The sequence below is a fragment of the Bactrocera neohumeralis genome, chromosome 6, assembly GCF_024586455.1.
Source record: "Bactrocera neohumeralis isolate Rockhampton chromosome 6, APGP_CSIRO_Bneo_wtdbg2-racon-allhic-juicebox.fasta_v2, whole genome shotgun sequence".
NCBI classification, from domain to species: domain Eukaryota; kingdom Metazoa; phylum Arthropoda; class Insecta; order Diptera; family Tephritidae; genus Bactrocera; species Bactrocera neohumeralis.
Genome location: NC_065923.1, coordinates 11,250,609 through 11,495,430, shown reverse-complemented (window position 1 = coordinate 11,495,430; position 244,822 = coordinate 11,250,609). Strand labels below are relative to the sequence as shown.

The 244,822-nt window shown below is 38.1% G+C and overlaps 4 protein-coding genes and 1 non-coding gene across 6 annotated transcripts; 4 read left to right on the top strand and 1 right to left on the bottom strand.

Annotated features, from left to right (window-relative positions):
* Nucleotides 1–32,889: 32,889 nt before the first annotated feature.
* Nucleotides 32,890–32,963, bottom strand: Trnar-ucu (transfer RNA arginine (anticodon UCU)). Its single transcript has one exon. It is a non-coding gene; the product is annotated as a tRNA-Arg (tRNA).
* A 7,291-nt stretch (nucleotides 32,964–40,254) lies between these two features.
* Nucleotides 40,255–216,766, top strand: LOC126763554 (L-lactate dehydrogenase-like). Its single transcript, XM_050481170.1, has 3 exons — nucleotides 40,255–40,754; nucleotides 215,608–216,457; nucleotides 216,519–216,766. Exons 1-3 carry the CDS (start codon nucleotides 40,363–40,365, stop codon nucleotides 216,681–216,683), a joined length of 1,407 nt encoding a protein of 468 aa, XP_050337127.1. The 5' UTR covers nucleotides 40,255–40,362; the 3' UTR covers nucleotides 216,684–216,766.
* A 4,682-nt stretch (nucleotides 216,767–221,448) lies between these two features.
* Nucleotides 221,449–234,211, top strand: LOC126763556 (L-lactate dehydrogenase). Of its 2 annotated transcripts, none has more exons than XM_050481172.1 (3): nucleotides 221,449–221,891; nucleotides 232,825–233,663; nucleotides 233,731–234,211. In XM_050481172.1, the coding sequence occupies exons 1-3, from the start codon at nucleotides 221,792–221,794 to the stop codon at nucleotides 233,893–233,895; spliced, it is 1,104 nt and encodes a 367-aa protein (XP_050337129.1). In that variant the 5' UTR covers nucleotides 221,449–221,791; the 3' UTR covers nucleotides 233,896–234,211. The 2 variants fall into 2 exon arrangements, with proteins under 2 accessions (XP_050337129.1, XP_050337130.1); XM_050481173.1 differs by lacking the exon at nucleotides 221,449–221,891 and adding an exon at nucleotides 226,087–226,291.
* A 3,392-nt stretch (nucleotides 234,212–237,603) lies between these two features.
* LOC126763555 (endothelial lipase) lies at nucleotides 237,604–238,924 on the top strand. The gene is given in 3 exon segments (XM_050481171.1): nucleotides 237,604–237,848; nucleotides 237,917–237,961; nucleotides 237,964–238,924. Coding segments are annotated over 3 exon segments (1,140 nt in total). The 5' UTR covers nucleotides 237,604–237,658; the 3' UTR covers nucleotides 238,869–238,924.
* A 2,746-nt stretch (nucleotides 238,925–241,670) lies between these two features.
* Nucleotides 241,671–242,650, top strand: LOC126763557 (uncharacterized). Its single transcript, XM_050481175.1, has 2 exons — nucleotides 241,671–241,903; nucleotides 241,968–242,650. Exons 1-2 carry the CDS (start codon nucleotides 241,692–241,694, stop codon nucleotides 242,470–242,472), a joined length of 717 nt encoding a protein of 238 aa, XP_050337132.1. The 5' UTR covers nucleotides 241,671–241,691; the 3' UTR covers nucleotides 242,473–242,650.
* Nucleotides 242,651–244,822: the final 2,172 nt, after the last annotated feature.

The window sequence follows — 244,822 nt, the reverse complement described above, 5'->3', positions numbered from 1 at the left end:
TGTGCCACAGCCACAACTTCATTCGCAGCAACGGCACTGCGCCTCCAGGCATAGGCGTCGCTCAAGCTGAGTTTGCTTTGCTGTCTGCGGCGTTGCGTTTGTTGTTGTTTTGGTGGCTGCCGGTGCTACTCCAGCCGTCTGTTGTTGATCATCGTTATTCCCTGCAATGAAATTGACATTGTCGTGAGCAGTTGATTTTTGATTGCTGTGTTGTTGTCACCATTGCTGACTTTAAATTCAATTTAATGTTCACCCAACAATTCGGAATTGACTTTCGTTTACCGATCTGCACTTAACAATGTGTGTCAGCGATTTTCGTTCAAATGTACACCGGCGTTTACTCACATACATATGTATACAGTATGTGGGAAATAGGGTGAACCCAAAGGATCAACAGCGCTATATTTTAGATATAAAATAATCAAAATGAATTTTGTTGGGCATCCATTGCATTGTTAATTTTGCGATCCTAGATTATTTTTGACAGCTATAAGAGACAGAACTATATTCAAGCGTGTTGTTTTTACATTTGAAAGCTTATTGAAGGAAAACAAGTATAATAGCAATTTGTGGATTCCATCCTATAAGAACTGCACTGCTCTGATGGAGAAGAATGAGTCAAACCAGTTTTTGTTACCTTGGACCGTATGGAGGATAGAGCCATGTGTAGAAGTTCACGCAAGTGAGAAAAGTACTCTGAGCGCCATTCACTTGGGAGTGACCAGACAGGATCCTGTTACGTATGGCTCAAGTAGCTCACGATTTCCAGTTTTAGACCAAGTCTCCTCTGGGTACTCACAAAACATCCGTTAGAAGGCGATCCAAAGCAAGAAGGAGAAACATCCCTCACCAGGGTTATGCGAAGTGTTTGCAATCCGCCACGTAGAATACACCCCAAAGAAAAGAAGAAAACAGACTGTTGTAAAATTGGCTATAATCGCGTAAGCGGTGGCTATGGCAATAAAAAAGAATAAGAAGCGTATTTCAGTGAGGGCGTTCTTACATCGACCCCACAAATAGCGTTCAGAAGAGTCATGGTATGGACTGTAAACCGGACGAATCAAAACTTCCAAGTCATCGATTTTCCAAATAGGTTTTAACCTATCTTGCAAAATGAGGCCAATCGTTGTCTTGTTTGAGAAGAATTGCCTCGTGTCTAGTCGCAAATTTAGGAAAATTTTTGGCAAACTCTCGCCTCAATTTTATGAGCTTTTTTCGATTTCCCATTAATTGCAGTATATTCCATTGGCATCATGAATATTCGACTTTACCGATTATTTAGCTGCTTGGCCAAATTTCACGTTTATTTATTTGTTACTTGGCCAAATTTTCATTTTTAAATGGTCTGAAATTGGTTGGTTACAGTGACCGTACCTTACGATTAGGCCTACTTAGGGCCTACGAGAGTACTACCTTATTAATTAAAATATTTAATGTGCTCTTGTTTTTTAAGATAACTGCAGAGTTAGTAGTCATGATGAGAATTCTGGAACCTCTTGCAAACGCCAGGTACAGGCTCCTTACCAAAATTTTCAAAAAATTGTGAGTTTTGAGTGGATATGCTAGTTTTAATTGATTAAAATTTAAAATTGCACTTTCACTTCAAAAGCAATTCATATGGACTACGCAGGAAAAATTAAATCGTCAAATACCCAGATATCGGTAGAGCCTACTAATGGATGTGAATATCACCAAACAATAAAATCTTTTTTTCTCAAAATAAACTCAGTGATTTTATACTTAATCAAGTTAGGAAGGAAGGTGAAAGGATAATAGCGACATTCGTAGAAAATTTCCAAACTTAGCATGGGAAGGTTGAAAAGTGGAATGGAAGTGGCCCTAAACAGTGAGAGCGATTCAACTAAGACTAAATATGATGGAAGAAAGATATCTACGTTGTAGGATCGTCAAATAATGGAAAATTTCTGCTAATTCTAAACAAAAATTGGCTCACAGGCGTTTTAAAAAAGGATAATCCATTTTGAGGTTCCTGACTTTTTTAAAGAAAAAACATAGAAACTTCAATTTTAATGGGAAGTTTTTATGTCATTCGAAAGCACATTCTTTGATGGTTATTTCTTGAAGATTATCTGTCCATCCATTGAGTCCAATTTTCTATAACTCATTCGAGCATTTCAACTGGTAAATTGCGAATGACACGCGTGATGTTTTGCTCCAAGGCCGCGCATAGGCTCCACGCATAGACTTTAGACTTTAAATATTACCACAGGAAAAAAATCTAACTATGTGATATCACACGATCTTTGTGGCCAATCGACCGGCCCAAAACGTGAAATTAAAGTAATTAAATCCATTGATTGATGCGATGTGTAGGAAGTGGCGCCGTGTTGTTGAAACCAAATGTCGCTCAGATCATGAGCTTTAATTTCAGACATCCATCCATTGACGATTACGTTCTCACCGGCTTAGTTTTTGTAGACATATGGACCTATGATTCCACCGTCCTACAAACCACACCAAAACGTTGAGTTTTCTGAATGAAATGGTAGCCCTTGAATCTCTTCAGGTAGCTCTTCGTCTCAAATGCGGCAATTTTGTTTGTTTACATACCCATTGAGCCAGAAATGGGCCTCATCGCTGAACAAATTTTAGCTCAAAAACGTCGGATCATCTGGGAACTTTTCAAGAGCCCATATAGCGAAGCGATGTCGCTTGGAAAGGTCAAGCAGCTTCGGTTCTTGTACAAGCTGTATTTCGTACGCTTTCAAGTTAAGATATCGACGTAAAATGCGCCAAGTCGTTCAATACATCAGTCCGAGTTGTTGCGAACGGCGCCGAATCAATTCTTCACGGTCTTTGTGTACATTCTTAGCTATAGCTGCTATATTTTCATCACTGCGTGCTGGTTGTGGTCTATTCGGTCGAATATTATCCAAAAATGAGTGCTAGGTCTCAAGATAAGTAATGGGGTTGTGAATAGACCTTCAGTAGTCCGATAATGTTGCCCATAAGTTGTGCGCAGCGTCCGAAACACATTCTTTACAGAACGTGAATTCTCGTAATAAAGTCTTTCCATGATGAAGTGCCAAACAATACTAAACAAAATCAGTGGCGTAGCTAGGGGGGGTTGAAGGGAGCCGTCGCCCCGGACGCAACGTCTTGGGGGCGGCAAAACGATCTTCGCTGTTTTTTAAAACTCCAATTCGGGAAAAAATTCCTGAAAATTGTGTCAAAAGTGTACAAGATATAGGGCGAAAATGGGTTTTTTTTATGGCTTTTAATAAGATGTCTTGTAAATTTACTATCAATTTCCTCAAAAACCGTATTGTGAGAATTTTGGAACTTCAGAATTTGCGTGACCTTCCTAAATTTTATATACTTAATATCGAAGATATTTAGGTAGGTAGATAAAGGGGGCGGCAGAACATCCTTGGCCCGGGGCGCCCGGTAGTTGTAGCTACGCCCCTGAACAAAAATAACATGACAGTTTGACATGACTCACACGTGATCTGTTAAAAATAGGCTATTGAGAGAAGTACATCTACTTGGATCACTCGTTACAAATATAACATATGTTTTCGACATAAGCCTCTCGGTTTATTTCGATGTCTCCTTATTTGGCAAAACATAACACACATTTCCGAAATTTTCAGTTATTGTATTGCACTTTGGGCCCAAATATATCCAATATGTCTTATACCTAGGGCAGTAAAATTTTTTTGCTAGCCGTTCCGTCATCCATTGGCGGTTGCAACTTACTTTCCCAATGCACGCAACCAGGAAAACTGTTGACGCTGACCGATGAGCATAACATTTATCAAAATTATATTCTAAATCATACTTTTAATCAAAATCTTGCCGTTGTTTAACTGAAACGAATTTACTTTGAAACCTTTCAAATTAAAAATGTGGAAGGCATTGGTCAGCGAGTTGCCCCAAGTTACCGCAAAAAAACTGTACCGTTATGATGTACACGTGTTTACTGTCACCCACACTCAAACACGCATAACGGCATGTGAACACAAACGACCCACTTGAGTGATATGAAAAATGTATATTTTGCAAAAATTAGTGCATTCTAATTTAAATAAATTATGGAGCAGAGCGAATGCCAACCTCCGCTTCGCCCGCAACGCCAGCGCCCGAGCCCGCGCTTGCGCCAACTGTTGTATGCAAATTGCTTTGAGCGCGCCCCTTAATGTCAGCGGTGCTAATGAAGTCATAAAACCACACGACATTTTACCTGCCGCGGCAGCCAACAACTGCCGTGACTACACCGTACCACCGTACCGCCGCGCGCCAAGCACATATGTATGTATGTATCTATGCGCCAATGTGCATTGGGTCCAATGCGCGCTGAATGGTAGGGGGTTCCTCAGAGGCAAATCAGTTGGCAGCTTTCGCGCTGATTTGCTTGACAATCAGTCGCCTTCGCCAACACGCTCCTCCTCCCACCCCACCGCGGCAACAATGGAGCGCGCTCCTGTAAACTCTTTGTTATCGACACTGTTGGAGGCGACCGACTACATCCTTATTGTTGAACTGACACACACACACAATCCAATATTCATATGGTTTGATTGTGCATATGTTCAGTTGCATGATTGCATGTCTGTATCTGTATGTGTGTGTGTGTGTGTGTGCGCGTGGTAGTGGGTGCGCTCCTTTGTTGCCAAACGCGCTGTCATTCCGTGGCCATTGTTTGTTTATTTGCTCACCCGTTCCGGTGCTGCGGCATTCACTCGTTTATGAATAATTTCCATCGAAGCTTATAGGCACTGCACTCCTCCACACACATGTTTGTACGTAACTACGTTCATGCCACATACTTGTATACATACATATATGTTCATATATATAGTTGGAGTGGGTAAAAGTTTGCTCTCCAGCCGCGCTTCAGTGCTTTGGGGCATATCGCCTGTGTGCAGAAGGCTGCTCTTGTTCGTGCTGTTGCTGTTGCTGTTGTTGTGCTGCTTTTGCCTGTGGTGGCATGTTAACTAACGCTGTTTTGATTTCGATCTGTTTTATTTGTTGTCATGTTCGCCAATTGTGTCGTGAGTTGTGTGACATACTCGCGCATTGTCATCGCAACAACAACAATATCATCAGACAAAATAACAACAATCATGCCTACAAGCGCAATATCGGTCCTTTGCTGTACCTTGTCTTCGATTCCCATATACGTCATTTCTTCAGCTTACCACTTAGTTTTCTTACCTGGATTGCCTGCCACCCATTCATGCCTGTTGTGAGTGTGTATTCAAAATCATTGCTGAGGCTTCCTGTTTGATTCCTCATCGCATGATTTCTAATTAAATCCATTGAGTTTAGAACAAAATTCGGCGAATTCCGCTGCGATGATGAGCCCTGACCGCAAAACCTATAAACAGTTTTATACGAATCTCGCTCGCTCGTCTCAACCCTAATTTGTACCTTATTTGTACCTTGATTGTGCTGTTTGCAAGTATGTTTCTTTCGACGTTCTTATCAAATTCTCTTCGGTTCACACTGGTTCGAACTCGACTCGAATGAACTCCAGGTAAAAGGCCTAATTTTCGACCACTTTTTACAGGAATCAATCGCAAAACAAACTTCATACAACGCCACAAGAAATAGTCCAGCGGATCGCATGATTTTAGAGGCCACAAGAGATACCGCACCAATTGCTGTTCCCCATTAACTGCAACATTATGGCCCGCTGCACTTTTGAAGAAATATGGACCAATGATTATCACTATGTAGCATACCAAACAGTGAACGGCGACTAAACAATGGCTTGTGGATTCTCATCACTCCAAATGTGACAATTTCCTTTATTAATTTATCCATTCAACCAAGAGTGAGTTCCTTTGCTGAACAAAATTTTCTTGTGGAAATCGGGATCGGTAAAGATCTGGGCCCATTCACAGAACTTGAGACGTGCTTGTTGATCGTGCGGCTTCAATTGTTGCATAAGTTGGATTTTGTAAGCCCGCAGATTATGATCCTTCTCCAAAATGTTCCATAAAGCAGATGGGCACAGCTCCAATTGTTGCGAGCGATGGCTTATAGTCCCATTGAAAACTACACGTCTAAAAATATGGCACCCAATATTTCTAAAACCGAACTGTAGAGGCGTTCATTGATAGACAAAAGAGAGAATCTGATTTTGTTTTTCCCAAATCTACATACTATATATTCTTGGAATTTGGTTCATTAGTTTTCATTTAGTGTAGCATCGTATTTGGGAAAATTTTTTAATATAACGGGTTTATCAATTGGGATGCTACAAAAAGTAGACCGATAAGGACAGCAAACGACGCCATATTTTTTCCGCTGACTTGACATTTCTCTTCAGCAAAGTATGCCATTTTATCATAGAAAGACATACAATCCAACAACGAATCAAAACTATTAAAATATACTACCGAAATTCGGAGTCAGTGGCCTCAACTTTAAGAGCGCTGCGTCCAATTTATGGTCGTCATAATCGTCCTGTCATTTCAACAATTGAGCAGCAGTGGAAATATTTGAATCCACAGGCACAATACAAAATGTTTCCGTGCCAGTGAGACAAAGAAGTGCCCGTAGTGTCGAGAATATTGCTGCCGCTAGCGCATCAACTGAGGAAGACTCAAATCAGTCTCTCACACGTCGTTCTCAAGCGTTGGGCATCTCTGTCATGTCGTTGTGGCGAATTTTGTGAACAGATTTTGGCTACATCCTTACAAGATCAAATTGACGTAACCACTGAAGCCGCTTGACTACCAGAATCGTCGTATGTTCGTGAATTAGGCCTAAGTGACAACTTGAAAATGATCCGGATTTTAAGCGAAAAATCATCTTCTGCGATAAGTCGCATTTCTGGCTGAATGGCTTCATCAATAAGCAAAATATGCATTACTGGTTAGTCGGTAATCCACTCGTACTCCATGAGTCACCATTGCATCCCGAAAAAATTAGGTTTAGTGCGGTTTAAGTGTCGGCGGCGTCTTTGTGGCGTACTTCTTCCGTGATGATCAAAACCGGCTGTACTTATTTCAATGATAACTGAATATTTGTGGCCCGAATTGTCTAATATGGACTTGGACAATATGTGGTTCCAGCAGGACGGCGCCATAAGCACACACACAACGAATGTCACATATGTCATTTATTGAAAACCAAGTTAGGTAAACGTGTTAACTTACGAAATGGCCCGGTCAATTGGCTGCCTAGGCCGTTAAACTATTTTCTGTGTAGCTACGTCCAGTCTATGGTCTATGCCAATAAGCCAGCGACGATTGATGAACTTCGTACGAATATCAAACGTGAAATTGCAGCTGAATCGGCCGATTTAAGCCTTGAAAGTCGTCGAAAATTGTGTTCAGCGTCTGGACTTCTGCAAGTGTGCCCGTGGTGTCCATGCAAAAGAAATCGAGTTCCATACATGATGGCATCGAGCTTTACCTTTTAATATTTTTTCAGAAAAACGTTAAAAAATGTAAAAATTTTGCCAAAAATGATGGGTGCGTTGTAAGCAGAAAAAAGACAGAAAGGACCAATCTCCATTACGAGGCAATTAGAATCTGGAACATTGCCTTACACATGGAGAAATATAACAAAATATTAGACTTCTGAGCGATATTCGTTATGACTGATATACGATTCGAGTTTTTGTAACGTCAATCGATGCTAAAGGAAGAATTCATTGAGTGTCTGAACCACACCTGTATCGCATATTTAATTTTCGTTCAAATAATTGACCCAAATAAAGATGTTGTTGGGTTAAGCTAGCATACTCAATATTCACCCTTATTGAACCATTTATTTTGTACGAACTTAAAGCATTGATAACACTCCAATTTCATTGCTTTTCAAATAAATATTACAACCCTCCAAGAGAAACACTAAAAAGTAGGAGAAACTTCACTAACTTAATATACACCAATTCATAGTGAGTTATGCCCAAATACTTAACCACAGCTCTGAAGTGCTTATGGAAACTCCACTTGGGTCCTTATGAATCATTAATTATGAATTTAAAGATATTTATGTAAAGTATTCCGTTACATAGAAACGATTGCACGTTTAATTTGCATGTCGATTTAATTGGTAAATTAATTAATAAAGGCCAAAAAGAGTACCAATACACATACATATCTACTTAGCATAGCATGGCATGGCATAGCATAGGTCAATTATGCTATTTTAGTTTTGAATTCCTTTGCAGCGCTATCATATCGCAAACCCATCAGGAAAATGGTGGAATGCTGAAGGTAGCTGAGTGTTTGAATGTGTGTGTGTGGAACTATGCCGCCGGCGTCCACGGTTAATTAAGTTTGTTACGACAGAGCGGCATTTTGGCGCACAGCCGCTATTGTGAGGCATGCAGACAGTATGAGCGATAAAGGGGTTCCAGTATTAATTGAGGAATTTTTGGAATGCACGCGATTACGAGGGTGAAGTAGAGAGTTTCAAATTTTGTCTAAATCAGCAGAGAAAATATAGCCTAGACTGAATTTCTGAGGAGGATAATCAAAATTTCGGGTTATAGCAATCGCTTGGATCACAGCTAATGTCAGTGGTATGTTTTTGAGAGCATAATTTTATTCAAAAGCTTAAAAGGCGTCGAAAAGATCATGGTCCAGTTAGTTGATTTAACATATCTGCTTTATTGCAGCTACTAACTCTTCCCGAAACTTAAATACTTTCTCGAAGGAACGTCAATTCAGAACATAAAATGAAACTCGTCAAAGCAATTGAAGTTATACCGGTCCTAGCGCCATAACAAATGTCGAACAAATGTCTACAGGTCCTACATTTAGAGTCAGAATCATGTCAATTAGAAATACTACTAGAAAGAATAGTATTAATAGTAAGTTTAAATAATGGACAAGATGATAATCTTATATTCCAATAAGAATACGAGACATTTAACCTCCAGAAATACAACTAAAGCGTTGTCAGCTTCCAAATTTATTTGCTTCACAGACGCCCTCGTATTTCTGTTTTTTTTTTTTAATTTATACTTTTATACATATATACATTAGCCTATTAGTAATAAACTATGCCGTAGTCGACATTAACCACAAGCATTTAAAGTAAGCAGCAGTTCGTTGGCTGTGTGTGCATGAACGTGGAAAAAATGCTGTCGTCAGCAATGCCGTTCACGCATGCGCGCGCCAACAACTCGACACTGCAACGAGTTTTGCATATCGAAGCCAACTAAATGCACTACTCCTGCTGTTGCTGCCGCTAAAAATGTTGAAAGTCAATGTGTGGCGGTGTAATTAATTTATTAATTAGTTTCTCTTCATTCCACAAACAAACACACACTCACACATACAAGTAATATAATACAAGAACATGCGCAGCATTCACACACCAGGTATTTAGGCAAGTAAAGGATGACAACGAGGTCGATGCACCACGTGGAGGCATGTAACTAGGCGGCTGGCTGTTACACACTGGGAAGGGGTTGCGGCGCGGTGCAATAAATTAAATTTACATTTAAATAGCGGCCTGCCCGGTCTATTTACCGACGCGTCGTTGTGACTATCTGAGCTGCCAGCACTTTTGCTGACATATCGCGCCGCGATTGCACCTTGCAACATGCCACAAACAGCAAGAAAAACATAAAATTTACCTTATCATATAAACAAACAAAAGCCAGGGTGCAACGGCGCAGCAAAAATAACTGTAAACAGTTTGCTTTGTTTTGGGCAGCAAATGCACAAAGTTGTCAGTGTGTTGCCGTTATCTCCCATGACTCTTTCGTTTAATTAATTCATATTGATTTGATCAGCATTTTAGTAAATTTATTTCATAAATTTTGCATGAATTGCTGACACACGGTTTAGAAGTGATTAGTTCTGCTCCCGGAAGGGTTTATCTTTTAATTACGTAAAATTGGGTAATATGTACTCTATGTGTAGATATATTTATGTGTATATATTATAGGTATATATAAAATGTTGACGGAATTATATATAACAATAGAGTTTATAATAATTCAAATCTTGAATATCGATATTTAGAAAACAAACAATAAGCTTGACTGCCTGGAAAGACCCAGATATGTATATATGTATGTATATAGTATGTCTGGCCAGTAACTGTGATTTCTCAATATTTTTTTCAGACATTAAAATGACATTAAACAAGAAAAAACGTTAACTTCGACTGCACCGGAGCTAATATACCCTTCACAGGTGCATTTCTTTTAGTAAATATGTCTTTAGTTTGTATGGAAGCTATATGCTATAGTAATCCGATCTGAACAATTTCTTCGGAGATTACATAGTTGCCTTAGAAAATAATCTATACCAAATTTGGTGAAGATACATTGTCAAATGTGAAAGTTTTCCATACAAGAACTTGATTCCGATCGTTCAGTTTATATGGCAGCTATATGTTATAGTAGTCCGATATCGGCCGTTCCGACAAATGAGCAGCTTCTTGAAGAGAAAATGACGTTTGCAAAATTTCAAAAGGATATCTTGAAAACTAATGGACTAGTTCGTATACAGACAGACAGACGGACGGACAGACAGACAGACGGACATTGTTAAATCGACTCAGCTCAACATACTGATCATTTATTTATATTATATAGGGTCTCCGACGCTTCTTTCTGGGTGTTACAAACATCGTGACAAATTTAATATACCCTGTTCAGGGTATAAAAAATGGTTGTTGTTCATCTATATCATATAATATGAACGAAATACACTTTGTTATATTGGCAATTAGTTATAAATTAGTACACAAAATAGCTCTCAATCATCTAATTATTTTCATTGATTTTCAACACAGTTCCAATTTTTCTATTCAATCTCCATTTCGGCTGTAGAAAGACAGCTCTTACTTGATTTATACTCAGTTTGCTTTGCCATTTCATAACAAATAGACTTATTTTGGAACAACGTACGCAAATCGAGCAAATTTATTACCAAAATAATGGTTCAGTTCGCGGTGCACCGCAAGCTGCGTCCATTCGATCGACATACAGCGTTTGAATTTCCAAGCATTGAATCACGGAAGGCATTCACCGGAATAGCCTTGAGAGCCGAGGTGCATGCTGTTTGGATCCCCTCTGCCGGCGTGTGCCACTCGGAAGATTGTCTCTTTGTCTCAGGATTATACTCAAAGATCCATGACTCGTCACCCGTGATTACGTTGTTCAAAAATTGGGGTTTACTTTCACACATGTTCAAATTTTCTTGGCACACTTCCACTCGTCGCAATTTTTGGTCGTCAGTGAGCATTTTTGGGACCATCTTTGCGCACACCTCGCGCATGTTCAAGTGCTTCGTCACAATGTCATGAACCACAGATTTTGATAAATTTAACATCTGGGCAATTAAACGAATACTTTGTCGACGGTCTGAGTTCAAAACTTTGCGCACTCGAGTCACATTGTCGGTGTTTGTCGAAGTCGCAAGTCTCCCAGCACGCTCCGAAGTACAGTAATTGCCCAGCAGAGTAGGTAATTCGAGCCATTATGGATCGGTTTTGTACCATGTTTACTCTAGGGGATATTACGATATCCGGAGAGACTTCATACAATGCGCACCAAAGAAGTCATTGCTGCTGTGGAGCAGAGTTTCGTACTAGACCCGACTAAATTTTTCCGCCATCGCGTGTAAATATTGGAGCTGTGCACATCGCTTTATGAAAGTTTTTGCCGATTTACAAAGTTTAACTCGTGCAAGAAATGATTCTGAACAACCATGCAACGCCCCGCACGTTTAGTGAAAGTACCAAAGACGAGATGGCCACCGAACCCCATTTTTACAAAATCAAGCAAGGATTTATTGGAAAACCACATGTCTATAACACATGTCTATAGCTCCTTAGGTATAAAGTTGGCAAATGAAGCAGACGCCAAATGAGCGGTATTTCGATTCAGTCTCGTGACATTATTCCATCAGCTGTCCACTTTTACTTTCACAAGTTAAGGTCTGCCCACATAGATAGCATACATAAAATCGACCTCAACTTCCAAATGATCTGCCAGGAGATTAAAAGACACATGTCATCAGTCTCAATCAGACATTGAGTCGTATTTACGTCACATGTCCTTAGGTTTAATCAGATTTTTTTTTCATATTTACGTCGAACCGAACCATAATTTTGTCAAATTCACAGGATGTCTCTTGGTACAGATCCGTCTGCGTTCTAAAGGATCTGAATCTTCCCATATTAGCCCAAAATTGGCTGAGCTGATTTAGTACTTATCTACATCTGAAGTTACTAAATCGTAAAAGCCTATATGTGACAATCATGCTGAGAAAAACCAAAGAATTGTCACAACTACAGAACGGAGGATTTTTCCTAGTGTTCGTTGGTATAAGTATATCGCAGAACGAGGGGATTACTTTGAAGGAAATGAAATGACCAAATTCAGCTTTCAATTTGATCACAGTAATATCTAGGTCAGTGTTAACTACAACCTAACTTAGAGCAACCATTTCTGCATATCATCTGATCGATATCGTGGGAATATGGTAAACCTCACTTGAATATGATTTTAAATTCAATGCAAATATACAATATATACTTATGTATATCTACTGGTTTTTAGTAATGTCAGAAGGAGGTACAGATTAGTTTGAAATGAAGTATTCGCTATACAAGATGTCAATGATTTTTGGGAACTTTGAGAGCGATTTGATATCTACGTTTAATACTTCGTCTAGTCCCTTGAACTCCGGAGCTCCTAGATACTTAAAGCGATTTCTAGATAGTGCTGGACACAGGAATAGGAGGTGTTCTAGCGTCCCTCTCATGTCAACTTCTCTACACTGGCAGCATTTATCGTTAAAACTTATGCCCAAGCGACTCCCAAGAGATGACAGTAGGTTGTGGCCGGACAAGAAGCCAACAACCGTGCGGCAGTCCTTTCGGGACCGCCTGAGTAAAACTCAAGCGAATTTTCTGAAGGGGCTCTTGCTTGTAAGGACATTCTCCGACGTTATGCGATAGAAATATTTGTATCAATTTCTGTAGCCACCAGATGTTCTCCAAAAGAAGAAACAATTATATTGCTCTCAAGATAATAAGTAAGTGAATAAAGCGACGAAGAAAATTCTGTTTGTCATAATTTATGACGCTGGTAACATTGACCACGGCCACAGTGGCCACAACGAAAGCAAGAAATACAAATGGAAATGAACGAAACACACAGACACACAAAGTCTCATCATTGACAATACAAATACACTTATTGTTTGCTGAAGCAGAAATTTGCTTTTTGTATTATTCGTTAAGATTTTTTTTCTTCTTGCATAGTTGTTTGTTTTTGTACCGGCGACACTACACTATGGACTGTGCCAATTGATGGTCAACGCTAAGGGCGAAGATGACAAGCCGAAGCAACGCAGAAGAGCGCCCGCTGGACCTGTGCAAAAATTGGGTAGGCACATAATGAAGAGAAACCTGTGAGTAAATAGCTTAAGTGTGGTGATGACGAGGACACGGCGACGCACGGAGGTGGCGTATACTCGTACCTCAGCGATGCGAGCAATGCAGCAGAAGTCATTGAGGCAGTAGCAGTAAATTAAAACTACGACGGAGGTCGCTAAAATTTTTATGCGCCGACGTTCGCCACTGCGCAGACAGACACATATTCACACGCGTGTTGTTGACTCAGTGGCCGGCATTGAGATGCTGCAGGCAACATGTTGCACTCAGCCTGCATGTGTGCGCGTATGTGGTGATCACGGTCAACACAGCAGCTATGCAAACAGCGGCGATGGAAAAACTGCAAACCGCTCGAACGGTGGCGGCATTCTTGAGAGCCGCACGGTTGCAAAAATTGTCGCCAACAATACACCGATTGTTGTTGTTGTTGTTGCTGGTGATTTTGTTGACAATACACATGTGAGTATGTGTGCACTTATGCTTGTTGTATTTGTTGTATGTAGTACTATTGCAATTGTTATTAAGTTGCGTCCGTGTCGGCGCGCTTCCTTTGAGCACCGCGCCTTTGCCATGAGGTAGGCGTACCGGAATCAATAGCCTGGCCAAGATTAAAATGAAATGTAATGAAATTTATTTCACAGTAGCGCTGCGCTAAAACTCCGTGCGGAAAACAAAAGGAATCAATGAATGCCAGACAAAGATCAAAAAAGTCGAATGCGACCCTAAGGCTGCCTAAGAGTGGTATTATCCGCAACAATTGCCACAACTCGAAATTCGTACCTTTTACCTACTATGCACATACAATGTGCCGTACATTGCGATATAGGCTTAGTGGCATAGTGGCGTAGTAGCGGAGCAGCAGCAGCTTGTGGTGGCTGTGGTAAAATACCAACGACTCATGCCACAAATTGTTTTGGCGAATTTAAAATTTCCAATTGTCTTCAACTTGTATGGCAACTTGCCGCCGATATTCATACAATTCATCTTTCCCCTCCAGCATTACAACAGCAAATGCCTGTATTCGTGCAACAAAGCCACTACATACAGTCGGCCGGTAAATTAAAAGCCAATGAATGCATTGCAATTGTTATGTTCCACTGCATGTTTTGTGTATTTTCGAATTTTTACCAATTGACTGAACACTTGTCTCTTTTTTTGCCATGCTGCCATCTACTCACTTTCGTGGAGAACGAAAGCGAGTGGACCGACAGTGGCGTAAATCGGTGTACCCTGCAGGATTTTCATGAAATGAGAAAGAGCGGAAAATCGCCAAAGAAAAAAATGATTTGCAATTGTCAACTGAATTCGGCAATAAATAAATTCCAGGCTTAGCGCTAGACAATAGTTTGGGACATCGAGCGTTTACTTTGATGTTGATTGCATTGATCCAACCAAACCTTCTTTTTTCATTCAAATAATACATTTTGTCAAGCATATATCTAGTTGAGCATGTAAAATAATAATGAAGCCGTGGCTTAGTGATAAGAAAAATAGTGTATCAACTACGGCTCGGCAGATCAGCAACAGATAATCACTGGCGCGGTCTCTTGCAAGCTGCGACCTTTCTCCCTTAAAAAAATGTAATCTTCTATTAATACTGTCGTTGCAGCGGTTTACAAATATTTTGATTCCATTGAAGGTAGAATTTACAGTTAATCCAAAATGTTTCATATAATACAGGGCGTTTAAAAAATAAGGTTTTGAATAGACTGGGGGTATCAAACGAAATAAAGTCATGTTTTGTACAGCTACAGGCAGATTATCTGCATCCTGACGCATAATTTAGAAAATAATTTCTTTATTACAAATGTTCCATATTTATACCTTTTATTCGATGAACGAAATATATACTGTACATCGTTACATAGAATAGCAGGACACATGAAGTAATGACTTACGCGAATAAGTATATCTTCGAATGCAAGCTGACGATCATTACTCTTTCACGTTGTAAAGCAGTTCTATACTAAGCTCGTAGTTGATTACAATTTTCAATTTAGTTTCCGATAGCTAAGAGATTATTACTTTTATGAATTATTTACTAAAACGGTATACATTTTTAGTTCTAAAAACTGTGCCGAACACAAGAGATTTCTGGGATAGGTGGCGCACAGAATAAATATCAAGCATTAAATACTATGTTATGTATGTTGTTCAATAAGTTTTGTCGTTTGATAGGAAAAATACAGTTTTATGATTCAAAATACACTTTATTATTCAGTATAATCTCCCTGATTATTAATACACTTGCTCCAACGATCCTACAATCTGATGTTCCCTTGCTTGAAGTGGGAATCCGGAAGGTCTGCAAAATACGCTTCAACAGCCGTTATGACCTCTTCATTTGATGAAAAACGCTTATCACGCAAACAAATAGAAGTCGCTTTGGACCAAATCTGGTGAATACGGTGGATGCTCCAACAATTCGAACTTTAATTCATGGATTTTAGCCATTGTCAAATTGCTCTTGTGACACATTGTCTGATGAAAAAGAAATTTTTTCTATTGCAAACCGTGCCTTTTTTCACGATTTTTTCCTTCAACTGGTCCAAAAGGTTGCAATAATATTCAGAATTAATTGTTTTACCAGTTTGCAAGTAATCCGCAAACAAAATTCCTCTCGCATCCCAAAAAACTTATGCCATAACGTGCTTGGCCGATTTTCGGACACGAACTCGTTTCGAAGCCGAACAACCAGATTCACACCGCTCTTTAGCCTTTTGTTTTGATTCAGGATCATGGTGATAGACCCAAGTCTCATTCACAGTGATTAATCGACGACAAAATCCACTTTATCCTTTTTTAAACGCTTCAAATGTTGCTGAGAAAGTGGCATTCGAATGTGTTTTTTTGTTCCATTGTTAGCGAATGCGGCACCCATTGCGCACACAGCTTTCTAAAACCCAAAATTTCACTTAAAATATGGCTCACACTGCCTAATGAGATGTGTAGAGCCTCTACTAAATTTCTCTCAATCAATCGACGATCTTCCAAAACCATATCCTGTATTTTGGCTATGATTTCTGGTGTTGATGCGCTTTTTGGACGTCCTTCACGTGGATCATATTCAAGGCTTGTACGACCACGTTTAAATTCCATTTTTCTACTGAACTAATTGTAAGTGAACAAGCGTGTGTTACTCATAACAGTGTAATTTTGTGCCTAAAATAGATAAATTTGAGTGAAAACTTGGTCTAGCTCCTATATAATTAATATCAGGATTTTCGAACATCCGGCTGACTATACTCTATATGATTAAAGTATTTCCCTGGCTTTGATTCTTGCAAGCTGCAAGAGTATAAAATGGTCGAACTTAGGGCTTACCTGTTTTGTTATAATGTCTGCTAAAATCCAATTTCCAGTTTTTTCCTTTTCGTCCAAGTTCTAAAATAAGCTGTTAACTAAAACATGTATTTTTTCGCTTAGATGATGCTGTAAGGAGTTATCCTGCCAACGCGAGAGCATCTCTTTCCGAGGGGTCACGTGAAATGGCGTCACAATGGCCGAGTTTAAAATATTTATTTCAAAATTTTCAGAATTTCTTTGTTAATAGTGTATGTTTACAACAACAATAAATTCTAGTAAAATATTTAATTTTTTACATGAGAGAAAATTGTTGAAAAAAGGCTGTTTTTACCCGAGGAAACCCATATGACCACTTAACTGCCTCTTCACAAAAAATTCACAAAAAAATGCCTGCTTTTGATAGAATTAACCATACTCCTCTCTAAAATTGCACTATAGGACTAAAGGTTGATTTCACAAAAGCAAATTAAGTAAAAATAATAAATTATGAATAAATTAGAACAGACTTGTTTTTGCTAGTAAATTTTATTTAGAATCTATTTTATTATAATGACAATAACTAAATCTGTAATTTTACTTGAATTAAGCTCTAGAAGAATAACAGTTCGGAAAGGGTATATTATGGGTAGTATACTTTGCAGTTGACTATTGTCCAACAGTTGGATCTGAAAAACATTTTCATGGGAGTCCAAAGAACATTTTTTTCTTAATTTTTCAAATAACTTCCTTTACATTGGGCATCCTTAGGTTTCAATAGAGGACGTCGTTTCTCACAAAGAAAGATGCACACACTATGGTTCGAAGAACACTCTACTGAAAGCTTTGAATAACACAGCTGCCCCAGTAGAAAGGATCGACCTGAGAATTGCTTTAAGTGGTAATGTCCTTATGGTTGAGGCGAGATTATCCTTATTTTATATTCGCAATATTGTTGTCAAAAATAAAGACTTTCAGAGGCATTTCTTTGCGAAATATTAATTTCTTTTCACTGAGTGTAAATGTACATAATTTAGATTAAACCAATTGTTAAAAATAGCCCATTAGGGTTCCCAAATTCATTACTAACTCAGCGGCGATGAACAGCAACTATTCAGCTTGACGAGTTCATGGCTGATTGAAGCTTCACGTATCATGCAACAAGCTATTAGTGGCAGCAAGTTGCATCATTATCCAACACCAATCGCCAGCACAGCATCTCAACAGCGCAGTAAGTTGTTAAGTCACCGTTAAGGTTTTTCAAATATTCACGGAATTTAGACAATTATTCGCAGGTTGCTCATTGCCAAACCAACCAAACCATCGCCAACCAACCGTCCGACCAACCAACTGTTTAGCAAAAATACGTGCAACTGGACCATGCAGGAAACGAAGGAAAATGGCGCAAGTAAGTGTTGTAGCGCCGAAAAAATGCACGAGTGTGTTGGTGTGGAAAAGTTACGAGTATTTTGAAGGGAATAATGAACGTTTGGCAGATGCGTGAGTTGGTTGGAAATTGCAATTGCGTTGAGGCGCAACAAAGTCAGGCAGGCGTATGCTAGCATGCACATGCTTGGCAACATATTGCAATACTTGAGCGCCGCGTACACAAACGTACACAGCCATATGCATATATTTGGCATAATGTGGGTGCTTGCATGCATTGGCAGTTGTGGCTCGTGGTGCGTGGTTCGTGCAGTGCTTTCAAAACATTTCAAATTTCACGCAGCCCCGGCGCCCAGTGCTGTATACGTCTCCAAGCGCCCTTGCCACGATCTGCCTTCCATTGTGTTTGTGCATTTCGCGTTGCCAGCGCGTGGAAATTGCTTAGCAGAGCGCCAGCTTTTCTTTAACAACCTCTACGCCTCAACTCCTCACCGCACTTCTCGAGAGTTCTCTCACTTCTCTCACTTGCGCGAATCGTCGGGTTTTATTTTATTTTCACTTTTTTCTTCCGCTGATAGTTAAGGCATTTTTTCGTCACTTGTTTGCTTAGCTTTGCGTCGGTGTGTGTATGTGTGTGTTTGTTGTGCCAGCGCCATTCTATGTTTGTTGTATGTTTGTTCTCTGCGGTAGGTGCTTTTTGTTTAATTAAAGTTTTTGCTTTCAAGTCACCGAAAGTTCGCCATGGCTGCCGCAGCTTCAACGTGGCTGTGGCTGTGTATGTGTGCGAGTGCGTCTAAAAATAAGTAATTTAGCGGCTGCTAAGCAATCGATGTCTATCATCACCGCAACTGCAACGCCTTTTTCATGTTATTAATATTTAATTTAACTTTCCGCTGGTCTTTATTTATGTGCCGTCGCTGCTGTTTCACCAAAAATTAGTAGCTGTCCACGAGTTTATACAAATTTATACTTATATATATGATTTTTTAAGAGCTTGATAACTTTTTTTTAAAAAAAAACGCATAAAATTTGCAAAATCTCATCGGTTCTTTATTTGAAACGTTAGATTGTTTCATGACATTTACTTTTTGAAGATAATTTCATTTAAATGTTGACCGCGGCTGCGTCTTAGGTGGTCCATTCGGAAAGTCCAATTTTGGGCAACTTTTTCGAGCATTTCGGCCGGAATAGCCCGAATTTCTTCGGAAATGTTGTCTTCCAAAGCTGGAATAGTTGCTGGCTTATTTTGTAGACTTTAGACTTGACGTAGCCCCACAAAAAATAGTCTAAAGGCGTTAAATCGCATGATCTTGGTGGCCAACTTACGGGTCCATTTCTTGAGATGAATTGTTCTCGAAGTTTTCCCTCAAAATGGCCATAGAATCGCGAGCTGTGTGGCATGTAGCGCCATCTTGTTGAAACCACATGTCAACCAAGTTCAGTTCTTCCATTTTTGGCAACAAAAAGTTTGTTAGCATCGAACGATAGCGATCGCCATTCACCGTAACGTTGCGTCCAACAGCATCTTTGAAAAAATACGGTCCAATGATTCCACCAGCGTACAAACCACACCAAACAGTGCATTTTTCGGGATGCATGGGCAGTTGGCCACCAAGATCATGCGATTTAACGCCTTTAGAATATTTTTTGTGGGGATCAAGTCTAAAGTCTACAGAAATAAGCCAGCAACTATTCCAGCTTTGGAAGACAACATTTCCGAAGAAATTGCCGGTTTAGCTATTCGAAATGCTCGAAAAAGTTGCCCAAAGAACTTTCGAATGGAAACAGACGCAGCCGCGGTCAACATTTAAATGAAATTATCTTCAAAAAGTAAATGTCATGAACCAATCTAACGTTTCAAATAAAGAAATGAGATTTTGCAAATTTTATGCGTTTTTTTTTAAAAAAAAGTTATCAAGCTCTTAAAAAATCACGATATATATGTATATATATAAATGCTGACATGCGCGGTTTAGAAATATCCATCTTCTAATGCTAATTCGTTATACACCTTGGCTTCCTCCTCAGTTGCGCTGTTGCAAGAACATCACTCGCTTTTATGTTAATTTAGTTTAGATCTCAACACCTTCCTACACACTTCCGTAATTGCAAAAACATTTGCTTTTATTTTTCCTAAGATATCATGTTATTTTAGTAAAAACAAAGGCTGCAAGAAACTTCTCACTGTCTGTTGCCCTGTGGCTACATTTTGTACAGAAGTTGTTCGAAATTGTTATTTAAAATTTTAATGAAGATAATAATAGTATTTATGTAGTACATTGGTATTTTTCTTTTTTGGCTTGTGCTAAGCTCTGAATGAGTTTGCATCCTTAGTGCCGTAGTATTAATTTTATTCTAAAAGAAAGACCCTCGGATGAAAGATCTCCCTTAATATTTCCCAATCGATGATGATAGAACGGACGTTCCATTGCCCGACCATGAAGAAGTTCGAATAGTGATTAGTCGTCTGAGGAACTGCAAAGCGGCAGGGGCCGATGGATTGCCGGTTTAGCTATTCAACTACGGTGGCGAAGAACTGATAAGAAACATGCATCAGCTTTTTTATAGAATGTGATCGGAAAAAACCCGGCTTCACTATTGGATTATGTGTGCTCTGCCAATTCCACAAAAAGGGGCACCCCACAATTTGCGCCAACTACCGCGGGATAAGCCGCCACAACATCGCATATAAGGTTTTATCGAGTATACTGAGGGGACTGGAAAATCAACAACTGACCACATATTCACCATCCGCCAAATCTTGGAAAAGACCTGTGGAAAGAGGATCGACACACATGACCTCTTTGTCGATTTCAAAACTGGTATTGACAGCATAAAATGGAGCTGCCTTTATGCCGCTATCTCCCCGTGAAATTATTACGGCTGTGTAAACTGACTTTGAACAATACCCAAACCTCTGTCAGGATCGGGAAGGACCTCTCCGAGCCGTTCGATAGCAAACGAGGTTTCAGACGTCGACATATTTTAGCGAATTAAGAGACAGCGTCGTCCGAATCAATGAAAATACTCCAGCTCTGAGAGTATTTGACTCAGTAGACGCCGGGGGAAGGAGAGAAAGAGAAAGATCCCACACCGTTGGTCTACGACAATAAAGAAGAAGAAGATTTATTTACAGTACGTTACATATGAGGCAGCATCTTCTAGCATGTACTTTGGCTTCGGATCATTGTATTTTCACTCGACTGACTGTCGATGGGACTTCGAAGTGAACCGTTGAATCGAAGTTTACAACACTGTGACATTTAGATGAAATTACAAAACAATGATCATAGTCATGAAGCCGTTGTTATTCTTGGGAAGTATAATATTTTAAGAATAAAATTCTATTCCGGTTTGGGACCTAAACAAGCAATTACCTCTTTGAAATCACATGCTAGGGTGGCTCAATAAATAGTAAGGCCTCAACCCGATGGCGCTGGTAATGCAAGATAAATCGTGTGATACATTCTTGTAGATGATAACTTTCAATTTGTCACACCTGAATCGAATTGGAGTCTTAGTTTTGTTTTGACCGCATGTGAAACTCGTTTTTTGTTTTGGAAATATCTCGTATGGAAATCAAAGGACGGCGACAGTATTGATTTAACGATTTTCAACTTTGTCGTATTAAAATTTTTAGATGGCCACAGCTAGGTGCCCTGTGAGTAAAGTCCTGATTTTATAGTAGTAGATTGTAGATTGAAGATGTGCGAGAACTGAAAATGTAGACTAAAACCACTTCTCTCCAGCATTTAAGAGTTTACAGCTTTAAAAAAAATTTTATTATATTTACTGTCTTATTAAATTCTACAACACTTCTAGAACATTGTCCTAAATTTTCAAGTTTTTCCGAGCTATAGTTTCGGAGATACAGCCTTGAGAACTTGTGCGCTTGAAGCTTGCTAGGCTAAGTGCGCCTTGTTTAAAAGCGTTTTTCTCGAAACTGTGTTTTTGAAGTCGGTTGGCAAGATTTCTCCAGAACTACTCAAACGATCTTCATGAAATTTTACACAGTAATTAATTTTCAGTATTTTTGCATTCGTTCAATTTCTAAGAAAAAGTTTTAACTAAAACTCGTTTTTTCACTTTAGATTGTCCCGTAACGAGTTATCCTGCCATCGGGTTATCGGAAATGGCGTGGCAATGGCCGTGTTTCAAATATTTTTCACAAAAATTTCAGAATTTTTTTGTTAATAGCCTATGTTTGTAACAATAAAAAATTCTCATAAAATATTTCACTTTTTATATGAGAAAATCTTGTTGAATAATGACTGATTTTACACTAGAAGACCCATGTAACCTCATCACGCTGTTAAAGCGCACTCCGAATGAGTTCCTACGTCATTTCATGACACCAAACAAGAAACAGTCAAACTTGCCCCGAAGAATGCTAAACTGTTCAATCGCTCTTAACGGTTTTCTGGTATTCATTAATCGATAAATTGATTAGTTTTTTTTTTTTAATTTTGGACTATAGGTATGGGACCACCTATACTAGCCCACTGTTCTGCCAGATCCTTCTAAAAGGTTACTACTTTTTCCTGCTAAGTATAATACTAGAAAACAGTTCACCTAAAATCAACAAAATTCATTGGACATGCAGCACCACTGATACATACATACATACAATGGTACATATCTCAAGATATTCCGAATTTTCTTGAAGGATACGCGTGGTCACCATGGTTATAATCCAGAAGCCACAGCAAATGCTTTTATAACTGAGCAAACGCATACATATATATGTGTGTGAGTATGTGTGCATTTGGGCGAACAGTTATTTAGTATTTGAAAACTAAAATTGCACATTCTTCATTGTGTATGTTGTGTATGTGTGGGTGTGTGTGCATGTCTAAGCATAAAAGTTTTTGCTAACAAAGCTATGGCCCGAAATGCGCAAATGAACTTTAGACGTTAAAACAATATGGGCACACACACACACACAAGCACAAGCCGCCAACTCAAAGTGGATGCATTACTAAGTGTGTACAATGTTTGCGCGAGTTTTTGTGGTTGTGTGTGTGTGGGTGCATGCAATGAAAACTGAAATGACTAAGAACCAGAGCTGAATAACAATTGGCGCACACAACGGTGCTTTTGTAACGGCATATACTTTTATATGTATGCGTATGTATTATGTATGCGAATATATGTTTGTATGTGTGTTCATAGGTGGAAGCTTCCGTTTCCCGTTTGTTGGGTGTTGATACGATCATTTGTTGTTTCTCATGCCAATTCACACTTTTTGTTCAAGCATGTATGTGAGTGGGTGTATACAGGGTGGTGCAGCTGTCATTTGGTGGTTTTAAGAGATTAAGCATGTCTGGAAATTTCAAAACATCGAAAATGTTTTCTTTTGATGTAGACTTGAGGATCCTAAAAAGCATATTCAATTGACTGAATGAAAAAAATAATACAAAAAAGAAGTTTTCCTGAAGCCCGTGGGGAGTCGATACGGCGCCTTTCGCAGCAACACGGTCTGACGTATGGAACAACTCGACACATTTTATGCCGAGATCTTAAATTGAAAACATACGAAATATATATTGAACTGAAGTCGCTCGACCTTCCCAAGAATATCCGACGTTTTCGAGTCAAATTTTGTTCAACGATGTGGCCCATTTCTGCCTCAATAAGTATGTAAACAAGCAAAATTGCCACATTCAGGACAAAGACCAACCTGAAAAGATTCAAGAGGTCTCATTTTATCCAAAAAAACAAAGACTTGTTGTGGTTTGTAGGTCAGTGAAATCATCGGCCCATATTTCATCAAAAATCATGGCGGTAAGAACGTAATCGTCAATGGTGACCGTTATCGCGCCTTGATAACTACACTATTTGATGCCTGAAATTGAAGTCGGTGAACTCGGCGACATTTGGTTTCAAGAAGACGGCACCACTTCCCACACATCGCATCAATCATTGGATTTATTGAGAGAACACTTCGATAAGCTGATAATTTCACGTTTCGGGTCGGTCGATTGGCCACCAAGATCGCATGATATCCCACCGTTAGACTCTTTCCTGTTGGAATATGTAAAGTCTAAAGTCTATGCGGACAATTGCGCTTCGATTCAGGTCTTTGAGCAAAACATCATTTTCCAGTTCTAAAAAGTATATTTAAATGATCAGCGTGACGGGCTGAGTCGATTTCGCCGTATCTGTCTTTTTGTCAGTGTGTGTCCGTCTGTCGGTATATGCCCGAGCCAATACATCAGTTTTTAAGGTAACAATCTGAGATTTTTTATACGTTCTTTTCTCCTGCTGCCATTTATCGAAACCAGTGATATCGAACCACTATAGCATATTGCTGCCATAAAAAATGGCCGATTAAACTCAAGTCTTTGCAAGAAATCTTTCTTTTTTGAGAGGTATCTTGACGAAATTCGCATATTATTCAGATGGAATCTCTTCAGTTTATAGCTGACGTATAAATTGTCCGATCTAAAACCATTCAAAGATCTTTCTCTACCCTTTTATGCTAATAAATAGGCACATATGAAGGGAATTATGGCTTTTGTGCAGACGAGATGATCCAAACTAAGTCTTTTTCCCAGGGCTTAGACTGGTCCAACCGCTTAAGAAGTTTTCGACGATCTGAAGATTTTAGTCCGGAAAAAATCTTTCCATATTTTACTTAACAACTAAATACTGTTGACCGTCTTCTTCAAAACTTTTAACTTCGATTTATGGTTTTTGGTAGAATACAGTGTCTTTATTGAAGAGAGTACCCTGTAACCACTAAACGGAATTGGTTGAATGCACAATAGCATTATGAAAGTCCGCTTAGCTACATACACACATAAACCCTCTGACATATGCATGAACTTGCACTTGCGATTTGCTGTGTGTGTATGTGTGTGTACGCTGCTGTGTCCCAATGTCAGAGCAATGCGATCCACACACAATAGTCATGCAGTGCTTGTTCGTGGCACAAAAACATGGCGACATTTCCGCTTGCCTTTTCAACAAAGCACACACACACACACAGTGGGAACAAAGCGAAAGTGGCAAAGAAAAATAGGAATTAATCTACGGAAAAAATAACAGCAACGCACGAATGACTTTTAATTACATTTCAAAGCTTTATTTCGCTCTGGTTACGTTTTCTTGAACGGTCAAATGCATCATGCCACGAAAGAGTAAATAAAATGTAAAATGAAATTCATGACAAAAGCAGAAAACACTAAAAAAGCAGAGAAAAACAACAAAAAACGAATTCAATAAAAGTGAGCTAGCAAGAAAATGCCAAAGGACATACGTCGACCGTGCTTTGTATGTATATATATGTGTGTGTGTTGGATTGTGCGCAAATGCAGTGAATTGCAGGCGAACGACAGCCATTGAATGCAGTATTAAAATGCGGCGGAATTGCTGTGTTGATGTGTGTGCGCATGTGTGCTGTGGTCTGGCTGTGTTGGTGAAGGAGGAAGGAAGGCAGGAAATGAAATGGCGCTGACATGCCACTTGCCAACACGCAACACAATGCCAACAATATTATGCACATTTATATGTATGTATGCTTTATAAGTATGTATATATATAAATACAAACGCAAACATTTATTGCTTTCACATACATATGTATGTCATGCATGAAAATGTGTGGATAGGCCGAGCCACAAATTGACCTATCTGATTACGCGTTCATATTTGCAGCATATTAATGGCATGTAAGGATTGCCATTTGTTAAAATATGCGACCGAATCAAAGGCAGAAATTTATTCCATAAACGAATTTCAATTTTATTTATTAATATGCAGTTGTAATTCCAATAAGGGAAATGCCTCATGTACTACTGTGGGCAAAAAATAGTAAGATTTGTTAACTTTAATTTCCCGCGAAACCTCATTCGTCGAAATATTTCTTTTCTAAGCTGATCAAAATAATCAATAGCGTTTAGTATAAGCTTGTCTTTCTGAAGTTCATAAACGCATTCAGCGATTTTTTATGATAAGCTAAATTATTCAACAAATGTCTTCGGAGATAATTGTTTGTCGGGTTTTTGATTTGTAAAATTATTTGAAGAGGTTCGAAAACGCGATGACGACAAACCACGTGCAGGACGGCCATTAGGATCGACGATTAACAGAAATCCTACTGGTTTTATTGGAGTTTGGAGTCATGTGTAGAAGATCACGCAAGTGAGGAAAGTTCTTTGATCGCCAATCACTTGGGACTGGCCAGAAACGATTCTTTTACATATGGCTCAAGCAGCTCACGACTTCCGGTCATATGTTCTGGGTAGCCTAAGAACATCCCCTACACAGGGTTGTGCCCAATCAACAGTCAAAAACAGCCTCGGAAGAGAGACCCCCCTTTTGATGATGACCACGACAAACGATATTAGGATTATGATTTGTGGGCATGCACCTGGAATGTCCGGTTCCTTAATTGGGAAGTTGCCGCTACCCAGCTGATTGATGTCCTCTTGAAAATAAAGGCTGACATCATCGCCGTCAAAGAAATGCGATGGACGGGATAAAGGCTGAGGCGAGTAGGTCCTTGTGGCATTTAAAGGGAGCGCAAGTTCGGTGTGGGATTCGTGGTGGGAGAGAGACTCCCGAATACTGCCATTCACCCCGGTGAACGTCTAGCTACAATCCGCATCAAAGCGAGTTCTTCAACATATCGCTTATTTGCGCCCACGACACGACGGAAGAGAAGGACGATGTGACCAAAGATGTCTTCTATGAGCGCTTGGAGCGCACCTATGAGAGCTGCCACGATGTCAAAGCCAAAGTGGGAAAAGAAGGTATCTTTGGCGCACAGTCGGCGAGTTTAGCCTTCACGAGGAAACATCCCCTAATGTGTTGAGTCTGATCGATTTCGCCAGGGACCGAAATATGGTTATCTGTAGTACTTGTACTAGATTCCAGCATAAGGAAACACATCAAGCTACCTGGCTGTCTCCGGATCGAAAAGCCTCCAACCAGATCGATCATGTTGTGATAAACGGAAGACACATCTCCAGTGTTTTAAATGTGAGTACGCTCCGAGGTCCTAACATCGACTCGGACCTTTATCTTGTTACAGCCAAGATTCGCACTCGCTCGTGTGCAGCAAAAAACGCATTTCGACAAACACAAGGAAGGTTCGACGTCGAGAAGCTGCAATCACAACAAATACCCGAACGATTTTCTACTCGACTCAGTGTTAAAAAGTCTACCGTCGATCTTCTTATATGACTTTCGGTATTCTGTGAAGAAGTTCATATTCACCGTTTTTGTTCAATATTTTGCTCCCCTTCTTCCTATCCTTACTGGTTTAAAAGAAGACAACTGAACTTTCCTAATAAAGCGTTTACATCTTGGTCTCTAGAACTTCAGTTGGTGGATACCAAAACTTATTGGATGGCATACTCTCAAAACTTGCTTATACAAATTGCGCGCATGCAAACGGGTCGTACTAATCTAAGAAAAAACTATTTATCAATTCGTTTTATGAACGGAATGAATAAGAAGAAGTTCGGATATTATTTAATCTTGAGTGCAATTCCAATATACATTTCTCATATAATAATTTTCAGCTGAATTCCATCGGCTTGAAGCATGTTGTGTACGAGGAACTTTGCACTGTGAACAATATCCTTTTGCATTATCTTCTATTCTGAAACTAAAACTGCCTCGCTGGTTAACACAAAATATTCAAAAGTAACAAAATCCCCTTTTCAGAATACTAATGATCTTATCTTGCTAAGAAAATTTTAAAATTTCAAATTTCATTTAATTATAAATATTAAACGGCCATAAGGAACCAATATTTCAAAACCCATATTTCATTGTTGGTTCTTCAGGTTTTGGTTTCATTATATTAATAATGTGAAGATAAAATTATTGTCATGAAAATTTTCGTGATTTATCTTGATTTCTTTCTTTTAATCCAAAAGAGTTTCCAGCTTGCATTGTGTAACTATTTTCAAAAGAAGAAAGAATAATTAATAACTATCTATTTGACTCATCACATTTCAGTGGATTTCTTCATAACTTTTGCAATCGCTTTGTTCTTTCGAAGAAAAGCAGTCAATCACGACAAATAATTTTTCTGACAAAACCACATACATTGAGGTACACAGTCTTATAACAACTCAAATACATATGTACATATTTATATATATATATATATATGTATGTATGTATGTATATATGTATTCATGTAATATATACAAACATACCTATATATCTATCTTTGCTCAACAATTATCGCACGCTTCATCACCTAACATGCCTTCATGCTCGCTTACTAACCTGGCTATAATCGAGCTTATCAGCTGTGTGATCTACTAAACGTGTCACGCACAATACACTAATCCCGCACTGCGGCCACTCGAAGAATGTATGACAAAAGAAATGACTTGAAAACCAAACAACAACAACAACAACAAACAAAGGTAATTGCAACTGTAACTGAAAGGTTGACAATTGTAAGCGTCAAATGTCAAATTGTAATTAATTTTTGTCATCACAACAAACAAAGCGGGACAACAAGAGAAAGGTTTGAATGCCACAGATTGCGCACACCCACACCATGGAGGTATAGGTACGTAATACGAAATGAATTGGAAAAGCCAAGCGCTTCGTGCGGTGTGTTGGTGTGCGGCGATTGCAGCAGAAATTGGATTAATTGAAATTCCACAAGCATTTGCGGGTGGCGGAAAACTAATCACGGCGCGCTTAGCATCGGATAAGACGCAACAGTTACAACAAAAGAGTAGCCAACAAACATTATTGGTATACTATGTAAGGCGGCAGCGATGATGGTCTCAGTGGCTCGTTAAAAATCGATCACGCAACGACGGTTGATCGTCAAAGGCTGATATAATTTACGAGCTGCCTTTAAAACTGTCACAACTTGATGTGAGTTTCCACAACAACGCATGAATATGTATGGCTGAGCTCCACGTATAAATATACATTGGTAGATATAATAGAATGTGACCTGTAAGAAATATTTTTGCAATAAAAAACAATAGCGCTAGAAAAGGGAAGCATGGATGGGTCGAAGCTAGAAATGAAGGTTGAAGAAAGAGTTTACTGTAGTGTTTTTGAGGCAAAAGTGGCTGTTAATAAGGTGCCAGTAGACGTACTGCTATGAAGTGCAGCATCTTTCACGGAGGTGAGCATTCATTTCGACAGCAGAGCGGCAATATTTTACGCTCAAAGCTAGGTGTATCTGCCCTCACTTGAAATAGCATCAAGCTATTTCATCAATGAACTCGTTTTGATGATCGGTAATAGTGGAATCACTGGTAACTGCAAAGCCATGAGCTAACCAAAGAACGTTTATTAGAAAGAGAACGTGTTGTATATCCTTGCGTTGTAGCACTGGACCAATGGACCTACTGTGCGCTTAGCGGGCGGTGGTCGGCGACCCAATTCTGGCCGACTGCAATATCCTTTTGGCGTAGAGTAGAACTCTACTACTTCTGAACTACTGGCAATTTTCTTCCTGCCGCAATTGTAAGGTTTCTTACTGGAGATTGTCCAATAGGTATTTATGCGGTAAGGAAAAAAAGTGGTATAGAGGAAAGTCCCCATTGCTTAGCTTTTGTAAGAATCAGGTTGAAACATTTCGGCATGGGCTCTATTCTGTTCTATAATTCAAAATCTGTTCTATTCGAAATTCGGATCTATCTTATAATCATGCGAAAGTTTTGGCATCCTGTCCTGGAAAAAATATTTACATTTTTCGTGTTTGCTTTCTACAACTCAAAAACTAACGAATACTTTATTCCAAACTAAGAATGAAAATACGAAAATTGAATAACCAAATACAAAAAATTCCGATTTTCGAATCGAGTTATGGAATAGGTCCACGGAAGGCATAGCCGACACTGAAATAAGCCGTCTGAACAAACATGTAATAGGCTCAAAGTGCTTTATCGTCGTGACGAGGGTCTTATGATCAATGGTTTCAGGTACCCCAACCAACCGGCGTTCTAGGCTGTCCAAATGAGATCTCAGTAAAAATCGATCTTTTGACCTAACCAAAAAAGAACAACAAGGTCTTGGAATTTTTATATGTAAAATGCTTAATGAAAAAGGTCTAGTCAAAACAAGTCGGGCCATATACTTCATAGACTATTCTCTACTTTAATTTTTGATCTTTTATAAATCCTTGATAAGATTTTAACAATATCAAAGACAACCTTTTTTAAGACATTATTTATCTGTTTAAGAGGTTAAGTGAGCCCAGAAGTTTCAAACCATGAAATTATGACTTAAACTTGTGGCCTACAGTACACTTAAGGGCACTAAAATCCATATTGAATTAGTAGTAAGAAATAGTGTTTTCTCTGGCGGAACATTTGGAAAAGCTAGTTTCAGCACTTAGCTTTTTGAAAATGCTGATTCAGGAAATTGTCCCAGTTGACCCCATTTATCAATTTCTAATTTTTTTATACATGGATGTTTAATAAGGTCTGATATATTCGAATCGATTTCACATTTTTCTTATAACCAGAAAAAACTGTCAAATATAAGCCTTCTTCGTACTGAGGACTAGTTAAACTGAACCATAATATTCCTATTTTATTTATTTTTAGGCAAACATTTTATTATATCATCAAGTCCTAAGATATTACTCTTTAGTTACTGAAAGTTAATTTTACTCACAAGATTTTCGTATGCAACCACTTTCCTGCAGGGTACCCAAGCACTGCCAGTTCTGTATGTATATACTGCCATATAGAAAACTGATATGAATCGCTTACGACAAATGCATAGCCAAAATCGACGTTTCTTGATTGAAGAAAAACAATTTTCAAAATTTTTTAATTTTTTGGGTTTATGAGAGAAGAACCGCAAGCGCAACTCACATATAAACGTACATACATACATACATTAGATACGCTGCAATTTTATGCCTTTCCACTATTTGAATGTTTATGATGTTTCAAATTTTTATGCGCCAGAAAACAGAAAACATTAATTGTTGTTGATTTTTACCAGAGATTTATGTGTTACATGCGATAATTAAATGTCACTCAGGTTGTGGGGCTTGCTCGTATTTTGAGGTCATAAATTCTTTAGCACATTTTTTTTCGAATAATATGTGTTGGAGCCACACTGATGGTTGCGATTACTTTTGAATTCATGAATTTATGAATTTCTGTTTGTTATTTGTTACTGTTTTCCATCGTTAACAATAACTCAGTGATTGCATAACATAAGCATACTAATATTACATGAATACAAAATTTATTGAGTTTAGAAAAATATTTGTATTTTTGTGTGTAGTTGTGTACTTGCCTGGATTTGATGACCATATTTCGGTTTTTGGTAGTTTTATAGCTTCTAGGCGCATTATTTATGGCACTTGTGGCATACAAATCGAAAAGTTTATTTTAGTTTTTAATTGCTTATGGATTCACTGAAAGGATCTTTGTATTTCTATTACATTTTAATTGACGTTTCGAATGTGAATGTAAACAAGTGATCATGTTACCAACTTAACGATATTTAATGATACAGCAACCAATGACAATAACCAAAAAAAAACTACATTACAATTACAGTTGTCAGACTAGAGAACTAGGTTAGGATAGGTTAGGTTAGGCAACGTGTAAATCAGTTTTGGCGCTTAGCGGTTGCAGATAGGGTGCCGTTACATTGTTCGTGGCAAGTAGTCAACCTACAGGATACCAGCCCATGACATGAATTTCAATAGGTTCTACCCTATCCCATCCCTCACTAACGATACCCTTTTCATTATGCGGGACAAGAGCATAAAAGATTATCTATTGTTTTCCCGCTGTGTTGTGTTTTCTGCAGTATCCTCGATTTGTCAGCTTCATTCTGCGGGCCTGTGCCGCCAACAGAATGTGACTAGTGAGTATTCCAATCATGTTACAAAAGTCCTTTCTATCAAGAGTGGCAGGTGCCACCCGAAACCACTCTTGGCAATTTCGTTCACTATCTCATTGCCGTCGATGCATTACAGGCTGGTACCGCAGCTTCTCCAATGGCAAAAACCTAAAATGCTATACAGTAGTCCACCCTTAATTTCTAAATTGGCGCCAACCAAACCGCCTTTACCCACTGAGCTATTTCCAAAGCTTCTGTATGTTAATTCTCGTCTCACCGATTTTGCCAATTTATAGATGACAGCGTTAGTACTCATTCAAGGGGCGTCACTGGTGTGGTTTTTAGAACTCTAGTTATACACAGCACAGCCATCCGCTGAACCATTTCCTTTGGCTTCCGGTAGCAAACTAGTCAGAAAACCATCGAAAGTTATTCCAGAAATATAGTACAGTTTCGGCGGTGAAGCTATTTTTTTCAATTAAAACACGAAAAGCGGGAGCAAACTCCACAATCAAATGGTTCCTGGGATTTAATCAGGCAGTTGTATATCTGTATTAAACTAAATGGGCTGAAAAATCTACGACTTTTGGTGAAAACTGCAAGCAAACAAAAAATTTCTATTTTTATCTCAGAAATCATAGACTTAAACCATATTAGATTTAGCCAAATGATATTTCTTCTTGCTGAAGGTAATGATCTCAGCAGGACACTACTTCTTCCGTTTTATGTTGTTGCCAGTGAAAGTCGTTCAGAGTGCCCGAAAACACGACATTCGGCCGACAAGACTGTATGCAGTAATTTTTAGGTTTCTCCTGCATAATTGATCATGGTAAAACATTTAACAAACATATTACTGTGCGTTATAAAATTAATTGGACGTCAATTTTAAAAATGGAACAAAATTTCGAGCCAAGAACTTTTTATCCCAGATACTCCTTTCAAACAATTTGATATTATCGGCATGCCCATCTTACTTCTACTGACTGATAACTAGTTACTCCCTAAGTCTCTTCATTAAATAATTACAGCTTGCAACTAGTCTTACTATAAAATCAAAATAACACTAACATGAGCCCTTGCGGGGATCGAACCCGCGACCTTTGGATTAGAAGTCCAATGTGCTATCCACTGCACCAAAGGGCCGATATAAAATAATTAAATGAATAAGTGAACAAAAGAAATGAAAGTAAACTATTTTTACGAAAAAATATGTTAGAAAACATTACAAAAATTTTGATAAATCGAGTAGAGAACGAAGAAGTTGTAGAAACATAAAACACAAAATTATATTGACACAACTGTTTTAGGGTTTAGAAATTGGGTCACGATGCAAGAAACTGTTTGCCTATGCAAGCAAATTTGTTGTATTTTCACTTTTTAAAGCAAATATAAAAAAAGTTATTTTGTCACATCTGTCTTTAATAAACTACAGTACGAGCTACATACGTGTATATTCAACTGTGGAGCATTGGACCCTGAAAAAGAACAATATTAGCTTATGTGCTGTCAAAAATCATGTCACACTTTTTTACCACAACGTTGTGTTCATTAACGTTACAACTTCAAAATGGACATATAGAAATGGCAATAAGTATCCGAGAGGGAGAATAACTCACTGTCGCGAAGTTTGAAGACAATTTTGGAAAGATGTATGCATTCATCCATACAAGAAATTGAATCGACCAAGTACCATTCAGCTCCGATCTCTTGAGTTCACAAAACTGTGGCTTTCCTTCTGTGTATCTCTACAGAATATACAATAGATTGATGGCACTAGACTAGTTTGGTTTTAGGATTGGTAGTATAAACAGTCTTCTACACATGCAAGAAGAAAATCTCTCCATATCAATAGCGGTATGTTGACCACATTAGCGAATATCATCAAACAATAAAGAATAGTCTGAAAGCTGTACCTGATCTGTGTGTATCACTCTTGGTGGCAGAATTCAAAATTGTTGAACTGATCAAGGAACTAGGAGGTTGAAACTTTCGCTTCATAGTTCATCATTATACTAGATCAATTCCATAAGAGTGGAAGATGGCAATATCGAGTACTAAGCATATTTTGTAATCCATCTATAACTTATCAAATGGACAATAATAAGCCATTTCGAAACTGCCGAATAATATCATTATCAGGCCTTCAGTTTTGTAAATCTCCATTAAATTTGACAGTGTTCGTGCAGAGCGAAAGCTCTACTGGAATTCACAGATGTCAGGTAAGCACGAGAAATTCAAATATGTTATCCATGAAAGTTGATGAATCCACAAGAAATTTGACAAATCAATACTTTTGAAGTTTTCTACTTTCAGACAGAGACAGATCTAGGCATAGGTTAGTAAGAACCCTAATATATTATATTATGAGCAAAGTTTAGAATAACGCCTATAAAGAAGAAGGTTTAGAACATGTAATGAAAATCATAATAAATAAAAAACTACTTTCTTTAGCAGCGGAGAAATCTAAATATGAAATAAAGTAATATTACACTATATGTTGTAGATGCATATCATATGTTGCAAGCATTTTTATTGGGGGTCAAAGTCAAACTAATCAAATGTGAAACGGTCATGTTATCCACATGCAAGATTTACCATTTTTTCTGTTGTTATTGTACTATATGACTAACTGTGTTCCAACCACATGTATCGACAATCGCTGTGGAGCGCCGAGTCACCCACACGCCAAAGTCAAAGCAAATATTTCGACAATGCAATTTGCAACAATCGGCTGCGATAGGCGATAGAACAAGAGTACGGAAAGCAGCGCAAAGGCAACGGCTAAAAACAAGGTAACACAACAAAAGCGCTGCTGCTTCGGGGTGCAATAACAACAATTACCATAACTGAAAATTGCCAACAAACTGGAAATGTGGCGCGTTGTTGCGACAAAGCAAACACACCATAAAGAATATATTGCTTAGAATTCAATGTCAGCAAATTTCTATCGCCAACGAAATTTCAACAATGTCTGATGGGGCAAACAAGCCTCACACAAATGTACGAGTACATATCAATGTATGTAGGTGCATGGCGAGCGATAACTATGGATTAGCCATGCGCGCCGGTCAGTGCGCTTGCCACCGAAGGCTATATTGTGTATCGTGCGCTGTTGATCACTGCTGGCGAGCGAAGCAAGCGCCCAGCTGAACGCTCGCAGCCGCCACTGTAGTTGTGTGCATGTGTGTGGTTGTGCTTTGTCGATAGATGCTCATGTGCTTATATTATTTGATTATATATGCTTACAGTTGTTATGTTGCAAGTTGAAAATTGGGCGAAAGAAATCGTTGCAACAATTGTTGCAGCTGCGCACATTGCATGCGTCTAACAATTGTCTATTGTTAAATTTAATGGCACCTTAGCATTGGTGTTGTTTTTGTTATTTGCTGCATATCGATAAATTGGCATTTGTTGGCACTGTCTCAACGGACTGCAGCATGCATATGCATAAACATATTTACATAGTATATGTACGGGTATGTATTGAGTTGGGCGAATAAAGTTTATGGCGAGAAGGTGGGCGAAAAATTACCAACTGATCATGTGATCAAATTGAATGCGCCAGCTCTTGAAGAGCTTTCTTTCCATTTAAATGATCCCTGCAGCAGTGAGTGCGATCCGTGTGCGATTTCTCTGGATGTGTTGTCAATAAATCGATAGTAGCTGCGGCCCCGCATACAATATTATTGTAGATATTTAAAAATTTGATATTTTGGTACATAGATCTCATTATTTGGTCGTTATAGGCTAGCACACTAATACTTCTTTCAGTAGGTGCTTACAAGCCGCTTTTGCTAGGGATCTCTTCAAATAGCAGTCAGCATTGAAGATATAAAAACTTTCTATCAGAACTTATTAGCCATTCGATCCTCCAAAATATGTAAATAAAAATTATTTAAATTGGTAAGAATGTATGAAGTTTAGAGTTCATATTCTGGACCTTCGACCTCTTCAACTGATGAAAATACAGTGCAAGAATATGTTACTTGGAAATAGTCAGGCAAGCGTTAAAGAGATGGCAAGGGAGCTCGACATCTCTTGCGAGTTCGTTCAAATGATTTTGGTGCATTTTTGGGTATGTAAGGCGTTCTCGCTCGATAAAGCAGAATTCTTTCAAAAAAAAAGAGTACCATAAACAGGTCTTTTTGCACATATTTGATCGAAAAAAAACAAGCCGAAACCAAAAACATCACGCCAAAGTCGCTCTAAAATCAACGTGATGCCCATTGTTTTTTGCGATGTTCGTGGTTTGGTGCATCGCGAATTTGTCCCGGAGGGTCTGACTGATGAATAACAAAATATTTTGCGTTTCATCTACAATTTCCGGGTCTTTTTTGTCACAATATATACTACAAATAAAACAAGGTTAGGTTAGTAACACAATTCAAATTATGGATAAGTGGGCTTCACTTGTTAATGAGCTTAACGCCTTCCTGACTACGGTGTTAACTAGGCTATAATTAGTCTATGATGGCTTTCTGTTTCTTCCTGTAGTTATTAAACATTCTCTATACCTAGTACTTCTACTTGATGGTTTACTCCGCAGTCTACTTTCGAACAATCCCTCTGGCAAATCTTAAGTAAAGTTAAGATGAAATAATTCAGTATTAAGAAGGAAAACTATAAAGCGTGGTACGACGTTATTTCAAGTTAAGACTTTCACTAGTAAACATCATTAAACAAATTCAGAATGAATTCTGTTAAAAAATGGAAGTTTTTGGAACTACCAGAAACTCAAAGCCATCACTCTGCTCATCCTATACTTATATCTGTACATATGCTTGAGTATATTATTTGATTATGAGCATACTGTTATTTCCTAAGACATTATTATTTTACTCTATTTATGTTTTAATTTAATGCTTGCCACATGTGCCCCGTAAAGTGGTGTTAATCTAATACTTTAATCATGCTCGAATGTTTACTGTTGACACAAATCGCTGGAGTGGAAATGCGAAAAGTGCAGTATTTACTTTTCACATTGTTGTTGTTGTCGTTTTTAGCGTTCGCCCACAAAACATAAGCAATTCACGCCACGATGCAGCAGATAAGCGCTGAGAAAGAACAGCAGCCGCAACAAGAGCTTTAAACAAACAACAGCAACACACACACACACAAACCTACTTGCAACAACAGCGGTAGACACATCACCATAGCCACAACAACATCAGCAATAATGTAAAATTTATTGCCAACTTGCGCAAGGACTCAACCCACAGCGGCGGCAGAAAAAATCACACAAAACCAAACGTGCAACAAAACTAACGAGCCGAAAATGGAGAAATGCCGGAGAGGAGTTAGAAAATGCATGTTTTTCACACGACAAACACGGCAGCAGAACAAAAGCGCAAAAAGGGATAATCAGCAAGTTAACCAAAGCAACAACAGCAGACACACCAGCAACAACAACAACATAAATGCGCATAAAAGTGTATTTGTGGCAACGATAAACTATGCTGAGAAGAGCAAAGTTGCTGCTTAATGCCATTTTTTGTTGTTGGTGTTGCTGCTGTTGTTGTTGTCGTTTGCTGCAGTTGTAAATAATGTGCGCGCTCATATGAGTTGCTTTATGCGCTGCCATGTGTTGGTGTGTTGCACAGTGCGACGTTGCAATTTGATGCACATGTAAAACGCTTCCTTAAATATTATCACTGCGCGTGTTGCAACCATTTTTGGTCTAACAAACCAAGCAACCAGGCAAGCAACCAACCAACCAAGCGACCGACCAACTAACAAACCGCAAAACAAATGAACAAATGCGGTGATTCCGACTACGACAACGGCGGTGACGTCGACAACAGCGTTGTGGATGTGCCGCTGTGGCAAGTTGGCGATTTAGCACCAGTCGGCAACAGGAAGTGTTGCCATGATCACACCTTTCTTGCGGCGATTCCCATTTTTTTTTCTCGCAGCGCATGCAAAGCATTACAAGTGCAACAACGGTATCTAACCACCTATGGCAAAGGCGAGCCAGCCAGCTAGCGAGCGAGCCATGAAAAAAGTGAAGCATCATCCCAAAACGCCGACAGCAATGGCAACAACATGTGGCAAGATATGCACATATGTACCTGTGCTAGCCTAGAACACACAATTAGAAAAGCGTGAAACTGTGGCGTGAAAATTGTGCAATGTTGCACGGAGTCTGTAAACCATGCGATGACACTACCTAAGTTGCAATGCCCGCATGAGCAGGGTGCACGAGTGTGCCCGCCGCCTGTGTGTTTGTGTGCACATTATGCAATTTTCGAGGTTCACGCGTGTGCATAATGAGTAAATTCTTTTCTTCCGGACGCGGTGAAAAATTGGCGAATGTGAGGGAAGAAAGTGGTTAGGATTAAGTAAAGTTTGGCCGAAAGTGAATATTATTTGCTCAAATGGGAATAGCAGGGTTTGCAGGCACTAAGTGTTAAAGCTTAAGCTCAATTTCCTTACGGTTTTCTGTACTCCGATTTTCATAATTATTTTTTAATGGCTAATGTGTATCTCAGGACCAAAACGAGTTGGTTGGCTACGGCGAATAAATTCGTACATATAGTCGAGTCATTGATCATAACTAATATAGGGAAAGATTTTTTGTGGAACCCCTGCCATAAGACTAGAGTTCCACTGAAACGATTTATTGGCAAACACCGTGGACTACAAACGCACCAGTTCCTTAGAACTAAGTTACTATCGATTGATGATAAGCTGAATGACTGGTGATAAATTCAGTTGGCCATTTTGAGAATATTTCTATTGGGGTTTTCAGATCATTAAGGAATCGCATTAATCAAGCATTGAGAAAAAGAAGTGGCCCTGTATCAGCTATTCTGATTAAGTTAGATTGCATAATCCGAATCGTTCGACATGCTACTTCGAACTAATATGTATACTACTTCAAAAACCTAAAAAATATATTAATATGTGACCTGGTCTACGGAAAGGGGGCTTAGGTGTCAAAAAATCAAATTTCAACGAGAAACTGACGAAACGAGTTATTTATTTTTAACAGCTGTTTCCCAGAAAACTAAAACTTTTCGCACGTTAGCTCCCTTTTCGTAGACCAGGTCACATATACATATGTACTTATAATATTAGCATACAAGAAAATGTATATGTTCTCATATCGTCAAAGCACCTAGCGCCAGCCACAAATTTATTGAGGCGTTTCTAAATCAATTTCAGCCAATTTTCCGGATTCCGAAAAAGTATGGCAACCGAGACGCTTTAACCTTAGTTTGACATAAGCTGGTTAGTTGGGAAGAAAATGCGTATGCGATTCCACCTCGGCTTTCTCCATTCAGCTTTGATAATTTTGATTCGACAAGATACATATGCAGCCTTACCGCACGTGAACCTATTGGACAAAGTCCATTCAGATACCTACTATTGTGGCGAAATGAACATTGCTAAAAGCAGGTGGTTCAGAGAAATTATTGGGTTCCATTCTAGGCCAGAAAGCAACCACAGAGATTCGCGGGAGATTTATAGATCCAAAGCTAAAACACAAAAGGACAGCGGAGTACCTACTCGTTGCCAATCTGATGAAATTGTGATAATAAGCTCATGCGCTTTGCAGTTTCCAGCGATTTCTTTGAGGTCAGATACCAGTAGCTTGATCCTACTAATTAGGAGTTCAATTACTGCTCGACATCTCTTAAGTGTTCTGTCAGGGAAAACAAAGCCAGAATTTTTGCTCTGTATCAGGATGAGTGTACACTTTTCTGAAGGAAGCTGCAGTTCGGAACGGTACCTTAGTGGCAGCCACACTAAGCCGTTGAAATTAAAAAAGACTTACAAATATGTAGCAAAGCTGCCCACAAATAATTGAATTATGCACTTCGTCAGTACTGGTGACTCACAATCGAACCATTGCATTTTAGAAATGATCCGTAATCTATAAGAGTACGAAAATCTCGGTCAAATTGTTTTAATGGCTTTCTTCGACCAAAATTAGTTCCACGGGTTAAACCATTCATAAATAATTTTGCTTGGGAAAGCTTCTCGAACAGAACCGTGGAAGAGAGACGGAAGATGATTTATAAGCTTCTCCCACACGAAAGGATATTACATTCCGTAACCTTTTTTTTGCCGGTTCTGTAGTCCGCCATTAGAAATGAGGAGTCGGCTTTAGTATACCGTCCCATGATTTCGGGAATAAAATGGGTATGGTCGGATAGAGGAGACTCTCCAGAAAACAAAAAATGAAATGAGAAAGTTCAGTGACAAAAATTTGGGTAAAGACCATATACTGACAGCTAGGGATCGAGAAACTAGACACACAACATGGCAAACACTCATTTCACGAATTCCCACTGCAGCCACAAGAATTGTACTGAAGTAATCATCAAAACCTTTTACGAAAGTAATTATTTGTCAAAAATAAAATTGAAATGAAGCCAAATAATAAGTTGTCAATAAAAAAGTTTAAATTTTTTTAAAAATTCAAAGAAGATAAACAGACAGATGTGCAAAAGTTTATTAATACAAATCGTGCAATCGAAATTAAACGTTAAACCTTGTTAATAAAAATTCTAAGCGTTACTTATTTGGCATTAACGTTATGTTGTCTAAATTAAATTTTGTGAAATTCGCTATACGCGGTGTGTTTGCGTTGCGTTGTGCCTCCAGCAGACGCATTTGGTCACCGTCTCCGCTAAATCCGCCGTGCGAATGCAGCATACTGTCGCAGAAACGCCAGTATTCCCAGCGAATGTTCTATCACAATCCAGAGGCGCACGCAACCGGTGCCAAGCGACAGCAATATCTGTTGGAGCAACAGAAGACCACGAAATATCAGCCATTAAAATGTGCGTCTGGCGCTGCGTTAAGCAAACGCACAGCCATACCGTCAATGATAACCCACCAGCGGCATCTCGGCCGAATGCAGATCCTATTGAACGGGCCACGACCAGCCAGCGAGCTGGCATCCAGCAACAGCGTTGACATTTTAAGGTGATACATGCAAATAATTAATAGCATTATAAGATGCACTCACGAAATCGCGCGTGCAACATCTCGTGTCGATGTAATAATTCAGTATGACGATGACAACAGCAACGGCTACGGCCATAACGGGCAAGTGGCAGCAGGCGGCAGCCGGCAGACAACGTGTACAGCCGTCATTGCCGACACCAATGCGGCCAGCCCATCGCAATCGCACATTTACACCACACTACAGTACACTTCCTTTGTTGCCGCCTCGCTTCGGCTGTAATTTACGGCTGCAGCAAAAGTTGCAAGCGAAAATGTTGCGTTGCCGTCTGTTGCAATGTTGCATAATAAATGTTGCAATATGCAATGTGCACCATCGCCAAGCAGCAATACACAATTCGCACCGGCTGTGAGTGCCACATGTGTACATGTGTGTATGTGCGCTGACATAGCGTGGCCAGCGCGATGGCCAGTAGTCGTAGACACGGTTGTTATTGCCTTCACCTTTGCTGCTTCGCTGTCTTTTAGCTTATTATGTTGGTATTAACACATAAGTGCATATGTGTGTATGTGTGTAAGGTTGTTGCAACATGATTGCATAATTGTTGCTCTTTCGTAAACTTGCCTTCATGAGGAAGGCCGCTAGGAATGTTGCTCGAAAATTGTAAAAATTATTGTGAAAGGCAGACCCAGACTTACTTTCCGTTATATTTATGGAGAAGGGACTTAAGATTTAGGTTGAGCTTAGGAAACTCTTCACATTGTAGGACCATTATAAAATAAATCTGACTAAAATGGTTTTCTTTACTTTTTTCGTCTCTATTAGATTGACAGATGGACTTGAAAATAGTGGAACGGATCAAGCTTGAGGCCATTTTCGAAAAGCTGCCACAATGTTCTCCAAATCATAGGCCATCAAAATTCAATCACCAATTATCTATATCTGAGTTAGACCATTTTGATAATGTTTCGACTTAACAGTGTTATTAGATTTTAGTTTTTGAAATTGTTAATACCGTTAATCGTCATTATTTGTAATAAAAATACTTCATATGGTTTCTCATGAATATCTCAGCTCGTTTTATTTAGACCTCTTAATCTGAACTTTTAATTGTTTGAACTTCTCTTTGTCTTGCTCTTTCCCCGCTTTCACCGGCGGGCCCTGAATCGGATACCATTAAAGCTGAAGTGTTCTCTTCCATCTCGAGTAATATTATCCAATGAAGCGCGGGACTCGTACTTTAAAGACTATTGCAATATGGCTGCGGAGGTGTAGGAGAAATATATATTTTTGTGGTAGAAATATTAGAGTTTTACATCTCTTCTCTGCTCCAAGTACAAGTTTTTCTCAGAAGAACCTATCTCAGTGAATGACCCAAGAATTAAGATAAACTCAGTTTAATTTCCAGATCTAAATGTTCGAAATGGCACTCTAAGTAGGGGATGAAGGATGTTGTTTGAATTATAGGGGTAAACTTTAAGTTATACTTCATTTGTAACCCCGGTGTCGGTTTCCAAAACATTTTTAAATCTTTTTCGATATGCCCTTGAAAATAAGTTGATTTTCTGTTGTTCTGTCGTGAAATTGTAAAACCGAGTACCACGAGGTGTGTTCACAAAATTACGAGAATTTTCGAAAACAAAAAAAAAACATTCGTCTACATCAATGTTATCGCCTTCGAAATAGTCCCTATTAAGTATTTATGCCCACGCTTCTTCCTATCTTCGAAACACTTCTCAAACTCTATTTTTGGTATAACCTTTAGTTTTTTCAGCGACTTTCATACATGCATCTTGTAAAAAGAACGTTCTTTGAGGTTCTCTTTACTTTTAGAAATAGCGAAACGTCATTCGGGAAAAGCCTGCCGAATACGAAGGCTGAGACATCATTACAGTGTTACTTTTGGCCAATAATTCACGAACAAGCAAGGAAGTGTGAACTTTTAACGAACGAAAATCGCCTTAGTGACTGTTACAGACATTAATGCAATAAATACAGTAGAAAACAAGTAAGGAAGGGCTAAGTTCGGGTGCAACCGAACACTTTATACTCTTGCAATTCGCAAACAATCACAACCAGGGAAATGCCTTAAAGTGTAAAACGTCAACCAGAGGATCGGAATCGAAGCTCTTCTAACTCATACATTGACCGACATATTCGGAATATTTATTTCACGTAAAAGGAGAAAAGATCGCCAATGATCAACAGCGGTAAATAAATTTTGCGGGCTCTAGATCAAATCTAGATCGACTAGCTATAGTCGAACGTCACTTTCTCGAACTCTTCTCCTGTTATTTTGTGTACCCTTCATAAGTATATCAAATTTCGAAATCTTTGGGGGTGGGCGGGTTTCCCCGCCTGTTGACGATTCTCTGTGAGTACTGCTACAATGAGTTACAAATACTGATCAAACTTAGGAACACGAATAGGTTTTGACAGTATCAAAATAACGTACTAAAGTTATGGACTCGAAGTGGTCTGATTGAAAACCAAAAAATAATGTTTTAAATCTTTGAGATCCCCAGAAGGTATAGCATCGAATAAAAAGTATCTCTGCAATATCCTAAATAAAAATTATAAATATTATATCCAGAACTTAAAACATTTGAATTAAAATATTTGACTGTCAGATCTTAGTTTTTAACGGTTCATTCGACGCTTTCTTTTGGAACACCCTTTCTGCAACAATTTTTGCGCTTTCAACATATTTATTTAAATTTTTATAATGCGACATGCGCTACTTGCCAATTGTGTCTGCAACGCGAAGGCACGATACGAGACACTTGCCACATTGAAGACATGCCCAATTGACCGCTCTTCCGGCTGTGGCACTAACACAAAACCCACACACACACACACACACACACACAAAGTCTCGCACTTGTAGCGGCAGGCAAAGTGTCTTCGGTACATTCGTACACATTTCGGTAATTTCATTCAGAAATTCAACGTAGTTACATAATTCAGAAGGTGTTAATGCAAATTTCCAAATATGCTAATGAAGGTGTTGCCGACAACAACAACAACAACACGCCCAACAACAAGCCAGCTTACTTGGCGAGCAACACCATTAGCGTCAACACAACACGGCGAAAAGCCAAAAGTGGATAAAACAACAGCAACAACAATAACGATAGCAGCAAGAGTGCATGCCATTATGTGAAATAGTAAAACAGGACGTTAGGCTTAACGCTAAGATGCTACCGTGGGTCCACTGCTTACTCGCCGCCATACACGCCTCAACTTTGTAGTCGAATTATAGCGAGCGGCATGACTTAATGCGATTTAAAAGCAACGAGCTGCGCGACATGTGCATGCGTGGGGGTGTGTGGCGCGGCCAAATGATGTGCGCTTGTTTGTGCCGGCCGAACAGCGTATTCGTGATTTAGTACAACAGCGTGAAGGCAATAACAACAGCAAATGTAATGCAAATTTGAAGGGGAAAAATGGGAAATTGAAAAATTGAAATTTCTCAATGCAAATGCGGCTGTGTTGGTGCGTTTTGACCTCTCCTGACATTTTCGCCAATTATTTTTTACAAAGCGCACACACACTTGCACATACACACATGCATTTGATTTGATTTTCAATGGTATTTTGAATTTATATTGGAAATTAAACCCCTCTCCAACACGCCTTGCCACTCTAATGCTCTTTGGTTTGGCTTGTCACCTGATTGATTGGCAAGCTTTGCTAAAAATCTAAAAACGAAACGAAACACCACCGGAGGCAGGTAAGTGCCAGCAATTTGTTTTTATTTCGTATACATGTGTATGTGTTTCCATAAATGTGTACGCATTTTGCCAAAATTTATGTTCGCTTTTATTTTTTTGCTCCCGCCTGTATTTTTCACTTTGGCATTTACGACATATGTCAGCGGCGCTGTGATTTATTAACTCTCGCCAAACTTAGGCAATGACATTATTCGGACATTGACGGCATACCGACTGACAGAGCTTCCGACAAACGATTGCCTACACACACAGCCCAGCCAACGGTTGCCCGCCAAAATTACTCGCGTCGAAATTTTGGCCGCACCGCTATTATAGGATCCGGAAAAAAGCACAAACCTCATTATATTAGCGGCATCAATGCAACAGCATCAAGACGACATAATGTGCACCATGCACTATGCCAATGCGTCTTCCAGGCATTAATAAATTTTGTCATCAGAACGGGCAGCCATAAAGCAGCCACGACGCAAAAAATGTTTCGGAAACCGAACGAAATACGCATAATGAAATAACGTTGTTGGCAAGCATACATATTAACATGACTACAGTGGTGTGGAGTCGAAAATTTTGAGACAATTGTTAGAATGCTGCTAGTGAGAATATGAAAAAACCATATAATCACAAAAACTAAAAAATAAGAAAAAATATGTGAATCAATAGCTGACATATTTTTAAAATTTGAATACAGAAATTTTAATGATTGAATAAAATTTTTCGTGATGTGTGGTTTTGCCATCGAAAAGGGTTGCTTAACTTTGTATCTTAACTTTAAACAAAATTTTACCAAATATTATTTTTTCTGCTATCATATACCTGAATTTATTGCTCTTATCAACATCTGATCAAATTTGGCCCGGACTCACATAACATATTCAATTATTTTACTACAAATTTCGTGTGAAAATAGGTTCCAACCAATGCTTAAACCATAGCCTTGTTGTAAGCATTGATGGCCGCCAAATTTTGTTTTTTTGTTTTTTTCTCATTTTTGAAGCGTTTTGAAGCGCTATTTATGTTGCGAGGTCATATTCATAAATCCCACCTTGTCACCAGTAAGAAGGCTTTTGATATATGTAGCATGTTCAGCTATGTTGTCAAGCATCTCTTTTGGGATCGCCACCTAACGTGGTTTTCCCAAAAGATTGACAAGCTGCATAACCAAAACATTAACCAAAATCATTCCATAAGAAATATTAGGTACCTCTGTTGTATGTTATCTGTCTGATGTCAATGGGACGAGTGGACAAGCACTGTAATGGACAGAGATGGATGGACGTCTCGAGGAGGTTTTATCAATTCGGTTTGCGAGCGCAGTTTAAATGCACCAGTCCGAGTCAATATTGATCAGCTGGTATACATACGTTATTGAGTAAAATTTGAGTCATGTTTTGTAAAGACTACTCAAATATAATTCTAAACACAAATCGCTTCCCAGCGAAATATGCCGCTGAAAGAATGACAATTTTAATGAAAGTTGAATACCATTTCTCACAGTTTTGTTTTTTGGGAAACAAATAAACCTTTCGAAAATACGTAAAACACCACCTTTGGTATATATATTTTCTAAACCAACTGAATCATTGTATGGAAGTTAATATCTATGAGGTTTATATCTGCCTGCAAATGAGAGAACAAGCTTTTGAGGGTTGCAGGTTCGAAAGGACAGCGCGACAGTACATACTGCGAGTCAAGCTATACATTTTCAATAAAATTTGTCACCGGTTGTATAATATTAATCTTATTAACATTTATTCTTTTCGAAGAGAAACTTTTATTGTTGAACAAACGCAATTAAAAAATCAAAATTCTTTCATTTCCTTAAAGAAAAATTATTCACAATATTTCACTAACTAAACCCACTGTGTGTATTTCACTTCTTACATGCTATAATTGCTACATATAAACATAAATATATATACAACATAAATACATATGTATATGTGCTGCACTGATTTCTTGTTCTTTTGCGAACGCTTTCTCTCGCTTTAATAGCTTTTAAGAGTTAATGCATTTTCGAAAAAATATTGATATTTCAAGCAGTGCACTTTTTTCGAGCATTTTTTTTTGAATTTCTTCGGAAATTTGTCTTACAAAGCTGGAATAGTTGCTGGCTTATTTCTGTAGACTTTAGACTTGACGTAGCCCCACAAAAAATAGTCTAAAGGCGTTAAATCGCATGATCTTGGTGGCCAACTGCCCATGCATCCCGAAAAATGCACTGTTTGGTGTGGTTTGTACGCTGGTGGAATCAGTGGACCGTATTTTTTCAAGGATGCTGTTGGACTGAACTTGGTTGACATGTGGTTTCAACAAGATCTACATGCCACACAGCTCGCGATTCTATGGCCATTTTGAGGAAAACTTCAATTTTTTTAACGCCTTTAGACTATTTTTTTTTCAAGTTAAAATTATTTGCCCAAAATTGGACTTTCCGAATGGACCACCTAAGACGCAGCCGCGGTTTTTGCAAAAGTATGTATCTGTCGATGAGATTTTAATTAAATTCACCCGATATATGCACTGATTTCTTGTTCTTTTGCGAACGCTTTCTCTCGCTTTAATAGCTTTTTTTATTTTCTCGCATTCCGCCACTACCTTTTATTCTCGCATTCCGTTCATTGCCGCCAGCACGACTGATAGTTTTCGCGTCGCGTCGCGCACGAATCGCGACGTACGAATCGCATAAACATACATTTAAGTAGTTAATATTCATGAATTATTGACCAATTTGAGGTGGCTGTCTGTGTGGCTCTTGGCGAAGTTTACTGCGAAATTTTTTCTTATTAATTATCGCATTTCATTCGCCAACTGCCGGAAATGTTATTGCATGTCGGGGGCAGTGTCAAACTGTCAAGCGTGGACAGCTGACATTTTTACAAAAGTGTCATCGCCATCTTTGGCATGTCGATACGTTTATACGGGTTGGTTAACGGGCAGTATTAAATGTTTCTTTCTTTTTTGTTTTGAAGTCGAAATGTTGTACGTTTTTGGGGGAAATAAATTTAAATTTCAGGAATGAACTTTTTAATAGGTGAAAAATCAAAATTATACGGAAAATAAAGTGATTTATTTATCTTCGCAGAGTTTGACGATTGAGGTTATCTATTTGATAAGAGTTACGACATGACCTTACCAGTGCATTCGTAGGATTTTTACGAGCTTAACAATATCTATGTTGCTGTAGAGCTCATATAGTTCGTAGCTCCATCTTCTACGATATTCATCGATCACACGGACGGCTCCAAAGATCTTGCATGGAGCAGTTCGCACGAATGCTCCAAGTACTTTTTCAGTGCGCCATATGATAGGACATGTGTAATGAAAGATTTTCTTCTCAATTGCCTACCGATCCCAAAGTAATACCTGTCGGTATGAGCAATTCTGCACTTTATAGAATTAGTTTGCATGTCCCACAAATCAAATCAGCTAAGTATAGTCCTTCTAAAACCAATTCATACCATGTCAAAATGTGTGAAATAGAATAGCTAACCCAGAAATCCCTATGCAACGGTTCACCCACTAAATAAAGTAAGGTTTGGAAGAGTGTTATTTCACGTCTACTTCTTCTTCTTTACGCGGTTATAGCCGAAGAGATACCAAATGTACCCAGATCCTCTCCACCTGGTCTGTAATATGAAGTGGAGGTCTTCATTCCTCTGTTTCCCTCAGTGGGTAATGCGTCGAATACAATCAGAGCTGGACTGGTTTCTTCCATTCGGACGATATGACTTAGCCAACGTGGCCGCTGTCTCTTAATTCGCTGAGCTATATACATATGTCAAAAACCGCAAAAGGATTTGTAGACTTTGGTCTAATATTCGACTTCTTTCACAGTTAGCCTCACAAAAAGTGCTGTGCTTCTTTTAAATAAGCTAATAGACTCACTGTGGCGTCAGAGTTTTAACCTTCATGACGCTCTATTTGACCGATAACTTCGAAGCCACGCCTATATCTAATAGCACAAATGGAAAAATAACCAGTATTAGAACAAATCCGATCTTCTTTACTAAATACGCATTAAAAGCGCCGCGGTCTCGATTCTCAAACACAAACATGCAACTCAATTCATCCATCAGCCTCGCTAATTTACAAAAAACAAGTTCACCCGCCACCCAGCGAGTCTCGCCATGGACGCGACAAAATGATGCAATGTGACTAGTGAAGGCTATTAAGCGCCATGCTAGACTCACAGCTCCACTCGGGCTTATGTGGCCACCTCTTTAAGCCGCTTTGCGTCAGCTGTTCTATACGTGGCCCTTACCTCAGCGACTGGCGCAAATATCCACACGCTTGTTGCACGCTGCTGGAGTTAAGCAAATTTGGTAATTTGCATCAACAACAGCGACGAAATCTGCCGGAGTAATACTGGTAGCAACTGCAGTTGCTGGCAAATAAGAAGCCCAAAAATTTGCAAAAAAAAGAGCTCGAAGTGAGTGCAGCATCAAAACACAGCAAAATAGCAACAACAGCGTCTAAAACGGTTTGCAGGACAGAGCGGCGCGGAATGAGTGAGTGGCGAAGTGTGTGGCGGAGTGCGGCAGCAGGCGAACTGGCGATGTACTTTGCTAATTAGATGGCGTGAAATGTGGGTTAAAGCGCTTACGAAAGCAACAACAACAATAACTGCAACAATGCCCGCAGCATTAACGGCAAACACTGGTGTAATAGCACGAACACTCGCAGCTATGATGTTTCGTTGTAACAAAAACAACACAAAATTCAAACTAAAACAACAACAATTGGCAGCAACAATAACACTGGCACGTAATGCACTTTGGCAAGTAATTAATTAAGACAAGAATGAAAACGTGCCAAAAACGCAAAACTTGCGACAAAAGCGCGAACACCAGTCACACAATCACAACAAAAGCAACAGCGGCAACACCAGCCGTAATGCCAAGCAAACATTGTTGCTTACAAATTTACAACAACAACAGGCGACGGTCTAAAGCGCCAGCCAGCCTGCTGTTGGTGAGTGTGAAAGGTTAAAATCAAGGCGCTGTCGCATGCCACAAGCTGCGCCAAGGTGGCTGTGGCAAGCAAGTCAACGCACACACTCAAACACACGCACATGCGCCGTACGCCGTACGCTGTATGCCTGTGTATGGTGTTAGCTGTCAACGCTCGGTTTAATCTAGTTAATTACCGTTGTGACAGCAATAAACAACAACAATAACAAAAATGTATTATCCCAACTTTAATAAGCGGCAAGCAGCTGTTGCATGCGGTAAGTGCGCGCCACTGCCACAACTGGCACCAGCGCTAACTAACTGCGCCGCGCTGTACAGCACACACTTGCGTTGCCACACTTCGCCTCAATAAATGCGATAAAATTGAATGAAAAGCGAAATTAATTACACTTCAAAAATGCAACGCTGCTAATTAAGTAGCTGCTACTACGCAGCACTTGCCACAATTTTGCAGGCAGCAGGCGCCAGGCTAATTGTGAGATGCCTAGTTGCCACAAATGCTTCAACAATGAAGTAGCAGCAGCGCGTTTGCAGCAGGCACGTGCATATGTGTGTGTCTGTGTGTGAAACAAATGCGCACGCTTCACCGCTGTTGTTATTGTTATTGAATAAAAACACATATGCGCGCGTGGACCACCCATGTTGCCACAGCCACCACGGCCAAACAAATTGGTACGAAAACAGTAACAGCTCACTCACACATAATTCCAAAGAGATTTTATTAATTTTTCTGTCTCCACGCTTTTTGTGGTCTCCATTATTCTATTGCGCGCGTGTGATACTAAATTCGATTTGGTGGCATGTGTATATGTACCTGCTGTGGCAACCACAACAAATGCTGCGTTCTACCTCCAACTTTATTTTTCCGCTTTTTATTTTGGTTCTAACGTCAACAGCGCCATGCTTAAATCAAACAAAACAGGCCGCAACGACTTGTTGCCACATGCTTTTAATCGTGTAGCTGTATGTGTGGCATGGCCATTCATACGCTGTAGCGCCATGTTCCACACATGTGTGTGTGCGCGTATTTTATTAAATGTTACCGTTTGTGTGCGGCATTAATTTGTTGATGGACCCATCATTTGATTGGACCACCCAAAGCGTTGCGTTGCCTTAACAATCGCTGCAGCGGTGTTGCTTTCCCGATAATACCTTTTATATACATATACATACATACATACATATTTTCCAATAGATATATTTGTCGGTGTTTATAGGGCGTATCTGTCGTGGGTGTGTGCATTTCAGGTTATTTATAGCACAAAGAACTTGCGGGAAGTATCGATTTGTGCCGGCTTTTGAAGTATATTTGTAGGCGTTTAGCACGTTCTAAGTTATTATAAAGGGAGTTTTGTGACGATAAACAATTTTTAATGCAATAAAAGTGTCATTTAGCGAATAGAATTTATTTTACGACATCCTTTCATCTGTAAGCGGGTGATTACTTCAATAAAAATTCAAACAGCTCGAGGAAACGATAATTATAAGTGATAATTTTAATTCTAACGAAGTATATAAATTTATCGATATATATATGATTATTTACTATTACTATTTACTCGATTTTATGTGACGTTAAATGAAGTATGCTCGGAAAAATATTTCAACGTATTTTTATTAAGGGGTTATATCCACTTGTGATTTAAAAAAAAAAAAAAATCGATTTTTTTCATTTTTTGAATGTACATATATTCAAGAATATTCTCTGAAAATTTCAAATCGATCCGACAATTAGTTTCGGAGATATGAGCGTTCGAAAGCAGCCGTTCCCGAAACTTTAAACGCGTTTATCTCAAAACCGTGTTTTCCGAGTCGCTCAGGAAAATTTCTCCGAAACCGCTAAACCGATCGGTTTGAAATTTTCACACGACGTACTCAGATATATTTTTCAGGTAATTATCGAAGGAAAAAGGTTTTGGACAATAATTTCGATTTTTTATTCATTTTGTCAAAAATCAAAATTTTGACCAGACCTTCGATCATTACCTGTATTTATTTAACACAAAACTAAATATTTTTGTTTTTTGGTGTTCGGATAATTTGGACCAGAGATATCTTGCTCACCGCCAAGCACTTGTTTTGACGTCTCTCCGCAGATCATCTACAGGAGCTAAGGGATCCAATATTTTTTTAAATAAACCACTGATTGTTAAAGTACTTTAAATTCTGCTTAAGTACATTTTTTCCATTAATGTATAAAATAAAATGCCTTTTTCGAAAAAATTCACAAAAAAACGCGTTTTTTCTGCCTTGCAAGTGGATATAACCCATTAAGATATCGCAGTCATTGACCGAGATATTCGGCATTATAACAAAGATGCCAGGTTTGGTGTAAGAACTGGATGCGCTGGATGCGTAAGAGTCTCCCAACCAGGCTCTTGGAGCTTCTGGTGAGACCATACTATCGTAGTGTATGTTGTGGCTTTGTCTTGATGAAACACAATTTTTTCTCCTATTGGTCAAAGCTGCCGCTTTTTAGTGATTACTTTCTTTAGACGATCCAATTATTGACAGTACAGATCCAAATCAAAATTTGGAGAGCTGCTCCTCTCTTAGTTGATAATTTTCTGCCGATCGCACAAAACATTGCTGTGTATTTTGTCGTTCCTGACATTCAATACAGACTTGGCCATCGTTTACGCCAGCTTAACGCTTTCGATCACCACTGTTTTTGCTTGATGTCATTGTAAGGGACTCACTTTTTTACACCACTAAACTTTCGCTTTAAAAATGGAACGATTATGTTGCGTTTTAGCTGAGATTTTCCGACGAAAGCTCGGTGTAAGAGATTTTTTGCGTTAGTTCTTGTAGCGCTCATACCTCGAGCAAATTTTTGTATCCAGTCTTATTTAAATAGTTCCAAATAATCTTTTGTGCAAATTTTAGCACCTGGACAACGGAAACTGGGCTTACATAACGGTTAGCCTTGACCACCTTTATTTTAGCGATATCGGCGGCATTTGGACATCCAGAACGTAGTGCATATCATCATCATGTCATATTAAAATTAGCGGAACGGAATTTTTCCAGTCCTCGAAACTCTTTCCATTAGTAATTTTTGGGATGGCTTTCAACGGGTTTCACAGCGCGGCAATTTCAGTTTGGGAAACAACAAACATTTACACAAAGCCAAATCGGTTGAATAGGGTGGCTGATCGATGGTACTCATTGCATTTTTGGCTTTAAATTCAGTCACAATAGTGACGCGATGCGATGGTGCTATAACATCATGTAAAATCCTTGAATTGTTCTTCCACAATTCCGGCCGTTTTCAACGGAAGATCTCACGCAAATACAGCCAAATAGAACTCGTTATTGACCGTCTGTCCCTCCAGAACAAATAGAAATTGAAGAAGTTGAATGTGTTCCCGAACAAGGCAAGTCTTCAACAATCTCTTGACTGTATTTGAAGGCTTTGTACCACTCGTAGGCTTGTGTTTTTGACAAAACTTAATCACCGTAAGCCTTTTCCAACATTTGCAACGATTCTGCAAACGAAATTTGGTTAATTTAATTACAATATTGATTTGTTTTGTTTGTTTTGTCACAATGCATAACCATGTATAAGGTATACAACCCGAGGTACTGATAACTACGGCGAAAATAATTGATTTATTTTTAATAGACCATATTTAGTATAATTAAATCGGATTGGAATTTCTAAAATCTATAAATTATGTTTGTGTCGTTAACGAAAGTTTAGATCCAATTATTTAAATGTTTGGCAATTGGCTATTATCCGACGCGATTGGTTTCAGGCCGACCAATACTTTCAGTACATAGTCAGCCATATGAACTGAGGTTCTCATATTTATTGCTTACCGTTCCAAGCAGGGCTAGAACATCAAAATACTGGTATTTGTCGGATAAAGTATAGTTCTATTCCGGTAGAACCGGCTGTTATTCTTGGTTGAGTGTCCATTTATCCAGAATAGAACTTGACGTACCAAGTATATGTCAGGCATATAAAGAGTTACTGCAGGACACTAACCACCTATTTGCAAAGCCCGCCAAACACACTCACTTAAAAACCCTTTTCCGATGGTTCGACCCCTTTGAAACAGCCTTTAAATGTGCAATAATTGAAGCTCGATTTGTTTGCTGCAAAGGGAGGCTCTAAGAAGAAATTTGTCAGCTGTGTTCAGATTACTTTACAAAATTTGAATATTTCTTTAAGAAAATTTGTTTTCCAAATTTCTTTTGAATAAAAATTTAATACCATATCTATTAGCTGAACTCCATCTTAGCAATTCTTGGCGCATCTTCTTGATACAACAAATTTACACACACTTGTTGCAAAGATGCTTGCAATTGCACCAACTACTCCACCTTCTTTGAGTGTGCGGTAACACCCCGAAGGCGGCTGGCTATTGCAGTGGCTATGCTGCCACAACCACAACCATAACACCGATCGCCCCACCCGCCAGCCATCTCAAACAAATCCGCCACGTCCGCCACCGCATCATAAACGCTGCACGTAAATTATGGTCAGCTATTGGCATTCAATATTAATTGCATTAGTTCCTGCGCATTCCGGGGCTGGGCAGGTTGCTCAGTTGCTCAGCAGCTCACTTGCGCAGATATGCCGTTGTTTGGTTATTTGGCTAGGTGGTTAGGCGGCTAAGTTGCTTGGCAACAATAAGCACAGCAGCGCCAACACCGACAACACCACCACCACCACCACACCGCTTGCGACACTGCAGATTGCTCCGGGCGTTCTAAGGAAAGGCGAGGTGTGTAAATCACGGTGTAACATTTGAATACAATACACCTGCATATATACATATACACGTATGTAGATTTGTGCGTGCAGCAGATGCACTTGCACTCGCTTACCAAAAGTTCCTCGCCAAGAATATCTGGTATTAGAGACATGTTGTGCTCGAAGATCCGGCAAAGCTGCCACTGTCTTTACAAGGCTGGTTTGAAGCTTACATATGTACATACATTCATCATACATATGTTTATGTGCCATGCATGCATTGTAATTGTAATCAGTTGTGGCACATTCTTGCTAGTCAAGATAACGGTGCTGGCGATGAGCAGCGATAATTATTGATTGGTTTCATTGATATTCACTGCCCGATAGGCAATTGCAATGTGTAACTCTCTATGTATACATACTATGTGCAACATGTTACATGGTGGCATGGCAATAAATAGCTACCGCTCGCTCACCCATCAGCTATGTGGAGCATGAGGGCGTGTCTACTTGATTTCATGTAGAACGAAATTTAATTACAAGCGGAAAAACAATTTACTTATTATGGAGCTGACGCCGCTCTACATTCTCTACAGTAGCGGTTGAGGGATGAAGGTAATGGATTTTCTCGGCGCGAACGTACACGCATACATATATGTGTTTAAAGTCCGTGTAATGTGCACGTGTAGCAAAGGTCTGGTGAAATATCATTTGTGCTTTAATTGAAATTTATTTAAGTTTGCCAAGGGTGTATTTATGTTGACGTCAGAGTTTGTAAATATACTACATATTTGAATGATTTGTTGTAGGTGGAACTCATTATTGGATAATTGAATTGTCTTTGCCATGTGAAAGGCATATTCACGTATATATCTACAAACAAAATATGATTTTGATGACTTAAGGTAGAATTTTAGTCTAGAAATAAAATAATCGATTTTTTCTTTTATTTTCAAAGTCTAACTATTCTATGCCTATAAGAAGATATTTCAAATATCAAATTTTTTCAGAGATATAGATGCCTTACTCACCCGGCATCCAAACTGGTTCTACCGGAACTGAAACTTTCAACGTATTTTCTTTTAATCCACGATTTCTTAAAATTTAACTGGACGGATCAAACATAAATTTTTAGAGAGGCTGTTTAATAGACTTTTCTACGTCTAAAACTAACCCTATACACCAATTTTAATTTTGACTACTTTTAAAAAATTCGAAACAGGCAAAAAAGTGATGTAAATATTTTATTTTATTTTTCGTAAAAAAATGTCCTTCAAACTTGTTTTTAGTTCCTAGATTAATAATAGTTTTTCATTTTTGGTTTCAGATTACTGGAAGGGTTGAAATCGTGGGTCTTATCACTTGCTAGACCCTTCACTTTATCCACTGCTTATTTTTGAAATTTTAATATTTGGTAGTCGAAAAAGTCTTTTCGTATTTCGAATCAAACTTCAACTTATTATTTTTATATTTATACTAATAAATAAATAAACAAATATATACCGTTTTGGTCGACCACTTTTTGCCATTTTTCCGCTAGAGACATTATTCCATGAGTGTAAGTCAAAATTTCGAAATTTCCAGAACGGAAGCGAGCGAACCATTGTTGTGCTACACTAACTGATATAGCATCGTCTCCGCAAACTTCACAAATGTGGCTCGCGTGGCATTCTTCCTTCTTTTATACAAAAATTTCGAAATATAGCGAATTTCTCAATTATTTTCACTCATTTTTGAACAGCTTTTTTCAACTTCCCTGAATTGAATTTTATGGTTAAATGAAGCTTAAAATCTCACATTTCGATCACTATACGGTATGACACAATTGGTAGATCTGGAGATATACGACTGCAACGACATCTATTGACAAGATACGAAAAGACTTTTTCGACTACCCAATATATTTTTATTATTTGATTTATTCCTGTACTCTAGAGATATTAATAAATAATTTATATAAAATAGATAGTCAAAATATTAAATGCCTCGTTTTGCTAGTCTTCAAACTTTTTTTCATTAACATTTTATGAAATTTATGCCTCTAGACTTAAATACCCTCTTAAATGCATTTTATAAAATCAATTTCAAGGCCAAAAACATATACGTATATCAGTATAAATGTCTTGGGCCGAAAACTCTACATATATTTCTATAAGTAACTTCGCAAAAACAAAAAAAAACGAAAAATTATCAATTATGGAATTAAAGAAGCATTCGTACATTTAGTTCAAATTTGATTATAAATTTTTTTATTGTAGAAATAGAATAGAACTCGACCACTACTGTTGTTTCAGACCCTTTGAAGAAACATTAATAATAATGACTACAATCTGACCACATTTGACTCGAACTGGTCCATTTAAAATTTATTTTTCTTTTTGTGTTTCCAATTACATTGATTACAAGTATTTGACAAAGCAATGAATAAAAGTCGTGAAATCATCGAAAACTTGCGTCATGCCTTTGTATTGTAGATAATTTCAAAAAAGTTAAAGAAATATCATTAGAGATATAAGAGAGAATCTCAACATCTGTTATGGATCAACTCGAAACGTTTTGGTTAATGTTTTGTCGTACAAAAATACCTGAATCTTTTGCAAAAACGACATCGAGTAGAGAACGCAAATGAAATGCTTAACAACGTAACTAAGGACTCCACATTCACCATATACATCATTACTGCTGACGAGACGTGAGCTTATGAATATGCGTCTAAACTATACAACAGTCTACTGAATGGCGCTTGAAAAATATGCCAATACCGAAGAAACCAAAACTGGTTTAAAGGTCATTCCAGCCGAGGCTTATAACAGTGTATAAAAACTGGTTTTAGCGTGGGCACGCTTGTATTGACTCAGGATCCTATTTAAAATGGAATAATAGAGATTTTCATTAGATATGTGAGTCCGGATCAAATTTGATCAAAAACTTGTTATTTGATAGTAGCAGGTTAAAAAAGCTAGTTTGAATGATTTCGTTGGGTATTTGTGGACATTTTAGAGATAAAAATTACCATAATAATGCATTTGACAAATTCGAATAAAATATTTGAAATTTTGACTGGAGATTTTTATTTTGAAAATTTGGTTTTTTCGATATTAAAAAAAGAAAAATAAATGCTTTAAATAAACAATAGATAATAAAAAGTTTTCAATAGGTTTTGACGGGTTTCAGAATTTCATGTTTTTTTCTCATTCAAAATTTATTTACCCCGAATATATTATGAAATTTATGCTTCTAGAAATATATTCTGGAAAAATAATTTTTTTTTGTCATGCCGAGTTTGATTTGATAAGATGATAAAACTGTTATATTTTTATTGTTTTGTTTCATATTTTCTACTGTTTAAAGCAATTTTTGCAATAAGTCGGATAAATCCAAAACTAACATTTCAAATTCAACAATCTGCATTTTCGTCGACATTTTTTCCATTTATAAATTAGATGAGATAAAGAAAAAAGAAATCATAAGTAGTTCAATTTAACAGCGCATGAACTTCATATTTTGTTTGAGCGAGTACTCGGTCATCAGTTGCGATGTGTACGAACTCTTATCTCCTTACTTGAATCCGATTTACGTCTTTATACTTCCAACAAATCTCAACAAACAACTTTACTTCCGAAATAAAATTTAAATCAAAAACAAACTTTGTGACAAATCTACGATCTATACGCTTTAGTCTTGCAACAAATAATGTACAAACATACATATCTATATATTTACCGATAAACATACCCCCAATAAAAGTAATAAAATAATACCTGCAGATTTGTTAGTATTTATCGACTACTATTCTGTTGGCTGTGCAAATGTTGCCACATCTAAATAATAAAATGCTTTCGAAACATTTTATTGACCAACATATGTATTTGTTGCAAATATTTCCAGCCATAACACATATCGTTAACCTTATTGACTTTTTACCACACATCCTGGCGACCACACAGTAAAATATCGTATTTAGTTGAATTTTTTGCTTTCAATCGACAACCGTAAACCACAAAAATCGACCACACTCACTAAACTTGATGACGTGTAAGTAAATATTCATTGCACTAGTGCTTTACAAAACCATGCAAGCAATCAAATATACGTACCTCACATACACATATATGTACACATATGTAGCACAGAGCTTTCCGACGCCTGTTGACAGTTCAAATTATTGAAGCTGCAGCCACGAGCAGCGCCTGAATAGTGTGCAGTCGTCAACCACAGCCCAATTTTCCACCCGGTAACTGCCTTTCACTGCTCAACGCTTCGCTCCCTATAGCACTAAGTCGGGTACTGAACAGTGGAGCTTTCATGCAGTCAAGCTTTTTGGCACTTTGCATTGTTTCTCGCCACAATTTCACGCTAAGTGTGTCATATTGTTGTCATAACGCATACATGTTTTTGTTGTTTTTGGCACAGTTAGCTTTGGCAGTCGCGTTGGGTTTAACTACGGCTATTTCAACTAGAATGTTGCTGACGGCCCAAACCCCCTTCGTCAGCCTCTGGCGGTTTATTATGTCTGTGTCATTGGCTTTATTGTTGCAGCAAATCCAGCGTTGATGGCTGCTGCCGGGAGTGGTTTTGGTTGTTGGGATGACTTTGTCATTTTTCCTGCTCCAACGTGGAAAACACGTGTTCAATTTGTTGCGCCGTGCCGCCGGCGAAATCACATGCAGTAGTTTCCCCAAACAAGAAAACTTTTGTGTTTCCATTACGTCTTTTACAACAGTCATGACCCCAATGGAAGTAAACAAAGTATGCGGTGGAAATATATAAAATCTGAACCATATCCGTATAGTTAAGAGCTAAACTAATACCCAAGTCAAGAGGTCACATTTGGACACTGAGGTGTTCTTTGTTGTGCTCATCTTATCGAGATAGTCTAAGCTTCAGCGATTGGAGGCTTTTTCGATTCCAACTAGTCGTTAGAATAGCAGTGGGTAAGAGAAGACGTATGTTATGAGATTGATTCTACTTCGCTGTCATCCAGATAACATCCAAAATTCATATAATAGAGGAGATCAACAGGAGCAGAAAGACCTTGAGCTCAGAAAAAAGCCCAGTTCTCGATAAACTCACACGATGTGTAGTCTTTGAAAATTGATCGCTTGAAAGAGGTAAGCCCAACCAGAAGGTTCTTGCGGATTGTAAACTTAAACGATTTCAAGTAGTAAACCGCCAGTGATCAGCGAAACATCGAACCGTTCCTAATCTGAATATTTTCCTAGCACGCGCATTGGCATCACAGTACCTGTGATTTCTGGACTCACCACGAGTGGCAGGGAGCAATTTAATATAAGGTGAAGCGCTTCTAAACGGGTCTCGAGAGGGATATGGTAACACGGATATTTGAGTTAAAAATCAAAGGGTACAGTAGGCTACAGTGCGAACTACTAGATGATCTGGACAAGAATAGATCTATTGATGAACTAAAAATTTCAAGGACCCATATATAGTCGGGCTCCGGATCAGCCATATATTTTACAGGCAATTTCTATATTTTTGACAGTTTTTGTTAAAAATTTGCTTTTTGCCAGAAGTTAATTCTCTAAACTCGAATATATGTATTCACATTAATCACGATAGAAGCGTGGTCCACAATATTGCATAAATCTGGCACTGTTACCATTTCCAGGCCATTTCATTTGCCATCTACATTTACTCCATTTACATACCTTTAAGTACGTAAACATATATAATATGCAAAAACGAATAAAAGTCATCTCTGAATTCGTTGAATACGCGAACTTGACATAGCTTTTTCATTCACTTATTGGATTAACCCGCTGTTAAAGGATTTGCATTTAATCATTGTGCCCTTCTAATGTAAACACGTCGACATGGCGCTCCTAGCTGACTTTCGCAGCGGAGCCCACCATCTCCAGCCGGCCAGCCTGGTTGCTTGTCTAACTGCCTACTCAACCATTTGCTGATTAATCGCTTGAGCGTGTTTAAAAAATTAAAAATTTCAACGAATTTGAAAGTCAATTAATCATCATTGTGTGCGCACAAGGCGGCGGCGGCATCGGCATCGGTACAAGTGGACGCCACAAACACGGCCGCAAGGAAAGTCGGCTGACAGGCCTCCACTCTGCGATTCAAAAGCAGCCGGCTATAGAGCCAAACAGCAGCCGGACAATGTTTTCAAAATTGGTAGCTGTTACACCGAAGATGTCTATGGCTGTAGGCTGTAGGAGTATACGTAGGTATATACGTGATGGAAGCCTTTATATGCCCTCTCTGACCAATACTGAATGCGAAACCCGTAGAGTTGATGAGGAGTATGGCAAAGTGTTGGCCGCGACATGCTGACCAATCATGCGGCAGTGGCGCACAGTTAGAAAGGATTCTTCTGATCACAGACCTTTACACTGAGAAGAAATTATGTGGTTTTGTATGAATTTGGCATTTAGAGATTTTCTGTTGCTTATTGCATGCGTTTAAAGTTTTAATGATACAAATAGTATTTCGGTACAGCAATTGCACCCTGAACATTAAAGTCAGTGCTTACATTTTCTCATAAAAATGTTTTGATAATGAAGCTTATCGCTTTCGTTATCTTTGTAGGACCGATCGTTCTTGTCAGCTTTAATCTATCGTGGTGAATGCGATTTCATCTTCATTTTCCTTTACTAGCTAAACACAGGCGACTCACAGAGTTTTCATATAAACAACACCGCAGCTTTTTGGGAGCTTTTTCCTGTAGGCTTTCCGAAAAGTCCTCAAAGATCGTTGTAAATACGTTTTCTGAACCAATTTAATCTTTTATTTCTCAAACTCAACTCAAACCTCTCTGGGCAACTTTGCAGGGATACCTCGACATTTTCCATATTTCACCACACAAGTATCACAATATATCAATTCAAAACTGGAAAGCGTCTAACATCTTTCCTCCATGCATTTTGTTTATATACTGTTGGTCGAACTTTAGGGTTGTCTGTCATCCGGACAGCTGTCTTCAAAAGATTTCAATATCTTCCACATCAATAATCATTTCTCTATTTCTCATTCCTTAAGGCTGCGGGTACAAAGGTGAATATCTAAATCTTCATAAGAAATAACAGAAAAGCAGTCTTAAAGCTTCGTATAGTTCCGAGAGCTCGGTCTATAATAGACGCATACAGTCAACTAGGTATATAAAGGGTTTGTCCGAAAAGTAATAGGACTAAGTCGATCGGCCTTTTCAAGCAAGGAAACAAAAAGTCCAGGGGGCCACATCTGAGCTGTAGGGCGGCTGCGGAAGCATCGAGATGACGGCCTTGGTAAGGTAGCTGTGAGCCGGGGCGTTGTCGTGGTGCAACTTCCAATCGGCTGCGATGTCTTGTCATACCCGATTGACCATTCGTCTGAGTCTCTTGAGTACTACCACTTGGTGTTGACGGTTTGTCCAGGAGAAACAAATTCATGGTGGACAATGCCTTTGATGTCAAAAAAGGCAATAATCTTCACGGTCTTTATCAGCGACCTCTTCCCGGCCGTTCAAAAGGGCTTGGTGGCACCGAAACTCACCTTTTCTTGCTAAAGTAACATCTTGGTAAGCCTGCTTGATCATATCAAACGTCTCTGTCTTTACCGAGTTTAACACAGAATTTAATCGCGTACCTCGGCTACTCACCACTCACAGAAACATGTAGCGGGAAAATTACTCTCCAGGTGCTCGGAGACAACTGACCAGCCGCTCCTTCGTCAGCTAGGGAGCCCTCTACCGAATGCAGTCGAGGCGGAAGAAAATCAGTTCTATTACTTTCCGGACAAACCATGTATTAGTTAACTCAAATATTTTTTGGTGCTCTTTCGAATGCGCCACCAAATTTTCGCAGTGTTCGCAATTGCAACCACGCAACAGTAGTGTCTCGTGCAACAATGTGTCGATTCCGAGTCGACGGAAAGACACGTTCGCGCGCTTCTTACGCCAACTCTTTGCTTTGTAACATTTGCGTTTTGTTGTTGTTGCTGCTGCTACAATTTTGATGCCTTCAAATATATTTTTCTTTCACTTGGAACATTTTTCCGCCAAAGATGCGGCAGATCGCCGAAGTCAATGCCAACGGCGAATGGCAGCAGCAGCAACCGCAGCGTCGGCGCACCAGGAGGTGAAAGGAGCAAACGCCATTGCCATAATGATAAATGAAATGCACGCCTAAGACGCTGTGCGAACAACAATATTCGGAAGCGCTTTTCGCGATATGAAATGTCCATTGGGCAGATAAAGCGAATTAAGTGCATGTCAGGCTTTATTTGAATTTGGTGTTAATTGATGGCGATTAAGGCTGAGCGGCAATGATGGGCGATGCGCACAGATATGCGATACACACCCCACACACACACATATATGTATATATATTGATGTATATATGTGCAGTTATATTCGCGTGCATAATCCAAATTGGCGCGCGTATAATTTAAGAATTTCATTCGAAAATTTCTTTAATCAGCGAATTTATGAGCGTAGCGGCCGTAAAGCAAATGAAGAAATCGTCGAGCATGTGATATTAAGCAATTTTCATAACTCATAAAGGCATCGACTGAAATGAAATGAAACAACACCCAGCCCAGTCATACCTTCATGCATTCGCATATCAACTTAATATTTGCAAGTGTGTATGTGTGTGTGTATGTGGTGTGCTTTGGTATGGAAGTGCCATCATTTCTTTGGCGCATTTTGCAAATGCCGCGCAAATAATCACGCTCTGCAAGTGGTTGGCTGTGACTTCGTTCCAGCGTCCAAGTGAGGCAGAAAGACCGATAAAACCACTGCCGTTAGCGGAGCGGACCAATCAGCGCAGGGGAGGAGAGGCGTTGAGGGTCCAAAGCAGTATAAGCCGACACGTTCTTCGTTCTTCTTCGAACCGCTTGGACGGTTAGCTGCTGATTATTGGTATGCCGTTTCCTTCATTGCGTGTTGTTGTTGCTGTGTGGCACAGGCATTGGCATTGGCATTGTAGTGGCAGCATCGGCATCTTGCTTGAGTTATTAAAGCGCTTTTATGCGAGATCTCAATGAAGTGTGAAACGCATTCGCGAAGGATTTATAAATAATAAAAGAGAATTAAACCGAATGGAATGAAATGAAATGAAATGAACTGCACTGAAATGGAAGAGAAACCGAAATGAAATACAAAGAAATAACGAGTGCGTGCAAATACAAGAGTGATCACATGCGTACACACGCTAAAGAGATGAGTGTGTGTGTTTGTATTTGTATTTTTACTGTTTAGCGAAGTTGTCTTTTTCTAAATTTGATTATGCCAATGTGTATTTGCAGGTGGCTTACTCCAAGGGTAGATCAAAATTTATCATCTAGAAGAATCAACGTGTCGATGGTGGCACAAAATTGCTAGGAGACTTGTTGGAATCAATTCTAGAAACCATGTAACACTAGTCAGAGGCGAATCTTAGTGAAACAACTTGCAAGAGATTCGACGAAACCTATTATTCTTCTTCTTAATTGGCGTAGACACCGCTTACGCGATTATAGCCGAGTTAACAACAGCGTGCCAGTCGACTCTTCTTTTCGCTATGTGGCGCCAATTGGATATTCCCAGCGAAGCCAGGTCCTTCTCCACTTGGTCCTTCCAACGGAGTGGAGGTCTTCCTCTGCTTACCCCGGCGGGCGTCGAATACTTTCAGAGCTGGAGTGTTTTCGTCCATCCGGACAACATGACCTAGCCAGCGTAGCCGCTGTCTTTTAATTCGCTGAACTAAGTCAATGTCGTCGTATATCTCGTACAGCTTATCGTTCCATCGAATGCGATATTCGCCGTGGCCAATGCGCAGAGGACCATAAATCTTTCGCAGAACTTTTCACTCGAAAACTCGTAACGTCGACTCATCGGTTGCTGTCATCGTCCAAGCCTCTGCACCATATAGCAGGACGGGAATTATGGACGACCTATAGAGTTTGGCTTTTGTTCGTCGAGAGAGGATTTTACTTTTCAATTGCCTACTCAGTCCGAGGTAGCACCTGTTGGCAAGAGCAATCCTGCGTTGAAAACCTATTATTAGTACTAAGAAATGATTTTTGGATATGCGATTTCAACGATCTGTTCGCCCGTATGTTTTACTCACAATTCGGCTTTGTTCATTTTCTCATCCAAGTAATGATAGAAATTATATGACAGACGGAAATGTGGCTTGGTTCTAGGACACTAGGTTTGGCAACCCATACATTTAGGTCAAATGTATATATCTGAAAGTACTTCCCATTTTTGAATCGATTTCTCATTACGCCCTCTCTTACCACAACAAATAGCTTAAGTCGTTATTGATGGATATCCGTGATTCCGGTTGCCCTTTACTATATATGTATGTCAATATATTAGATATCTAAGTTAATTTTAGAGCTCATGGTTTCTTTAATATAGGCATTTAGGTGATTTCGTACTAGAAAAGAATAAAATAGCTCTTCTGTGTATCATAGACCCCAGGTGCCCAATATAATAATTTCCGCTTTTGTGGTAGAGAATCATATGGGTCAGTTACCTTAGTTAGGTAGTTTGGTGGTTGGCTTTCGTGGTAGGAAAGCTGGTGATCGATCATACTTGAAAAGCGTCGAATTTTAGTCCTTTGTGATTGCCAGAAACTCCTAAAATGGATCGCCAGACCCTCATAGATCGATGAAGCGTTTTGAGTTTTCCCTAAATTCGTTAAAGCGGTTTATATCAATCTCAATCAATTCGCTGGTTCGCCGAAGTTGAAAGTCGAACGAAATATTTCAAGTTCAAAGTAGAGAAGAAATAAACAACTTGATTTCACTCCGCCTGCATTCCTTCAGCTTTGGCAAAAAGCGTCCAACAAAATATTTATTAGGACCGCTTGAGAGCTTAATCGACAGTGCCCAGTCAGGGCATCAACAATTGTGGCGAGATTGACTTTGTCAAAAGCAAGTAGTTCAGACAACCGCTTACGGTTCACTCTGAGGCAGAAGGATCTCGCAGCCGCTCAAGTTTTGGCTTTTAAACAGCGTTTACCGAGCTCACAGGGGGTCCATATGTCCAGCACAAGAACGAAAAGTACAACGCCGTACCGACTGAATCTCAATTGAATAATATTGGGGTAAAGCTGCTCTCTATATATATGTAGGTCAGTGATCTTAATAAACTTTTTTATGTGGTTTGTTATTAATTGTATTGATGTCGGTCTATAACTTTATCGGACGTAGTAAAGATTGTATGGTGGAGTTTACAGTTACGCCCTTATTTCTCTTACATATACATATATTGGGTAGTCGAAAAAGTCTTTTCGTATTTCTAATCAAACTTCAACTTATTTTTTTGAATCTTTAAATCTCACCTTTATAACACTATACAGTATGACACTGGAGATTTGATTGCAACAACATCTATTGACAAAATACGAAAATACTTTTTCGACTACTCAATATATAACACCCGTCTATTTCCGGAAGTCAAAATGAACCCACCGGCATGAAAAAGCTTCTGCTAAAAGCTATCAAATGACCATATGATCTAAGACAATTCGAACTAGTAGGATAACTAATTGGCTTCCTTAAGAAGTTTTGTAGAAATTCTTGAGAAAGATGGAGTATGGATCCTTCGTGTAGAGCATAGCATTTGAGGGCTACTTTAATAATAATAATAATACCCAACGATTAATGGCATATCCTTTACCTTTTTCAAGTGCCTCATTTCGTAATCGATCTTTTATATCGCATCTTCACTTTGTAACCATTTTTGAGTATCCACTGTCAGTCAAAACAGTATTATTATATTAATTAAGATTTTGAATAAATAACAACTCAAAACATGTCTAAATACTTCTGAGCTATTTTACTGTTGTCCAAAATACCAACATTTTTATCAGCTTTACTAATTTCCACAATCTGATTGTTAACCAACACGCTTCTTGGGGAAACATTCATCAACCTTTTTTGCGCCACAACAGTGTCACTGTCGCCTCAAATCGCATAACTACCCACTGGTCACAGAACAGAACGGAATATGAACCGTAGTTTACTTCAGGTGCTCAAGTATGCCAGTACAAGCACTCAAGTAACTGCGGATCTTAATTCATGTCAAGGTATACAAATGCGAAATTTTCATAAAGATGTCAGTAAAAAGTGTTTTATGTCTCAAAGGCAGGGATGTGTAGCCGGTTAGCTCCGAGGAAATATATTTCAGCTCCAACTTGCTTACACACAGCCCTGTTCCGGCACATACATATGTATATACGCAGATTATGTGCGCTCGAGTAGTCAAGTGCCACTTGCTTACAAACCAACAACAACACCACAAAACATTAAACTTTTAGCTCAAGGCGTACATACTCGAACCAAGCTCACAGTGAGGCTAATCTAAGCAAAGTATCCTTTACAATCGAGTGCCTCATAACTTTGTTGTTTCTACTTGCTTTTTGTCTTTTTTGTTGTTGTTGTTTTGGTTTTGTTGCTTCTTGTCGCTTTCAATTTTTTGCTCTTTGGCCTCTTGCTTTTTTACTCGTTGATTCTATGGGTATGTCCTTTATTACAGATGCTGTGCAACTGATTGTTTTTTAGGCGGTCCACACTAACATATGCGCAACACACATGCGTGCGCGCACATACATGCATATATGTGTATGTGAATGTGAGCATCTCCCATACATAAATTGTGAGCTTTTTTCACAGACGTGGGCAATAAAGAAAATTGAAAAAGGGCAGTCGGAAAAGAAACAAAAACACCGCTTGAATGGTTATTACATACATACATACATACACACATACACATATGTCTGTGGTGCGTTTGTGCTTGTTGGTTTGGCGACTTTTGTCTTGTTTATTTCGTCTGGCATAGCCCAAATGTGGTTGCTTTTTCGAGGGTTCAGTTTCCAAAGCGAAAACCAAAAACAAAAAAAAAAATCTGTGAAATTGCTATCACTTTGCAATGAAAATTTTAGCCCAAATTGCCTTTGTTTCCGCCGCCAATGTTGTTGTCAAGTGTCTGGCTGTGATAGTTGCATGCTGATCTACTATCATAGCACAAAGTCGTAATCACCAGTGAAAAAGGGCAACTAGCAAAGGTATTTCGGATATTCGGAACGATGATTGTGCTTAAAGACCATACATATACACATACAGACATATACTCATCGGGGCATGTATGTGTGTATTTCCATTTCGAATTCATGCTGAGATTGTTATACCTCAGAAAAGTTTATAATAAAGCTAAGTGTATTTATATATGTATATGAGTATGCATGTGTGTGTGTTGTGCAAATATTTGTTTCTTTGCAAATATTTACCTCCAAATGCAATAAAACTGAGCTAAGGATATTTTTATTATGCTGAGCATCCAGTTAGGGGGAAAATAACAAGAGGTCCCTAATATCCTTTACAGCTTTGCACAAACACGGACACACTTATTCTCTTTCCTATAAGAAAAACTGATTATTTCATGCGGAGAAATAAATTAACTGTTCAAAAATATTTTCTCATTTCGAGTAGATTATGTGGTTGGATTAGACAATAGCACTTATTTATCCCAATTTCAGAGTTATTTATGGGATTTGATAGTCTGGCACAAGATCTTAAATCAGGCATTTCGCTAATGCAAACAGATATATCTTTTAAAAGTGTAGTGAGCGGAAACCTCATATGAGAATAAAATATTTTCATTACAAATTTTAAATTTTAAATTGCTTTTAATATTAAAGGTCACTCACAAAATGGTGTATAAAAAGTATAAAATTACGTGATACGTACAGAAACAAATCATTCAGGGTCTAAATAGTTCGAAATCAATGTGGAAAACTTTGCAGGACCTGCTCTCGACTATTAACAGTCTTTACCACTAATCATAAACTAGAGCTTTTTGATAACACAAAAAAAAGCTTATGAGCCAGCTAAGAAAGGATTCATATAGCTAGATATTCGGGCATCTTGAGTTTTTGTTAATTGAAAGGAAAACAATTTTTTTTACAATAAAATACTCTTGAATTACTCCTCCCTTCCATTCTTATGTGACACCTGGCGTTTTCTATTCGCCATTTTACTGGTCGCTATAGACACTTAGATGAAGGTTCTGAACCAAGGTTTTAATTAAATGTCATTTGACGAAGAATCTGTGATCGAATATTTTTCAGTTAGGAACATTTTTCGGTTTAAAATTATCCAAAACTCTCTCCTCCTTCAACTGTATTCCGGAAAACTTAGATTATGCGTCGCACAGTCTACTAATGTTGGCTTTTCTCTGCTCACATGCCGACAGAAGATATGTGAATAGGAAGCTGTCGCTGAAAAATTAACGTAATTAGCTTTTTCATGGATGTGTCGAAGCTAGAAGAGAAGATTGCTAACTGTACGCTTAAAGCGAGTCGAGAAATGTTTATCCCTACTAGAAATAGCATTAAGCTACTTCATCATGAGACTCGTTTGGGTGCCCAGTCAGAACGAAATCACTGGTAACCAAAGCCGATGATCTAGGAAGACAGGGCACGCTTACAACGTTCATATCGGAATGGGAACGAGCTGGTTCTTTATTGTCATCTTCCGTACTTCCACCGGACCAGTTGACTTCCGTCGACGATACGCTCCTCTGAGACTACGAGATCGTTTTGTCCTAGAACAGAAAACTGGATTTTTGGCGGACATTTTAACAAAAAAATTTAAATTTCAGGACGAATTTCGCGACTTTTTTGAAATAGTTGTAATCGAAAAAAATGCCCTGTTGAAGTCTTTAAGAACTCTACCTCAAAGGCCTGTGTAAAATTCCATGAAGATCGGTTGAGTAGTTGCCGAGAAATTTTGCCAACCGACTTCAAAATCTCAGGTTCGAGAAAAAAGCGTTTAAAAGCCGGTGCACTTAGCCTAGCTAGCCTCGAGCGCATAAGTTCTCAGGGCTGTATCTCTGAAACCTTAAAATTTAATAAAACAATAAAAATATTCGATTTCTTGAACCCCGCACACCCATGCAACTCCTTAATATAGACGAATACCGGTAAAATCGAAGAAATACACAAATTTTTGGTTTTGAAGAAATGAGGAGGGCAAAACCGCTACTTTAAAGTTTGAAGCCGATTCCACTAAGTGAAAATTTCTTATAAATAAGCTCATATCTCTGAAACTATTTGCTGGATTTGCTTCAAATTTACGGACACTATTTCCAGATATACATATACATATGTACATTTGTGTATAAAAAACAAACAAACTATTTTTAAAAATAAAACTATTTTTGATTAGTTGATAAAAGTCCAAATGTGGATATAATCCCTTAATCGCTTAGTTATTACCATCGGAAGAGGAAGTTCTCTTCATGTACTCTGGCAGTGAAAAGCCTTTGTTAGGTAGATGGTCTTCAAAATACATTTAATAGTGAATATAAGTATTATTGTTGTTTGTATATAAGCACTTCGCAATGAAAATTTAAATATAGGTGTTTATAAATATCATCTTCCTGGATTAAAGCGAATTCCTATACATCTACATATTTATATATATGTAATAAGTCGCATAATGCCCTACATATAGCACAAAATTAATGTGAACTAGTTATTCATGTCGAATTCGCCAGAAAGGCATCGGTCAGTTAGCTTTGTATTTACGCCCATATTACACGTACGTGTATACATATGTATATGTACGTGTATGCGTGGATGAGTGTGCTTGTGGTTGCTAATGCATTTTCAACTGCTGGCAGACAAAGTGAAATCTAATCAACATAAACCATTCGCAACATACCACATGAACGCCTCTTCGGTTACGACGACACAAACGCCCATATACCATATATATATGTACATATACATATATACATATGCGTATATATGGTATTTCTGTATGTATGGATGAGTAGTACGATATTTTCGCAAAGAAAGAAAGTAACAATAGCCTTGTGATTCTAAGCATCCTGAGACCTCACTATAAACTATGTAATATTCATTCTTCAAGCCGGGAACTATTTAATATACACATTCATGCAACATTCAGACAAGTGTTTCTAAATATACCATACATGCATACAAATGTACATACTCTGATAGGAGCGTAGATACTGTATTTGCGTGATTTGATGTTTTTAGCATGGCCTTCACTCGGTTATGAATGTTGATTGGATGAATTCTCTTCACAAAAAATTATTATGAAGGCTCTTATGGATACTTCCTTCAACACCATACAGCCGGATATACGCATTCATACATACATATGGTAAGCTCAGTGCAAATGCATTGCAAACTTTTAACAGTTCGCACAAACTGGACTTGTCTGCCACAGCATCTGCATTAGTATCGCCACCAGAGAGAGGGTCTTGTCTTGCTTTGTCTTGATTTCCTAGTAAATTGTGTTACTAATGCTGCTTTGTTGCCATTGTTGCTGTTGTTGTTGGCCTCAGTGTGTAGGTTGTGATTTGCTAACGAGGAAGCGTTTCACCCTCACACACACACACATACATGTGTGCACTGTTGTTATTTCATTTTTGGCATATACTTTTTTTGTTTTTTTTGTTGCTATTTTTGCTTACCACACAAAATCTGTTGTTATGGTCAAACAGAGGAGCGCACATAAACCTAAACGTTGTTGCTTTAGGTGCACCTACTCGCACACAAACATCTCAGCTTTCGGTATTTTCCAATTAAGGCTTTTGCTCACTTGCATGCTGAATACATATTTACATATATAAATAAGCACATACATATATCTATATATAAGATATTGGATAGCATTCTTCATAGTGTGTGTAGGCGCTTTCATCATTGTTAATCCGTAACATAAGCTTTTCTGAAAATACTTTAGTTTCAATATAAATCTGTGATAAAATTATGTAATTTTGATTGACTTCAGATTTACATATTTGATGCTTTGTAAAGGAGGTACTTTACTGAAATATACTATTTTCCACTAATTCAAAATGTTACTAAAACAAGAAAAAACGTTAACTTCGGCTGCACCGAAGCTAATATACCCTTCACAGGTGCATTTCTTTTAGTAACTATATGTTCAGTTTGTATGGAAGCTATATGCTATAGTAATCCGATCTGAACAATTTTTTCGGAAATTATATTGTCACCTTAAGCAGTAATCCAAATTTCGTGAAGATACCACGTCAAACGCATAAGTTTTCCATACAAGCCCTTGATTCCGATCGTTCGGTTTGTATGGCAGCTATATGCTATAGTGAGCCGATCTGAACAATTTCTTCCGATATTACATTATTTCTATGAACAATAACTCATACCAAATTTCGTGAAGATATATCGTTAAATGAGGAAATGCAAGCATTTGACTCCGATCATTCAATTTGCATGGCAGCTATATGTTATAGTAGTCCGATATCAGACAAACAGACAAAAGAGCAGCTTCTTGAAAACTGAGGGACTAGTTCATATGTATACATACAGACGGACAGACGGATATGGCTAAATTGACTCAGCTCAACAAACTGATCATTTATATATATACTTTATAGGGTCTCCGACGCTTCCTTTTGGGTGTTATAAACTACGTAGCTAACTCAATATACCCGGTTCAGTGTATAAAAGTGCCGATAGATTCAGACACTTCTTCTTCTTCTCTATTGGCGTAGGTAGCTAACAACAGGAAGCCCATTTTTTTCCTCTTCATTCGGGGTGTTTTTACGTGGCGTGTCCCAAACCCAGCGCACAAACCTGTGGAGAGGATGTTATGCATTCTCACTTTAACTCGCCTGTTCTTGGGCTACCCAGAGGATACTTGGTCTAAGACCGGAAGTCGTGAGCTACTTCAGCCACATGTAAAAATATCGTTTCTGGCCACTCCCAAGTAAATGACGCTCAGAGAACTCTCCTCACTTGCATGAACTTCTACACATGGCTCCATCCTCCATCTTCATTTCGCCGAATTAGCAATTTTAATATAATAAAACAGTTTGTTTGTTCATGAAGCTGGCACATTACAATGATTGTAGATAAATTTGATTAAGGGACACACCAATTAAAAAAAATAGATTTTTCATATTTCGAGACTTAATACCTTTTCAAATAACATCCCAAATGGCAGTTGCAAAGTTATTGCTGATGTTATAGCGGCAAAAAACACCCACGAAGTAAGGTGTAGGAGAGCTGACAAGGCGTTTGTCCTTGGCCGGATGAAAGTCCGACTCCGTTCCGGTTCCGTAGACCTGACTGTTGTGGAAACGAACAGTCACAAAACGCAGCCGCTTGGTTCCAACAGTTCAATTAGCTCCAAACATCTTTCAACCTATTTTCAATTTCAAAATTGCTTAGTTCATTACTCGGAGGTAAATTATCCGATCAGATTGTTTTCAAAAGTTTTCTGCATTGTTTTTTTTGCATACCCAGTATATAATTCTTTATATAATGACATACCAGTATGGTAGGCCAAAACAGACTACAGTTCTGGGTAAAATTCAAATTTTTTTAAACGTTTTTTGTAAACATTTTGTCAATCTTTATTTTTTTTTTTACCGTAGAGGCAATATCTTTTAGTAGATAATTTACTTTAGTCCTCAGAGAAGTTCAGAAACTTTGCAGCAGTAGAGGAGCTTTTTAACGCCGTCGGAGATCTCGAAAAATATAAATATTTTTTTTCAGAAATGTTACTGTGACTTCGTAATATACAAAAGAAATTCATAAAGTAGATCTCTTTTTTATATATGTAGTTTTCCGAATCACCTTTATCTTAGACTGTCATACTAGAAGAACTTAAGGCGACAATGGCCCAAAAAACTTTAAGCGAGAACATAAATACCTGTATATAATAATGATGTCAAAGCCGATTGCGCTCGACATCATCTAAATTTCTTACTTTTCTTGATTTACTATATATATTTTCTATATAAATTCATCACCGGATTTATTCCCATTTGAACTTAATTCTTTGTTATTTTCTTTTAATATAATACTAAAATTGTTGTTGTAAAGGTGATAAAAGGAAACCTATATTAGAATAAGTATGTTAAAACTGTTGTGGTTTGCTTGAAACTCTGAACAACCACCTAGGATGTGGTACAGATATTAAGGGCTATATTCTAAGAAATGAAAAATGTGTGTGTACCAATTTCTTCCATGTTTCGTCTGATTTTATAGAAGATGATGGTGGGATCACAGCCAATAACGAAAGATAAATGTGTTTTTTTCCAGTTTTGCGGGTGTTTCGGTCTCGCCTATATGCGATCTCTCGTAATATACCATCTGATCAAATTTGACTCGGACTGATATAAGCACTAAAACATTTTCAAATGTATTAGAACAAATTTTGTTACAAAATAGGCTCTTTAGCCAATACATACTTGCTATTACTTAATCCATTTTCCGTTCACTTGATAGCTTTCAATTCTAGTGCCTTTGGTTTCAGTTTCGCCTCATTTTTGAAGCGTCGTTCTCTAGATTGTTGGACAGTTTTGACGTATGATCATAAACCTACGTTTCTTCACCAATAACGATGCTACCTTTTGTGACCTCTACTTGTTGTGGTTCTTGTAAGAGAATGGTATTTCGGTGCGAGTTTAGAGACTGACTTGCTTCATACCTAAAACATTAAGCAAAATATGTTGAGATCTTCTGCCGTCCCTTTAATTCCAATGCCAAAATTTTCAAGCACTGTTTTACCAAAGGGTGTAATCTTATTTGATTATTGGGTTGGTCTGTTCGATTTTTAGTTTTTGAATGACAAGCAAACATGAAAGCTTATTAAGCTTTAAGTGCCGCTGATCAGCTTTCGCCTCAAATTCCAGCCTTTTTAACTGCTTTCGTTAATCTTTCATAATTTCTTTTGCTCCAACAACAAAAAAAAATAACTACAAACGCAGATTACTTTTGCCATAAAAATCATTTATAATTTGCTCTCAACTGCGATAGCTTTCAAGGATCAACGTTTATGTAAATAAATGATAAACCTAACCTATAACAATTGCCTTGTTGACGGCGCCCGCAGGGCATACTTACTGCAAACACACACACACACACACACAAAGGAGCAATCACAGGAACCAAAGCGCTGAGAACCTGCTCAGGCAGCAAAATTAAGAAAGATATAAGGGATAAGAGGCAAATCATAGATGAAGAGAAGAAAGAAATGGTGAAGAGAGTGAAGTAATTCATTGTGGGAGGGCAGGAGGTGCGCAGCTGCACAGTTCGACGTAAATCAGCGGCCATCGAGACTAAAGTGTTGCGCATATCGCACCGCAACACCAACACCAACCAACTACAACTACGACATTAACAACATACGCAGCTGCAAATAAAATAATGACGAATGTGTCGGCTTGTTGCTTGTTGTTGGTGTGGCATGGCGTGGCCTGGCCATTTGGGCGAAGCACGAGAGGCTCGAAGATGACGCCGTTCATAGAGTTTTGTTGCAATTTCGCATGCAAAGAAGGTGTAGCTCAGTTAAGAGCAGGCAATCAGCGAATAAAAATGGGCGCGCACCTTGCAACAGCCGAATGTACGAGTATGTGGCGGCAATAAAGCGCTGCAGCAACAACAAGTGGAAACAAAAGATTTTTGTACATACCCACGTTGTTGTTGTTGCTGTTGGTGGCGACAGAAGTGTGGACGACAGGCATAAAGACATAATAACAGTTCAAAAGTCGAAAGGAGAAAAGAAGGCAGGGCCGAGCGCTGGGTTGCGAGCAGCAGGAAGCTTTAAGCGATGTGGCATTGCGCGATGGCAACGCGGCCTGTACAAATTACACGCGTATATGCGGTATAAAAATAACTGCAATAAAAATGTGAATAATAAAAGCAACAACGACAAAGTTTCGCGAATCGCGTCTGGCAGCTGACATTGAGTGGCTGGTGTCAGTGGACACACACAAAGCCACACTCATTCATATATATGTATACATTTATAGTAGATATGTTTGTATATGCAACATTTAAGTGTTATATAAGTGCGGTTGGGCGACCACTCAGTCAATCAGTGAATAAAACGAAAATGATATGTTATGAAGCCGTCAGTCGGTTCGCAAGTTCGCCATGCCGTCTCACTGATGGCTCCCACTTCATGTTGCCGCATGCGCGCATACACAAAAATACTTATTTACTCAGGCTTCTACTCACACATATTCAAATAAGCACTGACAGCAGTGTGTACATATATTTTCTGATAAGTGGCAAGCTCAACTGCGCCAAAAACAACAAGAAAAACTTAAATAAGTGCATTGCGGGAAAATTAAGACATTTCGAAAATTGCTCCGCTGACAGCGTCAACGCAGTCACACATACACACACATGCGCACACTTACTGCATATTAGTAGCCTGCTTGTTGCAAGATGTAATTGTATTGCATGCCACTCATTGTTATTGGCCTCTTCCCTTTTGCTGTGGCTCTGCCAAGCAGGTGTTACCCTTTGGGTGCAGCCTCGTTGCATGCTACAGCGGTGTGTTTGTTGTATTCGCTGAAGCTGCCAGTGCTGGCGATCACGGCTATCACAGTGACCGTTATACTTGTTTTGACATTGCATTTTTATCGTTGTTGTACGATGCAGTCATATTTCTGGGAGTGCACCGCGTGCTCTGTCATTGTTGTTGGTTTTCGACGAATCTTTTTACAGATTTATTGGATTTTAAAGCTGATCCATGTAGTTGATACTATCCTTATGTGTGTTGTTGTAATCCATAATATTTTTTATGCGTATTATATACATCATATAGACTTACATACTTATGTGTATGTAACTGCACGATTTGAGGGAAGAAGCCTTTGGTGGCGTGGAATTTTGGTGGATAGAATCATACTACCATTACAAATTTATTAAGACTACTTGGCTGGCAATTCTTGATAAGAGCCCTGTGTTTTAGAACTTCAAAGTAATAATACTCTGTGATCTTCGTCTCTATTAAATTATGTCCGTCCAAAAATACTAACTTACTTCGGTTTCTTGTTTTCGATGCCCGGCTTGATTTTATGGATTTTCTTCCTGGACTGATAAAAAAAATATCCAGTTGACCATAATGAAGTAGCAAGTAGTGTCCTGGTTTTAGAGAAAGTCTTGGACGCCCACATTATGGCCACAGCACCTCCTAGAAGCTTGTCCAAGGTGCAGCATGCATATATGAAGGGCAGATCAGTAGATACTGCACTCCATACACTGGTATTTAATATCAAAAGGGCTCTTGAATTTAAGGAATACGTTCTTGGAGTATTCCTGGATATTTCTGGAGCGTTCAACAACGTCTATTCTGAATAGTATCCAGTCAATTGCAATTGATCGGGATTAACGGGAGCTTTAAGAACAACTCCAACGGCGGCTCTTGAACTAGTACTAAACCTGCCACCTATAGACCACTTCGCTGAAAACTGCGCAGCAAAATCGGCGGGACGACTATTACATTAGAACCTTTGGGCATAGCTCGGTGAGTAATGGTGGTTGGGCAAACACCGACTACATGACTTGACTTTTTAACTGGGAAAGAAGGTTCAAAGTAAACATAGGAAAAGATGCCTAGCGTAAGGGTATGTTGGCTACGCGCAACAATCTAAACATCTATACAGATGGCTCGAAACTGACGAAGGAGTTGGTGCTGAAATATAATGTCCAGAATTAGGCCAATGCAATTTTTTAAGTTGCTGGACCACTGCAATATATTTCAAGCTGACACTTTTGCTATATCGAAAGCCGCGGAACTGGCCTCTAATGCACCTGCAGTCAAGGTATTGAGGGCAATGAAATAGTGGACGCCAAAGATTGCCAAAAATGGTGTACGGCTAACATCCGAAAACGTAATCAACATTGGTAAACCCACGCATTGTCTATGCGACGATCTTGACAGAAACATGACAAAGAAAATCAAAACCCGATGGGACAAGATACCTGAGAGCAAAATTGCAAAAATTCCTATTGGCACAAAGATACTAAACTGGCCTAACGTGCTAGGAGCATGATGGGAATACTAAAACTGATCACTGTTTGGTAAAAACGGCACACGTCCGTTTCTAATAGAGGATAGAGCTGAAAAACAACAAAAAAGATGTGACAGATATGTCACGTTAGGAAACGTCTCTAGAGCAGGTAATAATACATTGGCAATTTACATGTTTTTTATGCAGTGAAATTCTTTGAAACAGTTGTTTTGCTTGGAGCATAAATCCACACCATATTTTTCACATACCGTTTGTGATAGTCATACTGACTACTCCTTTTAGACCTAGCAACTAAACTTTATCTGGCATCGCAAAGAACCAAACTGGCTTTTTTTTATAGTAGGAGCAAGCCTCTTCTTTTCATAGGGGACTTTGTACCCAATAAATATTGGAATATTTCTGGCCAGTCTCATGACAACATTTGAAGCAGCACCTAAATCTGGTTCTCCGGGTTTCAAAATGTCTCTCCCAGACCACTTAGACAAAGTATTACGGAATCATGTGGAAAGTACAAATATTTTAAATCCCCATTTTTTGCACGGTTATATTGAGGTATATCGAGCTTTGGTTCTAAATGTCATTAAAGTGAATTTGTCATAATTTTTTAGATTTGCCATTGTTTCCTTTGACAGCTTTCCATTTCGTTATTCCAATGTTTCGTCACTCTCGGGAGGTGCACCAAAGACATCATGTATGTTATCCCAATAAATTCTTGAACGTCAATTTCGGATACATGGAAACTAGTGGGATCCTTTTCCCTTATGTACTTGTTAGTTTGTTGCGCAATATCTTTGATTTATTCAAGGGAAATATTTTTAGGAAAAACTGTACGTGTTTCCAAATCCAAAATATACAGTTCTTCCTTTCCAGTGAAACGTATTTGATGTTAAGTTCAATATTCTTTTTCTTGACTATATTCATTTTTGGTTTGATTGATCCTTTCTACCAGATTAACATGGCTGATTCCTCTAAGCGAACGTCATTTAAGCTCCAAGCTCATCACTGAACTTATATCATACAGGATCAAAATCGGGATCTGTAACGCATTATCGTCTGAACCCATCTTCACTACTTTCATAATTCATCAGTCTTCAAGAATTTTAAGCAGATAAGTTACGACGCCATTCTGGGGTATATAAGAAATCAACACAAACAAATTTTTAGTGGCTCAATGTTGTGGTTCACTAAACTTCACTATATATTGTATTAGTGAACATTTTTCGTATTATCTTATAGAAATTAAACATAATAGTGAACTTACCTGGACTTTTCCACTAAATATTTTATTAAAACACTGAAAATTTTCTTATTTTTATCTTTTCCGTTACGAGATTCACTTACTTTAGTAAGAGAAAAAGAAAGTACCGTTTTTGTGACCAAGATAAAAAACCAGATTGAATAAAAATACAACACTTGCAACATCTTCGAATTTTCCAGCTTTTGCAAGAAAAAGACAAAAATAGCTCGATTCTCATACTTCTTAGGCATCCAGAGAATCGCAGAAATTGAAACACTTAAGCAAGTTTTTGATAGGTTCAGGATTTAAAGGACTTGATGAAGTATTGACGTATTTTAGAGTTCAAAAATATTCATTCTTCATTCATATATTCAGTGATGGAAATATGAGCTCACTCTTTAAGAAATATATACGCATATGAAACCATTCTTGATTGATGAGATCCTGGAACATTACTGAAAGTTTTGGTATATGAAAGTTACCTCTTTAAGAGGTTATAAATATCACAGGTATGAAAATCGCAGGTTATTAAATCGGCAGCGGTTCATTATTTTTGTATAATTTCACGAAATTATTCACATTTTTGAAATTCTATAAACCACAACAATAACCTCAATTAAATGGGTATTCAACTCATTTTGCTTTCTTGTTGCCTTTTTTAATTTTTGCCGTTATGTCCACACCTCTTCACCATTTGCATTGCATTCCATACTGAGAACTTCCCAAAGGCCAATACACAAAGCAACAACGAGTGTGTGTGCAAGTGTGTATAACGCCAGAAAGTACAACCAGCTATCTTTGGCATCGCCAGCAATCAGACAACAACAACTCTGCAAGTACCAGTGAGTCAATAACAGCAACTTCAATAGTTATTACCAAAAATTTAATTTTTTCATGCAATATGCAACGAGCGCTGCGACATGCAAACAACACGCGACAAACCGCCGCACTTCCTCACCCTCTCTCTTTTTCTCCGTCCCTCTCTCTTCCTTTCCTGCAGCTCAGGCAGCCACAATTCATTCGCGCCTTGTCACTTGGCTGCCCAACGCCATTGCTAACGGTACGCGCACAGAATTATGACAGTCATTTGTTGTTGTTGTCGTTGTAGTTGTAGCGGTTGTTGTGGCGAGTGCAGCGACTCGCGCATCGCTGATGCAGCAGTTTATTGGCATTGCTGCAGTTATTGGCCCGTTGATCTGTGTCGCTGGTATTTAGCGTGGCAACACCCACTACAACGGCCAGACAGGCACTTCCAGGCAACAACCGTTCGACCAGCAACAAACACACAAGCACTTGCGTGAAACACACACACACACATGCAACAACAGCAATTGTATATGTAATGTAATTACACTGACAACACAGTCGCAGCAGCAGCAACAATAAACAAGGCAGCAACAACAAACGGAACTGTAAAAATGGCTCGCAAGCGGCCGTTGCATATCGATATTTTTTATTATTTCGCCAATTGTGCACGTGTATTTGCTTTATAGTTGCAAAACTGCCTTTGCAAATATTTATCTTCGCAGCTCGGCTTGTTTGCATGCGCACAGCAATGCACACAACGGTATATGCGAGTGTGTATATTGTACCTGTGCTTGTTTGCTCGCCACGAGTGTGTGCATATTGAAATCCAATCGACGTTGCAACAGATTATGACAACTTAAAGGGAGTTGCAACGTGTTCGGGCCATTAAAAGGGGCCAAGCCGAGTCAACCAGCCGCATTGAATGGGCGGCAGCGGCAACAACAACAACGCAAATGGCATAAAAAGCATAAAAAGCGTAATAAAAAAGGCATTTCCTTCGCGCACAATCGCCGCGTGACCTTTTTCACTTTATAAATACAATAAAATTTCTCCCAATTTAAAATCGCATACAAAGGCGAACGAGAATTGCGACTGTTTCGCCGTTCGAAATTGCGTTTGCGGTATTTATTAAAATTTTATTGTTCACCACAAAGTAAACAAAACCAAAAAGCACCAAAACCCAAACTTACAACCGTACAAACTTGCATGTGTATGTGTGTGTGTGTGTGTGTGTGTGTGTGACTACGCAGTGCATAAATCGCCAACGGAAAATGTGCAGGGATCGAAGTCAAAGTCAGCAGATCGATCACGATATGCAGCAACGGTGCCGCCCTTCATTGCAACAATGGCAACAGCAATGGCCGCAGCAACGGCAACCAAACGGCGGTGGCCGAATCGGCATCGGGCAGAAAGCGCGAGGCAAGCAAATAATTGTGAATATTCGCTGAATTTTACCTTGGCAGTGACTTTCCCAGAATTATGACTGCGCACTCAATGGCCAACAGCACCTCCGGAAAGGAATGCCTGTTGGTTCTTTTTCTGGGCGCTACACAGTGTCCAGTGGTGAAATCAAATAAACATGAAATAAAATATGAATAATTGATAAGAATAATTCATAAAGGATAGAAGAGAGGTGAGCAGACAATAAAAAAGAAGAATTACTTTGCATACGTGCTCTCGAAGATGCTGTATTTTGTCATTTAGTAGAGTAAAAAATGCCAATTCCTGTCTCAAGCCTTCCTCAGGATGAACAGGTTTTCGGTAAGGTTTGGTTAAGAGACCGATCGTGTTACAATCGCCTAGAGGAAACTCACTTGGACAGCCAAGATCGTAGCTACCGTCATAACTCGAAGAAGCGCTTTGAACCTTTCACAAATTTTTTTATATACAAGTACAGTAAGTTTCGGTTATCTCTATTGCTTTGCCGAAAGGATGACTAACAAGATGTTTTGTATAATTTTTACAATTTGCGTCCTTTACCATATTTAGCCTTATCTTAAGAATGCCTATTGTGCAACGTCCAGTAAGAACTTTTAAGATTGCGGCAAGACTAACCATTGTTGAGAACAAGTAGTTCAGTCAATCTGCTTCGTTCTTCTCTATGCTAGAGGGATCTCGAAGTTGCACAGAACTGATCATCGAATCCATTAGTACAATAGCCAGGGATCACAGAGCCATTCGAGCTGGTTAAACACTTTATATTCTAAAAGTTGCAAACACATAATCATGTTGAAGGAGTTGTATTAACAACGAAATAGCCTTTTATTTGTCCAGCACTCTTTTACGTCAACACTTTTGTTCTCTTCGTAACGAAGAAGTGGGCCTTCCAACTACCGGCTTCAATTTTCAATTGCTTGCTTCATTCTCATCAGTCGCTGACAGTAAAATGTAGAATCAATCGTTTGACCAGGCTGGAGCAGCTCATAGTGGATGATTATTTTCTAATCCCACCAAACACTCAGCATAACCTTTCGAGATGTCAATCCTGGCTTTGCGACCATTTGTTGAGCTTCACCACGCTTGTACTATGATCTTCTTCGCACAATATTGTTGTATTTGAACCACTTTCCGTCTCTTGTTACCATTCGCTTCAGAAATGGTTCGATTTCAATTCGTTTCAGCAAAGAATCCCTGATGTTAATTCGATCCTTTAATTTTTTCACTGACAATTCATGTGGCACCCAAACACCGAGCTTCTTTTTGTAACCAGCCTTTTTTAAATGGTTCAAAACTATTTGATGATAAATGTTAAGTCCTCAGTGATGTCATGGCTGCTTATGTGACGGTCCTGGTCAATCTTTTCATAATTTCATCGACGTTTTCAACGATAGGTCGACCAGAGCGAGGTGCATCTTTCGCATCGAAATTTCCAGAACGGAAGCGAGCGAACCTTTATCGTGCTACACGGACTGATACAGCATCGTCTCCGTAAACTTCACAAATTTCATTGATGGCTTGCAAGGCATTCTTTCCTTTTTATACAAAAGTTTCAAAATATAGCGAATTTCCTCATTTTTTTCACTCATTTTTGAACAGTGTAACTTTTTTCAACTTCCCCGAATTTTGGTTAAATGAAGACTTAAATCTCACCTCTTCAACACTATATGGTATGACACAATGTGATCGGTAGCACTGGATATATACGACTACAACGACATCTATTGATAGATTGAAAAAATACATGTGAAAAATATCAGATCAAAGTCTCAAACACTGGGGAACTGGTTCACGTATATACTATATATTCCGACAGACAAGCAAATAGCCGAATATGGCTCATCTCGGAAGACTGAATTTAGTTCCATAACCAAAGTTGTATGCTCAGCAGTTCCTTGTTACACTGTGCGAAACTTTGAGCGCATCTCACACCACTTTTGCAGCGCAACCACACCGATGTTGTCAGAAAAAATCGAAACGAATTTGGTGAAGCAAATTTTACTTTTATTACATATGCACGTATATCTACAAATGTAAATATATACATTCACACATATTATATTGTTTGTATGTTTGTAACGTTTCTTCACTTTTTCTCTCGACGCGTTCGTTTCGCATATGTGCGATCGCATAATTTTTATTAGCCAATTCAATTATCTTAATGCAGTTTAATAAGCAAACTTAAGTTGCAGAAACTGCGATCATTTATTTCAGCCTGAGTCCACAGCGACCGCACCATCACATACAAACATACACGCGTTGGCGCTGATATTTTCGGTTTTGAGTCATTGGATCGAGCACTTTGCTTGCTTTCTCCAGCGCTGCCTTCATTTCTTGGCCGTCTTTTATGCAACTGATTATCTGTTAATAAGCGTCAATAAATTTTTATGCGCGCCAAGCACCGGCAGGCAGACAGTTCGCTTGTGGCCAGCCGTTGGCTGCGCTGAATTGATTGATATGCGCCGATTGTAATTAATTTTGTGCAGATTTCGATAAGAGTTTGCCGTAGCTCAGGTAACGACAACGGCAACGGCGGCAACGAGGAAGACGGCCGATCGCTTAAGCCGTCAAAAGAAATGTTCGTAAGCGCCTCTCTCGTGTTGCCATATGTTTTTGGGCCTGCCGTAAGTGTGTGTGGCAATATTTAAATCAGCTGATAAGGTCTGACATTTTTGTTTTGGCTTATAACAGTTTTGCCGCATGATTTTGCGTAATACCGTTAGCGCATTTCGTTTCATTTTGCTTTTGTGAGTTGTATTTCTTATTATATAATCGGTGTGTCATCCCACTTGTTATAAGCTTAAGCCCTATACTGTTTAATGGAGGAATTTATTTACTATTTATCTTCTATTTGGTTCTATAAATTTCGGATTTTAGACATAGAAGAGATGAAAATGCTCATAATATTTATATTAACTTTTGCATGTATGATGAAGTTTAGTTAGTACATAAATCGGGGTAAGAGCAATTTTTTGAAAGCTGATACGTAGATACCTACCTTTAAATGACTTATATAGCCCGATAGAATTTAATCGTCAGCTCTTCATGCACTTTTATGTGAGTTTCAATGTAGATTTCGGCTTCAGACAGAGCCTGTTGTTTCGTAGAAAAAATAACTCGATTTAAACTAAACTATAGATCCATAAAATATAATGTTACTACTTTTTACATTGCTTTCTCTCTCTCACTCTTTTAGAGGTAAATCTAGTGAGTCAGGAAATTGAAACAGAAACTACATCATAAATTGTTTTAAAATGTTAAGCTTTCACAGTAAAGTAAAAAAACAAATATTTTTCAACTGACGCGTGATCTCCGACGAAAAAACTGTCGGGTCATTGTATGTATCTTCTTCTTCTTTACTGGCATAGATACCGCTTACGCGGTTATAGCCGATTTAACAACAACGCGCCAGTCGTCTCTCTTTTCGCGATTTGTTGCCAACTCGAGATATCAAGTGCAGCCAGGTCCTTCTCCACCTGATATATCCAAGGAGTACTGCGTCGAATACTCTCAAAGCTGGAGTGTTTTCAGTATTCGACGTTGCTAGTTTGCAAGGGACCATAATGCTTTCGCCGAACCTAGGTGTTATGCTTGCACTGCCAATCCGCAGGCTGGAGACGTGTTCCCTCTATAATTTTAGTATACTCTGGGCATCAGTTACAAGATCACCTTTGTGGGTTCCAAAAGAGTAGGCTGTTAGTCGGCGCATCTTTTCGTAGAATTTTCGAGCATTACTCCTATCGGCCAGCTTGTCGAGCTCTTCATACTCACTCATTTTGACCTCTCTCTTTTTCTGTCTGCAAATGTGTCTCGCTTCCCTCTTCAACTCTTGGTATCTAACCCATCTCGCACGTGTTGTGATCGATTGTAACGTTTCGAGGTAGGCAGTCTGTTTTCTCTCCACTGCGACACGGCACTCCTCATCGTACCAGGTGTACTAGACGAATCCCACGCCGAATTTGCACTCCTTAATATGGCCACTGTAGTAAATGCCATAAGGACCTGGTCTTTTCAGTCCTTGTCCGGTCCAACGCACTTCTTGGACAGCGGTGATGTCAACCTTTATTTTTACGGAGACATCTAACAGCTGGAAATTTTCATGGGGGGCGGTTTTTACGTTACGGCGGTTAGGTCCCAAACCCAGCGCACAATCCTGGAGAGAGATGGTTCACCTCGCCTTGAAATGGTTGTTCTTTGGTTTCCCAGAGGATACTTGGTCTAAGGCCGGAAATCGTGTGCTGCCATACTTGTATATAAAAGATCATTTCTGGTCACTCCCAAGTGAATATCAATCAATGATTCCTCACTTGAATGAACTTCTACACAAGAGTCCATCTCTAGCCCTCTTTACAATTGGAAATTAGACGGGGACCTTCGTAGATGTTTGAGTGTACTTCAATAAGTCTCATATTGAACAAAACCGATTTTTAATCTATCTATCTTTTTTTTCTTGTGATATCCTATATGATCCTGCATCACTCACTAACATTTATCCACTTACTTACTCTCACTCTTTCGTAACAGAAAGGCAATTTTAATTTTCTGCGAAATCCCTCAACCACACACATATACACATCATCAAGTGTTGCGCAATTGTTGTTGCTGTTGTAAGCGTCTTGTAGCTGTTCAAATTGGTGCCAATACCTTTGCTCGAGGAATTCACAAACGCAAAAACGACACAGCGGCTGATCACATCCCAACTCAGCTGGGACACTGCAGCACTGCAGCAGGAAAGCAAAAAGAAAAATTTATATATAACAAAAGCAAGAACAACGCTTAACCGCATAACCGCTTGGCTCAGCGCTACGGCAACTCTTAATTGAGTTGTTAAGTGTCTGCTGCGCTTGTACTAGTATGCTGCTTGTCTCAGCTGTGGCGTCTGGCTGCACTTATTGCTATTGTTGTTGCTGTTGTTTTTGTTGTGTATTATGTTATGGCCATGGCAGCAAATTGTTGTTGGCCTCCTTTGCTAATATGGCTAACTTCTTCACTTTCAACTGTTTTGGTGGCTGTTGCTAAAGCTGCTGCCGCTGCTGGCTGGTGTTGTTATTGTTGTTGCTGTTGTTCTTTTATGATAGTTGTTAGTTTTTCCGCAAACAATCCACTTAATTTGCTCTTTTATTTATTTTTTGCTCGCCGCAATTTCTTGGAGTTTTGTTACACTTTACGCGACGCTGTCCCTTCGCAACACATTTGTTGTTGTTGTTCTACCAACACACATGGCAGGCACATACACACATGCGAGTGAGTGTGTGTGGCAACAAGTTTACTTTATGCCGTTTGCAGCGGTTCATCAGCGAGAGCCAGCCAGCCTGTTTGGTAAGATGTGAACTCATTTGTTCAGGAAATACCTGGAGGCTATTGAAATTGCCATTCACCGCTGCCAACCGGAGCTGCGGCGCGACGCAGGAGTGGGGGTATCGTTTGGATGTTCCTTGACGTTGTCTCCCTGAAATGCACCTTATTTCAATGCTGCCATTGCCGGTTGTTGCAATTTAAGTTGGCTGTCGTGTTATTTGCGCCGCAAGCGCCACAAGCGGCTCAAGACCACAGTTAATGCACAGACACATATACAAAAGTACTTATCCATATATAATACTTGTATGTGTGTGTGTGTTCGCAGAAAACGGTCTTTTGTTTATTTCGTTGCAATGCCATTTTCAAGTTGATTTTAATTATGGCTAATACCCTGGCATTGCCACGTTCCAGTCCCTTCCAGGCCACTTTGCTGCGCTTGAACCTGCCACGTAAAAGCGCTTAAGTCGTTCGCTGGCGTTGCTGGTCGTTGCAATTGTTTTTTGTGCTGCTGTGGGACTTTGTTAGCTAATGTTGCAAATTAACATGTGTGTGGCATGAACACGCGTGTTAGTTGTCTTGTTGGCTTTCAAGTTGTACCAAACTTGCTACTCCATTTCAGTACAAATTGTGCACGCTGTTCCAAGGTGAGATGAGTTTCTATGTGTCTTTTTGTTATTTACTGTTAATTTCTTTATTTAATCAGTTATGAGATGACTTCTTTTAAAAGAATACAGTATAAGAAGTGATTTAAAAAGGAAATGTTTGTCAATTAGTTACCTGTTTTTTTGGATCATCATCCTAGTGTTGGTACAACCAAGTGTAGGTCTTGACACCGTCGATAAGTCTTCGACGACAGTTGGGGACTTCGAGTTTCTCCAGGTCTGCATCCTTAGTTAACGTTCCCGTTGCCTCGTCGGTGTCCAGTTAGCAGCGAGTCGTAAGTTTTGCGAGCTGGGCTGTTTTTATTCATTCGAGCTGCATGTCATAGCCAGCGCCGTCTCTGTATTTTTACCCGGCCAGACTATGTTCATATTGCCGAAAACCTCATGCAGCTCATCATTAAATCGAATATTGTACTGTCTTCGCTCACGCGTAGTCTGCAAAGAGTCCCTTTTGAGCTTTTCTCTCGAACGCTCTTAAAGAATGCTCATCTGCTATGGGATCACAATATAAAGGTCCTTACAGGACATCGCGACATAAATTCAGCTCATTTTCGTGCTCTCAAAGCAGCTTTGAAATCGACGAAGAGGTGGTTCGTGTCGATTTTTTCTCACGGGTGTTTTCTAAGATTTGGCGCATGGTGAATATCTGGTCGGTTGTTGATTTTCCAGGTCTAAAGCCACACTGATAAGGTCCAATCAGTTTGTTGATGGTGGGCTTTAATCTTTTACACAATACGCTCGATAGAACCTTATATGCGATGTTGAAGAGGCTTATCCCACGGTAGTTGGCGCAGATTGTGGGGTCTCCCTTTTTTTGGATTGGACAGAGCACACTTAAATTCCAATCATCGCACACGCTTCATGTATGCTCCTTATCAGTTCTTCGCCGCCGTGTTTGAATAGCTCGGCCGGCAATCCATCGGCCCCCTTTGTTGAAAGCTGAACTACAAATTGTATAAGATTGCGAGAAGTAATAAGACATCTGGGTGTTCAAACGACTGTTTTACTGGTATACTATACAACAGTTAGAGTCGCAAGAGTTTGCAACTTCGCACGGAACGCGATGTATTTATAGTACACTCATGTACAAAAATCATTTCGGCATTAATAGAGATGGTTGTGGTGAAACACAACAAACCAAAAAATTTCATTTTCATATGATAATAAGAATTCATTCCCTAACATTCGACATCCTATAGCTCATATATAGTATACATATATTTATGTATGAATTTTCGTAACTCGCAAGCGGATAATTTGGCGTATTGAAAGCTATTTTTATGCAGCGTTGAACTGGAAAAACGAAGAATCGTAAAAAGTATGAATAATAAATGAAAATGCTTTTGTCAACAGTCAAAAAGTGGCATGACTCTTAACAACGGCAATTCTGGCAACGATGACAGCTACAATGATTGAAAATGTTTCACATAAAATTCATCAAATAAATGCAGAACGCATGACAGAAAAGGCGGCCAACTGCGTTTTATGCTAAATGGAGGAGTTGTAACTGTTTGTGAGGGCTCTTAAGCCAAATTGGTTATTTGCCAATATATACATAGCCTCGTTTTCATTTAAACTGTCATATTTTTGTGCCTCCTGATTTGCTTGGGCAAGTTTCCTTTCTTATTATTGCAACAAAATTATAATATGTTCTTCTATTTTTGGTTCCACGTTGTGGTATTATTCATTTTATGGCGCTGTGGTTGATGCTCATAACTTTATTGGAGATAGTTAGGATATTGTTTTGTAGTTGCTTAGGCCAAGGTCTACACAGTATGTTCTTAAAAAAAAGTACGGTCTTCTTTTTTATCACACATGTAGAGACCTATTAGTTGCAAACGATTTTCAATTCACTGTTGTGTTTTGTTTTGGGTTTTGAAAATATTGTTAATTTAGGAGAATTACTGCGAAGTTTTACAAGGCTTGCTGATGGCCTGGGTCTCATAGAAAATATTCTTCCTTTATTCACAAGCATGATCACCTTGATCGACCTTGGTTTAAAATGGGAGACGCTAGAGTGCCAGACCGCAGTCGACCGCACTTAGGCCATCATAATTGTGCTCTCGGCTGACAACCAAATTAAGCTTTATCCAGCAACTCCGTAGATTTAGTAAAATAAGTAATAGGAATATATCATCCAGCTGAAGGATGAGCTTTCGCAAAGAAAATATTTCATAATCCTTTGCACATACTCGGTATTCCGGCAAATTCACTTTTGTGAAAATGGTATGTTATGGATAAGTAGGTGTTCAGTGATGACCACTACAATATTATTAAGATTACTTTTGCCTATATGTATTAAGTTTTTGGTCTGTCTAAAATCAACTTTACTCCAAAATAACTATTGACCCAAGACCTGACGTATTCCCCTAGAGTATATTGATACAAACAACCCTTGAAGAAGCTGATTGGCCTTTGGCATCCTTCACTCGAAGGTTTATGGTTTGAGCAAAAGTCTACTTACCACTTTCTGCTATGCCAAAAAGTTAGGCCTAAAATATTGAATTGTAGTCGTTTATCTTGAAGTTAGCTACTACCGAAGAAGTCCACTCCTCTTCCTATTTCACCATTCGGTGAATATGTAGACTTTGTAGTTAGAACTGTCGATCTCAGAACCATTAGTACATTCCTCTACTGAGAAGTTAAAACGTTATGTTTATTTCCTCATGGATCTCGCTTTCCCGGTCGCATTATCAATAGAGTTATAGGAGACATTATATGCATTAATTTTAAATCTGAATAAGTGAAGACAGCGTTGCAGCGTTTTGACCATGATTCCGTAATAAAGGGCTTACGAAATCTTGATTTATCTTCAAGATTTTCTTTGCTGTAAAGGTAAAGTTGGTACAAAAAATAATATATCATAACGGCAATATCAATGGAACATAAAGTTACATGGTTCCAACGGTCGACCTAACCTCAAATAAGGCACTACCTTCAAGAAATTGCCTTAACCTTCTATTATATTCTTTCAAGACTATATGTATATATAACACTTCTAAATGATACGAGCGTTTACTTCAAATTTAAATTCCTGCAGCTTTCTAAATACTCTTCCACTGCCATGGTACATGTCAACGATATGCTCAGTAGTATTTCTGCGTCGATTTGCTTTATTTTGCTTTTGCCGTCAAACGACCTTTATTTCTTTTGCGTTTGCACTGCATGAATTTATACGGCTTCTGTTGAAACTTGCTAAGAATGGCGCGCGGTGGAAAAGGAGACAGAATGAAGAATCAGACCTCGCAAATTCAGAGCCAAATCGGATTGAACTGAAAATCGAATTGAATTGTGTTTGTGCATTGAGTGAAATCATAATGCAGCCAACGGCGTGTGAGTCGCAATGTGCACACCCACCAGCAGACATACACATACATACAAAGGTATGTTTTGTGCATGTGAATTGGCTTATGGCTTCGAATCGGTGCACGGCGGGCTCTTTGGCTGCTGCGTCTGCTTGTGTAGGATATGCCAATTTTCACGGGTCAAAAGGAAAAATTGACAAAATTAAATGAAAAATAGCGACTGCTCTGTACTGTTGTTGTTGTTATGTTTGTTTTGTTAGTGGCGCTTTTTTCGCTAAGTCTGGCTTGTTGACTCCTTGCCACCGCTTTGGCCCAGCATTCATAAACATTTTTGCGCTCACACCCGCCCGCCCCGTGAATCACTCGCAACGTCTGCTGTGATGGCGCTGGCATGCACCGTTATGTATATTCGATTGCATTATTGTTAGTGTTTGCTCGTTTTCACTTCTCGTGTGCACAACAATGACAACTAAGCTGCAACACAGAGTTATCGATTGAGCGGGGGCTTTGTAGGTGGCTGCATGTCGCTTTTGCTCCCAAACTTTGGCCTGCTCAAATTCATTTCATTTCATTTCATTTCATTTTCATTTGCCAACTACTACACTAATACAAACAGACTCACACACATACAAATATGTGTATCTAGCAACGTTGCAGTGTTTGCATTTGCATCGAATTTCTTGTTGTTGTTGTCGCTTTGCATGCTGTGCTTTTGACGCTGTGCGCACAAAGTGGCACCGCATCTGAGTTGCAAGTGTTTCGCTCCATGCCACACTATGCCCTGTTGTTGTTGACAGGTCAGCCGATATGTGGCAGCGTTTGCTAGAATCGCATAGATTTCATAAATGCTTGCCAGGCTTTATTAATTTTGCATTCTGCTGTTTTGTGTTGGTTTAATATTCGAAAATGTCATTTTGGCAACGCAATTGTGCTTGTGTTAGTTGTGTGGGTATCGGTGTGACACTACAGCGGTAAGTCGGCATGGCGAGTGTCAGAGATCAAAAATGTTTATTTTATCCGTAATAATTTTCAAAACAACAAACAAATATTCTCGAAAACTTGTATTGGATATTAACTGGTGATTTTGAGAAATCTACGAGCAAAATCGAAATGTATTACAGATATGTTTACAGTGGCGGACGATGCATTGACACAGATCAAAAATTAGTATATAATATATAAATAAATATACCAAAGAAAATATCAAATATGAGTCGGACTGGTCCATTTAAATCGAACCCAAAAAAATCATTCCTAGATTGATTCAACTTTCTTTTATATTCTTGTGCAGTTTGATCTTTATAAGTCATTTAGTGTATGTTTGGCAGTGAGTTTGATCTCATGCGACCCCTTTGATCACTGGATCTTTCTCAATGACGATAAAATCGGAAATCAAGATCCAACGATTAGAATTAACCCTAATCCTAACCTAGATGATATAACCACAATGATTTTTTACAAACAAGAAAGATAGGACCAAAAGATATCACAACGAATCTCTTTCAAAATCAAGTAAGTAGCCTAGCGCAGTATATAGAGGCCCTAGAAGCCCTAGAGCACCAGCTATAAATATATGAAATTGATTCGTACTTATCGAAATCACGTGAAATAAGAGTTATTTCAGTTCTTCCATTTAATTTCATCTTCTATAGAACATATGATAAAGAGATAGAAAGACTAAGACCGAGATAACGCACAAGCAGTTGCTTTGTTGAAACTGCTATCCGTCTCATTCTTCTCCGCTAAATTAGACATCAATTCTAATCCTCAGCTATGTTCTTTGCTTTTCAATAACTTTCCACCTCACATGTCCACCACTGTAGACCAACAATGCGCCTTGCGTGCGTATTGGACATAAAAGCCACTTAAGTACATACTTTTTTTCGACAAAAACATTTTTATTAAAGCGTAAAGAAAAAATTCATAATCATAATCATTGTCATCAGCAGCACCATCATCAATGGTGTTGTGTCGACGCGGCAACACCATCATCACTCGCACGAAATGCACTAATTCCACTATAGCGGTTGTTGTTCTTGCACGAGTCACACCGAATGCATGAGTACGACAGTTGCATGCAACCGTACTAAGCACTTTAAAATGCGTGCATGCGACAGACATTTACTATGATAAAATCCAGATCCATTCCAACTGATAATGCGGTGAATAATTCACGTTTCCAAAGTGCATGGAATACGATTGCCGCCGAGACACGCATAGTTGCAGCAGCAGCAGCAATAATGATACAGTTGCAACAACAGTGACATGGCATGAAAGTGACAGATGCAAGATTATGTCTGCTGCTGGTGTGTGTGTGTGTGTTTGCTTTATTTTGGAGCGTCTTGACAATTTTTATAAAACTGTATAAAAATGTGGTGAAGGTGAAAACGTCAAATGATTTTTGTTTATTTTTTTTTTATTTTTGTTTTTATTAAAAGTTTGGGTTTTAGATAACAGTATTTGATGTATTTAGATGTATATATACATAGGTGCATGTATTTATGAATATTATAGTATTTTCTATTTGGTATAGAAAAGGCTGTGAGTCGACCTTAACAATAATAGCATTACATAACATTTTATATGTATACATATAACCTATAAAATCGTGTATGTGTGGGAAATATTCTACGAATCACTCTGAACTACTTTGCCTAGGAGACTATGGTCTAAAATCGTTTTCGAGCCAGCTATTTTTAAGGTGAAGTTTAAAAAATCTGAAAAATCGGTTGTATGGCGTTTTTTCGGTCTGAGTGATGCCGACAATTATCAATAAATTTCATTCGGATATCACAAAAATGGAAGAACAAATTTTTATGAGCTCTAAAATACTTCGCCTTAAAAATCACTGGCTCGATTGATTTTAGGTCCATACTCTCTTCGGCAAAGTTGTTCAGAATGATCCTATGAACATTTCCCGTATCGGCGATTTCCGTAAATCAACCCGCTCTAATATAACCTCCATTTTGATGTTTTGAACAAGACAAAGTCTGATCTGATCCCATTGCTTGCCTTAAGGGAATATATATGCGCTTGTGAATTCAAAAAGTCGATTTTTTACTTATACATATATCGAATGTATATATGTATATTTGAGAATATTGTCCAAAAATTTTATGTTGATCCGGTGCATAAATTCGAAGATCTGAACACATTTGTAAGTTTGTTTAACTTGGTGTGATTGGTTTCCAAAATATTAAACTTATTTTTCTCGAAACACTCTTGAGTGAGAAAAATTTCTTCTAAACCAATTAACTTGAAACACGATCTTCTTACAAATATTTGTTAGGAAATAATCGAAGGAATTGGAGTTGTGCTAATAATTTCTATTTTCTAAGCTGCTCCGAAGCATGAGCTTTTGCACGGCTTTTTTGGGAAGCCGACATTTTGACAAAATCTAAATTTTGGTTAGTGCTTTGATCATCACAAAGGAAAATACGACTTAATAGCTTTCCCCCGAGAGATATTTCACTATAAACTATCAACTTGGTTAACTATCAAACAAAATTTATCTATAAATATCATTTTCACTACTTTTATCGCTTAAAGAACGCAATGCTCTAATTATTTTTAATTGTTTAAGGTACATATGGTCTTCGTCGGTCACAATCGAACCAATGATGGCACCTTTACTTGTATATTTACAAAATTCTGAAAACAAACAGAAAGAAAAAAGTCCTTCGTGGGATCTACATTCCTGCCCACAAAATCCGTGGCGCCTACAAAATTACCTTTCCATTGAATGCCACTTTCAATAGCCAGCCGCATAATCACTTTCCCCTCGCTTCCTGCACTGCATTTAATGACTTATTTAGACCATTGTTTTTACAAAGTTATAGGCACACACATACACATACATTTGTAGAATAGATACATAGGTACAAATATATATCTCACTTATACCATTTCTGTCTTGCCGCGCTGTCGCTCTGCCCCACTTATTGCTAGTCAATGCCTTTTTGCCATCGTTAAGTAACAATTAAGTGAAAATATAATCCTGCGGCTGTCGGTCGCCTGCGCTGGCGTTAAGAATTTCGCCTTCTTTTTTTGAACTTGCATCCTAAGCCGACAATTATCATTAGAGGACGCAGATAAAATGCACACGCCCGAAAACGTGTAGCCAACAGCAAGAGCAACACGAACGGCAGACCATAGATAAATGTCTGCAATGGGCAACAACAAACAAAAAAAACATCAGGAAAAAAAATCCGAGTAAAGAAAATCTTCAATTTTTGCATTCGTACAAAGAAATCGGATTAAGTTAAAGAAAATGCCTACAAATTGTCGGTAAGAGGATGAAAGTAGAGTAACGAAGAATGCAAAAAAGAGAGATGACAGAGAGTAAGAGACTTAGGTGCAGTGTTGTAAAGTAATTAAATGCTTAATGAATGGATCGCTGGTCAGAAACGCAAATTGAATGTGACATGCGGGGGTTGTATCACGTCCCAAGGTGGACTACAGGATCCTATTATAGATGCAAAGTGCGGTTAATAGATAGGATGTATATGGACTTTAAAACACCCAAAAATCTCTAAAACAAATTTACGGTGGAATAATTATGACGATTTTAATCGAAAGTAATAAGGTTTTCGCGAGAGTCTCATCTGTCTAGACGATATTTTTTACTGCTCATGCATTTTAAGTGCTAATTATTCATTTGATCTCGAAAGAGGCTTGAAGTACTAACTCCCTAAGTTTCAGAAACATAAATATTTAGAACTCAATACACAAGCAATATTACGTCTGTAGAGACAAGTGTCTCAGTTGTACTAATCCGAGTCACAGTTATACTAAAGTCTTAACTTTCTTGAGAATATTTCGGAACTTTGAAATCAGTTCCAGCGATCTTTCCGTATTACTAATATTTGAACATAGGCTTCCTATAATCAATATGTGAAGAATCCCAGACCTTTATTGCGGTAATGTGACTGTCAAATTAACGCGTAGGATAAAAAATTCAACTTATCCTTCATTAAATTATCCTCGACGCCAAAAGCTATGCTTTAAAAACTTGCAGTTCGCATTCAAAACTAATTCGCTATCATTCACATTGCAACTAGAGCAAGGGATCACCGCCAGCCTGTGTTGTGGGCTGTGGTGATAGCATCGATGCTTGAATGGTGCTTGGCTGTTCCGTTGGTTAGACAGAGCGCTAAGCTCATTTGCATGCGCTTGCCATTGCAGCACCTTCTCTGCAGTCAGATACTAATGTGTTGCTGTCGGAATGTCAATTCATATTAGCATTAGCAACTATTGCCACTAATGTTGCTGTCTTTGTCGCCGTCACCGTCGCCATCGCCGTTTGCTGTCGCTGTCGCTGTCGTTGCCACTGCCATTTGCCGTATTTGAATATGGAATTGTACTCGGAGATTGGTAATGCGGGCCGTGCCATCGCTGTGCGGCAATAACAGCTGGCACAAAACTTGGCAGCCGACAGCACCAAGATGGCAATCAAGTGTGAAGAAAAATAAGGGAAATTGCCAAATGATAAATGCTCTTGCCACTATAGGTTTTAGCTGCGGAAAGAATGCAATTGAATAAGAATTCCGGTTGGGGAAATTGGAAAAAATATAATATACACATTTTGTATTGAAAATATGAGTTTTTCTTTCTCGAAAGTTAAGTGCCGTGAATAGACGCATACAAAGCAAGAAATAAAAAATAACGGTTAATTTATATACAAAATAAGTGTTGTTGGTTAAGTTCTTTAGTAGCGTGGATAACATTAATGCTGAAGCGCTCATATTTCCTTCTTAATAAGTTGTGGCAAATATACCATATACTTGTATTAACGCTGAAATATCTGAATATCATTCTAATATGTGATTGGGTGAATGAGGCTTGACAGAAACCCAGAGATTTGAGCTCGAGTTGACTCGCGAATCTAGACCCTTGCGCAACTTCGTTCTGAACTTTTACCTATCCAGAATAGTTCTCGTTATACATAAATTATGCTCATCATGTAACAAGTTCACGCTTGCCTCTAACGCCTTGGCATACCCTATGAAAGCAAGTCATCTGAAACTCTTTTGCCCTATAGTCCAAACATGATTTTAATGACAGTCAACTTACGACTATGCACACAAATAGAGTCTTGGACTGCTACAACAACAAAAGCAACAATAATCCAACCCTTTTGTTGATCTTATTGGCCTAAGACAATGTTCTCAATTTATAGCTTGTCATCATGAACCCAATTTACATTATTTCATTGAAATGAAGAACCCAATTTTACTCTTCAAAATTGTAATAGTCCGAATTGAAATATTCGGAGGCATTAAAGATTTGAATATTCTTCTTCTTTATTGGCGTAGGCACCACTAACGCGATTATAGCCGAGTTAAGAACAACGCGCCTTTTCGTTGCTAGGCGCCAGTTGGAGATCCAAAGCGAAACCAGGTCCTTATTCACCTGGTCTTTCCAAAGGAGAGGAGGTCTTCTTCTTCTTCTGGTTCCCCCGGCGGATACTGCGTCAAATACTCACAGAGCTGGAGTGTTTGCGTCCATTCGGACCAAATGACTTAGCCAGCGAACCCGCTGTACAGGGTTTGTCCGGAAAGTAATAGGGCCGATTTTCTTCCGCCGCGACTGTACTACGGATCATTAGAGGGCGTTCCTACCTAAGGAACGAGCGACTGGTCAATTGTCTCCGAGCACCTGCAGAGTCAGGACGTGTTTCTGCAGCGCTCGTTAGAACAGAGGTACGCGATTAAATTCTGTATTAAACAAGGTAAATCTGGCCTTTTTGGAGGGTAGGGAAGAGGTCGCTGATGAAGACCGTGCTGGGAGAAATGATACTTCGACAAACACCGAAAATGTGACTCGTGTGCACAAGGTTTTGAACTCAGACCGTCGATTTCGATTATTCGTTAAATTGCCCAGATGTTACATTAATCAAAATCATGACGTTGTGATGGAGCACAGAAATTGCCCAACGCTTCCTCAGCTGCCTTACAGCCCTGATGTGGCCCCCCTAACTTTTTTTCTTGTTTCATTGCCTGAAAATTCCGATGAAAACCAAGCATTTTGAGACGACAGTAGGATCCAATCAGCATGCACCTCGGCTCTCAAGGCTATTCCGGAGAATGCCTTCTGTTATGCCTTCAATGTATATCTCATACGTGGCCAACACGCAAAGGACCATAAATCTTCCGCAGAACCTTTCTGTCGAAAACTCTTGACGCAGACTCATCAGATGTTGTAGAATTTGGCCTTTGTTCGCCGACAGAGGACTTAATTTTAAATAACCTACTCAGTCCGAAGTAGCACCTGTTGGCAAGGGTAATTCTGCGTTGAATTTCGCGGCTGATCAGCTTCTCGATGAGTAAGAGACATGTGCAGAGTTTCAGATTAATATCTCAAAAGAATTTGGGTATATACAGACAGAAGTTCAGATAGACGGGCATGACTGTATCGACCTAGCTCGTTACGCTGATCATTTATATAACATACATACGTACATATATACTTTATAGGGTCTCGGACATTTCCGTTTGACTGTTACAAACATCGTGGCAAACTTAGTGTATCCTATTGAGGGTAAAAAAACCGAAATTGATGGGCGTGTGAAATTACAACAACCGCGACTTCACAGCTTCCAGTCCTACAGCAATGTTTATATACTACCTTTCCAAAATCAATTTCAAGCCGGCAGTAAAATTCAATTTTGGAGCCACTTCCAGCTGTTAAAAATTAAATTAGATAACAAATATTTTTATCTGTTTGACAACTGTCAATATTAGAATATAAAACTGCTCCTCGTTCGAGCCCGAAAACCTATGTAAACATAACTACAACAACTTAAAATAATATAAAAGTTACAAAATGAAACAGGCAACAAAATTTGTGAACGCATTAAAGCTATTCCAATCACAGCGGGCCACCAAGCACCACTACAAAGTCAGACACATAAGCACACCCATGCATAGACGCTGGTGCGCCACCAACGCTGCCCACTGGCGCGCAGTCAGCCTGTCGTCACGTTAATGGCGGCTGCTTAATTTCGACACCTGAACTTAGTTTGGATTAACAGTTGCTTTGTTGGCGTTATTGCTACCGTTATAACGTTATACAAACAGACATGCTCATGCTCATGCTCAGGTTTTCGTTGTGCAGCTTCACTCGAGCACTTCCTTGTCTTCGATGCCAGCGACAGCAAAGCGACACAGTGTGGTTGTTATTATTATTGTTGTTGTTGTTGTTGTTACACGATATTGCCGTTTTGGCTGCTGTTTACGGTGCTTTTGCAGCCGCTGCTCGGAGGAAAAATGACGCACATTAAGCATAAATGATACTTAGTCATTTTGAAAATGGGAAAACGTGATCCGCATAAATTTCCAACAAATCCACTTGTGTGCGCACAACAGACAACAGCAGTAAAAATACTCGTGCAACAACAACAACAACTGCAACGCGTATAACTATTAGGAAGACAACGCCGCTTATAAATACGCCAAACTATATATGCACCTGTGCTTGTGTGTGTGTGTGCATTTTTGTTTGTGTAGATAACACATAAAAGCGACTAGCGAAACCTTGTTGCAAAGGGACCTGTGCGCCTTTTATCTCTAGCTGCCACCTCCACTCGACCAGCCACCCACCCTAATGCCGTGCTTGCGCCGCCTGCTCATACCTAATCACCCTGAGTGTGGCTTTGTGGCATCCGACACCTGAATGGGTGGGCAATTGCTGTTCATTTACATTGTCTATGCATAATGTCTATGCAGCACTTTGGCAAAAATTGCACACACCCTGGCCGCCCGTCAGCCAGCCAGCCAGCCGTTCTGCCTCCCGCCAGCGATTCAATGAAACGCAGCGCAAAGTGTGTAAAATTTCCAAATTCGCTTGCAATTCCAATGTTTGATGCAATAACATTAGAGTTTAATTAAAATGTAGAGAAATTAGTGCTGCCATTAGATTCGGCATAAATACTATTGTAATAATGTGCTGCCACTTACGACTCATACTATATACCTATGTATGTATGTATGCGTTATGCAAATTGGTGTGCGGTTTGTTTGTGTGCCTGTGTCTATATAGTTTTTATGACACGTTTAATGGCCAGCAATTCGAAAAGTTGTCAGTGCAATAAAAGAGGCATTTTAATTCGTTTCACTTGCTGTAATTTGACTAAATTAAAATTACATTGGGAGAGGGGTGGGGAGAGTGGTCACAAAGCTGTTTTGAGTAATAATGAGACATGCAATAAGTTAAATTTAGTGATATTCATGAAGAGGCAGTGTTAAGAGAAGCTTACACTTTTTCGAATAAAAGTCAAATAAATCTTCGAAACAGAGATTCACTTCAAAATTTGGTCCAGATATAAATGATATATAGTATAAAATATGAAACAATAACACTGTACAATAGTTGATTGGATATCGAACCAAACCAAATTTTTTCGAGAGGTTGAGTAATACGGGAAAACAAAATTTTTTCACTTTTTGAAGTCAGCCTTAGAGTTCCAAGTTGTTTTTCAATAGAGACGCTATAAGGATAGACCGATAGGGACAGCAAACGATGCCATATTTTCCCCGCCCTTTTGTCATTTCTCTCCAGTGGGGTTTGCCATTTCATTATGGAAAGACATAAAATTCAAAATTGGTTCGAAATGATTAAAATTTACTACCGAAATTCGAAATCAGTGGCCCCAACTTTAAGAGTGCTACGCCCAATTTATGGTCGCCATGTCAGATCAACAACTGAGCGTCTAGCGGAAAATTTGAATCCACAGGCTTCCCGTGCCAGTGAGACAAAGAAGTGCCCGTAGTGTTGAAAATATTGCTGCCGCTAGCGCATAAATTGAGGAAGACCCATATCAGTCCCTCACACGTCGTTCTCAATCGTTGGACATGTCTTTGACATCGTTGTGGTGAATTTTGCGAAAAGATCTTGGCCTACATCCTTACAAAATCAAATGGACGCATGAACTGAAGACGCTTGATCACCGGAATCTTCGTATGTTCGCGAATTGGGTTGAGAAACAACTTAAAAATGATCCTAATTTTTTATCGAAAAATCATCGTCAGCGATGAGGCCCATTTCTGGCTGAATGGCTTTGTCAATAAGCAATATATGCCCTATTGGTCAGGCAGCAACGTCTAAACGTACTCCATATAGTAAGTCACCACTGCATCCCGAAAAAAATTACGGTTTGGTGCGGTTTTGGGGCCGGTGGCATCATTGTGCCGTACTTCTCCCGTGATGATCAAGACCGGCAAGATACTTTGAATGGGAATCCCACCCGCTCAATGAAAACCGAATATTTTTGGCTCAAATTGGATGACATAGACTTGGACAATAAGTGGTTCCAACAGGACGGCACCACACGCTGTCACAATCGATTTATTGAAAACCAATTTTGGTGAACGTGTTATCTCACGAAATGGCCCAATCAATTGGCCACCTCTGTCATGCGATTTGACCCCGTTAAACTATTTACAGAGGGCTATATCAAGTCTATGGTCTATGCCAACAAGCTAGCGACGATTGATGATCTTCGTACGAATTTGGAACGTGAAATAGCAACAGTATCGACCGATTTATACTTGAAAACCGTCAAAAATTGGGTTCAGCGTCTGGACTTCTGCAAGCGTGCCCGTGGCGGCCATACAAAAACATCGAGTTCCAAACATAATGGTGTCGAATGTACTTTCACAGCAATAAAGAATTTTATTGGTATCCCAAACCGTTTTTGTTTTATTTATAGTGCTCTTATTGAAAAACCCGTAAATTGCAAGTGAATTTCGAAATCGTCAGTATTATTTACAATATGTTGGTTCCTAAAAAAGTGCATATATGGGAGACCGTCAAAGTTTTCCACTTGTTTTTTTGCTTTCAACGTCGGACCAGAATTTTTGAAATCGAATTTTTTTCAAAAACTTAGGGGTCATATGCGTATATACATAAATTGTAACTGTCATACATATATATTCAGGTTAAGTTAGGTCGTACGCTTCATCCTAATCGATGGATTTCACTTGGACAGATGTTTGTCGGTTGTGTTATCTATAAACTACAAAAGGAGATCACCACACTCCCAGGATTGACGTAGCGTTTTCTGATTACCACAACTTTGTTAAGACAAAGTGCACAGGTCCAAAGCTAAACCTCAAGAGTACGAAATTGGAATAAGGCTGCCCGCCCTAGCAAGCTCATCGGCTTGGTGAGATTCCGCTGTGTCCGGACACATACCCAAATCTAATATGGAAGAAACGTGCAGTTATTGCTAACTAGGTCATGCACTCCTTGACTAATTTTGAACTGAAGCCGGTATAGCCCCACCGCTATCTAAGTGAATACGCACCTCCCTGAAGGGAGATGCACTTCGCACTTCGGGAGCAGCATATGAACCGCTACATTGATGTCACCCATATCCGCTTGTCCTATAAATTTGACCAAAAACGTTAAACACCATAATGGATCCAAGTAAGAGGAGAAATAATATTTTGTCCATAGTGATTATTCACTTTTTAGTAACTTCTTATTATAAATTAATAATAAAACTTTTAATAAATCTAGTTCCGAATTTTGAAAACTAATATATTGATTTCAAACACCAACTTATTATTATTATTTACAAACGTTTTACGAACCACAAAAACGAAAAAGTTTACGAAATTCGCCGAAATATGCCAAGTGGCATATCTACGTCAATAAAAAAGAATTCTCTCATAATCTCACGTTCCATCGCAAGACAACCATCTTTCGTGTCTTGGCGACGTCATTCATCGACAAGACACATGAAAAGCTCATTATCCCAAATTACCGTCTCTTGTACTATTATAGTATTTAGCTCTTTTTGTTTGCCAATAGACGATTTATTGTGTGAAAATTCACTAGTGTTAGTACATTATATCAATGCTGATTATATTGAGTTTAATTGAATGGGATTTAATGCGAACTTGTCTGCATTTTGACACACTGAAAATAATACCCTTGAATAATTTCACAAATGAGGTCGATTGGCTGATAAAACTGTGGAAAATTTAGCTTGTTCATTTGATAATCTCAAAATCTACGTCATCTTAGTAAATATATCTTTAAAGTTTATTACTCGAATGAACTAAGGATTTTCCCACCATGTGGCTTGTGTTTTTATTCTTCATAGCAACTTTTCATCAAATTAGAAATCATGACTTCCGTTGCTTAAGCCATTCATAGACTTTGTAGTTATACGGTAATCACTTAACATTTCCATTCAATTGGTTTCGAGGTTTCACATCTTAGATCACAAATCAAGCAAATCCGCCCGTTGCAAGGTTTGATTTGTCGACTTAGTGAAGAACTAGTCACATCTGCGAGGGATTTGTGGGCGGGGTGAAGACGCTGGAAAAGAGATGCAGTGAGCTTTTTCAGGGTTGGATCGAAGGTAAGAGGCAATGTTTTTCGAGAGTTTGAGATTGGCTGCCATTAAGTTAGCAGTAAATGTAATGCTCCTTAGTACCACTTCTTTGAGAGAGGTGTGTATTCAATTCGAAAGCAGAGCGACTATAAAGGCTCTGAGCTCAGTGACTATGGGCTGAAAGCTGGTCAAAGAGTGTATGAGTATCAAGCTTCTTTCGTATTAGACTTGTTTGAGTGCTCGCTCATAGTGTGGTCAATGGAAATTGCAAAGTCGTTGAGCTAGCTAGAGAGAGCATTCCTACCCAAATGTCAACTTATTGAAAGCAAGTCGGTACTTCGTTGCCTTCTTGTGCTCTAGAGCTAGCTTATCTACCGTGTGCTCTGCAAGTGCTGATTAATAACTAGAAGGTGGAATCATCTAGACACTTGCTCCTTTATTGTCTAGCTTTTGTCAGACTTGAGTTGAAATATTTAATCTAGTCTTATTGATGACGATCCAATTTTTTCTCTACACAAAAACTTATTGATGGTAGATTCGCATCATAGATTTTCAGTGACAATTCTTAGTTTGATATGTAAGTTTTCAAAAAGACTTTTCATATAGTTTCAGCTTTAGAGTTCTGCATTATTAAAGCTTAGGAAGCGTTATTGTTTTTATTAAGTCTGTAGTCTAAATTATTCGTACTAGAAGAGACTCTACCCTAAAAGCAGTTGCACTACCGATAAAACATACATAGTCAAAAATTCGAATATGCATGCATCAAACAACTTTAATACAAATTAGGCTCCTACCAACAGTGAAATTTTTTCAGTGCCGCATTGGCTCTGCAAACTCGCCTCAGCTTCAGCTTCATCGTCACTTTGCTACTTTATTGCCTTTTCGGTATCTGTTAGACCGAGGACAGAGCAAATCGCAGGCAATCGAATCAAAACTGCTATCACATCTTCGTTCTAATGAGCGGCATTTATCGGCACACACACACATACATACATACCAGAGCACATAAATTCTATAGCAAAATACATGTCTTTATAAAAGACTAGCTTAAAACCGAAAAATCAAGAGTCGGGCTACCTGTTCACTGCACAGTTGGAGAGCCTAATTTTGACAGCGTGCAGTTGAAAGGCGGCCAAGAAACAGGTTCTATGGCAATTTCTTATAAACAGCATACGTATTTGAAAGAAAAAAATGTAAGAAAAAAACTACAAAACAGAAAAATTAACTTGTTATTGCCATTGTTGTGCCTACAATGCACGAAATTTATAAATTTCTTTCCTCACCTTCGCACAAACACACGAAAATTACTCAATTCGATTTAATGCCACAGATAATAATGCCGTTGCTGTTTCTATTACCGCTGGTGTTGATGGTTTTTCGTTTTTTTTTCTAATTTCTCTTGTTGTTTTTGTACCTTTTCTGGTCTGCAGGGGCTTAAAATTTCCCAGCACAGCGCAGCGCACCCTTGGACTATAATTTTCTTGTGTAGTCGATAATTTCAATGATGCTGCCGTCCGTGCCACTGCCGCAGCAGTTGCTGCTTCCGTTGTTCTTGCACAGCACCTCACCTTTGGTCGCTTGATTGAGATGTACTTTGTTATCTATTGAAAGGCTAAACGAGTCTGCCGGCCAATAGTAGTAGCTACGCTTGTGTGTATGTGTGTGTGTGTGGCTAGTTAGACGGCTGTTTGCTGCTTTGTTGGCCTGGACAATGAAAACCGAATCTCCAACAGCTTTATTAGTTGCATTAGAAGGCACACAGGTGCAAGCACACACACACATACAAACACACAAAAGTGGGCATATATATTTCACAATTTAATGCACACAAATCAATGCACATTTTAGAATGTTTATATGTATGTATACGTAAAATGTGAACTCGCCGCTTCACTGCCGGCGTAAGATTTGTTTTTCGAGTGAATTAAATATTAAATAAGGTCAGAACTCGACATGCATACGAGATTGTGGAAAACGCCATGAATTGCCACTTATGCGCTGCTGCTGGTAATGAAATCGAAATTGAATAAGAAAATTAGTGCACACACACTCACACATAGGAATAGTGTATTTATGCGCTTGTGTAGTTGTAGTGCCGTGCATTTGCAGGCGGTAAGCATAAAATAATAATTTTATTATGTAAACCGCAAGACTAAAAGTAACTCACTGAACTATTCTATTTATTTGTACCCACAGACACAAACCCACACAAACAATTATACAAACCCATACACACATACATTAGTGCTTATCTCATATTCATATTCATATGTGTGTTGGTATATCTGTAGGTTAGCAAAGCCACTATTATATCCCAACACAAGTATATGTATATATACATGTGTGTGTGTGTAAGGTACACGCTCAGCATCCTGAATTCAATTATTTCTCCGACATGCCAAGCACGTCTGCGGTAGATAATATTCGTTTGCGTATCGATGACTCAAGTGAAAATAAAAACGTGCTGGTATTTCACTAATGTAGAGCAAGTCAGTTTCATAGATATTTATTAACATGTTTACCTACATACACATATCTACGTACATACATATGTTTTTTTTAGGTTATGCGCATAAATTAAATGATTTTGCTAGCAACTCGCCCAAGCGATACTCGTAAATTGCGAATGGTATTTTACTTGTGCACAGTTATTTTTAAATTTGGGACATGGGATAAAATCAGGAACTGACGCAGCTAAAAAATAGAATAGCTTTAAATACAAACACTTTAGGAAAGCTTTCAATTCATCCTTCGTAGAATTATCAATAGCTTGTCAATAGAATGCTCTTCACAAATACAAAAGATTCCTTACAATAACTTTATTTTGATCGGTCAGTTTGTATGGTAGCTATATGCTATAGTGATCCGATCTAAACAATTTCTTCGGAGGTCGCACCGTGCTTTTTACATACAAGCACTTGACTCCAATCGCTCAGTTTGTATGGCAGCTAAATGCGTAAGTGATCCGATAGCCGAAATTCCGACAAATAAGCAGCTTCTTGGGGAGAAAAAGACGTTTGCAGTATAACAAATTTATACCTCTAAAATGTTCACGTATATACAGAAAGACAGATAGACGGATATGGTTATATCGACTCAGCCCGTCACGCTGAAGATTTGTAAAAATATGTTGTTTTATAAGGTTTCCGACTTACAAAGTTTTAAATATATGTTCTTGCATTTCATAACTAAATACAAGGATGAGTTAGAGTCAATTCAGAAAAAAAAATTGCTCTTGACCTAAAGGCATTTTCAGAAATTTACAAGTTTGGTCTCTCTCTAAGGAACACAAATATTTGCTTTCTTTACTAACATGGAAACAACATTTAAAGCGCTGGAAACCATTTGCCGGCATAGTGACACATGTGCAAGCATGACATTCTATGAGTTTGAAATTCATCAGCTGATACAAAAAAATTGCAATAAACTAAGAGAAAATATATGTAAAGCCAGAAAATGGATTAAAATATTCGAGGTTCCCTACTTTTTTAAAGAAAAAACACAGAAACTTCAAGTTTAATAGGGAATGTTTATTATCATTCGAAAGAAAATTCTTTGGTATTTACTCTATGAAGATTATGTCTTTCAAATGTTGGCCACGGTACGTCTCAGATGTTCTTTCTATCCATTTCGAAGAATCGTTTGAGCATTTCAATTGGCAAATAACGGATAACACATGTGTGATGTTTTGCTTCAAGGCCTGAATCGAAGCGGGATTGTCCATATAGACTTTAGACTTAACATATCCCCTCAGGAAATGTCTAAATGGTCCTCATCGCTGAACAAAATTGGGCTCAAAAACGTCGAATCTTCTTGCAACTTTTCAGAGCCCATAGAGCGAAGCGATGTCACTGGGGAAGGTCGAGCGGTTTCAGTTCTTGCACAAGCTGTACGCTTTCAATTTAAGATCTCGATGTAAAATGCGCCAAGTCGTTCCATACGTCCGCGTTGTTTCTAACGGTCTTCGTGTACACTCTCAGCTACGGCTGCTATATTGTCCTCACTGCGAGCTGCTCGTGGTCTATTTGGTCGGATGTTATCCAATAATGAATGCTGGATCGCAAGATGGGTGATGTGTTGTGAATAGTACGCACAGTAGGCCGATTATGGTGGCTATAAGTTGGACAAAGCGCGCGAAACGCATGCTTTGCAGTATGTGAGTTTACGTAAAAAAGTTGAACGTTTTATAAACGTTGATCAGACCAAAGTCTTTCCAAGATGAAATGCCAAATAAAACTGAACAAAAATAACATGGCAGCTTGACACGACTCACGCGTTCTCTGTCAAAAACGGCTATTGAAAAAAGTACCTCTACGTAAAATATACCTTATATTGGTAATCCACCTTTCTGAAGACTTCTTGTATCCCATTAAATAGAGAATAATAGCAAAAAATTGCTTCGTAAACTTTACTGTTTCAAAGTTATTAAGAGTTAAAGTTTATTTTAAGTTTTAAGCCATATTCGTGTTCCCATCAATATTAAGAGCTCATTCATGGAGAGAACTGGTTTGAAGAGTCTACCAACTAATTCTTCAGAGTATACACTGTTTATAATCGATTTTTTGTTTATACCTTATCCAGTTTGCAAAAATTTGTATATGACGACGTTATAGCCGTCAACGTTAATTTACTGAGCCTTCCTGGTTTGCTCTTGACAATGTCACTCTCTGAAGATATAGTATATTGATTTCTCCGGAAAGTTTTCGAAAGAAATTTCAGTATCATTTTAGCAAGTGTGTCACGTCAATCTTAAATTATATGTTACAGACAAAAATTTGCGAATATCAGTCATTCGAAAAATGTATTTATTACCTAAGTCTGTAGTCAGTGCATTATTTTAAAATTTTATATATTCCTGCTGTTGCTAATATATTTCCTTATGAGCACCTTCTCTAAATACAATATACTCTGCATACATTTAATAATATAAAAATAATATAGTAACGCATTGACGAGCACAACTAAAATAATTCAATGGCTCAACTGTCGCATTTAATTAAAAGATAGTAGTGCAAAAAAGGAAAACAGCAAAGTTTTATAAACAAATATGGTAAAAAGTTTTAATTGAAAAGTGTATGACAAAACCTTATAACTATTTGCACTGCATAGAAACAACTGAACGACAGATAAATTAAAACTTTTAAAAAGATAACTCTTTCATTTCAATGGTAAATCAAATCTGACAGAGAGTGGCGTGCGAGCCAGAGATAAAACGTGCATGTACGTGTGCGTTTAAGCACACACCCGCACTTCGGGTGCGTGATTGCGCATGTGTGCGTGCATGTGTGTGCATACTTATAAATATTCATTTGGCTGGAAGCCACAACTTAATTGCCATTAAACTGAAAAGAGTAAAACACCTAGGAAAAGTAGAATTATGCAAGCAATTTATTTTCGAATTGCTGATTTATGTCGCACAGATATGTGTATATGTAAATATTTATTAGAGTCGGATATGTGTTTAACATAAAAGCTTGCCTAGCCAGCTTCTATAGTATTATATATCAGTTTGTTGTTTACATAAATGTCTATTGATATACAAATTTCGTTTGTCTATAACAACAATGCAAATAACAACAAAAGAAGACAGTGAGTATTTAAAAGTATTTGAAATATTATCCATATTTTAATTTCGCCATAACTCGGCATTAACAAATTTTCCAACACAATTGTGGAATTTTGAAGTATAAAGCGCCTTAAGCTATGCTAAGTTTCAGCATTTTCAGCGTTTCTAAAATTTACCAATGACATTTCATTAGTAATTAGACATTATTTGCATAACTAGAATTCATTTATATCAAAAATATTTAAAAAAAAGTATTTTAGAAAAATATATGTATGTATATTCAAAATTTTTTTTTTAATTTTTTTTCAAAATGTTAATTTAGTTCAAAAGTATGATAGAAAATATAATTTTTTTTTTTTTTTTTATTTTTTAATATGTATACATATATTTTTTTTTTTTTTTTTGAAAAAATTTTCAAAATTTATTTTACCAAAAATATTTTTGCAGCTTTAAAATCTCAACTTTTAACCACAATTTTTATTGTTGTTTTTGTTTTTTGAGTTTCATTTTTACCCTGAATGCCACTTAATTTGCATTCACAATGAGTAAATACAAATCCAAAGTTTACTATCAATAACAAATATGGCCACTATCGCTTCGTTGTCTGCAACTGATGTCATTTCCTTTTCCGCTGGCCATTCGGTTGTGGTTAAAAGTTTCGCATTTCTAAACACCGTAGCGTTGTGTAAATGTGTCGAGAAATTCCTGTTGTCATTTCGGAATTAACTAAAGTATTTTGTAATTTCCTGAGGTATGTTACCGTTGACTTTCCCAAATACTATGCTATAAATGCACACAAAAGTTGTTGCTATTCTTTTGTGTAAATTTATCATAGATATTATATAAATATTTCATGCGCGTGTGTGTGTTGGCCAGGCTAGGTGATGTGCTACATGATTTTGCACAAAATTTCCTTACTATTATGGATGTATGTACAAATGTACGTAGCACTCTTCTCCTTTTGAAATGTGATTTGTTTTCGTGACTCAAATAGATACTGTGTTTACTTCTAAATACAAATACATATGCATTCTTAACTGGTTTATAATTATTCATTGCAAAATTTGTTTCTCGTTTTGTGTTTACCTTCATTGTTTTCTTGGTATTCGGTATTTCCATTTTGTGCTTTGAATTGCAAATTTTCTACATATTTACATATGTATATATGTACATATGTGTGATTTAAGGCAAAGTAAAATTATTTTAATAAAAAAGGTCACATGTACAAATATCTTATAGAAAAATGTCTTCCGTTCAAGTGGCTAAAGTTACCGAGTAAGCAACAATGAAAATTTAAAAAGGACCTGTCACACCTAGAAGTGAAGTAGTGACCGTAAGCTTAACTCTTAACATGCTGACAATAACGTTAGAGCGCATTGATACTTAAAGATTAACTTAATGAAATCTAACCTGAATTCTAAAAATTCGAACTCCCCATCTACCTCTGCATTTTGAAGGTATACATTTTTGCCAAAAAACTGGTGACACTGATTTTCATAAGCAATTCTTGAGGAGAAGAATAGAGCTTTTTGACAAGAGAGTATAGTAAGATTCAATATGTAGGTGGATAGGTAGCTAGTGTGGTTGTCTGACGACGCACCTAGACCTTTTGGAGGTGGTTATGTAACAACCGGAACTAATACTCCCCCATAATGTTTGTCTCTTCTCTAAAAAAACAGCGGGCATCTGATGAACATCATCAGTGCAAAAGGTTGTATCTGTGCAACCTCCGAAATATCGGCATAAAACCCTAGGCAGATAGCTGCGATTCTCTTCCTATACAAATCATTGCATTAGCATAGAATATGCTTTATAGTATCGTCCTCTTCTACCTCCTGACATATTCTAAAAAAGCCAGAGTTTCAGGTCTGCTGGCACGACTACCAATTAGACAGACCTGCTAGCATACCTACTAGAGTTCTTATGTATGTCATACCTTTTGGTTTTTAATAGTAGCATGTGCGACCCATATGACATTCATTCCACGTTTGCCTGCTTTTTGTACAAATTATAGATTGACTCTACCGATATTCAGCTATATTTATAACATGTTTGTCGATTAAATGTCTATAAGTCTACAATTCTTTGTGCTTCGGAGTCTAAATGAAGGGTGGTGCCTGGCCTGGGTAGTTGCTCTGCTTCACAGTTACCGGAAATATCACTATGTCCTGGAATCCAGTGCAGATTTATTGTGAAATACGATGTAAGCTAGACTAAGAGATCAAGTCATTCTTTCACTAACTTTGACGAAACCTGAAGAAATTTTACTGATTTCATGCACTTGGCTACCTGTATATATAACAATACTCTTGGTTGTGATCTTTGTCTGAACAAGGAGGCTTTCTTTAATTGCTGCGATCCCCGCTTGGAAGACACTGCTGTTGTCTTGTCGACGGAAGACGATCACTCGAACTAGTTTGGATCCATCCGTACCATGTACTCAGACTTCAGCCGCCTGACTTACGTTTTCGCTTGTATTGACCAACTAAAATTCAGAGAAATCTCTCTTCTGTTAATACTTGTAGTATCTACATACGTTAAAAATGGATTTAATCGGGTACTTCCGAGTGGTTATTTTAATGGTATGTGTTACTGGCAGAAATAGATAAAATAGGGTTTATACTACCCCCAAATCTTATATTTTCCTGCAAGAATTTCTAGAACTGATTCCTGCAAGGTGCGAGAGTATGAAATACCATACCCCTTCCTTGCCTGTTTTCAGCTTAAATTTTTCGGCACCAAGAATTAAATTTAGATATGTTTACCCAAAACCCCTTGAGATTTCAAAATTATAAATCAAATTAACATCGACTCAATATAAATACTTACCAAATACAAATAATAACAACAAATGCTTCTCGCCATAGTCGTATTGATTTTTAGGCGTTTCAAGCAGCCGCTTGATGTAGTCAATTATTAAAATCGAAAAAGAAATATGTTAATTGACTCAATTAAAGACTGTCGGTCTTTAACACCGCGGTCACCTGCTTAATTATAAAAATATAGTCGCGAAGCCATAAATCTCATGATAGTTGAGAACTACAATCAAACATAAATATACACATATATCCAAGCATGGACTTAGCCAAATAATTGCTTTCTGTATGTAAAACTCCGAAGTCGAGCACACGATTTTTCAACAATAATAACCCTCTGTTACTTTGAGCGTCCATATGAAACCACATTTCACGAAATACTTATTAGTATTGATTCCTTATTTTCTACATGAGATTCCAATTTACTCATAAAATTTAACTGTTGTGGCCACGATTTTCTGTTGCACAGCTAACACCATATGCTGCACGCTAGAAGTGGAGGTTACGCTAATGTGCTACAGCTCTACTAATTACATTGGTGATGCTTCATTAGCACATTAAGTAAACAAAGCCCATACAGCGAGCGGTAATTTTCCTTTTCTTTAGAATTTTACAAGAGCACCACAGTAATTACTAAGCGAGCATTATGGTTTGCTCTATACACCGAGAGTTCATGGTGCTAACGCTTCTTCAACCACAGCTGCAAGAAAGTAGCATATATGTGTTAATATATGAGCGTGTGTGTGTAATGCTCATAAGTAAATATATAGCGTACCTGCTTTACTTTATGTTTCCGCGTCTATTTGTCTCTGTAGTTGTCTACAACAATGGCTACAAATCCAATTGTGACCACAATGGTGCGCTTGACTCAACACATCGCAACACCGCCACCGTTCTTGATATAACGGTTCGCGTAATCAACACACAATACATAGTAGCCACAATGCCGTTGGGGCAAAAAAGTCGGATAGTGATATAGCTAACACCACAACTAATCCGACTAATCAACGCTCATCAACTGTAAAGACGAAAGCTAAGGGCATTCTGTACAGTAAGCAATGGATCAGTCTAAGAAGCCGCATACTCACCACAAATCTTCATTCATACGTATACAGTTATATATTGGGTATCGCATGGTTTTTGTGGCATGAAACTGTGGCACGTCAGTTAGTCAACCATTTAGTTGGCATTTGTAATAGCGACATCATTAACTCCATTTCTTGCACTTCCTTACACAACTTCACAGCTTAAAGTGTAAGCGTTACTTAATACAGCCTCCGGGCTCAAAGTAGTTAGAAAAGCTTCGAAACAGAAGTGACAAACCGGCACAATGAAACAAAACTAAAACATATAAGGCAGGGCTACGTTCGATCTCAACGCGCCTTACGCCAACGGAGCCATAAAATTAATTATTTGTTCAGATTATGAACCAATTTCGCGCATTTTTAATACCTAGTTGACTTCATACGTATATAAAGAACTTATTCATCACATTAGTGCTGGGAGTAGGTATGGACCATTATTACGCATTTTTGTAATTGATTCACATAATACAAAGCGATATATATATTTCCGCTTACTTGTATTGTGCCTCAATAATCAACACATTTAAGACCAGTGAACCTAACTTTGGATTGAGCCTCCCTTTGGTGACCCCCTGAATTAAAATTTAGTTCTTGGAGCTTATTTCTAACAGAGTTTTAGTTTACGTTTCATTTTTGAAGTTCGTGGATTTGTGAGCGTGCCAATACTCGGATTCCCCCTATATGTAGTCCAAATCTTCCGATATTACCAATATTGACTTACATATACCTCAGTTTTCACTCCTCTTAGCGCTTACATGTACAAATGGAGGCACGGTAATCAATTAATCAAAGCCATTATGAACATTTTTATGCATAAGACCTTATCTATCGCAACTCAATCTGGATGATACCAAGTAATGTAAGTTGAATAAGTTTTTACTCTCGACATTTTTAGATGCTTTTCCATGTCATCTTCCTTTGTGATGTAGCAAGTTTATACTGAACCAAAGCAGAAAGGTAAGAATGACAGATCAAAACAGAACTTGTTATGACAAATCCATAGCTTGATGCTTGATAGAGTTTAGTGTTTTATTTTAGTAAAAGCCAATGAATGGACTAATAACCAATAGCGAAATTGTCCATATATATTATATAGTTGTTGTACTGTTCGAAAATCTTTGTGTTGATAAAGTATAAAAATTGTGTAATTATTATAAAAACTGCCTGCAAATTAATCCTCAAATGGAGTAAAGTTTTAATCAAGCTTTATAGCGTCTTGGGTAAATCACTGGAGAAACCAAAATATATGTTTGGAAACAACTCAGTGAGCAGATTCGCAGCTACTGCACTTAAATCCCAATTAAAAATAGACTGGGGTATATTTTAAAACATTAAAACGAAATAATTTTGGTTACTGCCATTCCATGAAGTACATATGTATGTGAAGAAGACGATAATTCCTGATATAGAAGACGATAGTATATCTAACTTTATCCGGTTGCAAGCAGATCTGATAGTCACAACCAGAGAGATGCAACGAGTATGATTAAATCGAACACTGTCGAACATTTCAATCATTGAAGTATGAGTATGAATCATTTATGGGTATTTTCTGCTAATTCGAACGTTTATAAGCAAATCATATATAAGCTGATCGCTAGTGATTCAAAGTTGTTCTTTATCGCTGATTTGAAGACAAACGGTTCGATTCGTGTACATGAACGAATGCCAACGTGTACATGAATCGAACTGACAGAATCAGACAGAATAATGAATCAATACTCGATTATGAACAAAAATTTATTGCTCGTTGCTGTTCTCTGGTCACAACAATGGCAACAGCTCTGATAGCTTGGTACTAACACGATATAAGCACTATAATTACCAATACTCAACAATATAAGCTCCTTTAAACTGAGTTGGGATTCCGGAGCTCGGATATTCCAAGGCAGTTCGTCTATGCTTTATGAGTATTTATGAGTTAGAAACTACTAATATCGCTTAGGATGAGTTAAAAGACTGTGATAGATTTTCAAAGGCATTAACAATGTTTAAACACAAGTATTACACTGAGCATCATTCTCACTGGTTTCAACAGCAAAGATCCTCTGTGAGTTTAAAGAGTTTAGAGAGAATTTAAAAGTCGATGTTGGAAGGTGGTATTATTTGTGTGGCAATCAGAATGGACCAGAGAAAATGAGAAAAAATTACTCCTACTTCTGTAATGTGAAAGTTTAAAACCTTTCATATATACGTAAAAAGACCGTATCGCTCATATACCTTACTTCTCCTAACATATTTGCATGTCTATTGAACTCACCCATTTTAGCTTTTATTGTTATAACTTTCTCTAAATTCTGGAATACTATTTTGTTGGACTAAGATTCATCCGTAGTTTGTGATCTGAAGCTGCCAAGAGAATGGTTATTTCTGCTGTTCACAAAAGACTAAAAAATATAGGATTCTGATACTAGTTAGACGCCCCGGAAAATACATTGATGTAATTTTCTTTTTAGCCTCCAAAAATAATTTATGAAGCGTAACGAGCTTTTATCAAAAACTTTGAAAAATTTTTTTAGTCTGCTAAGCAACAACATATGCCACGTTGAGAGGCAGACAATGGATCTTCGGAATAAGCAAAAAAGTAATTACTTTCACTTAGCAGTGACGCGAAATTAATAATAGATAAGAGAAACTTCGACTTGCAGAAGCTTTTTTAGCTTAACAAATGTCGAATGACAGACAGACTTTTTGTCATTCGTGCTGCCGCTGTTCAATTACTTTTGACAGTTTCTTTTCTTGCGGTTTTCGGGTGCGCATACGTAGACCTACGCATGTGATGGCATTTCATGTGACGCATGCTTTCGATTGTTTAGAGAAAAACTAAAAAGCTAAGAAATCGCAAAACATATATCGCATTTCGACGTAATATACTTTGAGGCGCAATGTGCCACAAAATTATTTTGAACTTTTATTAAATTACACACATTGCGGGTTGATGCTTCACACACACGCACATATAGACGAGTTGCGCATCAACGTGGCTGTATTGTTGTGGCAGCTTCACACATTCTACACTTTGCCAAAGTAAATCGAAAGTTCTATGTGACAATGGGAAATATATAAAGGCGAGTGCGATAAAAGAGAAATAAAAGATTGCTGAAGGAAAAACTGCTCTTGACAGTTTTTCATTTAGTAAACGAAGCACTTCTAACTTTTCCATTGCTTTTCGGAAAATTAATTAAACTTTATTAATAGGATAATCAAGTGACAGTAATGCAATTTTTTCTGATAATCTATTCTTTATTTTCGCGTATCTGCGAGTCATTGTAGTATATGCAAGTATGTTTATTTAGGTGTATACAGCGTGTTCACTTTTTGTCGTGTGTTGAATATATAAAATGAGTATTTAGAAATTAGGATATGATTTTGTTGAAGCTTCCAAAAAGCTTTAGTAAAGTATATTGTAGGCAATTTGTTGTTTTTGGGGACATGCAAATACTACTCAAGTTTTTCTGATTTTTTCGGAAGCAGCAAACCTTTTAAATATTCAAAAATGCTTTGTGCTTATTAACTTAAAGAAAACTTCCAAAAATTTGACCTTGGAAAAATTTTTAAAAATTCGACTTATTTTCGGAGATACAGCCGTTTTTGTGACGTGGCGTCCGTGTTCACTAGAATTGTCTCTTAAACTTTAAACGCGTTTTTTTCGGAACGATATCCACGATTTCTCAGGTTCTACTAGACCGATTTACTTGAAATTTTTATAGAGTCTTCTCTATAGGCTTCTATATGGTTGGAAATTTGGTTTGGAAATCCCCAAATTTTTATTTTTCTTAATTTTAAAAAAATCGAAATAGTCAGAAACAGTGATCCAAAAAACCTTTTCGTTTAAGGCAGTCGCCATTTTGTGAAAAAAATCTTTTCCCACTTTTCCGTAGTTCCGGCCATTGCGACTTTTTTCTAGATTAATAATCTTTTATTTTTTGTTGGTTGCAAAACTAATGAAATCATGGGTATTTTGGACATGTTTAGAGAACTTCTGCCTAATTTTTGAAATTGTTTACTTTTTTAGTTTTTAATTTTTTTCTAAAATTAACAAATAACTAATAATAACTAGTAAAAAAATGGATACTAAAATATTAAGTTTTTACGACACCTAAAAAACCGGAAATTTTCTTAACCAAATACCCCTTTGAAAATCATCCCAAAAAATAATATTCTTAAATAACTTTCTTTTATGAAATTATTAAATGGATAAAATATTCTATTTATGCTAAACTTAATTTATGACAAAATTTGTTTAGAAAGTTGGCAACTCTATGCTGAAAAATTTTATGAATACATAAAATGAGTTTAAGTGTCGTATATTTGAGCTAAGAACTTAGCGATGTTATACATAAATTATATTTTATATACATATGTACTTACATATGTGGCAACTCTTTTACGAAATATTTGCTTAACTTCTTTTAGATATAAACTTAATCTTTAGTCGAATATCAACCAACAATAATTAACAGAACCTTAGGAGTATAAAATTTATATTTGTACTTTAAACAGATGGCAACCCTACTCAAAAATATTTACCATTTTATTATTTTAAGTTTTCATTCTTAATATATTAATATTAATGGCACTTTTTATGTTATTCTAAATTTACTGGTGTAAGCCAAAATGGTGGCAACCCTGCCAAAATTTGTTACATTAATTTAGTTAGAAAAGGAGGGAAAGATAATTAAAAGGCTACAAGTATGTTGAAAATACATAAATATAAATCACATGTCGCATGTATTCAATAGCCCAGCTTCCTTATAATATAACTAAACCACCCGGCAAAGGTTGCAGTCGCACAACATTCCAAAAATAAATATTTTAGTTTAAAAAAAAATTAATAATAATTTTGAAAATTGATTAAGATACACCTAAGAAATTGTGAAACTAATTTATACTAATAGCAGACGATTTCAATAACAGATAAAAGCTACAACGCCTTAATATAGGCTACACTTTCTTAAGTTGCTTTCAAGAAACCGCAGCGTAAGCAAAAGTTTGTATGTGGCAAAAGACTGGCGGCGTCAAAAGTTATATAAAATTCTCAAATAAGTGTAGACTATAGCTGATGTATGTAAATTTGTTTGTATTCTTTGTACATACATATAAACAGAATGAGCCTTTTTGTGTTTGTTTAAGTATATGTAAATGCTTGTAACTTCTGCTGATATAGGCGCATGCATAAGTTAAGCAAACATTTATATACATGAAAATATATGTATAAGTCTGCATATGTGGCGAAATCTTTTGGTAAACCAATTAATTTTCATAGCCCGATATCAAGCACATCCTGGCAGTACCTTGCGCATTGCAAGTTTTGCTTTCACTTTGTGCCCCACGTCATTGCAAAGCGCACATACAGTCGAACCACACACAGAACACACTGAAACTGACAGCGCTGTATACGCATATTTGGGTGTGTGTGTTTGTTGTAGTGGTTGTAGTAGTTTTTGTGGTTTCATTTGGCGAAAGTTTGGCAAGTCAGTGTGATTTGCTGCCTTAATTAAATCGTAACAAAATATTTACACATCTTGAAGCAAGTGGATTTGTAGGCACATACTTATGTATTTGTAAGTATTTTCACACACATACACATAAATATAAAACTGTAAAGACTTACTAAGGTGGAGTATGCTTTAATCTCACCAGAATGCATATTAATTTCATGTTGCATGTTTGTATGTGTACTTCGGGTTTAAGGGTGTGTGCAAAAGGTTGCCACTCGGTTTATATAAAGTTGACTTACGAATGCTTTACTTACTATTTTAAGCGTAAGCAATCTTATATCCATAGCTTCGGTTCATGGAGAAGTGCTTAAGAGCAATGCAATGAATTTGCATTTTCGCAATTAAAACTTCTTATTTATGCTTATTTACTGTCACTTGCTTGCAAGGACTTGTGAAGCGGCTTTCACTTTTACACTTTAAAAGAAAACAAATAAAAGAAACGTAGGAAATGTAACAGTAAACGTTTAAGATTATTTTTATAAGACGTCTTTTTTATGCCTTCAATACATCCATCACTGCTTATGTACTTGAGTATGTCTTTCTTTTAACCTCCAGTGGGTGGTAGTGAACAAGCAGAACTGATGCGACTGCGAGATCCTTCTAGTCCACACTGAATCGTAAGAGGTACTCCGAATTACTGGCTCTAGGCAAAGTCAATCTCACAGAAATTTTAGGTGTTTTAACTGGACCCAGTCCAACACTTTCAGACGCGGTATGGCTAAATATTATCTTATTCTCAGTGTTTGACACAACTGTATAAAGGAAGACAACGTGAAATCATCTTGTCATCTTGTCTTTATCTCCGCTATTGCCTGGCTTTTGCCAAACTGAGATTGAAATATGTCGAAATCTCTTATGCAAACCTACCGAGGTTGCTGGGATTGATATTGACCTCTTAATAAAGTTGTGGAAAGCACAAAAACGCTTTTTCAATCTATGATAATCTACTCTTCCACTTTAAGGGGTTTACGGGTACCACAAAGAACAAGTTCTGTCTATTTGATTTTCATCGATTAGCCCTTGAGTTCAATGCTGTATTACTATGACAACTGCTATACTTGTATGTAAATATCTATCTGTCCGCTATTTCTCTGCTGATTTTCCCTAATCACAACAGTTGCCTTCTCCCATTGCAATCTGAATTATTTTCAAAAAATACTGTCATTGGCGATCTGGATGCACAGAACATCTCTCGAACTAACAAGAGAAATCGCGACAAGCTTATTATTCACGCGTGTTCATTGCAGTGCCTCTATAGCAGAAGCGGCTGTGATTAAGCTAGCAGTAGATCTACCGCCGCGGAGCGCAGCCACCGTTGGAGTGGTGACTATTCGCTCCAATAGTAAAAGCGAACGCGCGAAACTAGTGAAAGAGCATCTAAACTGTGTCGCGTTACTTCATGATTGGACTGGTTTGAATAACCGATCACATCGGTATTCCAAGAAAATGCAAAGCTGATGAAATTGCTAGGTCAGGTACTTCAGTCTTACTAGATGCAGAAGGGGAACGGATACGAGTTCCGTTGGCTCTTTCAGGTGTAGCACTGGACGACTGTCGCTCAGGCGAACTCGACAAACGCTTGTCAGCTACTAGCAACTGTGCAGCCGTAAGGTCTTTCTGGCCAAAAGTAAATTGGTAAGATTCATGCGGGAAGATTGAAAACTTTATCGGACGACAGCTACAAAAGCTGCTAGGAAGAAAAAGCTTTCGAATATACATCAATATTTCCTTCTTGAAAGTCAAGTCCTACTAGATCAAGTCAATCTAGGATTTCATACTTTTAGGCATCCAGTTGAACTAACGCAAACAGAAATAATGTATCTAAGCAGATTTGTAATGGATTCAAGATGCTTTGCCAAGAACTCTTGTCCACCGATATGTCTAATATTTAATCAATTGTGTGAGAATACGTTCAATACAATACGTATGCTATGTATTTCATGTAATAGATAAAAGCTAATCGTGCAACTGAAGCATTGATTTCAAACAGCTACTAATCCTATAAGAAATTTTGATTGCAGTCTACTCTGTTAAATTGTAGCTATAGCAACAACAACCACATATTTACTGACAACAACGATTGCGGTTATTATTTTGCACTTAAGATAAATTAGCCAGTTTCCGACCAGACACAATCCAGACTCTCTAATACCACTACTTACCGTATGCATTTCTGGAACAAAATTGCCAGCATGAAAGAAAACACAATCGTATGTGTTCAGCTGCCAAATATGACGAAGTCACTTCACTTCGGCTTAGAGATCATTCTTTGACCTGATTAGAAGACACTTTAAATTTAGCAACTCATGACAGCAGAAGGTAAGGATGTTGAAATAAATGAATTGCCGTTTTCCAACTCACTTTAGCAATAAAATATCAAACAATGAGACAAACTCGAAAGTCATTTAACATATTTCTCGTAAATCATATGACCATGACTTAATTTCAAAACCAAAATTGTTTATTTTTTTTATTGCTGTGTCACTATAGCTACATTTCACTCACTCTCACAATGTAATACTATATATGTATGCTCCCATCTGCTGCTATCTTCTAAAAATGCCAAACGAAAATTAGGCAATTCACTAAATATAACTTTTCACATTTATTTTAATACAATATCATCATAATTTTCACGAGCAACAAAAAACAAAAACATAAATGAGAAGCAAAAAATAAAAATATAATAAATTATGGAGAGAAGAAATTTTGAATATAATTTTCGCAACGTCAAACAGTGACACTTCGGTCAGGCGCGCAGCAACCGCACAAACTGACAACCGAAGGTAGACGAATACCATTAGAACATCAAAAGGCGACCGATGTCAAAGTGTGCTCGCACTTTTACCAAAAGTTCATGACATCGAAGCATAGTGAGAAAATATGACAGGACTTAAACACACCAAAGAAGCTGCGCTCGAAAAATTAAAAGCAGAAAAACGAAAATCAAGACAAGAAATTTTGAAGATTATATGTGTAACAACCCGGGTAATGCTAGACGGCGGACAATGATGCAGGAAGCAACAGTAGGTATAATAAAATAGCAGAGTAATGTAACGCACAACAACAATGAAAACGAAAAAATAATAATAAAGGCAACAACAAAATAATAAAGACGACATTCAACATGAATACATAGATAAAAGTCAAAAGGGACACGCATTAGATAAATAAATGCTTGACTTACGTAAAACAAAAGCCATAAAGAGCACTGAGTTCTTGTCGGCAGACGATGAATAGAAGAAATTCGGAAAACGCCAACGAGTAATGGGAATGTATGAGCTGAGTGCGCTGTGTGCGAAAAGAAGCAGTGACTTTCTGGTGAGAAATACGAGCAAAGTTTTTGCCATTCACTGATAACGGGGCATGCGAGTGTAAACAAAGTCAGAGTTCGCGGGCGAACGAAGTAACGTCCGAGCAGAGTGTGCACACGAACACCCACATATACATGCTAGAAAAATGTATGTGCGCTCGTAAAAGGACTCAATAGTTGCTTGCTTGCCTACTTCTAGGCGCAGAGCACATAAACACTTGTTCAAGAATTTTTTCTTATGCTTGCCGCACACAAATGAACGGCGTGTGGCAGGAAAAATTACTTTGGCAAAGCGAATGTTTTAGCTGGTTTTGTGTCAACGAAAACTTATGCGACAGCCCAAGGGCCAAGTGCGCCGTAATTCGCGCTCAAAGCAATCCTTGGAGTGCAGTGAAATATGGCCACGAGCCATTGTCTAAAAATGCGTGAATGTGTTCGCCTTCGAAAGGAGGCGCCGGAGCGATTTTGCATTCTTAGCGTGGAACTCTTTTGAAACTGAGGACATTTTTATGCTTTTTTTTTGTCTTTCAGCAAAAGGTTTTATGCCGTCGTGTCACTGTCGTCATCAACTTGTCAAAAGCTTAAGAAAAATCATGTGTAGAATGTTGAAATTACTGCTGACGTTATTATATTTACAAGGACTAAAGGTTACTGAGTATAGGTGAAGTTATAAATTAAATTAGAGAGCTGTGAGTGATTGCAGTAATTTTTCTTTGTGGAATTGAAGCAATTACTAACATTCTAGAATGTGCATCCTATTAAACAACAACTAAAACATACCCACATATAAAAGTCAAGAAATCTTATTCTTCCACTTAAACTTCGCCCATCTCCAAGGCTTGCCTCCTTCTGCTGGATGTAGCCGTCAGTCTTGGAGTTCGGTCGTTGGTGCCTCGCATTCGTGTGCCATATAGCACGATGCAATTAGTAGAGGGTTATCCTTGACACCTATTACCGCCGGAACCGCCAAGTCATCTGTGCAATGGGAAAATATATGTTTATTCAGCAATCTTACCTTGTTAATCTCGCTTTGAAATTTATGGTTCCTGTACAAAACCACGTCGGGGCAGCCCTTCTCTGGGTTGAGACTAAGCTCCACGAAAGCGATCTCAGTTTCGTGGAGGTTCCGCACTCCGGTAATGATGGGTAGGTACCTTCTTTACCTCCTGCAGGATAAGTAAAGTCATCATTCCGAGATTCTTTCCACTTACCATTCTCCTGCGTGTTTTTGTTGCCGTCAGCGTCTCACAGGCTCAAAAGCGTTCCCACAGCTTCCCTTATTATCCATCTTTTCATTTAAGAATTTCGACTCCGCCAGCATCAGATGTCGTTTCGCTGGATGCCGCTGCTGATTTAGACGCTGTTGATATGTCGTCTCTGCAAAACAGAATCGAAGAGGCGATTACAGCCTAAAAGCAGCTGTCCGCTGAATGCGAAACATCGATGTTGGCTAAATAACCGAATCGAAAGGACGAAGCAGTAAATCTGAAGTCCGGCTTAACCAAGATATCATTTACCTCCAGGGTGACAACAACGGCCAGTGAAACAGCTAAGACGAACATAATCGTGCCGTTCATTGATTAGAGCAAACCTCTGCGGCAGTTTACACTGGAGCCGGCCAGTATTTAAGCATTAAAGATGATCCTTGTAAGACTTCTACGCTGGGGCCCTCTCTTGTTGCCAGAGTTGAAACCGGCGTTCACTTGGTTAAGAGAGCGTAGAAGATATTCTTCTGTTCCATCGTTTAAGCGCTTTCTTGGTCTAAGTCCTCATGGACTGTATGCTATAGGGTAATCACTGGTACTACAACCACTGTAGTCTACTCCCGTTGCATGTTTAAGAACAATGTTCCCACTTTTTTGATTACTTTCGAATCGTAATGACAATTAAGGAGTTGGTATATTTACGAGTCACAAAGTATGATGCGATTGACGCTATTGCTATAATTTCGTCACTTTTCAGCGCTTTGCAAATCACGGATTCTGACTTTGCTTACAAACTTCTCTTTAAAAACATTTCACGTTAGAATTTCAGCTCTCATCGTCTCAGAATAAAATCAGATAGCTCGAATTACTCGATTTTTATCAATAATATAACATACTTCTTCGTGAAAACTAAGCCTGACACACACAACTTCATCTCATATAAAAACAATACTTTTCCCAAAGGCCGCTTAAACACAAAGCTAGCTGATCTTTGACCTCGAGTTTCCGCAGGAAATCTTCTTTTGTACCCCACATTTTATAAGCCGCAAGTTCTTTAGTGAGTCTGCATTATTTTGTTTATATGCCAGCAAGTTTACTACCATACTGCATAAATTTCGCATTGACAATGCATTAAATCCACATAAAGGCAAAAGTAGGCATAAATTTTCGTCGAAGTTGAGTGTGGACAGCGAAATGTAATTGGTAAAAGCGCATAAACCTGATTATGGAGCTGTTTTTACGAATCGCATACATATTCAGGTAGGCAAATATACATAAAGATAGCATGGGAATATTACGCCACAAACTAAATGTGGTAGAAACACACTTCTCATATGAATGGCTGTTGATGCCAATGGGAAGAAGGGCAGCGATAAACGTTTTATATGAATATCTAGTCGAGTTTGAATACTCCTTGTATGGGTATTGGCTAATTAAAAGGGGATACAGTATAGGCACGTGATTGCCAAATGGCGCATGACGCATTAAGCAGTGTTGCCATTCAATACAATGTGCCGAGCTATTTTAGTTTGCTCAAATTTCGTTATTTTTATACTCTCGCAACAAAGTTGCTAAGGTTAGTTTTGTTCACATAACGGTTGTTTGTAAGTTAAAACTAAAAGAGTCAGATAAGGGTTATATATACCAAAGTGATCAGGGTGACGAGTAGAGTCGAAATCCGGATGTCTGTCTGTCCGTCCGTCCGTGCAAGCTGTAACTTGAGTAAAAATTGAGATATCATGATGAAACTTGGTACACGTATTTCTTGGCTCCATAAGAACGTTAAGTTCGAAGATGGGAAATCGGCCAACTGCCTTTACAAAATGGCGGAAACCGAAAACCTATAAAGTGTCATAACTAAGCCATAAATAAAGATATTAAAGTGAAATTTGGCACAAAGGATCGCATTAGGGAGGGGCATATTTGGACGTAATTTTTTTGGAAAAGTGGGCGTGGCCCCGTACTTTTTTGTACATATCTCGGAAACTACTATAGCTATGTCAACCAAACTCTTCGTTTTCTTCAGGCAAACATATACAGTTCAAAAATGGAAGAAATCGGATAATAACCACATCCACCTCCCATACAAAGGTTATGTTGAAAATCACTAAAAGTGCGTTAACGGACTAACAAAAAACGTCAGAAACACAAAAATTTACGGAAGAAATTGCAGAAGGAAGCTGCACCCAGGCGTTTTTTAAAAATTGAAAATGGGCGTGGCCTCGCCCACTTATGGACCAAAAACCATATCTCAGGAACTACTATACCGATTTCAATAAAATTCGGTATATAATATTTTCTTAACACCCTGATGACATGTGACAAATATGGATGAAATCGGTTCACAACCACGACTTCTTCCAATATAACGCTATTTTGAATTCCATCTGATGCCTTTTCTGAATAATACGAGTATATACATTAGGAACCAATGATGATAGCGGAATAAAACTTTACAAAAATACGGTATTTGAAAAATATGTAAATGACGTATATATCATGCGAGAGTATAAAATGTTCGGTGACACCCGAACTTAGCCCTTCCTTACTTGTTATTGATTTACAATTAATATAAACATTGCTTGAGAGTTATGATAAAAAAAAATTTAATTGAACAAATCTTTGCGAGAGAACTTTAGGTAAGGGTGTTAATAGAGTGCCCAAGAGATATGATGTGAGTTAAGGTACAAATGGCTAAGAAAAATTAAAACAGACCATTAGAGACAGCAAATCACACTATATTTTTTCTCGCTCTTTCGACATTTCTCTTCAGTAAGGTTCGCCATTTTGGAAAGATTTTAAATTTTACTACCGATACTTTTTTTTTTAATAAAACAAAAACTGTTTCCGATATCAATAAAATTATTTATTCCTGTGAAAAAAAATCCGTACGTACTCCATGAGTATCTATTGCATCCCGAAAAAATTACGGTTTGGAGCGGTTTATGAGCTGGCGGCGCCATTGGGCCGTACTTCTTCCGTGATGATTAAGACCGGCACGATACTGTGAATGAGAATCGCTACCGCTCAATGTTAACCGAATATTTTTGGCCCGAATTGGATGATATTGACTTGAACAATATGAGATTCCAACAGAACGGCACCATAAGTGACACAGTGAATGTCACAATCGATTTATTGAAAATCAAGTTTGGTTAACGTGTTATCTCACACAATGGCCCAGTCAATTGGTCGCCTAGGTCGTGCGATTTAACGCCGTTACACTATTTCTTGCGGGGCTATCTCAAGTCTATGGTCTATGCTAACAAGCCAGCGACGGTTGGTGAACTTCGTAAGAATGTCGAACTTGAAATTGTAGCATTATCAGCCGATTTATGCTTGAGAACCGCCGAAAATTGGGTGCAGCGTCTGGACTTCTGCAAGCGTGCCCGTGGTGACCGTGAAAATATTTATATTTTGAGTCGATTTTTTCGGAGATTGAATTGCATGAAGAATGGATCTGAGAGCGTTGTAATTCAGGGCGTTGTAATTGAGAGCGTTGTAGTTTACCACTCTGTGCATATATTACAAGTCAATGCTCTATGCGACTTACCTTACTTACCACAGGAAAAAGTCTAATGGTTTATTATCACACCATCTTGGTGGCCAATCGACCGACCGAAAACGTGTTATTACCTGCTCACCGAAATGTTCTCTCAATAAATCCATCGATTGATGCGATGTGTGGGAAGTGCCGCCGTCTCCTTGAAACCAAACGGCGCCGATATCACGAGGTCCAATTTCAGATCTGTCCTGACCTCACTGAAAGAATCTTCTTATTTGCCAGGACGGCCGATATAGGATCTCTGTAGCATATAGATTATATATAAACTGAACAATCGGAATTAAGTGCTTGTGTGGAAACAAATTTGGCATGGTCCATTATCTAAAACAAAGCACTCTCCGAAGAAATTGTTCAGATCGGTTCACTACAGCATGTTGCTGGCATATAAACTGAACGATTGAAATCAGGTTTTGTAAGGAAGCGAGCAAAGTTAACTCCTTTTCTTGCTTTCATTTTCTGTTTATTTTTTATGAAACACTATTATTAATAAATTGATATTCTTGATGAAAATGATCAAAAAGTGAATATGTACCATTTATGTATGTATATACAGCGAATACTATCAATATCTGTTTAACCATAAGAAAATCTCTTTCATAACTCAAACATCAGTTGTGCTGCCTTTCACCGTTGATATAATAAAATATGTTCTTAATCGTGTGCTATTGTTATGGAAAAGTCGTTTGTGAATTAATTCCAACTCACGAGCCCGTCATCACTTCGTTGAATTACATGTGAATTAAACCATTTGCTATTTACGTTGAATACTTCTAATCGATTTAATAACAACATAACAGCAGAAATTGTGCGTCGGCGTTAACGTAAGAGCAAAATCAGAATCAGATCTAGAATCAGAGCAAGAGCAGCCACACAGCGGACAAAGAGGACGTCGGAGCACCGGCAAATGCACACCCATATCCGTTGGACTGGCTTTTTAATCTGCCAGCGTAACCCACGCACATTCGTTACATGTAAATACAAACACACATACACACATACTTGAAAATATATTTATATTTACTTTAACAAATAGTTATGAATACAAGGAACGCTGCGGAGAATAGAAGTGAGTTTGCTGCAAGCAATTTGTGAACTACAACAGTTTGTAACTATTCCTATACACACACACACAACACACACACGAAAAGCTGTAAATACGCAATACCTTAGTTAACTGTTGGTCCTTGGCTCTGATGGCCCACGTCTTTTTTCGCTCGCCTGGCAATGAAACCCACTTAAAACAGCGCAGCCGCTTACTGACAGCATCCTTAGACATTTATTTACTCTCGACAAAGCGTGTGGTGGGAGGGGACAGGAGGAGGGGGTACTCTTCTTACCGCACGGCATTCGTTGAAGGAATTGCTTTTCAACTTTTGCCATTTAATATGACAGGTGAAGTGCACAATGCAATCCAGCAAGTAAGCGCGTGTTATGTGCGTGTATGTGTGTGTGTCGTGCAGCGTGCTCCTTCACGTTGGCTCCGTTGTGTTGTGGCACAATAACGCACCGTGCCGCACAGCTGATAGCCGCCCGGCGACGTAGAGGCAATTGCCTTAGTGTCACAATAAGTGACAGCTTGGATTGCATGTCGGTTGGGCGATTTGATGGTGCCCCGGCTCAACGCTGAAACGGTGCAATGGATGAAAGCGCGGGGCGGTGGTTGAGCGGTTGGACGGCGGATGCCTGGGTCGTACGATACTCATTGTTATTATTAGTCTCAAATATGACACAAGCCATTGAGGGCGGCACTTTTTTATGCACCTTTACCTGTATGTATGTGTGTGTGTATATATGTGTGCGTACCACTGATTGCTGTCGTTGAGAGCTTATTGAGTTTGTGCGGATTTTGCAGCAAAAATCGTTTGGGGCGTTGCTATGGCTTATTACTATTGACTGCTAATAGATTGCATTCTCATCCGCCATAACGACACACACACATGGATGACTACACAACCGTAAGCATTTCTATGTGTGAGTGTGTGTGTTCGTTTACTTATCAAATGGCGCAATATTTAATTTGACAACGCTAACAATTGATTTGCATGTAATGCCACAACACATCCTGGGGCCACTCTGACACACCGGCTGTTGCATAAATCTCATCAGCTATGCAGATTGCGGCGGTAAGAATGCAATTTAGTGTCAGCTGGTGTCAATAAACTGTCAAAGGATTAATAAACATATGCCGTGCTGAAGACTTGAGTCAGCAATTTATGGGGAATCGGTTAGCACGTCGTGCTGTTACTTACAGACATATTTTTGCGACTGGTTTCTGCTCTTTAGTAAATGGCAACGTGACTTGCTTTGCTCTTTTTTAGCATACAATGTGATTTCTAATATTTTCTGACATTTTCCAAGCCGGTTCTACAAAATTACTTGCTCATGCACAGGATCCTCACATTTAGAGTTAAAGAAATTAGCTTCGAAATTGTGGTTTCAAGGGATTTCTTGCTCTATTTACCAGTTTCATTTTACACAATTCTTCTACAAAACGTACTCATAGTTTGCATCGACCGTAATAAAAGCTGGGGAATTGTCTGTAGTCAATAGATTTTTGTTGCCTTGGCCCCTATTTTCCTCCCCTAGTGGGTCTAACCTATATGTACCTGAGATAGAGACTCTTCCGACCCCTTTAGTAGCCTTGGTGGGTGACGGTTGAGTCACTTTGGATTCTGTGCCTCCACAGGTAGATCTGGGGGTCCGTTCCGAGCCTTCTTCATCTCCCGGCTACATATTTTCCTTTTTTGATTCATTTGGTAGTCGAAAAATTCTTTTCGTATTCTATAAATAGTTGTCGTTGCAGTCGTATATCTCCAATACTACCAATCATATTGTATCACACCATATAGTGTTGGAAAGGTGAGATTTTAGTTTTAAATTTTGATGTGAAAGATGCGTCTCACTCTGATTGACCTATCGTTGAAAAAATCGAAGAAATTATGGAAAAGTTTGACCAGGACCGTCACATAAGCTGCCATGATATCGCTAAGGAATTCAATATTCATCATCTAACGGTTTTGAACCATTTAAAAAAAAGCTGGCTACAAAACGAAGCTCGATGTTTGGGTACCACATGAATTGTCTGTGAAAAGTTTAATGGACCAAATTAACATCTGCGATTCTTTGCTGAAACGAAATGAAATCTAACCATTTCTGAAGCGAATGGTAACGAGAGATGAATTATGGATCAAATACGACAATAATGTCCGAAAAAGATCATGGTCCAAGCGTGGTGAAGCTTGACAAATGGTCGCAAAGCCAGGATTGACGTCTCGAAAAGTTATGCTGAGTGTTTGGTAGGATTGGAAAAGAATCGTTCACTATGAGCTGCTCCAGCCTAGTCGAGCGATTGATTCTACATTTTACTGTAAACAACTGATGTGATTAAAGCAAGCAATCGAAAAAACGGCCATAACTGATCAAGAGAAAGGGCTTCGTCTTCCATCAGGACAACGCTGGACCACACACATCTTTGATGACTCGGCATAAACTGGAAGAGATTGGCTGGGAAGTTGTAACGCATCCACCATATAGCCCTGATATTGCACCATCGGACTAGCATTTGTTACGGTCATTGCAGAACTTCCTTAATGGAGTAAAGTTGGCTTTAACAGAAGCCTGTGAAAATTACTTGTCGCAGTTTTTCGCCGAGAAACCAGAAAAGTTTTACACTAAAGGGATAATGTCTCTAGCAGAAAACTTACAAAAAGTGTTCGACCAAAATGATACGTGTTTGGTTCATTAGAGTTCATTATAAATAAAAAAATAAGTTGAAGTTTGATTAGAAATACGAAAAGATTTTTTCGACTACCCATTATTTTAAAAATGGGCTTATACTCAGATCACATATTCGTCCCCCGAAAACTAGTCGCCTAAAGGTTATCTCTCACGACCCCAACCAACATAAAAAGAGAGTTTTCTCAGCCTTCGCTGTTTATAACGGGACGGAAGCATTAGCCTACCAGCCACTCCTGCTGAGTGTCGCCCAGCATACTCAGGTGACAAAATCTCGCAACTACCAGCCGAGGGCTCAAGCCGAAATCCAATCCTAATAATGGTCAATGTTAAAGCTAAAGTTCATTTAAGTTTACTCAGGTTGCAACTATTCGAAGGCGACATACAAATGATGCAGTTTAAGTAATTAATTATTTTTTTAGCGCGCACGATTTTTATACTCTCACACTAGGCCTCAAACCTTTTTATGACTTTAGAAGAGCCCTTTCATTTAGCTAGGTTTAATAAATCTTCGATACAAATTTTCGAGAAAATACCCTGAAGTGCTGAACACAATGCTCGCGACACGACATGGCAGCACGACAGTGAACTGAAAATGGCGTCGTGAAGCCTTCTACATGAACATTTGTAAGAAGGCAGCAACATAACTATGGCCGGCATGTACACAAAACAACACAGCTGTCCATTTTGCATATACACAATTTCGTTGTGGCCATACTAATACCTTGCAATTCAATGAAATTTTAATATTTTGTCCAAAGTGAAAATTTGTATGCAAAAAATAAGTAAAGAGGTACCTATATTTATTTGTTTTAAATTATCAATTGTTATTACAAATGATATAATAGAGCTATTTTATGCTTTTATTTGTAAAATAACGTCAAGTTTGTTAGAGCTTTGAATAATTTTACATTTTACATATTAGTGGCATCACCACTCTACCTCCTCTTTCTATCTTCCATCCTACTGTCAACTCTATTGTCGTTGACAAATATAAGAATATATTGAAGTTAGCGAGAGCGACAACTGTCGGCCTGCAGTCGTGAAGTCGTGCAGCTGTCAAAATAACAGTGTCCATAAGAACGTGTGTATTTTAATATTTGACAGATGTCGTTTGCGGTCTGTCGCGAGCATTGTGTTCAGCACTTGAAGTTTTCCACATTAACCTCAAGAGGGAAATTAGCATGTCACTTGCCAATCCGATACTATTTTCTGACAGGTGAAATGCTTCGTTAAGAACAAAGGAAATACTATAACTTCTTCGCATTTATGTATATGCCCTCCTCCATTTCATGAATTATAGCATTAAAGCCTTTATGATGAATGTCAGCTGTTCTACCTTCTATCCCGCATTGCACTTAGCTACACTACGTCCCTAGCCTTAGTTCAACGCTTTTTAACCAGCAACTAAGAGCCCGAGCGATTGCTAAGCACTAGCTACTAGTAACTCAGTTGGATGAGAGGAATAAAATGCAGCATCAAGTAACTGACTCGTTGTATGTATTTATGTGCATTACAACAACATTACAGTACATTAAGTTGTTGCTTTCCAACGCGTCTATTTAATGAAGTCATTACTGGCGGCGCGTGTGGCATGAACTTAAATTAATACTTAGGTTAGCACAGCGCAAAGAGTAAATTATAGAAAAAGGAAGAATTTAAAAATAGATAATCAACAAGTTGTTTGTGTTACTTTAACGCTGCCATAAATAAATGCGCTCGCGTAAAATGAGCAAGAGCAGATAAAAATAAGAAAAGCGAAAGAAAAGGAACTTCGTCTTCTTCTGGCAACAAATGTGCTCTTACGAGTTTTCAACTGACATAAATCTTTCCGGAGGACGAAGGACAAAGGTGCTGCCGCTGAAAGCGCACACAACCAATGCACGAACATTGGAAGGCCACGACGTTTGTGCAGCGATTTCTTGATGGCAAATGACTGACAAGCATCAAAACTTCCAGTTTTTTATGCGTTCGCCTAGAACTTTTCGCAAGAATAATGAACGCAGCAAAGATTAATGGCACTCCTTTGCTGTGGCGTGCGCGGCAGTGAGTGTTGCCAAGGCAGCGCCTCAAAGGCAAGTCAAGATGCATACTTTGTACCTAAGTAGACGCAACGCTTGTGTGTGTGCGTATAAATTCATAGCGAGTTCAAATCAGCTGCGTGAAATTGTAAAATAAATACTATGACAGCGTTAAGGACAGACAGACTACTTCGACGCAGCGCCGATTAAATTGTGGGGAGCGAGCGGGGGCAGTCGATGGCAGCTACGCGTAAAAGGCTTGTGCTCTATATTTCCATAAATCAAGATATGGAAAAGCAGCTGTATTTAAGTTTCGCAAGATAATTGCTTACCTAATTATCCGTTTCGAGTAGAAAAGCTTGTAAGGAAGCGTATAATTAATTTAACTTATTATTCGTCTACTTTGAACGAAGCATTTTAGTTTTAATGAGCGATATGGCTTGAATGCTGCAAAGGAACTTGTTACAAAATTATAAAATCGCACAATCACACAAAGTGTGAGTTACTTTTTGTAATCGCTGAAGTTCATTTAGATTATTCATTATTTTATTTTCCTTAAATTGTATATTATTATATGTAGAATTAACTAGTGTTCTGCTCAGTACAAGATATCCAGTGTTACATTCTTCTTGTGCGACCTATTAAAGTCCTGGGTCCAACTACCTCCCATTTAGTGTTTATCGGCGACATTCATGATGGTTTAGTTTATATGGTATTGTTTCCGAAAAGAAGAGGTAGTGCCTCTCATCAAAGGTGATATTTCGGCTCTAAGAAAGCTTAGTCGAGCCTTTAATGTTTTATGGGCTATTTGTTTGATGGAGGGCGCTCGGAAAATCGATTGAACCTGTTCAATGAGCGGCTGTCATCATCTGTGGTGTACTAGGAAAACCACCAACAGTATCACTGAATACCATTCTTCGTACATCACCCTATATATCCACATAGTCGGAAGGTGTCTTGCTGCAAAGGTCGAAAAGTCAAGACTGGAACATTCTGACATTATTTACTTCTTCCACTACATCCCTGAAAAGTTAGATCACTACATCGTTGTGTTATAGTGATACTGTTTTCTCTGCTCTGCTTCACGTGAGAAGAGGCGCAGTAAAACTTTTCACCAATGGGTCGAAATTTACCAAATTACTGGTTTTAGGTTACAGTAGATATTTTGCTTCCTAAAAGAGAGAAATACTAGCTTTCAAGCTACCTTACTATGCTTGCAAGAAGGACACATATATTTCGATTACATCGGATTGGAAATGAGTTGAATCTCTCTTGCTCTCTTGCTTTTTACCGCAAGATCTCTTCACATGAGCCCATTAGGCGCTGATCGACAACTAGCTCCTGTGTGACTCCGAGATGCTCCTGGCTTAATCGGAAAGCAGAAGATCCACAGAACTATTTGCTCTCAGTAAGGTTCATTTTGCCGCAATCGCCCAAGTTCTTATTGGTCATTAACAAACAGACGTACATTGTATCTGTGTTGAAAACTTGTATAGAGAAAAGTGAATAGAAAACATCTTCGCACTTCTCTTTAATTATCCAGATTTTGCGACATTAGAGTGAAATATCTCGGCAGTCATGTCGTTGGTGAATCTGGAGAAATATCCGGAAGTGATATAAGCGCGTTAATAAATTTGTGACATGCTCAAAGCGCTTTTTGAGAGTCTTTCGAGCAATACTTAGTGGAATTACCATGGACTATCATTCTCAGCTGTCCAAGTGGGATCCGTTTTTGGATATGTCAGTACTTCATCAGATTGTTATGGATTATAAAATAGAATATAATTATTACGAGGATTAGAAGGAGGGTAATAAATTGCTGTGCACTTTTAAAATAAATTTTCATTTAATAAATTATCATTATGAGAAGGAAAATGTCACTGGAATAATAGATGATTACTTCTATGATCTCACGTTTATATAAGCTTTAGAGCTCCTTTAAGCGGAATGACTGCTGTTTTCAGCAACTGAAGCCTGAAATCGATTATTGCACTACTATTGGTAGAATTGTAATCAATTAATGCAACTTAAAAACTAAAAGCATTGCGAAAGCTCAGTAAACGAAGCTTTCACTATATAAACCTACCAAAAACCAAAATGCCGACGCATTTCTGATAAAAATAACGGTGAAATGAATTTTATTGCCTTCCGTCAGGTTATGGGTGGAGAACTTAATAGCATTAAATACTAATTGGAAAGAAACTGAATACACACATACATACCGGCAAGTTTAAGCGTCTTAACAATGCAACTTTTCGCAAAGCCTCTCTCACAGACACACCAAATAGTAAATTAATAAATTTTCGTGCACGTCTTATAGACACAGCGGCATAAGAATGCAATGAGAAGCGTAGCAAATAAATACAAACTGCAATGGAAATGCAACGGAGGAGCCGAAGACACAGATGTGTGCGCAGCAGGAGCTTTAAATAAGCAAAACACAGTATCGTCATTATCAAGAATCGTCACTGTCAACAAATGGTGGCAGTGCCACCAACAAAATGACCCAAACAACCGCCAATGCAATGCTGGCCAGACTTGCAACACCAACACCAACAACAGCAATGCTTATTTGCTGGCATCCCGAAAGAATCGAAGGTTCTGCAATTTCTTAACAATGAGACGTTAAATGTTTTCAGCTTCCTACAATTAATTTCATTTCGCTGCTACTTCACTTTGAGCCTTTCGTCGGCGTTTGGTGCACAGCGGCTGTCGGCGGCTGCAAGTTTGTCTGCCGGTGCGCGCCCCCTCCTCGTTCATTTTAACTAAGTATATCATTTACTTACCGTTGTCTATCAGCGCTTGTCTGTTACGCTGTCTGTTTGTGTCCGCCGATAGTGTAGCCAAGTAGCCAGCACATGTTGCAACAACACACAGGCGGGCATACAGACAGCCAGTCCGCGGGACAAACAAACAAACAAACAGACGAACAAACAGCTGGACCGACAGACGGACACTCTGACGGAAAATTTCTTCGCCGTTTTGCATTTCAATTCCGCTAATTTAATTGAGTTCACATTTTCAGTGGCTTCACAATTCACTTCATTTCGCTACAATTCGCGATATGCCAACGATATTTCGCCATCTTCGGCGCTGTCTTCAATAATTTCAATTTGTGGTGGAGCTGCGCGCATACCCACAAGCAAACGTTCATACAAACATACATACATACATGCATAAGTACTTGCATACATACTTGCAACATGCCCCGCTACGCTGGCGAGTCGAGAGTCGTTCGATTGCACCACTTGCAGCTTCCAACTTTCAACCTGCAGCGCTCCTTAGCAATCGACAACTGCCAATCTGCAGTTCGACTGCCATGCAATTAGGGCATTTCGAGCGTTTTCAATGTGTTCGCGCATCGACGACTACGGTCTGAGGCGTGCCGAGCTGCGCTGAGAGTTGAGTTCGAGTTCGAGTCGAGTGGGAACGGACGTTATTGAATTGTGGCTAATGAGTTCATTTGTTTGACATTCACAACGGTGTCTATGGTGGCGCTCACCGCTCCACGCTCAACGTGAATTTAATTATTCAAATTTCTTTTTTATGAAAATATTGTGAAAAAGAAGGGCCACAAAAATAACAACTGAGCTTACGTAATCACGTAGCGCCGCGTGAAGATAAGGGGGAAAGAGGAAAAATCAATACTGCCAATCAGCGGCACAAATTTAATATTACAATTTTCTACTTCACAAACAAAATCCACACCGCCACCGCTACCGCCTTTACCGCCCTTCAATTTATAGGCAATAATTCAGCCAATTTGTTGTTGGCTTTGAAAAAAGAAAAAAAAAAACTGAAGTTGTTCGTAATCGCATGTGCCGCGCATTCGAAAACACTTGGCGCTTAACACTTTCAACTCGCCGCAGTTTCCTTTCCTATTAAGAATTACTAGGAAATCTTCTACCTTCAATGCTTCAACGCTTCGCTGGCATTTTTAATTAGGCCTGCTTGTGGCATGTTGTACATACAGGTGGAACACGCATGAAGAGCTCAAGATACTTTATTAGCACGTCGCTACAAACACGAAATAAATTTACCAAAATCACATACACAAATCTCTCGCTCTCCTTCCCTCCTCCAGGGGCACCAAGTCGTTCTAATGTGCTGCCGCTTGTTTGGAAATTAATTCCAGCGCCGAATTGAGCCATTAAAATGTTTTAAAAAATCTTAAAATGCGTTATTGTTTATTACAGATATCCGTTGTTCTCTTGTTTTCTTTTCATAATAAAATTTCCTTTTTTACCAATGCCGCAGCGGAAGAGGTGAGACGCGTTAATATACGAGTGTACCTAAATATCAAAGGCATTAGAGACGGCGTAAGGCAAAAAATATGTTGGACAGAATTATATATGTACATGCTTATGTATATATGTACTTATGTACATATTTAACCATCCATAGCTAATCTCAAATGTATAAAAAATATTTTCTTAATACATGCTTTAAATTTTTTACATTGCGTATCTATATATCCGATACGCTATCTGAGCTTTTCTTGCTATATAAGATCATCTGCATTTATCTTGATTCCAGATCGTGTTAGGTTTGTGGTTAGATTTCTATGACGATTATATGGTATAAATATTACATGCCATCTTGGATGGCATAATTAGAATTGTGTAAATTGTAATAAATTCTAATTATGCCATTAACTCCTCCGTTTATTTTTTGAGTTTTTTCTTTTAAGAGCGAGAAAAAATAAAACACATATAATGTAATTATAATAAAGAATTTAGTTTTATTAAAAAGAACAAGGTTCATCAATAGGTTTAAAAATGATTCCAGGCAAGTGAACGCAACGGTTCCCTCGAGTAAATTCTAGCCTATAGGTACAATTTTTGCCCCTTTTTGCAGCAGTTGGGGCCGTAACCCAGCAACAAGACGCTGAATATTATCATCCAATGCGTAAACCGTCTCAGACTTATCGGCAAAGACAAAAAACTTCATAAAACCTCACAGAAAATAGTCTAACGGTGTTAAATCGTTCGATCTTGGAGGTTACGCCACAAGCCCTCGTTGGCTGTATGGCATATAGCGCCGTCTTGTTGGAACCAAAGTTCGTCCACATCAATATCTCTCAATTAAGGCACGAAAAACTTATTAATCTTGGCTCTACGAGTATAAGGTTTCCCTTTGACTATAACATTATGACTGGTTTTATTTTGAAGAAATAAGGATCAATGATTACATCTGCCCATAAAGTAGTTACACCGAACAGTGACTGCCACAGTTATGTTTATTAACCAAATTTTCTTGTGAAAATCGGGATTGTTTTGAGTCCATTCATCAGGGTAAGCTTGTTCCGAAGTGAGCCCGTTCATTTACAAATTGCAAATCAAACTGACTATAAATCAAGTAACAGCTATCAGAAAAGACCAATACCGAAAAATGTTTTGCACACACATTTAATAAACACTCGTTGTTATGCCTATGACTCGAAATCCAAGCAAGATAAGTGCTAGCTGATTACATCCATACTATTTTGATTAGAAATGTCAATACTAGGTTAGATTAAGTTTAGCTGGTTTCCAAAAGAAAAAGGGTTCGCACTTCGTCTCAAAATCAGCTCATGTAATTAGATCTTACAGGGTCCGGCACTCGAAGTGTACGGTCTGAAGTTGGACAAAGCATCTTGAACCCATCACAAACCGCTAGCTCACATGGGTGTCTTAAGCCGTGAAGTCCGTGGTGTTTTAGCCTCGATCTCACAAAGGCGAGACAGTCAAAAAGGAAGTATTAAGATTGTTTTCTTTCAGATAGCTTCTTGAACTAGCTACCGGTAACCATACCGCATGAACATCAAAACGGTAATGACTCGTTAAAACTTCCACAATTAACGATAAGCTTGACTTTCTCAGAGCGAAAAGTTTTCTTGTTGTCTAGCACTCACGAAACTCCCGTAAAGACCAGCTGTTAGGCAGTAAAACCAAAGCAAACAAGCGGTGCTTCGAATCATCAATACTAGAAGTGTGGCTTTATTTTATTTACAAGCCGTAAGCCTTGGCAGCTAGTGCTTCTTACTCTGTAAGATAATAATTGTATTATTATTTTTCATTTAATAAGTAAATAAATATATATTTTATTTACATCTTCGGACTGAGTAGGCAATTGAAAAGCAAAGTCCTCTCTCGACGAACAAAAGCCAAACTCTATAAGTCGCTCATAATTCCCGTCCTGTTATATGGTGCAGAGGCTTGGACGATGACAGCAACCGGTGAGTCGACGTTACGAGTTTTCGAGAGAAAGGTTTTGCGAAAGATTTATGGTCCCTTGCGCGTTGGCCACGGCGAATTTCGCATTCGATGGAACGATGAGCTGTACGAGATGTACGACGACATTGACATAGTTCAGCGAATTAAAAGACAGTGGCTACGCTGGCTAAGTCATGTTGTCCGGATGGACGAAAACACTCCAGCTCTGAAAGTATTAGACGCAGTACCCGCCGGGGGAAGCAGAGGAAGAGGAAGACCTTCACTCCGTTGGAAGGACCAAGTGGAGAAGGATCTGGCTTCGCTTGGAATTTCCAATTGGCGCCACGTAGTGAAAAGAAGAAACGACTGGCGCGCTGTTGTTAACTCGGCTATAATCGCACAAGCGGTGTCTACGCCAGTAAAGAAGAAGAAGAAGTTATTGGTATACAGAATATCGTTTGAGAGCTTTGTTGGAGGGGCAAAATAAGAGACCTTCAGTATTTGCAATATTCTATTTTTTAAGACTTCTAAAACTCGTGTTCAATTTCATATACGCATTAATTTAAGGATTTCATCATATTTTTTGTAAGAGTTCTTCAAATAATAATGGCCTAAGATTCATCTGAAGTTTCTTTAATATAATACCATCTGACCATCTGAACGCCATTCGCTAGATTGTTAGTCAGTTTCGTCGTCAGATTCATAAGCCCATTCCTTATTACCGTTTTTGCATAAGAATCAAGTCTTTAGGTGCGAGTCTAGAGATGTGGAGATTCTCTGCTCACTCTCTGATGTCAACATTACGATTTTCTAGCACTATTTGTTGTACTTTCTCGATATCATCGTCGTTAACATAACTGAATGGACGATGTTTTTGACAAGTTAATTTGATTCAAATCTTCGACAAGCTGAATTCGAGTCAAATTTGATCAGATGGTATTTCCGGCTCGATTTTGGATATAATTATGGATCTCTAGAGTAAAGATATTTGTAACGAGAAAAAAATAGTTTATTTATGGATAACTCAAGAAAAAATTAATGCTGAACAGGACAAGCTTTCGTAGTAACTTGCTCCCAAAATATTTTTAATTACTGAAATGCAGGAAAATCGAAGATTTGAATCAAATTAATTTTTCTTTACCATTAATTTTATATATCTTCTAAATACTTAATAATGCTTTAGTTTCAACAAACATACATACACTGAGTTAAATTCGTTTGCCGCCAGCCAGTGTTATCAGCATCCATATTATCTTATGTTAATGTTGAGGCATCACTTTGATGTAGAACGGTTGTAAGCATATATAACATTATAACATATATACATAAAAACACATGGATGATTGTACTACTACTATCATGGACATTAGATTATGTACCAATATCGGTTGTCCTGGCAAACCAAATAACTACTCAAATAGCTGACTCACTAACAAAAGGATTGACCTACTAATTGTTTGACATACATACGCTTAGCACATAAATATGTATAAAGCTGTATCCGGACTAAGATTTTCGCCAGATTTATTAGTAAATCACCCTGTAGGAAAATTAAACGCAATGACAATCAAGATTTTCACAAATCAACGTTTTGCATGGGAACTAGTTATGACATAAGGCTTGATTTTTGACTTTTTAGTTGAAAATCCATTAATCTATGTAGTTGCAATTATGCCAGGATAAATATTTTCCAATGAAACTAAATATTTTAAAAATTGGTAATTAAATATATTGTATATTTACCATATAACAACATCACTTTAAGCCAATTACAGTGAAATTAGTTCTCTTGTCCACAACACACCCAAGAACTTCTTCGTAGCTTCGAAATATGCCTCATTATCTGCGTTTTGCCCGACCGGCTGGCTGCTGCCAACAGTGGCGTAAGTAATAACCAGAATAGTTGCATGTAATTACAGCGCAGTCGCAGAGATCAACCCATTGTAGCACTAATCTTCTTCAAGTGGCACAGGCTGTTGTGCAACCAACAAGCGGCACGATGACACAGCCATAGCTGGATGTGCCATTTTTAAAAAATTCCTGCAACTCATGCAGCAGCTAACGCAACAATGCATGCCACATACGTGTTTATATAATACACACATACATATGTAGTTGCATATAAGCGTGCGCCATTCAATAAGTATGTAAATTAGTTGGCATGTCAGCTACATACATTCATTACTCTTCAGCTGTTTCCGTAGTTGTATGTGTCTGCTTGCAATTCTACACACATACTTACATACTATGTACCTGTGTATGTATGTATGTGCAACACGCATCATTATCACTAATACGTTGCCATTAGACTGCATTTAATTACGTATACGATCGGTATCTACCGCCGCTCTCCGCCGCCATTCTGCTGCTTGCACTGCAGCTACATAGTTCTGGGGCGGAGCCAGCACAGTGACTATGCAGTTTAAATCGAGTCATCATCACTTGTAAAGCGGAAGAAGTGTATTAATTTAGGGTGAAGCACGGGTAATATGTACATACTTAGTCAAACAACAAGTGGAGCGGATATGCAGCGAGTGCACGATGATGATACAAAATTTGTAACTGGTGTTTCAGTGCAGTGAGCAGAAGAAGAAGAACAGCTGCATATATGAACGTACTACCAAGGGACTTGACTTCACTTTTGGGAATAATATTGCACTTATTAGAGTTATTGGCTGATAAAACGAAAGGAGAGAAAAGTTTAAATTTGACGAAGTTCTTGTTCAATTAAACTCAGCCGGTTCTCTTGCAGAATATTTTTTATAACAAACAAGCTGGGACGAAATAAATATTCTTTGAGAAATAATAATTATAATACTTTACAAATCAATGAAATACTGAAATGTTTCAAGTACTATATTGAAAGTTTTTATATCCTCAACAAAATGTCGTCTGTCTGTATATACCTGAACTAGCTTCTCAGTTTTCGTGAGAGCGGTCTGCAATTTTTTTACACATCCTTTTCTCCTCAAGAAACTGCTAATTTATCAGAACCGTCTATATTGCGCTACTGTAGAATATAGTTGCCATAAAAACTGAAAGACCAGGATCAAGTTCTTATATTTTTATGTTTTTGATTGGTACAAATTATTCAAAAAAGATTGAGAGCCCTCAACTCGTCAATAAAATAAAGGAATGGGTGATTGAGATTGATTTTTAAAAGTCAGAGATCTCACCGGCAACTTTGAAATGTTGAAAGAATCAGTGAAACCCATTTTGAAAGATCATTTGGCCCCAAAAAAGTGAAAGTACGATTGGTTCCAAAATCAGTCACTTTTTCTAAAAACAGAGTATCTTTAAAGTCTATGAAACAATTCTTTCCGAAAACCAGGATATCATAAAACATATGTTTACTGACGATCAGTCTTGGATCCATGCTTACAACCCTGAAACAGAAGATTAATCGGCCAAATATTGTGGCAAAGGTGAGCCGAAGCCGAAAAACTTACTCAAGTCTGGCCAAAAATCAATGTTATTTTGACAGTTTTCTTCGATTATCGAAGTGTGGTGCACTCTGAACTCCCTCCGACCGGCCAAACTGTCCACAAAGAATACCATTTAAGTGCTGTGCGTCGTTTGCGCTAGGCTATTCGTAAATGGAGGCAGGAATCATGCGCCGACAACTCTTAATCTCCGTCGCATACAGCATTGATCCTTCGTGAGTTTTTCGCCAAACTTTCAACAATATCGTGAATTGATACACGCATTGAAGGCTATTCCGGAAATTGATTTTAACAACTGTTTCGAGGATTGAAAAATACGTTGATGTAAGTGTATTTGAGCCAACGGAGGTTACTTTGAGGGGGACTACATAGATTTCGAAAAATAAAGTAAAAATTTTAATATTATGAAAAAAGTCTTACTATTTTTTGCCCACAGTAGAAATGAAGAATTGGAAGCAAACAATTTTTTGGAAAATTTCAGAAATTGAAAGAAAGTATTGTTTATTAATAAAGACTATTTTCCAGTATTTGAAAACCACAATAAATGTTACAAAAATATGTACATTTAAATGTAAACAAAATAGTTTCTAAAAGTTTAATTTACGTATATTTTTGATAATTTTTATATTCAAAATTTGTTTCGAAGAAGAAAAAATACTCAAAAAGCGGCAATTATTTTAAAGATCTTTTGAAACTTTGCTCATCATTTATACATTTTAAAATAGTATTTTCGTTTTCCCTTTAGTAAATTTCAATAGAAAGTCATTTCTCTATCCGAAAAAAAATCACAAATATGCTATATACACCTCTCTACACATCCTAGTTCATAAATTTGTATTTACTTTTTCTCTCAAAGGTGACATTTTCATATAAATTCTTTATTTAGCAGTACGAATTCAATATGCTGTAGCACAACTTGATTCAACTCATTGAAATATGTATGTATGTACATATGTAATGGCACATCTTCATCTTCTTCAATTACTTGTGCTTGCCAAAATATCTCTCTCATCCAAGCCAGCATTAACAGCTCGTAATATTGCAATAATAATTTGTAACACAACAATATCAAGTGCAAATTGTATACTACATACACCCACATACATCTACTTATATACATACATTTATCATATCATCACACCTTACACAATGACTGCATGTAAGCTAAAATATCGGAAATGTCACACAAAGGGCATGTGGGTTACAAGCCAGCCAGCAGCAACAAAACTCAAACACATACACATATACACCCATACATTACTCATTTGCCGAGCAACAAGATGATGCACACACCACAGGATATTTAAGTAATTTGTTTGTTGGTTCAACACCGATTGCACTAACATCAAGCAGAAAACAACCAATGAACATACTGTATTACATCAGTATATGCATAAGCAATGAAGGCTACATTTAGTTAGTATTATATTATCAATTTTGCTAAATATTCTATCGAATTGGCAGCACAAATGCATGCAAATACATCTGCATAGTTATATTCATTGTCATGGACACATACTATATAGACAAATATACGAATAATGGAAAGGAACTAGTCAACCAACTGTCTCTTTTCCATAAATGTAGCTGGTATTTTCCCCTGTTGATGTTCTACGAGATGTCAACTCTTTGACTTGATCAAAACGTAATAGCCTCATACTAAATTTGGACAAAACTTAAAACAATTTAATCTTGATTTTGATGAAATCTTCAGTGCTTTCATGACAAAATGCTGATTTGAAGATCTAACTATGCTCGCTTTCAGAACTAAATATTCAGAAATTGGTTACAAGAACGATGACTTTCTGACTAGTTCGAGTTGATTTTTTTCACTAATAAATTCCAGTTGCAAACTGTTATTTTTCCACATTTGTTTCATAAGTTCACTGCTGTGTATCCGTACATATAAGCATTCTTTTAGGCGCTTGTAGATTAGATTTAGAACATAAGTTATCACTTGAATTTTGTGTAAATTTATTTGCAATTCTCTATAAAATATTAGTCGGTTTACGGAGATTTAGTAAGCAAATTTTTAAAGCGAACATATTGACTTCTTTGTTACAAATTTCGCTTGGCAAGTTCGCAAAATTTATTTATGCAACCAAAATAAATAGGTGAGAAGATAATTCGGATTTATTTATTTTTGAGTTTTTTTCTGCAATTGCAAATATTTTATTTAAGAGTTTCAAATTTTAAATTTTTACTAAAATATCGTTGACTTGTAACAACAATAATAATACAACTGGAAAAATATTAACATTTATGAGATAAAAACTTTTCAAAAAAACTTTCTCCGATAAAATTAAAGTGACATAAAGCGCACTTTAAGGGTTATATGTATACAGTTAGAAGAACGAAAAAACAAATTATCCAGAACCTTTTCGGAAAAACCTGTTAAATTTATATATACAAAAATGTGTACACATATTTTGGTATTTTTTAACTGCATTTTAAGACTTACTATTAGTAAAAATATTTACTTGGAAAGGCACTACAGCTGATCTCCGGCAGCTACTCTCAAAAAAGACGTTTTACGGCGACCACTATATCTCTGAACTGGATCCTCTGAATAAATTTCATTAAAATAATCTTAAATCTAGAAATTTATCAAAGGTTTCTCAAAGAAAATCAATTTTTAAGCAAAATTTCGGACTTAAATTGCTTCCAAAAAAATATTTATGGGTGAGAAAAAATCTTCGTTCAGTTAACAAAAAATATATTTAAGAAGCTCGTGTTAAAATTTTAAACTAATTGGTTAAGCCGTTTTCGAGTAATATTGATCACCGACTTTGAAACGCGTTTGAAGTTTGGCCTTGTGCTTCCAAGCACTCTAAAACGTCTTTTCTAATTTGCATGTAACTTCGAAAATATTCACCGGAACGATTTGAAATTCTTTGCGTGCATTCTCAAATATACATATATTAAGGAAATTAAACTAAAAATATTGATTTTCTGAAAATTCTAACTGTATATAAACGCTTAACATCTTTTCTTTCACCACCGTATTAGAAATATTAATTTGTGATTGATTCTGCAAAAATAGAAGATATCCAAAATAAATATTAAAACTACAGAACGAAACTAGTTTTTAAATTTCCATCGTACTTGTAAACAAGCCTTCCTCTTTATTCTTTCGTTCATGACGTCTAGCCTGAAGTGTTTTCCGGTCAAATGCACTTCAAAAACTGTCGTCATTTACAAGGTCTGTCGCAGGACTGTAAAAAAAACAACAAAAAATTAATATTTTTCAAAAGTTATATTTTTTATTCAAAGTAGGCCAGATCAGGTGCGTGAGTAGGGTGAGTGATTAATGGTTAATATGGAGTTTTTTGTCAAAAAATCAGTGACAAGCGTCGACCGATGACACGGCGCATTATCGTGCAACAGGCGCCAGGACACTGCCTCACGGTATTGTGGTCGAGCACGACGAATGCGTGACAAAAGGCGCTTCGTAACACCAAGGTAAAACGCAGGTGGGACAAACTCTCGGTGTACAATACCCTCGGAATCGTAAAAACAAATCAGCATTGTCCTTATTTTTGACTTCTGAGGATGACTTTTTTTCGGTGATGGCTCGTCGGGATGTTTCCATTCGGCACTTTGACGTTTGGTTTCAGGATCATATTGGAAGCGCCACGTTTCATCACCAGCCGCGATTGAATATTTGTAGTTTATGTCCTTTTTCGACTCCTTAATCAAATCCTTACAATTTTGGATTCGTAGCAATTTTTGCTCTTCAGTCAATTTGTGCGGAACAAACTTGGAGCAAAATGCGATGAATGGAGTCTTTGGTGATATTTAACTCCATTTCCATGTAACGCAAAGAAGATTTCGGCTCATTCTTAATAAATTCCTGCACGTTTTCAATATTATTTTGGTAATCACTGATTTTGGCCGGCCCGACTTCTGATCGTCACAGAGGTCCTAACGACCTCCTTGGAATCGCTTAAACCACTCATGTACATTACTACGGGATAGGCACTGGTCACCATAAACTTTTTTCATCATTTGAAATATTTCAGTAAACGTTTTCCCAAGTTTAAAACAAAATTTAATATTTGCTCTTTGTTCAAAATGCATTTTACGACCGATGACCAAAAGCTGCTGTCACTTTTTGATCGATAACATCGATTGTAGCTATCCAATTGTCTTAAATTTTTACGAAATGTCAACAAGAGATCAAATTTTTTATTTCATATACCCACCAATAGGTGGCGCCACCAGAAGCAGTTATATAGAAAGTTCTGTTCTTTTGCGGCAGACCTTGTACATTTCTATTATTACTAATGCAAATTTAGATTTGTTCTCTGCACGACCGCAATTGGAAGATATTTTGTCGAAAGCTTTTTCAAATATTGAAAATTTGAAGTTAATATCTAATTTAATAGTTTAGTGACCAGCTTTAAGGAAACAATACACAGAGCAGCCTGTGCAAGGGTTACCGGAGCCATTAGGTCATATCCGACTGATGCAATTGTGAACCAGCTAAGCTTAAGCAAATCAGACTATATTCTAAGATTGCAATAGTCAGTTTCGGATAAGGATACACTTTAGACGTGAATGAAGAAGAGGTTTGGTAGGGGAGGATGATACAACCTCTATATATACCGACAGTCTCTCTATCAACTATCCAACTAGCAAACCCAGCCAGAATGTTCCTTGCCAGCGTAGTCAACAATTGCAGGAAGGCAACGAAAAAGCACAACATTTGTTCATGGTAAGAAAATCTTTAAATGAACCAAAGCCGGAAATAATACCATTTTCGCTGGGAACGACCACAAAAGAGTTTTATGCTTTATTTTGCATTATAACGAGTTGATATGACCCAAGTATGACAAAACTAAAACTTAGGACTTATTACATGGATCCTCGAATAATATAGAATACATACATTACAGACTTATAGCTACTGACATTTTGACGAACCTACACTAAAGAAGGGAATGCCCTATAAGAATATTTGCCGCAGTTGCAAGCTAGAAGGGAATAGGGAAACCGTTTTCCGCTTTCTCTGTGAATGCTTAGCTCCAGCTCAAACTAAACACAGAAAATCCATCAGGCATCAAATTTGGTATGTGAGCAAAGATGGAACGGGATAGCAAGATTATAAAAATCCTAAGATAGTCCATCAAAGTGGCGCATCCAGCGTTAATTCAGCCGAGAGTCTCAGCAGATATCAGATTTATTATAGAAAAGTATAAAATAGTTATTGGTGCTGCACTAATTTAGAAACGAATATTTCGCGAGAGAGAAAGTCTTAAGTTTGAAAAAGTTTTCGTCGGAGTTCATCGGAAGACAACTTCGTCGCATTGCTTGAAGCGTCAAACGAAAAGAATTCGACTAAAGAAATGCAAGAAAATCAATATTAATAAATTGAATAAGAATGCCAAAGGCAAAAGAAGATGACATTGCCAATAATCATTGCACATATACACTCAAAGTACTTTTCATTGCCACGCGCTATATACTTTACATTAAATTTTACTTCACTTGTTTTTTTTTTTTTGTTAATTAAATCGATTTTCGCTGCGTTCTGGTCGATGTTCATTAATGAAATGCCAATTTCAACTTTGTAGCAGCAAATTAAAAAATAATTGCATACAAAACCGACGTCGGCATGCCAAGAGTCACTTCTGCGTGAGGATTTGCGCGATGTTATTAAAGAGTTGTAACTTTTTGCATTTGCAATTTTAATTAATACTTTTTAGCAACAAGTGTCTGGGGCGCGGTTTGTGGCAACTTTTCGATCGCTTTTCATTGCGGATGTTTCGTCAATTCGTGTCACATAAATAATGCTTACGCATGTAAACTGAGCAAGCGCTATTGCCTTGTAAATTGTGCAAAGGAATTAAAATGTTGCGAATATAATTTGGAAATTCAAGAACACCAGGCACAAAGTATAGCCACAGAAAACGGTTGGGATAATCTAACTTTTTACCTATACTTATCAGTATACCTGTGTATTAATTTTGCGACGTGGTGTGTGACACCCAGCAGGAAACATCGGACACTCACAACACACAACCAGCTTATTTACAGCAGCTGCTTAGGTGGTACAACGCAGTAGTGCGTTGCGATTTTTACAATGGATCGAAAAATAAAACAAAGAATTTGTCTCACATTTTGCATTTCTAACCAAAAGCGTTGCAAATGTTGAAAAAGAATTAAGGTAATTCAGTTTTATCAAAAACAAAAGTATACGAGTAGAAGGTCGAGAGATCGTTGAAGACATGTCTCGTTCTAGACGATGAAAATATTTAAAAAGTAAAGGATATGGTACTTGAAAATTGTCACGCAAGTTTGAGAGAGATAACAAACATCTCCCGCGAGTCCGTTCCAATGATTTTAGTGGATATTTTGGGTATGAAACACGTTCTTGTTCGACTTGTCTCGATAAAGCTGATTTTTTTTCAAAAAGAGTAACGTAAACAGCTCTCTTTGGACATGCTTGATCATGCCAATTACGATCCCTTATTCATGGAGACCATTAACACTGCCGACGAGACATGGGTTTATAAGTTTGACATGCAAACAAGTCGACAATCAAAGAAATGGAGTGAAGAAAACGAGCCTTAAGGTGATGCTCATTGTTTTTTTTTTCGTAATTCGTGGTTTGGTGCATCAATAATTTGTTCCGGAAGAATAGACGGAGGAGTTATATTTGGCGGTATTGAGACATTTGGTGAGAATATCCGTCGAAAACGACCGGAATTTTGGAAGAACAATTAAAGTATTTTACACATCGAATGGGGCCACGATTGTGACAGATTTTAAAGCCAAAAGCGCAATGAATACCATCGATCAACCACTGTACTCACCAGATTTGACTCCTGGTGAATTTTTTTGTTCCCCAAACTGAAATTTCCGCTCCATGGAACCCGTTTTCAGTCGATTGAAGAGATAAAACAAAATTCGTTGAAGGATCTGAAAGCCATACCAAAAAGTGCTTATGAAAAGTGTTTCGAGGACTGGAAAAATCGTTGGCATAAATGTATTACATCTTGTTACATTTTATTTACAACTTCAAGGTCTCTCCAAAAAGTTGGTCCCATGACGTACCCGCTGATATCGGACTACTATAAAGATATTTATATAGTTGTCATACAAACTGACCTATAAAAATCAAGTATATCTTGTATAGAATTTTTTGATTTGAAAAGATATCGGGACCAAAGCCGAATATTATGTTAAGTACCAAATACGCTTTGCTTTACAATCGTAAGAAACCCTTGGATAACTTAAACTTTTTGTAGCTGTTCGAGTAGACTAGACATGTTTTGGATTTCCTGTATCTTTTTGAGAATCATAAAATTATGTTCTGTGTCCAAAAATGTGTGAAAGAGAATCAATGCCGCTGCTGAAATGACTGGAGAAGATCTCGGCGGTTACAGGTTACAAGACTTCGAAATCCTTCAAATCATTCGCCTCCTGTGACAAAACTTTACTGAAGATCTGATAAGAAATTACTTTCTCGGGTCACACAAAATTTCCAGATTTGTTTCTGCTAACTTCTTTTCGTACGCTTATTTTAAAAGTAAAGCATGTGTCAGAGAGTTTCGGATAATTGACGAGCTTAATAAAAGCATCAGTTTTCTATGGCAATTGAGTAAAAAAATGAGTGTCTTCTTAAACAAAAAAATAATAATAAAGTTTAGTATCTCAGTCGAGGATATAATATTTACAACCACACATAATGCTCTCTCATTCTCTCCCATCAAAACCAAACTTTATATAGAAGGGAAATCTTCTACTCGGTATCAGTGAGATCGTTCTAGAACACTCTTAGGCCCCACTTCAAAATCATATATTTCGGAGAGATATAATGTTTTCCTCCGATGTTCCAAGCGTTTTCCTAATCGCCATTTCGTAAATTTAAATATATAAATATTATATTAAAAACTCTTTAAACAAAATCTATCATTTACATAAGATGGCTTTATGTATTCCACCACTGATCAAATAATTCTATGAAAATATTCAAAATTAAAATTTCATTATTTTCTACAATAAACAAAAAGAAGTTTTACACAAAAGAAACATTGTTGCATTATGACAAAGTTACAACAATGTTCTTTATGAACCCAAACAACTTCAACGTCCAGCGTAAGGCTATATATGTACATACATATACATACATCTGTATATATCCATGTTGGGTGTTTGCAACAATTGGCTTCAGCCAACAGCCATGAAATTGATGCCCCCAACACGGCCAACAAAAAAGTTTGCTGCAGTGAACTAATTTAAAATTTGCTCAAAAACTTTTGCGGTTGGCCGAAAAGTAGAGCACGAACAAACCGCCATTCTAGCATACTACTACGCTCCGCGTGCTGTTGACCGGCGGCAAAAAACAAAAAAAAAAAAAAAAAAACAAAAAAAATACAAAAACAATATATGCGCCTATTCGCTCTATGCCACATTTGGCGGTCTCGCATCCAAATCAGTCAAGGTCCAGCCTCAAAGTGAAATAAGAGAATACCAAGAGTTCCCAGGTGAGCGGCATTTTCGCAATATCTTTGATTCTTGTGCTGTTTTGCGCTCACATCGCTGCCCGAAAAATCGCTTAATTAAGTTATTAAACATTTCAACGTTTTCATGCAGTTTCACGCCTCAGAAAATGTAAGAAATTAAGCCACGCCGTCGTGTACGCCCTTTTTGGCCCTAAGTACTTTGCCACCAACAACAACACACACTCTTACGCGCCTGGCATGCCTAATTATTCGGACAGCAGGCAGGCTGAAAGAACTGCTTTAAAATTTAATGTTTAAATTATTGAAGCATTGCAGCTGCCCGATTTTGTGCTCCCATAATGATATGTTGCACAGCACAATTGCAATTACCGTTTCGATCGTCACATGTGACGTTGCGAATTCACATTTACACACATATGTACATGTGAATATAATAAACCTGAAGTTAAGTGGTACTACATTTTTCAAACTGACCAGTCCCTCATAGGCTCTAAATCGACCAGTTAGAAAGTGACATTATGTAAGTATTTGCTTGTTTCCCATGGCCTGGGTGTATGGTATGGTGGATAAATTAGAGAGGTTCACAGATCATGTTTGGTTTATCGCTCAAAAGAAATTAAAAGCATAGGACGAAATTAGAGTCAGTAAAAGGAATTTTTTTTTCGAATCATTTCGATATTGACTTTTCCATATAAATCGTCTTAACTTACCAGACAATAATACTGCCATAGCTTCTCCAACTCATGCAAACACTATCGCAAAAGATATTTACATTCTGACAGTTCCATATGTGAAACGAGTGTGTCTACAGATTTTTTGAAACATAAAAAAGAAAAATCGTCAAACTCGGTTGCACGGTTGCACTGATGCTCTAATGCTCTTCACAGATTCAAAAGATTCCTTACAATAATTTGTTTTAAATCGGCTAGTTTGTATGGAAGCTCTAATGATCCGATCTGAACAATTCCTTAGGAGAATATACCGTGGTTTTGGACACAAACCCGTGTCAAATTTCTTGAAGATAACTCGCCAAATAAAGAGGTTTTCTGTACAAGGAGTTGAGTTTGATAGGTTAGTTTGTGTGACAGATATACCTGTATGCTATAGTGATCCTATATCGGCGATGCTTTAAACTCAACATTAATTTGGTCATCTTTATTGGAAACAGTACTTTTTCGACATGAGAGTTAAGCCTCACGTCACCAAGATAGTTTTGATGATTTCACACGAGGGTTATTCAAATTAAAATTTACCTCAAGGTCGATGAGCACGTCGACAATGCAACTCTTGTGGCTCCTAGGCAACATTCACACTCTCTCTCTCCGATTCTTTCGTGGGGCTCATTCAAGCAGCTGTGTCGTTCATGAACTGCGTGTTGACACTCTTTCACGGTCCCGTGCTCAATAATATTCGACCTAAACAATCAAAAATTTTTTCAGAGGAGATAAAGATATTTAATTATAACGCAGTTTTCACCAACGATTTTTTGAATAAAAGGGTGAAAGTGCAAACTACTGTGTTATTAAAAACATTATTATACTGTCTTTATGACACAATGTAAGAATGGCATATTTAATATCAAATCCCTAGTCTAAATATATTACTATTTTCAAAAGCCGAAAATAACTATTCAGAATTCCTTAAAGAAAACAAAAAGTTAACTTCAGCTAAAACAAAAACGCAAATATACCCAGCAACATTTTTGGAATAATTGCTGTGCTTCGATGTTGGTATGTAATACCAGATACACAGACCTTTAAGTATGTCCACTCACATATACGCCTATTTGCTTACGTCGTATTGGCGGCGCCCCGTGGCTTTACTTGAGTTGCATTTAATTTTAGTGCGTGGTGCCACATTAAATGCTTTGCAAAATGCCTTTTACAAAAATTTCTCGTTATTGGCATTCTTGGCTAGTGCTAGGCGTTCTACTCTCGCAGCAAGTTCATTTTGTTGTATTTGGTTGTTTACATGACATATTTATTCTTTTGGGTAGGCGTTTTGGTATTTTATGACTTGTTGCTAAAAAGTTTTGTTGTATCCGACGTCGGACGTCTAAAGAGTTGTTTCACATAGTTTGGGCAGACACATACATACATAGTTTCTTAATGAAAGGCAGAGGGTTCATTACGGCAAATATATGTATATATCATATGTATATTATGAGACACATAAGAAAATGTTTTATTTAACGGACGATATTTTGAACAAAAAACATATCCGAGACATTACAATTTGCGTAGTTAAATCCAAAATGTTGTAAAGAAAAAATTTATAACACATACAGAAAATAAAATCGGAAAACTTAAAAGCTGCCAAATTTTAAACAAGTTTTAGTTGTGAATTCTAGCATCCTTTTTTTTATTAATTAAAAACCGTGCGCGACTACTATCTGTAGGGTTATAGGCACATATCATATATAGTTCCTGATCATTGTCCTCGGCGTCACACATGACTTTTTCTATGCATTGAATATTAATTTAGGTTTAGAAAACGTTTGAGAGAATTGATATTTCTCATATCAAAAAGACAAATCTTTATTACTACCTTCACCATCAGAAGCCTAAGTTCTAAGGTTGTCAAGAAATATTTCGATAATCTTTAGAAAAACAATGGTATATCATACTGCATATTGGTATCAGAAAAAACTAGCCTAAAGATACATTAGTAAGAACTATGTATAACGACAATATTATGACAAGTAGTTTCAAAAACAATACGAACTAAAGTAGTTTTCTGCCAATCGCACATCAAAACCAGTAACACGACGACACTTTCAAATATTGTATATTTCTATATTTTTATATGGAGAGGTAACAGTCAAGCTCATCCATTCCCTAGAAAATATAGATAACACATTGTCTTTTGATTATATAAATTGGAGAGCTTATAATGTATATGCTCATAAGTATGTAGTGACCATGATGCCACGAATTTTCAAACATTTGCTTAAGTAGACATTCCTTTACCATACATTGTTTAGGTCATTGTATTGACTGCGTCTACCCGAGTCTCCTCTCAGAATACACTGAGATGCCACTCTTCAGTATTGGTATTAAAAAGTTTCCACAAGTTTAAAGTGTCCGCAGTTAACTCGCCTTTTTCGAATGTCGCCTACTCACGTACTTTTAGTTATCAATAAATAAGGATAAGCACTCCAGAGACTATAAACGGGTTTTTCAAAAACAACGCTACAAAAGTAGACAATTTTTTTCCGCCATTTTAACATTTCTCCTCAGTAAGAATTGTCATACCATCATGGAAAGATATATGATCCAACAACTAGTCAAAATCTTTAAAATTTACCGAAATTCGTAGTAAGTGACTTCAACTTTAAGAGCGCTACGTCTAATTTTTGGTCGTCGTAATCGTCCTACCAGATCATCAATTGAGGATCTAGTGAGAAAATTTTATCCCACCGGCACACTTCAAAATGTTCCCGTGCCAGTGAGACCAAGAAATGCCCGTAGTGTCGAGACAACTGCTGCCGCTAGTGCAATAATTGAGGAGGACACGTATCAGTCTCTCACACGTCGTTCTCTCTGTGACGTCATTGTGGGGAATTTTGTGAAAAGATCTTGGCCTACGCAAGAACTGAGGCCTCTTGTCCACCACCAGAATCTTCGTATGCTCGTGAATTGGGCTGAGCAACAGCTTGAAAATGATCCGGATCTTCATCGAAAAATCATGTTCAGCAATGAGGCTCATTTTTGCCAGAATAGCTTCGTCAATAAACAAAATATGTGTTACAGGTCAGGCAGCAAACCACGCGTACTCCATAAGTCACCATTGCATCCGAAAAAAATTACGGCTTAGAGCGGTTTATGAGCAGGCGGCGTCATTGGGCCGTACTTCTTCCGTGATGATCAAGACCGGTACGATACTGTGAATGGGAATCGCTATGCTCAATGCTAACCGAATGTTTTCGGCCCGACTAGGAAGATATGGACTTGGATAATATGTAGTACCAACATGAAGGCGCCACAAGCCACACAGCGAATGTCAAATCGATTTATAGAAAACCAAGTTTGGTGAACGTGTTATATCACAAAATGCCCCATTTAATTGGCCGCCTCGGTCGTGCGATTTGACGCCGTTAGACTATTTCCTGTGGTGCCAATCAAGTCTTCGTACGTATATCGAACGTGAATTGCAGCAGTATCGGCCGATTTACACTTGAAAACCGACGAAAATTGGGTTTAGCGTCTGGATTTCGGCAAATGAGCCCGTGGTGGCCATGCAAAAGAAATCGAGTTCCACATAATGGCATCAAAGGAACTTTTACGGAAATAAAGAATTTCATTGATATCCCAAAACGTTTATACATGTGTATGTATATGTTTTCTGTAGTCTATGGAGAATACTACTTCCATCCAAAAAACGTTCAGTAATACAGCACAGTTAGGCGAGGAAAATCTGTTTTCCTTAACTATGGAGACTTCAAACAAAAAATGGAACTTCGATTTCTGACTTAGCTAAATATAAGTTCTATGGAAATTCTGATTTTATTGAGAACATTCAGTATATAATATAGAGGTGCATATATATGGTAAAAGTCTGAATTCACTTATTTTCATTGGCTTCTAAACACCCAAGCATATCTGGCATCCATTAGACACGAACCACCAAAGTTACAAACATTTTATGGCTGATGCTTAGCGTCACCTGTTATATGTTGCAAACGAATTCCGAACACGTTTCGATCTGCCACTTGCCACAAATTACAGCATTTGCGAATATTTCATGGGCAATTCATTGCCGAAACTTTAAAACATTAACTCGCTCTGCAGATGTATTTTACGATTGGTGACAACAGAAATTAGGAAACTTTGCCAAATAAATTAAATGCAATAACACGAGGACATGGGAACAGCCACAGAACGGACAGCAAAGTATTTCGTAATTACATAGGCGGCAATGCCAACAACAACAACAACGAATAGCATGTGCGTGCGTGTGTGGTTTGTGGACGAGCGTGCAACGAATTGGAGCAGAGCGTGCCACAATTGCCGTGTTTTAAAACCAATTAAAACAACTCAAAAACAACAAACACACGTGCCAACAAACGCAAATAAAAACAAGCACAACAACACGGAACATAAACATGAGGAAAGAAAAATTAATTAATTACAATACTGCAAATTACAAATGCCATTAATATTTTTTAGCCATGTGGCTTATGCAACTAAATAGCAGCAGTGCCTGCGTGTGTGTGTGTGTATGTGTTGCAAGTGGTTCACAAGTAGCGCAACGTGCAACATGTGCCTGTGAAGCCATTAAAAGCACCGTTGAGGTGAGGTTTTATGAACAGCAAGTGAAGAATGTGGGAACAGGACGAAGTGGATACACATGTGCTCTCACACACGACACAAACACATACATATGTGCCTAAGTTGTGCTTAAGTAGGTAAAGGTGTTGTTGAGGCAGGTTGCCGATGGCTGCAAAATATATTGGAACATTACAGGCGCAGTGTAGCAGCGCCTGATGATGAGCGAACAGCAACGCGCGCTGCCTGGCAGTCAAATGGTCAGATGGACGGACGGACGGACGGACGGACGATGTTTGCAAGGACAGCCAGTTCCGCTGCACGACACAACCGTGTTGAATTCTACAAGTTTACAATGCCTAATAAATCTGTAATTTGTAATTAAAGTGATAAATGGCTGCTTTCGAAAGAAGTTGGCGCGCTTGTTGCAAGCACTTGAATGATAAGTTGCTGATGTATGCGAACTAATATCTGAAAATTTATGTTTCAGTAGAGCTACTTCAATTTAAGCACAAGATGATGAAATTTAGCCAAAACTATTTCTTTTTTATTTCCGAAAGCGAAGTCTGGAGACTGGCATGGAGGATTCCAGATCCTTAGCCATATTTATTCGCTCGGTTTATTAAGTTTGTCTCGAATTTTGTAATACCCGGACGAAAACATCGCAAACTTTATAAAGTATACATCCTCTTCATTACTGGCGTCGACACCGCTTACGCGGTTATAGCCGAGTCGTTTCTTTTTTTCGCAATTTGGCGTCAAAGAGACCAAGTGCAGTCAGGTCCTTCTGTCCACCTGATTTCTCCAACTGAGTGGAGGTCTTTTTCATTATCTGCTTCTCCCGGCGGATACTGCGTCAAATACTTTCAGAGCTGGAGTGTTTTCATTCAATAGGATGTCATGATCTAGCAGTGTAGACACTGTCTCTTAATGCGCCGAATTATATAAATGTTGTCGTATAACTCGTACAGCGCATCGTTCCATCGAAGGCGTTATTCGCGGTTGAGAATGCGCCAATCTCGAAAACTAGTAACGTCGACTCATCAGATTTTGTCATTGTCCATGCCCCTTCCCCCTGCGGGTAGGGGGAACCCCCTTGGGTTCGGGAGGGAAACCGAATATACCCGTGGTAAGGCATGCTTGTCGTAAGAGGCGACTAATATCCTGGCTACCAGTCCAGAGCCGTATGGAAGCTCAACTGGTAGTAGCTTCGGCTACGAGGTCTGACCGGAGACTTAATTCTGGTACCACCGGGAGCAGTAGCCCTTGGAGGTAACTCCAATCTGCTCATTGGGTTTGGCCCTTTGTGGAGATTCGTGGTGGTTGTGGTTAAAACCCGAATCGCGGGAAGAACTGACTTTGTCAGTTGAATGTGGAGTTGCATTTCAACCGGGTGCCGGACTCAAAGTACGGCAGAGGTTTTAGATGGGCCCCGAACCCTACCAAGGTGGTTAGTGTGTCCATGTCACACTGCCAATTGGTACTGAAAATGCTTAGCATTCTCAGGGCTCTAATCAACGCATTGTTTTGATTCGTTGTGCTTTTGAGCGCCGTGAAGTAAGGCTGTCGTCAGCAGGTACCCACGTAAAACACACCGGATGTTGTTCATGCCCCTGCCCCATATAGCAGGACGGGGATGATGAGTGACATTTAGACTCGTAGTTTGGTCTTTATTCGTCGAGAGAGCACTTTACATCTCAATTGCCTACTCAGTCCGAAGTACTATACTGGTACTTTGTTGATGCTGGTTCCAAGATAAACGAAATTATCTACGACTTCGAAGTTGTGACTGTCAACAGGGGCGAGGGAGCCAAGTCGCGAGTGACGACTGTTTGTTTGATTACAGGAGATATTTCGTCTTGCCCTCATTCACTATCAAACCCATTTGCTTTGCTTCCTTATCCAGACTGGAAAATGCAAAACTAACGGCGCTGTTATTGAGGCCAATGATATCAATATCACCAGCGTACGCCAGTAGCAGTACAACTTTATAAAATATTGTGGCTTTTCGATTAAGTTGTGGAGCTCAAATTATTTTCTCCAGCAGCAGATTGAAGATTGTCTGTAACCTCGTTTGGTATCGAACGACTCGGAGAGATCCTTCTCAATCCCGACGGAGCTTTTGGTATTGCTCAACATCAATTTACACATCCGTATTAGTTTTGCGGGGAAACCAAATTCAGACATTGCGGCATAAAGGCAGCTCCTTTTCATGCTGTCAAAGGCAGCTTTGAAATCGACGAAGAGGTGGTGCGTGTCGATTCCCTTTTCACGGGTCTTTTCCAAGATTTTGCGCATGGTGAATATCTGGTCGGTTGTTGATTTTCGAGGTCTAAAGGCTCACTGATAAGGTGCAATCAGTTTGTTGACGGTGGGCTTTAATCTTTCACACAATACGCTTCGCCTCCTCACTTTAGCTCGACTTCAAACGGCTGTTCATTGGCTTCCCAGAGAATACTTGATCTAAGACCGGAAGTTGTGAGCTGCATGGGTCATATGTAAAATAATCGTTTCTAGCCACTCTCAAGTGAATGACGCTCCCAGAACTTTCCTTACTTGCGTGAACTTCTACACATGGCTCCATCCGCTAAAGCATGACGATCTGAGTCGATTTAGTCGTGCCCGTCTGTATGCACGCAAACTTGTCCTTCAGTTTTTAAGATATGGTGCTGAAATTTTGCACACGTTCTTTTTTCAGGGAGTCCAGGCTATAATCTTCACCACATTCTTCAGAACAAATCACTGTAGTATATACCGGCCGTACAAACTGACAATCAAGATCAAGATATATATCTTTGTATACCATTTGTGATAAAAGAAATGCATGTTTATTGGCAGATTTATGAAATTTCGACAAAAATATCTTTCCTATTCTTCAGTGAAATGGCGAATTTTACAGTTAGTTCCTATTTATTTGCATATATAACAGATAAATGTACACAAAAGCGAAGCGGACGCAATTAAAACCCATTCTTAAAGAAGGAAGTGATTTTTTTCTACATTAAATCAAATCATAAAGAATATAGTCAATATACTCCTAGGCTACGCAATCTCACCCGAGTGGCGAACCAACTCTCTCGACGCCAATAATCGAATTCGAAATCGCATACCATCTCACTTCATTTACGCTTACTTAATTTCATTTTTGGTATGCTTTTAAGGCATTCAAAAGCATTCGGACACATCAAAAATCTCGCGAAATTTTCGCTGACAATTGCGAAATGCGAAATTGTGCACAACAAATACGCGCACACATGCAACGCATGCCACGCGGAACAAAATTTAATTGCTATGCGAAAATCGAACAAACAACGCCGGGTGAAATGACCCAATCGTTGGCCATTCGACATTTATTGACGCATAAACACGCGCATCCACAAGCACAGAGGCATGCGTGTGGCGATGTGTGTGCGCGCAGTTAGACCAACATCAGCATGTGACCGCCAGCAGCAGCGGCAGCCATATGGGAATTGTTTGCATGCAATGCGTCAATGAAAAAAAGTCGCGGGAACTTGGCTCTCGGCGGCGGCGCCAATTGATCTAAGCGCCGCACACACAACAACAATGGCTGACAACCACAACCTAACACACACGAAATACAAAGAAACCCGGGGAAAAAACGGCACAGCACTAAAAACCGTCACCCCATCAGCAACATTGTTGTGCGCGCTGGCAACAACGCAACCAAACAACAACGCATCAGCGACAATAGTACATCAATGGCCAGCACTTGCTTAGCGAACAATCGGAAAACTGGCAGGCTTGTTGGCGCGCCGGTGGAGGCAGTCATCTTACGCGCGCACACACAAGCACACGCATGCGCGCATGTGGACAATTCATAGCACCCATTATCCAGCTGCTGAATAATGCAAAATGTTCACTTTGTGACAAACGCAATTGCAACTGGCTCGGCTTCTCGTTGGTGCAACAATAGAAAACACAACAATTGCTGTTGTTGCTGCTGCCGCTGGTGATGCTGGTAGTGATGTTGATGTTGCTGTTGATGCTGACGATGATGACGACGAGAACAACGCACTTGACATCAACATTGAAACAATTGCGTGTAATGTTGTCGTTGCGGCATTGACAGGCGCGCAAATTGTTATGTTCCTAATGTTCCTAATATCGCAAATGCCACAAGAGCAATTGACAGTGAAGCAAGCTGGTGGAATCCAGCACAAAAGTAGATCTCAAATATATATGATATGGAGTAATGTTTACTTGCTCATAATCCACATATTTGTTGTAATAATACAAGAAAATTTCTGTTCTCGCTGCTCGATGAAAACTTATAAGTAGTTTCTGTATAAAAATACTTCAAAAGGTAAAACTAAGATTACTCTGAGGTCTTAGATTGGGTTCCTTCTCTTCTCTCCTCAATAGCCGCTTCGTCTAGAATGATGTTCTTATTGTTTCTATATTCCATAAGAAGGTACTAATTTCAAACTGAAAACATTCCATTCCTAATCCCTCGTTTCATCCATTGCCATGAAAAAAACCCTTACTATATTCTGCTAAAAACCGAATTATCGATTTTCCGAAATTCTATATTGACATGGTTTCCGACGAAATGCTCTATAGCTTAGATTTTTTGAGGTAACAACATTGACAATTTCATCTTTGAGGAATCAAATCCTTCAGACTACCCACCAGAAGCTCTAACACCTCACTATCCATGGCCGTTTGACTAACTCCTTTTCACCTATTTGAATACACTCAGCTTTGTCATTTGTAGAATTCCGAAGATCATCTGAACCGATAACTTATGGCTGTCCTGGATTTCCTGAGAGGACCGATTGACTTCACATTTAGCAGAAAGAGCGCATATTCCTAATTTATTCAGCTGCAATTCCTAATTATTTTCTACATTTCTCCTGCGGAGTAGGATTTTGACTCCAGCCAAACGGGAACCTTTGCGCAATAGCGAAAAATCCGCTTTGTCTAAAAATTACAATCTGGGTCCCTTCCCTCACCTGAGGGATTGCATTTTTATAGAGGATTATTCATTAGCACACTTTAAAACTTGTGAAGCCCACGGTAACATCCGATGCTCTCACACTTTGGGTGTGGAACAAGGTTTTCGCTGACCTGCGTCAAGAAGACTGTGGATACAGCCGCTTCTATCCTTTTCCATTTTTCTCGGAAGATGGTAGCGTCCTCCCTACTGCGGTCTAACTTGCCAAATTCTATTGAGCCAGCGAGTTTAGCGACTCCGCTAAAGATTGGCGCAGCTCCTGTACGTGGTCTTTTATCATGGGAGGCTTCCCCCTCGTGCGACCTTTGGTTTCGCCGTAGTTCTACCATGCCACTCCCGCTTTCACGCAGTCCCTGTTATCGTTGTTGTTGCAACGGGTACCTACTCCCCGTTAGGATAGAAAAGACCAGATAAGTTGTCATCGACATCATCCAACGGTAGGCCTAAGAAACGTGTTGGGATGGGGTCGGACCAAGGGAGGTCATATGAGTAGACTTAGCAGGCCATGCAAAGAGATGGCTAGTGTCATGCGGGGACTCATTGCACGGTGGACATACATTTGATATGTCAGGGTCTATTCTGGATACGTAGGAGTTTAATCTGCTACAGTATCCAAAACAAAGCTACACAAGGACCTCTCTCATTTTAAGCGGCAGCTCGAGCTCTTCCTTTGCATTTTGTGGTGGTTTCATTCCAAGTACGCCATTCACTGATAGGGAATAGGGCTCCGCTGTGAATGACGATCAATGCTTCTCGGAAGTTAGTTGCGTCCGAAGTCTGGTCGACGTATTGATTGATGTCCTCGACGTAGTGGAGGAATGAACTCTTGATACTCCTAGGAGGAAGTTCCGCTCCAAACAGGTCTCTGCACAGATGATTTCTGCGAAAGCCAAGCATACAAGCCTCATTATGCAGATGCTCGATTGGAGACATCAAGTGGTATTATGTCGTAGTCCGGAGTGCAGTGTTCTGACAACTGTTTAAACCACCTGGCATCACTGTAACTTACACGCTTACTTTACACTGAGATGTGACCGTGCGACAGCTGACGGCTTTCCATCGATTACTTTGTGTACCGAGCGCGATTCCAGCGAGATCTATGCAACTTTCCGACTTTCCGATTTGCCGAATATCAACTAACGGCCGCGCATAGCTACACCAACAGTTGCCACAACATACACATACACACACAAATAGTTGCAGTGTGACAAGTGTGCTTCTTTGAGCTGAGATGAGATGAATTGAATTGAATTGGTGAGTGGAGTAGAGCCCTGTGGAGTGCGTCAGTTGTTTGATAAAATTGCCAATATTGTCGCTTTTCGTTGTGCATCAAATGTGCAATTAAACGACATGTATCAACCTTTTTAACTGCTTCATCGTTGCACAGAGTATTCCGCAACATTTCATCTCAACTTCGTTGCAATGCGTCTCATTTAGTCTCAGTGGTTTGTATTTAGCTTTAGCTCAGCCTCAACCAACTAGGATAATCGCACATACATACATACCAACAATCTAAACACACAAGCAATTCTACATACACCTATGTATTTATGTATGTGTCTATGTCATAGGCGATTGTCTATTGTCTGCTCGGCAAAGTCAATTTTGATATTCGCAGTTAATTGCGAATCGCTTTGAACGCACAAACATTGCCGCTTGGCAAAATGGAACGTCAATGGGGTTTGTTTACATGCGTTGCGTTGCTGTGGCGGGCGAAGGGTGATAGCTTTAAAGGCGATTGTCTGGACAGCACTAAAATGCAATTAAGGATTCAAAGCCTTGTACTCCCTCTCGACTGGCTTGTTAACATACTAGGCGTTGTTAAATATACATATCAGTCTGTTAATATGCTCATGTATACATATGTATGTATTGGTATGTATGCTCACTTATTGAATGTCCAAGCATTGTTGACATTTTATTGAATATGAATTCAGATATCAGAAATTTCGGCAGCATTTGTGACACAAGAGAGACATCAAACTGTAAGGGTTTCAAACGAAATATATTCACTGGACTATTTGTGGTCTTAGGCTTTATTTTAGTGACTTGCAAATGCTTGAGTAATTTAAATTTTAATATTTATTTCTCGCATTGAGTTCAAGCAAAATTTTCTTATTAAATAACTTGTGTGACATATTAAGCTTAAGAGTTTGACAATGGTAAATGGTAATTCCTGGTGTAATGAAACACGCTGGGAAAGAAAGATAATATAACAAAAATTAAAGGAAAAATTATTTACGGGTAAGCAAAGGTCGGGAAATTTTTCTCCAATAATGACATAAATCTGACATTATTCTGACAAAAAGCTTACAACTTCGGTTTCTATGAAAAGGACGCTAACTTAAAAGTAATATTTTTTCTGGTTGTTATGTATGTAGAATAGAATATTGGTGGTTTTAACGGTACATTCTTTCAGATTAACTAAAATATTTATTTTACCAATTGATCAAATTTGACCCGGACTGAGTTGACCTACAGTGGTTTCACCGAATTTTGTTTTTCGATTTCGGCTTGTTAGACGTCATATTCATAAACCCACGTCTCGTCACTATTAGTGATGTGTTTCATGAATGTAGAGTTCTCAACTATGTTTTGATGCATCTCACATGCGACCTCCACTCGACGTCGGTTTTGCAAAAGTTCCAGTTCTTTTGATACGAGTCCAACATTGACATAAGTGATTTTGAGATCCTCTGCTATACCTCTGATGGCAACACGACGATTTGCCAGAGCAGTTTCCTTAACTTTTTCGAGGTTATCCTTATAAACAAAGGTGGGTATGACTCGCGTGAGGAAAATTTTCTACGATTTCACAACCTTTACTGATAAAATATACTCCACAAAACAATTTGCATCACTTTCTAACGGCTCAGGAGTCGTGATTTCATTCGAAAGACAAAATTTCAAGCAAACTCGTTGAAATGAACCAGTCTGAGCCAAATTTCACGGCTGACGTTCGCAGCTTAGAGTGAATAACTGAGTAACATACACATGTCCTCAAAAGTTGGTAAGATTGTCCTTAATTACTATGCCAAATATTAGCACGACCAGTTTGTTTACAGCAGCTGCTTAACTCGGTCCGCCTCAGTAGTACCTTCCGAAAAATCTCGAAGAAATAATTTGTATCAAATTTGGAATTTTTAACTCGATTTTATACGTGGAATTGTTGCGAATATTGGAAAAGGCTTACGGTGATTCAGTTTTATCAAAAACATAAGTCTGCAAGTGGTCCAAGCCTTCAAAAACGGTAGAGAGATCGTCGAAAATATGCTTCGTTCTAAAAGATATAGGGCTTGAAAATCGTCAGGCAAGTGTTAGAGAGATGGCAAGAGAGCTCGACATCTCTCGCGAGTCCGTTCGAATGATTTTGGTGGATATTTTGGGTATGAAACGCGTTCTTGCTCGACTCGTTCCGCATAGTTGAACTTTTTCAAAAAGAGTACCTACCGTAAACAGGTCTCTTTGGACATGCTTGAGCGTGCGAATTCCCATCCTACATTCATGGAGAGCATTATAACTGCCGATGAGTTTCATATGTAAACAAAACAACAACCATCGGAATGGAGGAAAAAAACTAACCACCGTATTCACCAAATTTGGCTCCGTATGAATTTTTCTTGTTCTTCAAACAGAATTTGACGCTCCATGGAACCGTTTTTCAGTCGATCGAAGAGATAGAACAAAATTCGGCGAAAGAGCTAAAGGTCATCCCAAAAAGTTGTTATGAAAACTGGAAAAATCGTGGCATAAGTGTATTATATCTGGTAGGGATTACTTTGAAGGCGACAAAATAAATATTGAATAATTGAATATTTTGTGTTTTATTTACAATTTCCGACTACTTTTTTGTCACAACAAATATTGTTTTCAAAATGTCAATATAACGTCAATACAACGTTATATAAATGTCACCCCAAAATCACTTTAACCTCACATTCAGATCAATAAGACATTCGACTTTCGAATGTTTATCCACATTCTACTTGTTTTAGATTTCTAACTACTACCGTTAGCCAATCGTCAATAGCTAATAGCTGAGTTAAACTGAAAAACATATTACAAAAATTATAGCACATTTGGCATGAAAATGTTATCGTTAAATCACGATCTGTAAACAGCGGTGATCCACAATCAGCGATCTACAAGTGCAACCTGCTGCATGCAACACGGTTCCTAACTACATAAACAATGTTTGCTATTTTTTCTTCTCTTTCCGACATTGATTTCATTGGATTTCTCTGCGTTTAGCAACTAAAAGTCTCTTATTTTTCGCGTACTAGGGTCTAACCTAGCCGAAAGTAAACAATTTGTTGTTGTTGTTCTTCTCGTTGCGGCAACTGTTGATATTGCTGTGAACAATTTAAAACAAATTTGACTAAACTACATGACTACAAAAACAAAACCAAAAAAATGCGATTACACAAAACCAAAAGAAGCAAATAAATAAATGTTATACAATAATATAGTAAACAACAAATAAATAAAATCGAATACAATAAATAAATGGCTTCGGTGGCAGTTGGTTGCGGCAGCAGGTCTTTCGCAGCGTCGCTGTCGGCGCCAAACTATGCACAGCTATTTTCTTATCAATTGCTTGTCGCGCAATCGCACACACACACACCCACACACACAATCGCAGAGCGGTGAATGAAAACGACGGCGCTTGCGAGTCGTTGGCGTCTCGGAAATAATCATTCGCGGCAGGCAAATCGCTCGAAAACTACATGAAAATCGTGCAATTGGCTTGTGAACATAACAATAACAGCAACAAAAACAACACAAACTGTTGAAATAGCTGCGAAATACCAAACAGCCGCATGAGTAAGCTGTGGTACAGGTGTGTCACGATATATGATGCAATTTTGAGTAAAAAGAAAACCACGCCCACTTCACATATAATAATGATATCATTGGAAACTGCCTGTCGTAGTTCCAAAAACTGATCAAATATATAGTTTTTGATGAAGAGAAATGTTTTACTCACCACTTTTCGTTTAACATTGTACCATGGGCGTTATTCCGTCTCCTTTTATTTGTAGTGTTTCTCCCCTAGTACACTTTATTGACTGATTATAGCAAAATTTCAAGTCCTAGAACCCCTAAGATCTAGCTAGATTTTACTCAAATCAACCACAACCTCGCCTAATCCTCATGACTTAAAATTTTGTTAAAATTTGGGGTTGCATAACTTCCAAAATAAATTGAAGCGCTGCCAGCGCGATTTCCAAGCATTGAAGGCGTCAAGGAAGCCATTCTCCGGAATAGCATTAAGAGCCGAGGGGCTCTTGGATCCCCTCCGTCGTCTCAAAATGCCTCTTTGTCTCGAAATCATACTCAAAGTCACCTGTCATTACGTTATTCAAAAATTGTGAGTCACTTTCACATATGTTAAAATTTTCTTGGTACACTTCCACTCACCGCAATTTCTAGTCGACAGTGAGCACTTTTGGGACCTTGCGCATGTTCAAGTGCTCCATACAATGTCATGAAGCACAGATTTTGGTGAATTTAAAACCTCGTCACTTAAACGAATACTTAGTCGACGGTCTGAGTTCAAAACTTTCCGCACACGAGTCGAAGTCGCAGGTCTCCCAGCAGCACGGTCTTCATAAGCCTTCCCGGCCCTCCAAAAAGACCCCGTGCCACCGAAACACACGACTTCTTGCTAAAGCAACATCTGGGTAAACCTGCTTTATCACATCAAACGTCTCTGTCGCCGGATTTACCGAGTTTCGCACAGAACTTAATAGCGTACTTCTGATCTAACGAACGCTCCATATTCGGCTTACACCACTCACAGTAAAACGTGGCACAAAAATGTTTGTCTTGACTCTGCAGGTGCTTGGAGACAACTAGCCAACCGCTCGTTCGTTAGCTAGGAATGCCCTCTACCATATCCAGTCGGTGCGCGCAAGCACTGTCGCGAAGGAAGGAAATCAGTTATATTACTTTCCGGACAAACACTGTATTTATAAGGCTCCTCTGTTTGAGTGGTCTTTATCCTGATTGTTGTTGTAATAACAACAGAAAATTTCTGCCCGAGAGTCAAAACTCCGACAAAGGGATTTCACGCCTTCTGGACCTAAGCATTTTAAAGTTGTTCTCGCTATTCTCAATAGCCACAAATGTAGTTGAACGATTCTATCATTTTCTTTATAGATATATTTCAAAATATATAGACTTAGATTGAGTTCATCCTTTTTATCACATTAATGTCTCCTAGTCTGGAAAACTTTTTGTTTTTAATTTCTATAAATAGATGGTAATTTGAGACTGAAGCCAAGCTGATCTTAGTTCCTTATTTTATCAACAAAAAGACCGTTAGTATAAGCTGGTAGGACCGACTTGATTTTCTTAAAATTCTGTATTGACCTTGCTTTGTTTTCGACATAAATATTAACCAGTCGCAACTGTCTATAGCTTTGATGCTTTGAGTTGATAACATTGGGAATGTCAACCTTCAAGAATCTCATCCTTCAAACTACACTCCAGAATTCAGCGCCCACATCGTGTTCGACCCATACCACCTCGAACAGCCTTTCAAGACGGATTTCCAAACGATGAACCGTTCTTGGAACTTGCTATGTCCGATAGGACCGGGTCGCTTTGGAATTATAAAACTAATAAACTAACTAAACTAGTATCACTTTTGTATGTTAATCGTTAACCTTTATGCTTCCCACCGTTCTACCGAGAATTCTTAAGAAAGCTTGCAGGTACGGTAATTTATGTACCGCCACTGTTTCTCCATTTGAGTCAGTCAATGAAACAGATGCCTTGATTTGACGATATTCGAAGCGATTTAAATATGTTGCAAGCAGCTAAACGCAAACAAAAGTGTGCAATTGTTCAGTTGTTACTCTGCTGCCTGCCCTTGTTCCGTTGTCAAACCATTCCACCACTTCATCAGCACCATAACGTAAGAACGTAAGAATAAATCTGAAGCGAAGCGATTTTTTAACGCGGTGATGGCAGCATACCACAGGCGACCGCACGCTGCTGCACCCACCACATTGCATGCATACTTGCGGTTGGCGTTAGCCTGCAGCCGCGTGCAGCCGCTAACAACAAACACCGCATGCAGCAAAAGCAACAAAAATAAAATTACAAATAAGTGAAAAGCAGCGTGCCCTTGTAGTGCTGGCTTGATGTGGCATGCAGCAATGCATTTACATTCTGGAAATATACATGCAACACCGTGCATGTGGCATGCAATATGCGCCCGCGCGCATGTGCAACACTTTATTTTTATTGCCACACAAACGCTCGATAAACCGAAATGCCACAACGCGGCGCCGCCGACGCGCGATGACTTTTATGCTTGTTGTTAGAAAAAAGCAAATAGCGATATAGCAATAACAACAAACAGCAATAACAAATGAAGCGCACTGCCAACACTCGACTGCCCCCAACAGCAACAGCAACAACAACAATTGTCTGCCAGTATGATTTGTGGCGTGTCCGTGTCTGCTTACCGCCGACTCTCTCGCGCGCGCGTCACACCGACTGTATGTTCATCCAATTGCCAGCAACAATATGCGCGTCGTGTAGGTTTGTATGTGCGCCATTTTCCATTTCAATTTTTGCAATTTCACTTTCGTTTATTATGTGCGCTCGCATCAACCGCTATTGCGGTTATTTCGGTTGAATTTCGTTGTCCGCCTTATTGCGCTTGATTCGCACAATTCGATTTGTATGACCGCCCGAGGGGGCCCAGTGAGCTAACACTGTGGCACCAGCGTCTGCCCGCCACCAACAGCTCGACTTGGCAGCAGTTACGTAAAAATATACAAAAACAAAAACAAAAAACATAAAACAACTCGCAATATAAGGCATTGCCACACAGGCGGTGAATTGCAGCTACAAGGCGGTTGTGGCATGCCGCATAATCGCAACACTTAACATCAAATGACTTTATTAAAAGGCAACGAAATGATGATGGCGTTGCAGACGACGAGGACGACGGCGACCATGACGCCAGCTGTGGCGCAAGCAGTGACGGCTGCGGCCACGCTTCAAACTCAAACCGCCAAGCCAGCCTCTTTGTCTGTCCGCCCATTCGCTGGTCGTTGCTGCCACTCGCCTGCCACACCGGCCGCCACACGCTTGTTGCCTTTTAAGAGCTTTACGTTTCGCCCCGCCAACAACAACCGGTCGCGACAATCCAATGATCCTTAAATACGCCAATAAAACTACAACAAAACAGCATTACATACAAACATGTGTCGACCACTAACACACACACACACACACACACTTAAGTGAGTACACAGCATACATGCAACATGAGCTCTACAAAGTGTAGTACTTATACACTACTCGTATCCATGAGATACTTTTCCCGCAAGTGACGCGTGGTAGTTTAGCCTCTCACGACTTTTTTAAATCGTTTAATCTGCAAATTTTTTCTACTTTTAATTTGCCTGCTTTTGCGCTTTAACGTGCTTTTATATCTGTGCTGCTTGCGCCTGTTGCTGCCACCGCTGCTGTGCGCCGCCAACATACGCGTCCCTCCATCGCGCGCTGGTGTTTTGAGTCTGAAGGACTCTTGGCAAAGTAGAATGACCACCACACTGGTGGTCCACTTCATCGATTCACTACAATCACTCACTCAAGTTGTACAGGCACTTAAAACGCACACACACACACACACACACACAAACGCAGATAGTTGCGCGCTCAGTTAATACGATTATATTGAAAAGCATAATGCCACAGCAGCAGTACTTGCAACATGTTGTGTGTATCAAGCGTAGAATCAGCGCAATCCACAGCCAACTTTAAGCACTATTAAGTAGCGCGATTTTTTATTATAAATACTTCAAGCCACTCTCATTTTTAAATCGTAAAGTTTGTAACATTTTGTTGAGTTATGATTTAATTACAAATTGTTTGGAACAATTTAATTAAAAACTTGTAATACTTATTTTCAAAGTAAACAGTAGTAACGGTATCCCGGGAATTCCAACAAACTTCACAAGTTTCCAAAAAACTTTTTGCGATGTGATCCATATTCAGTTTTTATACGGATGTCCAACCCATCCATAGTTGAAGCTCTCAACCTCTGCATTATGTAAACCTTAACAACATTTGTCCGTATTCTACAAATTGTTTCAACGATTACTCCAATAATCTGGCCTTAAAAACAGCCCACTCTAGCGTCTTGAGCTCATAATTGTGAAAAAATAATCTTTTTTCCGATAGAAATCAAATCTCTCTGTAAATATCCCATGTGAATTTCAATCCGAGTCCGTATAGTTGTAGTGGAGGGCTTTAGAAAAGACCACACTTGCGAAGTGTGTGTATCTGAACATTCGGATATCCTCACACACTTGGACTGCATACAGGATCATCTAGATCATGGAGTCGCCAAACCGTAGTCTGGTGGCTCATTCTCTGCCCATATATCAATGAGGAAGCTATGGGTGGGAAGAAGTCGTTAAATGACAGGGGCAGTGAGCTTCTTTACGGATGAGTTAAAGCTTGGGAGGAAGGTTGATGGAGGGGTCTTCTGTCGAGAGCTCTCTATCAACTCCAGTTTCAGAATTCTTGACTATTGCAGTGTCTTCCAAGCTGAGGTTGCAGCCTTCAAGGTAGCAGTAGATTTGTTGCGCCGTAGTGCGTCCTCCATTAGAAAAGTAACCATTCACTCAGATATCAGAGCGGGCGATACTAGCCTTGAACCCATTTACAGTGCGTTCAGGGTTGGTCGAGGAGTGCCTAACCTCCCTATCAATAGCATCGAGTGTCTTTGTGACAAGTCTGGTATGGGTGCCGGGCCATAGCGGAATCGCAGGTAATTGCAAAGCTGATGAGCTAGCAAGGAAAAGGCACCCTAGAACCACTATCGGTAGAATGGGAGCATGACGGGGATCCCGCATCCTCTTGTGTTCTACTACTTGATAGTTGGGCTTCGCGGATGCTTGGCCAGCGCTGGACCACCATCGGTACTTGCGCAGTCACAAAAATCTTCTGGCCCAACATTGATAGCAGGCGATCTAGTGATCTCTTGATCCTTGCTCTAGTTATAGGGCGATTGTCCTATTGGCGTACATGCTGTAAGGTTGAGAATCTTACCAGACGTCGCCCGCAAAAGCTGTTTGGAAGAAGATGAGGTAGGAACAACTCAAAATTTCCTTCTTGACTATCCCACGTTTGGGAGGTCAAGACTTAAAAACTTGGGAGCGCATACCTTCAGACATGGTATTGTGTGAAATATTAAAACTTACGGTGAACAAATTGCATGGACATTATCAGTGTGGCTTTATGCATGAAAAATAAACAACTGACCAAATCTTGAAAAAGGCACGCGAAAAAAGGAGCGACACACATCAATTTCTGTCTCAATTTGGTATCCCTGTAAAGCTAAAACGGCTGTATAAACTGACGTGGAGCAATACCAAAAGCTCTGTCAGGATCAGGAAGGACCTCTTCGAGTCGTTCGTTACCAAACGAGGTTTTAGACAAGGCGACTCCCAATTGTGTGACTTCTTCAATCTACTTCTGATTTATTCGAGCTGCAGAGCTTAATCGAGCAGGTACAATCTTCTATATGAACGATGAGCTGTACGAGTTATAATACGACATTGAGATAGTTCAGCGAATTATGGGACAGAGGCTGCGCTGGCTAGGTCATGTTGTCCGATTGGACGAAAACACTCCAGCTCTGAGAGTAATCGAGACAATACACGCAGAAGCAGAGGAAGACGAAGACCTCCACTTCGTTGGAAGGACCAGGTGGAGAAGAACCTGGCTCCGTTTGGAATCTCCAATTGGCGCCAAACTGCGAAAACGAAGAACGACTGACGCACTGTTGTAAACTTGGCTGTATCTGCGTAAGCGGTGACTACACCAATAAAGAAAAAGAAGCAAACGAAGGAAGACGAAGAAAGACCCCTTCTCCCAAATCAAATTTGTAGAAAAATTGATGTTCTTGTCATTCATTGTCATAGGAATTTATACAAGGAAACTGTAAAGCAATCAGAACAGTTGGTCCTGTCGGAAAAATTACGCGCACCGGGCCTGAATAGACCGTTTCGAAAATATGGTTTTTAAATTTTTGATAGAAATAATACTATAGTAAATTTCCTAATGAAAATGGCTAGTATCAGGCATATATCGTCCCCAATTATATTTGTGAAATCAAACTAATACATCTAAATGCTCTGTTTCTCCATTCATCAATCAGTTCAAACCAATTTTCTATTAACACTTTATTATTATTCGCTGGCAAGTGAAATAGAAAAAAATATCACACGAATTTCCATGTAATTTTCTAAATAACAGCTATGACGAATACCACTTAACCAACACACGTACATATACACAAATGTTGCAAGTTGCAAACCAATCATGCAACACGACAAGTACAACGAGCATTATCGTAACGAATAATATTGTTAACACAGGTTGCAAGTATACATTTATGTGCGCACACAAACAAGTTTCTAGACGCATTTAGTTATGTATGTATGTATGTATGTATGTGGGGGCATCGATGATTTTGTGCCTAGTTAAATGTAGCGTTGGCCACAATTTCCCAACCTAATTCCGCAATTCTGTTATTAGGCTTTTCTCTCATTGCTGTTATTTCGTGTTTGAACTCATTGTTATTGATGTTGTTGTTGCTGTTGTCTTGTTCCAATTGCGGCTGCACAAAATCCGATACAATTTTATCAATTACTGCAAATCATTGCGGCGGATGTTGCAAAAGCGGAGCAGCAGCAGCATCATCAACAACAACAACACTAATAGTTGTTATAAATACATACACTTTCATGTGTAAGTGCGTATGTATGTGTGCTTTGTATACAAAAGTGTTGCTGTGGTTTTTCTGAACAGGCAAAGTAACAACAAAAGCAATCAATTGCCAGTAGCGGCAACAATCATTGAAAAAGTGTTGCGGTGGCAAGCTTTCGATTTTTCGCTCTTTTTTTTTGGTCTCACTTGCGGTTTTCTGGAATTATTCACACTTGTAAGGTTTCGAAAACGCTTGCAAAATGTTGAATAATTTATGGAATTACCTGTTACTACATGGTTTTTGGGCCGATCGGAAAATATTTGTAAACACTGAGTACAAGTATGGTATGTTCCTTAAAGAAAAAGCACCAGTGAAGTGTCTTCATTAGATTTCTTCACAAAATTTATATTTTTACCACGTTGGAAATGCAACTCCAGGTATTAACTAATAAGGAAGAACGATATTTATTTTGCCGGGAAATGAGATATAATTGAGAGAATGAGTATGAGAAAGATAAAGAGTGTAGTGCATTCGTTAAGGAAGGAAATTTTATTACGCTGTTTCATAATGTTTCCTCTCCATCTCTATCCATTATCGACATGTGGCAATAATGGTATACGAGTTACATAATATTGGGTAGTCGTAAAAGTCTTTTCGTATTTCTAATCAAACTTCAACTTTTTCTTTATATTTATAATGAACTTTAATGAACCAAATATGTATCATTTTGGTAGACCACTTTTTGCCATTTTTCCGCTAGAGACATTATTCCATCAGTGTAAAACTTTTCTGGTTTCTCGGCGAAAAACTAACTAATTCTCCTAGGCTTCTCTCGAAGCCAATTTTACTCCATTAGGGGAGTCCTGCATTGACCGAAGCAAATGGTATTCCGATGGTGCAAGGTCAGAGCTATATGGTGGATACATCAAAACTTCCTAGCCAAGCTGTCCCAGGTTTTGCCGAGTCATCAAAGATGTGTGTGGCCTTGCGTTGTCCTGAAGGATGACGAAGAACTTTCTCTTGATCAGTTCTGGCCGTTTTTTCGATTGCTTGCTTCAATCTCATCAGTTGTTGACAGTAAAATGTAGAATCAATCGCTCGACTAGGCTGGAGCAGTTCATAGTGGATGATTCTTTTCCAATTCCACCAAACACTCAGCATAACCTTTCGAGGCGGCAATCCTGACTTTGCGATCATTTGTTGAGCTTCACCATGTTTGGACCATCATCTTTTTCGCACATTATTGTCGTATGTATTTGATCCACTTTTTGTCTCCTGTTACCATTCGCTTCAGAAATGGTTCGATTTCATTTCGTTTCAGCAAAAAATCGCAGATGTTAATTCGATCCATTATATTTTTCACAGAAAATTCTTGTGGTACCCAAACATCGAGTTTTTTTTTGTAGCCAGCCTTTTTTAAATGGTTCAAAACCGTTTGATTATGAATGTTAAGTTCCTTAGCGAAGTCATGGCTGCTTATGTGATGGTCCTGGGCAATCTTTTCCATAATTTCAACGACTTTTTCAGCGATAGGTCGATCAGAGCGAGGTGCATCCTTCACATCGACATTTCCAGAACGGAAGCGAGCGAACCATTGTTGCGCTACACGAACTGATGCAGTATCGTCTCCGTAAACTTCACAAATTTCATTGGTGCCTTGCTTGGCTTTCTTCCTTTTTTTGTACAAAAATTTCAAAATATAGCGAATTTCTTCATTATTTTCACTGATTTTTGAACAACTGTAAATTTTTTTCAACATTCCTGAAATTGTTTTTTTTTGGATAAATGAAGCTTAAAATCTCAATTATTTCTATGCAACTCTGACACCTTTAGAATATTGCCAACTATCAGCTACATGCAACAGCTTGTGACGTCAAAAACGCGCTCACAGTCAAACCATGCCATTTGCACCTTTACTGTTATGCGCGTAATCGCGGCAATTATATTTAGCCACCAGTGACTTTTGTGCGCCAATAGCAACATTTCCGCTAAATAATTAATTTCACAGTAATCACGACTGCGGGCTATAAATCGGGCGGAATACTCGTACATATTCGTACACGAGCTTTCATAAATTTTACATTCACACTTGATTACAGTTAAATGCTGAGAAAATTATTCAAGAGCGGCTACTGTTACAATAACAAACAGCAACAAAGCCAACATGTGTAACGTAAATGGCAGCAACAACAAAACACTGGTAAATTGATGAGATCATTGACTTCCTGCTAGAAACGTTTGGGAATCGCTGTTGCGCCCGTGATTGCTTTCGCATTTGCCTAGTTATCACTGTCAGATGTTGTTGTTGCTGCTATGTTGTAGTCTAGCTGAGCATAAATTGAAGACTATTTTGTACAAGCCTCATGCGACAAATACCTCACCTTCGGGAACAGTGGGGCACAACTGGCGAAGAGTGAAAAAACAACTAAAACTGGTAAAAACTGCGTGCACTTTTTTGGTTTTATAGAAGAAATAAAAAGCATATCATTTAACTTTATGGTCTAGAATTAAATTTTATTATAAAAACTAGGGTTTGCCGATATGTTTTAAAAATGAGAAAAGAGACCGTCACGGCTGGCTAGAGTCAGTCGCGAGCTTCATTTGTCTACCACCTTCTACAGTTTGGTACAGCAGTGTTAGACGCCACGATCTGAGAGGCAACGTCAGGCAGAAAAAGTCATTAATCATGGGTGCATAGAGTACCCCATCGGGTAAACCATATCACCAATAATTCCCTCTGGTTATAGAGCACAGCACACTTTGTTGATGTAACGGTGCCTCCTTAATGACTAGTGGATTATGTATACCCATTCAACTAAAAGTGAGCTTCATTGCTGAACAAATCTTCTTCTGAAAATCGGTATCGATGGCCTTTTGAGCCATTTCACTGATTCAATTCTTGCACAAGTTGGATTTTGTTAGCCCACACACCAAGTTCTTTCCGAAAAATATTCCATAAAGTGGATGGGCAGAGCTCAAATTGTTGAACGCGATCGCGGATAGTCACATTCGAGTCTTCTTCGATACTCTGCTGCACAGCTGCAATAGCGTTTTCAGTATGCACTGTACGGCGTCTCTAAGGATCTCATTACTAGTGTTAACGTGGTGCCAAACCGAGCCATGGCTGCTTGAATTATCGACCTTGCTGGACGATCATATCGATCGCATATTGGACGCAGCGCGAACCGAACTTTGCTAATAATTTTGACCGATTTGCAAAGGTTGTTCCATAGTAACTCTACAAGTATTCATTACAAAAAAGCAAGGTAAACTGAGTATAAATCAAATTGTCAAAAATACTAACTGCGTTAAGAGTATTGCCATTGAAAACCACACGTCTTAAAAGCCACCTGTTATATACAATACTTGTTATTCCTGTAGATTATTAAGTCTACTTATTTGATACGAAAGGTGGCTCCCAGCTTCTTTTGGCTTATTTCTAATTGGATGATCTAGACGAGATCTGAAGACGAAAAATTGGTTAATCGGTTCTAATGTAAATATATAAATCTGATATTATAATGATATGAGGGTTGTCTAGAATCGCATCGGAGGTTGTTAATTGTCACTGAAAATATTAGGAACTTTGAAGTTTTGGAAAATAATAAATAGAAACAGGAAATTCTAGAATTTTTAGTTTTTTCACAAACTTACGTTGCAATCCCCATCGTATAATGGGAATTATCATAATTCTTTGGAAATATCAATGAAAACAAGTAAGGAAGAGCTAAGTTCGGGTGTCACCGAACATTCTATACTCTCGCATGATAAAGTGATAATCGAGATTTCATTATCCGTCATTTACATATTTTTTTATTTTGCTGTAAAATTAATTAGATTAGATCAATTTGTGTACTCGAATTGTATTTTCATTTCCTAATGTATATGTAGATATATTATACAGAGAAAGCATCAGATGGAATTCAAAATAGCGTTATATTGGAAGAAGGCGTAGTTGTGAACCGATTTCACCCATATTTCGTACATGTCATCAGGATGTTATGAAAATATTATATACCGAATTTCATTGAAATCGGTCTAGTAGTTCCTGAGATATGGTTTTTGGTTCATAAGTGGGCAACGCCAAGCCCATTTTCAATTTAAGAAAAAACCTGGGTGCAGCTTCCTTTTGCCATTTCTTCCGTAAAATTTAGTGATTCTGACGTTTTTTGTTAGTCGGTTAACGCACTTTTAGTGATTTCCAACATAACCTTTGTATGGGAAGTGGGCGGGGTTATTATCCGATTTCTTCCATTTTTGAACTGTATATGGAAGTGCCTCAGGGAAATAACTCTATAGAGTTTGGTTGTCATAACTATGGTAGTTTCCGAGATATGTACAAAAAACTTAGTAGGGGGCGGGGCCACGCCCACTTTTCCAAAAAAATTACGTCCACATATGCCCCTCCCTAATGCGATCCTTTGTGCCAAATTTCACTTTAATATCTTTATTTATGGCTTAGTTATGACACTTTATAGGTTTTCGGTTTCCGCCATTTTGTGGACGTGGCAGTAGGCCGATTTTGCCCATCTTCGAACTTAACCTTCTTTGGAGCCAATAAATACGTGTACCAAGTTTCATCATGATATCTCAATTTTTACTCAAGTTACAGCTTGCACGGACGGACGGACGGACGGACAGACAGACATCCGGATTTCAACTCTACTCGTCACCCTGATCACTTTGGTATATATAACCCTATATCTGACTCTTTTAGTTTTAGGACTTACAAACAACCGTTATGTGAACAAAACTATAATACTCTCCTTAGCAACTTTGTTGCGAGAGTATAAAAAAGAGAATTGAGGGCATAAAAAACCTGCATAATTAAAGTCAGTTTTCCTACCGGTGACAACCTTGAATATTTTTTTCTTTTTATTTACTTTTTTTAACAAAAAAATACTCACTTCTCCAAATAAAATAACATTTCTTTAAAATATAAATTCTTCTATCAAATTTCATTATTATATATATTCATATCCATACTAACACACTGTGCTTCCACCTTTCAACAGCCGTTACAAACACAAAGCTAAACAAAAACTCATTGCTGCTCGTTGCATGCCACATTGCGTATTGAGCTGTCAGCGCATGTCTTGATCTACACTTGTAAATCGATGAAATTCGAATGCGAAAAGTAATGGCGAGAGTTGTAGGAGCACAAAGCACAAACACAAACCCACAAGCATACATATACACATGTACCCGTGCATATATGTATATAAGGACTCAACAGGCATTATAATAGCCGACATCGAAGTAGGCATTAAATTAATGTGAGACATGGGGGCAGAAACAAGCGTCGTGTTGTTGCTGCCGCACAGCAGCACAACGTCATGCTGCCACAATAGGTTGCATGATGCAACTAGTTGGTCAAGCTGCACGGTAGACGTTGTCTGACTGCTGCGGTGCAGCCGTTTTCGCCAGATCGATGCCGATCGATCATGCAGCACGGTTGGCGGATGCATTGCGGCGCTGTGGCGCTGGTGTGGCATGTTACTCCTAGCATGTTGCTATTTCTGTGCATCACTACTGCTGTTAGCTATGAAGTTTTTAACTTACATTTTAATTTTTACCTTTTTTTCGCAGCGATATTCCCACCAACTCGTTGGCAGCAACACGCAATGCCAACATTTATGCAGCATCATATGCCTGCGCCTCACTTGCAACTCTCTTGTCTACACTGTTGGTGTGGTGCGTGGTGTGTTGCGCGCTGCTTGGATGCTAGCGTGGCATGCCGTGGCGTGGCATGAGTAGCGTGGCTGCATTGCAGTTGGTTTGTTGCAGGCAATGACATTTGGCATAGATTTCACGTCACAAGGCTCGGGTGTACGTATACATCATTCTGATGGTCATCATCAGTCAGCGCGCGCAGCAGCAATAGATCACCGTAACACAAAACACACACAAACATACATATGTACATCTATATATATTTGTATGTAGCATGTGGCAGCAACAATAATAACAATTGAACAATGTTTGCGCAGACACTGCCACCGCCACTGGGCATTCAATATGGGCAGGCGATGTGTTAGCAGTTTTTATTAGTTTGGCACTTTTTTGTTGCAACAACGAAATATTCAGTTTTTGCAGAATGTTGTTGCCTAGTCAATGTTTGTTGTTGCTGTTTTGTTACAAATTTTGCTAGTTTTCTGTACATTGCAACAATATCTTATTTTCGACTTGACGTTTTTGCTTGCTACAAGCGTAATCAGCGCTATGGATCTCAAAGCTAGAGACTCATGTAGCAACCTGTTGTTAGTTGACATTTTCAACTTTTTGTCATAATTCAGTAGTGTTATTACTTATTTTTTTTTACTTCTTTTCTAGAAGTTTTTTCTTTCTGCTAACCCTAGTAGTTACATATGCACCAGGGCGCCTCAATAAGGCCTTTCCACCCAAAAGCACCACTATCGAAGAGAAATTTACTATCGTACACAGTCTACGAAAACAAATGCTTCGAAATTTTCAATTTAATTGGACTTGTAGTTTTTTGTCAGTAGAAAATCGCCAGTCAAATCAAAATCCGATTGGATGCTGCTAAAATTTGGTGAAACGATGGACCACATAATGTGAAAAAAGTCCAGCATCTCGTATTGACAGACTGGCGATTGAAGATACGCGAACTAACACAGATACTACGCGACCATGAGACCATACGCAATCCGAGTCTCTGCGGCGTATCCTGACAGTTGACAAAACATAGATCCACTCAGAAACGAAGACCATGAAATAGTCAAAACAGTGAACTTGATTCGGCAGAACTACTCTGAAAGAGGGGGTGACTGACCTGACGGCCTGAAAGAGGGTGGCTACTCTTTTTTGAAATTCACAAATGTCAACTAATTCGTCTGCTTGTTGTGTGCCTATTTGGCGAAGCAAAAACTGTTCCTTCTTGGCGGACCCCAAAGTCATTACTCTGAAAATATTATAAGTCTGAAAAAGCCTTTTCGTATTTCTAATCAAACTTCAACTTACTTTTTTTATTTATAATGAACTTTAGTGAATCAAATATGTACCATTTTGTCGACCACTTTTTGGCATTTTCCGCAAGAGCCATTATTCCATTAGTGTAAAACTTTTCTGGTTTCTCGTCGAAAAACTGTCAACATCAAGTAATTTTCCTAGGCTTCTTCTTCTCTTGAAGCCAACTTTACTCTATTAAGGGAGTTTGCATTGACTTCCCAGCCAAACTCTCCCAGTTTTTTCCGAGTCATCAAAGATCTGTGTGGTCTAGCGTTGTCCTGTTGATCATTCAGGCCGTTTCTTTCAATTGCTTGCTTGAATCTCTTCAGTTGTTGGCAGTAAAATTTAGGATCAATCGCTCGACTAGGCTGGAGCAGCTCATTGTGAATGATTACTTTCTAATCCCACCAAACACTCTGCACAGCTTTTCGCTTGGATGATGCTCTTTTTCGCACATTATTGTCGTATTTGATCCATTTTTCGACTCCTGTTACCATTCGCTTCAGAAATGGTTCGATTTAATTTCGTTTCAGCAAAGGATCGCAGATGTTAATTCAGTCCATTAAATTTTTCACAGACCATACATGTGTCACCCAAACATCGAGCTTCTTTTTTAGTCAGCCTTTTTTATATAGTTCAAAACCGTTTGATGATGAATAATAAGTTCTTTAGTGATGTCATGGCTGCTTATGTGACGGTCCTGGTCAATTCCATAATTTCATCGATTTTTTCAACGATAGGTCGACCAGATCGAGGCGCATCTTTCACATCTTACATAGTATGTATGTATATAAAAATCATAGAAATATTCCTCAGTATTACTCTCATCTGGCATATTATATGACACATTTGGAACAAACAGCTCCGAGTCATACCACTGCTCCATGCCATCACTCCTCTAGTGACCATCGGCTGTAATAGTAAACATGAATATATGTATATTGCCATGAAGACATGCATGCACACATACCCACGTATATTGTGTGTTATGTGCCAAATCACACAATAATTGTCATCACGAGTATCGTGTTTTGTTAACACTCATCGCATTGTTCGAAACTCTCATTGCGTACCAACGATCAAACATTGAATGGCATTAACTCGCATATATACATACACGTATGTATGTATGTGTGTACACATACATATATGCATGTAAATAAATAAAAAGCAGCTACTTCGGCCAATCCTTCTGTGAGTTACTATGGGCTTTGGGCACCTCAAAGTGCAGATTCTTCACACTTGAACACCCATTGTCCGGAAAAGGTTATACAAACGAAGAAAAAAGAGAAAATGGTTTTGTTAACCAATTTGGTGAGTTCGTGAGTTTGTTTGCGCCAACTGATGTAAATCATAGAAAACTTGTATTGTACGATTTGTACTCGCAATAAGACAATTCTCAGAAGGTTTCCCACTATGTTGCTTGTAGGCGCTGTTTTGGGTCTAGTGAAAGTTTCAATTAGAAATATTTTAACACAGCCTTAAATATTTTTGTAAAAAGATTTTAAAATTAGAAAAAGATAATGCCGTTATAATCGTTTAGTGATATACATTTTATGTATTTATTTGAATTATCTTTTAAGCGCTTAAAAAGATAGTATAGAGCATTTTGCAAGTACATAAAAGGTCAGATTTAAGTATAATCAATGCAACTTAAGTAAAAGCAAAGTCAAATAAATTTTGAACTGGCCAGTAAGAATTCCTACAACTAGTGAAAGGTACAAATGAACTATAGCTAAAGGAAAAAAGCTCACTGAAACTCTTGTCATTTACCTTGAACTAGAAAGTTCATGCAATTGCGCAAGTATTTGCAGTTGACCAATACTTGCCAATACTACTTGAGGCCCAACTCTCTTATAATAAAAGGCAAGTAAACATCCTTCTCATTCTCATTCTACAGCTAGTTAGACCTAGCAAGCTCATCAGCATTGCTATCCTTATAATTTCGCTCTGTACAGGCATCCAAACTAGAAGTAATTCGATGACAGATTTAATATATGGTCAGCGATCTCAAGGCTAGTATCGCCACTTCCACTTGTTAAGTACCGGAAACGAGAGTAGTTTCCGACAACATACTACTTCACAAATCCCTCGAAGGTATAAGAGCAGGAAAGAGTCTATCTGGTCTAGACCGGGCGACCTGGATGATTCAAGTATTTTGAAATGTGATCGAAATGTGCAAGAAACCCATGTATACAGATACATTACTAGAACCTTAGTGAGAGAGAGAATGTCGAAGAGTTGACCAAGAGTTATAAGGAATCAAAAGAACTTTCAATGCAGAGCGATTTCCTATGAGAATGAAAAGTAGGCGATTTGGATAAAACTCAGTTTAAAAGTCTACATACCAAGTATTTATGGTTCTAGTAAAATCAGTCTAATAATAATAAACTAAAGTCGAGATACGACATTGGCAGCTTCAGTGATTAATTGAAAATATTAACTAATTAGGATTATTGAAAATCTCTCAAGGAAATTCAATCAAATCGAAACTTGCTGCCTACACCCTCCTTTAATACCGACTCCGGAACAATACAATTAAGCCCACATCGAAATTGCGGAAGTTCTCCATGCACCCACGGACTTAGGAACTCATAAATAATGCAAAGTCATGGCAATATGAACCACTTTACTGCAGCGGTTCGGTGAATTTTGATTAACCTAAATTTTGCACATCAAGTTGACAAAAAGCACGACGGGACTCACTCATTCAACATGTCACACAGTGAATATTAGCAAAGCACAACACATACACACACACCCGTGTATGCCACAGAGAATGCAACGCAGCGAACGGATAAAGAATGAAAATGATTTATGAACGCATATGTCTCACAGATTTTCAGCGTTTTGAAGCATTTTGCGAAATTATGCATGCATACCGCTGCATTCCCACACACTGCTACACATATGAAAGTGTGTGTAGCAATGGCTGCATCGTCGTCGAATTGCCGTTGCTCATCGCTCAATGTTGTTGTTATGCAAAAATATGCAACAGTTGTTGCTTCTGCCTTTGCTGCCGTGGCACAAATACACACCAACACATGCATCTGCGTCAAAGTTCATATGACAAAGGTACTAAACGTTCTATGGCGTGCGTAGCGCCTTCGGAAACTGTCGCAAATATTAGGTTCAGTCAATCATATGCAAACTGAATTCGTTGCGACTCGTGCGCACAGCGTAGGAAGAAGCAATTACCAACAAAGTAGCGAACCTCAGAGGACTTTCGCGTATAACAGCAAACATATAGACATGTGGCAAGAAGCGAGTTCGAGTTTTTTGTGAATATGACGTAGGTATAATATCACTATTAAACAAATCTGAGGGAAAATTTGCGACCGATGAGCTAAGAGGTCTGTGTGGTGTTTGAAGTATCCTGATTACGAATTTCAGTTTATGAATTTTCCATCACGTGCAGCTATTTTTATCATCTTAGTAAATGCTGGTGGTTTGACTCCCACACCCCTTAAAACTCCTTCTTCCAAATCTTTAGGAATTGTATCATTGTAAATTTCATGAAGATCGGTTGAGTAGTTCTCGAGAAATCTTGCCAACCGACTTCAAAATCACAGTTTCGAGAAAAACGCGTTCAAAAACGGTGCACTTAGCTTAGCTAGCCTCGAGCGGACAAGTTCTCAAGGCTATATCTCCAAAATTATTACTCGGATCAACCTGAAAATTTAGGACAATATTCCAGAGGTGTTGTGGAATTTAATACGACAATAAAAAATAGATATTTTAAACCCGTAAACTTAACCCTTAATAAAATGGAACTCATCGGGGTCGGTTCCAATATCATTTGGAGCATGCCTTCCTTTAAATTTAAAACTATTTGATATGCCATGCCTAAGGTATTTTCATCGAGCCCTCTAATTTGACCAGATCAAAGCTAAAAACAACAAGTGAAAACCCGTTTACATATCAAAAGCAGAGTAAAATCTCAAATAACTTGTAAATTTGTTTGTCTTTTAGCTGGATTTGTCGTAAAGCCATTCTCATTCTATACTTTCAGTACAAGGGTTCTGAACTTTATCCGAACGCTTTCATAAAAGAGACACACTTTTAAGTACTAAACAACATACTTAGAAATTTAGTCAACTAAAGATATCTAGAATTATTGTGATGTTTATAACCCCTAAGTATTCATCATAAAGACCCTCATAAATCGCCTGTCACAAATTAATTGAGCCAGCTAATATTAATTCAAGTCCATTCGCATAAGGTATGCAATGGAGCTGTGCAATGGAAGAGAAAGTGCCTGCATACTTCCATCTCCAATTGTGTCTCCCTAAAACTTTGCAATTTGCTCCTGTTAAGTTTTTTAGCTCCTTTGAAAACCCTCCTCCTACAATTTCGCCAAGTCAAAGATGTCATACAGTGGGTCTTCTGCAGAACGGAAGGATCTCTCAGTCACACAGTTCTAAGTACTTGCTAAACAAGGTTCATAGATCCAACGTTAGCATGTTAGAAGGCACCGGAGACCCAGCTCAGTTCTATTCGAATGATATTGGACGTAACACCTTTTTTTGATCTTATCGGCCTTGTTACTTTCAGCGACTCTGTTGACTGACAATTTTGAAGTGGTCGGTCTCTTACTATCTCATTTCATACCAAATCTGTATCTATATAAATATATATCTTCAATACCTAATTTTTGTGCTTTAAAGAATTAAACGATTAGTTTGTAACACCCAGAAGGAAGCGTCGGAGACCCTATAAAGTATATATAATATAACAAATGATAAGTATGTTGAGCTGAGTCGATTTAGCCATGTCCGTCTGTCTGTCTGTCCGTCCGTCCGTCTGTCTGTATATATACGTACTAGTCCCTCAGTTTTTAAGATATCGTTTTGAAATTTTGCAAACGTCATTTTTTATTCAAGAAGCTGCTCATTTGTTGGAACTGCCGATATCGGACCACTATAACATATAGCTGCCATACAAACTCAACGATCGGAATCAAGTTCTTGTATGGAAAACTTTCACATTTGTCAATGTATCTTCACAAAAGTTGGCACAGGTTATTTTTAGGGCAACAATGTAATCTTCGAAGAAATTGTTCAGATCAGCTTGCTATAGCATACAGCTGCCATACAAACTGAACGATCGGAAAAAAGTTCTTGTATGGAAAACTTTTGCATTTGACAAGATATATTCACGAAATTTGGTAGAGATTATTTTCTAAAGCAACAATGTAATCTCCGAAGAAATTGTTCAGATCGGCTTACTATAGCATATAGCTGCCATATAAAACGAACGATCGGAATCAAGTGCTTGTGTGGAAAACTTTCGCATTTGACGTGGTATCTTCACGAAATTTGACATGGATTACTGCTTAAGGTAATAATATAATCTCCGAAAAAATTGTTCAGATCGGATTACTATAGCATATAGCTTCCCTATAAACTGAACACATAGTTATTAAAAGAAATGCACCTGTGAAGGATATATCAGCTTCGGTGCAGCCGAAGTTAACGTTTTTTCTTGTTTCAATTTCCTTTATCCAGTAACTATTTACAACAAGTGTATATTAAGATCACTTTACACCAGAGTATTTTGTGTAATCAACGAATACCTCAACAACATTCCACTTGAGTTCAATTCAATCGAAACATTTGATTACATGCTTACCACTGCCTTACGCACAAACATACAAACTATCTTCTCTTAATAGCATAGCATGGCACCATAACTCACTGCCATTTCGACCACCATCATTTCCACTGCAAGTCACCTTTCCATGACTTGACATTCGGTCAACATAAATTACGGTTAATTTCCTCTATCAAAAGCCTTTTGTCAGAGCAAACATGCTCGTTCGCTCTAACTGTGCTCTCAACAGTTTCGTCCGGAATTCGACCATTTCGTTGCTAATTTATTAAGCGTCCAAAATGTCGGTACACTAGCACACTTGAGACTCTTACTCGGTCTTACCTCAAGATAAGAATAGACCAAAGCGCTTTTGAGTCCGGCACTTTTCATGTCACGCCAAACAATCACCTGTCACTTCGTTGGACTTGCAAATTGTACGAAGTTTCAGCTGTGTTTTTGTTGTTTTGCCAGAGTTGTTGTTTTTCTTTTGCTCTCAAAAATTAATCACACAAAAACGGTGCAGTAACTGATACGCCGCATGTAGACACGCCGCAAACTGAAAACCAAATTTTCGTAACAGAGACGAAAGACTATGGCAGCGCAATTTGTGGGAATACAAACGCCGACGCGGCAACCCAATTTGGTTGGGCCAAGTTCATAGCCTCTCTGCAGCCGGGTTGGCAAATGCACTAATAGTAAAACGTGACCGTTGTTGTCGTTGTTGTTGTTGTGACTGTTGCTGGGTTGCACTCATTTGTCTAACCGCCCAGTCAACCAGACAGACAGACAAACAGACAGAGAGTTCGCTTGTCCATAACGCCACCCACCAGCCCGCCGCCGATCAGCGTGCGAGCCAGCGAGTCAGTCAGTCAGTCAGTCAGCGAATGAAATGCGAAAATGTTGAACACTTAGTCAAATTGAATTTCATCTCTTATAAACTATAGTCTGTGTACACACTCAGCTCAAACCACTGCTGATAAATGGTGCGCTTGCACACTTAGTTGCAACTTTGCACATAAAACCATTTAGACTCTATTTAATTTCATTTCATCCAAGAGTGACTGAATATCCGGAAGTGTTACTCTAGTCCCAGAGTGAATGTCTATGTGTGTTTTCGGAAATTCGTAGCGACACAAAACCAATTACAAACATCCAGAAATGACTACTCCCACAGTTTGAAAATGAAGTACTCACTCTTGAGGGCGCCAATGTATGCACATACTCAGAATTGTTTAAAGATAATATGAAGCTAAAGTTAAAGTCAGGCAAACAATGAATATATATATAGTACTACACTTCGACAAATACGACATATGCCCGCATATTCGTCAGAAATTTCTTACTCACACATTGTTTGGAAATCATCTTTGTTTGCCTTGCTAAAACTTAAATAGGGTGGGTCATTCACATAAAAGGTTCTCTCGTACTTACTACTCTTTTATGTAGAAGCACATAATTTCATAAGAAAAGCGCTTCATATACCAAAAAGCACCGCTAAATGGTTATCCTTATTTACTTAAAGATCTCTACCTCATTCATAGAATTCGTTGAGCCATACCTTCGATGTTCATCATTTTTGCCTTGATTCTGTGTATGCTTTTGTGTGTGACCGGCCAAGGTGCGCAATGTTAAGGTGCGCCATACAAATCTACTTACTTCCTTATTAGCGTCATCAATGTATGAAAAGCCACACATCTTCCAAAGCATTTGATGTGCTTTTGTTGCCATTCAGCTTTGTTTGGCTGAATGAGCACTTTGAAGGAACGCTGAATATCTTCTGAATGCACTGAGAGAAATATCTTTCATGAAGCTTGGAGGAGATTTAAAGGTGCATTACATTTTCGAGGAATCGTATTTTGGAATACTCCAAAAGCCATCTTAATCGGTATTGCCATTGACCCCACTTCTAAGAATGCCAAGAACAAAACTTTAGTGCGGTAAATATTTTATAATGATGAGAGGTAATAAACACAGAAAAATTATTCATTGAGCTAATACTTAAGAGTACTTCGCAAATTTTATTTTAATTTTTTCATATTAATTCGTTTTCACATAGAATTTCAGACACATGGTCACTACGACTACTTTTTATGAAGTTCATTCTCTCCACTCATATCTTATTTCATCATCCTGCAGGACTCCCACAACTTTGAGACGTTCATAAAGTCGTAGGGAATAAAAAATCATAACTTTTTTGCCTGTAGTGCTTATAGACTATGTAAAAGGTTATTGATTGGCGTAGACACCGTTTACGCGGTTTACAACAGCGCGCCAGTCGTTCTTCCTTTTCGCCGCTTGGTGCCAGTTGGAGATTCCTAGCGAAGCCAAGTCCTTCTCCATCTGGTCTTTCCAACGGAATGGAGGTCCTCCTCTGCTTCCCCGGCGGGTACTGCATCGAATACTTTCAGAGCTGGAGTGTTTTCGTCCATTCGGACGACATGATGTAGCGTAGCCGTTGTCTCTTAATTTGCTGAACTATGTCAATGTCGTCGTATATCTCGTACAGCTCATCGTTCCATCGAATGCGATATTCGCCGTGGCCAATACGCAGAGGACTATACATCTTCCACAGGACCTTTATCTCAAAACTCTTAACTTCGACTCATCAGAAGTGCCTCTGCACCATAAAGTAGGACGGGAATAATGAGTGACTTATTGAGTTTGGTCTTTGTTCGTCGAAAGAGAACTTTAGCACCTGAAACGGTTATTACAGTCAATTTCCGGAGCAACAGAGCATTCGTTTTACTTTACTGAATAATCAGTAGTCACACGGAGCTATATCAGAAGAATACGGTGGAAAAACTCACGAAGAATTTATGCAGTATTCGACGGCGCATTAACGTGGTGCAAAAAGTGGCCCATAATTCCAGTCAAGCTTCAAGCAAATGAAGCATAACACTTAAATAGTATTCCTTGTTGACAGTTTAGCCGGTCGGAAGGAATTCGAAGCGCACCACATCTCGATAATCGATCGAGCTGTCAACATAACCTTGATTTTTGACCTGCTTTGACATGGTTTTTACGGCTTGGGCTCACAATTACACCGCTATTCGGCAGTTTGATCGTCTGTTTCCAGGTCATCAGCATATATCCAAGACTCATCGCCAGTAATAATGCGTTTCATGGCATTCTAGTATTCTTGGAATGATATTGGAATCAATCGTGCTTTCACTTTTCTTAGGCCCAAATGGTCTTTCACAATGGGTTTTACTGGTCCTTCCGATATTCCAACGATGCCAGTAAGATCTCTGACTTTTAATCGTCGATTCTTAAACACAATTTCCTTTATTTTATCGCGACTGGATCAAGGTCGCGAGCTAAAACTTTTTTTGGCAGTTAATTGAGGTATTTTAAGTCAGAAAAAAATTATTTCAAATAGTTCGTTTAGGTGCGGTCCTGAAGCGTTTACCTTATATAAGTACCGACTTTTTAAATTTTCTATAATAATTCACCGCAGTGTATCTTACCGCTGTGAATTTAAATGTGTGCCATCGAGAACAACAACGCAGGCGATCTTTTATCAATTCTTACATCATACTTACAATATGAGCACAACTTTTAGCGTAATTCAACGCAACGCAACGCGACGCGCTTCAATGCATTTCAATGCCTACAACAACACGACATTCAACAGCTTGTTGTTGCTTTAAGGCATTAAAGCAGCACAAGCTGGACGCCGGCTCAGGACCAAGCAATACCTCAAGATCATATGCTGCATGCCATAAATGCGCAACTGTTATCGAGAGACGCATGCGCGACGTGCGTAGGCCTCATTGAGCGCGTTCTATTGTTGTTTGTGTTGCTTCAACGCTTGGGCGCTCGAACTGTTGGTCATTGTGGTCGGTCATTTGTGTGTTTTATGTGCAATATGTGCGCATTAATGCAATTGTTGTTGCCGATGCAATGCTGTTGTTATTATTATTGTTGTTGTTGTTGTCGCTGTTGGTTTGTTGTTGGCAATTATGACACAATGTAATTGATGAAATTCACATCTTGGTATTTGTGTCATCGTTAAGATTAGATGATGTTTTATTGTTATTGTCAAGTGTGCATCAGTGCCTGTGTTCGTGGATGTGTGTGTGTGTAGAATGAGCTCTGCGGTCCAAGTGCCTCAGCGGCGTATAAATCACTTTTGTGCCTATTCAAGCGCGACAGGAATGGTGAGTAGTTGAGCGACGTGCAGGTAAATATGCAAGCTTTCTATGTGTGCGTGCAAGTGATACATGATGGACGACGAGGCAAGGAGGCAAGGTGTAAGGTGTGTGTGGCATTTGCATATCATTCGCCTGCTTTGTGTATGCAACTAGACACCTACATATACACGCACACATCGGCAATTATGCCATCGGTTGGGGCATATGAAGGCTCATTTTTAAGATCTCTATCTTGTGGCAATGTGCCAAATGCGCGATTGGGGCATTCAGATTTTATGGCATCACAAATAAAATGGCAACACCACACAAATCCTGAAAGCAGGCTCAGACGAAATCTATAATAAATTCTGAAACCGAGTTCAACGCACAAAAAGATTTTCAGACAATTTAGCAAAAATAAAGTCCGTTTGCAGTTAGCTGTTGTGCCATTAGAGCGGTACCTATGTACAATATGTGCACATATTTCAAAAATATTCGCTTTATGTGACAATTGCGCTGGCACAACGCGCGCCTTAATGCATCATTTACAGTTATGCAGGCGATAAATGGCGTCAGTTGTTGGCCGCAAATGTAATCAAATGGAAATATGACGCTCGCACACACCCATAATATCTCCGTGTGTGTGTGTGTGAGTGTGCACACCCATAGCAGGAACGGCGATTGCATATTTCTGTAAGAATCTCCGCACTTTTGTTGTAATTTCTAAGGCGCTGCCTTGCGCCTTGTCAGTGATTGTGGTGTGGGAGGAGACACTATACCCGTTACTTATCATGATCACCCACTTCTGCCTCAGTCTCAGTCAGCTGGTCAAATGGCCAACTGGTTGATGCTTGCTTTCTTCATGCCATCTTATTTATGTCCGTCGCTGTTATGAGTTTGTTGCTGCGCTAACAAAGCCACTTCTTGACGCCGTTGCCGCACACGCCACACCCTGGCACTGTGATTCCACTGCGCATGCTTAAATGCTATTCGCACACACACACAGACAAACATAACTTATGCAGCGATCTTGTCCGCTAAGATCTTGTCATGAATCGCTTTGACGTCCATGCTGTGGCCAAGTTAACTGACTGGTATTGAAATTGAAGTTCAGCAGGTTAGACGAATTCGTTTAGCCCTGACTGCTGTGTGTATTTCACTATCACACCGGAAAGATATAACAACAATAACAACATGGCTAATAACAGATTGCATTGAAGCGCATTAAAAAAGATCGGCAGAGTCGACTGCGCATGCGCTCTACTTACAAAATGGTTCGATCATGACATCAAATGCTCACAACAATATTCACCTTTCAATTTGATCGCAGTAGTACTCTCCTAGACCCGTTTTAAAGATTGCTTAAAGCTTATTTTGAAACAAAATTCCAAAGTTCTGCCAGGCAAAATTTTTTTCCAATTTTCCAAAAATGCATTCCAGAAACCCAGAACAGCGAATTTGCGTTCAAATTTGTTATAAGAGCCGCATATACTTTTCTCTCTTTGCTTGAGTAAAAACTTGTAAGATCTCTATACACTCAACTCTCCGAAAGGACCCTATATACCACTCTGATATGCTTACATTCTTTTATAGCATAAATATTATGCCGATTTCTTCTTCTCTCTACAAAATATATGCCAGACTGCCAAAACTGTACTTTTGATCAGTCCATATTTATTTGAAATTCTCAACATGTTTATAAAATAGCCAAAAATCTTGTACAACAACTGAATTGCCTACCTTTGTATGGTGTAGGGTATATGAAAATTAGACAAATGTCAAGAAATGCAAATTCATAGCAAAGAAGTTTGTTTAAAAGGATCACAACCCACACAGCTGTGCAATTTGCAAATAGCCAAAGTACTTTATTAGTCTTTTTTGCATAGATCACTTTACATGCTTGCGATGCTGTTGGGAATTTTCGCGAGTAGGACGCAATCAAAGCAACGAAAATAGCTAGACGGTGATCTGTCATAATAAGCAAACAAGGAGAACTTAACAAATGCACAATGGAATGGAAAAAATGCGAGAGTATGTCGGAACGCAAAGAGAGTAGGTATATATAGGTATACCATATATATGTGTATGTATGTATGGCTGTATACTGCAATTCACAATATAATGATGACAACTTAGTAGGATTGCTCTCCTGTTTACCAAGTGACCGCAAGGGCTTTGTTAATGAAAAATGAGAAATGTAAATTTATCTAAAATTAGTAGTAGTGGTATTAACTTGAGCCACTTAACTTCATACATATACTAAATAAGCGAATGAGAGCTTTGAAATCTTCATAACACATCCTTTTATCTATATTTTTTATAGAAGGGGAAAGCATTAAAATCGTTTTATCCGCTAAAGGTACCCTTCTCATAACTCATTTCTCTCCACCGGAGTTGGTATTACTTCATGGGAGAGAAAAAGACATTTAAGTATCTTCTATTTTACGGACTGACTGACTCCTAACCTATTGTAGGTTTCTTACAAGACTGACACATATGTGTTGTCAAATTTTCCACCGTTACACTACCGCCGAGTATAGATTTTAGCTTTTCCCTTTTTATTAATAAACGGTGACATTGAAAAAAGTCTTAAGAGTCTTCTACGTCATGATTAACTTGAAAGAGATACTTTCTAAAGCATTCATAGGCATTCACTATTGGGTTAGGTGAAAATTCAGGTCCCCAAGTCGTCTATCAACGAATAAATGTCTGGGATTCATCTGTGGATGGGTGATCTGAATGATTTTGCCATGTTTGTGGTGAGGTTGACAGAGAACCAACTACTATGGGCTGTTGCTCTAAAGTCTTATTTTGTACCTGTACTATCAACAGTTGGAACGCCTGAAAGAAGTACTCACCCAGAAGCGATCAACTTTGATCAATAGAAGAGGTGCTGGGTTCCATAAAGACAACGCAAAATCACACACATCAGCAATAACTAGCCTGAGAAAACCGCCAATAAAGCGGAGTTTTTTCGTCCGATAACTCTCCTCTTCCCACTAGTGAAGCCACTTGAGGCCTAGCAAACCACCAGCATGGCTTCCAAAAAGAGCACAGCACCACCACAGCACTTAGCGTCATAAACGCCCAGATAGTTCATGACCTTAACCAGAAACCACCATGCTGACACAGTCAATCACACAACGTTACTTGAGGACTTCGAAAAATCTACGCTCCCTCCAAGACTGAAGAGGTTGACTATAAACTACCGGAGCGGTCGTCAATCATCCATACTATTTCGAGGTAAAAACTCAAAACTGAGAAGAATTATACAAGGGATTCCATAGCTGGAGCTTAGTTGGGGGTTCTTTCGCATCCACCTTATAGCTCACACATCGCAACCAGCACACCTGTCGATTTGCCTTTCAAAATATACGCTTAGTTGTACAAGCTCATCTAAATGCATATTTACTCGCATCCAACGCCATAATTCATGCACACATTTACATTTATAATGCATAGCAACTCATTATGCCAACGCATTAAATTTTGATTAGATCAAAAATATATAAAATTTTATATGCAATAACTTTGCCAATAACAAGAGAATATAATAAAGGATTTTCTAACGCAAATAAATGAAACAGATATGCGCTTGCATTGCAACGATGAACAGGCCAACAATTTACCGAAAACCATACCCCCGACCCGGCAAAGCCCACAACTTTTATAACGAACACGTACTCGTTGCTTTGGTGGTGGCCAAATCGCCAGCTGTAATCAGCACAGAACAAATTTATAGAATTTAAAAAGCATTGCGGTTGCGCGATTATCACTGATCGCACCGGTAGGTTGTTGTTTGTGCGCTTGGCTGCCTAGCTGCTTGTTCGCACGCCGCTTGCTGGTGCTTGTTAGTGATGTTTGATGGCCGGAATCAGTGGGCAGTCAAAGCAAATGCACACACACTCATACACATATGTACATGTTAAGCTGCATTTGGCAGAGCTGGACCAACGTTTGGGTAATACTAAACTTTGCCGAAGTTGCCGTATTTCCGCAGCAGCATCAGCATCTACATCGCCAGTGTTGTTTGTTGGTCAGTTTGTTTGCCGTTTTTCTTGTCATCATCGTTGTCATCGTCGTACCGTAGCCGTCCTTGTCTTTGGACGACATGTTGTCGCAGTAACATTCCACTTCCCGCATTCAAGCAGTAGCTGCTGGAAAATTCATTTGGCGACTGCTATTTGCTGCAGATTCTCATTTGATTGCCAATGCCACTGCTTCTATCGCCGCTGCTTGCTGACTGCTGCCTGCTGCTGCGTGTTGCAACTGCAAACAATCAGCAACCAAACAGCAGTTACTGCCAGCCTAAGTACACTTGCGTACTTGCACAAACACATTGGCAAAGTACAAACACACGCATGCGCATTGCTAATGCATGTTTGCCGGCTGTCTGCTTCTGTATGCTTTGCCCTCGTCTGTGCTTCTTGTGGCGCGCAAGTCTTGATGTGGTTGCCTTTTGCATCGGAATTGAGTTGATTGCACCGCTGAATGGATAAATGGTGCATATATCAGTGTGGCAATCAGTCCCAATGCATCTGACTGAAAACCCATGCCTGCGCTCCCAAACACACACACACACACATATACGGTCATATTAAACATAGTCACCGCATGTGTTGCACGCACAAGGCAAGCACCACTTTCACACCAAATGAAATGTTAATGACACTCGCAGGCGAGTTGCAACATCAGTGCACATATTTGTGTCGGCCTCTGCTCGAATTTAAGAAGCTTACGCACATTCGTTTGCATCTACCACACCTCTGCTTATTCGGTTATTTACCGTAATTACAGTTAGACCAAAAGCGTAGAACTTTAAGCTTTTCCAAACATTGCATCTAACACTGTTGACTTACTTATGGCTGTGTTGGATCTTACTGAATTTTCAATTATCCTTGACCTTTGCTTATGCATTTATGGCAGTGTGAACTAAAATTTCGTGCAGTTAAAGATGAAAGTAGTGCCCAGTTTTAAGGTGTTATATTCACTCGCATTTGGGAAACACGAATTTTTTGTAATTTTTTTAAGAGCCATTTTCTTTAATTTAAAAAAAATTAAAAACATTAAAAAAATGTAAATTAATATTTTTGCATAGATCTTTTATTTTTTTTTTCAGTTTTATTCGTTATTTTCTTGATCCTGATTGACCGATCTCTGAAGAGAAATACCATATCAACAAAAGGCTAGAAAAAACTGCATCGATGTCTTTTTCTCAACGGTCATTATTCAAAAACCAAGTTTTCTCCTAGTTCTGTCAAAACTCGACCATAAATCATAAGTCTTGACTGTATATAAACTTCAATATGGGATTTGTAAACAACTACCATTATGATGTTTGTTCCATCGTCCAAAACCAGTGAGCAGCACATATATCACCAATTGATGACTGACCAATATCAACTTCACGAATATGTCGTAATAGAATGTCCATGTTCGAAGTTACTATTTTCGAGGTATCATTAGCAATTTCAACTATTGCATTTTCGACCACGTTCTGCAGAAGTTTTTGGTTTATAATTCAGTTGTGTAAATGTAGTAAATTATTATTAGAGTCATGAGTGATCATAAAAGTAAAATTGAAATTAATGTACCTAACTTCAATCATTTGTCTCGGTTTTTGTACATGATCTATTGTGCATTAACTTCCATTTGATTATTGTCATGTTCAATCACGACGTCACCAATTATTTGTAAAAACCTCTACAATTAATAAGTATTTTATAATCGGATTAGTTAAATTTTTGTTATTCTATTTTTGAACTTTCATTGGATCAAATTATTCACACAAAAAAAAACTAATATTTTCTGAAGAGATTTACATTTTAAAATGGTTTAAAGATCAAACTTATTCCTGCCATAATCATCTGACAAATATATCTACCATAAGAAGGTCGTGTGAAAATTTCAAGTCTATCGATTCAGCCGATTCAGAGAAACTCTGCTTACTGAGTCTGAAATCCCTGTTTCAAAAAAAAAAGTTTTATAAGTTTCGGGAGGCGATTAAAAATACGCTGATATCTCCGATACCGGATCAACTTCAAAGTTATGGAGAATATTCTCAAATATATTTACATTCGATATAGGAAAATACTATATATCGTAATGATATATAGTCTTAACGGAATCGTGGAACACTTTAAGATTATTGAGATTACAAGAGCCCCTGTATTCAAGGAATTCTGAATGGAGGAATGGGACTCTCAAACTCTCAGCGACAATTTGGCCTTCGGCAGTGCTTGCATAATCGAAAGCCTTTGTATCGTCGGGGATGCATCAGAATAAGTCTATCGAGTTTCTTGCTTTTAAAAAGATATGCGTCTCTAGAGTTATGAGGATATATAGTAAATATAACTATAATTTCGGTATTGAGCATTATGTAATACATAACCTTGAATCGCACATCAAGAAATAAACTTGGGTATTTACTATTTTTTAAAATTTCCGTAGAAATCAAAGATCTTTGAGAAACCCAATACCAGTCCGAAATCCGCTTCGAACACAACGCTGCCTTTCTGGCAGACATTTTGAATAACGGTAAACATTTCCGTTAACATATTCTACAATTTTTGATTCGTTCCTTCTCTGCTCTTACCAAAAATGCTCCATACGTACATTTTTACACATACAAATGCATATATGTCTGTACGTACATATGTTGGCTTGAACCTATACGTCATGAACATTTCAATTAATCAACAATAGAAATGCATTCGAGCAATTTACCAAATACAAAATACTTAAATTATCGAACAAAATTCTAAAATACTTTTAACAACAACATGCAAACACTTACATATGCACGCGCACATATACACACACATATTTATATTGGAATATACCAACACTTACAGGTCTAGGTGTGTCTGCTTGCACCTATGCAAGAAAAAATTGCAAAAAATCTAGAAATTCCTAACATTTCTTATGAACACACTTGCCACCAGGAGCATGCGGCACTCACTCAAGTGTATAGTTTATATAAGTATGTACATACACACATGTTTATTGTAGTGCTTGTGCTTATGTATACACTACAGGTGGCAAACAAATTAAAAAAAGCGCAGAGAAAAACATTATGTGTGAAAGTATATACATATATATGTATGTATGTATATGGTTGTATGTACAAATGAGCTTTTACATACATACGTTGAATAAATAAATCGAAGAAACGACGCAGAAAAATGCAAACGTTTACACCTGACTGGCTAAGTATTGCAAATACCAACATAAATATGTACTCAAGTTTAAGCACTTGTGAATGCCAATGACCCGGCAGGAAATTTATGATCATAAAACTACATCTTGAGATCCAGCATTCATTATTGGATAATATTCGACCGAATAGACCACGTTCAGCACGCAGTGAAAGAAATATAATAGCCGAAGCTGAAAGTGTACTCGAGGACTGAGGAGAAGCGATTCGGCACCGTTCGCAGCAACTTGGACTGACGTATGGAACGACTTGGCGCATTCTATGTTGAGTTCTTAAATTGAAAGCGTACAAAATACAGCTTGTGCAATAACTGAACACGTTCGACCTTCCCAAGTGACATGGCTTCGTTCTATGGGCTCTTCAAAAGTTCCAAGCAGATCCGACGTTTTCAAGCCAAATTTTGTTCGGCGATGAGGCCCATTTCTGGCCCAATGGGGACGTAAATAAGCAAACTTCAGCATTTGGGACGAAGAGCAACCTGAAAACATTCAAAAACTGCCATTTCATCCCGAAAACCACAACTTTTTGGTTGTATAAATTTTTCGTCATCAATTAACATTCAGTTATTGCATTGAAAAGATATCTTCGTGAAATTTGGCACAGATTATTTTTCCAGGCAACACTACAATCTCGAACAAATTGCTCATATTCAAGCGCTATATCTTACAACTGCCATTCAAATCGATCCATAACCTTCTAGATAAATACCTTCACAAACCTTAATTCGACTTGAAGTCTGTTTATATCAAACAACATGGCCAGAATGAAATAGCAAAACCTTTTCGGTTGAATGAAAACCATTTACCCGCGATTGCGCTTCCCTACTGGGCAAGTGCATACGCATGCACATAGCTACATAGCATTACATTTATTGCCGGCTGCCGTTGCCGCCGCTGCTACTCTTTCTCTCGCGGCATTCGCGCTTGCTGGTTAAAAACATACTTGCACCATCACACTCATGCATAAATGCATACACGCCGATCAAAGTGTTGCTGCTGCTGCCTTCCTCGAGAGCGTTTTGCTACTGCTGCAGCACACAGCTCGCCCTCTTGGCCATCAAGGTAAAGAAATACTCGCATGCACTTACTCAGTAGTTGTTGCTGCCATAAGATATGCGCATACATTTCGCCAAGCGCGCCAAGCACATTTCAAATAATCGATGTTGCACCGATGACGATGATGAAAATGGCAAAAGTGTTGCTGCTTTTTTGATTCAGTTCTTGTTGCTGTTTGGTTTTTTCTTCTCTTTTTGTGGTGGCAAACACATGCTGGTTGTTTAACGGATGCAAAAATTAAATGCACAATCAATGTGGTATGCGGGCGAGAAAAAAAACCAAAAACGCACACACTGCAATTGCGGAGAAAGTGTTGAGGAATATGTTGAAGCTGTTGGCTTTAACACCGTATGATCAGGCAAGTACGTCGAAGCAATGATGCAGGCAAAAACAAAAACTAAAAACGAAAGCAAGTATAGTATATCCCAAGGCGTTACAAATGAAGCAAAAGTTGGAAAGAGTATTTGTTATTTGCACAACGACTGCTGTTGTTGTTGTCCACCACGTGAAAAAACATGTACAAGAATAAGCGTATAGCACAACAGTGCGCCACAGCGTACATCTATTTGGTGTTCGGTCTGTTTACAAGAATTTTACCGAGCATTTGCTAAAGAAAATATACAATTAATACATTTATGGTACTTCTCATTATCGTCATGGTCGAAACAACAAAAAAAAACACATTTTGTTACAAAAATATATTCATACTAAATAAATGGCTTACGGGCTTCATTAAGTAGTTTTTATACGGAATTTATATGTGGTATGTCCTTACATATATAATGCTAAAGTTAAGACCCCGCGTCCTTACATAAAACTAAATATTACAATTATTTCTAATTAAAAAATATTATGAAAACGTTACTTCTGAAGTGTTTCAAAAAATTAAATTTTATATTGACTTCGATATTAAATTTATTAGTTAATTGTAAAAAAAATCGAACTTCGAAGTAAAATATTTTGGTTTCGAAGGCTAACTTCGAAAAACGAAGAAACTATATTTTAACTTGTGATCTTCAAATAAAATTGGTTTGGTGGGATTTGGTTTAATGCAAATTGTTAAACACTTTTATCGACAAGGTGCACCGTGTCGTATGATGAACATTTTTTTTTAATTTATGCATAAAACCACCTAATGTAATAGCTTAAAAACGATTTTTGGGAATTTTGAAAAAAAATTATCAATTATTATATTTTATTTCTCTAGGAGCTATTTTCACAAGGACCGACGGTATAAGAAAACTTTTTTTTTTTCGTTTTTCTTTGTATTAAAAATATGTCCCTTTTAGTCTGATCAATTCGTTGTTTGATCAAACCAAAAATGTTATGGAGGACTATAGTTTTGAGAAAAACGCGTTTAAAAATATACTGATTGGACTGATTGAACTGAGTGGCGACACCATAGAAGCATGTGTGTTTTTTATGTTACTTTTAGAAATACATATTTGCTATAGAAATATGAAAACACTTAAGAGGGGAGATACCTCTAGTACCGTCAAAAAAGGTAATTTTTCCAATTTTATTATGGAAGAATAAAAACAGATCACATCCGTTTTTTTTTTGCATATACATATATTAAGAGGTACTATTTAACTACAAAATAAAAATTATTTTATGTCCAAAAAAAAAATGGCGGAAATATCAACGATCCCATTGATTGACATTTTTTTGCGGCCGTCAACTTCCTAGCTAGACTTCTTATCTGAAACGAAAAAAGTATTTTTTTAATCGGGAAGCTTATATCAAATGCATAGTAGAGGGGTTTTGAGAATTTCGAAAAATTGGAAATGTAGGCCAGAATTTTGTAAAGCGGTGCCATTTTTTACCTGTGTTTTTCGACATCAAAATAGCTAAACAACTGTCAAATGCCATTTTTCTCGGAAAGGCGCTCTAACACGCACTTGAGTATAAAATTGTCAATAAAATACGCTTTAGTTCAAGTAAATAGGTTAAATAATTCGCTCGCAATTTTGACGGTCGCATGAAAAAAGTTAGTTTCGAGGAAATGAGCTTCAAAGCTCTCCGGTTGTATAGACCGCAGCATGAAGTGCAATGGTTCTAGGGCCTATTTCTTCGAAAATATTCGAAGAAACCAATAAAACTTCGGGACTATATTTTTGAATAGTTTTTCAATTGATTACAGCGAATTTTTTTTTTTAATTTTTGGAAAATTCTAAAGGTATATCCATCCGTCCTTAATGTTTGTCTGACATTTTTCTCTGCAAAATTTTTATTTATTTCTTTACTGTTGCCAAAAAATCAGATTTATAGATGAATAGTTGACGTTAGGCAGCCAAGCAGTAATCCATGTCAAATTTCGTGAAGATACCACGTCAAACGCCAAAGTTTTCCATACAAGCATTTGATTCCGTACATTCAGTTTGTATGACAGCTATATGCTATAGTTAACCGATCCGAACAATTTCTTCGGAGATTACATTTTTGCCTTTAGAAAATAATCTGTGCAAACTTTTGTGAATATATCTTGTCAAATGTGAAAGCTTTCCATACAAGAACTTGATTTCGATCGTTCAGTTTGTATGGCAGCTATATGCTATAGTGAGCCGATCTGAACAATTTCTTCCGATATTACATTATTTCTATTAACAATAACTCAGATAAAATTTCGTGAAGATAAATCGTCGAATGAGGAAGTTTCCCAAGCAAGCATTTGATTCCGATCATTCAGTTTGTATGGTAGCTATATGCTCTAGTTATCCGATCTGAACAATTTCTTCGGAGATTACATTTTTGCCTTAGAAAATAATCTGTGCAAACTTTTGTGAATATATGTTGTCAAATGTGAAAGCTTTCCAAAAAAGAACTTGATTAACGATCGTTCAGTTTGTATCGAAAGCAGACTAAATGTTAAATTTTTCGATATCGGCAGTTCCGACAAATGAGCAGCTTCTTGAAGAGAAAATGATGTTTGCAAAATTTCAAAATGATATCTTAAAAACTGTGGGACTAGTTCGTATATATACAGACGGACGGACGGACAGACAGACGGACGGACATGGCACCTAGCGGATACATCGCTTCGACAGTTTGACTATTCCTTAATATAATTTCTGTTTCACGTATTTGCCAAACCAAATGACTTGACTATTTTATAGCAAGTGTTCTCAGATGATTGTTCGGATTATAATAATATTGAGCTTATTTAAAATTTAAAAGTTTTTAATGGGATATAGTCAAGAACTAGTGAAAATTCTTTTCTGAAACCCAATTTTATTTATATTTTTATTTTATTGTTGCTTGAAATAAACATTGCAAGCACGCTGTATTTTTAATATCTTTAAAAAGTTCTCTACTTGCCACAGCATGAAGCATACTAATGAAGAAAAAGAATTCGCTATGTTTGTTGTTGTAGTTCCATATTACTTTTATTGCATTTGTTGTAACCGCATGGTAAATAGCGACCGCAGACTGCTTAGGTACAACAACAACAACAAAACGGCAACATTTAATAACCGCTCATGTAATATTTAACCACATCTAATGCCCGTGTTTCGAGCAATAAAACCCTCTGGCCGCACGGTCCCCACCAACAGCTGCGCCTCTTGCAAGCAATTGCCACCTTTTTCCCTGCTATACATACTATATATTGCAAAAGTAATTTGCTCTTTTTGCACACATACCGTATTTTCGTCAATGCTACGAGCTTTGAATTTTTATTTTGCAACTTTTTGTTTTTGCTTTCATGTTTTTTTGTGTGCAACCAATTTGTTTGAAATTTTTCGCTTGATTTGCCTTGAAATTCTACACATTGACTATTATCTTCTCTTCAACAAATCTGCCTCTCTAACTGCTTGCCTCGTCTCCAAGCCTTTTGGCGTGTGAGAGTGTGTGTGTGCTGTCACCAGCTGCATGCAACAGCTGTACATAATGCCTGTTGTGGCATCGTAGTTGTTGCCGCATGTGTGTGTGTATGTATAGTGTGCTGCAGAGGCCATCTCCAATCGCTCGGCCATCCTTGGTATGCTGTTGGAAATGATGGAATGTCACCACACCACACCAAGCGGGCGACTAAGCGACGAGCAGAGAAAAAGTATGCACGTAAATAGCTGGGACGGCAGCAAAAAGCTGTGCTGCGAATATTATTATGGCTCATGACAACGTCCGGCAAGAATTATTGCCAACAAACACACACACTTTGTACTGTGGATCAGTATTTACACACATGTTATGTGCTCGTGCACAATTTCGGCATGAGTTGAGTCCGAGTTGGAGTTGCTGTTGCCTCAGTAATTTTACCAAAGTTCTTCTTCGTTCGTCTGCAAGAGATAAATTAATTAAACTTTATTAACTGCCGACATATTTTTGCGCATTCTGTGCATTCTTTGTTGTTTCGTTGTTTTTTCTATTTTGCCTCTTCTTCTTGCCTTGGTTTCGACTCGACTTCGTTGACTTTTTACATGCGGTGCAAGGCATACCAAAAAGTTTGCCCTGCAACAAGCCATACATTGTTGCCTGAGGAGTTGTGATTGAATTCAGGTTTGGTGTAGGTGCTTCGTACCGTTTTTCTTTTCCATTTTTCTTGTAAAATATTTGTAAGTATTACAGAGGAATTTTTATGGAATATCAGTACATCGAAAATTCCGGCTTTAATTATGCAAATGTAAATAGTTTAACTCATTAGAGACCATCAATTACCCTTTTGGTAGCAAGTTGAGATTTCAAAGATAGGAACCATCAATAAAATTCCTCCATCACTTATTTGTGAATTTCGCACATCTCGTCTTTCGTTTGAGAATTTCTTTATAACTCAATTTTAAACTCGCTCAAATATGCATAGAGAAGGTCTGAGGCTGGCTTCGTATGATGAGAGAACCATTAAGAGCTAATCCATATGTTTTATAGTTAGACCTATATTTGAAAACTCTTCTTCTTTACTGGCTGAGACATCGCTACGCAATTATAGCCGAGTTAACAACAGCGCGCCGGTCGTTTCTTCTTTTCACTACGTGGCGCCAATTGGATATTCCAAGCGTAGCCAGGTCCCTTCTCCACCTGGTCCTTCCAACGGAGTAGAGGTCTTCCTCTTCCTCTGTCTTCCTCTGTCTGTGTTTCGCTGTCTTTTAATTCGCTGAACTATGTTAATGTCGTCTTATAACTCGTACAGCTCATCGTTCTATCGTATGCGATATTCGCCGTGGCCAATGCGCAAAGGACCATAAATCTTTCGCAGAACTTTTCTCTCGAAAACTCTCAACGTCGACTCATCAGTTGATGTCATCGTCCAACCCTCTGCACCATATAGCAGGACGGGAATTATGAGCGACTTACAGAGGTTAGTTTTTCTTCGTCGAGGGAGGACTTTACTTTTCAATTGCCTACTCAGTCCAAAGTAGCACCTGTTGGCAAGAGTTAATCCTGCGTTGGATTTTCAGGCTGACATTGTTGGTGGTGTTTATGCTAGTTCCCAATTATACGAAACTATCTACAACTTCAAAGTTATGACTGTCAACAGTGACGTGAGAGCCAAGACGCGAGTTTGACGACTGTTTGTTTGATGACAGGAGATATTTCGTCTTGCCCTCGTTCAGTGCCAAACCCATTTGCTTTGCTTCCTTGTTCAGTCTGGAGAAAGCAGAACTAACGGCGCGGATGTTATCAATATCATCGGCATACGCCAGCAGCTGTACACTCTTATAAAAGATTGTACCTGCTCGATTAAGTTCTGCAGCTCGAATAATTGAAGAAGTCGCACGACAGGGAGTCGCCTTGTCTGAAACCTCGTTTGGTATCGAACGGGTCGGAGAAGTCCTTCCCGATCCTGACTGAGCTTTTCGTGTTGCTCAACGTTAGTTTACGCAGCCGTATTAGTTTTGCGGGGATACCAAATTCAGACATCGCAGCATAGAGGCAGCTCCTTTTCGTGCTGTCGAAAGCAGCTTTGAAGTCGAGGAAGAGGTGGTGTGTGTCGATATATTTTACAAAGAAGCTCATGCATGCTCCTTATCAGTTCTTCGCCGCCGTGTTTGATGTTCTTCGGACGGATAATTGCTATTCGGCCTTTTTCATGATCCGGCAATGGAACGTCTGCTCCATCGTCATAGATTGGGGAATCGGGTTCGCTGTCTCCAGATGTTATGCCTTCACTGCCATTCAGCAAGCTGGCGAAGTATTCCATCCATAATTTTAGTACGCTCTGGGCATCGATTATTAGATCACCTCTGGGGGTTCTACAAGAGAATGCTCCGGTCGTGAAACCTTCTGTTAGTCGCCGCATCTTTTTGTGGAATTTTCGAGCATTACCCCTGTCGATAAGCTTGTCAAGCTCTTCGTACCTACGCATTTCGGCCTATCTCTTGTTTTGTCTGCAAATACGGCTCGCTTCCTTCTTCAACTCTCAGTATCTATCCCATCCACCACGTGTTGTGGTCGATTGAAACGTTGCGATAAATAACCTTTACAACAATTCCCGCTACACAGTAAATCGTAATGGGAACAAAGTTAAAAAAAGACTTACACAACTACGAAATCTTTCAAAAATTCTTAAATTTTTTAACTTATCTTGGTTTAAGTCATACAAATCATGAATTCCAACTAAGCTGCATTGAAAAAGTACTCACTTTTTGTTGGTTTCTAGGAACAGTCATCTAACTACAAAACACCAAAAGAATTTTCGATAAGAAAAATCTTAAGTGAAGTGTATGAAGTTCGTAAAAAAATTGAGAAAATTTTATTAAGAAGTTCTAAATTTTTGACCACGCTAAACGTGAACTTACAAAATTTTTGTGCTAAATGCATTTTGGATCCACTGAACAATAATCATATTAAATTCAATGTTCCAGACTTTTCTATTAATTCCAGCTACACGTTATCTTACACTGAAGACCTAATTACATGTTTAGATTTCAGACATACTTTATGACCTAAAGTGTTACTTAAATACCCAGCCCCAAATTGGCATTCATGGCAAATATTAAAAAAAAATATTAATCAATGTAGCTTACTTTAAAACACGAGCGCTATCTAATTGCAGCATCATTCATTTTAAAGTCCCACATGAGACCTTTCAAAGAGTATGAGAGCATTAAATCAAATAGTAAAGCACATGTGCAAGACACAAAAGAAAAACAACAAAAAAGATAATGGAAACAGTGATTAGTTTACTTACCCACAGCTTGACATTTGCAATGCATTTATAAAAATATACATAGATACACACACATACATACATATCCATATACATATCTACCAAAAAACTCCTGCATAAGCAATGTAATAAATATGTAATCTCTTATTGTGGCTTTGGTTGAGGGCGCACTGCACTCAGTATGCCCCAGTGCAAGGTTAATGTGCCACAAACCCAGTGCCCGCATGACTCGAATACCCAAATACACACCTGCATATACAAATGTTGGCAAATTTCCACACACACACAAACAGCGGATTTAATATGCTCATGAGACGCGGTGCTAATGTTACTTGCGTCTTATGAGTGCAGGAGACTGCAAATCTCATATTTAAAAACAACAACAAAATAAACAATTACGTAGTCATTAGCGTTTACTGTTGGAAATACACTCTTACATATTAATATGTCGAATGCCCTCTAGGAAAGTGAGACCCATAAACGAAGATGAAGCTGAACTCTACATGCTGCATATCAGTAGACAAATCAAGTACTCATATCGACCATTAATATTGTAGACATAAATACGTCGAATATGAAAATTCGCAATATTCAGAGAAGATAAGCCGATCTTGCAGTCGTCGCACTCGCGACTAGACTCCCACGTCAATGTTGGTAATCATAACTTTGAAGTCATAGATAATTTCGTCTATCTTGGAACCAGCATTAACACCAACAACAATGTCAGCATCGAAATCCAACGCAGAATAAGTCTTGCCAACAGGTGCCACTTCGGACTAAGTAGGCAATTAAGAACTAAAGTCCTCTCTCGGCGAACAAAGACCAAATTCTATAAGTCACACATCATCCCCGTCCTGCTATATGGTGCAGAGGTAAGGACGATGACAACATTTGATGAGTCGATGTTACGAGAAAGGTTCTGCGGAAGATTTATGAAGAAAAAGGATCTTTTGCGCGTTGGCCACGGCGAATATCGCATTCGATGGAACGATGAGCTGTATGAGATATACGACGACACTGACATAGTTCAACGAATTAGAAGACAGTGGCTACGCTGGAAAGGTCATGTTATCCGAATGGACGAAAAGTGTTCGACGCAGTAACCGCCGGAGCAAGCAGAGAAAAAGGATGACTTCCAGTTCGTTGAAAAGACCAGGTGGAGAATGACCTGGCCTTGCTTGGAATCTCCAATTGGCGCCACATTGCAAAAGAAGAAACGACTGGTGTGCTATTGGTAACTCGCGAAAGAGGTTTCTACGCCAGTAAAGAAGAAGAAAGCGATCCTTTTTCAAGTTGAAAACTTAATACAGGGCTTGAAGACAATACCAAAGTTTCGAGTGTTGCAAAAATAAGAAAATCTTTTGGGAATCGCCTAATAATTCTAAGACCATCAATTTAAAGAAATGAAAGCATTAGAGAGATAGCAGGGGATCTTAAGATCTCTTATGGTTCAACTTCACCATACATATTTTGGTTATGAAGCATGACAGCTTCCTACCGCAGCAGAGATCGTTTCATCGGTCAATCAGGAATATTATGTCATCCTACCATGATTTTGACTAACTTTTGGGCCAAACACGATCGTCATGCTCAACTTTTTACTATTTTCGAAACTGAAAAATCCACTTAGTGTAATGCGCCATGAAGTGAATTTTAAGCCATTAAAAGTCATTCGCTGAAGGTAATGCAAGTTATGGATTAAACGTTGATATGATTATATTGGCTCAGAGGCCTATTCAGTAGGCTCCTAGTTTCAGATGATAGATAAACCTATAAGGCCGTTCGTCTATTGGAAACTCTCAAAACCATATAAGTACTTATTAAGCGTCTGGCATCCATGCCATGTTTTATTATAAAGAGATGTAGAGATTACTATATTACTCAGTAATAGCTTCTAATAATCAGACTACAAGCGGTTTGAAATGTACAAATTTGTTTGGTTTTCGAATTTCCAAACAATTGGGTATTTACTTTCCACTTCAAGTTCATCGTCTCCATTTGACGAACTTCAATTTCCATATTCACGGAATGCCTTTTGGGGTTATCTGAAGTTTTCCTACATGGTACTTGTGAACTCTCGCTTTTGTTACTTTACAAGACTCGTTAGCATTGTTGTACTCACATCAGCAGCATAGCAGTGCCATAATAATTATGACAAGCTTTGAATGTGCAACTTTGAGTGGCAAACACAAACTTTTATTTTATTTTTTGGCATAAATACATATGTGCTTATACGCTACACATACGCACACACACACACACATGTTTATTAATATTAATGTATCTGCGCCATATATGTATATTGCAACTATTTGTTAGCCAAGAACAACAGCAACACACAAAGCGAAGATTTATGGCGACGCCTAATTCAATTGCTTTTGGCAGTAATGTGATTGCCGCACTGAAGGCGATGCGACATTTCGTCGTCATTGCGGCTGCTGTTGTTGTTGCCGCTGCTGTTATTCTTGTTGCTAGTGCAACTTTTGGCAACAGCCCCACTGTGTGTTGGCACGCCTTTGTTTCGTTTGCGGCGTCCGCTGTTTTTATTTGCCTCCGGCTTTGGCAAATTTTCGGCCGCCCGCAGTTGCAGCATGTTGCAGTTAGCAGCGGGCAGCAGCAACAAGTGTGCGTTCAGCATTCACCAGCGACTAATTGGTCACGACAACGACAAAAGTCAAATTGCTGTTGTTGCAAGCTGCCAATGCTGTGGCCACAATTGTTGTTGCCACGTCGGCAGTTTCGTTGTTGTTGCTACTAAAAGCAGAGAACTGTAAAAAACTTGTTGTGATTTTGTTTTTATAATTTTGTTTTTTTTTGTAATCACAGTGCGCATTAACGCCGACTTCAAATAAAAAGCAACAACATTGGCATTTGCTACTTTGCAGCAGCAGCAACAACAACAGCAGCGCATTAATTTTAATGCAATTCGCTGCTATTATTTTAAGCGTTATTTTTTATGTTATTTTGCATAACAATGAAAGAATAAATAAAAAATAAATATTATTTATTTGACAATAAAATGTAATCGATTCTTTAATACGGTGATAATTATGCAAAACCGAGAATTATTTCAGAATTATGGTAATTTGTATTTAGCGATCGATTGATATGTATTTATAACTAAGTAATTGCATTACATATAAATGTAAAAATTAAATATTTTTATTGAATTGGCATCCAAAAGTATGAAGGAAGGAAGGTTACAGTTAAATATTATTATTCTTCTTCTTTCCTGGTATCGATACCGCTTACGCGGTTATAACCAAGTTAACAACAGCGCGCTAGTCGTTTCTTCTTTTCGCAATTTGGTGCCAGTTAGAGATTCCAAGGGAAGCCAGGTCCTTTTCCACCTGATCTCCCCAACGGTGTGGAGTTCTTCTTCTTGCTCTACTTCCCCCGGCGCGTACTGCGTCGAATACGCTCAGAGCTGAAGTGTAATCATCCATACGGACGACATGACCTACCCAGCGTAGCCGCTGTCTCTTAATTCGCTAAGCTATGTCTATGTCGTGTATATCTCGTACAGCTCATCGTTCCATCGACTGCAGCATACGCCATTGCCAATGCGTAAAGGACCACAAATCTTCCAAAAAAACTTTCTCTCGAAAACTCGTAACGTCGACTTTCAGATGTTGTTGGGGTCTGTGCTGATCAGCTCGTCTAAGATAATAAGCACAAACACCAATCATATACAATTTATGCTAAAACTCCAACCAAATGTGAGCTATAAGACATCATATCTCATCAGTAAGAAGATAGATCTCATAAGTCTCCAATATTATATAGTATAAATATCAAATACACTATACCCAATATATAAATATATATAAAATATTATTTTCAGTTGAAGTTTGTTTTGAGGTCCGATAAGGGCTGATAACATTATTCTGTGACTACCCATTACTTAACATATTGCAACGTTTCGAAAATAAAACCATAAAATGTGTCAAATCGGATGTCTATTTGGTCAATTATTAAAGTCTACCAAGATCACTAATAACCCGTTTATTGAATTTGCCATGTGAAAGCTTGATTGTTGAATAAATTTCACTTTCATATTTTTATATGCCCGAATTGCCATTTCAAGAACACTCACTGAGGATTTTCAATGTCTTTCCAGAACTAAGATCTGGCTTTCTAGGCTTATCAGACTCCACTTAAATCCGTATGCTCTATATTGCCCTTTTCAACGAGCAAAAGCTCGACGAAATTGTTCTTGAAATTTTTCTTGGAATAAAAAATACAATAATTTGTATACCCTAAACAGGATATATAAGTTTGCCTATAATATATACCATATAGTATATTTATGAATGATCAGCATAACGAGCTGCGTCGAATTAGTCCCTCAGCTTTTAAGACATCAAACTAAAATGTTACAGTGTCCTGTTCTCAAGAAACTACTCATTTATCGGAACCGCTGATATGGAACTATTATTGGAACTCCCATACAAACTAAATGATCAAGATCAAGTTCTTCTATGGAAAACTTTTCTATTAACAAAAAAACATTTTCAAGAAATTTGGCATAGAATATTGTCAAAAGCAACGGTAAGTTGAAAAAGTTGAGATCAACCATTATATGATACATATACGTAGCTGCCATACAAACTGATCAAAATCAAGTTCTTGTATGGAGCCTTTTTTATGAAGGTTATTATGGCTTCAGTGCAAACGAAGTTGACGTTTTGTTTGACAATCTTAGTTCAAACTGAACCTTTTTGTCTTAGTTCAAACTGAACAATGAAATTGAAAAGTCCGTCACACTTCCAGAAATTCGACTTTTTTCTTGACTTACGCAAGAAATAATCTCGCAATCGGAGCATAATCACAGAAAGTGAAAAAAATTGCCAAAAATAATTAAGGTCAATCACGACCCTTTCTGGAAAACGGCCATACATTACACATTTCTAAGTACATATATATAGATGTAAGTATGTAAATGCGGTTGCATGTGGTTACAGTTGCAGGTAAAAAAAATCCAGATTCTATTGCTGTGAGTCAATTTGGACATATGGCAAATGTTGCAATAAAAAAAATTTAAATTAAAACATGCAAAACACACATGTGAGTGCTACATGCAAGCTCGAGCGTGTGTGTGTGTGTTTGGGAGTACTTACCCATTCACTTTCGGTATGATTCGTGCTGTGACACCAGCGCCAAGGCACCATCATTGCATGCTTGCCATAAATTAATCCTCGACAGTTGTTTGTTTCCATGGCAAAATGAATGATTTCTTGTTGCTGTTGATGCTGGCGTTGTTGTTTTGCTTGTTGCTGCTTGTGTGATTGAATGTTAGTTGTTTGTGCGATACGATTGCAATGGCAAATGCAAACGGCCAGCAATTAATTGAAAATTCAATAGGAAATTAACATACAACGGAATTGCAAGTGGGCACGTAATACACACATACACGCACACACGCCCGCACATATTCACACGTGTTTGCGTAAACACATACTTATGTGCTTACTTGTTATGCATTTATGAATGCTCATATGTATGGGTCTAGTTTGAAGTACGCATGCAAATGTGGAGTACTTGCAACATCGCCAATAACACACACATACAAGGCAAGCGCGTTGCGCTGCAAAACAGCAAAACAAATTCTCGGAGGCATGCAATAATAATGCTGCCCGAATGCGTGGTCTACGCAGATTTACATAGCAAAAGTATCCTCGAATGATCGGAGTAGTCGGGCGAGGAACTGGTGGTTTGGGCCTGTAAATATTTGTTTTAGTTATTTATGTTTTTATTTGTAAAAGCCTTACACATTTTTATTTATGTATAGCGATTAATGACTTCTTACGAACGACTTTTGTACTAGTTTTAGAGCACTCATATACATATCTTCTGATCAAATTTGACCCGGACTGGATCGTTACTGCATGACCAAACACTGTGTTATGTTTGTATGAAGTTCAATATCCATATATCAATGAGGCGAAAACTTTATCTCTTTCAAATGTTGGCCGCTGCTATATCTCAGATGGTCCATCCGTTCAGTCCAATTTTCGATGACTCGTTAGAGCATTTCGACTGGTTTCGAATGACAAGAGTGAAGTTTTGCTTCAAGGCCTGAATCGAAGCAGAATGCCCACAAACCACACCAAACCTTTGTTTTTTCTGGATGAAATGCAGCTCTTGAATGCCTTCAGGTTACTCTTCCTCCCAAATGCGGCAATTTTGCTTTTTTACATACTCATTGAGTCAGAAATGGGCTTCATCACTGAAAAAATTGGCTGGAAAATGTCAGATCTTCTTGGAACTTTTCAAGAGCCCATAGAGTAAAGCGATGTCCCTTGCTTCAGTTCTTCCACAAGCTCAATTCTTTCAATTTAAGATCTCGACGTGAAATGCGCGAAGTCGTTCCACACATCAGTCCGAGTTGCTGCGAATAGCGCCGAATCGACTCTCCATGGTCTTCGTGTACACTCTCAGCTACAGCTGGTATATTTTCTTCACTGCATGCTGGACGTGGTTGATTCGGTCGAATATTATCCAATAATGAAAGCTTGGTCTAAAGATGGACCGATTATGTTGACCATAAGTTGTGCTACGCGAATCGAAACACGATTTGTAAACGTTGTTCAAGCGTAAGTGTTTCCATGATGAAATGCCAAACAATACTGAACAAAATTCTCTCTGCATTTCAATAATTCGATTTGGATAGTTTCTGGAAATAAGTTGGCATAGTTTAAAGGCAATGTTCGTTCGAAGTTTTATCTTGAAAGAAAGAATCAGATGGAATTTAAAATTTCGTTATAAAGGAAAACCGTAACATAAGAATGTTAGAAGAATATTATGCACGAACTTGGTTGAAACCGGTTGAACAGGTCGCGAGATATGTGATTTTACCCAAAAGTGAGCGGCGCCACGCCCATCGTCCGATTTTGACACCAGCTCGTATAAAGCCCTCTCATACCACCTCGGGAGTTAAATTCAATGTCTCTGTCTCTTCATTGCGATATCTTAAGTTTTACTCAAGTTACAACCGTTAAGTGAACAAAACTTGTATACTCTTTAGCAACATGTTACAAGAGTATAAAAATAGCTAAAAATCAGTGTGGTAGTTCTTGAGTTGAGAACCCAGCCGGTTTGACTACTGGGTTTTATAGCATCTATTATGCGCATATGTACATGAGTCTAAATGTGTGTGGATTTTTATTTGGCAATATTGCAAATTTTCTATTCTCTTTTTGCTGCTGCAGTTCGGGCAATAAATCGATGAAAACTACGATTGTATGCAAAACTAGAATGAAATGAAAATTCACAAATGATTTGCCGGAAAATGTCAAATAAATCTTTTTTCTCCGTAATTTTTTTTCTCCTCTGTCTACCATGAATTGAATTCGAATTTTTGCATTATGAGAGTGTGCGCGCGTGCGTGTGTGAGTGTCGATGTAGAAATAGTGCTTTTTGAAGGCATTATATAGTATTTTGTGTGGTTTATGAAATATTTGTTGCTAATGCACATGCAAATGAACTGACAATATAGAAAATTCCACAAATGTAAATTTTAATGTTTCGAGGCGCACAACTTTTTGCCCGGCGATAGTGATTTGCGTATGTAGGTGCGTGCACACACACACATGATTACATACATACACACATACTAACTATATTGAGTCTCATATGTGGGCGCTTGGCGCTGTGCACCAAAGGAAGAGCGCTGCGAGAATGCACGCAGGGGGATTTGTATTGCAATCATAAAATAATTTACAAAATGAATTTAGAGAATTATTTTGTTATTTTTGTTTTTAATCGAAAACACAACGAAATTGAATATTTTCATTGAAAATTATTTCGTTTGGCCAGCGCAAAGTATTTGTGGTCAGTGTTAAGCATTCGACATTCGCTATGGGACAGTAATGTATAGAAAGTGGGAGGATGCTGCTGCAGGAAAATATTTATTTCTCCTTTACCCCTTCTTGGGACTTCCTGCTGAACTTTGTGCATAGCTTTAACTTGAAATTGTAATTTTAAAGCTTTACAGGACAAAATTTTATTAGCTTACCACATATCCAGTTAAGCTGCTCTGATTAAGTTATATTTTTGATATTAAAAGATCTCCAAGGAAGCTCAATTGATTCTCTCATAGCTTGGTATATTTCTTTAATTTATTGCACTACTCTGCACTAAAAAAAAGAATAAAGAGTTTGTACGATGGTCCAATAATTTTTTAGCTTACAAAGAAAAACGAAAAGTGTGGAAAAAATTACTTTTTATTTTTCAACATAGTCTGTTTCTTGCTCGAAACGCTGGATCTAGCGATTCTCGAACTTAAGCCCGTCTGGTAGTTAAGTTTCATGAAGAGGTCTGTAAAACAGGCTTCCGTGGCTGCGATAACCTTCACAAACTTCTGCCGGAGATTTACTTTTTGCAGTTTCGAAATAAACGGGAGCGAATCTGAAAAACCAAACTGTGCATGCAAATGCCAGAAAACGGTGGCCGATACCTTTCCGATCAGTCTGACAGTCTTTGCTTTGTTCGAAACAAACGCGACGGATGAAGACCGCTGTTTCGACTACCTCTTGCATAATATGAAATTATCGGCTTTTGTCACGTTGTCCTCCATGGTAGCCGTTTACGGAACAACTAGGTTAGGTTAGGATAGACTACACTAGTCGTCTGTCACGCTATACATAGACCAACTGGTCCCTAGTAATTCCAGATAGAAGTTCAGTTTAATTTGAACTGAAGAATTCGTCATACATGACTCAACACTTTTTTCAAACTTTAAGAGTGGCTTGATATCCAGTTTTATACATATCTAATTTCTAAGACAAGTTCTCGATAAGGCTGGAAAGAAGCATAGGAGGTGTTTCAGCTGCACTTGTGCACTAGCGACCTGTCATTAAGGCAACAATCGACCCGCATCCTTTGGAGACAGAGTGGGGACTCTTGGCGATCCCTAAGGCACTCGACCCCATCATAACCCGTCTATCAGATCTTTCGAAAAATTCATTGTGTACGGTTTTTAATACCTTATGTATAGTATACATCTACTGTCTCCCTGCTTCTAAAGACATTTTCTGCGATGTGAGATTATGGTCTTAAGAGTCGCTTGGCTATCGACGTCTTACTCATCCTCTGTATGCTGTTTCCTGCGTTGTTGGCCATCTCAGCCTCTTTACTGAGACCCCAAAGACTTTCACCAGGAAGTTACTGCAGTATTGCGGAAGTTGAAGAGTCACATAAGATCCATCTGCGAGCAATAAATTTCGGCGACCAATCCATTAGCTATTTTTGATTCGTCTGTGAAGAGGGAGAATTTTTTGATATCAAGATTTTTTATGTTCTCCAGTATCTTAGATTTGTCGTTTGCGTAAATCCGCTAATTTCATGCACTCACTTTCTTAAACTCTCACAAGAATTTAAGTCACCAACGACCATGGAACATGTGGACGAAATAAACAGATTTCCCAGCAAATTCTTTTACAACTCTTTCCTCGTCATTCATCCAAAAATGGACGGAATTTTAAATATCTTAAGCGCCCATAGGGCAGCAACGTTGCCTATCCTCTCCACCAGTCGAACAAGCAACAGTGAAGTTTTTCATTGTCGGCTTTCAGCGCCTTGTTGGATTATTAAGTTGTTAAGTCGCGGTGTTGCTGAGCTGCGTCATCCATTGTTTGATGCATTCATAATCGATAAAAAGAAACAGACGCGGCGCAACAACAACAACAATCTACAAGAAAAATACCGAAAAAATGTTGCGGCAAAGAAGACAATGCTTGCAAAGACAATCCACTAAAACCGCAGCTTGTGCGTTCCCTGAAGCAGCAGCATTAGCGCTGCAGTACCATCAGCAAAACAAACAACAAAAAACAACAACAACGGCAATAGCAACTGATGTTGATGTTGCTACAAGCGAAATCCGTACACTAACAACAGCTAAAATTTGGCAAAGTTTCAACTCATTGTCGATGATTCGTCGGCTACAACAACAATAGCAAAAACAACGCAACCGCGACCATTGCCGCTGTTCTTGCTTTTTTGTTGTTGTTTTCGGCGATCTCCAAAAATTAGATGCATACAACAACAACCACAGCAACAAAATGCAAACGGCCCGCAGATGAATGTGATGTGATGGCCAACAACAATGCCAGACAGAGCGATTGCAATGCGACATCGAACCAGAATTTTTTAACGACAATAACAGCGCATTTAATAAATGCAAAATAACAGCAACAACAACAGAGAGGGGCGACGACTGTGACAACCATACGTTGCCACATAATGTGCGACTGCTGTTTGAAAAATGTTGCACGAATGTTTATGCAAATTAGCATTAATTGACGCTTCTGTATTGATGTTGCGCCAGGACTGATTGTTTTGCCCCATCGACGGGGTGGTGATAATGCAACTGCCCTAACACATTAATACTAATATTGGTTTACTGTTATTCATGTTTCTATGTCTCAATGAGGCAATTAATAGCTTACATGATTATTGCAACAAACTGAGAGCAGTTGCTGAGATTGAATAGAATTTACAGTTACTTAAAAATTTAAATAACAATAAAATGATACGAAAATCAAATTAAATACCAGTGCGGTTCGATAACAACTTAGCCTCGGTAACCAAAAGATCCACTAAGCTAAGGTAAAGTGCACTCTAGAATCACTGTCAAAATTTCAGCAATATCCGACCAGTGAGTTCGTTTTGACAATGGGTAGAAGAGATCGTGCCCACAAATTTTAGAAAATAGAATAATAACAGTATTGAACGATGACTGGATTCTGTAGTGAAATCAAAGAGCGCTGTACTCGGAAAATTTTCTCTGTTTTCTGTAATGACGGTTTGCTGATTGTACGGCAGGCAAATAAGCCATGAGGTTTTTAGATTAGGTTAGCTTAGGTTAATCTGGTAGGCCAATAAGCCACGCATAGACCAGTTTGGTTCTTTGCGATACCAGATGGAGGTCTTTTGCTAAGTCGAAGAGGATGACGCGAATTTTAACAGACTCTACTGCCTTACTATATATACCTCCCCCAGTGTATCATACAATGGGGACCCCAGATGCTTACAGCGTGGTCGTGCCATTGCGGGACAAGTGAACAAGAGATGCTCCCTTGTTTCTATACATTTCCTGCAGTGTCTCTTTTTTCGAGTATTAATAGGAATTTTGTGTACTTCCGTTCCACCGTTTCACACATGACTTTTGCAGTTTTGCACCCACGTAGCTCATTCCATTGGATTTTGATTTTCACACGTGGATCTTATATTATATGAAATATAAATCTGTTGGCACGATGGATGTCATGTTTGCCCACTCTGAATTTATAACCCACTTAGCTCCTCCTTCGCCAGAGCCAAATTGATCGAACTGAACAAGAGATTATTGTTCCATCTACTTTAACCTTAAAAATTGAAAAAGTAACACGCTGGACTAAACTTGAGTCAACTTAGAAGACTTTCGCCGCTAAGGAGGCCTACTTTGATGGACTCCAGTAAATATATTTTTGAGATGGGCAAAAGTATATCGAGATAATCGGATACTACCTGAGAAATAAATCGCCAATATCCAATACTTTCGTTTTTTTCACCACTCTTGACTTCTTCGTTTTGTAATACCTGTTTGTATACAGGGAGGTACCGATCTGAAATTTTTGCTCTTCAAGAAGCTGATCATTTGTCGGAACCGTCAATATCGAACCACTATAGCATATATCCGCCATAGAAACTGAACGATTGAGATCAAGTTCCTATATAGAGAATATACATATATATGAGAAGTTGAGGTTTTTCTCTTTCTCCTTTTCGAGCGATTTTTTATCAAATCTACTAATGTAGTAAGGATTATCGAAAAGGAAATTTCAAAAATGTTTTAGATTAGCACAAGGCTTTCGTTATTCGGGTTTTCCTATATTATACATTTTAAGTCATTACCGCCTTTTTATTTCCTTAACTTCTTCAGAAAGCTATATGCATAGGACATATGTATATTTGTACGCATATAAGTTCTCAAACACAGGTTCTCATTAATAACTTGAAGCGACATCTAGCGGTCGTTAGTTAACATTTACATATTTGGTAAATAGCCAAGTTTCACAAGGCTTCAAACTCTTATCATAGTCAAGAGATGTCGCGCCTGGCGTTTCTTAACCCATTAATGCACATATAGGCTTTTTCTGTAACTGACTTTTTAGAGTTGTGGAATATCTTAAATTGTTCGTCGATTGCATTGCTAATCCACTTAATCAGCACTTTTGATAGTATCGGACTAATTTTGGAGTTTTGCACTTTCTTTTCACATTTTTTGATTTTTAGCCGCACCATTCACATGTATAGTATATGTGACTAAGATTTTTTTGGTTCAATACTCTTAACGTTACTCCACTTTTTTGGTTTTAGTGACCTTGAACTGCGAATTGAAAGAAGGTTCCTCACAACCTTCTGGAAGATTTCTGGAAGATTTTTGCGCTTTTCCAGGCCCCTTATATCGAGTTTTATACACTATTCTGATGATGACAATATGTATTATCGATAAATTATGTGAATTTAAAAAAAAATATGCGGATTTCCAAAATATTTGCCAAACCAAATTTATTTTAAATAGTTTTCAATAACTTGTTTCAGCAATAAACAGCTAATATCAACTTATTTTCAGTTCTAGGGCATATTCAACGGATTTAGTTCGCGAAAAACTGATCACAACTGTGGCTAGACCCGCCAAGAAAACGAAACGCAAAGTCACTGTTGTGGGATGCGGCCAAGTGGGCATGGCTGCAGTGATGAGTATACTATCGCAAAATGTCTCGAATGAAGTGTGCATCATAGATGCCAACGAGAAATTGGTGAATGGCGAAAGCAAAGACATGCAACATGGCTCCGTATTTCTAAGGGATGCCACAATTGTTGGCAACACAGATTTCAAAGCTTCGGAGGACTCAGCTGTTTGTGTTGTCACAGCTGGTGCACGGCAAAAGGAGGGACAAACGCGTTTGGATCTGTTGAAAACGAATTTGAAGATTTTAGATCAAATAATACCACAACTTGTCAAGTATTCACCAGATATGATATTGGTTATGGTCTCGAATCCCTGTGATATTTTGACTCATGGCGCTTGGGTGATTTCGGGCTTGCCTAAAGAACGTGTAATCGCTACGGGCACACACCTGGACACAGCACGTTTTCGTTATTTTATTGGACAACGTCTGGGTGTCGCACCCAGCTCGGTACAAGGCTATATTATTGGTGAACATGGTGATAGTTCAGTGGCAGTTTGGAGCTCTGTGAATGTGGGTGGCATACGTTTTGCCGATCTACTGAAATGTGTGGGTTCCGAGGGGGACACCGATCAATGGGGTGAAGTGCACAAAAAAGTCGTTAAAGCAGCCTATGAAGTGATCGCCGGTAAAGGTTACACCAATTGGGCAATCGGTCTGACAACGGCGTCTGTAGTTTCGACAATTTTGGATAACAAAAAAGAGGTAGTCACAGTTTCTACCTCGGCAAAGGTAAGTTAAGGCACTGATGCGTCTGCTGATGTATAAGGATTATAACTTCATTTGCTTTTAGGATCGTCAAGGCATTGAAAATGATGTTTTCTTATCCTTACCGGTAGTGCTCGGCGCGAATGGCGTAACCTCCTATATAAATCTACAACTAAGTGAGAGTGAACAACAAAATCTGTGCAAATCAGCCGAAGCCATAGATAAAGCGATAAAATCTATATGTGGTTAGTCGGCGAGGAAGAGAAAAAAGGATAGTGACGTTCCATTTGAATGTGTTGATTTTGTATTTGGATTCTATTTTATCTTAATGATCAGAAGAACAATAAAAACAATTTCTTAAAATACACTTGTTATTTTAGGAAATTGTTTTTCTTTTCTATTAAAGAGTTTCTTAGTTTCTGTTACTGATTGTTCGATATTTTATTGAAACGTGCAATGTTATGAGGTGGAGGGGCTGAGAGGGAAAAGGTCAGCTATCTCTTATTGCTAAAGAATAATTATTTTTAGTTAATTATAAGGGGTTCTAATGGGTTTTTGAGGAGTTATATGAAATTTCTTATAATGAGCTCAGAACATCCTACGAATCATTATAAAACAGAAGAACTAAAATCGTACCTGGAAGCCTGTGTGGAAAAATGTATCTCTCAAGATGTATGTGCAGCTATAATTTTTACGGTAATGACGACAATTTTATTATCACCCTAAATGTTCTATCTCAATTCTATCTTCTGTTCTCGAGTGCATGAATACTTTTTAACTTTCTCTTCGTAGATTACCAGTTTCTATACTACTAGTTCGGAGCTGGTCTGGATAGTATGGTTTTATATGAATAATATAAGGAAAGAGACTGCCTGTTTTATTTAAATAATTGCGGATTTCAAGAAGAAAACCATGATATCAAAATTTTACCGCTTTCTTGGAAACATTTTAATTTACGAGTACTTCGAAATAGTGGTCTTAGTATTATTTAAAAATATTTTTATCGTCAAACCACATTAAATTCTTTCGAATAACTGTTTAATCAGAAGTCCCCAGTCTTATTTATATTTTATATGTCGGACTGTTATTTTTAACACTGTAGATGCGAACTCCACTGTATGCAAGCGGTGCGTCAACATTTACAGTTAAACTGCAAGCGAAGACCGGCAAAAGGTAAACGTGACAATGATCGCGTGGAAGGCAAATATTGGCACCAGAGCGAGACCTATATCAAATGCATGTTTGTATAAGTAATGCAAGCAAGAATTGCAACAACACAATGTATTTTATATTTGCATTGATTTTACTGTTAGCATTAAAATTAAATTTGCAAAAACAAAGAAATACTGTGTGTTATTTATAAATGGATGGTTTTGCAAGTATACAAGTTGAATAAATATAATTTCAGATTTACTAGCAAAAAAATTACAATGAAAAATAAACATTTATTTATGCGTCTGAAAATTATTGCTAAAGTCAATTTACGTTTCAATTAAACTGTTTACGAATTCCAAAATAAAATTTAAAAGAGTTCTAACTTAATATCTCTACTTCTAAATATACCATTATCGAGTTAAGCTGTTATGCTTGCTTTTGAGCAGCTGAGTTAAATTATTCAATAATAATTATTAAGAGAGAATAATTGCAGTACAGACAGATATTTTATGTCACGTGTATTAACAATTAATTATAATTATTAGTAAATAAATGACTTCCACACCGGGAATATAGGGTGTGCTATAGACAAAAACGAGCTCTTTCATAGTTATTCTTTACTTCTTTAAAGAAAATGTGTGTGTATTTTCAACCAATTAAAGGGCTTAAAGCTGTCAAACATGACTATCCATGGAAGAGAGGACAAAGCAAAGAAAATGGAAAATAGTCGATAGGATTGGCTACTTCTGGACACATAGTCCCAAACATGTATGTGGTAGGTCTGGAAAGAAAACTCTCTATCAATTGTTTTAAAGGTATATTTATATAATATATATGGTATATGGCTTCATGGCTTCTTTGGAATATCGAAAGGATCACGGAAAACTACTTTGAAAAAACATTTGGGCGTTAGAAAAGTGAAAGCACGCTTGGTTCCAAAATTACTAAATTTTTTCGAAAAACAGCGTAGCGATAATGTTTTCCGACTTTTCAGGATGTCATAAAACGTATCATTACTGGCGATTAGTCTTGGATCAATGCTTACGACCCGGAAACAGATGATCAATAACTTAGCAAAGGTAAGCCGAAGTCTAAAAAACGACGTCAAAGCAGGTCAAAAATCAAGTTTTTTTTCAACAGTTTTCTTCGATTATCGAGATGTGGTGAACTTCGAATTCCTTCCAACTGTCAAACTGGCCGAACTGTCAACAAAGAACACTAATTGAGCGTTAAGCGTCATTTGCGCGAAGCTATTCGTAAAAAGAGGCCAGAATTATGGTCCGACAACTATTGGTTTTTGCATTACGATAACGCACTGTCGGGTACTGCATTGATTCTTCATGAGTTGTTCGTCAAATTTTCAACCGATTTCGTGCCGCAACCACCATATTCGCCTGATTTAGCTCCGTGTGACTTCTGGCTATTCAGCAAACTCAATCGACCGCTTCGGTGAAACCTTTCTGAGTCAAGTGAACTCTTTAATCTGAATCAAACCTGAATCGCTACGCGCATTGAAGGCTATTCCGGAAATTGACTGTTTTGAGAATTGATAAAACTTTGGCACAAGTAAACTGGAGCCAAGGGGGATTACTTTGAGGGGAACGACATAGATTTTGAAAAATAAATTAAGAATTTTAAAATTATGAACAGCCGTCGAAAAACATCAAAAATTGACAAAATGCGGTGTTCAAAAAGTTAAATTTTACCTAAATTTTGGTTGTTCTGGTCTGCCGAAATTCGATTTCGAATTATTTGTGCCCGAATAATCATTCAAGCAAATTCGAAAAATGCTATTTCGAGAGGAGCGCGTTTAAAAACTAACTAAAAATATATTTTTTAAAAATTTTACTTTAGTTGTGTCCCTTAAACTTTTAACTCGTTACAGGGAGGCTGTCCCTTGGGAGCTTGATCTATGTATGTAATATAAAAATGTTTATTTTGCCCGAGAACTAAGCAAACTAGCAGTGAGTTGACTTAAAAAAATTAAACAAATATCATAAAGCACCTACAAATCCCCTTTGCGAAGGCATACAATCATTCATTAAGCGTTTGATCTTGCTTTTATTACCTGTAATGAGTACATCAAACAAATTTTAATTGCAATATTTTACGGTAATATGTACCCTCTGGAAGCGATTTTGAATTTTTTGCCGAGTACACAAATGACATCAACACGGCTTTAACTAACTATTTAGTTTCATATAAAAATTTATTTCTACAAATATTTATTTGAATTAGGTACTCAAGCGTCTACATTTATAGCGTTTTGGGAGAACAAATTGTTGTTAGTGATCAGCACGATATCGCATTAAAATATATAGTAAACAAATAATAGTAATTTGTAATATCCCAATTATTGCTTTTCCGGTTTAATCCCATTAAAAAATTATAGCCGTTACTAACTAGTGTGGTCACGATTTCACAACTACACTAGAGTGACTTGATATACAATTATGCCAGTGCGTGCATACATACAAACATATGAACGAATAGTTATGTGGAAGCGCTGTTGTTATCGATTAAATTGCACAAGTTCTGTGGATGTTGCAGCAGCTTTGATGAAATGCCTCATTCAGCGTGTAATATTCAGCAGTAACAGTGTGAGTAATCAAGTGGTGAAGCAAAAGTCGGGCTGACAACAGGCGATCTGTAGTGTTGTGTTAATATGTATTTCAAAATACAGTAGCTGACGTCAAAAGTTTATAATTACAGGCAGCACACTTAAGTAGGTATGTATAAATATATTTTTATATGAATATGCATGATTTGGAGCACCGTAGCGCGTGGCTCTGATGATTGATGGCGAGCTGGTTGATAATGACATTTATCTGTGTTAAATACTTTTCGATCAAATTAATTGTTTTTTAAAGAAATTTACGTAACTACATGTTTACGTATTATCATGCAAAGACTTGTGCCATTGTTGTGTACAAATATGGAAATACCATAGATCAGTTTTTGGTAGAAAATATGTATATCATATATTGTATGTAGTATATCCTAACTGTTTGGGCGCGCTTTTCGTTTATAGTAGGGTTAGAGTGGAGGTTTTTATGATAATATAATTAAAATATATATGTACATTAGGGTGGGTAAAAAAAAATCGAATATTTTTCCTCCTGGGACTCTGAAAAATAGGATTTTAGACAAATCTAAAAAATTCTCTCCATGTACATATGAACTCTAATTTGAACGCGATGATCCCCCACCTTACAGTTTTCTTTTTTTCTTATTATCAGACAGAAAAATTGATATCTCGCTCACAACCATTTGCTCACTATTTCGTTTCATAGATTTTGTAGAAAGTCGAATACTCTGCAAATATTGCGGAGAATTGGCTATACTGGATATAATACAGAAAAGGACTTTTGAATAAATTTTAAATATATAAAAAAAATTAATTAACGATATTTTAGGTGTTTTCAAAAAAAATTTTTTTTTTAATTTTTTTGTTGCGATTTTTCATTGATTGAATGTCGATAATTAGATAAACCAACATTTATACGTAAACCGTCTAGCTTTTATTGTATATATAAATATTACTTGTGTGTGTATCTGATATCTTCGTTTTCCGATATCGATTTGGCCAGTCAGTCATTATCATATTTTCGTATGGAAATTTTGTTGATCACTTTTTCACACATTGATAACTTTGCCCACGCGGTGCTTAACATAGCACACAATCATCAGCGCCGGCATAGGCACTCATCAATGAGTCAACCTTATCAGGCAGCAAACCCATTAGTAGTGATATACGAGTATAATGCATGTCATATGAATAATATATGCAATATTTTCAATTAAAATTTTTTTTTGTTTTATTCGGTACATGATGGCCTACCCAGACGGATGACATTGGAGCGTCGATCAATCTATTTGGCCTAAGGATTTACGAGTGTTATCTTATGATTAAATGATATGCGGAATTGGCTTTATATACTGCAAAAACACATACATATCATACATATGCACCATATACTTGTATGTGTATGTGTGTGTGTAATACTAAGTAACTGGTTTTCGATTTGTCCCTTAACCGCATTGTTTGTTTGCAAACCTTATGCAAAGCTGTCAGAACCTTTTCGACAAGCACTACGTGAGCAGCTGCAGCGCGCACTATAACGGCATACAACACAAAGTCAAGGCGTTCGTACGGAGTCGAAAAGAAAAGTCATACAGCTAACATCATACCAATAACCGAACATGCTGAAGATCATAAGACTGCAACGGTGTTTCTCCGTCACCACCACCTTCAGTGTGCGCGGCATTGGCACTGTGACGCTGAGCGAGGAATGGCTCAAAGGTAAGTGAACGTAAGCATTGCATGCGGCCGTATACTCGAAGCGAGCGTGAATAAAAATAGAAGCACTTGTGTTAGACCAAAATGTACGCACGCAAGTGTGAGCACGAAGTATAATGGCACGTGACCGTGATACTGACCATGGAAGTGAAGACATAGTTGAGTGGTTTAGTTAGAGTGTACGAAGAGCAAAGCGCCCAAATTTGCTGATAATCTGATTTGCGATATCGGCCGCGACTCAAGTGTGATCATATGTTTGACTAGTATCAATATTAGCAATATTTGTGACGCATACTAAATTGGTGGTAATTGGTTTGGTGGCATATTTCTGATATTCATCTAACGCTGACGCTTGCTGTCTATATTTGTTTGTATGGCGTAATGAAATGTAGAGGAGTACTTTTGTTGACAGTTTCTTCCGATTAACACTTAATGCGGACTTTCGACTAAATTACACTTCTTATCCAAATATGAATCAGTTTTTAATTTATTTTTACATTTTGATTATTTTTAATTAAAATAAAAATTGTATATATATACAAACATTTGTAAGTGAAAAATATGACAGAATTGCTAAATGGTAATCCGAACTTTTATTCTCCACATTTTGAATATGTTTCGAATCAAAATGTGTAATTCCATATATCACATACTATTAATGCATGAATGTAAATCCTGTGCATATTCGTCCCTGGTTTCTATAGCTTTTTTATCGCTTGGTATTTCGAGTAGATAGTCAGTTTCTGGACTCGAATTCGTTGACTACGAAAGTGCAAATTAGCGTTCTCGATATAATGTCAATTGAAAAGTCCTTGGCCTACCAAAGCAAAACGTATTTTTTGGCAAAGTTCGATTTTTTATTCAACATAGTCCCCTTCTCTTTTCGTTTTCGATTATAACTACGCCAATTAAGAAGAAGAGTTCCTTTCAAAGGTGATTATTGAGATCCTCGAACTTGTTCATACTTTTCGCTGTGGGCCAGATATGTAGAATACGGTGGAGGCGGAAGCAATTCGAACCCCAATACAAGGATTTTTGCCATCGTTTTCACTCACTTGTGACATAGCTCTTTTTCTTCAAATCATCAACTCGTTGTTGGTTTTGATCAAAGGTGAGCTCGCGCTGCACCCACTTTGCACAGAGCTCAAATATTCATGTATCATATGATGTTGATATCTGTAGAGTACCTACTATCTAGAACAACTTCACATTACAGTCATCCAAAATTATTTTGTGCAATTTTTGATGTTTTCGTCGGGGCTGTGAAGGGTTTAATAGCTTTGGTGCAGCCAAAGTTAACATATATTCTTGTTTCTTTCAAATATTATTGACATTGGGACAAAAAAGAACCCGGAAATTGTAATCAAATTCCCTGGGTTAGTGATATTTCAAAAAATTTATTTTTTTAATTTGGTGGGACTTAATTACTGTACCAAATATGAGTGTTTGTTTACAGCAGCTGCTTGAGTCGGTACATCTCAGTAGTGCGTTGCGATTTTTACAATGGATAAAAATATCGAAAAGAGAATTTGTCTCAAATTTTGTATTTGTACGAGTGGCACAAAGCCTTTAAAGACGGTCGAGAGAGCGTTGAAGACATTCCTCGTTCTGGACGTCTTTAGACCTCTTCAACTGATGAAAATATTAAAAAAGTCAGGTAAGTTTCAGGAGATGGTGAGAGAGCTCGACTCGGGGGAGATGTTTGTCCAATGATTTTGATGAATATTTTGGGTATGAAATGCATTATTTCTCGACTCGTCCCGATAAAGCTTAGTACGCAGCTCTCAAGAAACGTAAAAACTTCATATAAAAAAACGCTTAAGAAACAGTCAAGAAACTTTCCTGCGATAAATTTACTTGTGCTAGTACGCAGCTCTCAAGATATCTAGTACTAATTTTTGATACTTTTTTTCAGTAAAATGTGAATATGACAAACCTGGTTTTGCAAAGAAACATCAAATCAACAATTGTTTCTTGAAAAATCAATATTATGAAGAATATTCCATTTTGAAATGTTGTATAAAACCTACCAATCATCAACAACATTTCTAAATCTCAATGAAAATATTTATGTTACCATACACATACACACATACATATTACGCATAAAGTTTGTTTTCTTTGTTTATTCTCTCTTGCTCTTCTAATGTGGATCATTCACAATGCGTGACCAGCTGTCAAAATTACTTGAGAAATAATGTATTTTTTTCTTGAGCAATTACTTGAGAGCTGCGTACCAACCTTAAAGCTGATTTTTTTTTCAAAAAGACTACGATTGTGACCGAATTTAAAGCCAAAAACGCAATGAATACCATCTATCAACCACCATATTCATCAGATTTGGCTATGTGTGATTTTTTCTTGTTTCCCAAACTGAAATTTTCGCTCCTTGGAACCCGTTTTCAGTCGACCGAAGAGATAAAACAAAACCCACTGAAGAAGTTGAAGGCAGCCCTAAAAAGTGCTTATGAAAAGTTTTTCGGGGAGTGGAAAAATCGTTGACATAAATGTAAAACATCTGGTGGTGATTACTTTGAAGGCGACAAAAAAAATTGATGAATAATTAAATTAAATGCGTTTTATTTACAATTCCTTTACTAAGCACTTTTTTGTCACAATGTAAATCGACTTGAGCGTTTCTCTAAGTCATTAGGTCTATAGTAAGTGCTGTTTGTGTTCGATTCTTGATTATTGGAGTCTTTACTTGATTATGATAAAAAAGGACCGAAAATGTCAATAATTGCTTTTTATTCTATTTATGTACTTCAATGCACTAATGTTTATTTGAATTGTTAAGTTTACATAGCACTTCAGATACTCTAATCACCCTGAATACATATACTATATTCATACTATATGTACATATGTATATACTTATGTACATTCCAAGGGATACCGTGACAGTAGGAAATGTTATTTATTGATTTCTGAAAAATTCGAAATTACCCGAAATACTCTCAAGGAGTTGTGATTTCAGTAAAATTTTAGTATTCTAAACATAGAAAGAAATATGTTAGTACACTGAAAGGAAAATGTAATATAAATTAACAGTTAGCTTTATAAATATAAAACTGTCGTGAAAACTCAAAATTTCGCGCTCACTATAGAAGATTATCTCTGCTTTAATTCTGATATTTTAAATGTTTTTTATTCAACGATTGTAGCAGTATTTTGTGTAATTTTCGATTCCATATCTTGAAAGTTTCAAAATCGTTTCAAAATGTTAGTTTTATCACTTTACTGCTGACAACTATGATTTTCGGAAAATCTGGTAAACAGTTTTCCGACAACTTTTGCTTCAGTTAATCCTTTCGGATTTGTCGGTATTAATATGTCCCGCTTAGTGTTTGTTAATGGCGCACATTTGTCCCATCTTCCAGGTCCTACCGAAGGAAATGGGTATATCGACAAATCCAGTATTTCAATACCTTTCAGGTAGCGTATAAGCTTGAAGGTTTTACATACCCTTTCAAACATATACATATGTATACATATGTTCCTATCTACCAATGACCAGTACTGTAAAGCTGTTCCTTAGTTTATCCACTTTACCAGCTACATACATACATAAGTATCTATAAACATCCCTGTTTCTCTCTTATTTGTCAAATCACGCCACGCATACGGTACGTAGTAATTTTGCTCCCGGCATTTCCAAAATACGCAATGTATGAAAATGAAAAAGCAATAGCGCCAACAACAACAATCACACAGCCAGTTACCAAGGCAAAGAAAGCAACCCGAAAAACCAGCTGACTCTCGGGTGTGAGCGCTCTCTTTCGTGTTTCTCGCCCCAAAGGTCACCTTGACGCATATGTATGCCGGCATACATAAAATAGCAACAACAAATAAACATTGCTGACACACCAACCGAGAAAGCCTTACAGTACTGTATGTCCATATGTATGGTTGTATACTGCAAACGCCGCTGCTACAACAAAGCAAACGAAGCGACGCCGCTTTCATGCCGAATATCCAAAATTTCGTCATTCATTGTGATCCCCCCTTGTAGTCACCAAGCCAACCGGCTACCAACGATGCGTGCGTGCTCCGACTGCTGTAGTCGTTGGCGCTGCTACAGGCCAACGTGGCGTTGTTGCTGCCCTCTACGTCACCACCACGAGTCATAGCGTTGCAGCAGCGCTGGCAGCAGAGATTCACTCACGTACATATAAGCAATATTCATACTGCGCTCGTCAAGTAGTTGTATCGCAACGAAATCCAGTCAAAGTCAAACAGTTCGACGCTGTCGCCGTGAGCAGACGTTTTAACGCGCTTTCAGTTCCCGCCAAGTGTCTTTTCAGTGTGCAAAACCGCTACTTTGCTAGATTTGCAAAAGTTTCATTCAGCAAAGAAAAAGAAAATAAGTACAAAAACAAAACCAACAGCGTAAACACAAAAATGTAAGCAAATAAATCGAGTTTCAATGCAATTTTTTTTACTTTTGTTGAAAACGGAAAGCGATTGTGTGATTTGAAGCAATAATGCAATTTATTGTTTAAAACCCGTATTGAGTTTCCTATTTGTTATATGTGGCAGTAACCAAGTGTGACGATTTTTTATTTATTTAAGTACATATGCACATACATACATATGTATATATTTAATTATATTTGCACATAAGCACAAATTCGTGCGCTTTGCATTACATCTACATACATAAGTACATAAAAAAGTGATTTTTTACAATTCCTAGTAAATATATGACCTCATGCACGTAGCGGTTTTTATTGCAACATTTAGTTTAGTTGATTAATGGGAATTTTTTGTCGAAATTTTAAACAATTGTAATGGCAAATAGTTTGAGATTTTTTGTAATTAAAAGTCAGCGACAACTTCCATGAAATATTCACTACAAGTGTCTAAAAAATTAAAATTGAAATTTCAATAATAATATTTTCTAAATATTTCTCGCACTAAACTTATTATTTTAAATAAAAATAATGAATTAAAAAAAACCATATTCATTATTAAAATTGAATAAAAAATTTATGTTATACATATATGATTATGCTATCATAATTTAAGTAGTATTTTAAAAAGCAAAAAATATGGCACATAAAAAATATTTCGTGGAGGTTCGAAAAACGTGTACATATGTACATACATATTTGTATATGAGTGTGTATATAAATACGATATATTGTGTATGTATATGATGTGTATACTTTGGTAAAGTAATTTTGGTATAGCAATGTCACCTTTAGACGTTTTGTCTAATGGAGATACATACTATATTAATTATTTATGTATAATATATGTATGTATGTATGTACATCGATAAACTTTCCGGTAGCCTAAATATTTCGATACAGAAGATAGGAAATTTCTAAAATTAGCCTGGAAAATCATTAAGAATTGTTTTTTGGCAGCCAAGCGATATCGTTTTAAAAGTCAAAGAGGCCAACGCAGCAATATTTGGTATCCATGTTTTGTTGCATGCATAATCTAAAGCAGAAAGATTTTTTATGGCTTAAAAATAATAAACAATTAACATATACTATTTATTTTCTTGTGCTAAATTTGGACAAAAATTAACTTTTATCGACGAATATTTAATTTATTTTACTGGAAGAAAACATTTGTAGGATAAACAGCAAATATATTGGGTAGTCGAAAAAGTCTTTTCGTATTTTGTCAATAGTTGTCGTTACAGTCGTATATCTCCAGTGCTACCAATCGCATTGTGTCATACCATATTGTGTTGGAAAGGTGAGATTTTAAACTTTACTTAACCAAAAAAATCAAATTCGAGGAAGTTGAAAAAAAGTTAAGCTGTTCAAAAATGAGTGAAACAAATGAAGAAATTCGCTATATTTTGTAGTTCTTGTATAAAAAAGGGAAGAATGCTACGCAAGCCACCAATGAAATTTAAAAAGTTTACGAAGACGATGCTGTATCAGCTCGTGTAGCACAACAATGGTTGACTCGCTTCCGTTCTGGAAATTTCGATTTACACTGATGAAAGTTGTAATGTCTCCAGCGGAAAAATGGCAATAAGTGAACGACCAAAATGGTACATATTTGTTTATTTATTTACGAAATACGAAAAGACTTTCTTGACTACCCAATAAAATAAAATTTTTAAATCTGTTAACATTATTTTATTACGCGGGTAAAATTTTCTCGAAAAAAAATAAATAGAAATTCAAGCGAGCTAAGCCCTCTCAGCTATTTCTCCAGTGTCCTTGCAAGACTGAGGTTGTAACATCTCGGCAGGAATACTTTCTAGAAAAGAGATGAGTTAACCGAGTTAAAATTGATATTAGTCTCCTCAATAAACGTTTAATATGTTCAAAGCGCTTTGTCGATTTATGAAGGTATTTATGAGCAATATTAAGGACTTTCAGGTGTGACCGGACCGGCGTTCTAAGTTGTTCAAGTGAAATCGCTATTGGGGTCGATCTTTTAATCTAACTCTATTAGAAATTCAATGTCCATTTAATTTGCATTGATATTGATCTGCGGGACTGCCATTTACATGCATTCATACATATGTATGTATATACTAGGAAACTACTTTTGAAATATAGTATTCTATAACCGAAAATTTCAGAGCTGAAAGTTTTTTATTAAACATTTTTCAGTAATAACGAAACTACCAACCAGTGCTTTCGTCGTCAAACTCATATTAAGATGAGCGGTAACAAAAAAATAAAAGGTTGCCATTAACGAGAGGAAAGTCAAAAAAGTTTAGGTTGAAAAGTTGAGGTGAAAGGCGAAAATAATATATAAAATCCAAATTTATTAATATCACTTTATTTTTGGAACTTATTCTAGGTCATGAAGCAACCGACCAAACTTTTGTTTCATGCACATTTTCCCACCAACTGCCGACAGCTGATAGCAACTACCACATATACATACATACATATATTTTTCTACAAAAGAAAAAATCTCAGCGCTGTTGCATCTGCCACAAGGTGCATTCACCTTTCTGGCTGCAGCAACAATCACATTGCGTTTTTCACAAAAATCTCTTTTTTTGTCACTCTGTCTGCAGTTGCAAGAACTAAAACTATATACTACTGTATACATACATATATTTATATACCAAATAAGTATGTATGTATATATTGTATATACTTTTCTGTCTCCTCAAATTCGCTGGCTGAGCGCCCAGCTCACTTGCACTTTCGTTGCAGACATGCGCAATGAAAATGTTGTCGCCAACACTCACCTTCAAAACCGGCAAATATGCTCAACTAACAGCTGATGCGGATAAAGGCGGGCAAAGCAATGTCGGCTAGACTATGTGGAAGAAATGGCAGCAGGTGGCAGTTGGCAGTGGCTAGCTAGCCAATATCTTATGTGCAAATGTACTTATATACATTATAGCATATACGCGGTTAGGGACATATGTTACATATATACATAAGTACACGGATATATTTATGCCCTGCATTGAAGTTGCTCATATCTGTGGTAAATCTCTAGTAAATACTCGCAGTAGTATCTTCCCGAAACGAACTTCATTCTATTAAAGACATCCCTAATACACAAGTTTATTTGTGGCAAGTGTGGTAGAGTGTGAAAATAGCTCCACATTATTCCTGTTTCCTTTTCGCTGCTTATTTTTATGTTTTTAGCCATGCACTGGGCCTGGTTTTGACTTTGAAAATGCTAGCTGAAGGACAAAACTTTTTTGGCTGTGTCCGCTTTCGGAGCTCTTTCTTAGATACATACTAATGTTTATTTCCGTTAACAACGATTTGTATATGTATATAGTTATTTATCAAAGTAGCGGAAGCGAAATTGGTGGGTGTCGGTTGTTTGTGGGGGTATTCGTGCCCGAAATGGTACACGAACTGTAGTAGAAGCGTTGTAAATGACAAAAAAGCCTCCACAAATAACCCCATGAAATTAGAGCGGCAAGTAAGAAAAGGCTTTTACTATGTTGTAGTCCCAATATTATTAATTTTCTATTTTCTAAAACCAAATAATTTATGACGAAAATATTTGTCATCGTAATTAGTCGCAATAATTTTAATAAATTGCAATTAACGGTTATTAAGCTAATTGAGTGATATTGCGCGCCATGCTGATAAGGTTTTTGTTATCTGTAGAGGAAGAGGAAAAATAAAATCGAAGCTATTTTTGAGATTTATAAATCATTATAAATATTTGCGATTATGATGCAGGCAAGGTATATACATATACATATGTATATACATATACATTTATACGTACAAACAGCTGTATCAATTTCTAGGGTTTGACTAATTGAGTCTGCACAGCAAAGTGCGCGTTTGTTTGCATATTTATATATTACAACAAATATTATCGAATATTTGTTTATAATTAAAAATAATCATAATAACAATAAAGTATATCATAAAAAATTTTTAAGTACACTTAGAAAAAATTCGAAAATTATAACATGAATATACTTTGTTTAGAAATATAATATGCATACATACATTCTTATTTTAACTTTTTTTCAATCTCCTCATGAAATTTCTAGGAAATATCCTAAAAAAAAATTTCTCAAAATTTTTGCCCTTATTATTAATTTTAAGTACTCGGCCAAGGCATGTAAAGACTTTCCATTGAAAATACACGAAAATCGTATCTTTTGATTTTTTATCTTTAAATTTCTATAGCTCAGAGGCATTTTATGACATCGCTTTGACTTTAGACACATATTCCCCAGAATTGAACACTCTACAAAAGTGGCTATTGCGACAAAGTCGTAACTCACACTGGCGAGGTAGTACGAGCCTCGAAACCTGATTTTTCCGTGAAATTTGTGTTTTTGGTATTTATCTCGTTAATGACAAGAGCTACAGAGAGGATTGAAAAAAAACACCTTAATATACATATATACATATATAGTACATAGCATAAAAACTTTAGGCTTTATTTTTCCAGAATTATTATATTATCTGGCAAAATGAACTTATTGTACTGTTTTTGAACTCAAAACCCCTGCTACCACTCAAAACAGTACATTTTTGTGCCCACTCGAACTTTGCTTTAGATAACCGTTAGTATTTTTACTATACCACACTTTTTTCTAAAAAAAACTCATTAAATAATATATTTCCATATATTGCCATAAATCGATTTGATATTGCATGTTCAGGGTCATAATACTAGCTTTTCCTCAGAAACCCGCAGATAAGATAAACACTCTTGCAAATGTTGCAAAAAAAGATGAAGTGACTATAACTGTGTTTAGTATATACATATGTATATGTATGTACATTTGTATATCACTAAAATTTATAGCCAACAATAAACTAAAGTTAATGCGCCAGTTCATTCAGTAGGGGAACCAAATCGACAAAATTATTTATACAGTTACGTATAATTACGTATATAAGTACATATTATACACATAACCGCACCTACTTATTTCTTACGCATACGGTATATACCGGGTAATCTTATCACCGAATTCTTTCTGACTAAAATAAATATTGGTCTTGAAGTTATGCACGTGAATTCCAAAGTGAAAGGAAGCCATAAATTTTTAAGAGGCCAAAAGCATTTAGTCATATAGTACATATGTACATATGTAAATATTTATGTTGAAATGGCAAATTATGCGAGAAAACACGGCCTTGAAAGTATATTTGTAAAAGAGATATTTTTTTTTTATTTCGTACTTTTTTTATATTCTTAAAGGGGTATATTAAGTTTCGTTTAGCTATGTATATCAGTGTGCCTATCTGCTTATACCCGAGTTAGTCCCTCAGTTTTTGAGATATCAATTTGAATTTTCGCAAACGTCCTTTTCTCTCCAAGAAGCTACTCATTTGTCGGAACCACCGTTATGCGACAACTATAACATATAGCTGCCATACAAACTGTATGATAAAAATCAAGTCCTTGTATAAAAAATTTTTATTAGACAAAATATCTTGACAAAATTCTTTCACAGTTTATTTTTCAAGGCAACCTAAATATCTCCGTATAATTTTTTTCAGATCGAACCACTATGGCAAAAAGCTGCCATACAAACAGACCGATCAAAATCAAGTACCTACTGAAGTTTTTTTTTAATTTTCTTACTTTTTAGTTTAATTTCATATACATACATATGTATGCATATTATATATAAATTATGAAAACTTCTGGAAAAATTTGTATTAAAACATTAACTAATTCCACTTGTGGCATGCATTAGCGGCAAGCAATTTAAACTAGACAATATAGCCACTAAATTGTTTTTGTTTTAGTGAATACACACTTGTTCGAACTCGTCATGGCCCCGCCAACGCCTGCTCATAATTATAATACAATTTAATTATTAACATTCCGTTTCATTGAACTGAGGAAAGAGAAAATTTCCATTTGTTTGTTGTTGTTTTTAGCGCTTAGCTAACATATGTACATATATTGGGCATTCTCCATATGTATATGAATGTATGTACATACATATATATGCGATTTTCGGCAAAACTGCGTGTAAATGCAAAAATTGAAATAACCTTCATGAAGGTCACCTTAACTTGCGCCAGTTGGGAAATATTTTCTTTTCAAATATTGTGAGCTTAGAGCGACATTTTAGCAGTGAGTAGGTCAGCGTTATTATATATAAATATATACATATAAATAATATTTTTGATTGAATAAACAGCACGTGGAAGCGTGGCACGCAACAGCTCAGCAATAAGACTGCAGACATGTGATAAAGGCACTCATGCCATTCTGGTCACATGAGCGAGGGCGCCAAGCAAGCGAGAGTAGGTAGAATAAAAGAAGATTCTTGACAAGAGAGGGTGCATGCGTACACATTTATTGATATAGATATATATGTATCACATATGATAATTGCAAAATGATGACAAAATATTCAAAGAAATTTTTTATCTACACCTTTTTTAGACCTCGGTTCTAACACAGTCGCTTCTGTACTTCTAGTTCAAGTCTCATAAATACATATTCGATATATTAATTGGTTTCCTATCGTTTCTTCTTTCTCTTGCAGTTAGAATGGCTAGCGTATCGGAAAATCTCATGTCCAAAGTGGCGGAAGTTTTACCTTCCGGCGGACGTAAAGTCACCATTGTCGGCATCGGCCAAGTCGGCATGGCTTGCGCTTTCAGTATTCTCGCACAGAATGTGTCCAACGAAATTTGCCTTGTCGATGTGTGCAAGGATAAGTTGCAAGGTGAAATGATGGATTTGCAACATGGCTCGAATTTCCTTAAGAATCCCAAAATCACCGCCAGTACTGAGTACGAAGCAACTGCTGGCTCACGTCTGTGTATCGTAACCGCCGGCGTACGTCAAAAGGAGGGTGAATCCCGTTTATCGTTGGTGCAACGCAACACCGACATTCTCAAGCACATCATTCCTAAACTGGTGCAATACTCACCCGACACCATTTTGTTGATGGTCTCCAATCCAGTTGATATTATGACTTATGTCGCTTGGAAGCTATCCGGTTTGCCAAAGAATCGTGTCATTGGCAGCGGTACCAATTTGGATTCGTCACGTTTCCGTTTCTTGATGTCCCAACGTTTAGATGTGGCGCCCACCTCTTGCCACGGCTGGATCATTGGTGAGCATGGTGATAGTTCAGTGCCCGTATGGTCGGGTGTGAATATTGCTGGCGTACGTTTGCGTGAATTGAATCCCAACATTGGCACCACTGAAGATCCAGAAAACTGGGAGGATGTACACAAGAAGGTCGTCGATTCCGCCTACGAAGTGATCAAGTTGAAGGGTTACACCTCATGGGCTATTGGCTTGAGCTCCGCTTCGCTCGCCTCGGCAATTTTGAACAACACCAGCAACATTGTTGCCGTCTCAACCTCTGTACAGGTGAGTTTGTGTGGAAAGCAGATAATTATGAAATTTTTATGAATTGATTTTCTTATTGTCATTTTAGGGACAACACGGTATTGACAAGGATGTATTTTTGTCGTTGCCATGTGTGTTGAATGCCAATGGCATCACCTCGATCGTCAAGCAGATTCTGACAACCACCGAAGTAGAACAATTGCAGAAATCCGCCAACATTATGGATCAAGTACAGGCTGGCATTAAGTTCTAAAGCGTCTGTAATGATCGAAATGCGTATGGAAACTTGCTAGAAGCTATATAAGATCAGGAGATGTTATGTGTAAAATAAGTGTTTGTCTTGCAGAACTTACCATAGTATTTATTGACTTAATTTAAATGTTTGAACAGAAAATCTCCGCGCTTAACTTTTATAGCCAAAGTCAAGTTGTGTTAATTTAGGTCATACTTACATATTTGTATGTGATTAATTTATGTGTTTATTTTTACGTTTTTATTTTAAATGTTCCTAGTCTAAAAATACAACAACACAAAAATAAAAGAAACAATTTTAGTTTAGTAAAACATAACCTGAACTTTTTCATTTCCGTTTCGCCAAGTTTATTTTGAAAAATTATTATTTTCTTAAATTTAGTACAAAGTATTAAGGAGAAGAGTAGAGAGAGAAGAGAAAAAAAATCAAAAATTCAAATGTGTACAAACAATTTTTTGCAATTCGGAGCATTGCAGATTATTGAATACTATGAATCAACCGCAACTACCTCATTAGCATAATTTTTCTCTAGCACAAGCGGCAAGTCAAGAACCCACAGTCACTGTGACGTCATAGCTTGAAGAAAGTAAAAGCGACAGCGTTGCATTGGTGTTTTGTGCTTGTTTTAGTAAAAATGTTAATTAAAAATTTGAAGTTAATTAGCAAAAGCCAGAAAACTGCAACGGCTAAAATAAAATATTAAGAGATATCAAGAGAATGCAGTAACAACATTCCTTGAAAGTTGTAGTAAATTTTTTAAATGAAATCTTAATTAAGCACTCAACTTATTACCCTAGTTAAAATATACTATATGTATAAAAATTATCGAAATTTGCACTCTGTAACCCATTATCAAATGCACGGAATTAGAATATACGAAGCAAAAAATTCTCAGGAAAATTTGGAAAAAATTTGGTTTTATTCATTTCTTGTTAAAGATGGCTTGGCCTGCGGCTGACTGGTGAGAATATTAACTTATATCTTAGAAAGATCACTAAGTGTGCTTAGAAAGCTCGAATCCATTCCAAAATCTTAAGGTTTTATAAGCTTCAAGGAAGTTATTCTGTGAAAAGTGGAGGAAGAAACTAGTAACAATTATCGGTTTCAATTATATACAGACGGATGGCTAAATCTACTGGCTTAATATACCAAGTTCGGCATAGAACTGCTCTGATCTTTCAATTTTTCAGCAACTTATAAATATTTATTCCAGCGTTCACTCAGCATCAAACGGAGATCAAGGCTTGGGAAAGACGAGAGAATACACAAGGTGTACCAAAAGGCCAAGAAGAGCTGATAAGGAACATGCATCTTTGTAGAATATGATCGGACAAAAGCATGCCCGACGATTGGAATTTCAGTGTGCTCTGCCCAATCCACAAAAAGGGAGACCACACAACCAACTATCCCACGCCAACTACCGTGGGATAAGTCTCCTAAAAATCGCATATAAGATTATATTGAGCGTTTTGTGTGAAAGGTTATAGCTCACCGTCAACAAACTGATTGGTCCTTATCAGTGTGGTTTTAGGACAGGAAAATCAGCAACTGACCGGTTATTCACCTTGAACAAAATCTAAGAGAAGAACCGTGTTAAGACACACACAGCCTCTTCGTCGATTTCAAAGCTGCTTTTGACAGCACGAAAGTAAGTTGCCTTTATACCGCTATGCTTGAATGTGGTATCCCCGCAAAACTAATACGACTTGGTTCCCACGTCACTGTTGACAATCATAACTCCGAAGTCTATGGAAGATTTATGGTCATTAGCAACGTCGAATACCGCATTCAATGGAACGATGAGCTGTACGGGATATACGACGACTTTGACATATAGACAGCGGCTACGCTGGCTAGGTCATGCAGTCCGAATGGATGAAAATGCTCCAGCTCTGAAAGTAAAACGTATTAACCGCCGGTGGAAGCAGAGGAAGAGGAAGATCTTTACTCCGTTGGAAAGACCAGGTGGAGAAGGAGCTGGCTAGTCTTGGAATCTCGAATTGGCGGCAAACAGCGAAAAGGAAGAACGACAACGCCAAATAAGAAAATCATTAAACTCAAATCCACTCCACACCTACAAAAAACTCTTTACTTCTGATCAATTCGGTTATCAATTCGAAAGTGATTGGGCATTTTAGTCCACCTGGTATAAATTATTTTATTAAACAGTTAATCAAAATACGTATATGAAATACCTCTTTTAACCCTTAAAAATAGAAAATAATGAGCATTAACTGCTGCTAATTCAGATGTGCAACTTACGCACAAATTCTAGTAGCGAAGACGCAAACCAGTTGAGCTTTTATTCAGACGCTTATTCAAGTAAAAAGTTTAAGAGCTTTCAAGTGTTCTTATTTTATATTAAATTGTATGTAATATTCAAGAACTATATTTTAAGATAATAATGAACATATTTTTCAAAAATTTATTTTATCTTTATTAAAATTTATTTTATTTCTCTTATGAAAAGAACAATAAGAAGTAAAAATATAAAAATATATATTATCAAACTCTTTGACTGTAAAAACCTTGATAATTTCATCCAGAGTCACACAACCATTTATGTAGCTACAGAAACTCGAATTTTTTTAAAAGCTTAAAATTTTTAATTTTTATTCGCGAATAAGGGTAATATAATACCGACAGCTGAGCGCTCTAGAAATTGGCACAGCTGACCTTAAGCTGCATACATACCAGTGTTTAAATATGTTTATTGGCTTTTCTGCATAAAAGTCACTTTCGACGTTAAAAATTGCACGTCTTTTTTCAAGTTTCTTCTAATATTTTTTCGTGTATGAAAGATGACTCCCTCAACAATAGAGACGTGCTTAAAATTATTGTGCTTACAACCAACTGTGTTTCAAAAGTAAGAAAGGCTTATTTCGGGCGGAGCAGAACATTGCATTATAATGGCAACTGGTTAATGAGATAGAGGTCTAAGTAAACATTTTTAACAAAGTAAAGGTAGATTATTCTAGAAATCTCTAAAACAGAAAAATTTCAGACCAGAGTTGTCACCTACTATTATAAAGAAATAAACATGATAATATGGCAAGAAAAGAAGGACTATCGAAATGGATTTAACTTCAACATATTTTAGATTTTAGTTGCCAACTAATGAATTATTAACTTTGAACCTTTTGAAATATTAATTTCTAATAAATATACATAAATATAAAATATAAAGAGAAGCAGAGCTGTATTGACTACACCTATAAACGAAAGCCTCTGCGTTTTTGCTCCATTAAAATTGCTTCAACGATGACTCATTTACTGGGAATGTTCCTTACCTTTGCTAAATAGGAGCCTACTTTTATATATTTCGAGCGCGGATATAAAAACCGAACAAATTAGCATTATCTTGCTTGAACTCACTGATATCGGCTTACACTGTATACGATATATGAATCTATGTTTGAGCGAATTTAATCATTGGTAATTCGAGTACTTAATAATCCAAACGTCAGCTTTTGTACTAGCCATACTTGCACTTCCGATCGCACAACAACAGAAACGTGCCTCGCCGCGAAAATCTTGAGCCGGGCTTTGATGACGATTCGTGATAGCGACCACTGATAAGAGAACGCAGCAGCGTGTAGAAAAGACCAATGCGAGATTTGCAATAAAAGCTTTAAAGCGTGGGCACTAACGTCAAGCATATAGCAATAGAGCGACGAACCGCACTAACGGTCGGTTGAAAGAGTTTGGACTGCGACACAGACTGCTGTTTATTTCACGCCTTTCCGCTGGCAGCTTAACCAAAATGCAACAGCAGCGCATTTATCTACACGGCTTGTGGTTAATGAACATATTTTTCTATTGCTCAAATGGCAGCGCAGACGCACAAATGGCGAAGGAAGTAATTGGGTTACAACAACCAACGGTGGAGACGATTCAGCAGCGGAACTTTGAATTGTTGCAGGAAGCATTGCCGCTCGGTTGGCAGGCGTTCTGTGAGTAGCTGTTAAATTTTTAACGTGATGTTTTCAATACCAAAAAAGCTTTTTTCTCATTTTTTTAGGCGAGGCACCCGTTGATGAGTCTGTCATGCTGCTGCACAGCGGCATAAACCCTGCGATGCCAGCATACATGTCATGACGATCACTAATCAAAGCATACAACTGCCCATCAAGGCGATATCCGAGGTCAGCGACTTCGACATCAATCCCAAGCGCAAGACCTTAGTCTACGTGAATGCCTACTACACACCCGACAGCTATTTCAGTGTGCAATCACATCTAAAGCTATTACAGACGACACGACGTGATCTCAATATTGTTGTTGTGGACTTTGCCAGAGATGTATTGCAATTATATTACACCGTGCGTCATCATGTCGCCGTGCAGGGTCATTTTGTGGCGAAAATACTCAACGTGTTAATGCAAAAGGGCGTTGCACCAGAGGATGTTACCTTGGCGGGTCATTCCGTGGGTGCGAATATAGCGGCATTGGCCGCGAACATCTATGCCGACCAAATATCCAGCTCTAATGTACGCGTCGGTCAATTGGTGGCCATTGATCCGGCGTTGATGTGTAGTCCAGCTGATATATACGTACAGGCGAATGTCAGCAGTCGCGTCATCGTTATACACGGTGAGGGTGATGTATTTGGTGTGCGCGAACAACGCGGTACCATTGACATCTATCCGAATGGTATCGGCTTCTTTACACGTCGTAAACTACAGCCTGGCTGTGATACGAGGAGCTGCAGTCACATGTACTCGTTTATTTTGTTTATGGAGGCTCTGATTGAGGGCGTAATGATACCGGCGGTGAAATGTGATAGTTGGTCACACTTCCGTAAGCGCCAATGCGATTTCAGTGACGCGCTGGCAATCGGCTTGAAGTATCCCAAACAGGCTAAGGGTGTCTACTTTTGTTTAACACAACCAAATCCACCGTTTACTTTTATGGAGCATGGCATAAAGTATCAACGCAGCTTAGCATCCGCAGCTAAAACAAATTTGATCTAAAAGCTGGCAAGTAAGCTGATCTTTAAGCTTTAAGTTGTTGAGAATATAAGACTCTAGTATATGTACAAGTTGAAAAAATATTAAATAGTAATGTTTTCTTATTATTAGAAAATGTTGGAAAATTTAAGAGGCCGATTTGAATATCACGTTTTTAACGTAGAATTCTAACGAAAAGCGATTTGAAAAATTGGACTATATAGTGTCCTACGATTCTTATTATCTCAATTAAATCATAATAATCCTTGCTTGGTTGTAAGAGAATTAGGTTGGGATGGCTGATCAAAGATCGCAAGTGTACTACTATACAGGGTTTGTTCGGAAAGTAATAGGACTGAGTCGATTCAAAATAAATTATTGAACCAATCGTTACAATTCTTTAAAAACTTTCAAAATAAGCTCCTTCTGCGTCGATTCAGCGCTGCCAGCGCGATTTCCAAGCATTGAAGGCGTCACGGAAGGCATTCTCCGGAATAACTTTGAGAGCCGAAGTGCATGCTTGTTTTTCATCGGCCTTTTCAGGCAAGGGAACAAAAAAAGTCCACGGGGGCCACATCTGGGCTGTAAAGCGGCTGCGGAAGCGTTGGGATACCGGCTTTGGTTAGATAGCTGTTCACAAAAAAAGGCGGTGTGAGCCGGGGCGTGGTCGTGATACAACTTCCAACCAGCTGCGATGTTTTGTCGGATCCTATTGACGTTTCGTTTGAGTCTCTTGAGGACTTCCACGTAAAACTTGGCGTTGACGGTTTGTCCAGGAGGAACAAATTGATTGTGGACGAAGCCGCAGGTCTCCCAGCACAGTCTTCTTCAGCGATCTCTTTTCAGCCCTCCAAAAAGGCCTGGAGGCACCGAAACACCCTACTTCTAGCTAAAGCGACATCTGGGTAAGATTGCATTTTCGGCTTGCACCACTCATAGAAACACGTCACGCGAAAATGTGAGTCCTGACTATCCAGGTGCTCGGAGACAACAGACCAGTTGTTCGCTCGTTAGCTCTAGTCGGTGCGCGCACGCTCTGAAGTACGGTCACTGTAGAAGAAAATCAGTCCTATTACTTTCCGGACAAACCCTGTATGTAGTCCTTTGTGAGGCCATAGAAAAGAAGAAATCTTGTGTTCGAATTATGAATTGGCAAAGCGCTTAGAAGCCTATACAAATAACGCACAGGCGTTTAATTTCCACTCCCGCCAGCTCGGTAGGATGTCTTAAGGCATGTGCTGCCTAGTGTTTAAGTTATGGCTTCCCAGCGCGGAACACTCAAGAAGGAAGTGTTAAAGGAAGTCGTCTTCTTCCATACAGCTTCTGCAAATGGCGTCTGGTAAAATTCCCAGCCTTACTGCGTGGACGCCAATAGGGCAATGGCGAGAGAGGCTAAACTTACTGAGGACAAAGAGATCACTAGATCTCTTGTCATCGTTCTTGGGCCAAAAGGTTTTTGCGACAGCGCATGTACCGATGGTGGCTCAGCGCTGACCTAGCTTCCGCAAAGCCCAGCTATATAGTAGTAGTATCGAAGCCAATTGACAGGATGTCCATTGAGTATTCCTGACAATGACATATATACCATAAGGTTTTTACCACTGGGGTCAAACCTAATAATATAAGAGCAGATTAAAGTTGATTTCCAGACCGTTACTGTACAGGAATATCTGGAAATGGAAAAGAGTTTATGATTGAGAGAGTGAGAGAGCGAGAGAGAGAGAGAGAAAGAGAGTTGATCGAGGAACGGACATTGTTAAAATTTAAAAATATGCCATTAATATTCATATAAGGCGATGCTGCCTTGAATAAGTTTCTCTAGGGGTGATTAGGCCGTAAACATATACGTACCAGCTATCCTGCTTGAAGATAAGTGCATTATGTGCTTCTACAGCGAGCTTGCAGGACTCATTATGTATAAGGTGTACTGGGTCTTTCTAATCACGTTGGATCTCGGTGATCACACTGAGATTGGTAATAATCCAGATAATAAGCTTTAAAAGGATAATTTTGTCCAAACATAACCTATTATTTACATGTTTCATTTTTATATACTGAATTTGTGATGTTTGATGGATAAACACGTCTAGTACTTTTAATTACATACTTACATATACATATATACAAACGAAGTTCAAGGCTTTTATTTCGTAGATTTAAAATTTTATTCACAGATGTATTTACTTTTTCGATACATCTCAAATATTGAATGTCTGTTTTGCATTGCTTAAACATTATATGGAAAAAAGCTCTACAGATATTATGAATCTTATAATAAGTACATGTTGATCATCAAAATCTAGATGAAAGAATACTAAACATTAGGAAGAACGATCATTTTTTGTGATCTATAAGCCTACGAGTTGATCTCAATCAATTTCGGTGGAAATATTCTCCGTGAAATGCTAAGTCTAAAGGTCATTAAACAAAAAAAAAAAATAATAATAAAAAGATTAAAACTATTTTGTTCCCTAAAAAATTCTTTGCTGAAATCTGAAACATTGGCACCGTTGGTGCTGGACGTTAAAGTTCGGCATTATACTTAGAAGAAGAAGTTGAGTTGTAATAATATATTAATTTTTTGAACATGCGCAAGGTGCCACTTTTATTAGATGTTTTTTCACATTTTTGTAAATATCAGTTCGCATTTATTCTCCATGTTGTTGTACCAATCAACAATCCGCTAAATAAATTTGCGAATACTCTAGAAACAAATATACTGTCTAAATATTTATTCAATTGGCAAAATGCAGTCTCAGAAAGGTACGAGGGCCTATAAAAGGGAGATTGTGTGCATTCCTTAATCAGTTTTCGGTTTGACGGCGAGATAGCGCTTTTGCTGAAATAATGAAGTTTCTTTTCTTGATCATTACGTGTTTGCAATTATTCACAGTAATTCAATGTTCTCTGACTGACGTGGGAATCGGAGTAAAAGGGAAAGATGAGTATAAGTCGTTCGGTACTGCTCGAAGTATCCTAGAGAATGGCACGTTAAGCGAATACGGCGTAATAATTATAACATCGTGTGTAGTAGTAACCGTTGCCGACGCTTGCCATAAGTAAGCAATTTATTTGCTTTAGTTATTGTTTATTATTTTACATAATTCTACTAATAATTCTTAGTTCAAAGGCAATGGAAATATGGAGTGGACAAAGCGTTTGTTCAAAGTACGAGCAACGTCGGTTAGTCAATGAAACACATGTACAGGGAGATTTGTGTGTAATAGTCACAAACAAACCGTTTGCCGTTACTGGAGCTACTCTACCAGTAGGCACTAATTTTGTTGACGGTTATCCTCAAAATGTCACAGCTGTGGGATGTGCCCCTCCTGTCGACACAATAAATAAAGCAATATTCTACGGTTATCCGCTAGAGACTTGCAATGAATTCTATAACGACACTACCTTACAAGTAGGTGCAGATGGTTATTGTGGGAGATGTCCTATTCCGGCCCCCACATGTTCGGCTCCTCGAGGTAATCCAATTTACAGCGATGGAAGACCCGTCGGTATAAGTAATAGGGTACATCCTCTAAAATGCGCTGAAGGAGGTTATGTTCAATTTATCCGACTATGCCCACATGCTAAATTCATTAATGAAATAGTTGAAAAAACAAGCTCATCGTAAGAAAAATGAGAAACATATGGTATTTATGAATTGGAAAAATATTTCCAAATTTTTGTAAGACCCAATAAGTCTTTTCATTCGATTAAATACAAAATTAATAAAGTAATATTAAACTTTGAAGTGCACATTGTATTATTACCATATACGCACACAACAATGTGTTGAAATATAATTTATGTAAAATTCTTAAACCAAAAATAAATTTTTTTGACTGAAGAATTTGTTTTATTGTGCTCTTTGGATGACGTTTAGAGATTTTATACAGAAAACGTTTTTAATTCTTTAAGTCAACCCAACAGCCGGAAATTATCTTAGTTAAAAATATCATATTCCTACATTGTGACAAAAAAGTACCCCGAAATTGAAGTTTAAATTCTCCAGGTAAATGATAATTCCAAAAAAGGTATTTTGCTAAGTTGGTAGTACTGTCCTTAAGGGATTATATACAGTTAGAAGGCCGAAAAAGGCGAATTTTCCAGAACTTTTTCTGAGAAAAGTTTTTAATTTATTGATCCAAAAATTCGTACAAATATTAGTATCCTTAAACTGTTTTTTCAGACTTAGTATTAGTAAAAATATTTATTTGGAAAGGAACTACAACTGATCTCCGGAAGCTCTTCTCAAAAACGACGTTTTGCGGTGATCATTATATCTCTGAACTGGATCCTCTGAAATTAAAAACCCTAAACGATTTCGCTTACGTAATGTCAAATCTAGTATTTAATCGAAAGAATGGGCAAAATAAAATTGTTTGTCAAGATGGCGGGTTCTAAAAAAAAAAAAATCGAGTTTTGACCAAAATGTCAGCCTTAAATTGTTTATAAAAAATATAATTAATTACTAAAAAATATATTTAAGAAGCTCGTGTTAAAATTTGAGACTAAGCCGTTTGAGTTTAGCCCTTTTTGGAGTAATGTAGGTCACCGACTCACCATTCTGCAAAAAAAGCGTTTAAAGTTTAGCCTTGTACTTCCAAGCACTCTGAAATGCCTTTTCAAATTAGCATGTAACTTCGGAACGATATGACATTTTCGTTGTGTATTCTTAAATACATATATGCATTAAGAAAATAAATTTTTTTGTTTTTGTAAATTCTAATTGTATATAACCCCTTAATTACTGTGCCAAATATTGGGTAGTCGAAAAGTCTTTTCGTATTTTGTGAATAGATGTCAGTGCAGTCGTATATGTATCTCCAGTAGGGTGCTTTGAAAACATTTTTTTAATTTGTTTTGAACTCTGACCCCCTCAAATTTAGTGATTGACAAACAAAAAAATCCTCCCTCAAGCCAGGCGCTAACTCTAAGGGGTAGCTATTTTTTTTTTAGGTTCCCATACATTCTAATTTTAACTAATTTTCGTTTCTCAAAAATAACCATCACATATTCAGAAAGTTCACTTTTCAAGCCTTGAAAATTTCGATAACGGTAAAAATAACGATTTTTGGAAGTGTCGTTTTATTTAGTAAAAAAAATGTACGTTTACAGAACTTTATCGATCATCGTTTATATCGACACTGAAAATGCAAAACAACGTATCAACAAAAAAATCGAATTTGAGTTTTTTATTGCTTACGATTAACTTCATCATGTTACTTATACAAGTGTGTAGCATACAATTTTCAGCTTCCGTTGTCAGATATAACCAATACATAACCAATATATAACCATATTATAACCAAAACTCAAATTTTGTTATGATGAGTTGTTTCTATTATATCGTTCCTTCTTCGCCAGTAAACTTAAAAAAAGTGATGTTACGTTATTTTTCATTTTAGGTGACGATATGTAGATAATAAGTACCACTCAAAATTAAAATTTATGACAAAATGGCGGCTGCTAAAAAAAGAAAAATATTTTTTTTTAGAAAATTTACATTTAGAATCGCTTAAGTAATCGATATTATTATTAAAGCCGTTTGGGAGAAATTTTGCTCACTGACTCTGAATACGCCCACATCTCCGAAACTGTAGGTTTCATCAATTTCATATATACAGAGAATATTCTTCATATATTTACATTCAAGAAAAAGTATTTTTTAAAAATTCACATGTGGCTACAAACACTTAAAAATTTATTAACATTTTTTAACTAATTAAGTAAAAGAAGACTATTTTATTTTGCGCCTAAAAGTATACATCTTTATCAAACACATAAACGAAAAGTCGAAAGTATCTACAGCTGATCACACCTATTTACACATTCACATGCAAAAGCACATAAACAAAACAAACACACAACTACAGTCACAAACATGCGGTTATCTAACTGCATCTCCAAAGTAATAAAGTACATGCAAGCATTGTTTAAGCTGCTACAAACACATTTAGGCCCAATACTGTTGCTCACCA

What these genes read in the sequence shown, in the direction of transcription:
- LOC126763556 (XM_050481172.1), top strand. Translation starts at nt 221,792, where the DNA reads ATGCTGAAGATCATAAGACTGCAACGGTGTTTCTCCGTCACCACCACC. An exon ending in GAGCGAGGAATGGCTCAAAG is followed by an intron (nt 221,892 to 232,824) that starts GTAAGTGAACGT and finishes TTTCTCTTGCAG; the next exon opens with TTAGAATGGCTAGCGTATCG. An exon ending in CCGTCTCAACCTCTGTACAG is followed by an intron (nt 233,664 to 233,730) that starts GTGAGTTTGTGT and finishes TTGTCATTTTAG; the next exon opens with GGACAACACGGTATTGACAA.
- LOC126763554 (XM_050481170.1), top strand. Translation starts at nt 40,363, where the DNA reads ATGTTGTCTAAATTAAATTTTGTGAAATTCGCTATACGCGGTGTGTTT. An exon ending in AACAGCGTTGACATTTTAAG is followed by an intron (nt 40,755 to 215,607) that starts GTGATACATGCA and finishes ACTTATTTTCAG; the next exon opens with TTCTAGGGCATATTCAACGG. An exon ending in CAGTTTCTACCTCGGCAAAG is followed by an intron (nt 216,458 to 216,518) that starts GTAAGTTAAGGC and finishes ATTTGCTTTTAG; the next exon opens with GATCGTCAAGGCATTGAAAA.
- LOC126763557 (XM_050481175.1), top strand. Translation starts at nt 241,692, where the DNA reads ATGAAGTTTCTTTTCTTGATCATTACGTGTTTGCAATTATTCACAGTA. An exon ending in GTTGCCGACGCTTGCCATAA is followed by an intron (nt 241,904 to 241,967) that starts GTAAGCAATTTA and finishes AATAATTCTTAG; the next exon opens with TTCAAAGGCAATGGAAATAT.